The 281028-nt window shown below is 52.6% G+C and overlaps 5 protein-coding genes across 20 annotated transcripts; 1 reads left to right on the top strand and 4 right to left on the bottom strand.

Moving 5' to 3' along the window:
- Positions 1 to 7678: 7678 nt before the first annotated feature.
- C20H19orf53 (chromosome 20 C19orf53 homolog) lies at positions 7679 to 14526 on the bottom strand. The gene is made up of 3 exons (XM_048831814.2): positions 14338 to 14526; positions 12815 to 12870; positions 7679 to 8653 (listed from the first exon to the last, which is right to left on the bottom strand). The coding sequence occupies exons 1-3, from the start codon at positions 14426 to 14428 to the stop codon at positions 8510 to 8512; spliced, it is 291 nt and encodes a 96-aa protein (XP_048687771.1). The 5' UTR covers positions 14429 to 14526; the 3' UTR covers positions 7679 to 8509.
- A 359-nt stretch (positions 14527 to 14885) lies between these two features.
- On the bottom strand, positions 14886 to 18171 carry MRI1 (methylthioribose-1-phosphate isomerase 1). The gene is made up of 6 exons (XM_048831813.2): positions 17907 to 18171; positions 17270 to 17511; positions 17023 to 17192; positions 16438 to 16614; positions 15340 to 15564; positions 14886 to 15179 (listed from the first exon to the last, which is right to left on the bottom strand). Exons 1-6 carry the CDS (start codon positions 18081 to 18083, stop codon positions 15046 to 15048), a joined length of 1125 nt encoding a protein of 374 aa, XP_048687770.1. The 5' UTR covers positions 18084 to 18171; the 3' UTR covers positions 14886 to 15045.
- Positions 18172 to 18515: 344 nt separating this feature from the next.
- On the bottom strand, positions 18516 to 27538 carry YJU2B (YJU2 splicing factor homolog B). The gene is made up of 10 exons (XM_048831994.2): positions 27473 to 27538; positions 26003 to 26051; positions 25603 to 25656; positions 24892 to 24974; positions 24333 to 24388; positions 23212 to 23272; positions 22156 to 22298; positions 21891 to 22063; positions 21207 to 21345; positions 18516 to 20636 (listed from the first exon to the last, which is right to left on the bottom strand). The coding sequence occupies exons 2-10, from the start codon at positions 26003 to 26005 to the stop codon at positions 20206 to 20208; spliced, it is 1143 nt and encodes a 380-aa protein (XP_048687951.1). The 5' UTR covers positions 26006 to 26051; positions 27473 to 27538; the 3' UTR covers positions 18516 to 20205.
- Positions 27539 to 40417: 12879 nt separating this feature from the next.
- Positions 40418 to 81701, bottom strand: LOC125627420 (surfeit locus protein 4). Of its 2 annotated transcripts, none has more exons than XM_048831510.2 (6): positions 81591 to 81701; positions 46237 to 46423; positions 43967 to 44043; positions 42436 to 42479; positions 41728 to 41914; positions 40418 to 40921 (listed from the first exon to the last, which is right to left on the bottom strand). In XM_048831510.2, the coding sequence occupies exons 2-6, from the start codon at positions 46340 to 46342 to the stop codon at positions 40655 to 40657; spliced, it is 681 nt and encodes a 226-aa protein (XP_048687467.1). In that variant the 5' UTR covers positions 46343 to 46423; positions 81591 to 81701; the 3' UTR covers positions 40418 to 40654. The 2 variants fall into 2 exon arrangements, with proteins under 2 accessions (XP_048687467.1, XP_048687466.1); XM_048831509.2 differs by lacking the exon at positions 81591 to 81701 and adding an exon at positions 50281 to 50423.
- A 165-nt stretch (positions 81702 to 81866) lies between these two features.
- Positions 81867 to 278611, top strand: CACNA1A (calcium voltage-gated channel subunit alpha1 A). 15 transcript variants are annotated; one of them, XM_075121670.1, is made up of 47 exons: positions 128427 to 129163; positions 161644 to 161749; positions 164273 to 164412; positions 184635 to 184726; positions 185542 to 185694; positions 187545 to 187732; positions 195018 to 195121; positions 195873 to 195988; positions 196910 to 196966; positions 197355 to 197453; positions 198768 to 198977; positions 199606 to 199718; positions 200356 to 200468; positions 201769 to 201900; positions 202237 to 202309; positions 202919 to 203036; positions 203731 to 203798; positions 206057 to 206163; positions 206801 to 207646; positions 208415 to 208872; positions 210418 to 210556; positions 211079 to 211208; positions 213159 to 213218; positions 215600 to 215706; positions 223754 to 223853; positions 224362 to 224522; positions 226077 to 226217; positions 226897 to 227098; positions 228122 to 228286; positions 229440 to 229550; positions 231071 to 231154; positions 238237 to 238353; positions 239067 to 239132; positions 239391 to 239491; positions 239924 to 240074; positions 241111 to 241238; positions 244690 to 244786; positions 252595 to 252700; positions 252993 to 253100; positions 253806 to 253906; positions 254242 to 254351; positions 254677 to 254815; positions 256365 to 256478; positions 262309 to 262344; positions 268596 to 268791; positions 269956 to 270203; positions 276798 to 278611. In XM_075121670.1, the coding sequence occupies exons 1-47, from the start codon at positions 128868 to 128870 to the stop codon at positions 277425 to 277427; spliced, it is 7437 nt and encodes a 2478-aa protein (XP_074977771.1). In that variant the 5' UTR covers positions 128427 to 128867; the 3' UTR covers positions 277428 to 278611. The 15 variants fall into 15 exon arrangements, with proteins under 15 accessions (XP_074977774.1, XP_074977771.1, XP_074977765.1 ...); XM_075121664.1 differs by having other exon boundaries at positions 128867 to 129163; positions 196913 to 196966; positions 197364 to 197453; XM_075121663.1 differs by having other exon boundaries at positions 128867 to 129163; positions 196913 to 196966; positions 197358 to 197453.
- The last annotated feature ends 2417 nt before the right edge of the window (positions 278612 to 281028 follow it).

Genomic DNA, 281028 nt, shown 5'->3' with positions numbered 1-281028 from the left:
GCTCTTCCCCCTTCATCTCTCAGTCCTTTCGAGGGACCCCCACCCCCAGCTCTCCTCCCCCCCCGCGTCTCCCAGCCCAGGGACCCCCACCCCCAGCTCTCCTCCCCCCCCCGCATCTCCTAGCCCAGGGACCCCCACCCCCAGCTCTCCTCCCCCCCCCCCGCGTCTCCCAGCCCAGGGACCCCCACCCCCAGATCTCCCCTTCCCCCGCGTCTCCCAGCCCAGGGACCCCCACCCCCAGCTCTACCCCCCTGCGTCTTCCAACCAGGGACCCCTACCCCCAGCTCTTCTCCCTTCGTCTCTCAGTCTCTTAGAGGGACCCCTACCCCAGTTCTGCCCCCCCCCCGTGTCTCCCAGCCCAGGGACCCCCCCAGCTCTTCCCCCCCCGTGTCTCCCAGCCAGGGACCCCCAGCTCATCCCCCCCCACGTCTCCCAGCCCAGGGACCCCTCAGCTCCAACTCCTGCATGTCCCATACCATCGACATCCCCCTGGCTCTTCCTCCTCCCCCTTCCTCTTCCAGACTAAGGGATCCCTCGGCCCAGAAATCCTCCTTTTGCTGCAGTTCCCACTTCCAGCTCCAACACCTCCCCTATTCCTCCTGCTGCAAGCAGATCACCCACTCCATGTGCAGGTTCCACCCAGGACTATGTACCCACCCCAGGGTTGCATGTTCCCATCTGTCTCCCATCCCATGCAAACCAGCGTGATGTATGCAAATCTCCTTCCCCTGTGGAAGGACCCAAAAGGCTGCTGTTTATAAAGGGCTCCAGTTAATTTTATAAAAAGAAAAGGAGTACTTGTGGCACCTTAGAGACTAACCAATTTATTTGAGCATGAGCTTTCGTGAGCTACAGCTCACTTCATCAGATGCATACCGTGGAAACTGCAGCAGACTTTATATATACACAGAGAATATGAAACAATACCTCCTCCCACCCCACTGTCCTGCTGGTAATAGCTTATAATTTTATGGGACTTGGCGGGGGGGAGGGATGGATAATATCCAGAGCCCATGAAGGCAAAAGAGGGAGGGATGCTAATCAATGAGGCAGGACAGCATCCCTAAGAGCAGAGGTTTGCCCAAGTGTCCCTCCCTTTCTCTGTTACTATCCGCTGTCACCCCCCTCCCCAGAGGTGGCTGCATTTCAGTAGCCCTGAGCATACAGCATTTGAAGTGCCTTTGGGGGGCCTCGGCTCATCCAGCCTTATCAATCATCACTGCACAGGCCACCAGAGAGGCTGGCTGCACGCTGGACTTACCCATCCCCCTGCACAGTGTTTGGACTCGGGGAGAGTTCCTGCACCCAGATCATCGATTAATTCTTTACCGCCAGGGTGCGACTCCAGGGTCACACCAGAAGTAGCTGGGAGATCAAAGCTTCCCAGGCCTCCCTCAGCCTGCTCGGCTGCCCCCCCCCTCGCCCCCGCCCCTGTCTCCCCCGGCTCTCCAGCTGTTCCGTCTGCTCTCGGCTACCACCGGCTTCATCCTCTGCCGGAATCGACTCGGGCATTGAGGGGTTAAAGCGGAGTGATCCTTCAGGGCCACCCTAGCAAACCACTGGAAGGAAGGCAGCACGCCACCCACAAGACATCTGAGCTCTGCCTCTTCCTGGAGAGAGGGTACAAATGGCCAGTTCCACACCACGCTCATTGGTGGGGGTAACAACTGGGGGTTCCGTTGGGTACAGGTGTTGGTTATCCCACCCTTTCCATACCTTACCAGGGGAGGTATGGAAAGTTAGAAGATAGGGATCACTGATATAATAATAACTGGCTTCTCCTCAGATCTTCCTGCTTTGTAGAGAAGGCCAATATCATTATCGCCTTTTGTAGACGGGGAAACTGAGGCACAGAGGAGGTGTGATTTACTCAAGGTCATGAGTCAGAGCTAAGAATAGAACCCAAGTCTCCTGGCCCCCTGCTCTGGCTTCCTTCACTTGTGTGGTGCTCCTGAATGAACAGGACAAGTGGTGGGTGTGGACCTCCGTCAGCCTATGTGATGGCTTCAGTTCATTACTTAATGATGATTAATGATTGCTCGCAGGAGAGTAGCCAACTGCAATACAGTTCTGCATTGTATTAAACATCTCATTTTGCATTTTCTAAGACCCAGTCAGAAGCCAGATAATCAGGAACCCTGTTCAAAGGAGTTCTTGCTAAAACTTGTTTCAAATCCCAGCGCTTGTTGGGTCTGAGCCTGTTAAGAAACCACAGTGCAGTCTAGATTCAAGGTAGGAGTTCGAAGCATCGGTGCCTTTCTTGGACAAGCAGGTACTTGCGTAAAGGGAACAATGGCTATGATGTGATTGTCCCACTGACTCCTCTCTTCCCCCCTTCCCCCCAAAAAATGATTAAAAGGCAACTTGGTTTCTCTTCAGAGCCATGTGGTCTAGCGGATAAAGAACTGGACAGGGACTTGGGAGACCAGCGTTTTATTCCTAGCCCTGCTACTGGGTGATGTTGGGCAAGTCACTTTGCCTTTCTGTGCCTCAGTTTCCCCCTCTGTAAAATGGAGATAATGATACCGACCTCCTTTGTAAAGTGCTTTGAGAGCCGCTGATGAAAAGCGGTAGATCGGAACTAGGGATTGTTATTAATTTATTGCAGTGCAGATGCAGCTAAGGTGTGTGCTCCGGAATGAGTTGGAAACCCAGGCCTGATGCAGAGGTGAGGAGTAGCTGTTGCACGTTCTCTCCCATTCTACGAGCCAGGGGTGTGCTCCTGCAGTGACGCAGCTGGCAATCTCTGCCGGGATGCCAAGAAGGGATCCAGGCACCCTTCATTCCAATGGCAGCTCTCCCCAAAGTGCAATAATGAGAGTACCTTGGTGTGTCCCCAGCTCTCTTGGGGAATCTCATTATGAATGGAGCCTCACCGCCCACCGCTTTGCAGGATTGTAACATTAGCCCCATTTTACAGGAAGGGAAAGTGAGGCACGAGGGAAAGTGACTTGCTCAAGGTCACCCAGCAAGTCAGTGGCAGTGCTGGGAATAGAACCCAGGAGTCCTGGTCTCCCCATCCCCATTAACCACTAGAGCAGAGACCTTCTAGAGCCGGGAGCAGACTCCAGAATGCCTGGTTCTCATCCTTTTGCTTTGACCACTCGACCATTCTTCAAGCAGGGGGCAGGGAAGCAGATAAGGTTGCAGTGAAGGGGCAGGGGCCTGGGAGAGGAGAGATGCCCCGCTGCAGACAGATTGTCTCCAGGGCTGGAAGGCCGGAGTCTCTCACCAACATGAAACATCTTGCACACAAATGTCTCCTTGAGCAGCCCTTTTTGCATTTGAGGTGTCCAGCAATCCTGGTCACACCCGCACCCCCTCCAACCCCCACTTCCTTCCCTGTTCAGCATCTGGGGAGCTGGGGTTCCAGCCTGCTAAGTGCTCTGACCTCAACCAAATCCACCAACCCCCTTGCTGCTGCTGGGGGCAGGGGCTCCTAGGAGCTGGGAGGAACTAACACCCTAGCATGAAGCGAGGTGCATAAGGAGGCAGAATCGGGGCTAGAGTAACCCTGACAGCCTTTTCCCCTTCTCTGGCCCCTTGGGATCTCAAAGCACTTGGTGAACATTGATCCCCCAACCCTGGAGGCACAGGCCTGCGTTAGCTCTGCTTTACACAATGAGAAGCTGAGGCCCAGACGGAGGAAGATCTGTGTTACTACAGAGTATTCTTTCTGGGTGTCTGGCTGGTGAGTCTTGCCCACGTGCTCAGGGTTCAGCTGATCGCCATATTCGGGGTCAGGAAGGAATTTTCCTCCAGGGCAGATTGGAAGAGGCCCTGGGGGTTTTTCGCCTTCCTCTGCAGCATGGGGCACGGGTCACTTGCTGGAGGATTCTTTGCACCTTGAAGTCTTTAAACCACGATTTGAGGACTTCAATAGCTCAGACATAGGTGAGAGGAGAGGTTTATTGCAGGAGTGGGTGGGTGAGATTCGGTGGCCTGCATTGTGCAGGAGGTCAGACTAGATGATCATAATGGTCCCTTCTGACCTTAATATCTATGAATCTATGAATCTATAAGTGATTGGGTCTGAGGTCACAGAATCAGGCAGCAATAGAGCCAGGAGTAGAATCCAGATCCCCCCAATCTGCTGCTTTCGCCACTAGACCCCATCCCCCTGCCAGAGCTCAGAATAGAACCCAGGAGCCCTGGACAAAGGTCTCTGCTGCAGCCACGAGGCCCCATTCCCCTCCTGAAGCCAGGAATAGAACCCAGGAGTCCTGGCTCCAGTGTCCCTCTTCTACCCACTAGCCTGAGCTTTCCCCCAGGGCTAAATCCACTGTATAAATAAAGCCCCTGAAAGAGGTTTAAGCTGCTTCCCCCAGCTGTGAGGTCTGGGAGCTGGGTTAGCAGTGCAAAGCCTGCATGGGGGGTCCCTCCTTTCGGTTGCGTCCAGTGTTCAGAACAGCCTTGAACCAGCCCCTGCGGAATCCCCATTGTTCCCTGCAGACAACTGAGGGCTGAGGGGTTCCCCAGCCCATGCTAATCCCCCTTCCCTTTGGAGGGCTATAGTTTTCCGGGCAGCCCATTGCTGGGGGTGGGGTGTCTTACTTCAAACAGAGCGGGCTTTGGAGATAACTTGGAATCCACATCCCCACCACACAGGAAAGATGGGACCTTGCTGAATGCCCCACAGCCTTGGCATGGGTGGGGAATTGTCTATGCTAAATGATGGAGCATCAAGAATTAACTGAGTGGGGCTCAGTGGTTAGAGCAGGGCCGGGTGAAGGACTCCTGGGTTCTATCCCCAGCTCTGGGAGGGGAGTGGGGACTAGTGGGTTAGAGCAGGGGAGGCTAGGTGCAGGACTCCTGGGTTCTATCCCTAACTCCCCTCCCCCCGCCATGTGTCTTTGCTCAATTTGCTTCTAATCTCTGTTCCTCAGTTTCCTCCTCTGCTCCCCAGAGAACTGGGCTGGGAGCCATCAAATACTTTGCAGCCAGGCCACTGGAGACGTATCAGGAGGAGGGGATCAGAATTTCAGCTCCTGATGCAAAGGGCTCCATCCCCATCACCCCTCCCGCCCACCCCAGATGCCAATGGCTGCCCCATCTGATTAGAAACCAGGCCTGGGCTTAGCAGAGCTGATTATCCACAGGGAAGGGGGCTGACCCGGCTCCAACAGATCAAAGACCAACCCAGGTCCAGCAGGAGCAGATGAAAACCTCCTTCCGTCCCCGCGCTGGGCTGTTAGCACATGCAAGTGACAAAGGCTGGCCGGGGTGACGGATCCATCGCACCGGGACCCAGTGTTTTTAGTCTCCATTCATTCTGCCCCCTTCTAATCCCTCTGTCCCACTTCCTGGGAAGATGCTTTGATCTGTTTCCCTCAATTCCCCACGCCCCTGCCCCCACGGTTCACTACACCTCCCCCCATGACCTCCAGCAGCCAGGATTATCTCCCCCACGCCCCTGAAATGCCACCTCGATGGGAGTTAATCAGGTTAAGGAGCAGAGCTGGGCCTTGGAGAGTGATAACGGGCCAGGCTAGCACATGGGTGGGAGAACCAGCACCACAAAATGCACGGGCAGGCTCTCAGACCACATCCACACTGCAGACTTCTGACAGCTCTGGCCAGCGGGGGCACGAAGAGGTGCGATCCCCGTCTGACAGCCAGCGGAAGAGCCCCGTGTAGCTGCAGCCATTGCATTTTTGGCACGGTAGCTGGTTTCGCTCCTAAGCCAGACCCGTACACAGCACGGCTCGGCCAGTGCCCACGCTCGGCCGGTTCTCCTGGCGTCACATCACCGGGACAGCGCTCGGCGACGTGGACCAGTTAAATCAACACGGGTGTGAAAATCCCCCCGCCTGCAAAGTGCCAGGGGCGTGCGGACAGAACTCCCAGCGCACACACAGATACGTCAATGGCAAAGCATTTTCTCATCGCTTGGGGCGGTGGCGTTCCTACACCGGCGGAGAAACAGGTTCCTCGCTCGGGGTCATGCGGGCAGAGCCATGGCAAGCTAGCTCCTCCGGTATCCAGTGTCGCGTAGACACACCCTTAGTGTGGACCAGGCCTCAGTAGGGCAGAAACCGAGCCCCAAAGTTTGAGGACATTCACCTGAGAGCATAGTCATCATTTAAGGCTGAAGGGGCCATTGTGATCATCCAGCCCAGGCTCCTCCAGAACGCAAGCCGGAGAGCTGCCCCCCAGCCCAGCCACCTGCACGTTGGAGAACCCCCCTCCCTTAGCCCAGAGCTCATGGCTGAGCCACAGCACGGCCTTACCCAAAGACACGCCCCTTGATGGAGACTCTACCGTACGCTTAACACCCCCTGTGAGGGGACGACCCAGTGGTTAGGGCAGTAACCTGGGACTTGGGATCCCTGGGGTCCATTCCCAGCTCTGCTACAGGGCTCCCTGGGTGACCTGAGCCAAGTCACTTAGGCCCAGCTCCTCCAAGGCATTAGACACCCACTGATTTCCCTGGGAGTTCGGTGCCTAACTGCTGTGAGGGTCTGGATCTTGGCCCCCTTGCTTCTGAAGTGGGGTATTAGCCTCACCCTACCTGACAGAGAGATAGCCTCTAAGGTGCCCAGACATCATGGTGATGGGGCCACATGAGATACAGCCACACAGGGAGTCACACACGCAGACCCCACGCAGGGTGGAAGTCCTGCAGGGACCAGATTTCACACAATGCAGGCTTTTTCACAACACACAGTTAACCTGTGGAACTCCTTGCCAGAGGATGTTGTGAAGGCTAAAACTATAACAGGGTTCAAAAAAGAACTAGATAAGTTCATGGAGGATCAGTTCATCAATGGCTATTGGGCAGGGATGGTGTCCCTAACCTCTGTTTGCCAGAAGCTGGGAAGGGGCAACCAGGGATGGATCACTTGATGATTCCCTGTTCTGCTCATTCCCTCTGGGGCACCTGGCATTGGCCACTGTTGGAAGACAGGCTACTGGGCTAGATCAGGGGTGGGCAAACTTTTTGGCCTGAGGACATCAGGGTTCCAAATCTGTAGGGAGGGCTGTGCCTCCCCAAACAGCCTGGCCCCTGCGCCCTATCCAGCCCCTCCCACTTCCCCCCCTCAGAAACCTCCCTCATCTCCTTGTCCCCTGACCGCCCCCTCCCGGGACCCCACCCTGCTCCCTGTCCCGACTGCCCCGCCCCCATCCACACCCATGTCCCCTGACAGGCCCCCCCAGGATTCCCACACCTATCCAACCCCCCCCATCCAACTGCCCCGACTACCTCCTGGGACCCTCTGCCCCATATCCAACCCCCCACTCTCCTCCCTTACCATGCTGCTCAGAGCAGCCGTGCCGCCTGACTGGAGCCAGCCAGAGTGCTGGCGACACAGCGAGCTGAGGCTGCGGGTGGGGATGGGGATGGACAGCAGGGGCGGGGCTGGGGGCTAGCCTCCCTGGCCAGGAGCTCAAGGGCCGGGCAGGACGGCCACCTCTAGGCTAGATGGACCTTTGGTCTGACCCACTATGGCCGTTCTTATGTTCAGATCCACATGTCTAATCACATCCACCATAGACCCCCTGCTAGCCAAGCCAAGCGGAACCTTCCCCAGGCTGTCCTGAGCACAGAAGGCTCTGGGGGTGGTTAGCTCACAAGGACCATGTGGCTCCTGTATCCAAGCCCCAGGGCAGGGGCCTTCAGCTATCCTAATTTTACAGTCCCCAAGGAGGCGGAACAGAGGAGTTACAGGAGAGGACATTCCCACCCAGTACATTTTATTAAAGCACGAGAGGACAGTCAGGGCAGGGAGTCACCCCGGCAACGCACCACTTCCCCCGGGCGTTTGCGGAGACCAATTTGCGCGGCTGGAGTCAGTCGATCCAGCTGGTAAGAGAACATGAGATTTAGCATCTCTGCTCCACTGACCCAAGCTGCTCCCCTTCCACTCACAGCAAATGAGTTTAGCCTCAGGTGCGTAATTCACACAGGCAGGTTTTCCAAGGTGCTCCACCGGGGCTCCCAGGTGCGGAGGACCCACAGCCAGCAATTCACCAGCAGAACAAAAGCCTTGAGATGCTCTCGCTCACTCTTCCCTGGCTGCACCAGCTCCCGCCAGAGGAAACACCCTCCCTGACTCTGCAGTGGGAGACCTCTGACAGCAGAGGGGGCCCAGGCCCCAGTTACTTTCCTGCCATAGGGAAGGGACAGAGAATCCCTCACATAGGGCCTGGCTGAGAACTACCAAGTTGCCCTGCCCCGTTCAGCCTCAGCATCCTTCCAGGTGACAAGACAGGCTTCGCTTGTGCCATTTGTGGCACGAGGCAGGTTAACCACATAGGGTTAAGCCACCCCTCATCCCCAGCTACAGGGCATGGAACGGGCCATGGGAGAATATGCACCATGGGAGACATTAGAGGAGGAGGAAAAAGTCCAAGGAGGTAGCTGCAAAAGCACTTTTGTTCAGGGGGACACAGCTGCCCCCATCCCTCCTCAGGGCTCCCAGCTGAGTGGGATGGTTGTTTTTTGTCCAGTCACAGGCTATGGGAGGCCCCAGGAGCGCAAGGATGGTGGCAGCCCCCCACGCTCAGGTTACAGGGGAGACTTGCTGGACTGGCCCTTCTTCTTGGCTCCCTTCTCTGGTGCTTTGACCACAGTCAGCTTCTTGGCCATGCTGGTGCTGGCTTTCATCATCACCTCGTGTTCAATCTTCTTCCGGATGCCGACTTCCAAGTTCTGGGGAAGAAGGAGGCCGTGAGGCAAATTAACCCAGCAGCAGCCATCTAAGCAGGGGCCTCCTGGGGAGGAGTCAGGGGCTAAATGGGAGCCCTCTAGTCCCTGCCCAGCCCACGCCTCTCACCACCACTCTACCAACGAGTGCAACTGACCAGGTCTCAGACTGAGCAGGTGACACCTTTGGAAGTTATAGAATCATAGAACTGGAAGGGACCTCGAGAAGTATTTAGTCCAGTCTCCTGCATGCATGACAGGACTAAGTATTATCTAGATCATCCCTGATAGGTATTTCTCTAATCTGCTCTTAAAAATCTCCAGTGATGGAGATTCCACAACCACAGTCCGCACACGGAGGGCAGGACTCGCATTGTTCCCTCGCAGGGTTCCAGGCTAACATTACACATGTCCATGTCTAGCATGGTTCCAGTTATGTTTTTGTTAGGGCTGTCAAGCGATTAAAACAATCAATCAGCAGCATGGAAGCATGTCCTGTGGAATGGTGGCCAAAGCATATGAATGTTTAGCATATCTGGCACGTAAATACCTTGCGATGCAGGCTACAAAGGTGCCATGCAGACACCTGTTCTCACTTTCAGGTGATATTGTAAATAAGAAGCTGGCAGCATTATCTCCCACCAATGTAAACAAACTTGTTTGTCTTAACGATTGGCTGAACAAGAAGTAGGACTGAGTGGACTTGTAGGCTCTAAAGTTTTACATTGTTTTGTTATTGAGTGCAGTTATATAAAAAAAATTAAAAAGCCTACATTTGTAAGTTGCGCATTGCGATAAAGAGATTGCACTACAGTACTTGTATGAGGTGAATTCAAAAATACTATTTATTTTGTCATTTTTACAATGCAAATATTTGTAATAAAAAGTAATATAAAGTGAGCACTGTACACTTTGTATTCTGTGTTGTAATTGAAATCAGTATATTTGAAAATGTAAAAAAAATCCAAAATATTTAAATAAATGGCATTCTATTTTTTAACAGTGTGATTAAAACTGATTAATTTTTTAATCGCAATTAATGAGTTAATCACAGGAGTTAACTGCGATTAAATCGACAGCCCTAGTTTTTATTGGTTAGCTGTATTAGAGTAGCGGCTAGCAGCTCCTGTGGCAGACCAGGACTCCACTGTGCTAAGTGACGTACAAACACAGAAGAGAGTTTTCACCCTTGCAGAATTTACAATCAAAGGCAAGAGACAACAGATGATACAGACAGGCCGACTGAAAGGGGAGCACAAGGAAACAATGAGACAATATTGGTCACCACGATATGTTCAGGTAGCAGCCCATGTGGAGAGGATAAAGCAGATTGGAGTGAGTTACAGCTTTGATTTACAACCCAGAATTTAAATCCAGTCTATTCTCCACAGGTTCTTATCCTGTGACTGGGAGCTCTTCTTCACCTCCCAGTCACACATCATACAACACAACTGACACCTGTCACATGTGGCTCATTCTCTCTCTCTCTCTCTCTCTCTCTCTCACTGAACGTGGAGATGGAAGAGACCCTGCCCTGCAAGACATCCAGTCTAGCTCCTGCTGGCCCAGGCCACCCCCTCATACCACCCTGTTCACAGCCCTTATCAAGCTCCATCTTGAAGATAGTTCTGGTGTTGTCCTCACTGTGCTGACTGGGAGGCTGATCCAGAACCTCCCTCCTCTGATGGCTAGGGACCTGCTTCCAATTTCCAAGCTCAATTGATTCATGTGCAGTGTCTCCTCACTGGTGCGAGCAGTGGTGCGGTTTGTTTGGTAGATGTACACGCTGCTCTGTGTTTACACTGGAGGATCAGGTTGGGGCTTTGTAAAACTGACAAGCAGCCACCCTATTACTCCTGGAGAGGAGCCTCTACACCCCGGGTGGCCAAACTTACTGACCCTCTGAGCCACGTACAATAATATTCAGAAGCTCGAGAGCCGCACAACCTTTACACATGCATTTTTTAAAATATTAACACCCTACTTACTATATCTTGGCTAATTACTGCTAGAGCTAGAGGCCTTTTGGATCTCCATCCTGGCTGTAAGTCTTTGGAAATCCGGCTGATATGCTGTCAGGGCAATACAGAGGCGCTCTGTCAGACGTCGATCTGTAAGAGCTGCAGGACATTTCGATTTTACCAACTCCATCACGGAGTACAGCGACTCACAGCAGTATGTTGGGGCAGAAATTGAAATGAGTCGCACACGAGTCTTCCTGAGTTGAGGACACATCGTTCCTGGTGCTTGCTTGCGGAACTTGATTGCAGACCGTGATTTATGCACCCTCTTTAAAGCACGGTCCTCCTGGAGTTCCAATAGTTCCATTTCCATGGTGAGTGTTTGGGGAACTGGACAGCCATCGTTGATTGCATCAACCATGAATGGGGTTTACACGAAAGGCGAAGCAGGGTCTCCACTTCTGCAAGTCTTCAAACCTGGCCAGAAAGTCATCAAGCAGACCTTGTACTTTACCTCTGTATTCCTCGAGTTTGTGATCCTCTACTTCGATTTCTGGGAACGTGTTTACCCTATTCTTGAGATGGGGAAAGTGGTTGAAGTCTCTTGACACGATGTCTCTTTGCAGAAGCTTTAACTTGTTCTGGAACCTGAAGATTGTCCGAGTAAGGTCAGAAATAAATCTGCGGAAACATAGCCAACAAATATCGCTAGTTGGGGTTTACCTTGTACGTCTGTGGATTTGTCGAGAGCTAGGCTGAATGCTAGAGAATTCTTTAGATTATTTTGCATCTTGCTTGCAACATCAGCACTGATCTGGGAGATACGCCTCTCTGTAGTGCGGCACGGAATTGGAACGTGTTTTACTAGTCGCTGAAGTTGTGTTATTTGCATCTAAAACTACAACCACTTTTGCAATATTCTTCTTAACAAATTCATCCGAATACGGACCTTTAGCAGGAGCCATGTTCCATGACAAAACTAGCTTCGGCCACGTCAGCTTCCTTACTGAATGCCGAAAGCAGCGTCTGTTGACTGTTTAGGCGTAATTTTAATGCGGTTAACTTGTTTTTCCTTAATTCTGATTCAGGAGGGTATTTAGATGAAAAGTTATTATTTGTTTCACAGTGATGTTTCAAGTTGCTCGCTTCGTAGCGAATGAGCAATGCATTGCAGATAAGGCTCAGAGGTTTACCACCTTTAACAGTGAATGCAAACTCTTCCTCCCATTCTGGCTTAAAACTTCAGTTTTCCTCTTCATACTTGCATTTCTTACAATTTGAAGTTATCATTGTCATCCATTAAATTAACGTACGGTTAACACTTAAATCTAAAACTATTCAAATGCAACTTATGAACCGTAAATACAGCCTGTATTCTGCAGAATTCAGGGAGATCGCAAGCACACCAGGTCCACACAGAACAAAGTCTGAATATAGAAAGACAAAATTTCCTGAAATTTCTCCACAAGCCCTGCACTTTAACTTCACAAGCTGAAGTTTGGCCACGCCTGCTCTATAACTAGGTCTCTACCAAATTCATGGTCCATTTTGGTTAATTTCATGGATATAGGATTTTAAAAAGAGTAAATGTCATGATTTCAGCGATTTAAATCTGAAATTTCACAGTGTTATAATTGTAGGGGTCCTGACCCAAAAAGGAGTCATGGGGGGGGTTGCAAGGGGAGGGGTTGCGATACGGCTACCCTTACTTCTGCATTGCTGTCGGCGGTGGTGCTGCCTTCAGAGCTGGGCAGTTGGAGAGTGGTGGCTGCCGGCTGGGACCCAAGCGCTGAAGGCCGAGTCGTCGCCAGCAGCGGCGCAGAAGCAAGGATGGTATGATATGGTGTTGCGGCGGCTCTGCCTTCAGAGCTGGGTACCCGGCCAACAGCTGCTGCTCTCCGGCCGCCCAGCTCTGAAGACAGCGTAAAAGTAAGGATGGCAATACCACAACCCCCCCTAAAATAAACTTTGCCACCCTCCTTTAACTCCCTTTTTGGGTCAGGACCTCCAATTTGAGAAAAGCTGGTCTCCCCTGTGAAATCTGCCTGGTATAGGGTAAAGGGATACAAAAGACAAGATTTCATTGGGGAGGGGGAGGATGCGTTTTTCATGGCCAGGAATTTGGTAGGGCCCGATCTGTAACAAACTGAGCTATAGATGCTGCCACTGCTGCTGGGGGCTGTTTGTTCTCCTTACCCCACCTCACCTTTTTCAGTTTCTGCTGCTGAATCACCCGAGCTTTCTTGGGAGCAATTATCCGGCCTGGGGGAGAGACATGGGGGAGGGGAGGTAAGCGTTTGGCTCCCTGGAAGCAGAACTCAATGCCAGCAGCTGAACTGCCCCAGCCTGGGGAACCCCAGCCTGTCAGCCAGAGAGACCCTGTGACGGTCCTGGGGGAGAAGAGTAGGGGGGCAACAGCCGCTCTCTGGGGACTGCAGGGGGATGGGGTTCGGGGGCCCTCTGGAGCGTGGAGGGAAAACAGGTCGCTTACCCCCCCCCCAGCCCGGGGACCCAGGCCCTGCTACACCCCCCCCGCCCGGGGGCCCAGGCCCTGCTACACCCCCCCCCCCGCCCCGCCCCGGGGCCCAGGCCCTGCTACACCCCCCCCCCCGCCCAGCCCAGCCCGGGGGCCCAGGCCCTGCTACACCCCCCCCCCCGCCCAGCCCAGCCCGGGGGCCCAGGCCCTGCTACACCCCCCCCCCGCCCAGCCCAGCCCGGGGGCCCAGGCCCTGCTACACCCCCCCCCGCCCAGCCCAGCCCGGGGGCCCAGGCCCTGCTACACCCCCCCCCGCCCAGCCCAGCCCGGGGGCCCAGGCCCTGCTACACCCCCCCCCCGCCCCGCCCAGCCCGGGGGCCCAGGCCCTGCTACACCCCCCCCCCGCCCCGCCCCGCCCCGGGGCCCAGGCCCTGCTACACCCCCCCCCCGCCCAGCCCAGCCCGGGGGCCCAGGCCCTGCTACACCCCCCCCCCGCCCCGCCCCGGGGCCCAGGCCCTGCTACACCCCCCCCCCGCCCAGCCCAGCCCGGGGGCCCAGGCCCTGCTACACCCCCCCCCGCCCAGCCCAGCCCGGGGGCCCAGGCCCTGCTACACCCCCCCCCGCCCAGCCCAGCCCGGGGGCCCAGGCCCTGCTACACCCCCCCCCGCCCAGCCCAGCCCGGGGGCCCAGGCCCTGCTACACCCCCCCCCGCCCAGCCCAGCCCGGGGGCCCAGGCCCTGCTACACCCCCCCCCCGCCCCGCCCAGCCCGGGGGCCCAGGCCCTGCTACACCCCCCCCCGCCCCGCCCCGGGGCCCAGGCCCTGCTACACCCCCCCCGCCCAGCCCAGCCCGGGGGCCCAGGCCCTGCTACACCCCCCCCCGCCCAGCCCAGCCCGGGGGCCCAGGCCCTGCTACACCCCCCCCCGCCCAGCCCAGCCCGGGGGCCCAGGCCCTGCTACACCCCCCCCCCGCCCAGCCCAGCCCGGGGGCCCAGGCCCTGCTACACCCCCCCCCCGCCCCGCCCCGGGGCCCAGGCCCTGCTACACCCCCCCGCCCAGCCCAGCCCAGCCCGGGGGCCCAGGCCCTGCTACACCCCCCCCGCCCCGCCCGGGGGCCCAGGCCCTGCTACACCCCCCCCCCCGCCCAGCCCAGCCCAGCCCAGCCCAGCCCGGGGGCCCAGGCCCTGCTCCCCCCCCCCTCCGCCCCGTGGTCTCGGGGCCCACGGGGCCTAGCCCCGCCCCCAGGCCGCTCACCTCCCTTCCGGGGTCCCCGGACCCCCTGGGCCGCCGGCTTCTTTCCCCCGCCCGGCTTCTGGGCCTGGAACTTCTGCTTCCCCTGAGCCATGAGGCGGCCTCCACTTCCGGCAGAGCCCCAGTGCACGCCGGGACACAGAGCGGCAAACCACGCCCCCCAGCGCGCGCCGGGGAGGAAAAAAAAATGTCACTTCCGCTGCATGCCGGGATAGAGAGGGGCAAACCACGCCCCAGTGCATGCCGGGATAGAGACGGTCCTGGGGGGCCAGTGAGGTTACCCCCCCCCGCCCAATCCCAGATCACCCCCCCGCCCCGTGCAACGCTCTGAGGGCGCTGGGGGAAGCTCCCTCTGCCCCCGTTTGCTCTGGTATCAGTGAGCCCAGAGCCCAGCCCCGGGGAGCTGAGGGAGACTCTCCTGCGGCAGCAGAGGGGCTATGACACACGGGGAGGGGGGTGGTCCGACTCCATCCAGCAGAGGACACGCAACCCACACGCTGAAGCCCTGCTAATTTAGCCAGCTACAGGCATCACCCCACGCGGAAAAGTGGTGGTGGTCAAAGGCGATGGGGATTTATTAACAGCGTGTAAACCAGAGCCAGGCACAGGGTGTATTACCCCCACCCACAGTCTTTGTCTCTGCGGAGGGAGAGCCGGGCCTCTCTCCGCCCCTTCGCAGCATGAGGCAGAGCAGTTATTGGCCCCAGGGGTTCACTCCCCTTTCACGGCCCCGGGGAGGGCCGCTCGGAGCTCTTCAGGGCAGAAGACACCAAGCTCCGTGATGATGCCCCCAGTGATGAGCTCGTGTGGCGTGATGTCGAAGGCCGGGTTCCAAACGCCGATCCCTTGGCAGGAGAAAAACAGAGACACCGTGAGCCACTCAGCAACGTGACATGAATATCCAACCAAGAATTCCCCCACCGGCCCAATATCGCCGCCTCCTCTTGCACCGGGATAGCCCACTGGTCCACAATACTGTTCGGGGATACACCCCCACTGCAGTACCTGGGGCTGCAATCCTCACTCCATTGACATCTGTCAGCTCCTGGCTCGGCCGCTCCTCGATCACGATTTCAGCCCCTTCTGCCAAGCTCAGGTCGCATGAGGTGCTAGGGGCCGCCACGTAGAAGGGGATCTCATGATGCTTTGCAGCGATGGCCAGCTGGTAGGTGCCCACTTTGTTGGCGGTGTCGCCGTTGGCCACCACCCGGTCGGCTCCCACGACGACAGCTGGGTGAGGGAATGCAATGCTTAAAGTCCTGGCGGGGCGATTCCTGCGTCACATGACCACCAAGGAGTCAGCAACGAGATGGCCACCTTAGTATATGTGTGATCCCATCGCGGTCCCCTCCTCCCGCCCCCTCTCTACTGCTGGTCAGCCCGGTGACTGGCAGATCCCAATCCTCCTGCACCCTCCAGGGACTGCAGAGGGCCCCAACCAAGCAGCTCTGTGGAGCACCCAGCATGATTCTCTGAGAGGCAGTGATGTCCAGGGGAAAGGACACCATGCTGGGAGAATACCGTGATTCTATTCCTGGCTACGACCAGCGATACCCAGCAGAGCAGTTGCAAGCCATCACCCTTCTCTAGGACTCAGTGTGTCCATCCCCCTCATAAACGGGGGACAATGCTACAAATACACCGGACTGTGTGCTGCGAGCTCCATGAACGAGGTGCCCTACATACAGAAATAGGGGTTACGGTGTCAGCCACGTGCAAGACAGGCTGAAGCAAGCTGGTGCTGGCTCTGGTTGGTGTCATGATACTGGATTAGATGGATCCACTGAGGTATTGATTCCTGTGAGCGTGCACCTCAAAGACTCAACCAAGATGGGTCCCCATGGCACTGGGCACGGCGCAGACGTCCCCCCTCTGACTGAGACCGGGCCCCATCGTGCGTGATGCCGCACAGACCCGGGCCGAGATCGGGGCATCATCATGCCTCTTTGCAGATGCCCGCCCTTGACTGAGATCAGGGCTCTATCATGCCAGGCTCCAGGACAGCCCCTGCCTTGCATTGCTCACCAGCTGAACAAGCCCTAGGATCCACATCTCCTCCTAACAAGGCCAGGGGGTTCAGGCTGCAGCTTGTCTCCCACTCACCCGACACACCCTTCTCCTTCATGGCCACAGAGACCATGCTGTCTGCGATGAGCGTGGCCGGGATGTGATCGTACACCAGCTCGTAGGCTGTCAGCCGCGCCCCCTGGTTGTACGGCCGCGTCTCTGTGCAGTAGACGTGCTCCAGATGGCCCAGGGCGTGCAGAGAGCGGATGACACCTGCAAGGAAGAGGAGAATTGTGAACGGTAGTGGGGGGAGTGCAAGAGGTTAGTAAGTTGGAGAGCGTGGGCTTGTGGTCAGAGCAGGGTAGCAGGACTTCTGGGGTGAACTCCCCTGACCTGGGAGGGGAATGGGGTCTAGTGGTTAGAGCAAAGGTTGGGAGTCAGGACTCCTGGGTTCTACTCCCTGGGTCTAAGTAGGAGGGTGGGCTAGTGGTTAAAGCAGAGGGAACTGGAAGTCAAGACTTCTCGGTTCTCTGGCTCTGGGAGGGGAGAGGAGTCTAGTGGTAAGACCCAACTCTACTTTGCAGTCCTGTCAGACCCCCCTCCCCTTTCCTCCAACCCAATCTTTACAGGCAATGTGGCTCCCCCCCGGTGTGGACAGATGCCCCCTCCAGCCCCACTTACCCAGCGCGGTGCCGTAGCCGGCGGTGGCCAGGGAGCCGGTGTTGCAGTGGGTCAGCACCGTCACCTTGTCCTGCGGTGAGGCCTGGAGCAGGTGGCGTGCCCCGTGCTCCCCGATGCTCCTGTTGTCCTGCAGATCCTTCTCCAGCATGGCCTCTGCCCACTGGATCACGCTGGGGGGTGGGGAGAAGGTTAGGGCATGGCTCCCTCGACCCCAAGGAAGAGAAGGGGCTGTGGGCCTGGCTCTCACCTCTCCCGCAGGCTCTCGGCTGTGGCCTCCTCACGCTGGGCCTCCTGGGAAGCAAAAGCCCCCAGCTCCTCGGCCGCCCGCGCCATGTTCACAGCTGTGGGCCGCGCAGTCACCAGGTAGCGGAGGGAGTCACGGATGAAGGTTTCCAGGCCGGTCTTGTCCTGCCCCATGCCAGCCCCACCATGCAGCTCCACCGCCAGGCTCAGGCACCCCACGATGGCAATGGCAGGGGCACCCCGCACCTGGGGGACAAGGGGCACGGTCAGGGTGCAGTGGGATCCAAGGACGACATGGGCGGCTTTAGGGGCTGGGGTGGAAACACTGCAGGGGAGGAGTTGCCACCCCAGGTCAGAGCAATAGTCCAGCTAGGCCAGTCCCCAGGGCAGCCCGGACCCAGTGCCTACAGCCCACCACGTCCCCATGCCCATACTCAGCCCTGTGCCCCCCTCTCCACCCCTCTGTGCCCAGCCCTGTGCCCAGCCCCAGCCCTGTAGCCACTGCGCCCTTCCGTGACCTGCCGCACCCCCCTGCCCTCTCCAGGCTGCAACCCCAGACCCCCTTTCTCCCCACGGGTGCAGCCCGCCCCCAGCACCCCGGGGTGCAGCCCGCCCCCAGCACCCCGGGGTGCAGCCCCCACCTTCATGGCCCGGATGGCCTCCCAGCCCTGGCGCACGCCGCCGATCTCCTCATAGCAGCTCCGCTGGGGCAGCAGCAGCTGGTTGAGGACGCGCAGGGAGCCGCGGCGGTAGCGCAGGGCCTCCAGGCTCATGGCCCCGCGGGCGGCGCGGCTCGGCCCGGGCCGGACCTGGGCCATGCGGCTCCGCCAAGGGGCGGGCTGGGTCCGAAAGGGAGAGACCCGCGCTGCGCCGCGGCCCTAGCGCCGCCGGTCCCCGCCTGGGCTCTGCCTCTGTGAAAGCGGGAGCATACTGCCTGAGACCCCAGGCGTCCCGGCCACCCCCTGCTTTACCCACTAGACGCCCCGCCCTCCCCAAGCTAGGGAAGAGAACCCAGGCGTCCTGGCCAGCCCCCTGCTCTCACCACTAGACCCCCCCCCCCGCCCTCCCAGAGCGAGGGAGAGAACCCAGGAGTCCTGGCCAGCCCCCTGCTCTCACCACTAGACCCCCCCCCCCCGCCCTCCCAGAGCGAGGGAGAGAACCCAGGCGTCCTGGCCCACCCACTCTAACCACTAAACCCCCCTGCCCTCCCCGAGTTGGCGATGGAACTAGGGTTGCCAATGCTCCAGGACTGTCTTGTAGTTTCCAGGAACTAAAAATTAATCTTTAATTAAAGATTAGTCATATGATGAAACCTTCAGGAATACGTCCAACCCAAACTGACAACCCTAGATAGAAGCCAAGTGCTGATCCCGCCCCCACTATTCTCCCAGAGCGAGGGAGAGAACCTAGGGGTCCTGATTCCCAACCCCAGTCTGCTGACCATGCTGACTCTAGAACCTAGTGGACATAAGAATGGCCACACTGGGTCAGACCAACGGTCCATCTAGGCCAGGATACCCCGGCAGTGGCTGGGCCAGATGCTTCAGATGGAATGAACAGAACAGGGTAGTTATTGAGCGACCCATCCCCTGTAGTCCAGTCCCAGCTTCTGACAATCAGAACCACCACAGCATGGGGCTGCATCCCTGCCCATCTTGGCCAACAGCTACTGAGGGACCTATCCTCCATGAACTTATCTAGTTCTTTTTTTAACCCAGTTATACTTTTGGCCTTCACACATCACATGGCAAGGAGTTCCACAGGTTGATTGTGCATTGTGTGACAAAAGTACAACCTTAGGTTTGTTTTAAACTTGTTGCCTATTGATGTCACTGGGTGACCCCTGGTTCTTGTGTTGTGTGAGGAGGTAAATAACACTTCCTTAGTCACTTTCTCCACCCCAGTCATGATTCTACAGACTTTTCTATAAACATTCTCCCCCCAGCCCCCCGCTGTTATGCTGATATAAAAGGTGCCTTCTACAGTGTATTCCCCTGCCCAGATAGGAATAGTTACACTGTACCTTTATACTGAAACAACACTGTCAAGCCCGGGGGAGGGAGCGGTGTGCCAGTTTTAACTAGCCCAGTGTAGTTAAAAGTGGTACAATTTGTGTGTGTTTGGACAAGGTCTTAGTCTCACTGAAAATCAACAGGGCGAGTTCTATGGTTTTAATTATTTCAGTAGAGAAATCGCAGTCCTGGCTGACAGTTACACCAGCACACGATCTGTACCTAAAGCAGACCTGAGGGTCTAGGTCATTTCTGAAAATGGGATATAGGGTCTCAGGTCACGCCTGCGTTTGAAAATGTCACCTGGAGACAAGTCCCTTGGCAGCCCTCCATTTAGCAGGTTTAATATATCAGCAGCTTGCGAGGGTTTCCATTTTAGCTATTCCCTTCCCTGCAAAGTCCCTGCTAACTGCCCATCTCCAGTCCTGTTGCTATGCAGCAGGAGAGACTTGAAGGTTCATCACAACCATCCGGGTGCGTGCTGCCAGCGAACCACATGGTTAATCAGCTGCGGCTAGCATTTAATGGAGGACAGACTGAAATAAGCCCTGCCTTTACTATGTACAGTGGAATAATGGATCAGATACAGGGGACGAGGGGCAGGACACAAGGGTGAGGGGCACTGTATAAATATCACAGGGGCAGATGTGAATCCACACTAGAGGAGCCTGCCTGCGATTCTGGGGGGAGGAATCTCATAGACACAGGGTACAGGCTCTGCCTTTCCAGGGTTATATCAGGAAGGGTAACAACAGCGCTGCTCCGGGTGTTTGAAGGGCTGGCTGGCTGGGAGCTCTGTGGAGAAGGACAGATCACTGCTGTGGCTTGGAGGAGCCAGATTTCTGGCTGGGTCTATGGCTTAGAGTCATTGAAAAAATACGGGCCCCCTAATCCAGCCCTAACCGGGGTGGGGGGGGGCGGGGGGGTGTCAGTCCACTTCAGAATCAGAGCTGGAGTTTGAATAGTCTGCCACGAGAGAGGAGCTGAGCCTGGTGGAGCAGGAGGTGCTGGAAGTGCCCGCTGCAGGGAGGACGTCGCCGCTGGCCACGGGGGAGCTCTGCTGGGGCGTCCCATGGGCTGCGCTATGGCGGCTCTGCCCGCCAGTTCGTGCCCCGTGCTCTGTGCTCTCTCCTGGGCTGCACAGGCTCTCGGGCCCCTCCCGGGATTTGCGGCGCACAATGCCCAAGTGGCTGATTGTGATGTGTGAGCCGCCAGCGAGCGCCTTCGGGGACATGACTTTCCCAGCGAGCCCCAGCTTCTTAAGCGTGTCGGTGGCTTTGCCACCTGCAGCCTGAGCAGGGGGGAACCAGGAGCGGCCAGAGATCTCTGTTCGCTTCAGCTTCTGTTTGTCCTCATAAGCTGGAAGGAGAGGGAGGGGCAGCAGGGTAGTGACAGGCATCCATAGAGGGCACGCGTAGGAGCACAGGGGCACCTGAAAGCTTCAATGGCATTGGGAGCATTGGCTCAGGGCTCCTGCCCTGGGACCAGCACGATGCACCTGTGCTGAGCAGCACACTGATTTATGGGGCTCGTAGCCCCCTAGCTCGAACGCCACTCTCCTCAGAGCCCACCCCCAAATCACACATCTGTAAGCAGCAAAGCCAGGACGAGAACCCAGGAGTCCTGGCTCCCACTCCCCCCGGCCCGCAACGCTGGGAACAGAACCCAGGAGTCCTGGTTGCCTCGCCTCCTGCTCTAACCACTAGACCCTACCCCTCCAAAGGCATGAGTAGAACCCAGGAGTCCTGGCTCCCTTGATTTGTTCGTCCCCAATGTAAACCACATCCAACTGACAGTATCAGTGGTGACCTTAACCCTATGCTGCCCACATCCCTCAGGCCAAGACAGGGCCCTGAATCCCTCTGTGCCAAGGGCCACCCAGAAGACCCGAGGCAGCCCCCACCCACAGCCCCAGAAGGCAGCACGTACAGTCCAAGCTGTGGTACTTGAGCAGGGCTGCCAGGCGCCGGTCTTCCTCTGTCTCCTGCACCAGGGGAATGCTCAGGTTGGCCTTGGTCTGCAGAGCCAGGTCCTTCTCCTCTTCCTCCTGGAGAATCTTCTTCTCCTCCTAAACAGGGGAGGGACAGGACAGTGAGAGCAAGGGCCCAGCCAGCATCATCTATGTAAGCCATTGAAGCTCAGCCCTGATGTAAGGAGAGGGGGTAAATCCCATTAGCTTCAGCAGAGCTTACGCCAGGGCTAGACTTGGCCCCTGACCTAGTGCCCAGGAGAGCGATGCTACAAGGAGTGTCCAAGAGAGAGAATCATGGACACGCATCACTGAACTGCCACAATGTCTAGAGCAAAGGGCAGTCTCAGCAAGTCCTTCCTCCAGCCCAGCACCACCCCGCGGCTCTCTCTCCTCTAGTACCTTCCATCCACAGATGGGAAAGCACTGTACAAAGGAGGTCAATAGCATTATCCCCATTTTACAGATGGGGAAACTGAGGAACGAGGAAGGGAGGGGACCTGTCCAAAATCACCCAGCAGAGCCCAGGTCTCCCGAGTCCCAGTCCTGTGCTCCATCCACGAGGTCAGGCTGCCTCCCAAAAGGCCAGGAGGGTCCCAGCTAGGAGCAATGCGCAGTCCCCATGGCTCTGAGTCCCTGCTCACCCGGAACTTCCTGCGCAACATGCTGTTGATGGCGAAGTCGTCCTTCCAGGCGCTCTGGGCCTCCTGGATGTTGGACAAGGTGGGGATGGCTCTCTGCAGCTTGCTCTGGTCCATGGCACCATGCTCTAGCCGGTACATGGCATCTGTCTCCAGCTGCTTCTTCTCCTCGTGTTCTGGAGGCAGAGGGACAGACACACTGACTCACCGGTGGGCTCTGTCCTGCCAGCCGCCGGAAGGAGCAGGGCCCGCTGCCCCCTGGACTCACCTGTGGTCAGGATCTGCTCATTGTCCTGCATGTCCCAGCGCTCCTCCTTGCGCTGGGCCCCGCTCACGATGACGTAGTCACAGTTGGCCGGGTCCGTCTGCATCTCGATGTAATTGACACACAGGTGGCACTTCATCCGAAACCTGGCACCCAAGGGGACAGGCTGGGGGGTTATTTCCTGGCCACCTCCTTGCAGCCCCAGCCAGACTCCAGCTCCCCAGTCTTTGCTCCTGTCCCGCTAGAGGGATCTTATGCCAGCTCCTGAAGTCTCTGGCACGCGGTCCCACCAGAGACAGGACATTGTGCTAGCTGGACCCCAGGCTGAGCTGCTGTGGCTGCATGGGGCATAAGAAATCCCAGGAGCTGCTAGTTTTATTCACCTTCCCTTTAGCCACAGGGAGGTGGGAAGCTTCTGCTCTACCACAATAGGCCGCGCACTTGTGGAGCCAGATCATCCCAGCCACACATTGCCACGTGCTCCACAGGCAATTACCTCGCCTCTCCGTATTATCCACCCGGTAGGTGTGTGTGTGCAGGGGGGAAATCGAGCATGGGAGGGGGAGAGAAAGGACTCATCCAATTCAGTGGCAAAGCCGGGAATAGTCTCCCCTGCTCTAACCACTAGACCCCACTCCCCTCCCAGAGCTGGGAGGAGATCCCAGGAGTCCTGGCTCCCAGCCCTGTGCTCTAACCACAGGCCCATCCCTAGGGGAGCAGGTGGCTCAGAGGGCGGCGATGGCACACAGAGCCCAGAGGACGTTGCTTTAAATCCAGCTCAGCTCAGCAGCAGCTTCCTCATCTGTCCTGCCACGTTTGTCGCTGGGGCGCTGCTGGCTGTTCCGGGGGCAGCTTCCCGCCCCTTCTGGGAAAGAGGCAGGCGGGGCCTCTGGGGCCCATTCTAACCCTGACTGCTTTGCTGGGGGAGGCCGTTTGGCTTCAGCGACAATGGTGGGATTCTGCAATGTGGCCTGGTGGCTCCCCAGACTCAGTTCACACAGGTCACCGCTCTGCATAGGCTCAGAGCCCAGGAGAGGAGCCCGCGCTTCCTGCACCCACCTGTAGATGGGGGTAGTGTAGTAATTCCCAACTTTCTTCTTCTCCGCGTTGTACCGGACACCTGTGACAGACAGAGCTGGGAGCTGAAGAGCCAACTCCACCCCGACCCCGCATCTCCCTCAAGCGGGAGCAAGGATGTCATGTCTACCTGGGCTCCCAAGCTGTGCTGGGAATGGGACCCAGGAGTCCTGGCTCTCAATCCCAGGGTTCATAGACACTCCACATTGTCAGTAGCAAGACTTCACACTTTTGGACAAGTCCAGGTCACACAGCAAGTTGAGGTATGAGCTGGCAAGAGAACCCAGGAGTCCTGGCTCCCAAACCCACCCCCCAGTGCCCTCCCACAGCTGGCAACTCCCCCGCTGCTCTAATCGCTATCACTCTGCCCTCCCAGAGCTGGGACCAGAACCCACGAAGAGTCCTGTCACTCTGTCTCTTGCTTTGACCCCACTCAGAACTGGGAATAGGACCCAGGCATCCTCTCCTCCTAGTCCCTCTATGCTGACCACTAGACTTTACTGACTCGGAACAAGCGGCTGTTCCCTTCTCTCCCCAATCTCGCTTTCCTGCCTCATCATAGATTCCATCCTTTCAGCACCCTGACATGGAGGGACATATTATCACCCCTATTTCACAGATGGGAAACTGAGGTATGGGGTATATCAAGTGACTTGCCCAAGGTCTCACAGGAAGCCTGTGTCTGAGCTGGGAATGGTCTCCCAAGTCTGAGTCCCGTGCCCTACCCACCAGGCCACCTTCCCCACAGCTGCTGCTGGTCGAGCCATCGCCCCAGATAGTGCACGGGACACGGGACGGGGAAGGGGTGTGTGTGTGTGTGGGGTGAGGGGGTTGCTATTCAGACAGGGCCCAGAGGCAGCAGAGGGGACAGCACAATAACAACCATCAGAGAGTAAATTAAAGCTGGGTTTGGTCCCTCCCCTAAAGTCAAGGAGCCAACCCCTAAGGCACCATCTCTCTCCCCGCCCCGGGACATCCCCGCTCCATCTTCTCAATCCTGTCCTGGCTTAGCTCCCACCACTGCAAGGAGCACAACTGCCTGGCCATGGCACTGAGTGCCAAGCATCCAGAGGATCCCGGGTGCTAGGCAAGCGGGCGCTTACCCATTCCAATGTGATTTTTGCAGCCATCGCACCAGATGTTATAGGGCATCTCGAACCTAGGAGAGAGCAGCCAAGACGGTGCCGGTCACCCTGATGCCAGAACCCCACGTCCTCCCCAGCCAACAACCGCTGAGCTGGAGCGAAGGGTCTAAGCGCAGCTAGGAGCCGTGCCCCATTCTGAGTCAAGAGTCCACAACCAACCTGAATTCTGCCTCAGGCTGCACCGGGGAGCAGAGAGGACCTGGCTCCTTTAACCACAGGCAGTCAAGCATTGCCAACACAGGCATATCAAAAGAGAGTTTGTGCCCGTTACTTCTAGGGGAGGTGACTGCACTGACCTCACCTGGGGGCTTGTGAGAATAGAACCCAGGAGTCCTGGCCCCAGAAGCCCCCTGCTCAAAGCACTAGACCCCATTCTTAACCCAAAGCTGGGTTAGAATAGAACCCAGGAGTCCTGGCTTCCCAGTCCCCTGCTCTACCTACAGGGCAGCAACCCACAGGTTCCCTCGAGATGCATTCAGGGGTCCTGAGGGATGGTAAAGGGAGCACAAGCTCTTACCTGATGATAAGGATGCCCTGGGAGAGCTTGCGGGCTCTCTCTCGCAGTGGGTGGCTGTTCCGGTATTTATTAAGGGAGACATGCTGTGAGGGAAAGAACAGAAAGGCAGCCCTTAACCCATAACAAGAGGCCAACATCAGTTTGGTTCCTAGAACTGGAGCATCAGATCAGACTGACAGTCCTTCCAGCCCAGTATCCCATCCATGGCAGCAGCCAATTCTGGATGGTTCAGAGGGAGGTGTAAACCCACCACAATATCCCACGGAGGAAACTCCATCCTGACCCCCACCTGGAAGGCAGCTCACACCAGGAAGAATGCAGACCTATAGGCCTTGTGATCCTAGCCATGGCGGACTTTGTTCTTACCAATATCACCATCTAATCCTGCTTTGAAATTTACTAAAATACTGTAGCAGGGAGCTCCACAGTTCCTTATAAAGTAAGTTACCCTTTATCCACTTAAAATCTGTTGCCTTTGAATTTAATCAGCTGCCCTCCTGTTGCTTTCTCACAGGAAATGGGACAAAGTGAGGACCGACTGGCTTAATTCCCAGTTACTGGTTTCATTCCCAACTCCAGCCACAGGCTCAGAACTTTGTCCATGAAGCTGACTGGTAAACACAGTGTTCAGGCTGGCAAGAGCAAACCTGGACACCAAGCATCAGCTGATGTGTCTATGACCAGGCCTTGCTGTTCAATCCCTGCTCTTACCTTTGCTGGATCGAAGTCAGGAGGGTAATACTTATTCACGCCTTTTCTTTCACCCTATAAAGAAACAAGCAAAAAAATAATAATCAAACTCCTGCGTCAGGATGCAAGACTCAAGCAGCTGATTATTTATCTCGGGTGAGGTTCAATTCCTCTTATCTGTCTGTCTCAGCGATTTCATGAGACTCTCGGCTTTCATTAAAAACAAAAAAGGCAAGTTCCTGCCCCGCAGCCATGAAGGAAAGCTTAGAAACATGGGCTGAGTGATCTGAACAGCGCAGGAGGCGAAGAAAAGGAACTAATGAAATCTCACGATTTTAAAAACAATCTCATGACTTTTTGAGGCCTGACTTGCAATTTTTGAATACCCCAGGATGGCAAGATTGGGATCAGCTCCACTCACCATTGTGAAAAGTCTATAGCTTCAAGCAAGCACCTGGAACACACACAGTCTATGGGAAAGATAAGGAGAGAGAGTCATTTCTGGGGCTTGAAATATTAACAACTTGCTTTTATAAAGCATTTTTCATCCATAGATCTCAATGCACTTTACAAAGGACGTCAGTTCCCTTATCCCCATATTACAGATGGGGAAACCGAGGCACACGGCAGGAAGGGATTTGCCCAAGATCACCCAGAAGACCCGGGGCATCCCTCCTAAGTCCCAGTCCACTCAGCCACACTGTCTCTCTGGCTCTTTCTTTGCCTGTTAAACTGATCCCACAAGGGCAACTGCAAGCCTCTCCTACTGCCTGGCTCAGCTCCCAGTTCCTATCATCCTGGCGAGGGACGGGAGACTGGTTATAGCCCGGTTGACCCCACCGCCCACCCTCAACATAGTCAGAATGAGTTTTGGCTTAGTAGTGTAGACAGGCCCCATCTGTGTGCTAAGCATGTCCCCAAGCAGCACACTAGTCTCCGAGGCGACCAGACAGAGCTATGATGGGGGCAAGGGGAAGGGGTGTTGCTGCAGCCCCCGTCTCCCCCCACCCCCTTAGCAGAGACAAGGCCAAAGGGGCCTGAACGAGTCAGCACCAGGGCAGTTCAGCCGGGATCTCTTGGGAACACCAAGGCCCAGCTGTAACCAGCACAAGCCCAAGGGTGGGGCTGGCAACACCGAAAACAACCCTCCCCCCGCAGTAACCGACATCAGTGTGTGTGTTGGGGGGGGGGGGGTGAGGCTTCCCCCCTGTTTACATGGTGGTAGGGGGACAATAAGGGGCCTTCCTGGGAGTTGGGACACCTCAATGGAACCCTGTTCCCCCCCCATCCCCCCCAGCTAAGAGAACAGGGGGAGGGAGGGAGACACACAGAGAGGGGCCCCTCCCAGTGCGTGTGTGCTGTCTGGGCCTGGGGGGGCCGAGGGAGGGGGGCAGAGAGGGAGCCCCCCAGGATAGGGGTGTGGGGGGGGAGAGGGGGCAGAGTTACACCCCCAATGTGGGGGGCAGAGAGGGAGCCCCCCAGAATAGGGATGTGTGGGGGAGAGGGGGCAGTTACACCCCCCAATGTGGGGGGCAGAGAGGGAGCCCCCAGAATAGGGATGTGTGGGGGAGAGGGGGCAGTTACACCCCCCAATGTGGGGGGCAGAGAGGGAGCCCCCCAGTACAGGGGTGTGGGGGGGAGAGGGGGCAGTTACACCCCCCAATGTGGGGGGCAGAGAGGGAGCCCCCCAGTACAGGGGTGTGGGGGGGAGGGGGCAGAGAGGGAGCCCCCCAGGATGGGGGTGGGGGCAGAGAGCCCCCCCCAGTATATGGGGACAGAGGGGGACTGTGTGTGGGGATGAGGGGGAGGGGACAGACAGGAAACCCCCCCATAAGTATCTGGTCGGGGGGGGCTGAGGTTTCCCTCCCCCAACGCAAGCCCGATCACTAACCTCTTCCTCCTCTGCCTCCTCCTCTTCCTCCCTGTCATCAACAGTCGCCTTAGCTCGGCCCCTCCCCCGCCCGTGTGGCCCCGCCCCCGGGCCCCGCCCCCCGCCAGCTGCCGCGGTACCCACGTGGCGGGCTCTGGCTGGGCGGGGGCGGGGCTCGCGATGGGGAGGTGGGGGCTGCCACCTAGCTGGACTCCGGAGCAGGGCCCGCAAGCCCCAGCAGCCCCCCTGCCCGGCGGCGGGGGAGTCCCTCCCTCCCGTCATCCTAAACAGCAAGGCGTTGGGTTGCCAAGTTTGGGTGGAGGGATTCCTGGGGATTGCCTCGCCTGACATGATCTTTAATTAAAGATTGATCTGTAAGTCTTGGAGACTGCAGGACCATCCTGGAGCGTTGGCAACCCAAAACTCCGCTGCCCTGTCTGCACACACCCCCGCCCCCCCCCCAAATGGGAGAGAAGAACCCGGTCTTGGCACTGGGGGGACGGGATCGAGGGGGAGCGGGAGGCCATGAATACTTCAGGCCCATGCCCCCGCCCTGCAGGATTGGGGAATAACCCCCCGGCCCCTCTCCAAGGGCTGGCTCAGCGGACAGAGGCGTTGAAACCTGCTTTGGGATCAAGGGGTGATTTGCAGAATCGTAGGGGTAGTGAAATGCCCTCCCAAGCGCCCGAGCCTTTGCCAGGGCTCCCCCTGCATGTTGGGACTTGGGAGTCCTGGGCTCAATTCCCACCTCAGGGAGGGGAGCCTTAGCACATGGCTAAACTGCTGGTTGAGAGGCAGGACACCTGGTCTCTTTTCCAAGGTCTGACACCACTGGTGGGACCTAAGGGCTAGAGGAGGTGATGAGGCAGCAGGACTCCTGGGTTGGGACACCAGATCTGGGCTGGGGGTGGAGTCCAGTGGCCACAGCTTGTAGTTGGGTTGCAGGACTCCTGGGTTCTACCGCTGACTCCTCCAACGAATCAGTACATAATTTTGGGCACGTCACGTCCCCTTTCTATGCCTCAGTTTCCTCACCAGTAAACCAGGGGTAACAATGCAGGTACATATTAATTAGGTAATCCTTAACACAGAGGATGAGGCATGCTTCCTCCCCCCCCCAACAGTAGGCAGGTATTATATACCCCATTATCAAGGGGGGAACCACACAGATAGCAGGAAATGGGACTAGCACCATGGACCTGAAGCCAAATTTGATTGGAGCTTTTAGCTACTGCTGAAATACAAAGAATACTGTGTCTTGCCTGAGCTGACCTAGTGCATCACGGTACAGATGGCAATGGAACCCAGGAGTCTTGATTCGAAACCCCCTTGCTCTAGCCCCTGGACCACACTGTCTCTCTTCAAAGCAGTCGCTGAGGAACAAAGCAAGCAGATTCTGACAAATAAGGACATTTGTAAGTGACTAGAACAGTGGGAAGGGAAAATGCAGATGCAGGGATATTAACATAATCCCACTGGGGCAGCAATACAGCTGAGAGCCCATTTTAAATGGGACAGGCATGCAGGGAAGGGATTTAGGGTTATGACTCAGTGGCTGGCCACATTTATAAAAGAAACATGGCAAACCCAAGATTAATGGGAATCAGCAGCAGAGAGAGAGGCAGAATATTTTCACTGCAACAGGCTTAGATCCGTGTATAATCAGGCTTGCGGGTAGGGTATCTTTCCAAGTAATAGGAAGAGGCTGCAAGTGCCTGCGTGAAGCTGGGTACCAGGATCCCCAGCTCTAGCAGGTGAGGGTGGCTGGCGTGGGGTGGGGAACTGAGAGGCAGCACGCCTTGGTTTTTGTTCCAAGGCAGCTTGGCTAACTGTCTACACTAGGACTTTAGGTCGAATTTAGCAGCGTTAAATCAATGTAAACCTGCACCCGTCCACACAATGAAGCCCTTTATTTCGACTTAAAGGGCTCTTAAAATCGATTTCCTTACTCCACCCCTGACAAGTGGATTAGCGCTTAAATCGACGTTGCCGGCTCGAATTTGGGGTACTGTGGACACAATTCGATGGTATTGGCCTCCGGGAGCTATCCCAGAGTGCTCCATTATGACCGCTCTGGACAGCACTCTCAACTCAGATGCACTGGCCAGGTAGACAGGAAAAGAACCGCAAACTTTTGAATCTCATTTCCTGTTTGGCCAGCGTGGAAAGCTGCAGGTGACCATGCAGAGCTCATCAGCACAGGTGACCATGATGGAGTCCCAGAATCGCAAAAGAGCTCCAGCATGGACCGAATGGGAGGTACGGGATCTGATCGCTGTTTGGGGAGAGGAATCTGTGCTATCAGAACTCCGTTCCAGTTTTCGAAATGCCAAAACCTTTGTCAAAATCTCCCAGGGCATGAAGGACAGACCATAACAGGGACCCGAAGCAGTGCCGCGTGAAACTGAAGGAGCTGAGGCAAGCCTACCAGAAAACCAGAGAGGCGAACAGCCGCTCTGGGTCAGAGCCCCAAACATGCCGCTTCTATGATGAGCTGCATGCCATTTTAGGGGGTTCAGCCACCACTACCCCAGCCGTGTTGTTTGACTCCTTCAATGGAGATGGAGGCAATACGGAAGCAGGTTTTGGGGACGAAGAAGATGATGATGATGAGGAGGTTGTAGATAGCTCACAGCAAGCAAGCGGAGAAACCGGTTTTCCCGACAGCCAGGAACTGTTTCTCACCCTAGACCTGGAGCCAGTACCCCCCGAACCCACCCAAGGCTGCCTCCTGGACCCAGCAGGCAGAGAAGGGACCTCTGGTGAGTGTACCTTTTAAAATACTATACATGGTTTAAAAGCAAGCATGTGAAAGGATTACTTTGCCCTGGCATTTGCCGTTCTCCTAGATGTAGTCCTAAAGCCTTTGCAAAAGGTTTCTGGGGAGGGCAGCCTTATTGCGTCCTTCATGGTAGGACACTTTACCACTCCAGGCCAGTAACACGTACTCGGGAATCATTGTAGAACAAAGCATTGCAGTGTATGTTTGCTGGCATTCAAACAACATCCGTTCTTTATCTCTCTGTGTTATCCTCAGGAGAGGGAGATATAATTCATGGTCACCTGGTTGAAATAGAGTGCTTTTCTTCAGGGGACACTCAGAGGAGCCCATTCCTGCTGGGCTGTTTGCCTGTGGCTAAACAGAAATGTTCCCCGCTGTTAGCCACAGGGAGGGGGGAAGGTTGAGGGGGTAGTCACACGGTGGGAGGAGGCAAAATGCGACCTTGTAACGAAAGCACATGTGCTATGTATGTAATGTTAACAGCAAGGTTTACCCTGAAAGAGTGTAGCCACTGTTTTATAAAATGTGTCTTTTTAAATACCGCTGTCCCTTTTTTTTTCTCCACCAGCTGCATGTGTTTCAATGATCACAGGATCTTCTCCTTCCCAGAGGCTAGTGAAGCTTAGAAAGAAAAAAAAACGCACTCGCGATGAAATGATCTCCGAGCTCATGCTGTCCTCCCACACTGACAGAGCACAGACGAATGCGTGGAGGCAAATAATGTCAGAGTGCAGGAAAGCACAAAATGACCGGGAGGAGAGGTGGCGGGCTGAAGAGAGTAAGTGGCGGGCTGAAGACAGGGCTGAAGCTCAAATGTGGCGGCAGCGTGATGAGAGGAGGCAGGATTCAATGCTGAGGCTGCTGCAGGACCAAACCAGTATGCTCCAGTGTATGGTTGAGCTGCAGCAAAGGCAGCTGGAGCACAGACTGCCACTGCAGCCCCTCTGTAACCAACCGCCCTCCTCCCCAAGTTCCATAGCCTCCACACCCAGACGCCCAAGAACGCGGTGGGGGGGCCTCCGGCCAACCAGCCACTCCACCACAGAGGATTGCCCCAAAAAAAGAAGGCTGTCATTCAATAAATTTTAAAGTTGTAAACTTTTAAGTGCTGTGCTTAAAGTGCTGTGTGGCATTTTCCTTCCCTCCTCCACCACCGCTCCTGGGCTACCTTGGTAGTCATCCCCCTATTTGTGTGATGAATGAATAAAGAATGCATGAATGTGAAGCAACAATGACTTTATTGCCTCTGCAAGCGGTGATTGAAGGGAGGAGGGGAGGGTGGTTAGCTTACAGGGAAGTAGAGTGAACCAAGGGGCGGGGGGGTTTCATCAAGGAGAAACAAACAGAACTTTCACACCGTAGCCTGGTCAGTCATGAAACTGGTTTTCAAAGCTTCTCTGATGCGTACCGCGCCCTCCTGTGCTCTTCTAACCGCCCTGGTGTCTGGCTGCGCATAACCAGCAGCCAGGCGATTTGCCTCAACCTCCCACCCCGCCATAAACGTCTCCCCCTTACTCTCACAGATATTGTGGAGCACACAGCAAGCAGTAATATCAGTGGGAATATTGGTTTCGCTGAGGTCTAAGCGAGTCAGTAAACTGCGCCAGCGTGCTTTTAAACATCCAAATGCACATTCTTCCACCATTCTGCACTTGCTCAGCCTGTAGTTGAACAGCTCCTGACTACTGTCCAGGCTGCCTGTGTACGGCTTCATGAGCCATGGCATTAAGGGGTAGGCTGGGTCCCCAAGGATACATATAGGCATTTCAACATCCCCAACAGTTATTTTCTGGTCTGGGAATAAAAGTCCCTTCCTGCAGCTTTTGAAACAGACCAGAGTTCCTGAAGATGCGAGCATCATGCACCTTTCCCGGCCATCCCACGTTGATGTTGGTGAAACGTCCCTTGTGATCCACCTGAGCTTGCAGCACTATCGAAAAGTACCCCTTGCGGTTTATGTACTCGGCGGCTTGGTGCTCCGGTGCCAAGATAGGGATATGGGTTCCGTCTATAGCCCCACCACAGTGAGGGAATCCCATTGCAGCAAAGCCATCCACTATGACCTGCACATTTCCCAGGGTCACTACCCTTGATATCAGCAGATCTTTGATTGCGTGGGCTACTTGCATCACAGCAGCCCCCACAGTAGATTTGCCCACTCCAAATTGATTCCCAACTGACCGGTATCTGTCTGGCGTTGCAAGCTTCCACAGGGCTATCGCCACTCGCTTCTCAACTGTGAGGGCTGCTCTCATCTTGGTATTCATGTGCCTCAGGGCAGGGGAAAGCAAGTCACAAAGTTCCATGAAAGTGCCCTTACGCATGCGAAAATTTTGCAGCCACTGGGAATCGTCCCAGACCTGCAACACTATGCGGTCCCACCAGTCTGTGCTTGTTTCCCGAGCCCAGAATCGGCGTTCCACAGCATGAACCTGCCCCATTAGCACCATGATGCATGCATTGGCAGGGCCCATGCTTTCAGAGAAATCTGTGTCCATGTCCTGATCACTCACGTGACCGTGCTGACGTCGCCTCCTCGCCTGGTATTGCTTTGCCAGGTTCTGGTGCTGCATATACTGCTGGATAATGCGTGTGGTGTTTAATGTGCTCCTAATTGCCAAAGTGAGCTGAGCGGCCTCCATGCTTGCCTTGGTATGGCGTCCGCACAGAAAAAAGGCGCGGAACGATTGTCTGCCGTTGCTCTGACGGAGGGAGGGGCAACTGATGACACGGCTTACAGGGTTGGCTTCAGGGAGCTAAAATCAACAAAGGGGGTGTCTTTACATCAAGGAGTATTTCAGGCAGGACTTCACGGAGGGTTCCAATAAGAAATGGTGCACCTAAGTTATCGTTCTTATTGGAACAAGGAGGTTAGCCTGGCCTCTGATTGATACATGGCTAGATTTACCTCGCTGCACCTTCTCTGTGAGTGACTGCAGTGTGACCTAGAGGAATGAGTCCCCTAGACAGGGGAGGAGGCAAATGAGTACAAAACAAATCTGGTCTATTTCTTGTTTTGACCCACTCCATCTATCTTTTACATCTTTGGCTGGCAGCAGACGGTGCAGAAGGACTGCATGCCATCCACACCTCATGGCTGCTCGGCAGAAGATGGTACAGTACGACTGCTAGCCACCCTCATCTCTTGCCTGCCTGGCAGAAGATGGTACAATACGACTACTAGCAATCCTCATCTCTTGCCTGCCTGGCAGAAGATGGTACAGTACGACTGCTAGCAGTCCGTATCGCCTGCCCGCTCACCATAAGACGGTTCAATAGGACTGACTGCAGGACTAAAGAGAATGACCTGGTCAAGTCACTCCAAATTTAGTCCCTGCGCCCATGTCTGCCCAGGCGCTCCCAGCCGACGTGGCCAGGAGCACCTCGGACACGACGAGGACGACTACCAGTCGTATTGCACCGTCTGCTGCCAGAAGGCAATGGGTTGCTGCTACTGTGCAGAAAGCCGTACCGCGTCTGCCAGCACCCAGGAGACATAGGGTGACGGTTACCTGAGCGGGCTCCATGCTTGCCGTGGTATGGCGTCTGCACAGGTAACTCAGGAAAAAAGGCGCAAAATGATTGTCTGCCCTTGCTTTCACGGAGGGAGGGAGGGAACGGGGGCCTGACGATACGTACCCAGAACAACCCGCGACAATGTTTTAGCCCCATCAGAGTGCTCCATTGTGACTGCTCTGGACAGCACTCTCAGATGCCCGATTGTTTGCCGTTGCTCTGACGCCAGGAGGGGCGACTGAGGACACGGCTTACAGGGTTGGCTTCAGGGAGCTAAAATCAACAAAGGGGGTGTCTTTACATCTAGGAGTATTTCAGGCAGGACTTCACGGAGGGTTCCAATAAGAAATGGTGCACCTAAGTTATCGTTCTTATTGGAACAAGAAGGTTAGCCTGGCCTCTGATTGATACATGGCTAGATTTACCTCGCTGCACCTTCTCTGTGAGTGACTGCAGTGTGACCTAGAAGAATGAGTCCCCTAGACAGGGGAGGGGGGGAAGCAAATGAGTACAAAACAAATCTGGTCTATTTCTTGTTTTGATCCACTCCATCTATCTTTTACATCTTTGGCTGGCAGCAGACGGTGCAGAAGGACTGCATGCCATCCACATCTCATGGCTGCTCGGCAGAAGATGGTACAGTACGACTGCTAGCAGTCCGTATCGCCTGCCCGCTCACCATAAGACGGTTCAATAGGACTGACTGCAGGACTAAAGAGAATGACCTGGTCAAGTCACTCCAAATTTAGTCCCTGCGCCCATGTCTGCCCAGGCGCTCCCAGCCGATGTGGCCAGGAGCACCTCGGACATGACGATGACGGCTACCAGTCGTACTGTACCGTCTGCTGCCACAAGGCAAGGGGTTGCTGCTACTGTGTAGCAATGCCGTACCACGTCTGCCAGCACCCAGGAGACATAGGGTGACGGTTACCTGAGCGGGCTCCATGCTTGCCGTGGTATGGTGTCTGCACAGGTAACTCAGGAAAAAAGGCGCGAAACGATTGTCTGCCCTTGCTTTCACGGAGGGAGGGAGGGAAAGGGGGCCTGACGATATGTACCCAGAACCACCCGCGACAATGTTTTAGCCCCATCAGGCATTGGGATCTCAACCCAGAATTCCAATGGGCAGCGGAGACTGCGGGAACTGTGGGATAGCTACCCACAGTGCAACGCTCCGGAAGTCGACTCTAGCCTCGGTACTGTGGAAGCGCTCCGCCGAGTTAATGCACTTAATGCACTTAGAGCATTTTCTGTGGGGACACACACACTCGAATATATAAAACCGATTTCTAAAAAAACAACTTCTATAAATTCGACCTTATTCCGTAGTGTAGACATACCCTAAAGATGTAGATAGGCACCGAAGTGGGATGTTCAAAAGTGCCCAGGTCTAAATGTACCTTTAGGCACCTAAATACATTTAAAAAATTTGGGCCTAAGTGACTTGCACAAGGCCACACAGTGAGGACACAGTGGAGCTGGGGAGTGACCTCACCCCTGGCCCACTCTTCCTCTTGTCTGCAATCACAGCCCAAGTAGGGACAGATTTAGAAAGGCAGAACACCACTGAGAGCAACTCAAAGAAGGCAGGGGTGCCAAGCACGGGTCTCTCCTTTATGCAGTTGCTGAGGCTCTAAGACACTTCAGAGAAAACTGAGGTTTAAGTGCTGATTGCCTTTAAATAGGGCATGCTTTCTCGGCTATATTTAGGCTGCCTAATCCGCACCTGTGATTTAGCCTACATTTTTCACACGCTGCCGTTGCAAAGAAAAAAATGCAGCCCAGAGCTGTGTAATTAGCTGAAGGCAAATGGGCTATTCATCTCCAACTAGCTCTGCTTTAAGGATTGCTCTCAGTGCAGCTGCAGGGCATAGAGTAGCATGGAAGGTTGTGGATTCTAATCCAGGCTCTGCTGCTGACTTGCTGCATGACTTTGATCAAGCCAGGGCTCTGTGCCTCAGTTTCCACAACTGTAAACCAGAGGGATGATGGGAAGCTTGATAAACAGTGCTCTGAACCAAGAGAGCACGCCAGGAGTTATACGTATTCATAGACTGTAAAGGCCAGAAGGGGCCGCTTTGATCATCTAATCGGAGGGCTTGTCTACACTTACAACGCTACAACAGCACCATGTTAATGTAGACACTACCTACGCCGACAGGAGGGGTTCTCCCTTTGGCATAGGTAATCCACCTCCCCAAGAGGCAGTAGCTATGTCAGATGAAACGGTGACAGAATTCTTCCATCAACCCAGCGCTGTCTACATGGGGAGTTAGGTTAGCTTAACGCTTGGATTTTTCACACCACCCCAACCGACGTCGTTAAACCACACCTAATTTTCTAGTGTAGATCAGACCTGACCTTCTATACAACCCAGGCCATAGGACTTCCCTGAATTCATTCCCGTGTGAACTAGAGCAAATCTTTTAAAAAACCACCTAATCTTGATTTAAAAATTGCCCAGTTTTAACAAGCTGCTCTGCCCCAGAGAGACTAAAAAGCCGTTGTGTTTTGAAATAATGGAACAAGCACAACATTAACGCTAATGCCACTTCTTATTGCCAGGACATCTGCTGGCTGATCGTAGGATTCTGCTCACTTTACAAAAATCACTGCAACCCATTGGCACTCGAAGTGAGGGCAGGGTTAGAAGGCACTGGGGCGGAGGGTGTTAGTGAATCCCAGGGGGTGGGGCTACAGAGCAGCATGGGATGGGGGTGCCGCATTTCCCTTAATGCTCCAGGTCCTGGAGTCACAAGATTAAGTAAGAAATGGTTGAATATCCCTCCCAGCTCCTGTCAAAAAAATTCTAGACCCCACAGCTGCACGGGAACTCCTGGAAACGTGCCTCTCTGCAATGGTTCTGAAACCAGCCAGCACATGGACAGAACCCAACTTCTTTGACATTTTAAGCCAGTCTCATGGTTGGTGGGGGGACAAATCAGAGTGAGCTCGCTATAACATGTGCCATATTTTACCCAGGTGGATTTTGAGTCACAGTGACAGTAGAAGAGATCTCCCTCTTTGGCACTGCCCATCCACTCCCTCTGGCTTTGCTCTGGCCTCAGAGCCCGGGGAGCTTGACTCAAGGATAGGGTGTCACAGCCTTTTCTATGAGACACGTCAGAGCATTAAACCAGTTTGACAGCTTCTAAAATAGAAGGGGGTGGGGGGGAAGAGATTGCCAAGAGCTGGCTCTGGAATGGAGAAAGCCTTTGCCAGCTGGGCTGGGATTGCAAGAGAGCACAACAAGCCATGGAGTTCACAGCCTTGACGAGAAAGAGTCTTGGGCCATATCTTGGGAGACCAGAGAATTAGCTCAGGACTAACAGGGCAGGCTAGTAGATTATTCTTAAAGGGAGATCCCTAGAGCAGCTAATTGATAACTGGAGGCAACATGCTTTGTTGGCTAGTGCACAGGGCTTGGGCCAGGACTGCTGGATGCTATTCCCAGCTCTGTCCCTCTCTAGGTTCTTGTTACTCCCCCTGGTATCTGAGCAACTCCCAAGATTATAAAGAAGGCATTTAATTTCTCTTGGCCCCAGCCTGTGACGGCTCAGCCAGCTCATGGCCCCTGTCGGTGTGCCACAGTCTCCCCATCTGAAAGTCAGGGATAAGAGGACCTGTCTTTGCACAGATCTCTCAGACCCTTGCACAAAGCGCTCTATAGGAACTATGATATATTATCAGAGCTCTCAATGATTTGACCAGGCTCTTATCAGATATAACCTGCAGTGCAAGTTGTAGCCATGGAAAACACTTGCAAAGCTCTTAATCTCTGCCCCCAGTTCCAAGACTGCTCTATTGCAGAGAGCAAGCTGCAGTAGACGTGCTGGATAGGGTGGGCGGGAGAGCCAGCCTGGCCCAGTGCTCCAGAGCAGGAGCTCTGCAGAACTTTACCCCACATCCACAAGAGAAGAGGCCCAGAACAGAACAGCTGTATTGGCCAGGGGCCCTGATCTCATTAAGATGCATCAAATCTTTTCTCTAGGCAGGCTCTTGCTGGAGGAGAGGGGAAATAAAACGCAGCCAGATTTGTTTAATCATCTTCTGTATAGAACAACCAGTTAAGGAACTTGCTCAAGATCAAGGGCCCTAAGCAGAACAGCCAATCTGCTCCAATTCTCTGATAACAGCCTAGACAGGGACCAGTGAGTATACGTCAAAGGCTTGGACTGCCCAAGGCCTGTACTGTTTGCTGACCGATGGTGCAAATCCCATCTACATTAGAAAGCAGAACCAAGTAGTAACAAAGGGGCGGGGCAGGTTCAGAGCAGGCAGCTCCATTGCTAGCTGTATCCCCAACAAAGTCCTAGCAGCCTATCAAGAGCAGCTGAAGGCTACCCCTGAACTTGGTTCCCTTGCCCAGACTGTCCATCTGCCATGTAAGCCACATAGGGCAGACAAGCTGTCTGGCAGGCATCCGTCCCTTCCTTTGAAGCACCGGACACTGGCAACAGTAAAGGGCAAAGTATCCAACGGACAAGAGCTCTGGCCCTGTGTGGCAGGTGAGATTCTAGATATTCGGGATTGGGCAGTTCCCAAAATAAAATAATTAAAGGTCTAGAAAACCTGACCTTTGAGGAATGGTTAGAAAAACCGGGCATGTTTAGTCTTGAGAAAAGAAGACTGAGGAGGGACCTGGGAACAGTCTTCAAATATGTCAGGGTGGTTACAAAGAGAACAGTGAAAGATTGTTCTCTGTGTCCACTGAAGGTAAGACAAAAAGCAATCAGCTTAGTCTGCAGCAAAGGAGATTTAAGTTAGATCTTAGGAAAAACTTTGTAAGAACATTTAAGCACTGGAACAGGCTTCCAAGGGAGGTTGAGGAATGCCCTTCACTGGAGGATTTTAAGAACAGGTTAAACAAACGCCACCTGTCAGGGATGGTCTAGAGCAGTGGTCCTCAAACTAGGGGCGCTGCTTGTTCAGGGAAAGCCCCTGGCGGGCCGGGCCGGTTTGTTTACCTGCCGCGTCCGCAGGTTTGGCCGATCGTGGCTCCCACGGGCTGTGGTTCGCTGCTCCAGGCCAATGGAGGCTGCGGGAAGCGGCGTGGGCCAAGGGATGTGCTGGCTGCCGCTTCCTGCAGCCCCCATTGGCCTGGTGCGACGAACCGCGGCCAGTGGGAGCCGCGATCACCCGAACCTGCGGACCTGGCAGGTAAACAAACCGGCCCGGCCCGCCAGGGGCTTTCCCTGCACAAGCCGCACCCCTAGTTTGAGGGCCACTGCTCTAGAGGTTTATTTGGTCCCCCCTCAGGGAGCTGGACTAGATGACCTCTCGAGGTACCTTCCAGTCCTGTATTTCTGATTCTCCTAGCAGATACGTGCACACACACCTCGGACAGCAGAAGAAGAACTTTGAGCCATACAGAGACAGCAAACTGCCTACCTGCATCTCCTTCTTCTACCCTCAGGATCACACAGCCAGAGCACCTGACCGCCCCCAGCCCAGCTCACTTTCGTTCACCTTTGCTTACAGTTGCTTGTTTTAGTCTAGTGCCGATGCCGCGTAACCTTGAGGCCAAGCTGCCACTCAAAATAGCCTTCCCACCCCCACTGATTTGCAGTTGGGATCTGGCTCCAGACGTAGCAGCTTTCCCACTGATGGCATAACTGGAAATAAGGCACAGATACCCCCTTGGTCACGATGCTCATTCCAGGAGACACTGCCTTCCTTCAAAACAGACAGCTCCGAAGAAAGGGTCAAACGACCCAAGCCTTAATCCAAACATCCACTGAGGAGGCTGAAGGGTTTGCAACTGAAGTTGTGTATTGTTAAAGTGACATCACCCTTTGCAATGTTATTAATGGTGACCTGCCACCACCCCCCCCCCCCCCGCACCTCCCAGGGAAACAAAAATTGTGACTTGTGCTTCCATGTAAAGAAAGCCTGGAACTGTGATTTGGAAGACAGATAAGATGGGGGGTATTTCTGCTTTTTACATTAAAAAGTCAGGCCACATCTGCCCCAGAGGGCTTTATGGACAACTGGAGAACTGGCAGAAGAACACTGCAGATACTGAAGTATAAATAGCTGATCAGTCGTTTAAAACACTGTCTTTTGGGGGTTGCTGAATACCCATTTAACTCAAACACCCACATATATTGGGAGAAAAGATCTCAGTGTTAAAGAGTCAACACTGCAGCATCCTTCAGTTAAGGTTTGCAAAAGTTCATCATCTGCCTTTCAGACCTCCAAGGAGTCCCCCAGCAAAGCCAGGGAAGGCAAGCCTTGATGTTTCCAATATTTACGGTGTAAGACTGTGACAGAATTACTGAGCTGGCCGGGTGCATGTGTCTGGCACAGCCAGACAGCCCCTACAGAATGCGCCAATCTCAGGAAGTAACTCTGAAAGGTGTGTGCCTCCTGGCTCAGGGAGAGAAGGAAGCTGTTTGTACCAGCAGCAGGAAGGTAGCTGCCTCTCTTCCCTCTTTCAGTTCTTCTGTTAAACTGTGCTCACGGCCATGTCTTTATTCTGGGGCTCAGCAAGGCTCTGCTGACCCACCAACAAGGAGACTGCGAGGTCAGAGGACAGTAAACCTTTTGGGCCTTCTTGATACATTCCAAAAGGGGCCCTTTATAATGATCCAAACTCAGGATAGCAGAGGGGCTCATTACGAAGTCAGGCCTTAAGGGACGGACCAGCACACAAGGCTCAAGGGCCGTAGAATAGAATATATATTTTAATTTACACATGTGTCCAACCGGATAGGAAGAAAAAGACTCTTCTATCCTGATAAGGCAACAGTGAACAATGATAAACCTCCAGAGAACAGAATGGGGGAGGAAAAAATAATATACAAATGGGACTAAGTTTAAAAAAGTTGTAATGAAAGATTGCCCCCCCACCCCCACCCCGTCTGCCCCAAGCCTCCTCCCTGTTCTTCAGTCTCCTCCTGTCTTCACCACTTCTTTTTGTGCTCGTCCATTGACACTCCTCCCGGGCCCAGCGCCACCACCAGCAGCAGGCCCCCTATTACCGACATGGTCTGGAAAAAGTCATACTTTAGGAAGTCGTGGAGAGGCCTGTAGGTGGGGATGTTCCAGAACGCATTCTGTACCAGATTGATTACGAAGAGCCAGATGACCAGGGTAAGGGCGGCCAGCTTGGTCTTGAAGCCAATGGCCACTAAGATGATCAACGCCATGCCAAAGATGTCCTGGAAGATCTGGGATGGGGGAAATATCAGGAGACGAGAGTACCTGCACAGCTCTTTTATGCCAGGAGCTGAAAGCACTTCACAAACAGCAAGTCAGTGATGGAGCCAGGAATAGAACTCAGGTGTCCTGGCTCTCAGTTCCCTGCTCAGGGCTAGACCAACACTTCTCCCCAGAACTGAGAATAACCCCAAGATCATCATCTCAGTTCCATCTTCCTTCATGCCCAGCTCCTCCTAGGGATTCTCCCTACATTGGTCACCGCACCCATCTCTCCGCAGCCTCCCATACCTGGCCTATTCTCCCCCTTTTTTGGGTCTTGCTTGTTAGACTCTCCAGGGCAGAGGAGCTGGCTGCATGTGGAGGGCTTGGAAAGTGAAGAAGGTGGTTTGGACTGGAATGCGGAAGCAGCAAAAATGCAAGACCACGTTATCCAGCCCACTGCACTAGCTCAAGGCAGGGTCAGGTGGGTCGGGAGGTCTGAGGCCTCTGCTCACTCTCCCCCCGACTGACCAGCAGTGGAGTAACCTCCCCGCTTTCCTTCCCACACACATGCCAAACAGGGCATGGAACCTGCAACACGGAGCAGCCAACTCGCCTGCCTACACTGCTGCTGTGTGTGGGTTACAGGGGAGAATCCAACAGCACGAAGGGCCCCTGAAGTGAAAGGGGAGGACATCACAGGCTTAACCATGGAGGGAGGTGGCAATCCCTTTGCTTCTGGGCTAGGGCAGTGTCCAGCCCCACTGCTGGATGGGCTGCCTGTAACAGAGAGGGACCCAGGATAAGGTGACAGGGAGTGTCAAAGGTCACTTACGGTGAAAGCACTGAGTTCAAAGTGCAGTAGTGTCATGAACATGAGCACAAGCAGGAGCCTGCCCCCCAGCTGCATGTACTGTCGCGGTGAGATGTCGTCCACGGTGGGGACGCCGGCGAACATGGACTTCCCTTCAGAGCGGGACTCTGCCAGTAGCAGCAGCAGCCCACCTCCTAGGGCAAGGTTCCTGCAGCAGGGGGAAGCAAAAGGATCAACGGATGACGGAGCTACTGTCTTCTAACATGTGATGGCTGCCATGCCAGGTATGGAACTGGGGACCTCCAGCTTAAAAGCAAGAGCCCAGTCTCCCTAGCTGGGGCTGTAACAGACTCATATCCCCTGTGGATTGGGCAGAGCGGGGGACCTATAGCACACACTCACCAGTGGGTTACACAAGCCCCCACCAAGCCACATTGCTCGCCTCTAGCGCTTACCATCCTGGAATCACATTGCACTTGGGTTCATTAGTGAAACCTGAACCCTATCAGAAGGGACTGACAAGTGGGGAAACTGAGGCACAGAGTGGCAGTGACTTGGCTAAGGTCAAATAGGAAGTCAGTGACAGAGAGAGGTTAAGCACCCAGGAGTCTTCTCCTCCATTTTTCCTGTTCTAATCGCTGGAGTCAGGGATTGCCTTTAGGAGCCAGGCCTTGCCCTCATTTCTTTGCGGCTAAGTAGCACCAATTCCATTCATCAGCTGAAACTCACCTCATCAGGAATTTGAGATCCCATAAAATACTGTAAGCGACTGTCTGCAAAACAGAAACCACCAGTTTAAACCCTGTGGCCAGGTAATAGGTTCAGCTGGTTGCACCAGATGATCTCAAGGAGTTGTTCAAAAGTTAAGCCCCATGGAAGAGGAGTCAGTTTCAATTTCACGTTACAGAGCAGGAAACTGAAGCACAGAGAGACCCCGCAGCAAGTCAGTGGCGAGCACCACAGAGTCCTCAGCGTATTTATCCTGTGAGGCAGGGCAGGGCTACTATCCCCACTGTGCGGATGGGAAATCATTTAAGTCTCTCCCTGGGCTTTGGTTCCCAAGAGCACAGGTGCCGACTTCCTAATTTCCCTGGGGGGGGGGGGGGCTCAACCCCCACTCCACCCCAGGCCCCCACCCCACCTCTTCTCACCCCCATCCCCTCCCCCGAGCACGCCCTGACCTTGCTCTACCCCGCCCACACTCTGCCCCCTCACTCCCCAGCACCTCCTGCACAGGGCTGAACAGCTGATCTGCGGCAGGCGCTGGAGGGGAATGGAGAGCAGCTGATTGCCTCCCGCCTGCCAGCAGGCCCTGCCACTGGGGTGAGGGGGAGGCGCTGCCTGGTGGGGCCACCGGTGGGCGCTGGGCATCCACTAATTTTTTTCGTGGGTGCTCCAGCCCTGGAGCACCCACGGAGTCAGCGCCTGTGCCCAAGAACACACAGGGTGTCTATGGTACAGCAGGGAATTGAACCGGGGTCTCTCTCAAGTCTCATGCTAGCGCTCCACCCACTGCACCATCTTTAAGAGAGCTAACTGTGGCCTAGCAATGATCAAGATGTAGATGGACATAATGATTTACAAATAGAGTTGAAGGGGGCAGGACACCCTGACAGGTGAGAAATTTAGTTTAACAGAACGGCGGGTGATCAGGAGGAACGAAAGTAAGGAAGGGGAACATTTAGGCTGAATAGCAGGACATTTCCAGACAGTGAGATGTATTAGGCTGTGCTGTAGTCTCTCCCAGGGAAGGGATAGAAGCCCTGGGTGCTTGTGACATTTACATATTCAACTAGAAAAAACTTTAGAGAATAGAGCGAAGGGCACAATCCTGCCCCAGGCAAGACACAGACTAAGGGATTGTCAACATATGAACATTAATCCCGAGTAAGGGAGGGTGTGAATTTAAAGCAGATTCACTTTTCTTGATTAACTCCACGTGTGGACGCTTTTGTTTCGGAATTGAAGTGCTTTATTCTGAGTTAGCTTAATCCACTTTAGAATTAGAATTCACCCGTACTCTTGAATAGCTGTTCCTGATTAACTCCCCATGTAGACAAACCCTAATAATAGTAAGAGGTCATTAGTCTTTTCCATTCTCTAGCTTTTAGGGCTCTACAGCTCATATCATTCCACAGCCACTGGCCACCAGCACCCACTACTATCAATCCACCAAGCAGCTGGGGGAATCTTTGCTAACCATGGCATCCAGCACTCCTGTCTGGAGCAGTGTCTTGAAGAGAGCCCATCTCCCACTCACCTGCATTAAGATAATCCCAAACAGGCCAAAACAAGCATAAGGAACAAACTTCCTGGCCAGGACTAGAACGCACCCAACTGCAACAGAGACACAGAGAATGCAAATCAGCACCAGAGCCAAAGCAGGTGAACAAAACACAGGTGGCCCTTTCAATACTCAGGTCTTCTCTCTGAAGGAGTTTGGAGCATTTTACCACCAGCGTAGCACAGTCAGGGAAGACAGCCACATGAGTCTTATCAGAATTAGAAGAGGAGCTTCTCCACAGAACAACCTTGGAGGGACACTTGACTAGATGACCTTAGAGGTCTTTTTCCAGAGGGATGGTGGAAGATCACAGGAGATCTACGCTCTACTCCAGACTCTGCCCCTGACTCACTACGTGACCATGGAAAAGTCATTTCTGTGTTCTGTGCCTCAGTTTCCTCATCTGCATAAGAGGGACATACCACCCTGGGGCACATGAAGTTTAACACTATGAGATCCCAGTGTGGAAGGTGCCAGAGACAGGACGAGAGTTGTTATTTCAAGGATTCCAGCTTCTGCAGTGAAATACTGCCTCTGTGCGATGCTCAGCATTTGCAGAGCTGGGGAGAGGCCGGGGGTGGGGGGTGGGGGTGGAAAAGTCACCTATGTACAAACCAAATGCAGAAGCACAAAATGGGGAATAACTGGCTAGGCAGCAGTACTGCAGAAGAGGATCTGGGGGTTATAGTGGATCACAAATTAACTACGGGTCAACTGTGTGATGCTGGTGTGAAAAAAGCAAATATTCTGGGATGTGTTAACAGCAGCATCATACGTTAGACATGGGAGGTAGGGCTGTCGATTAATCGCAGCTAACTCACGCGATTAACTAAAAAAATTCATCGCAGTTTCAATCACACTGTTAAACAACAGAATACCAATTAAAAGGTATTCAATATGTTGCATGTTTTTCTACATTTTCAAATATATTGATTTCAATTACAACACAGAATACAAAGTGCACAGTGCTCACTTTATAGTATTTTTATTACAAATATTTGCACTGTAAAAATGATAAAAGAAATTGCTTTTCAATGCACAATGGTACTTGTATGAGGTGAAATCTCTTTATCGCGAAGTGCAATTTACAAATGTAGATTTTTTGTTACATAACTGCACTCAAGAATAACAATGTAAAACTTTAGAGCCTACAAGTCCACTCAGTCCTACTTTTTGTTCAGGCAATCGCTAAGAGAAACAAGTTTGTTTACATTTACGAGAGATAATGCTGCCTGCTTCTTATTTACAACATCACCTGAAAGTGAGAACAGATGTTCGCTTGGCACTTTTGTAGCTGACATTGCAAGGTAGCATTATCTCCTGCAAATGTAAAACTTATTTATCTGAGCAATTGGCTAAACAAGAAGTAGGACTGAGTGGACTTGTAGGCTCTAAAGTTTTACATTGTTTTACTTTTGAATGCAGTTATTTTTGGTCATAATTCTACATTTGTAAGTTCAACTTTCATGATAAAGAGATTGCTCTACAGTACTTGTATTAAGTGAATTGAAAAATACAGTGTAAATATTTATAATAAAAAATAATACTATAAAGTGAGCACTGTACACTTTGTATTCTGTGTTGTAATTTAAATAAATATATTTGAAAATGTGGAATACATCCAAAAATATTTATATAAATAGTATTCTATTATTGTTTAACATCGTGATTAATCAAGATTAATGTTTTGAATCACTTGACAGCCCGAATGGGAGGTAATTATTCCATTCAAGTTGGCACTGATGAGGGCTCAGCTGGAGTACTCTGTCCATTTTTGGGCACTACACTTTAAGAAAGATGTGGACAAATTCGAGAGTCCAGAGGAGATTAACGAAAATGGTAAAAGGTTTAGAAACATGACCTACTAAGAAAGGTTAAAAAAACTGGGCAAGGTTAGATCAGAGAAGGGAAGGCTGAGGGGGGAGCGGATAACAGTCTGCAAATATGTAAAAGGTTGCCAAAGAGGATAGTGATTAATTGTTCTCCATCAGCTTAATTTGCAGCAAGGGAGATTAGGGTAAAATATTAGGAAAAACTTTCTAACTCTAAGGATAGTTAAACACTGGAGCGACTGATCAAGGTAGGTTGTGGAATCCATCACTGGGGTGGCCTAGGTTACTTGGCCCTGCCTCAGCATGGAGGGGGTCTGGACTAGATGAACTCTCGAGGTCCCTTCTATGATTTTGTACCCAGGCTCCCTCCCAAACAGCAGCTCAGAAGCGTCGCTGAGGTGGGAGGGCTCTTACCCAGCTGTCCAGACATGTTGATTAACACGAATAGCGTGGCCAAGATGATGCCGCTCCCCCATGACATATGGATGTAATCCCGCTGCTCGTTCCATTGAAACCACATCCGTATCCCATCTTCAAGGAAAGTGCTGATCAGACAGAGGTGAGCCAGGTGAGGTAGGTAGCGCTTCGTCACCCGTAAGAACTGGAGGGGGAAGATATGGCCAGAGGAGGAAGAACAAAAGGCAGCATTAGAGAGTCAGAAAACAATGGCCCACAGCAGCTGAAGCAACAAGTTGCTGGGTGACCCAGCTCCAAAAACGATAATACTTTGCTCAGAGGAGACTCTCAGGGCGTCTTGCACGCTTCCATTAATAAATCTTTCCTTCGCCTCTGGGAGGCAGGTATTAGCCCCATATTAAAGATGCGGAAACTGAGGTGAGAGCCGCAACTTGACGTTTCTAAGGTTGTACGAGTCAGCAGCTCCCAGCCCCTGCTCCGACCACTCCACATGCTTTTCCAGAGCCAGGAATAGAACCCACGAGTCCAGACTCCCAGTCCTCTGCTCTGCCCACTAGAATACACTCTCCTTCCAAAACTGGGAGTAGGTCCCAAGAGTCCCAACTCCCAGTTTAAACTCTCTGGAAAAACATATCAAGACACCTTTGAAGCGGTAGGACTGCTGCAGGAAGCTACTTTGAAGAGCAGGTAATTCACACAGCTCTACGCTGTGCATTAATTCTGTAGACCCACACAGTAGAGATTCTCTGAAGCAGGGGAGGAGACTGCTTAGTTGCAGGATTTAAAAGTGTCTGTGTGGATAACACAGGACACCACATGTGCTTTCTAAGGAGCTCAATTTAACTTTAATCTAGACATACTTCTAGTGTGAGAGAGGACAGTGCCAAAGAAAACTCAGGTTTCAGAGTAGCAGCCATGTTAGTCTGTATCTGCAAAAAGAACAGGAGTACAATTTGTTAGCCACAAGTACTCCTGTTCTTTTTAAAGAAAACTCACTAGATCCACGTGCCAGAACACAATGCTGAGGAAAAAGCAGAATAAAGGGGTTGCAAAAAAGTCAAGTTATTGGGCTCAGTATAGGGGTAACTGAGTGAAATTCTATGGTCTGCAATATACAGAAGGTCAGACTAGATGCTCTAATGGTCCCTTCTGACTTTAGGATTTATGGGACTACCTCAAATCCTTTATCCACTACTTACATTTCTATAATGCCTTCCTAACCTGAAGGATCCCAAAGCAACTAGCTGGCTACATAGCTTTATGGCCCCCATCTGTCAGATTTGAGCAATCAGTTGAGTAGAAATCAGTTTAATCCCCAAATCCCTGTTGTCTGAAACTGGGTTACATCCTCTAAGGCAGTGCTACTCAAAGTGGTGGACCGCGGACCGGTGCCGGTCCACGAGCCATCGGCTGCCAGTCTGCGCGCACATTTGAAAAAAAAAAAATTGCCGGTCCCTCACATCAGATAGCTTGAGAAGCACTGCTCCAGGGTCCATCAGTTAAGTGTGCTCATACCAAAACCCCTGTTTAATTAGTAGAGCCCAGCGCAAATATAAAATTTGTATCCGCATCCGCAAACATGGTCCATGGATATAAGCAGATATCTGCAGATTTGCAGGGCTCTATTTATCTGAATGAATTTCATATCGTCCTGATCTACATCCGTAACAGGGTTCCACAGAACACCAGAGGGAAGCAGCCACATCTGGGAAGGATGGCAGCAGGTAGCGTACAAGCAAGCTGAGAACGGGGAAGGGGGAATTTTCGCTCAGGAACCCTGTACAAGTCAGACCTTGGGATCTCTAATACCCATTCAGACTGGACAACTGCCTGAGTTTTAAGGTTTGGTTCAAGAAAGTAAAATGCATGGGGCTCAATTTACAATTGTAAGCAATGTACTGTGTACTTGGAATACAAGCCCTAAATCCCCCTAACTATTCCCAATATCCATTTTAAACACAATCATGTCAAGATGTTTTCAGGCTTTGTGCACTGATGCCTACTGCACAACAGAGACACCAAAAGACATCCTGTAAAGCACATGCTCAGACTCAGCTCAAGCGTTAACTGGAGTTTGTTGTGTCCTCAACTGAGACTGAGCAATAACACAAATTAGAGTCCCAAACCCCTTTGCCCTAGGATCAAATCAAGGTGCCACATTGACAGCTCTGGAAAATGAGCTACTTATCCCCAGGATGGATACAAAATGGGAAATAGTGAGAAAAACTTCACAAACACATGCAACCCCTGCCAGCATACCTGAGCTGGAGAGACTCCTTCTAGGGATAAGCCAAATACCATTCTCTGAGAGGAGGCTTGAAGGTGTGATATTAACACACACACATTTTAAAAGTCTAACACAACTTAGCCAAGACTGTAACTTGACCACTTTAGCACGTGTTGAAGGCAGCTTTCATTGCCTACCCTAGATCTTTCAAACAGGTTAGCATGTGCTGACATCATACCTTTAAATCCCCATCTAAATATGGACTTTTTTTACCTCTGGCAAGAGAGCCAACTGCAAGACTGACAGCAATTGTGCAAGTCCTAGTAGGAGTTTAGTTGAGACTCATGAGTGCTATGAAGGTATTCTGCAGTCTGTGTAGGCTGAGATGAAGTCAGAACTCCCAGGTCCGCCACTGATTCACTGTATAACCACAGGTAAGTCATTTCCGCGATCTGTGCTACCGTTTCCCCATTTGCAACACAGGGATAACACCTACCTTTCATGGGCTGTGAGGTTCAATTCACGAATCAGTTAGTGAAGTCTGATTATCACGAGGTAATACTGGATTACTATTGGTGTGGAATGGGACTGAACTATTGACGTGAAGATTCCCTCTCCCAGTATAACTGACCCCTTGCACACAGTGCTCAGGACAATGAATTCCCCTGTTCTGTCCTTGGGTTTGTTTATTTTGAGGGAATTGAGATCAACTGGAAATAGTCAGGAGAGCAGAAATTTTAATCCCATCAGATTCATTACTTCATGGTTCAAGGCACAAAAAGAAATGCCAATTCAAGTCAACAGAGCATCCCAAGCTGCACCAGCCTCACTTACTAGACATGTGTGAGGCGTGCTGGGCACTGTCAGGGGTTCTGTGCTCTTTGTCCCCTTCCTCCCCAGATTCTTGATTTTACCTTTGACCTCACTCCCACTCGTTTTTTTCATTTTTTGTCACCAGAAATCAATTGTGTGCTGGGCTTAGTGGTTCCTCCCCCACCCCCGAGCTGAAGGAGGACGGTGGGGGGGGGGGAGATTTAGATATGGGTGGGCCTAGACCTGCCTTCCCCAGTACTACAAATAGTAGCCTTGCAAACCCCAGGCTGGGTGCCCTGTATGCCGTACCCCACTGCAAACCAGAAGATGTGGGTCCCCTTCCTTCTCAATACCACCCCCAATGGGGGGGGGCAGAGAAGAGGGGAGACACATGGCACAGCCTTTCCCCCCACTCTTCCTAGTGTGTGTGTGTGTGGGGGGGGGAGGTGGTACACGCCTCCCCCCAAGCAGAAGGAGAAGCAGGTGGTACATGCCCCCTCCTCCTACAGGCTCCCCAATGGGGGCGGGCAGGAAGAGTGGTTGGTACCCCATCCCTTCTCCACAGAAGGCCCCACGCTTGGGGGGAAGAAAGAAGCAACAATTGGTACATTCCGCCCTCCCCCCGGGGAAGGAGGAGGAAAAGCAGGTGGTATATCCTCCCCCCCCCCATCTTTGACAGGTTCCCCCAATACCCTCCCCATAGTGGTACGTCCCCCATTACTTCTCTATGGGGGCAGTAGGTGGTACAGCCCCTTCCCCAGGGGTAGATGGTAGATCCTCCCCACTCCCTGCCTTCTCCATACCCACCCCCTTCATGGTAAGAGGAGCAGGTGGTACGTCCCACCCCTCACTATCCTTGGGGGAGATGGTATCTCCCACCCCCTCAATGGCTCCCACGCTGGGATGGACCAAACCATTCCCGGATGGGAGGGGGCAGGTCTGTCCCAGCTCCCGTTCCTCCAGGAGGAGCCGCCCCCAGCCTGGACACCTCTCCCCCTCACCTGGTCGGCCAGGTCCTCAGCAGCCCCCATCAAGTCTCCACTGGGCGCCATAGTCGGCTCCGGCCCGGCCTCACTGTCTCCTCAGGGGCCGAGACTGGGGAACGGAGGGGGCGTGGCCTAGGGCGGGAGAGGGCGTGGCCAGAGCGCAACCAGTCACCGGGAGGCTCCCCCCCACCCCCGGGGGATCACGTGGGCGGCCTCGGCCATGGCTACCGAGGCAGGCTCATTCGTTTCAGCGGCGTTGCCTCGATAGCCATGGCGGCCGGGCCCACCCTTCACCCCTGGCAGCGGGGGAGGAGCCGAGCGCTATCGCCGCCTTCCCGCCCTCGGAGGGCTGCGGTGCGGGAGGGGGGAGCCCGCTCACCACAGGGTCCGGGACTGAGGGGAGCTGGAACCGGGACACAGCCACGGCCCCACGCCCCGCCACAGCGCCCCACGCCCCGCCACGGCCCCACAGCCCGCCACGGCCCCACACCGACCCCGCCACGGCCAACTCACCTCACTAGCGGCCACGGCGCCCCACACCTCCCCACGGCGCCCCACGCCCCGCCACGGCCCCACAGCCCGCCACGGCTCCACACCAACCCCGCCACGGCCAACTCACCTCACTAGCGGCCACGGCGCCCCACACCTCCCCACGGCGCCCCACGCCCCGCCACGGCCCCACAGCCCGCCACGGCTCCACACCAACCCCGCCACGGCCAACTCACCTCACTAGCGGCCACGGCGCCCCACACCTCCCCACGGCGCCCCACGCCCCGCCACGGCCCCACAGCCCGCCACGGCTCCACACCAACCCCGCCACGGCCAACTCACCTCACTAGCGGCCACGGCGCCCCACACCCCCCCACGGCGCCCCACGCCCCGCCACGGCCCCACAGCCCGCCACGGCTCCACACCAACCCCGCCACGGCCAACTCACCTCACTAGCGGCCACGGCGCCCCACGCCCCGCCACGGCCCCACATCTGGCCCCAGGGCCCCACACTGACCCCGCCATGGCCAAATCACCTCACTAGCGGCCACGGCCCCAAACCCGGCCACGGCACCCCATGCCCCGCCATGGCCCCACAGCCCGCCACGGCCCCACAGCCCGCCACGGCCAACTCACCTCACTAGCGGCCACGGCGCCCCACACCCCGCCACGGCGCCCACAGCCCGCCACGGCCAACTCACCTCACTAGCGGCCACGGCGCCCCACACCCCGCCACGGCGCCCCACGCCCCGCCACGGCCCCACAGCCCGCCACGGCTCCACACCAACCCCGCCACGGCCAACTCACCTCACTAGCGGCCACGGCGCCCCACACCCCGCCACGGCGCCCCACGCCCCGCCACGGCCCCACAGCCCGCCACGGCTCCACACCAACCCCGCCACGGCCAACTCACCTCACTAGCGGCCACGGCGCCCCACACCCCGCCACGGCCCCACAGCCCGCCACGGCCAACTCACCTCACTCGCGGCCACGGCGCCCCACACCCCGCCACGGCGCCCCACACCCAGCCCCAGTGCCCCACATCTGGCCCCAGGGCCCCACACCGACCCCGCCACGGCCAACTCACCTCACTAGCGGCCACGGCGCCCCACACCCCACCACGGCGCCCCACACCCAGCCCCAGTGCCCCACATCTGGCCCCAGGGCCCCACACCAACCCCGCCACGGCCAACTCACCTCACTAGCGGCCACGGCACCCCACACCCGGCCACAGCGCCCCACACCCAGCCCCAGTGCCCCACATCTGGCCCCAGTGCCCTACACCGACCCCGCCATGGCCAAATCACCTCACTAGCGGCCACGGCCCCACACCAGCCCCAGCATCCCACACCGACCCCGCCATGGCCAAATCACCTCACTAGCGGCCACGGCCCCACACCCGGCCACGGCGCCCCATGCCCCGCCATGGCCCCACAGCCCGCCACGGCCCCACACCGACCCCGCCACGGCCAAATCACCTCATTAGCGGCCACGGCGCCCCACACCCCGCCACGGGGCCCCACACCCCGCTACGCCCCCACACGCCGCCACAGCGCCCCACAGCCAGCCACGGCCCTCCACCAGCCCCAGCGCCCCACACCGACTCCGCCATGGCCAAATCACCTCACTAGCGGCCATAGCGCCCCACACCTGGCCGCACCCCCACACCCCGCCACGGCCCCACACTGACCCCACCACGGTCATATCACCTCACTAGCGGCCATGGCGCCCCACACACCGCCACGGCGCCCCACACCCAGCCATGGCCCCACACCGACCCCGCCACGGCCAAATCACCTCACTAGCGGACACGGCGTCCCACACCCCGCCACAGCGCCCCAGACCCAGCCACGGCCCCCCACCAGCCCCAGCGCTCCACACCAACCCCACCATGGCCAAATCACCTCACTAGCGGCCACGGCGCCCCACACCCTGCCACGGCCCCACACCAGCCCCAGTGCCCCACATCTGGCCCCAGTGCCCTACACCGACCCCGCCATGGCCAAATCACCTCACAAGCGGCCACGGCCCCACACCCCGCCATGGCCAAATCACCTCACTAGCGGCCACGGCCCCACACCAGCCCCAGCATCCCACACCGACCCCGCCACGGCCAAATCACCTCACTAGCGGCCACCACACCCCGCCACAGCCCCACACCCAGCCACGGCGCCCCACACCCCGCCACAGCCCCACACCACACCCAGTGCCCCACACCTGGCCACGGCAAAATCACCTCACTAGCGGCCACGGCGTCCCACACCCCACCACAGCCAAATCACCTCAATAGCGGGCACGGCCCCACACCAGCCCCAGCGCCCCACACCTGGCCACAATGCCCCACACCGACCTCGCCACGGCGCCCCACACCGACCCCGCTACGTCACCCCACACCCCGCCACGGCCAAATTACCTCAATAGCAGCCATGGCCCCACATCAGCCCCAGTGCCCCACACTCGACCAAGGCCAAATCAGCTCATGAGCGGCCACAGTTCCCCATTGCCGGCCCACACATGGGGCCTCATGCCTGGCCACGGCCACGGTGCCCCACACCCGGCCACAGCACCTCATGCCTGGCAACGGGGACATCGCCTCATGACCAGCCACGGCCACAGTGCCCCACAGCCAGCCACAATGACAGCACCTCACACCCAGCTCTGGCGTCTCATGCACAGGGCCTCACACTTGGCCATGCCGATGCCGCCTCATGCCCAGCCACAGCCACATCATCTCACACCCAGCCAGGGCACCTCACACCAGACCACGGTATCTCACAGCCAGACACGGCATCAGTTCTTCAAATGGCACCACGGGGCTGGCACCTCGCGCTCAGCCACAGCGACAGCACCTTGCACCCAGCCAGGGCAACAATGCTTCAAACAGTGCCGTGGCAACATGACTCAACTGACACATATGATGACGCCGTGTGTAAGCGTGACAGGGGATGCTCTGTATCCTGGTAAAGAGGAGCAGATAGATGTTGATAAAGTACAGGTAGGAACTGAAGAGAAACAGTCAAATGAAATAGAGTCCCATTCTGTTACCTCACATGAAGGCAGACAACTAAATACTGACAAATTTTATAAATGCTTGTACACAAATGCAAGAAGTCTAACTACTAAGATGGGTGAACTTGAGTGCCTGGTAGTAAATGATAATGATATAACGGGCATCACAGACACTTGGTGGAATGATGATAATCAATGGGACACGGGAATGCCAGGGTACAAAATAGATAGGAATGACAGAATAGGTTGCACTTGGGGGGAAGTGGCAGTATATGTGAAGGAAAGCATCAAGTCAAATATAGTAAAAATCTTAAATAAATCAAACAGTACCACAAAATCTCTATGGGTAGAAATTAAATGCTTGAATAATAAGAGTATAGCACTAGAAATATACTACTGACCACCTGATCAGGATGGTGATGATTGTGAAATTCTTAGGGAGATTAGAGAGGCTACAAAAACAGAAAACCCAGTAATAATGGGAGATTTCAACTATTCCCATATTGACTGGGAACACTCAAGGAAGACAAGGCTATTGTGGAGAAGCTAAATTAATTCTTTGCATCAGTCTTCACTGCAGAGGATGTGAGGGAAATTCCCACACCTGAGCCATTCTTTTTAGGTGACAAATCTGAGGAACTGTCCCAGATTGAGGTGTCAATAAATGAGGTTTTGGAACAAATTGATAAACAGTGAAAAATCATCAGGACCAAGTGGTACTGTATTCACTGAAGAGTTCTGAAATATTAAATTGCAGAACTACTAACTCTGATATGTAACCTATCGCTTAAATCAGCCTCTATACCAGTTGCCTGGTGGATAGGTAATGTAACTCTGATTTTTAAGAAAGGCTCCAGAGGCAGTCCTGGCAATTACAGGCTGGTGAGCCTAATTTACCAGGCAAGTTGGTTGAAACTATAGTAAAGAACAGAATTATCAGACACACAAATTAACACGACGTGTGAGGAAGAGTCAACACAGCTTTTGTAAAGAGAAATCATGCCTCACCAATCTATTAGAATTCTTTGAGGGGGTTAACAAATGTGGACAAGGGTGATCCAGTGGATATAGTGTACTTGGACTTTCAGAAAGCATTTGACAAGGTCCCTCACCAAAGGCTCTTAAGCAAAGTAGGTAGTCATGAGATAAGAAGAAAGGTTCTCTCATGGATCAGTAACTGGGCAAAAGATAGGAAACAAACGGTAGGAATATATGGTCAGTTTTCAAAATGGAGACAGTTAAATAGTGAAGTCCCCAAAAGATCTATACTGGGACTACTGCTGTTCCACATCTGCATAAATGATCTGGAAAGAGGTAAACAGTGAGGTGGCAAAGTTTGCAGATGATACAAAATTACTCAAGATAGTTAAGTCCAAAGATGACTCTTAAGACTTACAAAGGATTATCACAAAACTCGATGACTGAGCAAGAAAATGCCAGATGAAATTCAGTGTTGATAAATGCAAAGTAATGCATATTGGAAAATATAATCCCAACTATACATACAAAATTATGGGGTGGAAATTAGCTGTTACCACTCAGGAAAAGGATCTTGGAGTCGTTGTGGATAGTTCTCTGAAAACGTGTTCAGTGTGCAGCAGAAGTCAAAAAGCGAACAGAATATTAGGAACACGACAGGCAGAGTTAGAGAGAGTACCACGCCATGACCGAACTGTCTTCATGGGAGACCTGAATGCCAAGGTCGGTAAGGACAACACAAACAACGATAGCGCAATGGAAAGACATGGGTGTGGCACTCTGAATGAAAATGGAGAAAGGCTTGTTGATTTCTGAAATATGAATGACCTAGTTATCGGCAGAACCCTATTTGAATATCATGAAATTCACATGCTGACATGGTGTTCTCCAAATGGCAGAGATAAGAACCAGATTGACCATATCATGATCAATGGCAAATGGTGACACTCACTGACAGATGTGAAAGTGAGAAGGGGTGCAAATATCATAATGTCATGCATAAATCCATGGAATGACCAAACCTTGAATACTGTGTGCAGTTCTAGTCGACCCATCTGAAAAAAACTATTGGAATTGGAAAAAGTACAGAGAAGGGCAACAAAAATGATTAGGGGTATGGAACAGCTTTCATCTGCCTATCGATTAAAAAGATTGGGACTGTTCATCTTAGAAAAGAGATGACTAAGGGGGGATATGATAGAGGTCTATAAAATCATGAATGGTGTGAAGAAAGTGAATAAGGAAGTGTTATTTACTCCTTCACCTAACACAACAACCAGAGGTCACTCAATGAAATTAATAGTCATCAGGTTTAAAACAAACATACCGAAGTACTTCTTCACATAACACACAATCAATCTGTGGAACTCATTGCCAGGGGATGTTGTGAAGGCCAAAAGTATAACTGGGTTCAGAAAAGAATTAGATAAGTTCATGGAGGATAGATCCAACAATGGCTATTAGTGAAGATGGTCAGGAACGAAACCGCATGCTCTGGCTGTCCCTAAAACTCTGACTTCTAGAAGTAGGGACTGGACTGGTGCTAGATCACTTTATAAATCACCCTGTTCTGTTCATTCCCTCTGAAGCATCTGGCTCTGGCCACTGTTGGAAGACAGGATACTGGGCTAGATGGACCGTTGGTCTGACTCGCTGTGGCCATTCTTATGTTCTTATGAATGATGGCACCTGCTATACAATGCATTTGGTGTTGGTGTGGTAAAAGTTCCATCAAAACCTGGAAATGATAGCTCCGCCTCTAGCAGTGATGGTGAGGTGCTGTACCGGAACAGGACATGAACAGGGTTTCCTGCCTCAAACAGCAATGGCGTTGTCTCAAACACGCTGTAAGCAATGATATCACCTCAACGGAGCCACGTCCATGGTCTCCATTTGGCCCATACTTTCTAAAATTGCACTCCTTTGCCTCTCCTTCCAGTCGCAGTCTCATTGCTGGTCACACGGGGGTGCCACAGACCAAAGAACCGGAGTGGCATCAAATGCAGAGGACCATTCCATTGGCTGTTCTCTCAGCTCCTTTGCATTTATGTTTAGTCCTAAGTTAATTCTGATGCTCTGGGGGTACGTCTACGCTATGAAATTAGGTCGAATTTATAGAAGTCGGTTCTGTAGAAAGCGTTTTTATACAGTCGATTGTGTGTGTCCCCACACAAATGCTCGAAGTGCATGTAGTCGGCGGAGTGTGTCCACAGTACCGAGGCGACCGTCGACTTCTGGAGGGTGCACTGTGGGTAGCTATCCCGCAGTTCCTGCAGTCTCCGCCGCCCCTTTGAATTCTGGGTAGAAATCCCAGTGCCTGATGGGGCTAAAACATTGTCGCAGGTGGTTCTGGGTACATATCGTCAGGCCCCCCTTCCCTCCCTCCTTCCGGGAAAGCAAGGGCAGACAATCATTATGCACCTTTTTTCTTGAGTTACCTGTGCAGTCGCCATACCACCCGCAAGCATGGAGCCCGCTCAGCTAACCGTCACCGTATGTCTCCTGGGTGCTGGCACACGTGGTACTGCATTGCTACACAGCAGCAGTTTATTGCCTTTTGGCAGCAGACAGTGCAGTATGACTGGTAGCCATCGTCGATGTAGTCCTGGGTGCTCTTTTAACCAACCTCAATGAGGTTAGGGGCGCCTGGGCAAGCATGGGAGTGACTCAGCCAGGTCATTTCCCTTTTAAGTTTCGTCTCATGGCAATTGAGTCCTACCGGCAGTGCACTGTCTTTTAATCAGCAGCCCACAGAAGATGATGGCCAGCAGTCATAGAATCATAGAATATCAGGGTTGGAAGGGACCTCAGGAGGTCATCTAGTCCAACCCCCTGCTCAAAGCAGGACTGATCCCCAATTAAATCATCCCAGCCAGGGCTTTGTCAAGCCTGACCTTAAAAACTTCTAAGGAAGGAGATTCCACCACCTCTCTAGGTAACGCATTCCAGTGTTTCGCCACCCTCCTAGTGAAAAAGTTTTTCCTAATATCCAACCTAAATCTCCCCCACTGCAACTTGAGACCATTACTCCTCGTTCTGTCATCTGCTACCACTGACAACAGTCTAGAGCCATCCTCTTTGGAACTCCCTTTCAGGAAGTTGAAAGCAGCTATCAAATCCCCCCTCATTCTTCTCTTCCGTAGACTAAACATCCCCAGTTCTCTCAGCCTCTCCTCATAACTCATGTGTTCCAGTCCCCTAATCATTTTTGTTGCCCTCTGCCGGACTCTTTCCAATTTTTCCACATCCTTCTTGTAGTGTGGGGCCCAAAACTGGACACAGTACTCCAGATGAGGCCTCACCAGTGTCGAATAGAGGGGAACAATCACGTCCCTCGATCTGCTCGCTATGCCCCTACTTATACATCCCAAAATGCCATTGGCTTTCTTGGCAACAAGGGCACACTGTTGACTCATATCCAGCTTCTCGTCCACTGTAACCCCTAGGTCCTTTTCTGCAGAACTGCTGCTGAGCCATTCAGTCCCTAGTCTGTAGCGGTGCATTGGATTCTTCCGTCCTAAGTGCAGGGCTCTGCACTTGTCCTTGTTGAACCTCATCAGATTTCTTTTGGCCCAATCCTCCAATTTGTCTACTGCACCGTCTTCTGCCGAGCACCCAGGAGATGACGATGGCTAGCAGTCGTACTGCACAGTCTGCTACCAGCAAGATGTATAAAGATAGATGAAGTGGCTCAAAACAAGAAATAGACTAGATTTGTTTTGTATTCATTTTCTCCTCCATCCCTCCATGAAGTCAACGGACTACTAAACCCAGTTTTGAGTTCTATCCTTGAGATTTTGAGTTCTATCCTTGAGGGAGCCATTCAGTTTCTCGCAAAGCCACGCCCTTTGTTGATTTTAATTCCCTGTAAGCCAATCCTGTAAGCCATGTCATCAGTTGCCCCTCCCTCTGTCAGGGCAACGGCAGACAATTGTTCCGTGCCTTTTTTCTGTCCAGACGCCATACCACGGCAAGCATGGAGCCTGCTCAGATCACTTTGGCAATCAGGAGCACATTAAACACCACACGCATTATCCAGCAGTATATGCAGCACCAGAACCTGGCAAAGCGAAACCGGGCGAGTAGGCGACGTCAACGAGGTGACGAGAGTGATGAGGACATGGACACAGACTTATCTCAAAGCACGGGCCCTGGCAATGTGGGCATCATGGTGCTAATGGGGCAGGTTCATGCAGTGGAATGCCGATTCTGGGCTTGGGAAACAAGCAGAAACTGGTGGGACCGTATAGTGTTGCAGGTCTGGGACGATTCCCAGTGGCTGCGAAACTTTCGCATGCATAAGGGCACTTTCATGGAACTTTGTGACTTGCTTTCCCCTGCCCTGAGGCGCAATAATACCAAGATGAGAGCAGCCCTCACAGTTGAGAAGTGAGTGGCAATAGCCGTGTGGAAACTTGCAACACCAGACAGCTACCAGTCAGTCGGGAATCAATTTGGAGTGGGCAAATCTACTGTGCGGGCTGCTGTGATGCAAGTAGCCAACACAATCAAAGATCTGCTGATATCAAGGGTAGTGACCCTGGGAAATGTGCAGGTCATAGTGGATGGCTTTGCTGCAATGGGATTCCCTAACTGTGGTGGGGCCATAGACGGAACCCATATCCCTATCTTGGCACCGGAGCACCAAGCTGCCGAGTACATAAACCGCAAGGGGTACTTTTCAATAGTGCTGCAAGCACTGGTGGATCACAAGGGATGTTTCACCAACATCAACGTAGGATGGCCGGGAAAGGTACATGATGCTCTCATCTTCAGGAACTCTGGTCTATTTCAAAAGCTGCAGGAAGGGACTTTATTCCCAGACCAGAAAATAACCGTTGGGGATGTTGAAATGCCTATAGTTATCCTTGGGGACCCAGCCTACCCCTTAATGCCATGGCTCATGAAGCCGTACACAGGCAGCCTGGACAGTAGTCAGGAGCTGTTCAACTACAGGCTGAGCAAGTGCAGAATGGTGGTAGAATGTGCATTTGGATGTTTAAAAGCGCGCTGGCGCAGTTTACTTACTCGGTTAGACCTCAGCGAAACCAGTGTTCCCACTGTTATTACTGCTTGCTGTGCGCTCCACAATATCTGTGAGAGTAAGGGGGAGACGTTTATGGTGGGGTGGGAGGTTGAGGCAAATCGCCTGGCTGCTGGTTACGCACAGCCAGATACCAGGGTGGTTAGAAGAGCACAGGAAGGTTCGGTGCGCATCAGAGAAGCTTTGAAAACCAGTTTCATGACTGACCAGGCTACGGTGTGAAAGTTCTGTTTGTTTCTCCTTGATGAAACCCCCCCGCCCCTTGGTTCACTCTACTTCCCTGTAAGCTAACCACCCTCCCCTCCTCCCTTCGATCACCACTTGCAGAGGCAATAAAGTAATTGTTGCTTCACATTCATGCATTCTTTATTAATTCATCACACAAATAGGGGGATAATTACCAAGGTAGCCCAGGAGGGGTGGTGGAGGAGGGAAGGACAAGGCCACACAGCACTTTAAAAGTTTACAACTTTAAAACATATTGAATGCCAGCCTTCTGTTGCTTGGTCTATCCTCTGGGGTGGAGTGGCTGGGTGGCCGGAGGCCCCCCCACCACATTCTTGGGCGTCTGGGTGAGGAGGCTATGGAACTTGGGGAGGAGGGCGGTTGGTTACACAGGGGCTGTAGCGGGGGTCTGTGCTCCTGCTGCCTATCCTGCAGCTCAACCATACGCTGGAGCATATTAGTTTGATCCTCCAGCAGCCTCAGCATTGAATCCTGCCTCCTCTCATCATGCTGCTGCCACCTTTCAGCTTCAGCCCTCTCTTCAGCCCTCCACTTACTCTCTTCAGCCCGCCACCTCTCCTCCCTGTCATTTTGTGCTTTCCTGCACTCTGACATTGTCTGCCTCCACGCATTCGTCTGTGCACTGTCAGTGTGGGAGGACAGCATGAGCTCAGAGAACATTTCATCTCGAGTGCGTTTTTTTCGCCTTCTAATCTTCGCTAGCCTCTGGGAAGGAGAAGATCCTGTGATCCTTGAAACACATGCAGCTGGTGGAGAAAAAAAAAGGGACAGTGGTATTTACAAAGATACATTTTATAGAACAATGGATACACTCTTTCACGGTAAACCTTGCTGTTAACATTACATACATAGCACATGTGCTTTCATTCCAAGGTCGCATTTTGCCTCCCCCCAGTGCATGGCTAGCCCCTCACCCTCACCCCTCCCCGTGGCTAACTGCGGGGAACATTTCTGTTCTGCCACAGGCAAACAGCCCAGCAGGAATGGGCACCTCTGAATGTCCCCTTAAGAAAAGCACCCTATTTCAACCAGGTGACCATGAATGATATCACTCTCCTGAGGATAACACAGAGAGATAAAGAACGGATTTTGTTTGAACGCCAGCAAATGTACACTGCAATGTTTTGTTCTACAATGATTCCTGAGTGCGTGCTACTGGCCTGGAGTGGTAAAGTGTCCTACCATGGTGGATGGAATAAGGCTGCCCTCCCCAGAAACCTTTTGCAAAGGCTTTGGGAGTACATCCAGGAGAGCCGCGAATGCCAGGGCAAATTAATCATTAAACATGCTTGCTTTTAAACCATGTATAGTATTTTAAAAGGTACACTCACCAGAGGTCCCTTCTCCGCCCGGTGGGTCCGGGAGGCAGCCCTGGGTGGGTTCGGGGAGTACTGTCTCCAGGTCCAGGGTGAGAAACATTTCCTGGCTGCCGGGAAAACCGGTTTCTCCGCTTGCTTGCTGTGAGAGGCAAGATGAGCCCACCGCCTTGAGTTCCCTCAGCGCCAGCTCTACTGCTGGGAAGGGCTGTATAACACCTGACCGAGAGTGTTTCATTTATGCTGAGCCAGCCCAAGAGGATCCCATGCATTTAGCAAAAACTCCCAAACCCTTAAATGCCAGCTGGCCTGTCAGCTCTTCTTTCCGCCAGCAGAACAGAGGCTTTGAGAAACAGATGCACTGGAGACCAGCATCCTTCAACCAAAGTTTCTACACACTTCTCTATAGCACCTCCTGCCAGGACAGTCTGGGACTGGGGCAGCTGGGAGTCTGCCCCCTGCACTCAGTGCACATGCCTCACTCCCTATAGCACCTTCTGCTGGGACAGTCGGACTGAAGTAGCTGGAAGCTCCTGTCACATCCACAGCCTGTGCTTATGTACCGTTCCTCACAGCTCTTTCTGCCATGAGGCCCTGGAACTGGATATCCTGGAGCTCCTGCCCTAAATTCCCTACCCATCCTCATCTAGCAGTGCCCAGAAACCTCCCCTGCTCCCTGCTACAGCACCTCCAAGTGATTAGCCAGTGCCAGCTCTGAGAATTAGCTAGATTCCTAAGGGTTAAATACACATACAGACTTTGTGCTGCTCCAAATCCTGAGCTACCCCCAGGTGGTACTCTGAATGGGGTGCAAAGGGTGGCTCCCAGGGGTGTCGAGAATGCTAGCTGGAGCTGCTCCAGTTATCACTACTCTGTGTAATCCAACAGAGGAGGAGAGAAACACAGTGTGAACCCAGCAGAGCTCTCACATGCATGCTGCCTCACCTCCCTGCACACACATACACCTCCCCACTGTCAGATACACAACCACACACTCTCATGCATGCACACACACACACACACACACATGTGCTTTCTCATCCCCCCCTTACACTAACAGCACAGGCTGCTGGAATAGCCCTGTGGTTAGGGCACTTCCCTGGGAATAAGGATGAACCCATTAAAGATTCTGAGGGCCTCAGATACTACAGCAATGGGGGTGAGATAAATATCATTGCACACAAACAGCTGTCACAGCTATACACCCAAATTGGCCCTTCTTATGTGCACTTGCAGATCATGCACTGTCACATCACACACCTGTTGCACGAAGCACACACACTTACTTTGTCTGATGCCCCCATGATTACCATCGTGTGCACATGCAGACAGGCTGCAAGCACAGCATCTCACACGTGCATTCATAAACTGCCTCTCTCAGACGCAGACATCCCCTCTCTTTTAGTCATATCCCAGAGGGTTTCTTTTCCGCATGTCGTTCTGTTTTCCTCAACACTCCCACGCTGTCCTTGTGTGAACCAACAATTAGAGGAAACGGCTGTGCCGCACACACACAGCTCCGTCATCCTGTGGGATGGAGGTGTTACACACTAGAGTGGAGGAGAATGGGGCTGGGAATTGCTGGAGAATCCCCCTTAAAGCAGGGACTCCTCCTCCTTAATCACACGCTGCACCCCAAAGACAAAGAAGTCCAGGCCTCTGCATGAACATCTTGGTGGAGTGGGGCCTCAGCACTAGCCATCACCGCTGCTCTCTTTTGGCAGAGCGGGGGGCTTTCCTCCAGCTGCACTGAGATCCAAAAGCCTCTACCCAGTGGGAAATGGACTGCACAAATCCAGGGAACCAGGGAAATCTGAGGGGTTTCCTACTCCTGTGGGGCCCCTCGCTTGTCTTACTTGCCCATATACCTGCCACTGATTCTGACTCTTCCCTCACTGACACTTTCTCTGATTCCTCACTGGCCTCATTTGCTTTCACATCATTTGATCCCTCCTTTACTCATTTCCTCCCTCCGATTTCCCCTCATTACCTACTGTCCCCTAGGGTCTGGCCATCCTCACTTGTTCCCTCCCCCCTTTATCACACCCCTTTGCTTCCCCGCTTATGTCTGTTGCCCTCCACAGCCTTTAGTTATCCTCTGCCTCCTTTTGCATCACTCCTTATGAGTGCATTTCCTCTCTCTCCCATTACCCTAGGAAGCTCTGTTAATAGTAACATGACAAGCCTCAATTCCTTTGGCTAGGACTGGAGATTTTGCTGGGCTTGGCAAAACCCTGCCCCTGGCAGTTTGGCTCCCAAGGATCCCCAGGAAACTGCATTGAATTTTCACAGCTCAGCTGCACGCATTTAGCTTGGAGGAAATTCACTGTTAGAGAAAGATGCAAAGCCCCAATTTGGCTGATTTCTTTGCTCAGATAAACTCCCAAACAAATCATGAAAATTTCTTCTCTTTTATTTTTGAAACCTTAGCATATTTGCCAAACCCAGACTGGACTGGGAGGAAGCAGGGACCAAAGAGGCAGATAGAAGAACCTGCAACTGCCAGCACAAAGCAAGGGAAATGGAGACATCCGTTCTCTTTCAGCGATCTTAGAATGGGAAGATCAGGTCAGTCAAACTAGGTAGGTGCAAAAGGAGAGAACACAGGACTCTTGGGTTCTATTCTCAGCCCTGCCACTAACTTACTTTGGGCAAGTCACTTCCTGTCTCTCTGCCTTAATTAGCGTATCTGTAAAATGGGGCTAGGGAAACAGTTTGTGATATTTAATGGCTTGCCCCTGTTGCATTTTGAGATTACTGAACGCAAGTTGCTACAGACACACTCGTAGACTTTAAGGCCAGAAGGGACCATCATGATCATCTAGTCTGACCTGCACACCCCAGGCCACAGAACCTTGCCCACCCACTCCTGCAGGAGGCCCATAACCTCTGGTTGTTACTGAAGTCCTCAAATCTTGATGTAAAAAACTTCACGTTACAGAGAATCCACCCCTTACTCTAGTTCAAACCAGCAGGTGACCCATGCATCATGCTGCAGAGGAAGGAAAACACACCCCCCCCCCCCCCCCCGGGTCTCTGCTTATTCTCAATTGGAACATTTAGAATTGAATGGAGGCATCTTTGACCCCAGCTCTCTGCTGACTACTAGACAACACTCCCTCCCAGAGCTGCAAAGCAAACTGAGGAGTCCTGACTACCCAGCTCATTGCTCTAAACCTTAGACCTCTGTGATGCTTGTGTATGTCCCTTCCCCTGCTGAGGCTTGCTGTGACCTCTGAGCATAGTGACCTCTGAGCATTCACCATGTAGCAAAAAAGAAATTACATGGCAGTGGAACAGAAGAGGGAAGAAAACAACATATGCCCTAGAAAGTCAGGGACCGTACACAAGGTCATGGTACCCTAGAGACCCCATCAGAAGCAGGGCCAGCTGCTATGCAAATGAGACCACACCTTCTATTCAAATGAGACCACACTTTTAAAAGGGACACAGTCATTAAAAAAAAAATACACCTTTTTTAACTCAAATGTTCAACTTATTTTACTCCCAGCAGCTGAGATTGTTGAAAGTGAAAGAACTTTTCAATCTCGTCCTTTTCACTGCTGATGCTGTTTGTTTCACTCAGCTTGTGGGGAGAGATAAGTTCAGCCTTGGTCTCCTGAGTGTGAACTAAAGCCATAATGGAAAGTTCCATGCTATGCAGTGCATGGACTCAGGCCAAAGAGACCACTACCTCAAACTTCATGGGATTCAATCTGTATCAGGAGGGTGATAAACTAGAAGTGAATGAAAGCCAGAGAGGGATTTATATACCTCCCTTTACTCCAGCCATTCAACCCATGATGGAGCCTTGAGCACATGGTTCCTTTCTCTCCTCCTCTTTCCTGTCTCCCTTCTCATTACAGCAATAGCCGCAGGGGGAAAGTTTGTCTTACATCTTCAGCCTATGTTCCTTCCCCTCAGGCAATCAAGTTAAGCTGCAGTGTCTCAGCAGTCAGCACTCAGTTAATTAGAGATGATGGACTGCGATCACTGCAAGCACCTGGCCGGCCAGCCTTCCTATTCAATGTAGGACTGCTGTGCCCACTTCAAGTGAACGAGCACCACTCCCCTGGGAGAGTAGCTCTCAGCTCCTCTTGTCTCTGCTGTGTGGCGGCAGTGGGCATCACTAATATATGACATAAGGAGCCTTTGGAATGCCATGCCCTGAAAAGAGGGTGGTGGGGAGGCTTATGGCATCGGGATCCAGATGGCAGGGCCCAATACAGCAGCTGGGGAAGGACAGCAATGGGTATTTGATGACAGCTGCATCACTTTAATAATAGCTAGGTATTAGCTGGTGGTGTTCATCAGGAGCTCCCAAAGTGCTTTACAAAGGACATCAGTATCATTATCTTCATTTTACAGATGGGGAAACTGAGGCATGGGGTGATGATATGACTTGTCCAGCATCACCCAGATGGACTGTGGCAGGTCTCAAAATGGAACTCAGGTCTCCTGAGTCCCACTTCAGTTCTCTGTGTTCTCAGACACACTGCCTTCTTCTTTAGAGACCATGGGCCGGTCTAGCAGAAGACTAGGGGTCAAGAGTTCCTAAGATTTAGCCCTGGTGCTGTCACTGACTTATGCAGTAAGCTGGAATGAGTTTCTGCATCTCCTGTCTACAAGAGTGACAAATCCATGGCGAGCTGGAAACTTCATGAGCGTCACTTGACTGTATAGAGTAGCTATGTCCTGCAGCAGCAGGCATAGACCTCAACTCCTCCGGGACAGCACCATTTTGGCTTGAAACACTGATCTCCAGAGCTGAAACATGAGCATTTATTGCTTGAACTAAAGAGCCAGTCTCTACAGCTGAGAGCTGTAACAGATTCACGTTCTCTGTGGATTGGACACAGAGGGGAGACATAGCACACATTGAGCAGTGCATTCCCCCTTCAGCCTTCAAGGTAAAAGGAGAATCTCTGTGAGCACTATAGGGCTTGTGACACACAGCTGAGCAGTTCTGATTCCACCCAACAGGTGAGGCAGCAATGCCACTTTCATACATTAGCCACTTCATAGCAGCCAGAATCCAGGGTCTCAGCTCCCAAGAGCAGGGCAGGCTTTTCACAGATTCTCCTGCCTTCCTAGGCTCTATGTTCGGGGTGTTTCTCTAGCAGATCCTCTCCACTAGACCCTTTTGGCTACTTTAGTGCTGCAGCCAGACTCTAATTTAGCCACATCCAAAGTGACTAGTGCCTGGTGTTAGGGAAGGGAGAGGGCCACTGCTTGAGAAGGAGCCAGGCTTTGTGGGGACCAAGCTGGGGAGGGAAAACCACTAGGACCTCAGGGAAATAGCCCCTTAGCCTCATTGAGTAAGGAGGAGCAGTGACACTTGCAGGGCAGAAAAAGGGGACAAAGCCCCAAGTCCTTTAAGGGCTCTGAATTATAGCCACCACTGAGCAGCGGGCTCCTGCTTTTTTCTGGGAAAAGGCTGGATACAGAATCAATGTGGCAGAAACACGTGAAGAAGATATTTAAGTCCCATTCGTAACCAATGCTGGCACTATGCTGAGGCAGTGATTCATTACTGACTCAGAGCCCCTCTGCAGAATCACCAGCACCACTCCTGCAGCAACCTCCCTCCCTGCCCTCATCTTAGTAACCTGCTGGGTCACTGGGTTCAGCACTGACTGAGACAGAGAGAAAGGAGAGTCCCACCTGGGTGCCCTCCACTCTTCAGATCTGGATGTGTTTTGACAGTGACATGACAGATCAGCCACTTGCCAAGAAGGGGAAGAGCAGTGTAAACAGTGCAGTGTGTTCGAAACCATGGCACACCAATACCTGGAATGTGTCAGCAGACTGGAAGTTTTCAGAGGGAGCCTCTGGGGAGGCAAGTCACCAGCAGAGACGATAAATGGTTTTGCTAGTAAATAAGGCGGCTGCTAAATGATTAAACGGGAGATGCCTTTAGGATCTTCCAGTCCCACTCCCCCTTCACCTCCTCTCCCCAACCTTCTCCTCATATCGCTCGCTGCTTCTGCTTGCAGGTTGAAGTGTTGGAGAATGACTAGTTTTCCACAGGTCCCCCAGCTCTCCCCTCACCTCACTGGAGATGTGAACTAAAGACTATTGTGAGTGTTGCCATGATGGCCAGAGAGAGCTTAATTAATCCCTTCCCTCCATTTAAAATCAGAGGTGTGGGAACATCATTCCTGCACATTCTCGCCCCACTACCTTACTGTACAAGAGCTAGGTGTTGCTACTATTATTTTGCAGATGGGAACACTGCAGCACGGACAGGCAGTGAGACGGGTCCCACAACAAGGTGGTGGTAGATCTGGGAATCAAATCCAGGAGCCCCAATTCCAAGTCCTGTGCTTTAACATAATCTCCTTGGCTTACGGCAGCAATAAGATACATAAACAGGGGTGAAAGGTGTGGTTTGAGCACAAGATTGGAAACCAGGAACTGAGTCCAGCTTAAACAATAACTCTGTGACTTGACATAAGTCCCTTCCTCTTCCTGTGCCTCAGTTTCTCTAAGTGACCTACCTGCTAAGAAGTGATCAGTTAGGTAATAAAACCCTTTGCAAATGAACAGCTCTGTGTAATGCTAAGTCGTGGTATGACTGTCAGTAGTGAGGAATGGGCGCTGTGGCTCAAAATCTCAGTTTCCCCTAATAAGTGACAGCAAGGAATGCTATTATGCCATCGGTCTGTAAACAGGGGGCTCAGAGACCACAGTGCAGACACTCAGCTCCCTCACATCATACCACCACCACCGCTTAAAATCCATTTGGACCAAAATGAAGCTGAATCATCCCAGAGCTGGCATTTTCCAGACATTTACCATCCAGCAGGGCAGGGAGGCAGCCTTCCCACCCACGTGTTCTGTTCTCAGGTACACTGTTGAAGGGCTGGCGCTGCCTACGCAACCCATTTACAACACAGTTCCCTCTGTGCAGCCCTGTTCTGTATTCCAGTCAGGGCCTCCTATTCCAGGAACCTGTACGAAGCAGCAAGCGTGGAACGTTATGGGATTGTTTTAGGTTTGATTTCTCTCTCAGGCTCAAAAGCCGCCAGGGCCCTGCGCAGGTTGTGGATACGGTGGTTATTATTATTCGTTGTATTACGGTCGTGCATAGGAAGCCCAGTCATGGATCAGGTCCTCGTTGTGCTGGGTGCAGTACATTATTTGTTAGGTGTATTATGGTAGAATTTAGGAGCCCCAATTATGGACCAGAACCCCAGGGTGTTAGGTGTTGCACAGACACAGAACAAAAAGACGGACCCTGCCCCAAGGAACTCAAGCAGCGACGTACCTGGTCTCTTCAGTTCACCTATGTTGCAGGGAGAGCCTTGCAGCTCACCACTGATGCCCGCTGTGGATGTTAGATTTTGACCAATGGGTCTCTTCAGATTTTGCAAGATAGGAAGGGCCAGGCGGGGTCACTACCTGGATGAGAGACCTCTATGGAACACTTGGTCCTGAAGGAATCATGGTTCGTGACTCAGTGTGGGGGACGGGACTTCCTCCTCTGAGTCAGTACTTACCCCAGTGCACGATTAGGGGCCACTGTGCTGCAGGGAGCGGTGTGGGAGAATCTCCCCCTTCTAGTCAGCTCTGAATTCAGTGCCAGAGTGCTCCTGGAGGTACTGTCTTTTAGATGAGACACAAAATGAGAAGCCCTCATCTCTTGTGGCGGTTAAAGACCCCCTGGCACTTTTTGAGTGTCAAAAAAAATATCAACCCCCGCTCCTAATTCTATGAGATAGGGTCCACTAGGGCACTGAATTTCCTGCCTGTCGGTGAGCTGCAGTCCTGGTAGGTGCATTGGGCCTGATTTTCAAATCCCTTGAGCATCCACAACTCCCACTGACTTCAACCTGCAGCGGCATGTTCCAGCACCTCTGAAAATCAGGCCTGTTGTCAGTGCAGCTCTAGCAGGTGGGGCTGAGATTCCCTCAAAATCCTGCAATCTGAAATGGTTTCCTTCCTTGAACAGGATTTAGCAAGGGAAATGTATGGGACAGAACATCATGCAGGACATGCAAAGAGCAGCCCAAGATAGATAATGATGGTGGGGCCTTGTTCATGCCCTAAGTGATAGCTGGCGGGGTGGGAAGAGTTCAGAAATTATTCTGAAACTTCCCAGCTGCAGTGAGGATTTGGAGGGGGACAGAATGTTTTCACCAAAGCAGGAATTGGGCTAGGAACCAGAATCTTAGTGGACTGGTGCTGGGAAGAATAATCTGACTGGGACCTTGATTCTACAAATCATCATCCCCCAGTGCTGTGGAATCAGTGTTGATTCAGAAGAACAAGTGTCCCCCCGTGAATCACTAACACTGCTTTCCACAGCACAGCACCACTCTGGAGCCAGTACTGGTCACAGACTCTTCTCACTGCAGCTGGGCTTTTCTTGGAGGTCTCCCTATCTACCGACAGAACTGCCCGACCCTGCTTAGCTTAGGAGTGTGGCTAAACACACATCTTAAGAACTGCTCTAGGCCCTTGTTACAGAACCCATTTCTGGCCCCTGTGAAACTGCTCATTGAAGAGGAAACTGACCACTGTCACTTCCTTGTCATTAAAACCCCTGGGATTGTTTACCCAGCCCTTGGCCTTATGCCTGCTGGCAGGCAGTTCCTTTTGTTACGGGGCGGGAATATGAATCTATGGCACAACAGGCCAAAGTGATATCCCCGGAGCCTGTTTAATTACCTGATCACAAGAGACACTTGGCTGTTAGTTGTCGAGAGACAGTGAAGATGACACGAGTTTCATGAGACGGTGTTGCTGGAGCACAGCTTAGTGTGTATGCAGGTGTATAGCCAGCTCTCCTCGCTACGTGCATCTGCCTGGTAACTCCTGCCATGGGGAATGGCCATTCATGATTTCCCTGAGCCTGACCAAGGTAAACTGGGCTTGTTAGCAAAGCCTGAGCTTGGATCAACTGGGGCTGCTTGGTTCAGTAACGCTCTCAGGCGAGCGGCATTCACTGCTACGGGTTTGTGTTAGATGGGAAGGAGGGCTCCCTCTGCCTAAGATCCAGGGGCAGCTTGCTCCATCAGGGAGAGATTACCCTGCAAAACTCACAGGGCCTAGTTTTATAATAGGCACGCATCTGGAAATTGGCTTGTTGCCCCCCGACTCGCTCCATACAGGTTGCTGAGGAGCTGTTGGATGGAGGAGACCAGCTGGCATAGCTGAGAGGATCATGCCTATCCTCAGGGGGTGCTGCTGACTGGGTGAGTCTCTTTCCTTGTACAATATCTTCCTAGATCTGTAGAGCATGTCTCAATTGCCTCTGTAACACCCCCCCAAGCCCCAGGACCCACCTACCCCCAGAGAGGACTTTGTGAGCAGCAGCCCACATGCTGTGTATGTTCCCCCTCCTTGGGTGTTCCTGTTCCAGGGACCAATAATGCGCAAGCCTGTTAGTCACAGTGCAGGCGACTGCAGTCCAGTGCTCCCAAGGCTGGGAATCGCTGCAATATCCGTAGGTGCTGTCTTTCTAATACGACTGCTATAATAAGGAACAAGCACAAAGCCACGCTCTTCCTCTCTCTGGAGTGACAGCACCTTGGGGAGAAGGAGGACCAGTGCCTGCCCTATTTGGAATCAGATACATGAAGAGCTTAACCTACTGCTGCTCTCTACAAATACATTGTGGGGAACACCTCAGGGACGGAGAAGAGCTATTGAAGTTAAAGGACAATGTTGGCAAAAGAACAAATGGGGAGAAATTGGTCATGCATAAGTATAGGCTGGAAATTAGAAGGTGGTTTCTAAACATCAGAGGATGTTCTGGAACAGCTTCCCAGTAAGAGCAAATAACCTAACTAGTGTGATGATGGAGCGTGATAAGTTTATGAACGGGATGATATGGCGGGGTAGCCTGAGAAAGGAGGGGACTGGATCTGATGACCCAGGAATCCTTTCAGTCCTATGTTCCTGAATGGCTCTCAATGGCACTTCTACTACCCATGTTCTGATCTTACTAGTCTCCACTGCTTCTTTGCATTGCTCCTCTCACTCGGAGCTAGGGCGTCCGGGTTCTAGTCTTGGCTCCAGGAGGGAGTGTTGCCTAGTGGTGAGAACTGGGTGTCAGGACTCTTGGTTCTATTCCTGGCTCTGGGAGGGAATGTTGCCTAGTGGTTAGAACAGAGAAATGGGAGTCAGGACTCCTCAGTTTTATTCCTGGCTCTTCTACTGCCTTGCTGTGTGACCTTAGTCAAGGCTCTTCCCCTCTGGGTGCTTGTTTCCCCCATCTGTAAAACAGAGCTAATATATTATCTATCTCATAGAGGAACTGAAGCTTAATTAATGAGGGGTGGTAGGCTCTGAGGCTGCATGTAAAACACATCAAGATTCTCTGCGCTGCCTTATAATTGCAAGGTGCTGTTGCCACTGCTCTCGGTCACTGGAGGGAGGTTGACCCCCTTTGAGACGCTCCCAGTGGGGGGATATTTATAAGCAGTATGTCTCTCTTGCCATGCACCCACCCTCCACGATCCTTCCGTATCCATTATGGAACACCTCGACAGTTCCTGGGAACACTCTGACAGGTTTCAGAGGAACAGCCGTGTTAGTCTGTATTTGCAAAAAGAACAGGAGGACTTGTGGCACCTTAGAGACTAACCAATTTATTTGAGCATGAGCTTTCGTGAGCTACAGCTCACTTCATCGGATGCATACCGTGGAAACTGCAGCAGACTTTATATATACATAGAGAATATGAAACAATACCTCCTCCCACCCCACTGTCCTGCTGGTAATAGCTTATCTAAAGTGATCAACAGGTGGGCCATTTCCAGCACAAATCCAGGTTTTCTCACCCTCCACCCCCCCACACAAATTCACTCTCCTGCTGGTGCTAGCCCATCCAAAGTGACAACTCTTTACATAATCAAGTCGGGCTATTTCCTGCATAAATCCAGGTTTTCTCACATCCCCCCCACCCCCATACACACACAAACTCACTCTCCTGCTGGTAAGAAAACCTTTTGTAGTGGTAAACACCCATTTTTTCATGCTTTGTGTGTGTAAAAAGATCTTCTACACTTTCCACGGTATGCATCCGATGAAGTGAGCTGTGGCTCACGAAAGCTCCTGCTCAAATAAATGGGTTAGTCTCTAAGGTGCCCCAAGTCCTCCTGTTCTTTTAGTGTGATCATTGGCTCCTGACTTCTGCAGCCGGAGTTTTTGTTCTGCTCTGTTATTTGGGGAGCTGAGACAGTTCCCAGTCCAGACCTTTTGCCTTTGTGGGGTTAAAGATTGGAGGAGATGCATGAGCTACAAAGAAATGTGAGCTATTCACAAAGAAACAGGCAGAAAAGAACGGGCAATGGAGACCCCATCAAAGTGCAACCGTGTTGAAGGAGCTGTCACTTCCCTTCCATGAGCTGGTTTGGAGGTGGAAATTGCCAGTTCCCTTTCTCAGTTTTGACCCAGCCAGTACAAAAAAGAGTTGTAATAACTCGGCTGAATCCTTAGCAGTAACATTCATCGTCTGGTGGAGTTTTCCTTCCTAATATGCTTATCAGCCTCTGCTGAGAGCATGGTTAACTTCATGGCATAGGTGATGAGCAGACATGTATGAAACTCAGTAATCTGAATCCTTCAGGGCCTGCACCCTCCGTGTGTAAACAGACCCCAAACTCAAAGCAATTTAATCAAATCCACAGTTTTGGCCTTTACAGAGGAGCTGTGAGAAAATGCAAGTTTTGAATGTGATACACTGAGGTTAGTTTGAAACTAGACTCTGGGATGGAATAGGGCAGGATTGAGGGGTGGAGCTGTCTGAGTGGGGAGCCTGTGGCTGACATAGCAAGGGGCTGTGGATGAGGAATGGGGGGCATCAGCAGAGCTCTGCGTGTGGGGAGCCCAGTGCTGGAATAACAGAGGAAAGGAGCTGGTGGAGGCAATGAGATGGGATTGCTGCAGAGTGTGGGAGCAGGGCTAGCTGGAGTTGCCACAGGTCAGCTTTTGAGGTGCAGGGCCCTAAGACTGGACGTTGCTCTGGGTGCTGATGAATGTGATGGAGGTGCCTTGGCTGAGCAGTGCATGAAAGCTTGCATAGTCCCTGCCTCTATACCAAGGGGCTACAGACAGAGCTATGGCAGGGGCCCCGGGCCCCTGACTGGGAGCATGCTTTAACTCTGCCTTTATGGTTCACGTAGATGCAGCTGGACGAAAGCCACCAGCACAGGGATCTCCTCCTGCTTATCTTTCATTGTAACTCTGTTTAGGGGATGCTCACTGGGTGATTTAATTAAAGTAGTTAATTATTTTCTAGTCTGTTTAATTTTCTCCCTTTATTATTCTCAGACATGCCACATTTAGGATGCAGCATGTAAGCAGATGTGACTCTGGCATGCTGGGAACATTGATAAATCCAGCTCACCTGGAGCTGGGCATGTATCAGCCCTGCTGTGAGGGCTTTGCTCCCTGTGGGTCCTAAGCTGGGCCGGTACTTGGATGGTGAAATCACTAAGAAAGCAGCGGCATGCTGCTGGAAGTAGTGACTCAGCGGGAGGTGCTCTTCCCTTGGAGTCCCTAGTTTGCCAGCTCCTAGGGGCACTAACCTCTGTGCCATCCTTCCTCTTCTTACCTGCTAAAATCAGATGGAGCATGGGCGAGTGGTTTGTGCAGGGACAGAAAGTTAGGTTCTGTGCAACAGAATGAGGTCCCCTGGCTGCAGCAGAGTATTGGGGGTCAGGACTCCTGGGTTCTAATACAGGCTCTTCACCAATTCATTCTTTGGCCCAGGGCACGTCCCCTTGGTGTGCCTCAGTTTCCCAATCTGTAAAATGGAGATAATGGTTCTGACCCACCTCCCAGGGGACTTGTGAAACATAACTACCATAGAATATCAGGGTTAGAAGGGACCTCAGGAGACCACCTAGTCTAACCCCCTGCTCAAAGCCAATTTTTGCTCCAGATCCCTAAATGGCCCCCTCAAAGATTGAATTCACAACCCTGGGTTTAGCAGGGCAATGCTCAAACCACTGAGCTATCTCTCTCCACCCCATTAATGTCTGTAAAGTGCTTTGAACTTGGATGGAAGGCTTTGGAGAATTGTTATTCATGTCTCATGTGGCAAGGAGCTGGGCCTGCTCCAGAAGGCAACCTCTAGAAACTGGCTGGTTTGGGGCACCACAGCAGTGGCTCAATGTATCCCCATCCGCTCCACAGTGCTGAGTCACCATCGTGCTCCCTGCCCCATTGACACAGCACCTGCTGGGGCCTATTGGCCAGCACTGACAAAAGGGCAACTGGTCAGTTGTGATTAATTTCCTGCTTTTGTGCAGCTCCTTCTCTGCTTAATGAACTCCCTGATGCAACATCCACAGCGAAGATGGGAGCAAAGGCACGCCCCAAATTCAGTCAGCCCCAGATAGCTGACCGGGGGTTGGGGGGACCTCAAGATTCAGTTCTAAGCTTTCCCTCTGCTGCTGCTATCACAGACGTAATCCCACTCCCCAATTCCAAACACCCACTGCATGCTGAGGAGCTTTGTATTCTGTCTGTGCGGTTCACACCCCTAGTGTGCAAACTCTTGCACAATCCTGGGTCAATTTATGGTGGTTTCAGCCGAGTTTTGGGGTTCAGTTGAACTGGAAGTGAATCCTCTCCTCTTGGTTCTTACACCACGTTATCCAGCCACTGCCAGTTTCCCACCCTTAACCTGAAGCTGCCACCTTCATCTTAGCTGTAGCTGTGCAATCCGTGCCCCCAAAAGTCTCCATCTCAGGCACATCCATCAGCCCCAGTGCATCTTCCTGGCCCAGGCTACATGGGAGCATCCAGCTTGTTTTCTTCAAACCTCAACAACGTTAAATTGATCTGCTCCTTCCCAGTCTAAACATATTGACTAAAGAACTCCCCTAAACTAATCTGAGCTATGATCCATGCAGGTGCTGCCACTCCTGCTCTGCCTGGCTAACTCCACTAGATGAATGACTAGTGACAAGCCCAACACATCCCAGCCCTAACATTTAATTTACTTTTTTTTTAGAGCAGTTATTAGTCTATTTGCAGACAGATTCTGGTCATTCCAGAGGCACTTTGTACCTTACCGCTCATTCTTGGTATTTGTAAAACACTGGGATTTGAACCCAGGACTTCCCACACAGACCTCTACCACTTGAGTAACTCCATTCACTGGTAGCAGTATTAGATTGTTAGGGACTATGTGGATCAGCCATTAGAGAGGGGACACAGCACGTGTACAGCTGTAACAGGCTGGCTTTTTTACAGTGCTTGTGTATAGACCACTTTTTGTGTAAGATGTGGATCCACCCCCATCTTCCCTCCTTTTCTCTATCCCTCTCCAGTCCCTCTTCTATCCCCCTAGACTTCCTATCCACCCTTCTCCCAGTGCTCCTCCTTTCTTCCTGCCTGCTTTTATCCAGTATGAATCACCAGGGATGAGAATAAGAAGTCATTCAGAGATGCAGTTAACCTTCCCACTCTATGAATGAGTGCATCATCTATCAAAGAGCATCATCACAGTGCATCTAAAGTCTGACTAAGTACTTAGCTGTCTTTCATCACTGGGCTGTCCAGGCACCTTACCGACACTCATGAGTTTATCCTTGCAACAACCCAATCAGGTAGGGAAGTATTATCCCTATTTTCCTGGTGGGGAAACTGAAACACAGAAATTAAGGCCCAGATCCTCAAAGGTATTTAGGATCCTAACTTCCATTGAAATCAATGGAAATAAATTTCTTTGAGGATCTGGTCCTAAGTGATTTGCCGAAGATCACACATGGCTAGGAATTGAATCCTGATCTCCTGAGGCCCAATCCAGCGCCTTTCCCACATGATCATTCCCCTGTATTTATGATTTGACTGGAGAATGGACTCCTAGAGTAAACATCTGGGTTATACTTTATTGCATCAACTCCCCTCCCCCCACACATTAAAAGCAAACTCAAAAGCTAGTAAATGCCAGAATTAAAGGTTGTTGTGGTTGTTGGTTCATGATCATGTAAAGACTGTCATAATGCACATGCACAAGGGGTCTCATAGGGTTTCTGGCCTGTCCACCCAGCCCAGGAAGGACTAACACCAGGCCCAAAGTCGTTTCCAGTCCTTTGTTCAGGGCAGAGTTTGTTCTTCAAACACAATAAAGCAGTTCAACATAAATTCCACATATAAACCTGGCCTTTCCCTGCCCTGCCCCAGTGTCTCCCGCAGGGTCCTTTCCCCTTGCATCTTTCTCCCCCTTGCACTACAGCCTCCCATAGGCACCAGCCTCCCTTCTGCAGATCTCCATTAGGTGAGCTTTTTCCTCCAGGACCCCCAGCCCTTTAGGGGGCAGAGCACCCTGTTCCGGGGTTGAAACAACCTTAATTCTGGAATTCCCTAACTCTTGAGCGTGCTTGAATTTGCAATCATGTTTTGTAGGTTTTTTAAAAATTTTTTATTTGTAGTAAAGTATCACCTAAATGTTTTATATGTAAATCAGTTCTGGAGTCCTTTTACACTCCTAAACACTGGAACTTCTGCAGCTGGTCCTGATGGAGATAATTGTACTGAGCTAGACTTGTGTACTGGATTTGCTTAACAAGATTTAGGCATTAACTGTAAATACAATGAACAGAAACTTGACTCTAAAGCCCAGTCCTGCAGTGAGCCACCATTGATTCATATTAAGGACACAGAGATTTGGGGCTCGCAGTCAATCCAGGATGCTTTTGGCTTCAAACCCTTACCTGGTGGCAGTCAATACATGCTGAGCGCAGATCTGAGCAGCTGGGATCCATTTCTGAACAACAGATGGAGCTGTAGGTCATCTTTCTGGGGCTGAGATTGAGTCACTGCTGCCCCCCACTCCAGTGATGCCTTTCCACAGGCCACTGTCTCAAGGGACAGGATCTCCCTCCAAGCTGAATGCATCTGCAACAGGCTGATCTGGGTGGAAAATGCCTCCTAGTGTGTTTCAGAGTCTCTCCTCTCTCTCTCTCGGATTAGTTTCTTTCCACCACTCCTGCCCCCCAGCTGAAGGGCTCAAGGACCTGGACTGGAACTGGCCAAACAAGGGGTGTTTGGAAATGGCTTATATGATGAAGACACGTGACCCTCTAGGGCCTGGTTGAGACCCACCAAACTCATTACATACCATCAATGGGAACAACCACCATGCTTAGGATTCAGAGGAACAGCCGTGTTAGTCTGTATTCGCAAAAAGAAAAGGAGTACTTGTGGCACCTTAGAGACTAACCAATTTATTTGAGCATGAGCTTTCGTGAGCTACAGCTCACTTCATCAGATGCATACTGTGGAAACTGCAGCAGACTTTATATATACACAGAGAATATGAAACAATACCTCCTCTTGTTTCATATTCTCTGTGTATATATAAAGTCTGCTGCAGTTTCCACGGTATGCATCTGATGAAGTGAGCTGTAGCTCACGAAAGCTCATGCTCAAATAAATTGGTTAGTCTCTAAGGTGCCACAAGTACTCCTTTTCTTCATGCTTAGGATGTGTTTGTATGGCACCGTGGCCCCTGATCTGCACTCTGGGGACTACAGTGGTACAAATAAATGCAAAGCAGCAAAAGGCCATGCCATTCCCACTTGCCTGAGGCAATTCGTCTGCAGTAGTGAGATCCAGACACACTCCCCCTACAAAGAAGAATCAAATCCACATGGTAAACAAGCCCACTGGAAGACAGAATCCCTTTATCTCCCTCAGAAAGGCTCCAGTTTGGATGTTTACTGCTCCCAATAGAATTAGGTCAAGTTGGACGCAAAATGGAGGCAGCAGGAGGATTTTAAATGCAGATGTTAGAGAAGGTAGACATGGACGCAAAGAGAGGAAGAGAGAGGGATGACGGGGGAAACACCAAGAGAATGGATGGGAGACATCAGCTGCTGGAATTATAAACCACAACGTCACTGGATTTCTGTGACCTGAAAAGCCTGGGAGGGTCTTGGAGGAACCTGAAGAGCCCCTCACATTCTCCAGTCCTCCCTCTTGAGTCGCTCATACCACTCAGGGCAGCACGGCGCCTCCTAGTACCGCACGGGGGTGTTGGGCCAGCACTGACTCCTTTGGGGGAGGACCCCCTACTGAGTCACTCACACCTCTCCCTGCAGCTCATGCGCCGTGGTGTCACCCTGGAGCATTGGCGCTCAGATATTGTGATGAGGAGCAGAGCATGGAAACCGGTATAGAAGAGAATGGCATCAGGGTCAGCTTCGATTCAGAGGGGAGAGCGCCCTCTGCTGAGTCACACTGCTTTTCGCAACGCCCCAAGTGTACCTTGAGGGTCTCCCAGACAAATTCTGACTCAGGGTGACTAAATGCAGTGTTATAGTTGTGTTGGTCCCAGGATACTTGAGAGACAAGGTGGCTGAGGTAATATCATTTATTGGATCGACTTCTGTTGCTGAGAGAGACAAACTTTCGAGCTACACAGAGCTCTTCTTTCAGAGGAACAGCCGTGTTAGTCTGTATTCGCAAAAAGAAAAGGAGTACTTGTGGCACCTTAGAGTTTCCACGGTAAACATCTGATGAAGTGAGCTGTAGCTCACGAAAGCTCATGCTCAAATAAATTGGTTAGTCTCTAAGGTGCCACAAGTACTCCTTTTCTTCTTAGAGCTCTTCTTGTCTCTCTCACCAACATAAATTGGTCCAATAAACGATATTCCCTCACCCACCTTGTCTCTCATGGTTATTATCGCTTTCCTATTTTTTTGCAGCTGTCTCTGGCTCCTTCCCCGCAAGTCTGGGAGGCAGACTGCTGGTAGTATAATGATGCAGCATACATCTGGATGTAATTGCTTACCTACCTTTGCAATGATTATTTCTGTGGGATGTTCTAGGGTGCAGACACCTACATAATCTGTAAACCTGGCTATGAATTCATGAATCTGTTATTTCTAAGCTGAGAGGGGCTGAAGATTGTGCAAAAGTAGTAGGGAGTCTGGACTGAGTGAGAATTTCAGGTCCTATTCCTGCAAACACTTAAGCATCTGAGTAACTTTATGCAGCCATTGAAATCAACAGCAGTATTCATATGCCTTAGTGAGTATTTCTCTTTTAATAAATCTGATCTTCTAATTATTGGAAATTTAAATATGGGATAAAAGGTGATTTTTTTAAAAAAAATGCTCTTTTTTGTTTCTTTATAATGTATTTAAAAGGCCACAATTTTTTTTCTAATTTCTTTTTCCTGCCTGTTTTATATCTCAGAACTTTGGGTCTTTTCTACCCCAAGCCCTATGGCTAACTGGAGAGCTACTAGGGTTATGAGCTCAAAGAACAACATGTGGAGTGAAACACATTGAGAGAGAAGTGATTTTTATTATTATTCTATTTTTGTTAATTCCCATTTAAGTCAAACACTTGTGCACGGCCTAGTGGGTAAAGTACTGGATGTGGCCTCAACTGCCTCTACCATTCACCTGTGCATGACCCTGTGCAAGTCACTTCCCCCCTTGGTCTGTCTTGCCAATTTAGTCTGTAAACTCTTCAGTAGAGCTCCTGTGTCTCTCTACGTATTGTACAGCACCTTGCACAAGGGGCCCTGATCTCCGAAGTATCTAATGTGGGTTAAACAAAAGGTTAACATGTTTTAAAATGGCACGGCCCAAATCACCCCCAAAGCAACCAGCACTCTGTAAGAGATCTCATCAAAATTAGAACTCCCCCTACCGGCTCTGAGCCCAGGCCCCTCCAAAGAGATGCCGTGAGACACATACAACAAAGCATCATGGCCAGATTATTGAAAAGTGGCCACCGATTTGGGACGCTTCCATTTTTTGGATGCCTTGGGTCTGATTTTTGTGCGTTCAAAGCAGCTGCAGCAGGAATGGTGAGCCGTCAGCAGCTCTGAAGAATGGGGGTTTCAAAAGCCTCACAAGTGGCATCTGTTATTAGGCTCAGTGCAGGGAGTAACTGGGTGGAATTCTGTTCTCTGTGAAATACAGGAGATCAGACTAGATGATCTAATATCTCTCCTGGCCTTAAAAGCTCAGGGTATGTCTACACTTTGAGTGGGGTGTGTGATTCCTTGCTCCAGGAAACTTATTCACACTAGCGCTGCTCGAGTTAAAGTAGAGCAATAGTAAAGTAGTAAAGTAGAGTAAAGCGGCGCTTGCAGACAGAGGGACTAGCTCTCCGATGTATGGGTCTCTGGCCTCTGAGGTGTGTGTGCTCAGGGAGGCTGGCCCTACCCACCGCTTGAACTGCCAAAGCTGCTCTCTATTTTTAGTGTGCTAGCTGAAGGCCTTGTTGTGCTGTACATACATCTAGTGAAAAGACGGTCCTTGCCCCAAAGAGCTTCCAATCCAGGTATAAAATGGGAGACGACAGCTGGGTAAAACAAACAGAAAACCGGAGGCCAAGCTAATAGAGAGGCAATGATGATGAACATATAGCAGGAGCAGATCACAGCCTTATGGCAAGACTAGCATGCCCCTTAACATGCAGCATGTAATCTCTTTGGGCCAGGGATGGTCCTGTTCTTAAATGTGAATGCAGCTCCCTGGTTCTGGCCACTAGGCACTACTGCAATACAAGTGATATTAATAATTTAGCAGGGACTTTCTTTTGCAAAGCATAAGACAAACCCACATCAATCCTTTCGAGAGGTCGGTCAGTGTCGTCATCTCCCTTTTACAGATGGGGAAGTGACCTATCCAAGGTCATGCAGGGAGGCAGATTAGAGCTCTGGTCTCTCTTCGAGTGTGTCCTGTGACCCCATTAGGGATTGCAATCACAGAGACTTCCCCCATGCCACCTCTTGAGCCTCTGATCTTGGTGTCAGCCAGACTCTGCTGGAGCTGAAAAGAAACAGCTCCTGATGCTCTGAATCCTAAAGCAGGGGGGTTTCACCAGATGCAACACTGTTCATTCACTACCCAGGAGAAAAACCCTTCGGTGTGGTGGTTTGTTTTGTTCAGCACAATCCTTCTCACTGATGATTTTAAAAAAGGCAGGAAAAGGCTGCCAGAGTCAACTCATTCTGTGTAACCAGAAGCAGCCTGAGGGGTTTAAGCAGCTGTAGTTTAATTACCGGTTTTTTTCGGTTAGCATAAATAATTTAAATTGGGTTCCTGTCATGAATTGTTTTATGTACTTAATAACCACACGGCCAAGCAAGGACAACAACTCAATAGAGGGGAACCAGGAAGGAAATCACATACTGTGCAGACAGTAGGCTGGAAAAGAAAAATAGCAAATTCCCTCCCCTCCCCTTCTTCCCCAGAGAAAAAAGAATAGATGGTGTCAATCTTTTTATTGAGAGGTGTAATAAAGATGGGACTTACCTGGGAGAGGCAGAGCAGAGAGATGGTTTAACAGACTGATCGCCCAGAGAACTACATCCTTGTGTGGAGTCCAGTCCAAGACAGAGAGGGCTCTGTGGCCACATGCAAAGTGACTGGGGAGAGAGGAGCTGGGTACAAGCTCCCCCCCCCCAATTTAAAGCAGTGCTTTCCCCCCACCCCTTCTTGTTAGTACAGAACTGATGACAAGGCAAAGCAAGCTGATTAATTTCTCCTCCCTATCTCCGATCCCCTCCCTCTTACTCTTCCCTCATCATCAGGGAAATCAACCCCCCCTTTCTCCCAGCGGCTGGGACTGTCAGCTGGCACTGGTTGTCTTCCAAGCTGGCTGTTCCGGAGTGGGGGGAAAGCACCATGCCCTGAGCTTGGCTGGGATCCGTACTTCACCCATCTACCCTCCCTCTTTTCCCCCACCTCATCCCACGTCCTCTGGCTGCAGGCGTTCTGGGAGATGAATTATTTTTCTTCAGATGAAGAGATGGGATGCCAGGCACAGCTGGCTGCATTAACCCTTTGCTGGCTGCAGGCAGCTCTTGTTCTTTCCTGAGGATCCGATGAGATACAGGTGAGTAGCACATGCCGGATATCAGGGTGGGAGGAGAGGAGTCTCTGGGGATGACAATAGCCATCTCTCTCTTAGATTTGTGTCCCCTTTGCATGCTGCCAAACCCACTTTCACAGATACAAATATGAGACAGGGCAATGAAGCCACAAAATTTGGGTCCAGACACCAGACTCCCTCAAAGCTGGTGGCATTCATGGTTGTTTGGCATTGGGGCATTAGTTCAGCCTTTTATAAAGGCAGGGGCCACTTGTGAAAATTCATCACTGGGGCTCAAATTTCAAGCACCCCCCACTCCGCAAAGTTCTCAAGGTGGTGGTTCACGCTCATCCTAGAGTATAAGCGATTGAAAGGAAGGAGCAGCAAGATGTGATCAAGTCAATTTCAACTCCTCTGTTTGGTGGTCTTAACCAGAACCCCAGTACCCTCCTTCCACATTGAAGTCAGTGTCTATCTCACCACTCCTTTTAACTCCTTCACTTGAGCTTTGTCAGCACTCCCAATTCAGAGTTCTGAGAGTCTGACCCAGAGCTAGAATCTATCTGTCTAGGATATTTCTAGGTGCCTGAGATGTAGCACCCAAGCTCTGGGTCCATGGGACATCTCTCTCATCTCTGGTTTTCAGGAGCATTGTTTTTGATCCCCTGAGCCTTTGCTCTGTTTGGGGGTGGGGGAGGGGGGATTGAGGGAGTGAGAGAAAGAGTGCGCTGTTACAAAAAGAGAGGCAGATGGGAGTTGGAGTTGCTGAGGTGATGATAAGAATTCTGCAAACCCTTTCCTCTCCATTATATTTCATACGTTCACCTCTTCCCCTCTCCGTTTCCATTCCTGGCCTTTCTCCCCGCAGTTAAAGAGTAATTTGGAGTTTCCCCATCTTCTCTGCCCAAAATCTACCGGGGATTGTTCCCTGCCTGCTTTTGTCCTTCTCTGTATAACCCCTCAAAAGACTGAACGAGAGAGAGGGAGAGATTATTCTGGAGACAACAGTATTATTTTTGTCTCCTCCTCCTCGTCTGCTCCACAGAACAGATGCTTCCGGCAGGCATGAAGTGTACAGTCTCAAACTGCCTCTTTCAGTCCCTTTCTGCTTTTCACGCAGTACCCTGGCTAGCATGACCGGAGCTATTGAGATCTCCAGAGCAGAGCTAAAGGCGAGGGAGCTGTCAGCTCAGAAGGGTCAAAAGGGTCAGCTCAGAGCCTCCAGCTTAGCACTTCTCAGCCATTGCTCAGCCTGTGTGGCTTGGAGATGAGTTGATGTCTGCTGTCTAGCCTTTGGGAGGCTGCAGCTGGAAGTGTCTTGAGCTGGACTAAGAACAGACATTGCTGGAGATGCAGAGGGACTTTGGAAGGAAGGGCTGGGTGATTCAGTTGAGTGAGCACTGGAGCAGTTTTCTTGCAGGCCAAAATCAGCTTGGGTCAGCGGTGGCCAGAAGTTGTCCCCATCTGACAGCTGTGTAATGGCTTAAGCATGGAATGAGTCAGATGGGGCTCAGCCCAGCTTCTGGTAGGACGAGGTCCCCATCACAAAGTCACCACCATGCCTGGTCTTCTTTTAGCCATGTGGCAGCTGTTTGGAGGCCCCTGTGTGAAAGAAGTTGGTGGATTCTCAGTGCAGTTCCCAGCCTGGCAAGGGTTCAGCTTCGCAAAGTGGCTGTGATAATGAGCCTCTGTTGGCTGTCTCCACAGACAGGCCAAGGACAGAGCAAGCCAGGAGACCCTCCCTAGAGGAGGCCCCTCCATGGCAAGGTGAGGCATACTAGGGTGTGTGGGAAGGGGTGGAGCGTGCTGCCCTGACTGTACCTTTATGGAAGATTCAGTTTCTGGGTCTGTCAAGCCAGCCCTTGATAAAAGTCTTCAGATTCCACTGGTCTGGGCAAAAGGATTCTGCAAAGGGGGATCATTCCCCCTACGGAGATTAACTGGAAACCATTCAGTGCGGGTTTCTAATGATGGGAGAATGAGCCCTTCTGTCCTCCACACCTCACTCCCGTCACAGCCGGCTGTCTGTGCTATGCAGGGAAACGCCAATTTACCGTCTTGTGCCTCCATTTCTCCATTGGTGAAGTATAATACTGCTGAGATTAGAAGCCCCTTGGGGGCAGAGGCTGACTCTTTGTTCTGTGTCTGTACAGCCCCGAGCCCAATGGGGGCCTGGACCATGGCTGGGGCTCCTAGGTGCTGCTGTAATATACCTAATAAATACTGTACAGTGCCCAGTATGATGGAGTCCTGGTCTGTTACTGGGGCTCCTAGGCGGTACTGTAATGCACCTAATAAACAGGGTACAGCAGCTAGCACAATGAGGTCCTGGGCCATGACTGGGGCTCCCGGGCACTACCGTGATACACCTAATAAATAATAATAACGTATTTCTTACAACAGTCCCTATATCCGACTATTACTAAGACTTACCTCAGTGGTGCTGTGCAGTGTAGAGTCCACCAGGTGCTTTGAGATCCAAGCGGTACAGCTGTGTAAAGCATTACAACTATCATTTGGTCATTATTATTAAGATTATTGATAGGTTTTTAGGGAGCACATGACCTGGGGAAAACCCCACCAGGAAGTGTGCTGCATAGGGAAGCAGCTTGTGCTGTAGCTGCTGGGAGACGCTCGCACGGCAGATCCATCTGTAGAGATGCAAAAACATTCTGTTTCCGGCAGAGAGCTGGATCTGGGTGACAGACAGGTGGGCAGTGAGAAGAAAATCCTTCAGGTGTGAAATCTCTGCCTGTTCTTGTTATCTGTCGTGCATCAGGGAAGACAATGTAGTTTAATGGTTAAAAGCAGACAGTCAGGTCTGAGTATGAGCTGTGGGGGTGAGGAAAGTATCTGAGAGACCTGGGTTCTATTCCTAGCTTTGGAAGGAATTATTGTAAGGTGGCTAGCGCAGATGATGGGGGCTCAGGACTTCTGTTTCTGTGGGGGGGAGAGAGAGTGTGGTCTAGTGGTTAAAGCAGCAGAATTAGGTTTTGAGACTCCTGGGTCTAGTGGTTAGAACCAGGATGTACTATATTGATTGGCACTACAGAAAATCCATATATTGATAGATATTAAGGGAGTCAGGACTCCTGGGTTTTATTCCTGGCACTTGCCCTGCAAGTGGTAACTCTTTGCACTCTTTCAGGATGGGAGCAGGATTCTAGGGGCCACAGCCTGTGTCAGGAGAAACAGTAATGATCACTGCTTTTGGCTGTAGGTTTCTTGGCATGTGGCCTCTTCTGGCTGAATCCCTGCAAACACTCCTCCCTCCGTTTCTGATCTGTGTGGGGCTCCTCTGCTCACACTTCAGATGCTAAACTGGGTCAGGCTGAATCAGCACCTGGCTGGTCAGCTAAGGAAAATCCAGGTGTCCTGCGAAGTGGGGTTGATGATTCATTATTAGGGGGCATCCTTCCACTTAAGGCAGTACTAAATCAGCTTGGTGCTAGCAGGCACTGAACTGCAAGAAAAGTCACACGCAGACCTGGGGCCTGGCCATTTGTGCTCCTTAAAGGTCTCCTGGTAGTTTGCTCAAGAAATGGGAGATTAGCGCTGATGCCTTGAGCAAATCCCAGTTTAGGTAATTTTATTCTTCATCCCTAAATCGCCCAGTGGTTTCAACTGGAAATGGCATTATCCTTCACTTCCTGTCTCAAACTGTTGGGCGGCGTTGCTGTTCACTCTTAAACAACTGGTGTGACCCCTGGTGGGTGAAATGACCTCTACGCAGATCCTGTACTCTGTACTTTGGGATGAAAGGTGCTAGACAGCTTTAAGCCGTGAGAGGGTGACACACTTTAACTCTTTTTCTGCTGGTTCATCTTTCAGCATCTTCAGTGGTAGTGGTGTGAAGTGCCATCAGAAGAAGCCTGGGCAAAGGGGCTGGCTTGTTTGCTCTGTGAATTTTAAGGAACTCTTGGCCTAGCATGGTCCACGTGACATATGTCAGTGGCTGCTCTATGATAACGGAGCTTCTTCAGTGCTAGCAGCTCCCTCAGCTCCTCAGTGATGACACAGCCAGCGTGGGGTGGGATTTTGGCCCCCACATGCTGGCTAGGTACATGGGACCAGGCATCTGAAGGGGTTATTTGTGCTCTTATGTATCCAGCAGAGCTGGGCAAATTTGAATGGGTTAAGAGTACAGTCTTTATTTCCCCTCACCTCGTTGACTGCATATGAGGAGACTAAAGTTGGCTACCACGATCTGGGTCATCAGAGAATGAAATGTCAGCATGAGAGCACCTTATATGGTGGTTACGGTACCACGCACAGCAGCCCAGCCGTCCCCTTTGCTGAGTCTCCACAGGCATTCGCTGTGCGCTTGTGCGTGTTTTAATCATGGAGACATTAACCTAATGGCTTCGGTGGGAAGTCACTGGCCCATTGCAGCAGAAAATTGTTAATGAGCGATGGGAATTGCTCACCCAGCTGTGCCCACGGCTATTCCATTCTCGCCACGGGTCCTGGGCAGTGATCACAAAGCCTTGGCAACAGCAGCAGTGTGAGAGGAGCTGGGGGAAGGCTAATGCTTTGCTGCTGCTATCCTATAGGCTAGGGCTGCCTAGCCCTTAGGTCTTTCTACTTAACTCTTTCTGCCCAAACAACTAAACCTCACAGCCTCGCTCCCCTGGGAGATAGGTATTAGCCCCATTGTATTAGGATTAGAGCTGAGCAAAAATTTCCAGATGAATAGTTTATTTGATGAAAAATGCCATTTTGGTCAACCTGAAATGATTGGAGAATTTGACACAAGGAGTTGTGGCCATTCACAAAATGGGCAGAGGAGGGGAGAAAGGGGAGGTGGAGAGGTATGGCTACTGCTGTAACCCCCTTTTTCTTCCCCCCCCACCCCCCCCCCCGCAAGCCCTTTAGCTCAGTGGCTCAGGCCCTCACCTGGGACATAAGCAACTCAGGTTGGAATCCCCACTCTAGAAAAAGGTCCAACATGGACTTTCTTGATTCACTGAAAATTCTCCCCCAAACCCCCCTCAGATTTACGTCAACCTGAGCTATTTTTTTTTTCAAATTTTTGGAACTGCCACCAACCCAAAAAATCAGCTGTTTGCCCAACTCTTTATGTTTGCAGCTCCGTTGCTCTGCACAGCACTGTACAGACATCGAGGAATCGTAGAATCACAGAATCTCAGGGTTGGAAGGGACCTCAGGAGGTATCTAGTCCATCCCCCTGCTCAAAGCAGGACCGATCCCCAACTAAATCATCCCAGCCAGGCCTTTGTCAAGCCGGGCCTTAAAAACCTCTAAGGATGGAGATTCCACCACCTCCCTAGGGAACCCATCCCAGTGCTTCACCACCCTCCTCGTGAAAGTGTGTTTCTAATGTCCATCCTAGACCTCCCCCACTGCAACTTGAGACCATTGCTCCTCGTTCTGTCATCTGCCACCCCTGAGAACAGCTGAGCTTCATCCTCTTTGGAACCCCCCTTCAGGTAGGTGAAGGCAGCTATCAAATTCCCGTTCATTCTTCTCTTCTGCAGACTAAACAAGCCCAGTTTCCTCAGCCTCTCCTCATAAGTCATGTAAGTCCCAGCCCCGATCCTGTTCGTTGCCCTCTGCTAGACTCTCTCCAATTTGTCCACAGCCTTTCTGTACTGGGGGGCCCAAAACTGAACGCAATACTCCAGATGTGGCCTCACCAGTGACAAATAGAGGAGAATAATCACTTCCCTCAATCTGCTGGCAATGCTCCTACTAATGCAGCCCAATATGCCGTTAGCCTTCTTGGCAACAAGGGCACACTGCTGATTCATATCCAGCTTCTTATCCACTGTAAGCCCAAGGTCCTTTCCTGCAGAACTGCTGCTTAGCCAGTTGGTCCCCAGCCTGTAGCAGCGCATGGGATTCTTCTGTCCTAAGTGCAGGACTCTGCACTTGTCCTTGTTGAACCTCATCAGATTTCATTTGGTCCAATCCTCCAATTTGTCTAGGTCACTCTGGACCCTATCCCTATCCTCCAGCGTATCTACCACTCCCCCCAGCTTAGTGTCATCTGTGAACTTGCTGGGGGTGCAATCCATCCCATCATCCAGATCATTAATAAAGATGTTGAACAAAACCGGCCCCAGGACTGACCCCTGGGGTTCTCTGCTTGATGCCAGCTGCCAACTAGACATCAAGCCATTGATCACTACCTGTTGAGCCCGACAAGCTAGCCAGCTTTCTATCCACTTTATAGTCCAGTCATCCAATCCATACTTTTTTAACTTGCTGGCAATAATACTGTGGGAGACTGTCCCTGCTAGGAAGAGCTTACAGACTAAAGCTGTGATTTTCAAAGGTGCCCAAATCCCACTGAAATTTGACTCCCTCAGATCAGACTCCTTTGAAAATCTCAGACTGAATTTTAGGGAGGGGTAATCTGAGGCACGAGAGGTGACATGACTAGTTGGAAGTCTCGCAAGCTGTCTGTTCTCACCAATAGACCACAGTCCCTTCCCAGAACAAAGACTAGAACCAGAGAGGTGGAGATGAAAGGCTCTCGATCTCAATCCAGTATCCCCAACTCAGTGGGTTCTTGCCCATCCCTGATACCTCTGGTCCTACCTCTCAGCCATCTATTAAATCTATTTGCTGTAAATTTGCAAACAGATCAGCATCCTCCCCACCTTACTCCTGTGTAAATATACCCCTCCCCCATGCTTTCTGCTAAGGTTTTTTTTAAACGATAGACACACATGTGCCACGGAAGCCGTGGCAGGTTTGTTTTGTGTACATGCCAGGCGCTCATGCCTTCTGCTGCAGCTGGGGCTCCAGAGAGCAATGTTTGCTGAGTTCTCATCAAAGCTCACTCTGTCTCTCTTACCTCTTCTCTGCAGCCTGGCAGCAGCAGCTGTCCTGTTCTGCCTGTTTCTGGGCTGTGATAGGTGCCACCCCGACCATTCCCTGTCCCAGTTTGTACTGAGACAGGGAAGCTGGCCTCAGGTCAAGGGGACAGGCTGGCTCAGGGCTGAGGAATGGCACCCAGGGCCTTTCCCCTCTAGGGGTGACAGCTTCATTGTGGTCCCAGGTTGGTAGGACTGAGGGTGGGAATCAGTGATGGGCTAAGGGGCCTTTTACTTCTAGGGCACCGTTTCCAATTCAGCCTTAGGTTCATAGTGATCAAATATCTGCCCCACTCATGCTGGCTGAATGTGTTTGCACCAGTGCACTCTGGAGACTAGTGGCTCTGCTAGGGTTGCCAACTTTCTACTCGCACAAAACTGAATACCCATTCCCTGCCCCTCCTCTGACGCCTCGCCAATGTCTCATCCCTTTTTAAGCCCCCACCCCCGCTCACTCCATCCCCCCCTCCCTCTGTCGCTTGCTCTCCCCACCCTCACTCACTCACTCATTTTCACCGGGCTGGTTCAGGGGGCTGGGGTGCTGGAGGGAGTGAGGGCTCTGGCTGGGTGTACAGGTTCCGTGGTGGGGCCAGAAATGAGGGGTTCAGGTTGTGGGATGGGTTCCGGGCTGGGGCAGGAGGTTGGGGCATGGGTGGGGGGAAAGGGCTCCAGCTGGGTTTGTGGGCTCTGAGGTGGGGCTGGGGATGAGGGGTTTGGGGGTGCTCCAAGCTGGGACTGAGGGGTTCAGAGGATGGGAGGGGGATCAGGGCTGGGGCAGGGGGTTGGGGCCCAGGAAGGGGTCAGGGGTGCAGGCTCCAGGCGGCACTTACCTCAAGCAGCTCCTGGAAGCAACAGCATGTCCCCACTCCGGCTCTCTTACACAGAGGCGCAGCCAGGCAGCTGTGCACGCTGCCCTGTCTGCAGGTGCTGCCCCTGCACTCCTTTTGGCCACGGTTCCCAGCCACTGGGAGCTGTGGTGGTGGTGCTTGGGGCGGGGGCAGCGTGCGGAGCCCCCTGGCTACCTCTACGCGTAGGAGCTGGAGGGGGGACATGCCGGCTGCTTCCCAGGAGCCGCGCGGTGCGGAGGCTAGCGGGGAGCCTGCCAGCCCCGCTGTGTGGCACTGCCAACTGGACAGTCAACAGTCCAGTCAGCAGTGCTGACCAGAGCTGCCAGGATCCCTTTTCGACCGGGTGTTCTGGTCGAAAACCGGACACACCTGGTCACCCTAGCTCGGCAGGCAATAGTTATTCAGAGAAACACATGAGGTGATTCACTGGAGTGTCCTACTAGAGCTCTGTGGAAGGAGGTGCAGTGCAGTCAGTTACACAGGCATGTTAGAGGAGATGCCCTGAAAAATACCTAACCCATGCACTGAGAGAAAGACTGTTAACTTCCCCAGTTACTATCGGCTGTGTGGTGTATGGACAGAATCCCTTTCCATGCCGCTAACTGGTGACAAACTCAACTAACAATTGTATTGGAGACTGGGCCATAAAGAAGTGGCAAACCCCAGCAGCTACCAATCTGCACTGAGTCAGGGCCGGAACTCCTTGCTGGGTGACAGGCTGAGTCTCAAGATATGTCTAGACCCCGGCAAAAGCGTGCTTGCAGCTCGGGTGGACATGCCCGTTCTAGCTGGTGTGGGGAATGGTGGTAGTGGGGACATAGTGGTGGAAGCTTCAGTGCACACTCCTGTCCCACTACAGGCCTACCATGGACCCCGGCTATGTACTTGGATTGCTGGCCCACGCCGGGGTCATAGAATCATAGAATATCGGAGTTGGAAGGGACCTCAGGAGATATCTAGTCCAACCCCCTGCTCAAAGCAGGACCAATCCCCAATTTTTGCCCCAGATCCCTAAATGGCCCCCTCAAGGATTGAACTCACAACCCTGGGGTTTAGCAGGCCAATGCTCAAACCACTGAACTATCCCTGCCCCGTGTCCATGCTGCTCTTCACTGCTCTTGTTACCTACGCCAACTAGATTGAAGCTAGCATGGGCAGCCCTCCCTGCTTTGCAATCACTTCTCCATTTGCAGTGTAGATGTACCTTCAGCCTCTTTTTGTGCAAACTCACTTGGTCTCAGCTCATCTCTGCAGGAAGAGGAGGGCTAGTTTAGCCGAAATAGACAAGAAACTTTGTTGCAGAGAAATAGAGGAGAAGGGATGACAGGTTCCCATCTTGTTTGGAGTTTCCTGTGTGAAGGAGCCCCTGCCCCCCACATGCCTGAGGAGCTCATTCTGCTATAGGAGTACAGCTACAGGGCCACTGAAGTCCTTCAGCGTGGACACTACAGTGAGACAGGTGGGCTTCTCCACCTCCCCGAGAGGTGGTATCTCAGTTGACAGAAGAATTCTTCCGTCAGCATGGTGCTGTCTACACTGGGACTTAGATTGGCTTAACTGTATCGCTAGGGATGTGGATTTTTCACACCCCTGAATGACGTATTTGGGTCGATCTAATTTTCTAGTGTAAACCAGCCCTCAGCTAATGTTTGTACAGCACTTTGAAGACTAAAAGCATCCTGTGCTAAGTATTACCAGGGAGAGAGAGCATGGTCTTGTGATCATTCAGAATCTAAATCCTCCCCGTGTCATCAGATGTCACTTAGGGCATGAACAAGGCTCTGCCAGGCCTGCCTATCATGTTGTTTGCCAGAATGGCTGCAGCGTTGTGTTTCTATAACTCAACTTTTTCACGAGGATCAGTTGTTGGCCTATTATTCAACCCCCCATCTGGAGAGCCACTTGGCAGCTTTTCCTCTGGTTCCTAACTTTTGACCTGCCTGACTTGGGTGGCTATTCCAGGAGCTGAAACTCCCACCAGCATTGGAACACACAAGCCTTCCCACCACATCACGATTCAGGGAAAGCTCGTGTTGATTCTTATTTATATTGAAGCAGCATCAACATAAATCGATCAAGAGGCTTCAGCCAGGTCAGAGTCTCATTGGACTAAGTACAGTAGGAACATGTAGTGTATGACAGTCTCTACCCCAGAGAGCTTTCAGGCTTTAAGGGTGAGTTTTATGAGAGGGAAACAGGATTCCTGGCTTCTGTGCCAGCTCTGCCACTGACTTGTTGTGTGACCTTGGGAAGTCGCTTCCTCTCTCTGTGCCTCAGCTTTTCCATCTGGAAAATGGACATAATACCGTAACGAACTGATGCGTGCATGTGTGAGAGCGTGAGACCACTGCCTCTACAGGACGGAATTGGTGTATTATAGGCCCTACACAGCTAATGGTGATCCCTTTCACTTGTACTGACTGCGGTTAGATTGTAGGTGCTGCAGGCTGCTTTTGAAAATGTGGGCCTTTGCCCCTCTAATTAGGGCTGGTTAGAAAACAGAGGAGGAAAAGTTCATGCTAAACCTTTTGAATTTTCGCCTTTGCTTTTTTGTGGATATTTGAAATTTTGGAATTCAGGAAACTTTGCCCAGCTCTGCTGGTAATCGCTTCTCTCAAGTCCCACAGCAAATTGCAGTGAGTGAGTCCAACTGTTAGGGAAATGCCTTTTCTTTCTGCAAGCCGGCAGTTTTAACCAGGCCACATGCTCCATATGATGATGCTTAATTGTTTCATGCATTTATAAATGCAAGATCTCATGCGTTTAGGTCAGGCTTGACTAATGACCTAGCTAGGCCTGCCCTGAACTCAAGTAGATGCAAGCTAACATTCTGGCTCTGTTTTAACAGGCCTAAATTAACTTAAGGCAGTTAACTTGCGTCTTCACAAGAGCGCAGATTACCCCTCTTGGACCTTCAGCTGAAGGATCTGACGCTGGCCATCGTCAGAGACAGGATACTGGGCTGCTGGGCTGACCCGATATGGCTATCCTTATGTTCCTAAGCATATTTTTCTTGATTTTTTAAAAAAATAGTTCCATTTTAACAAATTAATTCTCTGCCAGAATGTTTCCAGCATCTCTCAGGGTGCTCAGAGCTCCCCCTGGTGGCCAATTTAACACACGGACATTTTTAAATGATCCATTTGGTGCTCGCCGCGAGGGCTGTTTTTATTTTTGCTCCTCTGTACCAAGCTGTGGATTCAAAAACTCATGTTGGGCTGGTGTTTACGTTAGAAATCCTCAGAGGTGGCTCTTTATCTTTTATTTATATTTTTTAATGTCTGAAATGTGCCTAATTTGTAAAATCTCCAAGGTGCCAGAACAAAATTTGAAAGAGCAAGTGTATTTCTTAGAGCTTTAAACACCAGTTTGAAGTAAGATGGATTGATAGAGAAGGATTGGAATTGGACTCCCAGAGCCAAACCTCCCTGAAGCGCCGATCCAGCTTCAAAATGTGTCTAAGGAGACGCACATACATAGACACTGCTCTTGCTCTCTGTTTGTCCCTGAGACACGTAATTGTTGTTTTTCCTTACATCTAAAAGCCACCTGGATGGCAAGTCAGTGCTGGCTCCATGTGTATGGAAGAAGTAACTGCTTCTTCTACATCCATCTCCGCATCACTTTCCAGTTCACGCCCTCCCTGTTCTGTTGCGCCCAGTCTTCATTGCAGCCTCGCCCGGAGACGTGCTCCTGAGGAGGGATTCAACTGTAATATTTATTCTTATAAAAGTAAAACTATTTCCCCATGTTTATTCCCCCCCTCCACACCCCACTATTCCTCAGATGTTCTTGTCAGCTGCTGGAAATGCCCCACCTTGATTATCACTACAAAAGATTCCCCCCCAACTCCTGCTGGTAATAGCTCACCTTAAGTGATCATTCTCTTGTTACAGTGTGTATGGTAACACCCATTGTTTCATGTTCTCTATGTATATAAATCTCCCCACTGTATTTTCCACTGAATGCATCCGATGAAGTGAGCTGTAGCTCATGAAGGCTTCTGCTCAAATAAATTTGTTAGTCTCTAAGGTGCCACAAGTCCTCCTTTTCTTTTTAAAAGAATTCCACTTGCTCTAGCAAGATGTGCCCAACCCCAGCCTCACTAATGGCATGATCCTGTCACCGTCCTCATCTGCTCCCTTTTGTTTGTCACCCCCATTCGTCACATCCTGTCTATGATTAGATTGGGAGCTCTTCAGGCAGCAAGCACATCTGATTCATACACCCCTTGCTCTAGCCACCTCACTTCCTCCCAAACCCAAGGACAAAACCCTGGTATCCTAAATCTCAATACCTTGCTCCTACCACTAAGCCATGTTTTCCTCCCAGAATCAGGAAGTCAACTCAGCAGCCCTGACATCCAATCTTCTGCTCTAACTACTGGACCCAGTCCTATCCGAGAGTAATAGATAGAAGTCCTGGAGTCCTAACCTTACGATGCCCATTGTGCAAGCCAATATTGTCTCATTGTTTTCTTATACTCCCTTGTCTGTCTATATCCATCTGTTGTCTGATACTTAGATTATAAGCTCCTTGAGGAAGAGACTGTCTTTGCTCTTTGTACAGTGCCTAGCACAATGAGATCCTGGCATATAACTAGGGTCCCTAGAAGTGAAGGTAATACAAATAATAAATAATAATAATATCACGTCTTCCCATCCCACACCCATATAACTGCAGGGCAATATTTCACTGAATGACATCTGAAAGAATATCTGAAAAAAACTCTTAACCCTCCTCAAGATACCTCTCCAGCTCTTGCTAAATTCAACTCAGATGTGAACCTTGGAGAAAATGGAGGGTGTTAGAACCATGACATTTCCAATAATTCTCCATCGGACCCATTTACTGTACCCGGCCCTCCTCCTCCCCCACGTATCAAATCTGCATAGTGGGTGCTCTGCTTAATGATCATACCAGAAGGAGGGACAGCTAGGCCTGTGTGTTTCTTGAGACAGCAGAACGCAGTGCGAATTCAGGACGTGTGTGTGTGTGTGTGTGTGAGAGAGAGAGAGAGAGAGAAAAGGGGGACACTATGGTGGAGGCAGTGCTGTTCGCCCAGCAGAGGGGTGCAAGCCACTCTCAAACAACAGATGTGGACTGTTTTGGCAATGTGTGAAAGGATTCCTCCCTTTGCCTTTCCTCTATCTAAAAGGACCCCCCCCCCCACACCTCCCGTGATTTGCCTCCATCAATATTAAAGGTTTTAAAAGCTCTAACACTAAACCACATAATTCTCTGTGGATGATGGTCTCAGAGCTGCAGTGAGAACCCAGGAGTCCCAGCGCTACCATTTGACCAACATTCTCTCTTAGAGGTGGGACTAGAACCCAGAAGTCCTGACCTACAGTTGCCAGCTATAATCACTGGACCCCTCTCTCCTCCTGTGCACAGGAATCTCTGTACTTCTCTCCTACTCCATCACGGCACTGGTTCTGTCTCTCCCCCTCTCAGTCCTGCCTCACACCAGGGAAGGAGGGGTGTGTTTCTGCCCTCTCCCCCATCCCATTCTTTTCACAGAATTGATCTCCTCCTGACCCCCTTATGTGTCCTGTCTCCACAGCTTTCCATTCACAGCCATCTGGAAAGACCCATGGATGGCGAAACATACCGTGGTCCACACTTCCATGCTGTCGCCTCCCAGCTACTATGACGCCGTGCACGAGGGCCGTGGGCTAGCCACCCCGGACTACCCCTTCCACGGTGGCTTCCCCAGCTTCCAGGACATGCAGTACCACCAGATGAGCCCCGGCCAGGAGGCCCCCTCATTCAAGAGGCGCGGTGGTGTGGTGGACCACCGTGATGTTATCATGGCACATCAAGCCCACAAGATCCACAGCACCCCCCAGGCACGGCGCAAGGAGTGGGAGTAAGTAGAAGGCCAGTTCCATGCAGTAGGGCTGGCTGTTCTGTCAACCAGGTCACAGGGGGTCAGATCAGTCACTGCGTGCCATTTTGTTTTCCATGAAAGACCATGCCCTGGGGAAACCAAGGCTTGCTTCTTGCTCTTTTGACTTCCCCATCACTGGAGGCCTCCATCTATGAGCTCCCACTCCTCTAGCTACTCCACAGTTCCAGGCAACTTAGAGGATACCTGAAAACATGGTACCGATATGGATTCCCCCAGGGGGCCCTACTACAGACCACTGATCCAGCACAGCGGGGCGGGGCGGGGCGGGGGGGGGATACCAAGCTAGAGGAGCCATCAGTCTGATATATGGACCAGTGGTCTGTCCCAGTGTTCCAGGGTAGGAGGGGCTACTGCAGTGGTTCTCAACCTGGGGGTTTGCAGACTATCTCTAAGATTTCCAGTGGGGTCCGCACCTCCATTTGAAATTTTTTCAGGGTCTGCAAATGGAAGAAGGTTGAGAACCACTGGGCTACCAGGCTACAGTGTGATCTCGTGTGGTAGGGAAGGGAAGGGTACCTACTTAGTGGGCCCCATTAGGCTGATCCAATGCAGCAGGAATGGAGGGGTAAGGATACTGGGGCTAGATGATCCCATTGGGCTCATCCAGTGCATCTGATATGGGAGGGTACTGAGATAGATAGGCCCATTGGTCCAATCCAGTCCAGCAGCGAGTTGGGGGACACTGGGCTAGATGGTCCCATTGGTCTGATCTGGAACTGCAAATCCTCTTGTATATTCAAATCCTTCCCTTCTGACGTCATTTTGCACCGTGCTTTGGATCTAATCCCTAGGTCCTGTGTCAGCAGTCTGCTGACATCTGGTGGCTGCTCAGGCCCCCAGACTTTGTGAATTAATCTCATTTCGGAAGAAGTCCACATTTGCGTTAATGGTTAACACTGATTTTGATGCACCTGGCCACCTCCTTCCCCCTCCCTCCTGGTCCCTCAGACTCACTTCCCTCGCTTTCCAACCTGTTATCTTTCTTTCTGGTTTTAAGAAATCCCAGCTTGTTGCCTTGGAAATGCTGCTATCTCCACCAGAGGATCATGGTGTTACTACAGGCTGAGGGAGGCCCCTGATGGGAGGGGTTGGGGTGAAGGGGATACCCTGATGCCAGGGAATAGCAGGGAGTGTGAAAAATAGTCCCGCTATAATGTGATTGCTAAATGCAGCTGACATGGGTCGTAGCTACGGGAGCTGCAGCTGCGCCATCCTGTGCTGTGGAACAGTGAGCTCTTACCAGCGAAGCAGGTGTAGGCTTGCTCAGTGTACAGAGAAGAAAACTGAGTGATGCTGGTGATCTAGTGTAGGGTGCTCTCCTCTGTGCCATGGATGGTGTCTTTGGGTGCTCTCGTCTCTGGCTCAGTGCTGACGCCAGCCTTGTAAAGGGTGTTATGCTGCTAGAGGCACCCATGTTCTAATCAGCTGTCATAACGAGACTTGTGGTCATTAAAGATCATGTGGCACTTTTTGCAGGAGTCAGCTCAAGATGATTGGCCTAATTCCAAGCTAGATAATTCTAGTCTGCGGCCCTGAATTCTCCTTGCAGTTTCAACTGGATTCAGAATTCCCTTTCACTTCCGGTCCTAATGTGATAAGCAGCCTTGCTGTGGGCTTTTAAATGCACAGTCCTATCCCAGAGGTGGCTGAGTTTCAGTGGGTGGGTGAGTGGTTTCTGTGTGCAAAGTTTGTACTGTCTGTTTGGAAAGCACAACAGGCCGATTTAGAAGAATGACGCTATAGATCTGATAGAGCTTTGAATGTGCCTATCACTTGGTATCAAGCTGCTGATGACTCATCTCCCCCGTCCCAACAATATTCCCTTTGGTAAAAAGAAAAGGAGTACTTGTGGCACCTTAGAGACTAGCCAATTTATTTGACAGGTTTCAGAGTAGCAGCCATGTTAGTCTGTATTCGCAAAAAGAAAAGGAGGACTTGTGGCACCTTAGAGACTAACCAATTTATTTGAGCATAAGCTTCCGTGAGCTACAGCTCACTTCATCAGATGCATACCGTGGAAAGTGTAGAAGATCTTTTTATACACAAAAAGCATGAAAAAATACCTCCCCCCACCCCACTCTCCTGCTGGTAATAGCTTATCTAAAGTGATCACTCTCCTTACAATGTGTATGATAATCAAGTTGGGCCATTTCCAGCACAAATCCAGGTTTTCTCTCCCCACCCCCCCCCCAAACCCACTCCCCTGTTGGTAATAGCTTATCTAAAGTGACCACTTACATATACAACACACACTTTGCTTCTCTACAAAAGAAAAAGGACACTAAACTTTCTAAACTACTACATGCCACAAGGGGCCACAGCAATGGTTCCCTCAACCCACCCAGCAATATTATTAACCTATCCAACTATTCTCTTAGCCCAGCAGAAGCAGCTATCCTATCTCGGGGCCTCTCCTTCTGCCCCTCCACCCCCACGAACATGATACAGTTCTGTGGTGACCTAGAATCCTATTTTCAACGTCTCCGACTCAAGGAATATTTCCAACATACCTCTGAACAACATACTAATCCACAGAGACCTCCCTACCAATGCTACAAAAAGAAGGATTCTGGATGGACTCCTCCTGAAGGTCGAAACAACAGACTGGATTTCTACATAGACTGCTTCCACCGACGTGCACGGGCTGAAATTGTGGAAAAGCAGCATCACTTGCCCCATAACCTCAGCCGTGCAGAACACAATGCCATCCACAGCCTCAGAAACAATTCTGACATCATAATCAAAAAGGCTGACAGAGGAGGTGCTGTTGCCATCATGAATAGGTCGGAATATGAACAAGAGGCTGCTCGGCAGCTCTCCAACACCACTTTCTACAAGCCATTACCCTCTGATCCCACTGAGAGTTACCAAAAGAAACTCCACCATCTGCTCAAGAAACTCCCTGAAAAAGCACAAGATCAAATCCGCACAGACACACCCCTGGAACCCTGACCTGGAATATTCTATCTGCTACCCAAGATCCATAAACCTGGAAATCCTGGGCGCCCCATTATCTCAGGCATTGGCACCCTGACAGCAGGATTGTCTGGCTATGTAGACTCCCTCCTCAGGCCCTACGCGACTAGTACTCCCAACTACCTTCGAGACACCACTGACTTCCTGAGGAAACTACAATCCGTCGGTGATCTTCCTGATAACACCATCCTGGCCACTATGGATGTAGAAGCCCTCTACACCAACATTCCACACAAAGATGGACTACAAGCCGTCAGGAACACTATCCCCGATAACATCACGGCTAACCTGGTGGCTGAACTTTGTGACTTTGTCCTCACCCATAACTATTTCACATTTGGGGACAATGTATACCTTCAGATCAGCGGCACTGCTATGGGTACCCACATGGCCCCACAGTATGCCAACATTTTTATGGCTGACTTAGAACAACGCTTCCTCAGCTCTCGTCCCCTAACGCCCCTACTCTACTTGTGCTATATTGATGACATCTTCATCATCTGGACCCATGGAAAAGAAGCCCTTGAGGAATTCCACCATGATTTCAACAATTTCCATCCAACCATCAACCTCAGCCTGGTCCAGTCCACACAAAAGATCCACTTCCTGGACACTACAGTGCTAATAAACGATGGTCACATAAACACCACCCTATACTGGAAGCCTACTGACCGCTATTCCCACCTACATGCCTCCAGCTTTCACCCTGACCACACCACATGATCTATTGTCTACAGCCAAGCTCTGTGATACAACCACATTTGCTCCAACCCATCTGACAGAGACAAACACCTACAAGATCTCTATCAAGCATTCTTACAACTACAATACCCACCTGCAGAAGTGAAGAAACAGATTGATAGAGCCAGAAGAGTTCCCAGAAGTCACCTACTACAGGACAGGCCTGACAAAGAAAATAACAGAACGCCACTAGCCGTCACCTTCAGCCCCCAAGTAAAACCCCTCTGTCAAGGTTCCTCCCCCACTCTGAACTCTAGGGTACAGATGTGGGGACCTGCATGAAAAACCTCCTAAGCTTATCTTTACCAGCTTAGGTCAAAACTTCCCCAAGGTACAAAATTTTCCACCCGTTGTCCTTGGACTGGCCGCTACCACCACCAAACTAATACTGGTTACTGGAGGAAGAGCTGTTTGGACGCGTCCTTCCCCCCAAAATACTTCCCAAAACCTTGCACCCCACTTCCTGGACAAGGTTTGGTAAAAAGCCTCACCAATTTGCCTAGGTGACTACAGACCCAGACCCTTGGATCTTAAGAACAATGAACAATCCTCCCAACACTTGTACCCCCCCTTTCCTGGGAAATGTTGGATAAAAAGCCTCACCAATTTGCATAGGTGACCACAGACCCAAACCCTTGGATCTGAGAACAATGAAAAAGCATTCAGTTTCTTACAAGAAGACTTTTAATAAAAATAGAAGTAAATAGAAATGAAGAAATCCCCCCTGTAAAATCAGGATGGTAGATATCTTACAGGGTAATTAGATTCAAAAACATAGAGAACCCCTCTAGGCAAAACCTTAAGTTACAAAAAAGATACACAGACAGAAATAGTTATTCTATTCAGCACAATTCTTTTCTCAGCCATTTAAAGAACTCATAATCTAACACATACCTAGCTAGATTACTTACTAAAAGTTCTAAGACTCCATTCCTGGTCTATCCCCGACAAAGACAGAATATAGACAGACACACAGACCCTTTGTTTCTCTCCCTCCTCCCAGCTTTTGAAAGTATCTTGTCTCCTCATTGGTCATTTTGGTCAGGTGCCAGCGAGGTTACCTTTAGCTTCTTAACCCTTTACAGGTGAGAGGAGCTTTCCCCTGGCCAGGAGGGATTTCAAAGGGGTTTACCCTTCCCTTTATATTTATGACACCCTCCAACACATTATTAAGGATCTACAACCTATCATGAAGGATGACCCAACACTCTCACAAATCTTGGGAGACAGGCCAGTCCTTGCCTACAGACAGCCCCCCAACCTGAAGCGAATACTCACCAGCAACCACATACCACACAACAGAACCACTAACCCAGGAACCTATCCTTGCAACAAAGCCCGTTGCCAACTGTGCCCACATATCTATTCAGGGGACACCATCACAGGGCCTAAGAACATCAGCCACACTATCAGAGGCTCGTTCACCTGCACATCCATCAATGTGATATATGCCATCATGTGCCAGCAATGCCCCTCTGCCATTTACATTGGTCAAACTGGACAGTCTCTACGTAAAAGAATAAATGATGAGATTACTGGTTCTGTGGATGAAGGGAAAGCAGTGGATGTATTGTTTCTTGACTTTAGCAAAGCTTTTGACACGGTCTCCCACAGTATTCTTGTCAGCAAGTTAAGGAAGTATGGGCTGGATGAATGCACTACAAGGTGGGTAGAAAGCTGGCTAGATTGTCGGGCTCAACGGGTAGTGATCAATGGCTCCATGTCTAGTTGGCAGCCGGTATCAAGTGGTGTGCCCCAAGGGTCGGTCCTGGGGCCGGTTTTGTTCAATATCTTCATAAATGATCTGGAGGATGGTGTGGATTGCACTCTCAGCAAATTTGCGGATGATACTAAACTGGGAGGAGTGGTAGATACGCTGGAGGGGAGGGATAGGATACAGAAGGACCTAGACAAATTGGAGGATTGGGCCAAAAGAAATCTGATGAGGTTCAATAAGGATAAGTGCAGGGTCCTGCACTTAGGACGGAAGAACCCAATGCACAGCTACAGACTAGGGACCGAATGTCTAGGCAGCAGTTCTGCGGAAAAGGACCTAGGGGTGACAGTGGACGAGAAGCTGGATATGAGTCAGCAGTGTGCCCTTGTTGCCAAGAAGGCCAATGGCATTTTGGGATGTATAAGTAGGGGCATAGCGAGCAGATCGAGGGACGTGATCGTTCCCCTCTATTCGACATTGGTGAGGCCTCATCTGGAGTACTGTGTCCAGTTTTGGGCCCCACACTTCAAGAAGGATGTGGATAAATTGGAGAGAGTCCAGCGAAGGGCAACAAAAATGATTAGGGGTCTGGAACATATGAGTTATGAGGAGAGGCTGAGGGAGCTGGGATTGTTTAGCCTGCAGAAGAGAAGAATGAGGGGGGATTTGATAGCTGTTTTCAACTACCTGAAAGGGGGTTCCAAAGAGGATGGCTCTAGACTGTTCTCAATGGTATCAGATGACAGAACGAGGAGTAATGGTCTCAAGTTACAGTGGGGGAGGTTTAGATTGGATATTAGGAAAAACTTTTTCACTAAGAGGGTAGTGAAACACTGGAATGCGTTACCTAGGGAGGTGGTAGAATCTCCTTCCTTAGAGGTTTTTAAGGTCAGGCTTGACAAAGCCCTGGCTGGGATGATTTAACTGGGAATTGGTCCTGCTTTGAGCAGGGGGTTGGACTAGATGACCTTCTGGGGTCCCTTCCAACCCTTATATTCTATGATTCTATGATTCTATGAAATGGACACAAATCAGATGTCAAGAATTATAACATTCATAAACCAGTCGGAGAACTCTTCAATCTCTCTGGTCACGTGATTACAGACATGAAAGTTGCGATATTATAACAAAAAAACTTCAAATCCAGACTCCAGCGAGAGACTGCTGAATTGGAATTCATTTGCAAATTGGATACAATGAACTTAGGCTTGAATAGAGACTGGGAGTGGCTAAGTCATTATGCAAGGTAACCTATTTCCCCTTGTTTTTTCTTACCTCCCCGCCCCAGACGTTCTTGTTAAACCCTGGATTTGTGCTGGAAATGGCCCACCTTGATTATTATAAACATTGTAAGGAGAGTGGTCACTTTAGATAAGCTATTACCAACAGAAGAGTGGGTTTGTGGGGGGGTGGGGGGTGGGAGAGAAAACCTGGATTTGTGCTGGAAATGGCCCAACTTGATTATCATACACATTGTAAGGAGAAAAAAGAAAAGGAGTACTTGTGGCACCTTAGAGACTAACCAATTTATTTGAGCATGAGCTTTGACTAACCAATTTATTTGAGCCTCTGATAGTGTGGCTGATGTTATTAGGCCCTGTGATGGTGTTTGATTGATAGAGCCAGAAGAGTTCCCAGAAGTTACCTACTACAGGACAGGCCTAACAAAGAAAATAACAGAACGCCACTAGCGGTCACCTTCAGCCCCCAACTAAAACCCCTCCAACGCATTATTAAGGATCTACAACCTATCCTAAAGGATGACCCAACACTCTCACAAGTCTTGGGAGACAGGCCAGTCCTTGCCTACAGACAGCCCCGCAACCTGAAGCAAATACTCACCAACACTAACCCAGGAACCTATCCTTGCAACAAAGCCCGTTGCCAACTGTGCCCACATATCTATTCAGGGGACACCATCACAGGGCCTAATAACATCAGCCACACTATCAGAGGCTCGTTCACCTGCACATCCACCAATGTGATATATGCCATCATGTGCCAGCAATGCCCCTCTGCCATGTACATTGGTCAAACTGGACAGTCTCTACGTAAAAGAATAAATGGACACAAATCAGATGTCAAGAATTATAACATTCATAAACCAGTCGGAGAACACTTCAATCTCTCTGGTCACGCAATCACAGACATGAAGGTCGCTATCTTAAAACAAAAAAACTTCAAATCCAGACTCCAGCGAGAAACTGCTGAATTGGAATTCATTTGCAAATTGGATACTATTAATTTAGGCTTAAATAGAGACTGGGAGTGGCTAAGTCATTATGCAAGGTAGCCTGTTTCCTCTTGTTTTTTCCTACCCCCCCCCAGATGTTCTGGTTTAACTTGGATTTAAACTTGGAGAGTGGTCAGTTTAGATGAGCTATTACCAGCAGGAGAGTGAGTTTGTGTGTGTATGGGGGTGGGGGGGAAGTGAGAAAACCTGGATCTATGCAGGAAATAGCCCGACTTGACTATGTAAAGAGTTGTCACTTTGGATGGGCTAGCACCAGCAGGAGAGTGAATTTGTGTGGGGGGGTGGAGGGTGAGAAAACCTGGGTTTGTGCTGGAAATGGCCCACCTGTTGATCACTTTAGATAAGCTATTACCAGCAGGACAGTGGGGTGGGAGGAGGTATTGTTTCATATTCTCTGTGTGTATATAAAGTCTGCTGCAGTTTCCACGGTAAACATCTGATGAAGTGAGCTGTAGCTCACGAAAGCTCATGCTCAAATACATTGGTTAGTCTCTAAGGTGCCACAAGTACTCCTTTTCTTTTTCCAAAGTATGCATCCGATGAAGTGAGCTGTAGCTCACGAAAGCTTATGCTCAAATAAATTGGTTAGTCTCTAAGGTGCCACAAGTATTCCTTTTCTTTTTGCGAATACAGACTAACACGGCTGTTACTCTGAAACCATTCCCTTTGGTGTTTCCATTTCTGTGGGACCTTATTTCTTGCTCCTGCACAATCCCCTTCGAGCACACCAGGTGGCGATGTTGGACTCCCAAAGGCTGCCCAAGCTGGGAAGAGATTCCAGTGGCTGGGAATGAAGGGGAGGCAAATAAAATGTCCCATTTGAATCATTGCCAAGCATAGTCATTCTCTTCATGGCTCCTTCTTATCTCTGGTGCTGGAAATTGGGACTCCTGCATTCTATTCCTGGCTCCAGGATGGTGGAGTGTGATCTAGTCATTAGACTAGGGGGGATTGGGAGTCAGGACTCTCTCTCCCTAGTTCTGAGGGGGCAGCGGTGGGCTAAGAGTTAGAGGAGGTGACAGCATCTAGACTCCACTTGTCAGCTTTACCATGGACTTGCTGAGTAAGCCTAGGCAGGTCGCTTCTCTGTGCCTCCGTTTCCCCCCCATACAACGGGGATGATAGAAGCCTCCCTAGGTGCGAGGCCCACTCAGTTTGTTTAGCACACTGAGGTCCTTTGGATGAAAGTGCAGAATTGTGCAAAAACAGACCAGGGAAGCTCAGGCCTGGTGGGGTTTGACTGAGCTTTGATTTGGATTTAGGGGTTATCGGGCCCTGAACTTCCAGGACAGTGCGTATCCCTGGGAACTACAAGTGGAAAATGGGTTCATGCCAACCTCACTGAGGGCCCCTGCCTTTGCTCTGAGCCTTGATGTGAACCACGGTCCTTTTCTGTGCTCCCAGAAACCCTTGCAATGCTTCATATAGCTCAGGAGTTACTCTTCCATCGTCATTTCTGTTTAACACTCATGTATGGCCTTAGGGGCACGCCCCTTGCTACGTGATTCACAGGAGGGCTACACTTTCCCTATCCTCACCCCCTCCCAAAGCAAGGGCTAAGCCCCTCACCTCCTACTCCATCCAGGACAGGGCTCTTCTGAGGAGGAGCCCCTGGAGTTCCCTGCATCTGTTGGCCAAGTGGTGAGTGTCCAAGGAGTGTATGTGTGTGTGTGTGTGAGAGGGGGTGGCTCTGTGTGTGGGTTTCCCTGGTGAATGGAAATGTGTGGGCAAAGACCCATGTGTCTTACTCCTGCACCGCCTTGTAGCAGCAGAATCCGCAGTGTGCCCTCAAAAGCCTCCGCCCAGCCGCGGTGTGCATCTAGCTTTCTCCTGCTCAGCTTTAATTATAGCAACACATTGGTCATTCAAAGAGGGAGATTTATTACTGTCACAGGGGCCTGATTAATAGACCTCCTGCCTCTCATTTCCTAAAAGCTCCTCTCTCTCTGGCCTTCTGCTTGTCTCCCCCTCACTGTTGTTCCATCTGTGTGACCAGAATGTAATGAGAGCTGCAGGTTTGACTGTAAAGGGAAGCTCCCTCAGCTCAGCATTTATCGCCCACAGGTGCCCGCAGATAGGGCACTCCTTGCCAGCTTGCACTGGGGTGATAAAGCTCTAATCCTTCTAAAGGAGCCCCTATATCAGACCTGCCAGTTACCTCCAACAAGGCCAGCTAGCTACACACTTCTGCCCTCACTCACTTCAGTTGCCTGTCTGAAATCCTGCAAGTCCTTTCTGAGCAGTACATCCAGTCCTCTCTGGAAAACCAGCAGCCGCCAGGCCGAGGCTCCGGGTGTTATTGTCATTATTCATTTCTATTTCGGTAGCGCCTAGGAGACCGTCATGGACCAAGACCTCATTGTGCTGGGTGCTGTACATTATCTATTTGGTGTATTACGGTAGTGCCTAGAAGCCCCCCTCATGGACCAGAACCCCACTGTGCCAGGCACTGTACAAATGGAGAACAAAAAGACAGTCCCTGCACAAATGATTGCACAAGGTGTGAGGCTAGGGAGGTTCAGGCCCCCCGCCCAGGACTCTGTACTGGCCTGATGCAATGTCACCCTCTCGCACTAATGGGAGCAGTGGCAACATACACAGTTTGCCTGGGAAACCGAGAAAGGAGCTTTATTTAAATTAGCGAGGGAGAAGAGAAACAAAGCTGTAGAGTAAACAATCCAACCCCCGCAACCCAGCCTCCCCCGCACAACCTGCTAGTTCTGGTGTAGCTAAGAACTGCTGTAGGATGCAGTTCATATCCATTTGCTTGCTCCTAGGTAATTCTGAGGAGGGCAGGGTCAGGTAACACCTCTGTCCTGATAAGGGTCCTTCTTCTCTCCTCTCTGGCCTGAAGTTTTCCCTGACTCCCTCATTGGCAATTCAAAGGGGTCTTGGGTTCCACCTGTCAGCAGCAGAGTCTGCCTGACAGTGCCAAGAGCGGCAGTTGACTTTAGGAGCTGCGACTGAGACCTCTGCCCCCCTGCAGCTCCCCTGACTGATTCCCTAACTTCTGAGCTGCCTCAGTTGCAAGCAGGGTCTGTATTTGCAGCGAAAGACCAGAGGGGCTCTTAAATAAACAAGAAACCGTGAAAGGGGGATACATGCATATATAGGACATTCACAGTTGCCTCTTGCAGGGATAGAAGCCAGATCCTTATCTTCTAAAGAACAGGCCTTGAGCTAAAAAGGATACTCTCCAGGATCTGTTACAGGGCCTATGACACACAACTGAGCTGTTCTGAGTCCATCCAGCAGAGGACAGTGGTGCTCATATACTGGCCAGATCAATATTATGCATGTGTGTTGGTTCACAGGGTCTGATGAATGCTGTGGAAGATCCCTCCTAAATCCCCCTTTAGTCTGGGTTAGATATTAGAGATGCATAAGGGGTGGCTGCCTGGCTCTTCATTATACCCTCTGTCGTGTGCTCTCTGTAGTCGTCTAAGGGTCTGTCTACAGTACAATTAAAGACCCACTCGGGCTCCCAGGGTTCGGGCTAAGGGGCTGGTGAATTGCAGTGTAGACATTTGGGCTCAGACTGGAGTCGGGGTTCTGAGACCCTGCGAGACGGGATGCTCCCAGAGCTCAGGCTCCAGCCCCAGCCGAAACATCTATACCGCAGTTAAACAGCCCCTTAATCCGAACCCCACAAGCCCAAGTCTGCTGGCTTGGACCGGCTGTGGATTTCTAACTGCGGTGTAGACATATACTGAGTGTCCCTGTGCATCTAAAGACCCTGTTTTCCCTTCCTCTGCAGCAGGTGACCAGGACTGGGTAGATCTTCCCCGGGTTTTATACCAGGGCCTGAGCAATTGTGCAGGATCCCCAAGTCTCTGCTTCGTTTTTCCCTCTGTGGCTGCTCCCCTCCCCTGGCCAAGGGCCGGCAGCCAGCACTGCCTTCCCCCTCCCCCGGATCAGCTGCCTCCCAATGCCCTGAAATTTGAAAGTGCTGAGACCAGGAGTCTGTTAAGTGCGGCAGAGCGACCTGCTGGGAAATCCATTAACCCCTTCACGCTCTGGGAAGCAGGCGGCAGCAGGCCACAATAGGAGCTCTCAAGCAAAAGGCCCATTTCAGTTAAGTGCCTGAGAGGAAAGAGAATGGGCATCCCCCACCCTACAGTGCACACCAGAGACAGCAAGCCAGGGCCGGAGCAAACAGCAAGGCGGTGGAGGCTTCATTTTTGGTTATTACAGACCACATGGTGAGAATGGAAGTCATGGCTGCACTTTGGCCATGTGCTTTCTTGGAGAACTACCCCCTAGGAATATCCACGACATAGAGAGGGGCATGGCATATTCCTGTTCCCCACTCTGGGAGGAGGAGGAGATGAATAGGAGGCAGTGTAGTCTAGAGGACAGAGCACTGGTTTGGACTGGGTTCTATTCCCAGCTCTGCTGCTGGGTGACCTTAGGCAAGTCATGTCCCCTCTCTGTGCCTCAGTTTCCCCATCTCAAAAATGGGGACGATGATGCTGACTTCTTGTGTAAAACACTTTGAGGCTACTGATGAAAAGCCCTAGATAACAGCTAGGTATCATTATTAATGAGGTCTAGTGTTTAGATGAGGGTAGTGGGAGTAAGGTCACCTAGGTTCTTTTCTCAGATCTTGGAGAGAATGGGGTCAGTGAAAATCTACTGGTCAGAACCTGGGACTGGGAATTAGGAGTCTTGGGAGTGGAATTCAGGATCGCCATAGCTGGGAAAAGAACCAGGAGTCCTGACTTTCAGTCCTGTGCCTTAACCATCTCGTCATTCCCGCCCCGCCCTGTAATAATGAGTCAACGTTGGTGACAGAGGCACTTTGAAGTACGGGCATTTAGAGTTCAGAAAAGCACCAAAGACCGTCCGCAAAGCTGGTCTCAAAATCACAGGCATCCAGGCTCTTTGGGGGTATTTCTGCTCCCAGCTGGTGAATGCAAGTAACTCATCTGAACTAGGGATCTTTGCATGTGGGATTGGGATCCACTTTGTGATTCACAGCAGGGCCTCCCAAGGGGGAGGGAGGGCATAAGGGATAGTTTTCCCCGCCCCCTTCGAGAGGGCCCCCAAACTGAATGGACTTGGGACTTGGCACACGGGGTCACGTGCCACTCATGTTTGGCCTGGCTGCCTCTCCATCATGATGCCAGGCCAAACCTGAGTGGCCCGCAACTCCATGTGCCAGGTTGCAACACCTGGAACAGGGAGCTGGGCCCAGCCCCATAGGGCAGGAGCCGCCACTGCAGGGGTACTGGGGAGCAGGCTTGCTCTCCAATCCTTTGTCCCTGGGGCCTCCCTCTGGTAATTTTTTTGAAAGGTGGGTAGCCTTCCTTTCAGATTTTGCCCAGGGTCCTGAAAACCTCTGTTCAGCCCTGACTCACAGGTATCTTCCTACTGAGTTTCCTGCCTCCAAACTTTGGATGAGTTTGGCCAGCCTCTGCGCCTTCCAAAATATTTGGGCCTGGAGTTCTTCAGATGAAGCTTTGCCTGGGAGCAGGAAGAGGTGAGGTTTTTGCTTTTCTCCAAAGCGATTTGGCCACAGCCATGGCCATATGACAGCAAAAGGAAGATAAAGTGACTTCCTGGTTGGAAGGACAGTTGGAGGAAATGGATTTCATCAGCAATGTGACCGTGACTTGTGACATGGATCAGAAGAGGAAAGTGGGTGAAGGTGGCATGAGAGAAGGGACCATGGGTAGTTTACAGGGAGAAAACCCTCTAGCCAGCAAAATGTTCCAACTGGACTCTATAGCCTAAGTGAAATGTAATGGACCCTACGTGCAGGCCTCAGCTTCATCAAACCTGCCTCTAATGCCCTCCCCGCCGCTTTCTCCCACACAGCGGCCGCGGTAGGGTTGAATGTCAGCATGTAAAAAAGCCCCCAGGGTGGCAATGTGAATAATCAACAAGACAAGCATGTCAGATCCCTCTCGTCACTCTGTGAAGCACAGTCTCCTCTCTCCCCCTGTCAGTCGCTGCTTTGCAAGAGTGAAATTTCAGATGTTTGGGTACAGAAAGGAAATAGGAGACCTGAAAAAGCCACTTTTCTGTCCTTGTGTCTTGAAGTTCATTTCTTTTGCTTCCTCCTGGTCTTCCTCTCATTTTTCCTTTCCTGCCTTGTGATTTCCATGCCTCTAATCCCACCATCCACCAACGGGTCCCCAGCAGCCGGGATCAAGGTGGCTGGATTATAAGCATTCACTACACAGTTTGAGTAAGCTGAAGCTGTGACCGAGGTGACAGTGGGTCAAACAGATCTTTCTACCCGAACAGATTACAGAGCTGCAAGCAGTATTGTCTAGTGGCTAGAGCCAGGGGAACTGGGGGCCAAGTCTCAGGGGTTCTATTCCCAGTTCTTTCATTAACTCATTCTGTTGCCTCAAGGAAGGCATTTCTCCTCTATGTGTCTTACCCCACCCACCCTTTTCAAAGCCCTTTGAGATTCCTGTACACAGAGGCGCTACTCACATGAAGTAGTATAATGAACTGGCTGTCGTACCACTGTCCTGTGGGCTCAGAAGTACTCCACCGTATGTCCTAGGCCCTTTACTGCAAGAGGAGAGATTGTCCTCTGGCTCAGATGGCAGGGGCCTATGGTATTAGGGCAGGAGACTATGAAGCCCAGCGCTGCTGTGAGATTCTGAGGGGCCCTTGCGCACCATAGTGACACCTGGGACATTTTGCTTATGCTGCTGTTGTCTTGGAGAGGTGAGCAGAAATTGGTTGTTGGTTGACCTCACCCAACACAAAAAGCCTCCAGTTGATCAGCTTAGTCCTTAGCCAGGGGCTGCTTTTGAGGACCCGCAGTTTGGCTTGTGGGGCACATTAGGACCCTAATGTTCTGGGGGCCTAATTTTCAGAGACATCGAGCACCTGTAACCCTCACTGAAACCAATGGGAAGCTATGGATACTCAACGCCTCTGAAGATCAGTCCTGGAGGGGGGTACAAGGAAGAAGCATCTGTATGGAGTGAAGGGGGTGGGTGAGTCTGAGGGGCAGTGTGGGAGTGACCCCACTTTGCCACTTTCCTTCAGGGTGGAAATTCTGTTGCTGCTGTGATTTTTTTTTCTGCTGGTTCAATTCTCTCTGTGATTTCCCTCTGCCGCCTGCTCCAGCAGCTGCTGTGACGATAAGGAATCAGATCAGAAAAGGAATTTAGCATGCCCAGGGCTTGGGGGGACTATGCTAAGGAGTAGGTAGGGAAGAGGGTATGCATCCTTCTCCGTGTCTCTCCTCTGCCACCGTGGCATTGCAGGAGAAGGGCTGCACAGGCCGGGGGTGGGGGGCAGGAGCAATGGCTGGCCCAGCTCCGATGTACCAGACACAGGCATGTGTCATGCAGGTTCCACCCACACCCTTGTCCACCTCACCGCAGGGTCCCTGTGCTACCTTCCTGCTCACCTTGGCAGCAGAAGATGTGCCGAGTGCCTCCGCTCTCCTGCTAAATGCGCCTGTGGCTTTAAAGGAATCCAGCGCTGGGAAAAGTGGCTGCATCGCAGCCGTGCAGCCTGAATCTTCTGCGTATTCCCAAAGCAGGGCAAGCTTCCCCCACCACTGTCCCAGAGGGACGCACTTTCTCAGGGGAGACGGGAGTTCGGTCCCTGTGCCCATTCAATCCTCAGTCTCTTTGCTGGGGCTGCTGATTCTAGTAATACGCACACCTTTGTGAGACCCACCAAACTCATTTCACGTGGGCCAGTGTGTTCAGTGACGTGTGGTCGCTACAGACCTTGCAGGTCTGAAAGGCTCTGTAGTTTGTTACTGAGCCACCTAAGATGTCTAGGCTGCTGCTGCTCCTGGCGAGAGCTCGTGCTGCAGCTGGGATTTGCAGTCTGGTGCTGGGGTTTAGAGACATCCATGGGTGCAACAGAACTTGTTGTGTTACTTCTAAGAAACTTGTGAAGCTGCCAGCCACAAAGCGAGTCTGTCCATTAACCATTTCAGAGCTGCTTCGCCATGTAGACAGAATGCATCTGCTGCTGCTGCTAAGGTGCCAGAGCATCTTACAACGCCAGTGCTGTGAGAATCTGGCTGAAGTTACACCAGGTTGCCCCATGCTGGCACCTAGACACCGCAGTGATGGTGCCCTAGGCATACATGGATGGGTGCTCTGATGGCTAGGGACTGGGAGTGTCAGTAGTCCCCATGCCCTATAGTGGGGATGTGGGTACCAGAGATGCATCTCATTGGACAGTCTCTGAGTTAAACCCAGCCCAGAGCCTCAGCCAAAGGTCCCATGGACATTCGGTCGTGTTTTTCTCTTATACCAGTGTTGGAATCACCTTTATTGAAAGGAAATACTGCAGTGATATCCCACAAACGATGCAGCTCATGACAGGATACTGCAACAGGTGCGGCAATTACTGTAGAATACTGTGTTTTTGTGGTTTTTTTAAATAAAGGCCCTCACTGTTGGAGAAGGGGATGTAGAGAAAAGACATTGTGAGGCACAGAGTTACAGGATTCCCGGGTTCTATTCTTGGCTCTGGGAGTTGGGGTGTTCTCGTGATTGGAACAACGGGGTCTAAGAGTCAGGACTCCTGGCTCTGGGAGGGAGTGCGATCTAGAAGACCCAGCAGGGGACTAGGAGCAAGGGCTTGTGGGGCCTGTTCCCAGCGCTGGGAGGGAGTGTGGTATATGTGGTTACTGCCGGGGGTTGAAGCTCTGCAGTTGCTGGACTGACTCCAAAATTGGCCTCTTTGCTTTGCTAGTGCAGCCTTGGGCACGCTCATCACCTTGGCACGTGCCAAGTACAGTCACTTCCGGCCCCTGCTCTCCTCTGGGAAAATGGACGGGAGTTTGAATACCGCAGACAGCAGTGCTGCTAGGTCTGCTACTCCATCCCCACTGCGCTCCTGAGTCACTTCCAGGCAAGGACTTCCTACTCTGACGGCAGCACTGACCTGTGGCCGGTCATCCTTGCCTTGGCTGTCTCTTCCATTCCCATTCTCACTGGCATGCTCTCAAAAGCCAGCACACTGGGGGAGGTAGTGCGGCATACGCGTGCCTGTGCATGGAGAAGGAGCACCACTGTTTTCACAAGCATCACCGTGACCGACCTGATCACTAGTACCTGCTGGCACAGTCATTACTGACACGGTTAGTATTGCATGATCACTATTGGCACAATCACTTCTGACACTACTACAATTGCATGGATGCTGCTGAAACCACGCTTGATACATTTGCTGTCTACATTCTTCATGTCCCCTAGTCCCACTGCGACCTGAAAAATCTCACCTGCCACTGAAATGCAGCCACCTCTGGGGTGGAAAACACCAGTTGTTTAACAGTGCACAACAGAAATATGTAGTGGTTCAGGACAGGCTGTGAAGATGAATCCTGTGCCTGTCTGAAGTTTCAGAAGTGGAGAATTAGGGAGCCAGTTATGGTAAAGAGAGAAAGTATGGTCTCGTTGTTAGCGCACTTAGCTGGTACTCAGTAGCTTTGGGTTCAATTCCTGGCTCTGTCACTGACTCCCTGTGGAACCCTGTGCCTTGGTTTTCCCTTCTATAAAACGGGGATGAAAATACTTCCTTTCCCTCCATCCTTTGTCAATTTAGATGCAAGCTCTTAGGGGCAGGGACTGTCACTTACTATGTGTTTGTATAGCACCTTGCACAACAGGGATCTGATCTCCCCACAGATATGGTACAGAACTATTGCTATTTTATCCCATATATGACAATTCTACGGTGTGGCTTTCTCACAGGCCCAAAAAACAGTGCACAAATTTATTATCAATATGCCATGACGAACAACTATCCGTCCCATACGGCTCTTTATTACTAATAGTCTTCTAGGAAGTACTTTACAAGACTGTTTGTTTATACTTCTTCCATTTCGGAATCTTTTGTCTTCCAGAACAATACGCTGGAAGATTTAATGACAGCCCAATTGGATTAGTGTGTGTGATTTACAGTTTATTTGCATAGTTAAGTCCACATAGAAAAGGGCAAAACTCATGTGAAAGATCTAAGGGCTAAGAACATTTTATAAAAAAATTAGTGCATTGACTAATTAACTCTCATTAGCTATGTAAAATAGGAGAAACGGCAATAAATAAACAGAATCAGACAAATCAATTACAAGAATAAGGATTATAACCTTCACAAAGGCACTTGCTTTTTCAAACTCTTGTGATGCAGCACTGAGCAAGACGGGTTAATAGGGTAAGTAAAATAGCTTTATCTCTAGCTGTGTCTAATGCATTTGTCAGATTCAAACCCAGTTCAAGTCAAACTGGTTCACATCCCATCAGAGAAGGGCCATAAGGAGAAAGGGCCGTGCAGTAGTTAGGGAGTTTTCTAAAGTCTGGAGTTCACTTCCCGACTCTGCCTCAGGCTTCTTGTGTGATCTTGAGCAAATTGCTGCATCTCTGTGCCTCTGTCCCCACCTGTGAAAGGGAGATAATAACGCTGTCCTACCTCACACTGGTGTGTGAGACTACCTGTAACAAAGAGTATGGGTGATAAGTACCAAAGATGGATGAGAATTGCCACATTATATCAGATTAATGGTCCACATAGTCCAGTATCTTGTGGTCAGCACTCGCTGCTTCACAGATGGATAATTAGACCCCAAACACGTATTCACTTGTCTTCACCACGAGTCATCCCACTGACTTTTTTGCAGAATTGGGGCCTTATGGGTTTCTTCTTAACCTCCTTCCATTAGAGTTTGGCTTATGCCCTGAAGCGTTGGAGTTTATAGGTTAGATTGTTGCACAAAATGCTTGAATTTTAAATTCTTAAATTGGGTCAGAGCATAACATTAAGTGCGGATTTAAAGGGAAACTGTCAGGTCAAATTTGGACCAAAATTTAGGTTTACTTAAAGAATGAAATAAAGCCTCCCAAAGCTAAAAACAGTGGAAATGTTTCAGTGAATTACGAGAACAAACACCAATCCAATGGAAATACACCTCCTCTTGCAGAGTTTGAATACATGGCCGCTATGGGTCAATGCATGAGAAAGGGAAGTTGATTAGAAACAAAAAGTGCATGTGATAAATCCCTTTACCTTGCAGAGAAAGGCAAGCAAGTGAAGGAGCAGTATAACTAGTCCAAAGTATTGTTTTCAGAAAGTCCTTTCAGTTTGAATAATCCAAGGCAGTATGTCTCATCCAGGGGATCACAACCCCCAGGGGGGTCACCAAAGCCAATCGGGGGCCGTGAGGGCGTTGAAAAATGTTATTACAATCTCAAGCAAAGGAAATGTTGCACCCCATTTCCTGCACACCCTTGCTCTTCAAGATCCAGTATTCTCTGAGAACCATCACATACACGTACAACTTACATAGGCTTAACATTGATGTCGTGATGCATTTTTTACTTTTAATTTTATAACGTATGCAAGGGGTGTTGTGAACATTTTTGACTTTGAATCTAGGGTTGCCATCTTGAAAAAGGTTGAGGAAAACTAACCTAATGGTTTATTTCCTGTGTAGGGTTTTACACTTCGGGTTGTTATCCCCATAAAAAGATCGTGTATTACGTGCATTTAGCTCCTTTCATCCAAAGGCATTTTTACAAGCTTTTACAGTTTTATGTCATATACATACACACATTGTATGTCATATTGGACATACACACATGCATACTTTGTGACCTTGCCTTGAAGGTTGACCTTGTTTATGCCTGTAAGTAGTACAGTGGAGATCTGAGGGACTACTCGCTCGCATAAAGTTGCTCCTGCGCTTAAGGATTTGCAGGACAGGGCTCTTGATGTGTAGTCATAGGGTCTGTTGCATGCTGGGAGTTGTAGTTTTTTGTGTGCTGCACATTTGCAATGAGGAGTAGGAGAGTTTTAATCTGCTTTTTATTATCTGCCATCTGTTCCGGGTAGATTAGATGTGCTCCTCCAGTTTCCACCTTGATTATCATACACATTGTGAAGAGAGTTGTCACTTTGGATGGGCTATTACCAGCAGGAGAGTGAGTTTGTGTGTGTGGGGGGTGGAGGGTGAGAAAACCTGGATTTGTGCTGGAAATGGCCCAACTTGATGATCACTTTAGATAAGCTATTACCAGCAGGACAGTGGGGTGGGAGGAGGTATTGTTTCATGATCTCTGTGTGTATATAATGTCTGCTGCAGTTTCCACGGTATGCATCCGATGAAGTGAGCTGTAGCTCACAAAAGCTCATGCTCAAATAAATTGGTTAGTCTCTAAGGTGCCACAAGTACTCCTTTTCAGTTTCCAGTGAGTTACTAATACAGCCCTCTGCTGGCTGATAAGATCCACCCAAGAAATTCTCTCCCTTTTTTGTGTAGTCTTTGTCACTAAATAATTATTTATGCACGGTGATACATTTGCAGCCAGCTAGGACTTCTTGGCTGTTGTGATGCAGAGCAATGTGGCCATTTGGAAATTCATAGTGGTGGCATGGATAGAATTTGAATGCTACTGCTCCAAATCCACAGGCTGAGCTAAGGAGAAGCTAAGGAGAAGTGCTTCTACCTGTTATCAGTGTAGGGCCAATGACATATAGGTGAACTTTCTGATTCCAGCCAGAAGAGGACAGAGGTGTCACTGCCCAGTTCATTACAGCTCACCATGGGGAGTCCCATCTCCATGGCCCATTCAAGCCTTTGCCCCCAGGCCATTCTAGCAACAGGCAAGCTAGGCAGCTGCCTAGAGTGACAGATTTCCGGGCAGCTACCTAGTGTTGCCGATTCGTAGATTCCAAGGCCAGGAGCGACCATTCTGACCATCTAGTCTGACCTGCTGTATAACACAGGCCACAGAAGGTTCCAAAAATAATTCTTAGAGCAGCTCTTTTAGAAGAACATCCAACCTTGATTTAAAAAGCGTCTGTGATAGCGAATCCACCACACATTTTGGTGAATTGTTCCAAGGGGTAATTACTCTCACCCTTAAAAATGTATGCCTTATTTTCAATCTGAATTTGTCTAGCTTCAATTTCCAGCCATTGGACTATGTTACACTTTTCTTTGCTAGACTGAAGAGCCCATTATTAAATATTTGTTCCCCATGTAGATACTCCTAGACTGTGACCAAGTTACCCGTTAACCCTTTCTTTGTTAAGCTAAATAGGTTGAGTGCTTTGAGTCTGTCCCTGTAAGGAATGTCACGACAGAAGGGCAGCTGGGCCAAACCTGAGTGGTGCTGCAGCCCTGTGGACCAGGTCACAGCCCCTCTGTCATATTTGGCCCAGCTGCCCCTCTGTCACGATGGAGCACATTTAAGTGGCAGCACGCAGAAGTGTTGCCTAGGGCAGTACAATGTGTTGAGGGGCTTCTGCCTTTGCCTCTTGTAGAAGGAACTAACAAGGGGCGCAGTTAGTGCCCAATATGAGAGTGGGTTTTGCAACAGTGATGCCTGCCGACTAGGGGCTCACCAGGATCAAACGCATTTCACGTAGGGTGGCTGCAGAACTGTCACCAGGCAGCAGGGACTCTCCGCCTCTGCCAACCTTGGCTGGCTATGAACCAGCATATTCGAGATGCAGAGCTCTGCAGCTGCTTTGCCCAATCTGTCCAGGCTCCTGCAGTGGTCCTAATTCTCTGCTGCACCCAGAGCAGCAGGGCAGGGTACAAAGGAGCCTGTTGCTTCCTGAATCTGGGGCCTGTTCTACACCGTTCCCAACTCCAGTGTAGTTTGGAGAAGCAAGTCCAAGCGTATTATGACCACCGTGCTCTGTGGGTACTTGCCCCTGTGCTGGAGTGTGCAGGGAGGAGGCGTAGGCCTGGGTGCACTGGCTGGCTGGGGGACATCCTCAGCTAGGCAGATTCAACCAGCTTACAGCTCCTGTGCGCCCCTGGAGCAGCACGGCTCCCACCCACCTTCAGGACCCAAGCCGGTGGTACAGACCCCTTCCATCTGTCTCCATTACCTGCCTCAGCCTGATCAGGGATACTATTGACCTCTGCGCTGCTGCCAGCATTTCATCCAACACTCAGAAAATAATTTTTTTTTTAAATAGCCGCTCCAAAGAAAAGAGAAAAAAAAAAGGTGAATTTCACTAATGCTTTCTCCAATTTGTTTTTTTCCTCTACAAACCACCTTTTAGCCTAATTAAAAAACCCTCCTAGGAAGGGGGACTCAGCAGCCATCTCGGAAATTACAAATTGCTGTGCTTGTTTTCTCAATCCAGGATCCTATTAGACAGGCACTTTAGACCAGTTCTTAAGACGGTGCCTTAAGGACTATATTTAGGTGGTTACAGATCTGCTGGCATGGGACAAAAGCACTATCTTGAACAAAGGGTACTGGTGACGTCAGGGCAAGTCGGAATGAAAGAGAACAGAAAATAGGGTAGGTCCTCTATCAGATCAACCCATTATGCCTTGTACAGAGAATGGCAGCAGCTCTCTCTCTCTCTCTCTCTAGTTCTATGTACATATTTAAAGTGATACACGCTTAAAAAAGGAGTTTCTGCCCTTTTACCATGTGTTGCTTTATTCTTTGGGCTATTTTCTCCCCTCAATCCTCAAAATGCGCCCCCCCCCCCACATCCACCATCATCCATTAATGTACATTTGGGATTAAAGGAATGTTAGGAAGTGTGGCTGGTGATGGGAGTACATGGTTTGTTTGACCATGAACATTCATAGATTTTTAGAATTCAAGGCCAGAAGGGTCCACTGTGATCATCTGGTCTGCCCTTGTGTGTAACACAGGCCAGAGAACTGCCCCAAACTAATTCCAGAGCAGAGCTTTTTGGAAAACATCAAATCTTGATTTAAAAACCTTTGGTAAATTGTTCCAATGTATAATTACTCTCACCATTAAAAAATTATGCCTATTTCCAGTCTGAATTTTTCTAGCTTCAACTTCCAGCCATTGGATCATGTTAGACCTTTCTCTGCTAGACTGAAGATCCCATTATTAAATGTTTGTTCCCCATGTAGGTACTTATAGACTGTGATCATGTCACCTCTCAACCTTCTCTTTGTTAAGCTATATAGATTTGAGCTCTTTGAGTCTATCATTATCAGGCAGATTTTCTCATTCTTTCATCATTCTCGTGGCTCTTCTTTGACCCCTCCAATTTATCAACATCCTTCTTGAATTATGGGCACCAGAGCTGGACAAAGTATTCCAGGAGTGATCACATTAGTGCCAAATAGGTAAAATAACCTCTCTACTCTTAAGATTACCCTATTTATGCATCCCAGGATGGCATTATCTCTTTTGGCCCCAGCATCACACTGGGAGCTCATGTTCAGCTGATTATCCACCACAACCGCCAAATCTTTTCCTGAGTCACTCCTTCCCAGGATAGAATCCCCCATCCTATAAGTATGGCCTACATTTTTTGTTCCTAGATGGATACATTTACATGTAAGTGTATTAAAATGCATAGTGTTTTCTTGCACCCAGTTTACCAAGTGATCTGGATTGCTCTGTATCAGAGACCTGTCCTCTTCCTTATCTACCACTCCCCTGATTTTTGTGTCATCTGCAAACTTTAGCAGTGATCATTTTATGTTTTCTCCCAGGTCATTGATAGAAATGTTGAATAGCGAACAGCCAAGAACCAATTCCTGTGGAATCACTCTCCAGATGTCTCGATTCAGTCATTCTCCAGATGTCTCCCTAGCAGGGATCACTCTTATCACTCTCTAGACATACTTCTGAAGAGTGATGTAAATAGTTAACTCTTTGGGAAGAACTAAGAAAATATTCATACATATGCAAACAGAGTTTGTGTGCAGGTGTGCGTCTGCGTACATGGTGGGTACACACACACACATACAGTCATTCATGTGTATTTTATCGTGACATTTTGGCTTTCATCTATCTCTTCAATAATTGGAAAAGTTTTAACTCTCTCCATGCCGCTTCTTTTATTCATCTTCATCCTTCTTTCCCCCTTCTTCTTGCTTCACTCATCTTCTTGTTTCTGTCCATCACCACTAGGGTGCAGTAGCAGACACAGAGCATCTGCTAGGGAAGAAGGTCACCTCCCCTCCACCAAGGATCCCCAGCCAAGTGATTTGGGCTATGTGCTGGGCGTGAGATTTTGGCCGAATTCTGGACTATATTGTCTACTTCTCTAGTATCTTTCAGCCACAAAGGTCTCAAGGTGCCTTGTAGATTCTCTGCAGAAAGATCACTTGACCCATTGCGGAAATGTGAGGGGGTGGGGCACAAAAGCTGGGGCATGTAGCAATGCCACACCATGGATTAGGACAGGAAATAAAAAAGACCCTATATCCAATGGAAATGGCAGACCAAATTTGGATGAATACTCCGACACTTGCCACAGTGCCATGGGACCTTTAATGTCCACAAGCGATCAGGACCTCAGTTCTTCCTCCCATTGAGAGAATGCCAACAGCAATCTAGCAGCCCTTAGCACTGTACTGGAACACTGAGGTCAGTGCCGGCTCCAAGGGGAAAGTACTAGTGAATCACCAGAATAGCATCCTGCAGTGCCTGGCTGCAGCATTTGGTTGCCATGGAATTAAATACTTCCCCTACTGACCCACACCATTGCCTGCATGGCCTGGGTGCTCCTAGCAAGCCTCCCATCCAATGAGGGACCTAGCCTGACCAAGCTAGCCCCAAGGTGGCCCTTTCACTGGAGTACTAAAGCTAAAATATGGCAAGAAGACCTTAGGGCTGGCTTTGAGACAGGCCAGCTGCTTCAGAACCCATAAGAACTCACCTGATTCTTCACTCCAGTCCCTGGAACTTCTGAGGTTCCCGTCTGTTATTAGTAGTTCAGGGTGAAAGTCTTCTTTGCGTCCCTTAACCCCCTTCCCCAAAACAGGGCTGTACTCCTGGAGAGGCAGCCCCTGTGCACAGTGGAGGGGACCCCACAGAAGCCAGAGAGGGACATGCCTAGTTATAGATTGTGGGGACCTGTGAATCCACTGATCCAAATGGCCTGTGCAAGAGGTGTGGAGTAGCGCTGGCCGATTGGCTGAGGGCATGACTGGCTGAGCTGCAAGCTCACATTTCAGGCCTGGCTTAGGGGCTAAATTTGCCCCCTCAACCCCTTATCCAGTTTCACTCCCAAAAACGGAAATGCCCCAGGGCAGGATCTGGAAGGGGATCGGGGAGAAGGCTGACACAGTTTTACCCAGAGATGTCAGCCCGTACAGGCACGTTGTCAAGAAGCAGAGAAACCCAACATTAAATCAGGGGTTTTGTCAAGACATCCACACAAGTGTCATTAGGGGCCTGGAGAGTACATGCCTGTACACTCCGCCTTCCCTCTCCTCACCCCTTATGTTTGTCTCAGCTGGGATCCCTTTGCTGCTGCCACTATCTTCTGCTCCCATTCACAGCTCTTGTCTTCCCCTTCCCGCACACTGACTCCTGCCCTTGTCTTTACTCAGCAGGTGCCCTGTCTTCTTCTTCTTCTAATCCCTCCCCTCCCTGAACTCTCACCTTGCACCTTGCCTTATGTTGGTCTTGTGTAGATGCAGGCTACACAGGGTAAAGCTACATGAGACCTGGCCGAGCTGGTGTGCATGGGAGGGGCTATCTGATCTGTCTGAGACCCTATGCAAGCACTCAGGTGGCTAGCCCCTCCTGTGCACTAGCTCGCTCAGAGTTAGTGTGGGTCTGTCTACTCGAGATGGAATTTATACCTCCAGCTCCCGTGTAGACAAACCCATCATTTCAGAGTTTAAGGCCAGAAGGGACCATTAGCTCCTCTAGTCCTACCTCCTAATGCAATACTTTTCACCCAGATACTCCTATGCTAAGCCCAAAGCATTTCACACCTATGAGCCTTGTCGCATGGGAGGTGGGGCACTCAGTTCCTTGCAGGATTGAGCCTCCACTCCACTCCCTTTTAAACTGGGGGCAAAGCTCCTGCCAACTTCAACCAGAGCAGTAAAGAGCAGTGTAACTTTCCCAGGCTGTATAAATATTTTACAGTACAATAAAGGAGGCTGGGGGTGGGAGGCAAGATTCATCCCTGGTTTACACCAGACATGAATGCAGCTTGTTATTTTAAGGCATGAAGCAGGGTCTGTGGGTGGCGAGCGCCATGTGATAAATTGCATTTGTCACACACCTTTCGCCTTCACTCTGCCCACTGTTCCATCCCTGCTGGCACTTATTCTGATGTACCAAGCCCTATCATGGCTTCAAACAGCCACCCATAGTAAAATGAAATCCATGCATCTCCTAGTTGAATGTTTCCTTCTTCCACTCCTTCCCTCCATGCCAAAAGGTGGGATTTCTTCCCTGATCAGAACCAGGTTGAAAGTCCCTTCTCTTTAGGGTGACCAGATGTCCTGATTTTAGAGGGACAGTCCTGATTTTTGGGTCTTTTCCTTATATAGGTGTTGCCGGCACCCAGTGCCAAGAGGCTGAACAACAGCTTGAGTTGGTTTGTTACCCGGTGTGCTACACCCAATAATTACAACGGGGTGGAGAAGCAGAAAAGTTTATTTGCAGCTGCAAAAAGGTACAGGGAGAATAAAATTTTAAAGGCTCCTATTACTCCCCACCTACTGTCCTGGTTTTTCACACTTGCTGTCTGGTCACCCAACTTCTCTTGCCACTTTACAGTGCTAGAAACAGGAGGTGAATCTTGGCCCCATTGAAGTCAATGGGAATTTTGTCATTGACTTCAATGGGGCCAGGATTTCACACAGGAGCTTTATTGTCTCTTTGGAACAGAGTGATTCCCACCTTCACAATGGGACAGAACTTGGCAACTAGCCCTAAAAGGTCCCCAGCTGTCACATGACCACCTGTCGAGTAGGAACTGGGCCAACTCAACCAACACACCGTGTAACACACCGTTCAGCAGTTTGCCAGTGCTAACAACTGCTGGTCGCTGTGACTTTGGATCTGGCCTACCCTGGACTCATCAATTGCAAGCCCATTTGGCCTCCCTATATTCTGAATATCTAACATATCTAGGGTGCTCTTCATGCCAGTAAGAACAGGAGGACTTGTGGCACCTTAGAGACTAACAAACGTATTTGAGTGTCTCAGAGGACTTCACACAGACGGGTCAGTAGTGCTATTTCTGTTTTACTGAGGGGAATTTACGGAACAGAAAGGAGCTGCAACTTGTCCAGGGTCACCTAGCAGGCGAGTGGCAGAGCTAGGAATAGAACCCAAGTCTCCAGATTCCTCGTCCAGCAGTCTAGCCACTGGACCAGGCTAGAGGCCCCCTTTGTCAGTCTGATTGAATTACTTCTATAAATGTTTTAGGAGCAAAATATGATTGAGGGTTATTGTAGTCATCCCTTCTAAGAAGGAGCTCTGGTAAATTAAATCAAACAATCTGAGAAGGATTGTAATGTTGTTGGGTTTTTTTCCCCTTTCTATACGCTAATCTTACTTGTGAAATCAGGGACTGGCTGGGAAATTAAATCCCCAGTTAACAGATTAGAACAAATATCACAATCCGTTTGCTGCAGGCTGGTTGGTGAGCTGGCTAGGAATGCCTGATTCCACCAGCCAGATTCCAATAGGAAACCAGATCTTGCTGCTTGATGACGAGAGAGGAAGCATGGTCCAAAGTATTAGCATGGGGCTCAGCAGACCCAAATTCAGTTTCCTGTATGACCTTGGGCAAGTCAGTCTCTCTTTGCCTCAGTTTCCCATCTGTACAATGGAGCTAATAGCACTGCCCTGCCTCGCAAAGGGCTTGTGAGGATGAGTACAAGAGGTGCTCCAGTGCTATGGTAATAGGAGGAAATATAAGTACCCTAGATAGTAGAACGACCTAGACCGGTGCCTGCTGAGTCGTCAATTCAGGAGACACTCAAGCTCGTTGTAAAGGTGCAGAGAAGTCTCTGAGCACCATCTTGCCACTCAGTGTGGCCCACCTGTGAATTCCCCAAGTCGGGCTGCAACAGACCCCAGTTTCATGACCAGGGGCAAGGAGAAGCCACCATCCATTAACCAGAGGTGGTGTCCCTTTGAATTAGCCCAGAAATTGCAAGCAATCAGGTCAGGAGCTATTGTGACAGCCATTGTATCAGGGTTCCCAAACCTTACAGTCCACACCCAACTCTTGGAAACAGGTTAGGGTTGTGTCCAGGTACCTCAGGTACGTCTACACTTCAAAAAACACCACTACAGCAATGAGCCTCAGAGCCCAGGGCAACTGAGGTTAAAAATAGCACTGTAGACATTGTCTCTCACGCTGGAGCCCCAGCTCTGAGAACCACTCCCCCCTCAGGTGTCAGAGCCTGGGCTCCAGCCCAAGCAGGAACACCTACACTGCTATTTTTAGCCCCGTAGCACAAACCCCGTGAGCTCAAGTCAGTGGACCTGGACGCTGAGACTTGCTACCACCGGGTGTTTTTTTTCCCCACGGTAAATGTGGAACTGCCATCCACTGCCGCCTTCCCAGCTTCTCCACTGCACCCTCCTGTCTTCTACACCCTGCTCTCTGCTTCCCAGGGGAGCTGGAACAAGAGCCATTGCACCAAACTGTAAACCCAACAAGAGGGGGTGCTGAAAGCCATTGCACCAAACTGTAAACCCTGTATATAATGGAAACCGCTTCAAGCCAGGGGATGTGGTAGCACCCCCAGCACCCCTAGTTCCAGCGCCTAAGCTGCTTCCTGTTCCTGTTCCATATCCTCATATCCACCTTTCTGCGTGACCTTGAGCAGCTCCCTCACTTGCTGTGCCTCAGTTTCTCCATCTGTAGAACAGGGAGGGGAAGGGCCTTGTTGATTAAGCCTTGGTTATCCTTTTCTCATGTGCTCTTTGACACCCCTGCTTAAATCTGTCCGTGTTTAGGAAAGCAAAGTTGTAACCAGGTCAGATTTCTTAAGTCAAGTAGATCCTACTTAGTGGGAGACCTCAAGGGAAAAGCTGGGTGACACTGGAAATAGCACTGATGATTCAGTCAGTCAGTAATGTTCCAGTGTCTCATTGTGCTGGTGGGGGATGCCGTGCTGCTGAAGACATCTTTCAGGCGGTAGGTAGAACCAATGTCCTGGGCATTTGTCATTAAATATTCCCCCATCTTTTTCAGTACAGGTGTCCTGGTCAACTTCCATTTCGCCTAATTCTGTTCTGCCTCTCTAAATTCCCCCTGCAGTTTCAACTGGATAACAGATGCATCTGCACTTCCTGTCCTAAACTGTTGTGTGGTGCTGCTGAGTGCTGTGAAACAGCTGCCCCTTGTTCAGGCAGCAAACTGTGTCGAGGGCCTTAGGTTCCGAGAGCACTGCGTCAACAAAAGGTCCTTGGCCTTCACGCTAGGGGCAGGTGGAGTAGTGGTTAAAGCAGAAGGCTGGAAATCTGGTCTGCTAGGTTCTTTTGCTAACTCTATGATTTGTTTGTTATATGACCTTGAGCAGCTCATTTAGCCACCCCATGCCTCAGTGTCCCTCTCTGTAAAATGGGGATAATACTGACTTAGTGGACCACTGTGGGGAGTTAATGTGCTTTGAGATCCTTTGGGAATGTCTACAACACAATCAGAGGTGTGATCACGGGACATGTAGCTCCAGCTAGCTCGAATAACAATAGTAGCGATCCTGCGACAGCGCAGGCCAGACGCCCAGAGTCTCAAGCGGGCTTGCAGAGCCCGTGCTGCCGCCCCACCTTCACCGCTATTGTTATTCGAGGCAGCCAGGTCAAAGCTCGCTCAGTACATCTTCACCTGTGCGGTCACATCTCCGATTGCAGTGTAGACAGAGCCTTTGGTGAAAGGTCTAAAGTATAAATCCTTTATGGTACACTCAGCACTGCTCATAATAATATTGTAATAAGCATATCACTGCCCCGCTATTGGATAGTCAGAACCACTCACTGCTGTGTCATGCGCCCTGTACTGCTCACAGCTGTCAGGGATTCCCCTTCAGCTAAAATGACATCCATCATCCTTCAGTCCCTTCTAACCACCCATGGCATCAAGACAGAAACCTGCAGTGTCCACTTACTCTGCAGACTGTGCAATCTGCTTTGTTTATAACAGTGTAGTTTGTCTTGTTAGTATAGTTAGGACAGTGTAGTTAGTGTAGATCTGTTTTTAATACCCACTGGCAAATATCTCTGTTGATATATAGCTATTAGGGCTTGTCTATATGGGGAGGTTAGTGAGCCACTAAGCTAGGGTGTGAATGTAAAGCACCCTAGCTACTCACACTAACTCCCCGTGTGGACACTTCTACTGTGCACTAACAGGGCCTCCAGGTGGTTTAGCTTAGTGCACTTCCAAAATGTATCAAGCTAAGGTGTACAAAGGCATGTTATTGTACAGTGTCTACATGGGGGGGTTAGTGAGGAGCACCTAGCGTGTACCAGCTACTGCAGGCTCTTCCCGCGTCTAGACAAGCCCTTTGGTAAATTTTAATCTAGACTCTCCACCCCCGCTGAGTGTAATTAACACTGAGGGTAATTAATCATTGGCACAATTTACCAAGGGTCATGGTGGACTCATCACTGGCAAATTTTAAATCAAGATGGGATGTGTTTCTGAAAGATCTGCTCTAGGAAGGATTTTGGGGAGACCTCCGGCCTGTGCCATACAGGTGTTAACAATGGTCCCTTCCGGCCTTGGAATCTGGAATCTGGGCGTATGCACCAAGAGTGGAATCTGTGGACAGGATGACATTATCTTGAAGAAGTGCAATTGCTTTAGGGTCAATATCTGTTCTTTCTATCCCCGTTCGCCGTGTGGCGCCATCTGCTTCTGCACATGGACACCTGCGGAGTTGGAAGCTCCCAGAAATTTGTTACTATCCCAATAACGATTCTAAGTGAGGAGAACACACTCCTCACTCGGCCAGAACTCCCATTGCCTTCAGTGAGAATTCCACTTCACTAAAGGAGGGCAGGGGAAGGCCCTCAGTGGGGCTGATTCATGTTCAGCGAAGTCTTTAATGCCAGAAAATAATCCACTGCCCCCCGGACCATGCAAATTTCATGGCAACTAAATGGCCCCTTGAGCAAGTCAAGGGAAGATCTGTTAACACAAGCCATGCCCCCAGCTTAACTTTCTCATTGCAGCTGGATAAATATTGCCACCTCTGTCTCAGGATTTAACCCCACAGGGCCCAATCCTGTGAGGTGCTCAGCACTCTCAACTCTTACGGGGGTCAGTGGGAGTTAAGAGTGCCCAGTCCTACGCAGGAAACAGCAAAATAACTGGAGATGAGATTCTGCTCTGCTCTGGAGTTTGTGTCTGGAGTGACTTTGTCTACTTCATTTTAGGAGTGACTTTGGTCTGGTGTAGCTGGGAGCAGGATGTGACCCACTGGCTGTAGTAGGAGACTGCACAGTGGTAACTTAGCAAATTATATTAGAAATACCCCACCAAGCCATTTCATTTAAAATCTGAACAGAGGGGGGCACAACCTTACTCTGAGACGACTCACTTCTTACTCAGGCCAAGCACCCACTGAAGGGAGGGAAAGTGAATTTGCCCAAATAAAGATGGAAAAAGGCGAGTCAGAAACGCCTCAGGATCTGGCCAGTGGAGTTGCTCTGGATTTACACCAATGTAACTGAGATCACAGAATCCTCCCAGCTCTTTTTCTTTCAAGGAATGTGTCGGTTTCGTTTAGCGTTTGCACAGATTGCTTAGCTTCTCATTGCATTACATCCCACATACACACGCGCACTCTGGCTCTCCTCTCACTCAGTACCCTTGTAAATCAGGAGTAATTCCTAGTTACACTGTCGTAAAACTGGTGTAAATTCAGAGGAGAATCAGGGCCAACTCACTCCTTTTCCCTGCTTGCCCCCCAAAGAAACATGAGACCTGCACTGAACTCAGAAGCTAGCCATGGAGCCCCAGGAAGAGACTCTGATCTCTATTACCCCAGTGTGAATCCTCAGTCACTCCAGCGAAATCATATGAGATTCACTTTGGATTTACACTAGCGTAACTGAGATCAGAATCCAGCTGGGGGAATACTTAGGGAAAACTGCAATTTGTTTCTAGGTTTTCCACACTGGAGGTGGATGGGGAGGAGAAAAATCTGCCCCAACCTGCCTTTCCTCTCTCTCAATCTTTCTCTTTCTCCCAGAAACTCCACTGGGTTAGGCTGGGCAGTGGCAACTGATTGGTCCCAGGCCATCATGTGCTAAGCGTTGCTGAGGTTTTGGGATGGTCTGAGCTTGCATTAAATTGATCAGTTCCTGCACATTATAGCTCAACCTGCCCCTGAATCAGATCTTTTTTTTTTTTTCATTTTTTTCTCTCTCTCTCCCAGTCCCTCCCTCCCTAACACCAGTCTTATTTTAGCTATAACCCAGAAGGAGGAGGAGGAGGAAGACAGGGCAGAAAAAAAGACTAGCCATTGCAGCATCCAGGAAACCCTTATGAGTAGATGGTGGATGGGACCTGCTCCTTCTCTCTTCTTTTTCGTTTTTGGATTTTACAGGATTTCTTTGCTGCATTCAACTCCAAGATGATGCAAAATTGACATTCAGGCGCTCACACCAAAATCATAATAAGGCAGGAAGCAGAGACCGCCGGTGAACTTGCAACAGGAAAAAACCAACCAAACAAAAAATCCAGCCTACATCTTAAGACGCTTAGCAAGACCCCAATAGCCTTTTATTCCTCTCCAGATCTTGCAAGGTTTTGAAGACGGCAGGATGATGCACAAGTGAAAGCAGAGACCTTGGGGGGGGGGTGTCTTTTTTTTTTTTTTTTTTGCTTTTTTAAACATTATTGTTATTTTCTTCCCTGATGCTAACATTTTGGGGGGCGAGGCTGAGGGGAACGCACTGATTTTAAAAACAAATGTTAGGGTACATTTGTTTTCAAGCGTGCAAAGCTGAACAGGACAGAGGAAGGGTTGCATTCTTTATTTTTTAATTTCTTTTTTTTTTTTTGCCAAAAATTGCATTGCAAATATATAGTTGCGGGCCCGTTTTATTTATTTGTAGCGCACTTCCCCACCCCCCGGGCTTGAAGTGAGGAGCTGGTGCATTCAGGGGTTTTAAATTGAATGTCGGGAGGGAGGGAGGGAGGGAGGAGGCGCTGCACTTGCTATATTTGATCGTAATTATTTGTATTTCGTTACTTTGCTGGGAGTGAGACATTTTTTTAAATTGCTTTTTTTTGGGGGGGGGGGGTTGGGCTGGCGGCGACTTGCGGTTTTTGGGTTGCCATTCTGTTTTGTGGGTGGCTCTTTAATTATTCTTTTTAGCGCTGGCAACCCTCGGGCGAGGTTGGCGCATCGATGAGTTGTTATTTTTAATTGCAGAGCACCGTTTGTCGAGGGTGGTGCGTTCGTTTTTTCATTGCAATTTTCTTTGGGGGGGGGGGCTGTGCGCGCGCGCGTGTGTTTGTGTGCGCGGGGGTCGCATCGGTGCCTTCCCTGAGCGGGGCGGAGAGAGGCTTGAGGAAGGATGGCCAGGGTCTCTGGTGCTTTCGCCGGCCGTGCTCCTGCCTGAACGTCCCCCTCCGTCGGCTGCCAGCCCCCCGAGCAGCCGCCGCCGCAGCAGCCGATGGGATGTGACCAGCTTCTCTTCTCCGGCAGCGTCCTCAGCATCGTAACCCCCGGCCCTTTGCTCTTTGCAGGATGGCTCGCTTCGGAGACGAGGTGCCGGCCCGCTACGGGGCTGGCGGCTCCGGGGGCGCTGGCTCCGGGGGCGCGGCGGGCGGTGGAGGCGGCCGGGGTGCAGGGGGCAGCCGGCAGGGCGGACCGCCCGGGGCCCAGAGGATGTACAAGCAGTCGATGGCCCAGCGAGCCCGCACCATGGCTCTCTACAACCCCATCCCCGTCCGGCAGAACTGCCTGACTGTCAACCGGTCCCTGTTCCTCTTCAGCGAGGACAATGTGGTGAGGAAATACGCCAAAAAGATCACCGAATGGCCATATCCTTTCTGTTGGGGACCCCCGCACTCGAGCATCCCTCCCCAGCCAGGCAGCTGCACCCCCTAATACATGCGTCCCCAGATCCAGGCATCTGCACCCCCTAAGGCATGCACCCCCAGATCCAGCCATCTGCACCCCCTAAGGCATGCACCCCCAGATCCAGCCATCTGCACTCCCTAAGGCATGCAACCCCCACCCAAGCAGCTGCCCCCTGGGATGCATCTAACCCCCACCGAGGCATCTGCCTCCTCCACATATGCATCCGCACCCCCTAACTCATTCATCTCCCAGCCATGAATCTTCCCCCACTGAGGCCCCTGCACCCTGTCATGTATGCGTCCCCCCCACTCACACATCTCCACCTCTTAATACATATACACCCCACCCATGCCTCTGCACCCCCTAACTCATGAATCTCCCTACCTGGTTTTCTGCACCCCAGTCCATGAATCCTCTTCAGCCTAGGCACCTGCACCCCATCATGCACGCTTCCCACCACCCACACATCTGCACAGCACCCATGCATAGGCACCCTTCTCCATGGATCCCCTTCTCCCAGGCATTTGCACCCCAACTTGTGCATGTGGGCCTCCCACCCTAACCCATGTACCTTCACCCCAGCCCATTCGTCTCCACCTCTCAACTCACCCGATCCCCTCCATCCGCACTTCACCTCCCCCCGCTGTACCTCTGCACCCCACTCCCCACCTTCCACTGCATGCCACGACCTCAGTCCAGTCACCTGCACCCCCAGCACAGGTAGCTAACGATCTTGCCCATGATATCTGCCTCCCTAGGGCGCAGCCTGCCTGGCACACCCTGGCCAGTCCCTACCCCTCGGGGAAGGGGTTTAGGGGCAGTTCATGGTCAGACAGCTTTTCCCCAGGTTGCGGGGTTCAGGGTGTGGATTACAGAACAGGCAGGACATGCAGAGGCCAGTCTGGGAGTGGGGCCTCCACCCGAGCCAGTTCGTGGGCAGGGGGTCTTGGGACTTCCCTTGCAACATGGGTCTGTCAGATGGGTAAATGCCCAGCATCCATCATGTCCACGGACCTTCCAGTGGGAGGCAGTGCAGGGGTTTGCGTGTTCCCCAACAACACTGCCCATCCATGTGGAATGGAAGGGGGAGCAGTGAGCCGGGGTCTTTGCCATCTTTGTGGGTGTCTGCAAGCCATTTCACGAGAAACAGAAACAGGGGTTCCCCAGCGAACCCCTTGTTGGTCCAGAGAAAGGAGATCAGTAATCTATGGTCTCTAACGCTGCTTCCTTGCTAGAAGAAGAGGAGCAGACAGCACAGAGTCCTCACTGCTGAAATGTGGCCCAAAGGGAGGGGCACGGAGAAGGGTGCGTGTGGAGGTCTCATTAGCAGTGGGGATATGAGACAGGATGTTGGGTAATTGGAGGGTAGGAAGCTTGGGTCCTCACTGCTACTGTCCAAAGCCTCGGGTGGATGGTGCATATTTGCATTACATAGAAATTAGACCTATCAATACACAGGGCCGAACTCTGCTCTTGCTTACACCAGTGTCAGTCCGGAGTCACACCATCAAAATCAGTGAGGTTACTCAGGCTTTAGACAGGTGTAACTGAGAGCAGAATTTGGCCCTCAGAGAGATAGCATTGCCCTGTGTTTATTATGCCTGGCTGCCCAGAGAGAGAAAAACTGTGTTTTATTTGTGCACCCTATGTGCAGAATTACAGGACAAGGGACGTCGGGGTCACTTCCCTCTGCTACATAGGCGGAGCTCCCATGGAAGCTGGCAGACAGATGCCCATGTATTTGGGTGCAGAATCAGGCCCTGGGACCACACATTGCATTGGCAGAATAGCACAGGAATTGCCCCAGCCACCTTTCATCTGCTCCTGGATGTATAATTAATTTCACAAGTGAGGAGGGGTTGGGGGTGAGAAGATAGATTTAGGAGCCACTTCTGGCCACATCTGCGGACTCTTTCCATTGAAAGTGGTTTCCCAAGCTGGGCGGAGAAACTGAGAAATTGCTGTCTCTGCATCTGATGCTTCAACTTTGGTATGTAAATACCTTATTCTCTATTGTGATTTTTTACTTATTTGCCGTTGTCTAGAGGGAAAGCCAGCAAACCGCATAACCCCCTCCCCTTTCAAAATATGGCTGAGGAAAGCCACCCTGTGTATCTCAGAAAGTATGGTTTTAAAAGAAACATTTTCTATGCATAATATCGTTGATAAAGGTCTTGCATCTGTTGAAAGCTTGGTGTAGTTTTGGCAGTGAGCAAGATGCTTTGGTGCCTGGATGGGCGAAGGTAGTTCTATACAGCATTGTGAGTTATCTGGATGTTAAACCCATACTGGTGTATTCGCCTGAAATCTGATGCGCATGTTGTTATCTGATACCTTTATGTTAAAACTGTGTCTTGAAAAATTATCTAAATGGGGCCGTCTTAAGGTTTTTTGGTAGTAAGTCTCTTTCTAGGAGCCGTTTCTAGCATGTGTTTCCCCTCAGCTTGGTTTCAAAACTGAAATACGGCACCCACATTTTAACGCCAGGTTCTAATTTTGGTTACCCCGGTGTAAATCCGGAGCAGTTTCTTTCAAGCCTGTGGCATTATGCCTGTGCAACTCAGATCATAATCTGCCCCTCAATTCCTGACACATACCCAAGCCTTGCAAATACTAATTTTAAATTAGAAACAGTTTCCAGTAGATATTCACCCCCCAGATAGCTGGCTAACTGAGCATGTGCACTGCAGGACTTAGATACTCTGCTGATGAATGCTGTAGGAAACAGTAGGATGGATGGGCAGATAGATCTCTGCTAAGATCCTTTTTTTCATACTGTTTTGGGGGCACTGGGTTTGTGAGAGATGCAAATTATTCTAACCTATAATTGTCTGGTGCATAAATCTTCCTTTACCTCAGGGAGAATTTGGGGGACCAATCAAAAGACAGTTTTTTTGCTGTGTTGTGTCTGGACCCACAGAAGTTAGAGATTGCAAAGGTTGTTTGGTTCCATATAGGCCGTATTACTGGTGATCAGTGCAGGATTGTTCCCGACAGTCTGTTTGCTAATGCTTACTCTTACTGCCCTACTATTCAGCAAACTGGTGTACGCATGCCAATAGCCTGCTTGGTATTTCAGCACATCTTCTGTATGATTAGATTATGTACTATCTACTGATATGATCCCTCCACTCCTCATTCCCCTAGAAGGGGAATCTGTGCACAGCACTGTAAAGTCCGAAAACCCCAGGGGAATGAAATGGGCAAGGTTGCTAACAGAATGTCTTGGAACTGCCTGAAATTGACAATAGGTGAGAAATTCGGAGGCTAACTCTGTCTTTCTCAACTCACCCTCTTTTGTGCCTAGATTTTGCAGTTTAGATGTTATCTTAGAACAGATGACTAGACAAGGCTAAGCCTGCTTCCAAAGAGCAACAATACCTCATCATAGCTGGGTAAAACAAGGACAGAGGGAGAGATTCAGAACTCAGTTATGCTGGTGTGAATCTGCATTGCACTGAAAAAAGTGGAAGTAACTCCAGTTTCACCATGCAGTAAGTGAGATCAGGATCAGGTGTTGAGTGCCTAAGTGAGAATTTTTGTGGCATGGTGGAATTATGTTAGATGTTTAAGCCACTATTAACACTTCTTTGTTAATGTTCTGTGTAACAGGATTTGAGTGTATTTTGGAGCTGCCATTAAAGACAGAGGCATAAGAGGTGTGTAGTGGGCAAATTATGCACTCTGTGCGTGCAGTACAGACGTCCAGAGTCACTGACCAGTACATGTTTAATCAGCAGAATAAGGTCTTTGTGTGGATGTCCGCACCCTGTTGTTATAAGCAATAACCCTGGTATGAATTAGGTGGCTATTGAAAATATTCATTTAGTGCATGCATTACTAAATTTGGGGGTTAAAAAATGTGTTTGCACTATGTGGGATCGGGATAGGGATAATAGGGATCTTTCCCAGGTGAGTGCTCTCAGCTTCTAGAAATCTAAGTTTCCATGTAAGAAACAGTGCCCTGTCCTTCGGGTAGGGAAGAAGGCCTTGCAGTTTTGGACTAAGTGTAACCTGACAGACTGCTGTTTTCCTTAGTCTGCAGAGACTGAACCGGTGCCTCTGTTGCAGCTGCTCAGAGCTCTGCCATGTAGAAACTGGGTGAGAGTCTTGTGAGTTTCACTTCTGGTATTGTAAATCCTATGGGTAGAAATGAAACTCAAGGGAATCTGGTCATTTTCAATCTGCTGCTGCTGCTCCTTGGGAAGGCTCTGAGGAGCTGCTGGGGGAACGCTCTGGTACCTTGGGAGGAGAACAAAAAAAGGTAGATGGTCTGATTCTCCTCTCACTTACACCATTGATTTTAGATGACAGTCATTCCTGATTTACACCAGGGCGAGAGGAAAATCAGGTCCAGAATTTGTGGAAGGGTAGAAGAGAGGAGACCACCTACTATCCCCATCCCTCATGCAGAAGGCAGGAGCATCTAGAGGTGGGAAAACAGAAAGAACCTCTCCTTTCTAGTAGCAGATGGGTTGTGAGGAGATGGAGGCAGACACCTGCTGGCCAGAGATTGATACCAAACATGGAGCCCCTGAGTAGGATCCCAGGAATGTACCCTGGTGGGAATCCCAGAAAACCTTTCCCTTTCATAGCAGTTCAGTAGGGAGGGTTGGCTTCTCACCTGGATACTGCCACTTTTAGATTGGTCTGTGACTAGTACATTTACTCCTCTGCTATCTGGTATCTAGTCAAATTTCCAACCCCTTCTTGGTGGGTCAGTGGGGGCCTGTGAGATTGGGTGGGTGAGAAAGTAGAAGAGATGAATGGGATAGGTGAGAAGAGAGAAGTGCAGTGTACGTAGATTGGAAGTACCAGCTTTAGTTCTGTGGCTGTACAACACCCAGCAAAGTTGGGTCCTGGTCTGTGCTACAATAATACACCTAATAAATAAGGTAAGTGCCCAGCACTGTGGGGTCATGGGCCATGGCTAGAGCGACTAGGTGCTATTGCAGTCCAAAGAATACTAATAAACAAGGTGTGAGTGAGAGTGTATGTGACCATGGGAAAGAGAGAAAGTATAAAAGGAGAAGAACAAAATGTAGAGAAAGAAAAATAGAGAGACACAGTAGGGGGAAGGAGTGAGAAGGAAAAGAGGACAGAGACACTGAAGACTACTCAGGAAGAGACACACTGCGATCTATGGTAGAAAAGAAGAAGTGGAGTGAAGGCAGGGAGGAAAAGATGGTAACAAAAGCCTGATGGAGCAGTGGTATCAGCGGGACTGGATGAACAGTATTTGCCAGGGATATTGTTTGACGGATTTCACTAGGGTTGGTTTACAGATCCTTGTTTGGGTGGTCAGTAGCTGATCAAATACCCTTCAGTGACAAAACTATTCTGCCAATGCTGGTGAAATCTGTGGACTAACATAGTCAACAGATCGTGATTCCTGTAACTTGTCCTGCCGTAGCAATTAACTTACATTTTAAAATATGTATTAACACTCAACTGGAGGAGGGTGGCCTTATGGTTAAGGCGCTGGGCTAGGGCTCAGAAGTTGACCTTGGACAATTTACTTCATCTTTCCGTGCCTCAGTTTCACCAGCTGTGAAATGGGGGCGATGCTTTCCTTCCCCTACCTTTTGTCTGCCTAGACCCTGATGCTGCAGACACATGCATGCCTGACTTTACTACTGGGACTACCCCGGTAGTAAAGTTAAATGTGTGTTAATGTTTGCAGGATCAGGGCCTTTTTCATAAGTGTGTTGGACGCCATCTTAGCTGACACACCGGGGGCTGAGCCAGGGACTTCCAGAGCTAAGCTGCTACAGCTCCCTGACTGGGGCAATGAGACAGTCATCCCCCCTGGGGATTAGGCACCCTCTGGGGATTAGGCTGTAGCACACCCTTGCCCGTGGGTTACTTAACTTTTTCGGAGGAGGGACTGGGTTGAACTCCTTCAGCATACAGTGCCTAGCTTGGGGAGGCTCAAGTCTGGGTGGAGGCCTTTAGACCGTGCTGTAGTACAAGTAAGATCAATAAGGAGAAAGTTGATTGTCGATATGGTACAATTAAATGAACTACAGTAAGTGCGTGCAGCTGATTTATTCCTTTGAATTGCAACGGGGGTTGCTCTGAGGGGCGGGGTGGGGGTTTGGCGACACAATTACTTTCACCCTGGCTAGTTGGCTTAGTTTTCGGGCTGGTAATTATTGGGCAGGTTTTTCAAATGAATTTGGAATGAGGTCTGAATTCAGAGCCCACTCAGGTCAGTGCAAAGTCTCTCTTGACTTCAACACGCTTTGAATTTAGGCCTTCAGTTTTGGAATGGCTTAGACAGTGAAAGATTGCAGACCAGGATCCATTGCAGTGTGTGTGTGTGCTGTGAGCATTTAATATGTCCATCACAGTAGCCCCCAAAGGCCCCAGTCAGAATTGGGGCCCTGTTACGCTAGGTACTGTACAAAACCATAGGAGTAAACAGTCACTGCCCAGAGGAACCAACAGGCTAAAGAAGACTAGGGACAGATAAAAGGTCAGGGAGAGAAATAGAATCACATTCAAATCTGTAAATGTTAGACACAGTGGAATGGTTAATTTTTTTAATACAAATAAAGTAGGAATCAGCTATGCCCATCTCCCCCTCCATCTAACCTCTGTCCATTGGCTCGCTTCATAGAGGCGATGCAACTGAGTTGAGTCTCAAGGAGAGATCGGGGTCGTGTATGTGTCGCCTGGTAGCGTCTCCGCCTGGGAGCGCTTCCAATGAAGTTTTAGTCCGGATTTCCTGTTAGTACCTCGTTTTGCAAGGACTTAGAACTCTGCCATAAACAAATTTGCTCCTGGCTAAAATGCATCCGGGAAGATCTCAGCCCAGGAGCATATACCAGCCATACAGTACACATCTGTATCTAGCTTTCCACTTCTGGTTCTAAAAGATACTTTGGGCTAGTGAGATGGATCTGTTTCTCGTGTCATTCCATGGAAATCAGGGACGATTACCACGCCAGCCTAGTGACCACGATTAGCTAAGCTGAACTCTAGCAACACCTACAGGCCCTACCACTGATCTCCCACAAGAACTAGCCTGAGTAAAAAGGCCATGCCCTGAAGGTTGACAAACCTTGGTTTTGTTGGATCTACGGGGACAGGAGGAAGAGATCCATCTTCCAGTGAGAACTCCAGGCCTCCATTCCTGCAGCATTCAAACCAAGGGGCTCGCTCCTATTCCCCTTGCTCTTTGAAATCAGACGACTTGTATGAGTGAGGGTTGCAGTTCAGCAAAAACAACGAGCTGCTCTGCGAAAGGACAACCCAAATTCTTAGCCCTTGAGTACTGGTGTCTGTGAGACAGCTCTTACACATTACAAAATTCATCCCCCCTATTGCAGCTGTAAAATTTCCACTGTCTTTTGGTTCTTCTGTTTGCACAGTCAGCTGAGAAAAAATCACGGGCCTGATTCTCCCCTGTACCACAACGTGCATCATTTACATGCATGCAAACTGGGTGCAAAATTCTATCATATCAAAATGGTGTTTTACATCCTCTTTGCCCAAGTGTAAACATGAACGTAGCCTGATTCACCCTTGTCCTAGTGCAGTACCAGTGCAAAATGCTACCATACCAATGAGGTAGCTTTTTACGCCCATTTTGCACTCCCTTCACGTTTATGTACTTGATTACTGAAGGTGCAGGGCAACTAGGAATCAGGACACATATGATTAAAACAACAAAAATTGTCCTTCATCGTGTTACTAACGTCTGAGATTATTAAAATGCAAAGACTGATGAGAATCAGGTCCGGATCTTCAGCTCTTGCAAATACGTAGAAGTGTTGGAGCTAGCCTGATTTACAAGAGCTGAAGATCTGGCCCCCAATGTCCTTGTCACTATTTTTATACCAGATGCAAGTTTTTGTATATTTCACCGACTTTGGAAAAGAGTGAGCTCAGTTTTGATTTGGTTTATAGTCAATTTTCCTGGTTCACACTGCGCCCTAAAGTGTGCCCTGCTAAATGGGAATGTTTATTTTTAATAGCCATTTCTGTTGGAATTACAAAGAACTCGTTCTGATAGAATCTGTGTTCATGCCCAAATCTGAGCAGACAGTGTCCATGGTTGATATTTTGTCCTTTTGGGGTATGCTTTTAACTAGCATGTACTGCCCAGGTGTTCCTGATTCTGATCTCATTTATGCTAGTGTGTAGCTGGAGGCATTCCTTTGAAGTCTGTGGGGTAGAAGTCAGATTTATCACCGGTAGCCCCAGGTAGATAAATAAATGTCCAAAATAAATATAGAAAGTCTAATTTTCATCTTGTGCATGCTGCTTTCACAGCATTAGCTCCCCCTGGCCTGACAGGAGTCTCTGGGGTTTATACCAGTGCTAGTGATGGGAGAATCAGGCCCATACAGAATGCGTCTGGCCAATGGAACTAGGCTGTTGGTGGCTAGCTGGAAATCCAGTGTTGCCAGCTCTCTTGTGATAGCTGGTGTTTTGGTTTGAGTTCCAGCTCCTGAAGTCCCAGGATTCCTGAAGTCAAGGAATCTATCCTGAAGCACTTACACGAGAGGAAAGTGATCAGGAACAGTCAGCATGGATTCACCAAGGGAAGGTCATCCCTGACTAATCTAATCGCCTTCTATGATGAGATTACTGGTTCTGTGGATGAAGGGAAAGCAGTGGATGTTTTGTTTCTTGACTTTAGCAAAGCTTTTGACACGGTCTCCCACAGTATTCTTGTCAGCAAGTTAAAGAAGTATGGGCTGGATGAATGCACTGTAAGGTGGGCAGAAAGTTGGCTAGATTGTCGGGCTCAACGGGTAGTGATCAATGGCTCCATGTCTAGTTGGCAGCCGGTATTAAGTGGAGTGCCCCAAGGGTCGGTCCTGGGGCTGGTTTTGTTCAATATCTTTATAAATGATCTGGAGGATGGTGTGGATTGCACTCTCAGCAAATTTGCGGATGATACTAAACTAGGAGGAGTGGTAGATACGGTGGCAGGTAGGGATGCGATACAGAGGGACCTAGACAAATTGGAGGATTGGGCCAAAAGAAATCTGATGAGGTTCAACAAGGGTAAGTGCAGGGTCCTGCACTTAGGACGGAAGAATCCAATGCACCGCTACAGACTAGGGACCGAATGGCTAGGCAGCAGTTCTGCGGAAAAGGACCTAGGTTTGACAGTGGACGAGAAGCTGGATATGAGTCAACAGTGTGCCCTTGTTGCCAAGAAGGCCAATGGCATTTTGGGATGTATAAGTAGGGGCATAGCCAGCAGATCGAGGGACGTGATCGTTCCCCTCTATTTGACATTGGTGAGGCCTCATCTGGAGTACTGTGTCCAGTTTTGGGCCCCACACTACAAGAAGGATGTGGATAAATTGGAGAGAGTCCAGCGAAGGGCAACAAAAATGATTAGGGGTCTGGAACACATGACTTATGAGGAGAGGCTGAGGGAACTGGGATTGTTTAGTCTGCAGAAGAGAAGAATGAGGGGGGATTTGATAGCTGCTTTCAACTACCTGAGAGGTGGTTCCAAAGAGGATGGTTCTAGACTGTTCTCAGTGGTGGAAGATGATAGGACAAGGAGTAATGGTCTCAAGTTGCAGTGGGGGAGGTTTAGGTTGGATATTAGGAAAAACTTTTTCACTAGGAGGGTGGTGAAACACTGGAATGCGTTACCTAGGGAGGTGGTAGAATCTCCTTCCTTAGAAGTTTTTAAGGTCAGGCTTGACAAAGCCCTGGCTGGAATGATTTAATTGGGGATTGGTCCTGCTTTGAGCAGGGGGTTGGACTAGAACCTCCTGAGGTCCCTTCCAATCCTGATATTCTATAATTCTATGATTCTATGATTACATCAGCATCTCAGCTTTTAATTTTTAAACAAAGTACAGTTCTAGTTCTCCTGGTCATGGAGAAGAGCTTGGAAATGTGACTCCTACAGAACAAACACCAGAAGGCAAAGGAAAAGACCCCAAGGATTATTATTTTTAAAAGATCTCATGATTTTTGATGCCGAACTCATGGCCTTTGAACACTGGGTCTCAGGAACACTGTAAGTTGTTCTTGTGCGTTTTAATTCAAGTTGGGCAGTTCAACAGGATTACACCAGGGCATGGATTTGCCCCAGAGCTAGCATGAATGACTCTCACTAATGTCAGTTTATCCTAGCTCAGTGTTACCTGGGGTGACATATCCAGAGAGGGGAAATGACTGCTGAAGTGGAGGCCAGAGTGTGATATACCTGAGCAGAAATACATCAAGCTGTGATGTGCCCTGTGTGAAAGGAGGGGAAATCCTTTGGTCAGTTTTGTTGGAAAGTGGGCCTGTAGGGAGATGGTGTGTTAAACTGTCATTCCTCTTCTGAGCCCTTGGAACCTCTCTTCACATTTGGAGGTACGTGGGTGTAACCCACTCAACATTGTGTGCCGTGTGCCCAATCCACAGGAAATATGGGTGTGTTACAGCTCCAGCTAGGGAGCTTTAGCTCAAGCTATTGAAACTCATGCTTTTAGCACTGAAGATCCCTGACTCAGTCCCTGGCATGTTGGGTAAGATGGCGGCTGTCACATATGCAGAGCTAGGTGGCTGATTTAGCAAGTAGTATGCACTACTAGGTAAAGCCGTGGTTTTAGGACTCAGGAGAGCCTGGTTCTATTCCTAACTTGGCTGCTGGGTGACTTCAGACAAGTCACTTCCCCTTCCAGTGCCACAGTTTCCCCATCAGTAAAATGGGGATACTGATAGTAACCTTATTTGAGATGCATGGATAGTAAGAGCTAGAAATCATTACTAAAGACACTGTCTGTGGTGTTGTCTCTCTGCTCAAGCTCAATCTCTCCCTGTCACTTTATGCAGACTCCCATACCTCCGTGCATACCCTAATAGGGAAGAGATTTGAGCCACACCCCATAGCTCCCCAAGGAGTAATCGGGCCCCATAACTCTCAAGGGAGTAATTGGTCCCTAAGCCAATGACCCGTCCTTCTGCTGGCTTTTCCAGCAGCCCTTGGGATGTTGGCACATTTGGGTGGGCCACACGCCATTCCCGGTGAGGCAGCAGTGTCCTGCCAATGGGTTGAAATCACACCCCTGCGCCTGACTTCCTGTGAGAGGATGCAGCTTTGTCCTTACCAGCAGCAGCGGGAGGTGGAGCCTCAAAGACATGGAAAAGTGTCTGTATCTTGCTAGCTGCATACAGTCCTCTCAGAGGCTGCTTTCTGCTGAGGCAAACAGCGCCTAGAATTACCTGCCTCTAGAGTTTTCCCTGATTGCAAAAATTAAAACTCCCCTTCACCCCCCTCCCCCGAATCCTGATCAGGAAGAGCCGCTGGGGACTGTCCCATCTGTGGGTGGAAAGACAGCCGGTGGCAGCTTAGATTTAGTAGGGGCGACGTTTGTCAGGTCATGGGATCCATAGCACCTGCAGGCTATTGTTACCACTCTGAACGAGGGGCTCAGCTTTGCTATTACAAAAGCAGCGCTGGGTAGGACTCAGCAAGGGCAGGTCATCCATTCTAGCCGAAGCAAGGATCGCACCCTCTCGCCCCTGCTGCAGTTTTGCTCTGAGTCTTTGGCTTAAAAGGAGCCCGAAATCTCTGTTGAAAATTCAGTCAAAACAGCATGAAACTGCCCATTTCCAGCATGGTTCAGTGGTTGAAGCAGCGGGCAAGGAGGTGGGAGTCCTGAAGCTAAGCCCTGTGAGGAAGGCAGCGTGTTCTAGCTGTCAGGGGAGCAATCTAGGAGTCAGGATTCCCAGGTTCTCTTTTCTGCTCCAAGGGCGTGTTATTTAGGGGTTATTGTGAGGAGCCGAGAGCTAGGTGTCCTGCATTGTATTCTTCCCTCTAGGAGGAAGTGTTACTTAGCAGTTAGAGCAGAGAACTGGGTGACAAGACTCATGGGTTCTGGGCCTACCACTTAAATTAGGGAATGGTGAACCACAGCTTCAGGGCCCTGTGGGCGATTGTTTATAGTGCTTAAGGCAGGGGTCTGAGAGCCAGGGCACCTGGGCTCCTTTAGCAGGCCTGTGAGCTGGTGTTGTCAGTGCTTAAAGCCAGGCATGCTAAGCCAGGACTCTTGGATTCTGTTCCCACCTCTCGGACTGTCTCATTGCATGGCCCTAAGTAAGCTCTATCCCCCAGTTTCTCGACCTTTCAAGGTGGCTTAAATCTTTTGTATTTTCAAAGGGCTTTGAGATCCTCAGACTGCAGGTGCGAGGGAGGGCAAAGGGATGCAGAATGGTTCGCTGGGCCCAGGTTTGCTCAGATGGCCTCTGAGTCTTACAACAAGGCTGATCCAAGTGCTGGGGGTGCAGCTTTTCCTAGGAGTAGGGGAGGTTCATGGGGCCTCAGGTTCCATCAGGAACAACCTGCGCAGCTGTCCCTTTCTCCAAAGTAGAAGATATGGGGGTGGCGGGGGGGCGGATGTAGCTCCAGTGTTTAAAAGTTACCTGTCAAGAGGAGAGAACTCACCATCTCTAGCTACCCCTTTCCCCATCTTTTTCCAGGATGAGCAGGAGATGCAGCCACCTGCTCTAGCCACAGAGTGAGCAGCAGGGTGTGGGCTGGGGAGACGGATGCAACATTTTTGTCACTAGTCCCCCCACTCCCCTCCTTTCAGCCCCCACCCCCGAACGTCCGTACATGGAGCAGGATTCCTTTACAAAATGGAGACTACGAACCAGCTTTCAGTGCCCCCATTAGCTTTGCTGCTCTAGGGGCTGCGTTGCAATGAAGCTAGCAGGGGTTGCGTCCCTTTTTCCGACACGCTTTTACTTCGGTGGCTTTCTCTCGCTCGCTCTCTTTGTTGTTGTTGGTTTGAAGGTAACAACTCACTCCGTGTCGTTGCATTTCACACGAGTCTCCAGGCATCGTGCATTGCCTTGCCGCAGCTGTTCCAGTCCCTGCAGTGCGAGTGAGGAGTGTCAGTCATGGTTAGTATATTGGCACAGCAAGCCCTGGTGTGGAAGAAGGCGCTTTTCTTCCGGAGGAACTGTGAGTTTGCCTAAGCGCACCCTGATGGGAAGCTGGCCGGAGGGCAGGCTCGCGAAAGGGCAGTACAGGATAGTAGTTTGGACCCTCTGGAAGATGGGCTGATTCCAGGGTGTGTGGATATTTCCCTGAATATTTGCATAGGAATAGAATTGGGGTGATTCTGGTTTGGATCTGGCAAAACCTGAGGGGCTGGTTCTGCAATGACCCAGCAGCACTGTGGCAAGAGGAAGGCTGGTGCTGTGGCTTGGGGCCCCACTGCAGGGTTTGTGAGAGTGGGGTTCAAGTCTCTGTGCTATCTCGGGCATTGTATGTGATCTTGGGCAAGTCACTTAGGTCCATACCCTCAAAGCCATTTTAAGCAGCCAGCTCCCATTTATTTCAGTGAAGCCTAAATATTTTTGAGGATCTGGGCCTTCACCTCTCTGCACCTGATTTCTCCATGGTGGGGGGAGGGGGAGAGTACTGCCTTACCTCAGGGGGCACTGCGAGGATAAAGGCATTAGAGATTGGGAGGTGCTCGGATAGGATGGTAATAGGGTTAGGTTCAGGCCTGGGCTCCTTTTTCTCAGATCCTCCAACAACTTGGGAGCTTGAGAAAAATTATTCCAGTTTAGCGCTCCCCCCCCTCCCCACTTCCTATATGTTGCCAGCGCTGGCATTAAACCTGATGGGACCCAAGGCGGAAGCCCGAACCCCACCACATGGCCTCAAAGCCCGAGCCCCACTGCCCAGGGCCAAAGCCCAAGCCACATTGCCTGGGGCCAAAGCCAAAGCCTGAGGGCTTCAGCCCTGGATGGCGAGGCTCAGGCTTTGTTTTTAGCCACTCCACCTTGGCAGTGTGGCTTGGGCTTTGTCTTCCCTGCCTGGGGCAGTGGGGCTCGGGCGGGCTCAGGGTTTGGTCCCCGCTCCTGGGGTCATGTAATAATTTTTGTTGTCAGATGTGGGTCGTGGTGCAATGAAGTTTGAGAACTCCTGCTATAGACTGCTGTGGTCGAGTGGTCTGAGCATCTGATTAGAAGTCAGGACTTCTGGGTCCTAGATTTGAAAGAGAGCTGTGCTCCAACTTTTCAGAAGACTGTGGCATGTGAGCTCTCAGCTCGTTAGAAAAAGTAGCCCCTTATTTTGGTGCCGCAGTGGAAGAGGCAAATGTTTGAAATTCTGGCCCTTGATCAGTCTGTACCTCAGTTTCCCCATTTGTAAAATGGGGAAATAATTATACAGATCAGCCTCCCAGGAGCCTAGACAGGATTGATTGGTCAATGTTGGCAAAGCATAAAAATGCTACATAACGGCCAAGAGGCAAGTTGAGCAACCTCAATGTGTTAGCGAGGTCAGGATTAGTCCCTAGGTTCTGTCATGATGTGTCTCCTCCCTTAATTCACTTGTCACATACTGTAATAGAGTCTGTAATATGGACTGAAGGCTGATGAGGCAAGGTTAAGGACAAGCAGTGGTTATGGGGCTGGTGTGCCGTAACTGCTGCTTATTGTGCTAATAATAATTGTCTCATTGTATTACCATGATTATTATTACGGGAGCACCCAGGAGCCTCAGTCATGGGCCAGGACCCCAGGGGGCTGGTGCTGTACGTTATTTATTAGGTGTATTATGGTAGCACCCAGGAGCCTCAGTCATGGGCCAGGACCCCAGGGGGCTGGGCGCTGTATGTTATTTATTAGGTGTATTACGGTAGCACCAAGGAGCCTCAGTCCTGGGCCAGGACCCATTGGGCTGTGTGTTGAACAAACTCAGAACATAATAGTCCTCCCCCCATTGGTTTTCTGCATCCCGTTGCAGTCTCTTCTCTTGTACGTAGATTGCAAGTTCTTAGTGGCAGGGACCCTCTTTCCATTATGCATGTCCAACATCTAGCACAGCAGAGTCGTGATACTTGACTGGGGTCTGTAGTTGCTACTGCAGTATAAATTATCATAAGACCCTGGACGGTGATTCAGGAGATCTGGGTTTCATTCCTGATCCTGCCACTGACTTCCTATGTGACCTCGGTTCTTCCTGCCTCAGTTTCTCCATTTGTAAAATGGGGTTAAAATGTTCCTCTACTTCACAGGGGGTGGGGGTTGTGAGGATAAGTTCATTAAAGTCTGCAAGGTGTTCCGATAAAATGGTGAGCGAGGCCAGATAAGTACATAGCCGGCAGCCTGGCCACACGCCACTGTCCTGACTCCCAAGCCTGTCCCAAATATACTCCCCTCACACCAGTGTGGCTCTGCTTTTGGTAGCATTACTTGAGGTTGACAGGACCACATCTCCTGTGATTTCTGTCACCCTGCTGAGTGGTCGCTTGAGACAGGTTTTGTTGCTTTCTTCTCAAGGATATTTTGTTTCTAAAGTTCAGGGTATCAGTTCCATGAGGTGCTAATTTTGGCATAAAGGTCTTGCCTGCCAGCGGCCTTCAGGGGAGATCCTGGGTTCCATGTGCCATATCCCTTTGGGTCACTGACCTTTAGTCCCGATCCTGAAGTCAGCACAGAATCTATGGGATCAGATGGAGGGTGGTGAGGGCAGCTATTTAAACGGCTGGGTGGACAGCCCTGGTGCTGAATTATCCACAGAAGAGGTAGTGTGGGCATGACAATGCCACCTACACACACACACACCCCCCCGCCCATGTGCGTCAGCTGCGCTCTGGAGTGAGAGGGGAGTTCAGTCGCAACAGCTCATTCACAACCTGGCCTCTTTACTAGGACACCAAACAGGAGCATTGATGTGGTTACTTTTGTGACATGGAGCATCCCTGTCCCACTGAGAACCGCACTGAGACCCACCATGCTCATTTCACACAGGCCCCCCAGCCCATGTCAGACGCGTGGTCAGCTTCAGGCACTGCTGACCAGGGCTGGATTCACACTGGTATCCTTGTGGCGGAAAGCTCCATCTGCCATTCTCTTGAGCCAGCCAGGCCCTCAGGCTGGAAATCTTTTACGGTCTGTGGATATTGTAGACTAAGGAAAAAGCAAATGGGGCTGTCAGAGCAGAGAGAAGGGAGGTAATAGTAACGGAATGAGACAGTTCTGAGCGGAAGAGAATGGCTGTATGGGTTTGGGTGTTGTTCATTGCTGCACTTTACTCATTCATAATAATAATTAATAATCTCTCTCACATACACAAAGACCACGCAGATTCCCCCCAGGCTAAGTGCTCCGAGAGCAACAGTTCTCCTTTCTCTTCGGCCTCTCTCCCAGGGATCTCAAAGCACTTTCCTAATGAGCTGGTTACACACTCTGGTTAATTAGTGCCTGGCATCTCTTGATTGGCTATCCTGGGATGCTTGCACATGTTGACATGTAGCGCCAGGTATGGGAAGCTGAACTGCTGCCCAGTGTCCTCACTGGGAAAAAACAGCTTCCCTGCTGCCCCTTTGTCTGCCTTTGGGGCAGGGTTACAACAGAAGGAGTTATGTGAAAGGGTCTGTGCAGTCTGTTTCTGTGTGCCGGTGTATGATGTGGATGTGTGTTATCCTGTGTACGTATATGAAATTTGTGTGTGTCTAGGTGTTTGAAGTGTCTCTGTGTGTAGGTGCATGGGATGCACATGTGTTTAGGATTTTGTGTTTCCATGTCTGGACGCCTAAGGCATATGTGTATCTCTTCTAGGTGCATTGGAGTGTGTGTATCTATGGGTGTTTCCATGTCTACGTTTAGGAGGTGTTTCAGTGCCGAAGAATGTGTGCTTCTGGGTCTAGGTGTATGCGGTGGGGCTGGGGCTGGGGGGGTTCTGTCTGTAGCTGTACTGGGCATATGTATATGGGATTTTTCCATATCTAGGTGTACGCAGTGTGTCTGGGGCTGTGTAAGTTTTCCTCTGTACGTATATGAGGGTTTTTTTCCAGGTACATATTTCATTTTTTGTTAGCAAAAAGGACACAGATTGGGAGTGTAACAAAATATAAGATACAACAATACCACAGGAACATCTGACCATCAAAGATACTGCATTGTGAAAAGAGCCATCAGGGTGGTGCAGTGGTGACTGTCTGGGAACAGGTCAGTCATAGACATCTGAAACTCAGATCTGCTGTCCCAGCTTGCTTCATTGTACGTGGCATCTATTGAATTCTGAAGGCTGTTTGTTTCAGTGTCTACGTGTTTGTGTTTAGTGTCTAGGGGCTCAGTAACCACAACTGGGGCCATATTTTCACACAAGTCCAGCACCCAAGCAGCTCCTGTTGTTATTGTGTGTGTCTGTGTGTGTTCGTTCTCTATTCTCAATGGGAGCTGCTGGGTACTGAGCTCTTTAGAAAACTTGGCACTAGGTTACATGGGGTTTGTGTGTGTATGTTGTGGTGTATGTTGGGGTATGCAAGAATCTGTGTCTAGAGGCACTTGTGTAAATGTGTACACATTTCCTGGTGTGTATGTGTGTGTGTGTCTATGTTTAGGTGGATTTTCTAGTATGTGCATGTATATATGTCCGTATGTGAGTGTGTGTTTGGGTGTATTTCTTGGTATGCATGTGTCTGTGTGATGTATTTTTTGGTTGGTGTTGACTCTGGGTATGTCTACACTGCAATTAAAAAATGCGGCGGGCCCATGCCAGCTGACTCGGGCTCTTGAGGCTTGGCCTAAGGGGCTGTTTAATTGTGATGTAGGCGTTCCGGCTTGGAGTGGATCAACACTCTAAGGTCGGAGGGTCCCAGAGCTCAGGCTGCAGCCTGAGCCCAAACATCTGCACTGCAAGTAAACAGCACCTAAGCCTGGTCCCCGCAAGCCCAAGTCAAAACCCCAAGGCCAGCTGCAGGTATCTAGTTGCAGTATAGACATACCCTCTGTGTCAAGGTGTAATCTCATGGTGCTCATGTGGTCTGTGTACACACCGCTCAGGTTCCATTTTATGTCAGGCCCACATTTACCCCAGCTGCCCACTAGCCCGGAGTTGTGTTCATCAGTTGTTCCTGACAGTGCGGTAGTTATAAAGATCTGCATTTCACATTTTCTTTAGCTCTGTTTAAAAGAGGTGAGCCCCCAGGAGGCAGATTGAGAGCTCCCTATGCATATGTCGTAGGTGAACCCATTAGCCTACTTGTTGGCTGCGTAATTGTGAAGGACAGAATTTGTGTGCAGCCTCCTAGGTGTGTTACCGGGCTTGTTGTGTGACTGTGTGGCAGATGTTGAGTACACTGTGGTAACTGTGAGATGTGGGGGGTTGGTTTTGGGTGGAGTATGTTTCTGTCTATAGATTTCTCTAGTGAATGACCATAGTCTGTAGGGGGAAGTGTGTGTGTGTGTATGTGAAATTCAGTAACACACCTTTGGAGAGGGTGAAGGGAAGAGGAACATGCATATGGATTTCAGTACCTCATTAGTGGTTGTAGGGGCTGATGCATTAGTAGGTGCCTTGGTGTTGTTTGCGCAGTGGATTGTCTCCATACCTGTAGTGAGTGGGTGTAGGTTTCCATAGTACCCTCTGGTGTTTAAGGGTGATGGTAGCAAGGAGGGTGTACACAGGTAAGGATATGTATAGATTTCTGGTCACCTGAGGACATGGGAAGAAGAGGCTGCAGACGTCGGTCAGCCATTTTTTTGTGGACAATAAAATGGATTAAAAAGTGAAGCAAGAAGCATTCCACTTAATCCTAGTGCAAATTAACTAGCCAAGTTTGTGTCATGTCATCTTTTGAGGATAACAGCCTACTGCTGCCACTAGCTAATGGTACTACTCCCTTGCTCAAATGGCCTTTGCTACAAGTCTGATTGTTGTAAGTTCAAACGTTGCTGATGACCCATGTGTCTGGTTAACGACTAGTGGAGCCATCTGTTCTTCTGAGTAAAATCTGGGTCTGAAATACAACCATAAAGATTGGTGCACAGAGCCAGGGCCTTGCCTTGGAAGTTGTTTCTGATTTTCTTAAAGGATTCACTGTTATTACATTTTACACTTTTGCGCAAATTGGTCTGTGGCATTTTTTGCCCTTTTTTTAAGCACTTTGATTTCCAAACTGAAGTCGATTTGGGATTAGCTCACACTGCGGTCTGATTGGTATACTAGTTAAAATAAAATGCCATAATCTGTAGACTGAGGGCAAAAGTTTCAAAAGCACTTGAAGGATTTAGGAGCCTAAGGCTCACTTTCAAAAATGGTTTAGGCACTTAACAGCCTAAGTCTTTGAAAGTCAATGGGACGTAGGTGCTGAGTGCCTGTCCCTTCTGAAAATGGGACTTGGCCATCTAAATCACTTAGGCCTTGCAATGCTGAACAGAGCAAAAGCTGAATACTGTTTAAACCCTGGGCCTGAGACTCCTAACTGGAGGTAGTTGGGAATTCTTCAACGAAAAACTTTTCTGCTGGAAAATGCCAGTTCATCAAAACCAAAACATTTTGTGAGAACATATTGGACACTACAGAATGAAACCACCATCCCAGAATAGCCAGTAGCCAGGGGTTAGGGCACTGGGCAATCCAGCGTCAAATCACGGCTCTGAACCAGTCCCTTTCAGTCTCTCCTGTTGGAGCTGTTCTGCTTTATATAAGTAATTACGTTTTCATTGATAGAGACTGACTGTACAACCTTAGGGTGAGGGTATCATATGGGAGATCTAAGTTCTAGCCTCTGTTCTAAATCAGACAGACTAGGAACTTGAAGCATTGTTTCCGTCCCATATAGGTGTTCTAACCACAGGGCTATTGGCTACTGAAGGAAGTGAGCCCCTTTCTCTGTGGCTTTTCATGCAAAGTTCGGAAAAGTTCGGAAAGGTCTTGGTTTTGTCCTGACACAGAAGGAAAACAATTTCTGAAACTTGGACATTTTCTCTGAAAGGGAATTCCTGTTTTCTAGCCAGCCCTCTTCTGAAGTCACTTTGGTGCTTTTGTAAATGTTACTCTGTAACTTCTTTGGAACAGGGATTGTCTCATGATGTGTCTCTCACAGTGTGACACTGTGACTGGGGCTTGACACATCCCATAGGTAGACAATAAATAAAGTGCAAAATTGGAATTGATGAGAACCTCTCACACACACAGTCCAAACCCTTCACAGTGCAGTAGGGTTTCTCACGTCCTGTCTCAAACTTCAGTGTTCTGTATGGCTGTTAAACAGCTGCCGTGTCTCAACCCTGAGGTGGCTGAGTGGTCCCTGTGTGAGCACTTGGGGATCCAAGGTGCTAGAGAAACAGAAGGTGATGTCTTAGCTTTTAAATAGATAGCTATCGCCACCCTGCTCGGGGACAGTGGTTAGAAACATAACAGACCTGGCCTGTGCAAGTCTAACTCCCCTTGAAGCCAACACCAATGCTGGCCTGGCATTTTTACATATGACGTAATTGCCCTCTCATTTACACTGGTGTAAATCAGGAGAATCCCACTGAAGCCAGTGGGCTAACATGGGGTAAAACTGGGCATGAGGGGAGAATCAGGGTCACAGTCCCCAGAGAGAGGCCCCTTCCTGTCTAGACCAGCTGCTGTAGAATTGCTCCCGCTGGTATACTTGCTAGTGGTTGGTTGAATATTTCAGCCCTGATCTGTGTTTTTAATAAAAGGATCATGGCCCTGGCCGGCATATTCATCTTGCTCTCCAACAATCCCTCTGTGTGTGCTTCCAAGACAAGAGAGCTGGCGCGGTGACTTCTTATGGGAACGGAACAAAAGAACCCCCCCCTCCGCAGGCATCGGGGATGCAGATAGCCTGCCTCTTTCTCTGTCCTGTTTGCAGGGTGTGTGTCACCCTCTCGCTCACTGACGTGAAGGTGCTGTGCACAAATGACCCACCCGGCCTGTGTCCACGTGCCACATCCATGGGTGGATCAACTTCCCTGTAATAGCCATGAATAATTAATCCTTTGCACTTTTGTGGTGCCTTCCTTCTGCGGAGCTGTAGCCTGTTGACCTCAAAACAGGCCTATTTCCACAAACGGCAGCTGATCCTTCCTCCTCACCTGAGCCCAGTTCTACACTTTCTTCTCTCTTCCCGTGATCTCACTGTGATCAGCTGAAGCGGTGGAGCTATGCTTTAAACTGGAGTCAGTTGTGTGTGTGTGTGTGTGTGTGTGTGTGTGGGCGGGGGGGTGTTCTCACTGAGGGGTCCCCACTTTTGCAGTTAGTGTGAATTTACTCCCCCCTCACCCTGTCCAGTAGCACTGTTCCCCAATAGTTGAGTGGTAGGGCGGGTACTTGAATAGGCTACTGTGTGTAGAGTTGGTTAGTTTGGACAGTGGCCCCCATTTTTAACCACCTTGTCTTGCTGTTTCAGTGGGAGAGTTTGTTTGTAGACCCAGGCTCCCGGCTGGACACATTTTAGGGAATCAGAATAAATGCAAAATAAATAAATAAACATGGTTCTAGCTAGAACATCTTGCTACCCCCTCCAGCAGTCCCAGCAGATGTGGTGAGAGTGTAGGCTAGTGGTTAGAGCTGGGCCTAGGGTGTCAGGACCCCTGGTTTATATTTCTGGTTATAAGAGAAGGCTTGGCCTAGTGTTTGGGGCAAGAGGGGATTGGAAATTGGGGGTCTCTCCCCAACTCTGAGAGAGGAGTGGGGGTCTAATGCAGAGACTAGGAGCCAGGATTCCTGGGTTCTGTTCCTGGCTTGTCATTCTATCCTTGTGAAATAATTTTAGGTTCTAGATGATAGAGTCTGTTAAGGTATGAGAGAAGGGAGGGCCTCTTTGAGGCCTTTCAGTTAATATCTTTTCTTAACATTTCAGTGACAAGCCTGATCCAAAGCCCACTGAAGTCAATGGAATGACTCACTTTGGCTTCAGCTGACTTTAGCTCACAACATGTCTTTTGTTCTGAACTCAAACCCCAGCCGCCTAGCATTAGCGCAGGAGAACCAGAGACTGAAACCCACTAAAGACACACACGGTGAAACTCGGCCCCTGAGCGGAGAGACTCGCAGACGCAGTGATAACCAAATGGGCTTGTGCAGATTCTCCTGATGCTAGCAGCCTAGCAGGGTGTTAGCCGCACAGAGAAAGATGTTTTATTTGTGAGTACGTGACTTTTCTCTTGAGAGGTTCTCTTTAGTTTAATCTGAGTAGGAGATGCTGTGATACACACACAAAAATCCAAGCCCAAACCAGCATACCTCTGCATGACAAAGGTCCATTTGTTCTGTGTGTGATCAGGGGTGAAGAATGAACAGCCCCTCAGGACCAGTGGTCTGGGGCACCATTTCCCTCCTTTATCCTCTTTTCAAGAGGCCATCAGGTTTATGTGTTTCCGCATGGGGTGCTTCTCATAAAAGGGGAAAGGCTGGCAGCCGGAAGAGAGAGACACAGTGCAGAGGCAGGGGCGGGGGTGGGTCTCTTTGGATAGCTTGGAATCTCGGTTGCAAAGCGCACGGGAGGGCATCTCTGATCCTTTGGGGTTCAGGAGGAGGGTGTCAGCCCCGTGTGCCCAGGGAATAACAGATGTTCCTGAGGAAAAGCTGTGTGGTGATCCTGAGTTAACCTAGAGGGAAAAGGGAGCAGAAATTGGCTTTAATTGAAGCTGTGGGTTGTGTGACACAACTAGATTTTGTCTTGCACTGGGGGGGTGGGGGGTGGAGGGGCTGTCTCTGCCCTTCCCTCTGACTCCCGTGGGGAGGGGTTGTCTCTTGTCACTGTCCTGCTCTCTTTGCCTGTGCCCAGCACCAGTGGCCGGCTAGTCTTCTCTCGCTGTCCCTGATCCATACGTCTCCTTGTCTCTCTGTTGCAGACACATTGGAACATTCCCTGGGATCTAGGACCAGCTCTTACTCCTGAGATTGCTTAATATGAGCCTGACCTGTCTAGCTAACTACGTGATGCCCATCCCCATGGTATCTAGGCCCCTTCCTATTGTACAGCAGCAGGCCCGTGAACCTTGGTGGCTCGGCCCCCGCCCCCTCCATATGTTACCCCCGTAGGAAAACAAGGCCAGGAATCTCCTGCCGTTGGCCCCTGACCCGCAGGGGACCTGATGACGTGGTTGGTTTCCTCTTTGCGTGGCAGAGGTGTGTGCCCTCGGTTAATCCCAGCAGCGGCTTCTGTGTAACTCTCCCCGGGGTCCCGCTGTAAACGAGGATCTTTGATCTCGGCTGGGTTTCTCCTAGTTAAATATTTCATCACGAAGGAATCCAGGCTGTGATACCGCGGCTTGTTTGATAGTGAAATTAATGAGAGGGAGACAGTTGTAGGCATCACACGTGATCTGGCAGGAGCTTTTCCTCTGCAGCCAGCAGCCATGGGGTGAGCCTTCTTCCTCTTTCCACTACTTTCCTCTCTTCTCCTTCTGCTGTCTCCTCCTCTTGCTTTCTCTCCCTCTCTTCCATCTCTGTTTCCATTCTCTCTCCTCCTCCCCCCATTCCCTCTTTCCGTTATGTGCTCCCTCTCTCAATTCTTTTTTCTTTCTTCTATCTTCTCTCTCTCTCTCTCCTGCCTCTTTCTCTTCTCCAGCCCTTTCCCCCCATTCTCTCATTTTCTCTCCCCTCACACACTTTTAGGCTGCTTTCGGGGATCTGGTGATTCTCCTACTACAGCCAGCAGCAGCCAAGTTTGCACCGCATCATCCTCTGCAGTCCGTACACCCCGATAAAAGCCACCCATGCAGGTTGATCCAGCCAGGCCTGGCCATTTCCTCACTCCTCCAGTGGGCAGATATTTCCCTCTGTCATTCCCTCTTCTCTCTGATTAAATCTCTTCCTGACCCCACTCCACCTGGAGCCTCAGGACAGCCTCCGAGAAGTTGGAACTAACTGTCCTCATAATAGGCAGCACGACAGCAGTCTTCCCAGCCTTGTGAACACCCAGAGGTGGGAATTAGGCCAACAGGCAGGGGTTGCTGCCTAATCCCATGTGGTCTGCAACCTAAGCAGAGTTGAGTCTACACAATATGTGGATGGGAAACCTCCAAGGTAAACCCAAGTGCTGATGTTTTTTATGTTTCATTAAGGCCTGGTGCTGGAATTCTGTCCGATCCCATGGCACTTACCCCCCTAGAAGAGACAAGGGTGTTATCTCTGGTGTCTTGGGCATTTTGGGTGGTTACCTTCTGCCTGAAATTTCCATGTTGTTTCAGTTGCACATGGGGGATTCTTTTTAATTTCCTGACCTAAATTATTACATAACATTGCTTTGTGACTGTTACAAAGCTGCCATGTCCCATTTCAGAGGTGGCTGCCTCTCAGTGCTGGGCAGATGATCTCTGTGCAGTATTGCTGTGCAGCTGTGAAAAAGGTGCAGCATCCCGGAAGTGGGTGCATGCCAGTGCTGGTTGAACTGCTGTATAGGAACAGATCCCCAGCTGGAATAAATCAGTGTAGCTCCATTGACTTAAAAAAAGCTCTGCTGATTTACCCAGTCTGGGGATGTGGCCATAATCTGGAAAGTGCTTTCAGAAGCAAGACGTTATATAAATGTAAATTATTATCATTTATTTATTAATCTGAAGTAAGTGACCTAGCCATGGTGCAGAGACGTTGTATGGTGACTTAATCATAGCATTTGTAAGGCCAGAAACATAGAGAGTGGAATTATGAGGCACAGGCAAGAAAGGAAAGAGGTTTTTTTTCGGATGTCATTTGCACTTAGATGAAGAGCTGATGAGACATGGGTGGGGGGTGATGCTGAGAGCAGGAGCTGCAGAGGGGAAGGCTCTTGCACTGAGATTGGATGGACTGAACAGAGCCCAGTACAAGATAACTGGAGGAAGCGGGGAGGGGAGTAGAGGGAGATTGAGGCAGGCTGTACCAGGCTGTGGGAGCTGTAGAAGAGAAGGCACTGGGGAAGCTGGGTGGAGAAACAGGATAGAGGCTGGGAAGTGAGGGGAGGGTGAGGGGAGGGTGAGGGTATGTCTTCACAGCAGAGTTAGCCAGGCCAGAGTTAGTCTGAGTGCCCAGGGTAGCCTAGTCTGTGAGTGGCGTTATTTGAGGACGGAGGTGCTGTGGTACCCTGGGGAAGGCAGGCTGAGGAGCTGGAACTAGGGGCATTTGCTTGATAAGCAGCCTGGGATGAGTTATCTGTCATCGGAATGGCACCAAATAATTGCTGAGCACACTGGTTAAAAAAGCCTTCTGCCTGAAAATGTGCAATTGCAGTAATGCCTTGGCTCGAGTGCGTGTTCCATGTTCTCCGCTCCTAGAGCTCATATGCTGAGCGCTGTGTGATAGGACCTGGCTGCCTCTCTCCCTCCTCTTCGCTGGAGGAGGTTTGGATTCAGCTTCGACGAGCTCGGAAACTGCAGTGCCAGAGAAAAGCCACTGAAATTGTCTTGCCAATTAAAAGTGTGTATGCGGCCGGGGGGAGCATAGAGCCGAAGGACGAACGCTTAGTGCCACTCAGACCAGCTGCCACGGCTGCCCTCGCAGCCGGGCTGCCCTCGCGAGCTCAGCTGCCCCTGACCGCAAAGGGATAAGCAGGAAACAAACCTGCCACCACATCCCAAAGCACCAGGGTTTGGGGTGGCCTTTCCTGCCCCAAATCAGAACAGCCACTTCCAAGGCACCTAAGCTTCTCCATGGACACCCCCAGACCTCCCATGCAGCAGCCGTGAAAGGGAGTGTGATAGGGATGTGCTCTCCCGCTTCGGGAGCCCCCTTTAACGCATCTGTCTGTCTATCAATCTATGTGTCTATCCATCTGTCTTTCCCCATCTCCTCCTCCTCCCTCCCTTGCTCGATAAGAACCTTTCAGTGGAGTAATGGCACCAGCAGGCCTGTGCACAGCCCCTGGCTGTGACGTTAATAGACCTCTTCTCTGGGGATGCATTTGGTGCAAACCTGGACTCACTTCCCTTCCCTCACCCACCTTATTCACTCAGCACCATCCAGGAATCCTGTGACTAGCCCTGGGTCACTCCGCTTGTTCCCCATCTGATCACAGACCTTGTATTTTCCATTCCTTTATGAGGCCTAATAATGAGGCCACTTTCCCCCCCAGACTGTAATGCTGAAGAAGGAGGCCTGGTTAGTCAGAGCCTGGAAATTCCTGTCCACCTGCAGGAAGGCAGTGGGTTCCAATGGTGAGAGCAGGGAGCTGGGAGGCAGGACCCCTGGGCTCATTTCCTGACTCTGGGAGGGGAGTGTGTTCTGGTGGTGAGAGCAGGGGGATTGGGAGGGAGGACTCCTGTCACTCGACCGGTCTAGTGATTGCAGGTTTGGAACTGGGAGCTGGGGCTTTGTTCTTAGTGATGCTTTGTGTGAAATTGGGGGTGAGTTTCTTCCTTTCTCTGTAGAATGGGGATAATGACGCTGACCCATGTGGCGGGGGGCAGCGATGCTGATGTTAGTAGCTCACTCCGAGATCTGCAGATCAGATTTGGGGTGTGTTTGAATCCTAAACAGCGCAGGGCAGCTGATTGGCCACGCTGTGCTTTGGAGGTGGCTGTGGCTTTGATCACCAAAGCCTCCCCAGTGAGCATGAGGAAGGAGATCGTCGCGGGCCCATTTCCGGAGGCCTGTAGTTCAGGTCACGGAGCTGCTACACATTTGGCACCAGCGGCTGGTTCCATCTCCTCTCCAGGAGCCTGAGTGCCAGCCAATGCTTGTGCAGGAACTTGGGTTCTTGCCAAATTATTGCTGTGGGGGTTGAAACTTACATTTCAGCAGGATCTGTGCGGAGCGGAGAGACATGGTGCTAGACTGCACATTTCAGCACCAGGCAGGCACTCAGCCACAGGGAGGAGAGCGGGAGGGGCCCAGCCCCAGAGGAACAGCCCCTCAGGACCAGTGGTCTGGGGCACCATTTCCCTCCTTTATCCTCTTTTCAAGAGGCCATCAGGTTTATGTGTTTCCGCATGGGGTGCTTCTCATAAAAGGGGAAAGGCTGGCAGCCGGAAGAGAGAGACACAGTGCAGAGGCAGGGGCGGGGGTGGGTCTCTTTGGATAGCTTGGAATCTCGGTTGCAAAGCGCACGGGAGGGCATCTCTGATCCTTTAGGGTTCAGGAGAAGGGTGTCAACCCCATGTGCCCAGGGAATAACAGATGTTCCTGAGGAAAAGCTGTGTGGTGATCCTGAGTTAACCTAGAGGAAAAAGGGAGCAGAAATTGGCTTTAATTGTGTGAATCCTAGGAGGGTTGAGAGTAAATGTAGCTACCCATTAACTTGTCTTCTCGTCTCTTCTCATTTTGGAGAACCACGCTCTTTTTGGGCCCAACCCAACCCTGTTGCCAGTGCGGTACTTAACTCAACACCAGGGATGAGGTTGATCCAATATCTCTGGGTCAGAGTAACATTCTCCAATGCAGAAAGACAGACCCAATGCCCCCTCTCCCTCCTGCTTGTCTGCCCTCTCCCTCCTGCTCTCTCCTGAGAGACTTCCTGGTTCGGGACAGCTCAGCAGAGGAGGAGGAAGACATCAGCTTCAGCCTTGCCCAAACTGATGTTAATTTCACCTCTGAGTTCTCTGGTTCCCAGGGGAACTTTGCAGGAAGGTTGGGGATCTCTGAGACAAGTTGCTGGTTCCCTGTCATCCCATCTCCTTGGCCCTATCAGAATCCAATCAAAACCTTGGAAGAGTGACAAATGGCTGTAATGGCAGAGAGCTCCAAGGGGTCACTGTAGCCCTGATCAGGCCACAGGGGCACTTTGATCAATGCAGTGAACCCTCTCATCCCCACAGACCTGGCTTCAAACTGGGGAGCAGCGTGAAATGATCAGCAGTTGCGGAAGACCTGGGTAGAAACTATGGATGGGGTTGTTTGAAGCTAGACTCTGCAGGGTGGTGCTGTCCTATTGATTAAACTCCTGGGACAGCTGCCAGTTGCCTCTAGGATTGAATCAATACCGTTTGCAAAAGTAAAAGCTTCTTGGTGGAGACATAAAATATTTGAGTTTATTTTTTAATGACAAAACTTACAGATGGATCTTCGCTGAGACAACTCTCTCTGCTGCGTGCCAAGGGGATAGGGGGAACAGGGTGGGGAGGGGGCGCCCAAAGCTGTCACCCATGGAACCCCAAAAGGCCTCAAAGAGTTAATTATCCTGACTTTGGAGCCGAAGAACAGCTGGGGAAAAGGAATTCAGAGTCACAAGTGGGGAAGGGGTGGGAGTTTCCAGCAGTGATTTTCAATGAGGCGGAGGTAGAATGATATGTGGGGAGGAGAGGGGGGGCTGTTCGCTCTGGTGCTCACAGTGCGGGAGTGCGTTGCGGAGATACAAAATTTGTATCCCGCATCTAATCCGTGATCTGCAAACATGCTTTGTGGATATAAAGTGGATAGCTGCAGATTTGCAGGGCTCTAGAGATGGGTTGGCAGGACAGGGAGGAGGCTGGTGCTGGGTGAGTGGAGAGTGATGGGAAAGGAGGAGAGAGATGCTGTTCCAAATGGCTGGAGCTGCGGAGAAGAAGGTTCCTGCACCAGCAGTGTGGAGTTTGGCTGGAAGGACCCAGCAAAGGGCAGGTACCTGAAGAGGAGGATGGAGAGACTCAAGGTCAGGTGGATGGAGTAAGACCATAGGGTGTGGACTACAACCTTGGTGCTGAAATGAACTGGGACCTGTGGAGCCTCAGAAGGGCTGTATGCTAGGCTGACGCAGGGCGTGAGGCTGGAAGGCTGGGGGTCAGGGAGGCTGGAGAGCAGGGAGCTCAGTCCCAGTGCTTGGGGCGGTGGCAATGGGCACAGGGGGAGCAAGGACCCCAGGAGACATTGTGCAGTTACCAAGCCACGGGGCAATATTCAGCCCTCAGCAGTAGGGCTGGCAACTCTGGAACCTAACAGCACAGTTTGGTGGAAGGGAGGCTGTGGCAGGCAAAGCCAGGGATGAAGTTCTGTTTTTCTCCTGATGTTGTAAATTTCTCCCTCTGCCCTCAGAATTAAGACCTTCAGGGTATGTCTATACTGTAATTAGCCACCCACGGCTGGCCCATTTCAGCTGACTCGGGCTCAGGGGCTGTTTAATTGCGGTGTAGATGTTCGGGCTTGGCCTGAAGCCCGGGCTCTAGGACCCAGCAAGGTGGGAGCCTGGCCTGAAAACACATCCAAAGCAAAGCAGAACTCTCCCTTGCAGGGTCACAGGGCCAAGCCGAGCAGAGCAGCTCAGTGAGGAGCTAGCCCTGGTGCTGAAATAGGTTCCTGCACAGAGGAGCTGCCCTTGCTGAATACTGTTACACTGCAGTTTCTCAGGCCGCTCTGCCTGTGGGAACGTTGGCTGCTTGCTCTGTGTTTTCTGTTACAGTTTGGTTTGTGTGTAACATCTCAGCTCTATATTGTCGCAGCAAAAGGAAGTGATTTTCCCAAGTCAGGATAACAGCAAGGAGTCCTGGTTCCAAGTTCCCTGCTCTAACCACGAGAGCCCACTTCGCTCCCAGCTGGGAATGCAGCCCAGGAGTCTTTGCTTCCAGATCCCTGCTCTAACCACTAGTCAAGTGGTTCTCTACTTTTTATATACAGTGGCTCTGTGTTTCAAGAGAAAAAGATTTCAGGGCTCTCCCCCGCAATCCTCTCTCCTAGCCAAAAAGACAGGGAGGATGGTCATGACCCCTCTGAACCTATTAGCAACCACCTGGCTGAAAACCCTAGACCTTGCTGCTGTCTTAACAAGCCACTTGCTGTGCTTGTCAGCTGTTGTACTCCTCATGTCTTCCAGTTAATGTGTCAAATACAATTCAGCGGCTTCATACAGCAGTTTCATTTCTTTTAAAGGCTAAGCTGCTTTGATTTTTTTAATTAAAAATAGAAAAGGAGCTTTGTTTGTGTGTGAGTGTGAGTGAGTGAGTGAGTGAGAAGACCTGTTCCCCTCACCCATGGGGTGCAACTGGGGTGAATATGTTTTTAAAAATGTATGTGTTTGATATCTGGCTAATGCAGACTTTTACAAATATGTTGCAGGGGTGACTAGAAGTAACCCCAGAGAGCAATCAGAGCCAATACATGTTGCATGTGGCGCAGTCACGTAGAGTGGTGTTGTCACGTGATTAGAATAGGGAGGCAGGACTGCTGGGTTCTAGTCCCAGCTTTAGGAGAGGAGGAGTTTATGAAAGGGGCTGACCAAAACAATCCCTCCAGGAAATGCTACTTAGAGAGGGAAAGCTTATGGGACTTAACAACTGAGAGGACTTGCAAAGTGCGGCCTGGGATAGTTTGTGCCCTAAGTGATGTCTAATGGCACAGGAAGGATTCATTTTGGGGAGTGGGATCTAGTGGTTAGGGTGGGGGGAGGGGGCTGGGAGTCAGGACTCCTGGGTTCTACCGCGGGATCTGGAAGGGAGTGGGTTCTCCTGGCTAGAGCAGAGGAGACTGGGACTCAGGAGTCTGGGGTTCTCTTCCTGGTTCTGCCACGTAGGCAGATCACATCCTTCTCTGTACAATGGTGATAACAACACCAACCCCGCTCTGGAAGGGTTTAGTTAATTCCTAGCTCAGTAAGGTGCATTACTAGACCATTGTGGGATTAACTTTGGTTGTTACTAGCATTCTTCCCACATACCTATCCCCCAGCACCCACCCTCAAAAGCGGACTCATTTTCCCCCAAGACACAGGCCTAATCTTACTTATCCCTCTCCATTGGCCAGTGCAAACCAAGCAATCCGGCTCCCTTTTCCCACGAGCTCCTCCGAACCCCTCCCTGGATGGGGTCCCTCTGCATCATAGACAATGAGGGGTGCGGGGTGTGAAGACTGAAGAGGAGAAGAAATCTGGTGGCACAATTGAGTGACTAACCCATTCTGGGAAGGAGCGTGGCGTGGGAGTGGGGGTGTGCTGTTGGGGAACAGAGCTCAGGGTGTTTGTTTAATGCAAAAGATTTAACTGATCCACAGAACTGGATGGCTCTGACTTTCACCTTCCTTCTCCCTCCCTCTGTCTCTCTTGCCCTGCATGTTCCTAGCCCTCTCTCCTCTGACTTCTCCGGTGTCGGATCTGCTCCCACAGGCCACTGATTCAGGCTTCTTTCCCCCACAAACCAATCGATGAACAGGAAGGGCCTGCAGTGAGCTCCAGTTCTCAGCAGCGGACAGTGCTAGTCCTGGGAGAAGGAGCACACGGAAGTCCAAGCTTCCAGGCCCCCGCCCCGCTGCAAACTGGGCCAGCCCCAGCTGTTCAGCATATTCCAACAGCTCTGCTTTCTTCCCAGTGTTTAGGTCAATTGCTGAGATCAGTTTAACCCCTTTTATGTGGAGCCGCAGCGTTGGATGGGGCTTGAAAGGGGACCTGAGACAGGGAACTAGAGACACATGCGTGCTGCATCCCAAGCATGCTCAGAAGCTTCCCTAGATAAGGTTCTGAACCCCACACCTACCCTCTTGCAGAGGGAGCAAAAATATGTGGGGAGGGGAAGTGATTTGCTCATGGTCACACAGTGAGTCAGTGGCAGAGCCAGGAATGGAGTTCAGTTCCCTGCTCTGACCCTTAGATTACCCTCCCAGAGTCAGGTACAGAGCCCGTCTCCCCTGGGCTTCAGCTGCGAGTTCATGCTTCCTTTAGCGAACATTTAGCCACCCCAGTCCACTCACTGGGCCAGATTCTGACCACATTCTGCCCGTATAAATCCCGAATGACGTGGGGCTACTCCAGATTTATATTGGTATAAACTGAAAGCAGAATTTGGCTCATTGCCCATCATTAAGGTGAAGATTTAGTCACGGGTATTTTTAGTAAAAGTCATGGACAGGTCACGGGCGAGCAACAAAAATTCATAGCCCATGACCAGTCCATGACTTTTACTATAAATACCCCGACTAAAACTTAGCAGCGCCTGAGACCCCGGGGTGCCGCGGCTCTGGGGGACTCCAGGACATGCTGCCCTGGGGGACCCTGGGGACTGACAGCTAGCCTCAGTTCTGGCAGTGGAGGCTGACTGCCCCCAGCCACCCTCTGCTCAGAGGCCCCAGGGACCGCTGCTCTGATGGCCTTCCAGGTGGCCGTGACGTCTGTGACAGACTCTCAGCCTTACCCATCATGTCTGAAAAGTACTCACCCCTGTCTGCTTTGGCAGCTGAGGCATTATGGGATAGCTGCCTGGTTTGTCCCAGAATGCACTGGTTGTAGGCATGGCTATGCAGTAGGGAAGGTGTGGTTGTGTCAGAAAAATAGGACTCTGGGTGGTGTTAGCAGCATACAACATGGTTGAACTGCATAATGGCTTATTAACAGTATCAGATGCTCTTAACTATGGTGCTTTGCTCTCACACGCACAAAGTTAAACTGACCAACAGCAGAGCTGGGCTTGCCTCCCCTTCCTGGGCTGTCAGCAGGGAGTGGGGGAGTTGTTCCCCCTGCCGCACAGAGTGAGGATCATCAATCAGGGTGAAGCAGGCTGAGTCTTAGGATTAGGACCCTGTGGAGTGGTCCAACGATCTGTCCGTGGGGAGAGTTCATTGGGTTGCATGGAACAGTGAGGTAGGCTAGGGAGAGGTCTGGGGCTGGGTGGATCAGGGCTCTGGAGACTCCATCTGCCCCTGCGGCTGATTCCGGGAATTGGGGAGACATGGGTATTTCTGACTGCAGACACCCTTGGACAGACATGATCCTGCACAGACAGCAGCGCCCTTGAGAGAGCGGGATTCCCGTCATCGAGGCATAGGGGTCCTCCTTGCTCCCAGCACTCACAGGGGGCCACCCCAAGAGCTGAGCTTTCCTTGACTCTGCTGCACTCCTTTTGAATACATGATTTTAGCTACTATCATAGCAAACTGCATTGTTCTTGCTCTGGAGCAGCACCTGCCTGATGAAGACAAGACCCCGATGTCAGAACGACTGGTGAGTGTGGGCCTCTCTTTCTTTCTTATCTGGATTTATCTAAGTTCTCCAATACTTAGTGTGATGTGTTCCCCCGGGATGCTACCTGAAACTGGAGTACCACCAAGCCCCCTGGCCTACCAGCCTGGGCTCCCTCTCACACTGCAGTGCTGTGACAAGCTGCAAAGCCGTCCAGCCTGCACTTTCACCAACATACATACAGGTGAGGACACACCCAGCTGCAATGACATGCAGGCTCTCTGACCACCCCCTGCATAGGAAGGCTACAGCTAAGGCAACTCCCAGCTCCCCAGGTGCGCACCCACTCTGGAGTATATAACCCAAAATTATGCCATCTTGTGCTGCACAGGGAACTGTACAGCCTAAGTTCATAAAATTCGCCCCCTCTCTCAATGTGGAGAGGAATATTCAACAACCTTTGCCCCGATCTATGATTCCCATACACTTCACTCCAACTCACTAGTTTAGATAAAGCAAAAACTAGTTTATTAACTACAAAAGATAGATTTTAAGTGATTATAAGGGATATCAAACAGATGTAAGCAGATTACCTAGCAAATAAACAAAAACGCAAACTAAACTTAATATACTAGATAGATTGGATATGAATAGCAGATTCCCACCCTAAGAGATGATAGAAGCAGGTTGCAGATTCTTAAGGGGCCGGCTGCACTTGCTTTACAGCTTGGAATCCCCAGGTGTTTCATTCACATGCTAGAAATCCCTTTAGCCTGGGTCCAGCTCTTCCCCCAGTTCAGTCTTTGTTCCTCGGCTGTTTCCAGGAGTTTTCCTGTGTAGGGAGTGAAGGCCACCTGATGATGTCACTCCCTGCCTTACATAGCTTTTGCATATGGCAGGAGCCCTTTGTTTCAAAGCAATAGTTTCCAAACCAGTGTGTGGAAAAATACTGACATCCCAAGATGGAGTCCAGCGTTATGTAGTCTGATCACATGTCCTTGTAGAGTTATAGCAACCATTACTCACAGGCTGTTTGGAGTGTTCTCAGGAAGGCTCATCACCAGGTGGGACATAAGCTTCTCCTAAGGCAAGGGTTCTCAAACTGGGGGTCAGGACCCCTCAGGGGGTCACGAGCTTATTACATGGGGGGTTGTGAGCTGTCAGCCCCCACCCCAAGCCCTGCTTTGCCTCCAGCATTTATAATGGTGTTAAATATATTAAAAAGTGTTTTTAATTTATAAGGGGGGTCGCACTCAGAGGCTGGCTATGTGAAAGGGGTCACCAGTACAAATGTTTGAGAACCACTGTCCGAAGGCCTATCGTTTTGCCTAATGGCCCATTGCCCTGAATAGGCCCTTCCCCACCCACTATCTAGGCTGAAAGCATCTTCTCTAGTGGGCGTTACCCAGATGTAACTACATTGGAAATACAGATACACAGTCAATATTCATAACTTCAGATACAAAAAAGATATATGCATACAAATAAGATAGTCATATTCAGAAAATCATAAATTTTCCAATGAAACCTCCCATGACCTATCTTGCGTAAAATGCATCATAATTATGTCATAATCATATCCCAACATCACTGTGAAGACTATGGGGTGCAGTGCCATGCTTAGGTCTTATGTATGTTGGGAAATTGACCAGAATAACTCCCCATCTGGACGCTTTTATTCCGGAGTATATTTGTCCACACATGGAGTTATTCCTGAATATCTATTGCATTTTAAATTCACACCCTATGTTATTCTGGGATAATTTCCTCATGCAGCTGAGCCCTTGGACCGCTGCACCAGAGTGGGCTGCCTTTACATCCCCCTTTCTAGCTGTTCTCTTCATGTCCTGCTTTCTGCCTTTACGCTGGGAGCTGGGACAGTGGCACATGCCTCCCACACAACTGCTTCAGTTCCCTTGTCCCACCGGACCCTGGCTGTGTTATCTCTGCAGCAGCTTGTCCTAGATTCCTCCCTACTCAGGCCATGAAAATCTGAGCCAGCCTGGAATGCCTGGAAAGTGACAACAGTTTCCATTCCACTGGATTTGGGGCTTCTAGGAATCTTGGGGGTGGATTTTTGGTAATCTGTCTGTCTGTCTGTCTATCTCCATTCACCTCTTTCTCTCTCTTTGTACCCCAGACCATGTAGAGCTGAAACAAAACTGTTTTCTTGGAATTATTTTCACGTCCATTCTGACATTCACGCTACCCCCTCTCGGGCAGAACCTCTTCTCTGTGGGAAGAGAGTGTAGTCTAGTAGTCAGAGCACAGAGAACCAGGGACTTCTGGGCTCTGTTCCTGCTCTGGGAAGAAAATGTGATCTAGTGGTTAGAGCCAGGTTCTGAGAGCCAGGACCCCTCTGTTTCCTCCCTGCCGCTTCACCATGGTGTGGCCTGAGGCAAGTTCCTTCCCTTCTCTGTGCTTCAGTTTCCCCACATCTCACAGTGGCTTGTGAGGTTTCATGAATGGCCCTCAAGTGCTTTGAGACCCTCTAGAAGCCCCATGGATTGTTACTGTTTTCATTATATTCACTGTCTGCATTTCCCTGCCCCTTCTCTCCCCCAGGATGACACAGAACCATATTTCATCGGAATCTTTTGTTTCGAGGCTGGAATTAAAATCATCGCCTTAGGGTTTGCTTTCCACAAAGGCTCCTATCTGAGGAATGGATGGAATGTGATGGACTTCGTGGTGGTTCTCACAGGGTGAGTAGCTGTTTTTTACCCTCTCCATCTGTGTGTTGGTCACTTGCAGACCAGGGTACAAACTTTCTTGAACTGGGGGGAGGTAGCTTGGGCTAGTGGTTGTCTGGTGGCTAAAGCAGTCCGACCAGGAGTCAGGACATCTGGGTTCGATTCTCAGATTAGAAGGAAGTGATTAGAGTGGCCAACAGGCAGTTGGGACTCCTGGGTTCTGTTCTCATCTCTGCCTCCGTCCATATGGCCTTGGGCAGATCTGTGCGTCTCACTTTCCCCAAGCGGTTGTGAGGGTTAATGTGTGGATGGTGTTTTAGAAGCGGGAGAGTGGGACAGAAGGGCTCAGTGGCTTTATTAAAGCCTGGGGCTTTGTGCGATGGGCGGAGCCGGCCTGGCCGCCACGCTGCAGATTCACGCTAGTCAGGTCCCCAGTGCTTCGTATCCCTGCTGCTTTGCAACCTGCTTTGGGAGTTCTAGGGCTGTGGAACAATAGCCTCTCTCTGCTGGTGCTGAGACGTTGTTACTGCTGGGGTGGCTGGAGCTAGAGACCTTCCATTCATCGGAGATCCCTGGTCCCTAATGAGTGCTGGGACCCCCTTTCAGCAGGCCTCGTTTGCCAAGAGAACCCCACTGAGAGTTTGCAGAAGTTATCTGCAGTTTAACTTCCCCATAGCTTCCTGCTTCTGTCCCTCTGTCACTGCTCCTCCGCGGGGGCTGTGGAATTGAAGGCTGATGTGTGTTGGAGTTGTTTCTTCATCTTTGAGCCTGTCGCACTTGTTCACTTAGTATTATATCACTCTGGGTTTATCTACTGGGCAGGTCTTGTGTTTGGATAACTCCTGGAGAAATAACGTTGTGTTTCCATTGTGTTGGCTTGTGTCATTTTCACTCTCGAGTTCTGCATGATGGTCGCCTGCTGGGAATTTTTTCTTCTCTCCATTCTTGAATATATAAAGTTTCGTGGAGGAGCGGAATATGACAATGTTGCCTACTAGTCAGAGCAGCAGCCTGGGAAGCCACGACTCTTGGGTTCTGTTAGAATCAGGACTCCTGGGCACTGGGAGGATAGATCTAGTAGTTAAATCAGGATGAGGGCTGGGAGTCAAGACTCCTGGGTCCTGTCTTGCCATTGACTTGCTGTAGGAACTGGGGGCATGTTGCTCCTCCGTCTGTGCTTCCCCTTTCTCTTATCTACTTTGTGTCATGGGAGGAAATGTTGATCAAGCACTTGCAGACACTTGACAGTTGTGATCTGTCTGCTGTTCCTGGTGTGGTTTTCTTCTACACGTTTCAGCTGGTGTTGCTCCAGTACGGATGTGCGTGGGGTTGCTCTTTGCACAGGTTTGATTGTGTGCCCGGTGCGTCTCTTGTGATGGTCACCATAATTGCTGCCTCAGCAACGTTTGCAGTAACACTTGGAAAACCTTGCTGCCTCTGGCCTTTTGTTGTTACCGTGTGGGTTTTTGCACGTGGTCTGTTCCTTGGCTGTTTATGTTACTTTGGGGGACACAGCAGTCGCTTTCCAGGCAGCAGGTGTCACTTCCTTTATTACTTTATACCCTGGCTGTTGTCCATGCAATATATTTTTAAGCAATAAGTTGAGGCCACAGAGCGAGGGACTTAACTTGCCCAGGAAGCATGAGGTCCCTTACCGTGGCTCTGCCTGGGGCGTGCTGCTGAGGTACAAAGGGGTTTGTGGAGGGAGATCAGTTAGTAAGAGTTGGATGGCTCAGGGCATCTAGAATGGGCTGTCGCGCCTTCCTGCGAGATTGCCAGTTGAAATCCAGCCCTGGTTTGGAGGGGTGAAAGCTGTTACTCTCTGCTTGATTGCATGACCTGATTTTGAGGGGGCTCTGTCCACAGCCCAGTGGGCAGGTGCTGCTGGCATTGACACTGGCAGCCGCAACAGAAAAGCCATGGAATGAATGAGTCACAGAGATCCCTCTCCCCTGCAAGGGGGGTCCCTCCAGGGCAGGACCCACAAACAGTCAGTGTCCCGGACCTCTCCCTAGCCACAGAATTCACCCAGTGGTCCCACTGCATCCAGCCATTGCATTTGGAATCGCTCCAGGGCTCCTCTTTACCTGGAACACCTGGTGCTTAGTTGCTCCAGCAACAGGGCAAAGAGTTATTACTGGTATGGACCTTATTTGTGCAGCTTTGAGACCCTCTCAAGGGTCCCTTGCTTCTGTGCTGTGCCTGGGGTCATAGGCCTATGCTGTGGACGTGTTATCATCCTTTCGCCATCCCACTGCAATTGTTCATACTGCGTGTCTCCCTGGGGACACATCCCGGTTGTGATGTTTGGGTCATTCCCCTCCCCTGGCATGCTGTGGGATTTTGTCCCTCACAAAGCAGCGAGAGGTAAGAGAGGACACAGAGGGCCAGTTCTTCACCTAGTGTAAACCAGCAGGTCTCCATTGAAGTAAGTGGTGTGATCATAGTTTACATCAGCTGGGGATCTGGCCCCAGATCTGGTCAAAAAGTTGTCCCTAGGAGCCAGCACTGGCCTGCAGACCCTGTCTACACTAGGCATTGCAACAAGATGTTGCTTGAAATGCTTTGATCTTCCAATGCCTTGCGTCCACACACAACACCTGGACCAGATGTTGTATGGTTGCAGTGGTTGGGGGCAACGTGTGGGGTGGGGGCTGTTCCACTTAGGCCCTGTTGATATGTTTTCAGCAATGTTTCTTCTCAGCGTGGACAGGAAGCCTCAAGTTCTGCGGCTGCTACAGGTCATACAGTCTTCCACAGCGCAGTGTGGAACTAACCCCAAGGCCTTGAATCCGCTGGGCACAGAGGTGTTTCAGGAGCTGCGGAGGGCAGTGGCATGACCATGGTGCTGGGCACGGGGGGCACTGCAGCTAGACACATTCTTCTGTCCTAAGCAGTGTTGCTGGGCGAGGGCTGAACAAGGTCGAGGGCTGGGTGTGGAAACTGGGCTGGGGAAAAAGGCAACCACGTCTGAAGAAACTCACTACTCACTGACAGGCGGGGAGACGCGTCAGATAAACGACTGGCTCCGTCTGAGTCACCCAGCTCTGGGACAAATGCTCCTAGAACTGGGAGATCAGTCACCCGCTGCAGCACGGAGAGGAAGGGCTACCCAAGCCCTCTGGCTGGGCGGTGCTGGACAGCTGGGGCAGGGAGAGAGGGGAAGCTAAGGGCAGTCATCACCCCTCATAATGGGAGATTAGTTTGCGCAGCCAACAAGATGACCAAGGCTGCGCAGTCCCAACCAGAGGCACTTCCAGTTCAGTGGGAACGTACCATCTGCCCCTCCTTATCTCTCCTGGGCTCCCACTCGTCCCCTCTCCTTGTTCCCCTCTTCCACTCGTCCCTGGCCTGTCGTTCCAGTGCCGGCCCTCGGGCAGTCGTTCACGCCCTGCTGGCCTGGTCAGCCGTGGTTCACAGCTGTGTGCAAATGGCTGCACAGTGTGCTCAGCAACACAGAATCAGGGCCTTTGTCTGTCTCACTTCCGTCCTCCCCCAGCCCCTGCACTCTCATGCTTTTCCTTGAGCTCCTCTGCACAGAGGCTGATCACTTATTAAACCAGCGGCTGTTTGAGAGCATCTGCATTGAAATGGGAGTGAGTCCCAAGCTGCTGCCCCTGCTTCCGTTTCCACCATCGCTTCTAGTCTAAACACTTGGGGCAGTGTCTGGGCTGAGGAGATCGGACACAGGGTCTTGTCTCTGTCCAGGCGTCATTAATGACCACATGGGAGCAGGGTCGTTATGTGTCATCTGAAAGACAGCACGGCCAGTCGCACAGTGCCCCCTTCTGCCCTGCTGGGGTGTTGAAGTCAGCACTGGCTCCAAGGGAGAGCGCCCCCTACTGAGTCACCCATCCCACTCCCTGGGTTTCTCCATGGGGCATTCACTTTGCCCCTAGTGTTCCTTTGAAGGGGGTGCTTGGAAAGTGAGCTGGGCTCTGGGCAGAATAATAGAGCCACCAGCCACATGCAGACCCTGCTTGAGAGGAACTGCACCCTCCAGGGGTGGGGCACTCGCTGATTATAACAAGCTGCAGCAAGCAGCCTCCTCTGCCTCTGCTTCCCTGGTCACTCGTGGAATGATGGCTGCACACTAGCTCCTGCAGGATGGGAAGACCGATTTCTGGGGTCCCCTTGGGCACGAGGCTCTGGGAAGAGGGGCTGCTCTGGCCCTCCCATTTCCCAGCCTTCCTCGGAGCTGCAGTGAGGGATCCCAGCCCATCTCCCGAGAGAGGCTCCAATTAGTGCTTCTGCAGTTTTGCTATGCTAATGGCTTCTTCCTCACCAGCGTGTGTGTGTGTGTGTGTGTGTGTGTGTGTGTGTGTGTGTGTGTGTGTGTAGGGGGGGAGCTGCAGAGGAGACTGGCAGGCAGGCTGAGGAAATCTCAACAGAAGAGAGATAGCTGCTGAGAGAAGCTAGCCTCTGGCTGACGGTCCTGGAGGCTGGAGATGCTGTCCTCAGCCCCAGGGAGTCAGAGACCATGGGCTGTGGAGGGCTTGGGGTGGCAGAAGAAGGGAGCACATGGGATGGCTCCCAAATCCGAGCTTTCCTTGAGACTGGGGATCAGAGTGCTGGGGAAGAGCCAACCCTCCAACCCCCTCTTGGTGTGTCTCATGCTCCTTTGTGTGGCTTCAGCTATAAAAGCCCAAACCCGCGAAGGAGTGTGAGAGCGCAGCAACTCATCCAAGTAAAACGTGGGTCCCAGAGCCAGGGGCACAGACTCGGGAGTCCGTCTGTGCATGGGGCCAGCACGGTCAGGCTGCAGTGGGCCAACTGGGGGCACAATTCCCAGTGCCAAGGGTTCCCCACGGCACACTCCCTGCCCCCCCATCCATCCCCAATGGAGCGACTCTAGGGACTGATGGCAAGAGGTAATCTCAGGTATCGTGACTGAATCACGGGACCCCTATCTAGGCCTGGTGTGAAATGTGAGGAGCTGCCATGATTTGCTGTTCTCTGTGTGTGTGTGTGTGTGTGTGCAGATGTATCTGTGCATTATGTGTGGGAGTGTACACATGTACATGTATGTTAATGAGGCAGTTTGATGTATGTGTATGTCCACATAGTAGTATTTATACAGCCCAAGGGATGCTGGCCCTGCTGGCTCCCCGCCCCAAGGAGTGCACAGTCTAAACATACATGTGTGGTACATGTTTGTACACGGGGTGCATTCAGGCACATGTACTCACAAACGTGTAAGGTGGTGCGCTGCTCTACACACGTGTGCATGCCCGTAGTGTGCTTGCACGTGCACTGTGTGTGCCCAGGGGCTGGAAGTGCATAGGGAACGTATGTGCACATGTGTGATGTGCTGCCATGAGGGTGTACGCGAATGTGCTGTGCATCACCCTCCCACACCTCCTGCCCTGACCTCACCAGCGTACGCTGCGCCCCCTCTTTGCGGGAGCTGTCAGCCAGCTCACATCCACAGCATTCTGCTCCTGCCCCGGCCTCCCCTCCTGCAGTTATGGCGCAGAGCAGGGAAAGCAGGGCCACTCACGAAATCTGCGCCTCTCTCCCCCCGTCCTCGGCAGAGCTGAGCTCATTAGTATGCCAGGCAGCTCGGGCCCTGATTAGGGAGTCTCCCTGTACTAGCTTTGGCTTCTTCTTCTTCACCTCCTTAGAGGTGCTTTCCAGACGTGCCTGGCATGCTGAGGGAGGCGTCTTTGCCTGAATGAAAGAAAGCAGAGCGAGCGGCATGGGAAGGAGGGAGCCAGGAGGATGCAGGGAGGCTCTGGCAGTGGAAGGAGTTATTGATCTTCTGCCTTGTCACTGGGGTCCTTGCCTGCCTTGCCTTCCAGTGGTTACGTGGGCAGCCGGGGGTGCTCAGGCCACAGCTGGAATATTCAGGACCAGGAAGATGCAAGATTTTGGCAGCAGAAGTGCAGTTCTTGGCAGTGTGGGTGCCAATGAGTGCATTTGCTTGTGAATGTATGTGCAGCTGTGTGCACATGATATGCGCGCGTCTGGGTTTGTGAGCCTAAATGGACTGTTATCATCTCCAGTGCGGGATCTGGGCAGTGTTGGAGGCGGCTTAGGGGAGACCTCTGCTCAATGTGCAGCTGTAATCGGAAAATCAAGCAAGATGTTTGGCTGTATGAGGAACAGGACGGAGGAGGATGCAGAGGGGATGTCTACACTGCATTCACAGGGTGTGTACATTAGCTAGCTTGGATACCAGAGCAGAGAATCTGCAGCTTCAGCTTTAGCATGGGCTGTAAAGCATGTCCCGGATACTGGGTAATTCCTTGTGTGGCTAGCTCAGGCTGAAGCTCATGCTGTGACGGCTCCACTCCTCCGCTCCCTGAGCTAGCTTGGCTGCCTCTCCACGGGCTGCCATCACTCCCCACAAGTGCTGCGTAGACATAGCCGGACAATATTCTAATATCTTTCTATAAATAAATGGCATGGCCTCCTCTGGATTCTGTGTGCTGGCCTCGTCAGCCCCATCTCCAGCAAGACAGTGCAGAATTAGAGGGGTTCAGAGAAGACTGATTGGAAGCCTGGAAAAACTTCCATATGGAGAGAGAATGAAAAGTGTGGGATTGTTGCCTTAGAAACAAGGCTAATAAGAGGGGATGTGATAAACCTCTAAACAGTAGTGACTGGTCATCCCTGTCTCAGAACACAAGAAAAAGGGGACAGTCAATTACATTCAAAGGGACAAATTCAACACTGATTAAAGGAACTAGGTGTAGTTAGTCTGTGGAACTCACTGCCACATGATGTCATTGAGACCGATAATTTAGCAAGATTCAGAGAAGGATTGGATGTTTATATGGAGCCAGAGTCATTACAGTTAATGCTAAGAAAAATGGAAGAAGAGCTTGAAGACCTCTTGCTTCAGGGCTGAAGCTGATCTCTGGCTAGTAGAGACCAGAGTGAGACCCATGTGGGTTGCAGGTTGTCCCAGGCCTGCCTACTGTGCGGTTCTTACATCTGCCTCTGAAGCATCTGCTACAGGCGACTGTTGGGGACAGGAGACTTGGTTAGATGGACCTTCGGTCTGATCTAGTCTGGCAGCTCCTGGATTCCTATGTTGTCTATGTGTGCATATGTGTATGACTGCTATATCACTATGCTTATTTATTTGGTGTATTATGTTAGCGCCTAGGAGCCCTCATTGTGGGCCAGGACTGCATCGTGTTAGGCCCTGTACATTATTTATTAGGTCTATTACAGTAGCTGTTTGGAGCCCCAGCCACGGGCCAGACCTCCGTCATTCTGGGCGCTGTACAAACACAGAAGAAAAAGATGGTCCCTGCTCGAAAGAACTCCCAGTGTAAGCCTGTTTCTGTAGCCTTGTGTGTGTGGGTCTTCGTCTTCTGAACACATGTAATCTACACTGATGGGTTTGGGCAGCGTGTGTGAGCGTGAGAGAGAGAATCCTTCCTTCAGGGCATATGTGTGCTGTCATTGACTGAATCTATATAGTGTGTGGCCAGGCTATATGAGCAGGGAGTGTATTGGAAAAGGTTGTACAGGGAAGGTTTGTGTGTACTGGGCAAGTGCTTGTGTGTAAGGAGCGGAGGAGCCTGGAGGGACTGCATGTGTGGAGGGAGAATATGTGGCATGTGTGCATGCATACGTGTGGGGAGCATGAGTGTGTGAGGAGTGTGCATATGTGCAGTGTGTGTCCATGCATGTATGTATATGTGAGGAGAGCGCGAGTGTCTAAGGAGCCTGTGTGTGTGTGTGGCATAGGGGCAGAGCTGAGCCTGTCTTTGATCCCTGGTATCATCAGTTCCTCTGGGAGTCGAGGAAGTCCCCTCCTGGGAAATGCTCTCAATGAGATGTTAATTACCGCCTCGGCCTTTGCTCCATTGTCCTACGTTCCCAGGGCTCTGCGTATGGGGAGCAAGTGCTGTTTAATGCTGTCACAATATTTTATTGCAAAGCTGCCTACTCACTTTCCCCGAAATTGTGTTTCTCCTGCCTCGGTGCTCAGGCCTGCTCATTGAAGACACTCCCTGCTCCAGGGGTGAGACCCAGTGCACTCTCTCTCTCTGCCTCTGGCAGTCCTGTAGCCTGATATCCCCTGCTGTCTGCTGCACCATGCCAGACCCTGCCCCATCAAGTTCATTATCCTGCCCTCAGCAGTGGCCAATACCTCATGCTTCGGAGGAAGGCAACCACTTCTTTTCCAGTGCAGTGGGGCAGGGAGGAGTCCTTCCTGACCCCTGTGGTGATCAGCCCAGGCCTTGTGCCATCAGAGTTGATTACCAAAAAGAAAAGGAGGACTTGTGGCACCTTAGAGACTAACCAATTTATTTGAGCATGAGCTTTCGTGAGCTACAGCTCACTTCATCGGATGCTCCCTGCAGAGCCAAAGTTATTAATGGCCACAGAATTGAATGGTCCTTTAATAGTTCACTCTCAGTATCTGACCTGAGGACATCTGTCTATCTGATCTGTTTATCTGTTGCCATGTGTACCCACTTCTCTTACTCCATATACCCCACACTGTCTGCCTCTCCATCCATCTCATTGCCTCCCCCTCTCTCACTTGGGTTTCCTGAGGCTGACTACCTGCCATTGGCAAGAGAGTTTCCTTTTATTGGTTCTGTGCTCTAACGTCACCAATCGGTGGAGCAGCAACCACCTTTCCCCGTGGTTCCCAGGTAGTGAGAAGGACCCATCAGCACATGTATCTCTTCCCTGTACGGGGTGACTGCTTTCCGTGTTTGCAGCCCCCTGCAGGCAGATCCTGAATCCTGACTACAGCCAAGGGCTAAATTCAGTCCTCGGCTTCGGTGAGGTGCAGCCTGGCTAGCATCGGGGTGTGATGCTGGTGGTCCTGCTTCCCAGGCCTGTCACCCGCTCATGCCTGTGGAGGCTGTAAGCCCTCGTGGTGGGGCAGAGCTAGCATCCCTCTGCTTCACCCCCTGTGAGCATTGGCTGCCCCCTACAATGCAGACAAGCTGCTGCTGGGTCCCGGGCTAGTCTATCCAGCTAACCCATATCCCCCTGCTAGCTGACACTAAGGAATTAACATTCCCCTAGGAAAGTCATCATAACTGAAGGGGAAACTGAGGCATGGAGTGACTTGCTCACTGTCTGTGACAGAGCCATGAAATTGAACCCCTGCTTGTCTAAATCCCAGCCCCAGCACCTTAGCCACAAGCCCACCCCTCCTCCCCAGCACTGAGGCTCTTTGGACTCTGTGAATTCAATTCTTTTCCAGACCAAGCCTTCCGAGGATCCCTGTTGTGTTTCACCCTAAATCCTTATCTGCTGACACAGCCCGTTCCCACGGCTGCTGCTTCCTGAGGGGTTGCCGGGTGCCATTTGTCCAGCATTCTAACCCTGCATTGTCCAGCTCCCAGAGCCCTCGCCCCCTCTGCTCACCAGAGCCTTTGATTAGACCCTGTCTAGATGCTCTAAATGTCAGTCCAGCCCGATCAAAGCTGAACAGAAACCCAGCTCTGGATTCTGCTGATGAATCAAAAGGCTGCTGCATCTAACGACCGTGCGGAAAGCCGCTGTGACCTTTCTCCCTCTCTCCACATTTCGCTTTTCTGTCTTCCCTCTTTTCTCATTGTGATTGCCCGCTCCCCCTTTCCCAGACACTCTTTTTTTTTAATGCATCTCCCTTCTCTCTCTCTCTCTCTCTCAATCTGTTGCAGTGTCTCATATCTTGGCTTCAGTAACGGCTTCATTCACTTAAGGCCCAGATTTGTCTCTGGGCTGCTGCAGTCTAGCCTGGGACCAATGGGAGCTGGCCCTGCGTCTCCCCGTTCTGGAGCTGCTGGGGCTGGTTCAGAGCTGTGTGGGCCTTGCCGCAGCCAGGAAATAGCCAGGGCAGAGGCACGCACCAGCATCACCTCCTCCTGTGCCTGATCCACCCCTGATATGTGCCCTGCACTTGATGGTGGTGGTGGGGACCTTATGGCAAAGGGACTGCAAAGGGGGATCAGGCCCTGTCATCTCTCTCTCTCTCTCTCTCTCTGTGCCCCAGTCTGCATAGGGTACAGGCAGGCTGGTTGTGCCGTCGCCTGATGATCTGCGAGATCCTGTAGCCACCGCGGGTTGTAGGACTCCTGCCCTCCCCACAGTGTCTGTCCTAGTTCCTCTGCCTGTCTTGGGCTGTGGCTCTCACTTTCTGTCTCTTTGCGTCTCCAGCTGCCCGTCTGATGGTGTCGCTTCCATTCGTCTCTGCTCCTTCCCCTGTTCTGGGTACCCGAGCGGCGCTCACCAGACTCTCCCCACCCCAAAATGACTTTGATCGCCACTTGCCCAGAGCTCTGGACGGCAAGGACCGGGGGTGGGGGCAGTCGGGACCAGGGGGGCACAGGGAGCAGTGACTGTGGAGCAGGTGTGCCCTGGGGATGTGCAGGAAGTACCAGGGGGTGTTGGGTGGGGAAGAGGAGTCGGCCAAGTGGGGTTTGAGGACGGTGTGAAGTCCAGAGCTGCAGGGGGGACAGGGACCCCACCAGAGTGCCTCTACCCTGTCCATGGGATCCAGTGGCCCCTGCTTGGGTAGCCTTCACAGAGGCTGAGAACTCCCCCCATAGCAGGGTGTCTCCAGGACACGGCTGGAGCACACTGACAGGGTTCGGGTTAGGGTAAGGGTTAATGGGGGGGATATCTGTCTGCCCAGACTGGGCTGCTCATGAGCGGTGGGTATAATAGGCCAGGGGAGGCTAAACCTCTCCTAAGCCAAGCCCTGCCCCCCCCCCCCCACGCTGCACCCTTTCCCCCAAGCCAGTGCCAGCTCAGCTCCAGCCAGATGCCGGCAGGTGGCTGGGGCCGGCAAGTGGACCGGGGCTGTTTGGCTGGAGCTCCTCCAGCCCCGGGGCAGCTCAGGGCTTGGGCGGGCGTTGGGGTGGGGCCCTCTGGTGGCTGGGGCTCGGGCAGAAGGGGTGGGGCCGCGTGGTTAGCCTCCCCGAAGAGGGGGCTCATGCACCACCCAGGGGGCCACTCCTGCACTGTAGCTGAGAGGATTCTTTCTCCTCCGTAATAGGAGAACCTGACTGTCCCCCTACACCTGGGAGGAACGGGGCTTGGCCAAGTCCCCTTCGCTTTCATCAGCTCCTCTCTCTGCCTCTTCCGAGCCTTGGCAGCCTGCTCCCTCCAGGATCCTCTGCCCTGGGCTAGGGGTCGGTGTGAGCAGAGCAGGGACCTGCCCCAGACCTGTCTGTGCCCATCACTCCAGGTGGCTCCCTGTGCCTGCTAACGCCTGGGGGGAGAGATCGTCCAGCAGCGCTGAGCTGCTGTCTGCTGCCATGGGGTTAAGAGGTGAAAGGAAGGGTCACAAAGGCAGTGCCTTTGGGAAATGTACAAGGCTGATGGATCGATTGATCGATCTATCTGTCCATCCAGCTCCGTACACACCCCTCTATCTGTCTTTCTCTCAGCCCTGCAATGGAAGGACCGCCCCTCCCCTCCCCCCCCCCCCCCCCCGAATGGCAGAGGAAGCTCCATCTCTATGGTCTGTCTGCTGTGTCTGCTGAAGCTGCTGGCAAGGGGGCTGGTTTTCACCAGTGGTGCTGGGGGGTTTTGTGACATGGACATCAGGTCAGGAGCATCTGGGTTGAGACCCGCCCCCTCCCAAACCCCTGGCACACGGGGGCTGGTGGACAAAGCGCTGGGAAATGACTGTACGGATGATTGTCAGAGTCCGCTCCGGCTGTAGGAGTGAGAGAGTTCAAGGCCAGAAGGAACCATCAGCTCCTCTAGTGTGACCTCCTGTCTATCACAGGCCACCCCCAGCACCCGCACACCAAGCCCAACAACTGGGATTAGATGAAAGCATCCCAGCTCTCAAGAGACTAAGCTGCTGTGTGCCACAGGCAGAGAACTGAAGGCACCAAGATGCTGCCAGTGCCCAAGACTCAGCGATGGCAGGAAATGGATATAGTGAGATATACTCAGTGCCTGCCCCATGGGGGAGAACTCTGCATCCGCCCAGGGGGTGGACTAGATGAGCACTGGGCAAGGGGGGGCCGTGGTGTATGTGGGAGGACAGGCGGGTACGAGGGGCATGAGGCTGTGCTAATGGGATGTGTTTGGGGGGAGGCTCCCTGATGGCATCCCCAATCTCGCTGCCCCAGGCGGCTTGCAGGGCTCATTGCTCAGAACTGGTACACCATGGTACATGCAGGTGGGGCCAGGGAGGAGCAGGGACAGCTGCTAGGGGGATTTGGCATCCCCAGCTGGTCGTTCGCCTCTGTCCAGAGCAACACCATTCAATATGAAACGGCCTGCCTGGAGCTGCTAAGGGGGTCCCCAGGGCAGGGGGCTCTGCTGGAGTACGTGGGGGGTGTCAGGTTCGGGGAGGACATAGGCTGTGCCAGGTGCCCTGTGACTCAGTGCGTGAAGGAGAATAGGAGAGAGAGAGCACAAGGGGAGTGAGAGAGAGAGAGAGAAAGGGGGAGTGTGAAAGGAAGGGGGAGGGAGGCCGCAGCTGCGTCTGTTCCGTTCTGGTTCTGTTCTCGGCTGTGGATGGAGCTCTGCTGGGAGAAGCAAGAAAGAGGGAATGTGAAATTAGAGAGGGGGAAGGGAGACAGAACAAGGAGGAAAAGGACAGAGTGGATGAGGGAGGAAAGGAGCAATAACCTGCAGAAGGGAAAGGCAGTGCCAGGCAGCGCCCCAGGGCTAACTCCGCCCTCGGCTGCAGGACTCTGGCACAGGGCAGAACTGATCTCCTGCTTCTTACCCCAGCCTCTCACCTTCCTGCCTGCAACAAGGGCATGGAGCAAGGGCAGCCACTCACACCAGCAGCCTGCACACACAGCTGTGGCCACATGTACAGGCATACGGAGCTCTCACACTCACAATGGCCTACAGAGTTCCCGCCCGCGCACATTTACTTGTGCACCCCCACGCAGGCACACAGAGTACGTACGTACACACACTCACACGCACAGACACGTGGAGCTCACACATGTGCATACACACTTACACATGCCCACACACACACAAGCTCACAGAGTGCGCACACATTTCATACACACTTGCGCACACACACAGGCAGACCCAGTGTCCATGCTCATCAGTATTACTGCACGTTCAGTTTGCAGTAGAGCACAGGCTCGCTTACACGGGGGCATTACGCCAGGTGCTGTCCGAACACACATGTAGCTACAGCTCCTGCCCTGAAGAGCATGCAGTGGGAGATGGTGCCCTGGCTCTGCTCCCATGTAGACAACTTATATGTGGCTCTATTGGGTCCCACCTTGTGCTGGACTGTTTGGCAAACGTAGCTGCATTGGAGCTGCTGGGAGCAGAGCTTTTGAAAATCTGGCAAACTCCCCACATCCAGTCACACCGAGCCCACGCACACAGGTCAGCATGCAGGCTTCCCTCCCCCCACGCTGCCCCTTCCCCAGCGCCCAACGCAGAGGACGACTCTATATGAAAACATGAAGCAATATTCAACACCAACGCCTGGCAGTGACCCTTCATCGCGCTGTGTCCACACATACCTTTGCGTGCCTGCCACACTGTATGCACACTGGGCATGACACCACCTGCCCTCGCACGCCTTCCACAGTGTGTTTGTACAAGGCACAGTGCCTTCATATTGGGCATGACGTCCCCGCTCCCACCGCATGCCCTACATTCATACGCAATCCCACGCCCACATAGCTTTCCACACCTGCCATCTCCACACTGGGCACAATTCCACGTGCCCTCACACTTGTGCTGCACTGTATTCACATTGGGCACGTTGCCCAAATACGCCTGCACACCTGCCTCACTGTATGTACACACCTACACTCCCTTTCATGCCTGCCGCTCCACACATTTCTACCTGCATTGGTGCTGTGCACACCTGACATGCGGGGTCACACACACGGGCCAACTTCTGTTCCCCTTTTCGCCCATGAAGGCACCTCAACATCGCAAAGCTGTAACTTGTTTGGTTTCACACAAGGTCCATCCAACAAACCTGTCCTGGATCAGGTGGGCCTGGGGGCTCTGCTCCATGGAGAACGTATCCCCCTGACACCAGGCTGAGGGGCTGTCACAGGCCCGCACCCTTACAGAGAGCTGTGCTTCTGAAATGACATCCATGCTGCTCACATGCCCCACCATCCCTCTTAGATAGCTCCAGCAAGACTCCGGTAAGAGCAACCAGGACAGAGCTGGGAGCCTAGACACCCTGACGACGTGTGCTATATAAAAATGTAAACTGCAGCGGATTAGAGAGAGAGATTACTACTGCGGGGGGTTGGATGGGTAGGGATGGACAGATAGATAGAGGGGATTTGGGTATGTTGCCTAGAGTCGTATGCAGACTCTAAAGAAGGGACCACTGCTCTGCAGTTGGCCTCTGAACTGCTGTTGCTTTGGGACAGGAAGTGAGGGAGGACCCTGTGCGCAGCCGAAGTAGCACACGGACTTGCGGAGAGACAGAGGGGAACTAGCCAGCCAGGTCCACAGCCAGACACTTGGGAAGCATCTCTAATGACCACAGCTGGTCAGGACTTTGGCGTAGCAGCTTGAGAACACAGAGCTGCCAGCGGCACTGCACCCCTGCGTTGGGAGCGCCCGCGCCCACTACAGAGGGTCCCCTGCGACTCGCTGACCAAAGTAGCAGATCCTTCGTGGCCTCCCCGCCAAGACGTGGCGGCCCTGCCCTGTCCTTAGCTGGGCAGAGGTAGCAGGGGAGTGGCAGCATTGAACTATACCGGCCGTGCTCGCTCTCTCCTCTCCCCCTTCACTCCACCATCTGCCCCTGGGTTCCAGGGAAGCCACATTTTCTGCCACCCTTCACACACACAGGCTGCTGATTGTATCAATGAGATGGGGCTTGTCACCAAGGCAACAAGCATGAATGAGCAGGAAGGTAACCCTGGAGACTGTGTGAATGGGAAATGGCCAGTTGCTATGGAGATCTGGTAAATGGGAAGAGACCCTCTGGCGTAACAGTGACAGGATAAGCAGCAGGCAGCATGGCTACTCCCAGCTACCTAAATGAGGGTGTGGGAGAGAATGGGTTCTTGTGGTTAGAGCAGGGACTAGGTGTCGGGACTCCTGGGTTCAGAACTTCTATTTCCAGCTCTGGGAGGAAGTAGGGTATAGAGGTTGGAGATGGGGGGGACTAGGTGTCAGGACTCCTGGGTTCTATTCCCAACTCTGGAAGGGGATAGTGGTTAGAGTAGAGGACAGTGGGTCAAGACTCTTGGGTTCTATTTCTTCCTATGAGAAATCCTGAAGATGCTTATAAGACATGACCCCTCCCCCCCCCCAAGTGCCCAGGAAGAACATTATACACAGAAGTCTTGGTGCCCTCCCAAAATATGAGAATCCCACTATCTGTGGGAGTCCAACCTCATTGCCCTCTCCGGCAAGGCCCAGTAAAGCCATTGGGCCCAGGCACGCTGTCTCTCTGATTTGTGGCAGGGCCCTCCTGAAAGAGGTTGTTGTCTTGGTTAGGGTGGCCCAGCTTTTGCTTTCTATTGGCCCCAGAGCCAGGGGCAGTTCGACTGGACAGCCCTTTATCCCAGCTGGCTTTGATTCCCTGCTCGAGGCCTTTGAGAAAGCCTTAGCCTCTGCTTAGTCCCGAAGGAGACGTTTCCACTGCGGCTGAGAGCGTGCCTCCCGGCCCGGGGAGAAAGACCTGTACTAGCTCTGCTCAGACTCGCATCTGACAAGAGAAGTGCAGATGTCGCAGCATGGGGGAAGGCTCGGGTTAGCCACCTGAGCTAGGACCCGGGGGTCGGGTGGGCTTGGTCTCAGGTGGCTAGCCCAAGTCGTTGTCCGTGCCACAGCATCCACGCTGCTGTCTATAGCATGCTAGCTTGAGCAGAGCTAGGGCATGTCTGTCGGCCCGGGCGAGGAGCCACCTTCCCAGCTGCAGTGTAGACCTCCCCTAAACGTCCCTATTTCAGCAGATAGCGTCCTACAGCTCCTGTTAGACCGATCCCAATGGCTCTCCATTCTCAGGGCCTCCTCACCCCTCCAGTCAGGCTCTGGGCTTTCACCTGACCTTCTAAGATGCACTGGTTCCCACCCCCCTCGGCTCAGCACGCCTAGCGAGCCCTTGGATCCCTTCGGCCAGAGAGGATCGGGGACAGTGGTGTGTGTGTGGTTAACTTCTGATGGCCCTAAGTGAGAGGAGAATCAGGCTGTGAAGATTTTGGCACCATTCAATCAGCCCAATTGACAAGAACAGACCAAAGTAGCAAAATGGCCACTGTCAGGCTGAAAATCCTTCCCCACCCCCCACCCCCACCCCGCCGCTACAGACACCTTGGATTATAATACATATGATGTTAAGGATCAGATTTACTTCACCCTGGGGTTGGATTTGAATCAGAGAAATGTAGGGATGGAAGGGACCCCAAGAGGTCATGGAGTCCCTCCCCCTGCACTGGCTCAGGTTTAAGAATATCTCGACCATCTCTGACTTGTGCTGGTCTAACCTGTTCTTAAAACCCACACCCCAGATCTAGACCCCACAGCAGGATCCTGCTATGGTGGCTTGAGCCCCATTTCATACATTTGAGGGCCAGAAGGGACCATTCTGATTATCTAGTCTGATTTTCTGCAGAACACAGGCCAGAGAACCCACCCTATGATTCCTGTTTGAACTCGGGGGTATGTTTTAGAAAGACATCCGGTCTTGATTAAAGGTGCTGAGTGATGGAGAACTTGCTGTTTCTAGCCGCTTTTGCATGATGCTGTCTTGTTTGGGTTCCAAAACGGGCAGGACAATGTTTCAGTCGATCCCCTACACCTGTTTTCACTTTTTTTGAATAATAATGCTGTGATACCCCTTTGTGCTGTGATCCTAGAATTGCCTGTGAGCAAAAGAGCATCATGCAGGGTCTGTGGGGTGGATGGGAGACAGCGAAGGGTGAGGCAGGGAGTGATGTGCTCCAGGGGGTTTGACCGCAGTGCTCCGGCGTGTTGTTATCCGTAGAATGAAATGTACCAACCAAGGTCTTGACTATGTGTGTCTATTAAAGCTCCTGATGGAGGTGCTAAATGTGAAGTCCTAGCCAGATCCTGACTCACCAGTAGTTCCATTGTGTCCCACTCCTGCAGTTAGATGTGGTAATCCCATTCATTTCGCAGCCCGATTCGTGATGATGGTCCAATTAGAAATGCTTAGGCAGATTGACAAAACCATTGCGTAACCCAGTTAAATTGTCATGTCGCCTCCCATCCCAGAAGTGGCTGCATTTCATCGTTTGATGAGCAAATCCTTTGTAGTGTTGCTGTGCATTGTCAAACAGCTGCTGTGCCCCACCCCAGAGGTGGCTGCATTTCGGCACTGATATTCCAGTAGCTCATTATTGCGCAGCTTTTAAACAGCTGCTGTGCCCCACCCCAGAGGAGGCTGCATTTTGGTGATCCTGGCATATAATTTTTATATCCGATTATGTTCTTTGGGTTGAAAGGATGGTGAGCTAGGATTACCCTGGATCCCTTCTGCAGGGATTTTCATACTTCCCCAGGGTGCCATCAATTTGCTGTCCCCTTTTTTAATGCATCCTGCCACCTTTCCCTTCCCAGCTCCAGGGAGGTGAGAGGAGTTTCACCCCCGATGCTTTTATGGGAGAGGCTGTTAACATCAACGTTCAATTCTTCTATAAATACACTCCTGACGATCGTATATAAAGGCATCAAAGGCCATGGTGGCCTTGCTAATTCTGTAATTAAAAATAGCAAAATGCAGAAGCCCGTGGGACGCGCCTGTCAGTTCCTGAATCTAACCTGCCTCTGTCTCCTACTGGCTTGCAGGGCTGAGCCCCGATGGGCAGGCGCCACCGCTTGGTCGGCCAGCCACACAGCAGGCAGCATCTTGCTATTAGAGTTGAAGCTGCAGGGACTGTTGGGTCTGACTCAGCTCGGGTGTAAATCAGGAGCGAGACCATTGAGCTCAGTGGAGTTGCTGCAGAGTCAGAGCCTGGTTAGGGCAGCGCTGGATGGGGAGAGTTTCACTGAACTGGGACCCGTGGAAACAAACGGAACAGGGCTGCCCAAGGCAGGCGCACCCACCCCTCAGGCTGCAAGCCCCACCCACGCCACCGCCCAAATACGGCGTCCGAGAGCGCGAGCCCCACCCACGCCACCCCCCAAATACGGCATCCTAGACGAGTGATTTTCTCATCTGTGAACCAAATCGTGGACCACACTGCCACTGGAGGCTTGTGACAAAGTTTTAACCTCTCAGGGATGTGTTTAAAAGAGGCCAGATTCTAGACATGCGCAAACCTAGAGCTGATCATGATCTGCCTCCTGGAGTATCTGGACCCCAAAGCTTTGCTGGGGAGATATTGGGGGGAACGTCCCCAGTTTAGCCCGCTGGTGTTCCAAACCCTTGGTGAGTGGCAAGGACAGCAAATGTTTCATATCCGGACAGGTGTTTTCAGGAGCGGCACTAAGGCCCATGAATGATTGATGGACCTCCAGCGACCCCTACAACTGGCGAAGGAGTTGCTGGATTATTGGTTTCCTGGCGATGCTCTGGAGGGGTGAACGTAACCGCAGGAAGGAAGGGACAGGCAGGCAGGGTTTGGATCAGAGGCACTGGGGTGTGACAGGGCAGCAGGGGTGTGTGCTGGGTGTGTAAGAATACAGGGGCATCTGGGACAGGAGCTTGCACCTTGGCAGCAGAGAAGTGTCTGAAATGAGGGCATAACCCCCCAAATGTGCCCCCAAATCCTTTGTAACCCTCATGCCGGGGGTCCCTATCCCAGCATCCCCTTCCCTTCCTACATCCACCAAGGTCTAAAGCTGACAATGGGAGCCCAGGCCGCAGCATCTCTGAGCTATGGTCCTTCGGGGAGAGTGTGTGGATCTATCTGTTTATCACACACGCCCCTCTCACTGGAGTTGTGCCTTTTGCTGATTCATGTCTCGTAGCCAGGAAGAATAAAAGCTTTGTAACCAGAGTTACTTATTGAACCCCTGTGATTCAGCTTTTAATTATCATAAGAAAGAGACAAACACAGGGCTAGATTAACTCCCATTTCCAGAGCCATTTTCATCCCAAGAGATCTAAATATGGAACAATTCACTTTCCTTCGAAGTGCAGCCACTTCTGGGTGGGGTGAAAGTGGCAGCTGTTTAACAGCCTCACAACAACACTGTACTGGGATGGCTCCCCCAGCACGGAAATGCAGAGACTTCTAGGGTAGAAGGTGGCTGCTGATAACACCTGCACAGCCACGCTACCCGAGAGTTTAGGTCAGAAGGTAATGGAGAATCCTGTATCCCACTGAAAACTGCAGGGAAGCATTTTAAGGAAGCTCTAGATACTGGGCTGATGAAACCAGTTATGAGTCTGATCTGAAATGCTCAGTGCTACAATCTGAACAGGTTTGTATGTTATAACCGGGCTGGTTATAACCACTGAGGCCATCCGCGCTATGATCCTGTCTGAATTCACAGGCTAGGTATATGCAGGCCTGGAAAACCTCCAAGGAAAACCCAGGGGCTGAGATGGGTTCCATAGGGAACGCTCTTCCCAGTCAGCCAGGGCTGCCCCCACTGCCTCAGCATGGTGCCAGGGTTCGCTTTGCTGCAGGCAGTAGAGTGACATTCCCAGTGTGACTGAGGTGACATTGGATTGGCCCCTTCTTGGATGCCATGAAACCAGGCTCTTGTCAGCTTTTGCTCATGGGATCCTGTGGCACTTTTCCTAAGAGTCGGGATATTAGCTCCAATATCCTGGCCAAATGTCAAGACAGATAATTGAATTCTGCCTCCTTCCACTCCCCCTGGGTTTTCACATGAAGATTGGATCATGCACTTCCAGAACAGCTGTGCGGTATTGCCATGCGCTGTTAACCAGCTGCTGCACCCCTCAGTGCTGAGCAAGTTATTCCTGCGTGTTCCTCTGTTGGAGAGCACTGTGGGATCCGTGGAAGGAATGTGCGAAAGAAATAAGTAAATGATGATTTTATTTTTCATGAAGCAGGCCCCCTTCACTTTAGCCGGTAACAGCAGGACTCCTGGGTTCTCTCCCTGGCTCGGGGAGAGGAGTGAAAGCTCGCGGTCTGATCAAAGGGAGTTGGGAATCAGGTCTCCTGGGCTCTGTTCCCAGCTCTGTTGCGGGTAGAATTTGACCCTGAGAGTCTTGGCTGCCCAGTTGCAGTGAGACCCCTTCTTTCCACCAGTTCCTACTGTAGCCCCATCCACACATGCCTTTCTCCCCCCCTCCCATGGCAAAATTACAATGTTCCTCTCAGAGGGGAGCTTTCCCCGCGCAGGGCAGGCAGCCTCACTTCCCAGCATGCCCCTTATTTTGTCACTCTCCCCTTCGTCTCTTGCAGCATCTTGGCAAAAGTCGGCTCTGACTTCGACCTGCGAACGCTGCGGGCAGTTCGTGTGCTCCGGCCACTAAAGCTGGTGTCGGGGATTCCAAGTAAGTGAGTTAGTCCTTGTGCTCCCCATGGGACCTGGGATCCAGCCACGGGTCCCTGCCACCTCCTCACAGGGCCCAGCACCCAACCCTGGGCTTGTCATCCCCCAATGAGACCCGGCACCCAACCCCAGGCCCTGTTACCTCCCTATGGGATCCGGCACCCAGCCCTGGGCTTTGTCATCCCCCAGTGGGACTCAGCTCCCAACAGCTGCCCTGCTACTCTCATACTGAAGCTGGGAACTGGCAGGAGCTGCTGCAGAGAGAGGTTTTAGAAGAGCTTGTCTGACCTTGTGTGTTCAGAGAGTGACTGCTGCTGGTCTCTGAAGCACTTCTCCGTTTGCAAACATTACTCAGGGACCTAGGAGTCCAGAACCAAATGGCCTCACTTGCGGGGGGCGGGAGGTGTCTCCCCAGTGCTGCCTAGAAGAGGATGACCCCTTCTGTGATGCTTGATTATGACAGTGTGTAGGAGCCCTGGTCATGGAGAGGACCCCATTGTGCTGGGTGCTGTACGTTTATTAGGTGTATTATGGTAGCACCTAGGTGCCCCAGTCAGGGACCAGGCCCCCATTGTGCTGTACAAACACAGAACGCAAAGATAAGCGTGGCCCCCAAAGTTTCTAGTCTAACTAACTGATCTACTGCCCTCCTGGTGTGGAGTCTCATTGCTGAGCACAGTATCCTTGGTGGGGTCCCCACACAGCTGTAAAGTGAGGGACTCTCCCCTCACTGCCCCGGGGCCCCAGAATTCCATGGCCCTGCCTTTGCCGTGGGAGCAGCCGTCTGACACCCTGTCTCGCTCTCTCCCGCCCCAGGTTTACAAGTTGTTCTGAAGTCCATCATGAAGGCTATGATACCTCTGCTACAAATTGGCCTACTCTTGTTTTTTGCAATCCTTATTTTTGCAATCATAGGATTAGAATTTTATATGGGAAAATTTCACACCACCTGCTTTGACTTGGTGACAGGTAGGTCCAGTGCCCGCATCGCCTGTCCCCTGCGTTCGGATCGGGGTCCCGTAGGTGAGTGACACAGGGAATTGCCAGTCAAGTGGCAGAAAGGGGCCAGCACAAGCTCCCTTTACTTGCCTGCTGGTTCCACATAGGGAGGAATGTTTGTCTAGCAGGGGTCTGGGAGCTAGGACACCTGGGTTCTAATCCCCACTCTTGGAGGGGTTGGGCATAGAGCAGGATGCTTGAGACTTGGAGGTTCTACTCCGAGCTCTTAGAGGAAAAATGGTCTAAGGAGTAGAGCAGCAAACAGGGAGCCAGGACATCTGGGTTCTAGTCCAAGCATTGGCACTGACCTGGTATGTGGCCTCAGGCAAGTCACTTCCCCTCTCTGTGCCTTGGTTTCCCCCCCTACCATGTGGAGGGCATGTTGACATGGATCAAGGCTAGATGAAGGAACATCTGTAAAGGGCTTGAAGAGCCTCAGCTGGAAAATCCCAGTCCTTGTTGTGTGTGAGAGAGGGTGGTATGAACCCAGCTGGCACCAGCCCTGTGAGCAGCAGCCCAGCCAACGAGTGACAGCACCTTCCCTGGCCAAGTGTCCCAGGGTGCGGCGCTGGAATCTGCCTGTCATCCCCACTAGTCTCTTTCCTTCTCTCTCTCCCGCTCCTCCCTGGGCCCCTGGCCTGCGCTCAATATGGAATGGCCTAATTATTTCTCTCCCCTGATGGAGATGGTGTTAATTGAGGGAGAGCTATTTCTGCAACGCGGCCATGTCATCGAGAAGGGGGTTGGGGAGGGAAGGAGAGGGGGACGGAGGAAGCACCTGCAGTGTCCCAGGCAGTCTGACTCTCCCAGCAGACACGAGAGAAGTGGCTCGAATTAGTATTTGCAAATCCCGGCTACCAATCTGGAGGGAACCAGCACTCAGTGCAGGGCCCCTCCCTGCACCAGGACAGGGTGTCTGGGAGTCGGGGCTGGAGCTCAGCTCAGGGTCCCAGGAGGGGTCTCCATAAGGCACTGTAGAGAGGGACCATCCCTTCCCTGCTTTGGGAGTAGAAGAAGAGATGCTGGACCAGGACCCAGGAGACGCGGGTCCAGTTCCTGGCTTAACCATGGCCTCCCTGTGTAACTGGGCAAGTCATTTGTGTCTCTGCTCCCCATCTGTGCAATGGGGTAATACCCAGGGTGGTAGCTGGTAGGTCAAGGAGTGACTTTGAGATGTTCAGATGCTGTGGTGCTGAGGGTCAGAGAAATAGGAGGGGAAGGGTTTGGAGCTCAGTGTGGGGATCCCAGTCCCCTTCAGAGAGGGAGTATGTCTGGGATCATGGAGGGCGAAGCAGGGAGGGCTTGCCAGTGCTGTACACAGGAGGGCTGCATGGCATGGCATGTGTGGGGATGACCAGGTGCCCCAACGCTTCCTTCCCCAAGGCTCCCATCCCTGAAGAGCACAGGGCCCAGCCCTGCTGCCACTGACTCCAACAGGAGCAGGTTCAGGGCTCCTTCCTGATACCCTCAGACACAGGTTCTGTCCATTCCCCCTCCCTTTGTAGAGACCAGGCTGGCTCTTTGGATGCCAGGCTCCTGAACGTCAACTGCTTTCTCTCTGCACACAATTCCTGTGCCCCGCACTGGGGTCTTCCAGCAAAAGGATCCGGGAAGGGCTTGGTATCGTTACTACCTCAGCTTTTTGACAAGCCAGAAGGGGCCATGTAGGGAGAAGCCCTTGGCTTCTGTGGGGTAACCCACCAGCCCTCAGATTAGCTGTCAGATGTAAGGTTACCCGCCAGCCATGGGGTTACCTGACTTTTGCAGGGCTGCCCACCTGCCATCGGGATATCAGTCCTTTTTCTTTTCCCACCCTGCAGGCGAAATCAAGGTCGATGTTCCATGTGGGACAGAAGAACCAGCCCGCATGTGCCCCAATGGGACAGAATGCCGTGAGTACTGGGAAGGCCCGAATTACGGGATCACGCAGTTCGATAACATCCTGTTTGCTGTGCTGACTGTCTTCCAGTGTATCACCATGGAAGGGTGGACCGAACTCCTTTATTATGTGAGTCCCTGCCTGCAGCAGCCCTGGGCTCTAAGGCCTTCACTGCCTGGCATCTGGGGGGCAGGGCAGGAAACTCATGAGGGGTAGGGGGTTCCCTGCACATATTGCTTTTCATTACTTGGATAAAGAAGCTGTGCTTAGCGGTCTGAGCATAACGCTGAGAATCAGGACTGTTGTGTTCTCTTCCTGAGTCTGCAGCTGATTTATGGTTTGGCCATGGGGGAGTCACTGCCCTGCTGTGCCTCAGTTTTCCCATCTGTAAAATGGGGGTGATGATCTCACAGGGTGAGTTTGTTAATTAATGGTTGTAAAGCATTTTGACCTGCCTGCTACCTGCACTGATTCTGTACTGCAGGGTCACTGCACCCACCTGGCACGGGTGCCGTCTCTGTACTGCAGGGTCACCGCACTCACTTGGCACGGCTGTCATTTCTGTACTGCAGGTCCATTGAATCCACCAAATATGGACATTGGCTCTACTGTGCCTTCCTGGCCCTGGTCCTGCCCTGTAGAATCACTGCAGCCCCTAGAGAGAGGCACAAATCTTCTTGGCCAAAACAACCCGTTTCTCAGCTCTGAGTTACATGAGTGAGACCAGAACAGACCTGGCTGTTCACAAGTCCTGAATCTACTGGGGCATTGTCACGGAGTCCATGGGCGATGCTCTGGAACTGCTCCCCATGAAGCCAGTCAGGACTCTGGGGTAGTCGCCTTTCTGTGAGCAGCCTGTCTTCAGGACACACAGCTCACACAGCTTCCACCTTCCTGGGTCTGACCTCGGAGCATTCAGCATCCTCTGCCCCTCCGTGCGCTTCCCCCCAGCGAGTCCGCTCAGGCGGGGCTCCTGGGGAAGCCAGAGGGTCCTGCACCCCAACTTCGCAGTCAGACGTGACTCTCAGCCAGCCAGTAAAATAGAAGGTTTATTAGACGACAGGAACATGGTCTAAAACAGAGCTTGCAGGTGCAGAGAACGGGACCCCTCAGCTGGGTCCATTTGGGGGGGCAGTGAGCCAGACAACCCCGTCTGCACTTCACTCCATGTCCCAGCCAGCCCCAAACTGAAAACCCCCTCCAGCCCCTCCTCCTCTGGGCTTTGTTCCTTTCCCGGGCCAGGTGGTCACCTGATTCCTTTGTTCTCCAACCCTTCAGCTCTCACCTTGCAGGGGGGGAAGGGCCCAGGCCATCAGTTGCCAGGAAACAGGGTGTCGGCCATTCTCTGTGTCCAGACTCCTGCACACACCTGCCCTCTAGGGCTCTGCAATGATCATACACCCTTACTCCACCCCCTAGATACTTAAGAACTGCCTAGGGGAAACTGAGGCACCCCCACACTATTCAGAGGAAACATTAAGAACAGTCCCACTTCGTCACAGGCATATTCTCAGCTGGGCCAATAACCATCAGCCCGAGGCAGCCAGCCCCCTCACAGCCCTGACACTGGACCCAAGAGGCATCCTGTGGCTGACATGTGTCCAGACTCCAGAGGGAGGCTCGTGGCTTCCCCTGGACTGCAGTTAAGAAGCTGCCAGGCAGCAGTGCCCAGCCTAAGGGGAGCCTGCTTCCAGGATGCTGACAGCCTGCTTCTCTCTCAGCATTTTGTCCCTGATCCAAAGTGCAATGGGGTCCTCACAACCAAGAGGCCAGGCACGCGGCTGGCCATGCGTGCAGAATTAATGAGCTGGGGCGTTCTGCTGAGCCAGGGAAAAGGATAAAGTGCTCCACAGAGATGTGGGGTGGGGGAGAAGGGGAGAGAGAAGAAGAGAAAAAGAGAGAGGGCGGTGCCTGGCCTGGAGCCCGTAGGCCTCGTGGCAGGCTGGAGAATGGGGGATGAAGCTGGGCCTGCCTGGTGGTGGCATATAGGGGAAAGGTGCGAGAGGGGGCCTTTCAGACAGCTCCCATGCACAGCCAGGGGTCGCTGGATTGCTGGGGAAGGTGACAGGGATGTGTGTGCGAGAGACGGTCACTGGCCCTTACAGGGCAAATGGGACCAGCCCTACCTGTGCCATAATTAGTTGCCTTGTAGCCTGAGGGGGTGGAGCTAAGGCGATGGGTTACCTGAGAACACCTGGGTCTCCTAAAAAGGGCTGAGCAAACTGTGTTCCAGGGAATTCTTTTTCAGGGAGACAGGTTGGCCCCAGGAGAAAGCAGGGAGTTCCTTGGTAGGGGAGACAGTAGGAACTTGCGAGGATAAAGGGCCTCCAGGGAGAAAGTCCTGGGAGGTAGGGCTCAGCTAAAAGCACCAGTTGCTCTGCGGGGCAGGGAGCGGGGAATGCCAGGACCTGTAGACTGGGAGAGGAGTTCCAGGGGAAGCAGCTGGGGAGTTAGCGCTCTGTGACAGAGTGGGGAAGGGTTTCATGGTAGCCTAGAAGGGGCAGAGAAACTGAATCCAGAAAGTGGGCTCCAGAGGGGCAGAAGAACCTGTTGTTTGTTAGGATTTTTAGTTGAACCCTTATTATCCTGGAAGCATTCAAGTTTATTTAGTGACTAGCTGGAGGGCTGTCATGTGACCAATGTGGGGAAGGCTGAGGGGACCCACCCTGGAAGGGGAAACTGAGGTAGGGATGCTGCAGAACTGTCCCATGTCATGAGGGATGCTCTGGAGGGGGTGACCCTGTTCCACTGTGGCTGAGTGTGTTAGCTTGCAAGAGGGGAGCTCATTAGTGAGCATGGCACTGTAGTGTGTGAGTGGCAGGGCAGGACCTTGTGAGAGAACCTGTGAAGGGAGCACTGTGGAAAAGTAGGTGTGTTAATTGGCAACTGTGTAAGTGCCAGGTTATGGTAGCATGGTTGTAATATGTCTGTGTGTGTTAACACTAAAGTGTGTAGGTGTCTGAGTATGTCTGGTGTGTGCAAGGACAGCCCTGTGGTGCATTAGCACGTAGCTGGGCTGGGGGAGCTTGAGTTTAGCTGTCTGGGTATGAGACTGAATAGGACGAGAGGTGCTTTGAACGGTGATCTGGCCAGTTAGTTCTGGGTGGAGACCAGGAAGGAAAGCCCAGGGTGCAGCAGGAAATTGCCTTGATGATCCAGAAGGGGGCACTTCTCCTATCCCTTAAGGGCTGTTGAGCTCAATGCTTTGCTTGGAAGGGAAGCTGCACGCCCACAGCATCTGCCTTTTGGATAAAACACTACAGTGAGATCACTGGAATCCCGTGGCTCTGTCCCCAAGAGTAGCAGCCTTAGCCCCAGGCTCCTGCTCAAATTCCATTTGGCCTCCCCAAACCCTCCCTTGAAATCTGTGTGTGACACAGGATTCTTCTCGCTTTCTGCCAAAAGCTGCTACGCAGTGTGGGTGTGGGCCGTTATACAGCTGCCGTGCTCCCCCGCAGAGGTAGCTGCATTCTGGTGGTGGGTGGCAGATCCTTCTCTAGAGACCATGAAGCACTTGGGGACGGAAAGCGCAATGTAAACATAAATTATTCCTAGTTCCATGAGCTAATCACACTAATGCAGGAGAGAGACCTCGTGTCCCAGGCCCACCGCAGCGGGAGCAGCGCCGCCTGCATCTCTCTCTAGTCCCCAAAGGCTTCCAAGTGGATTAGTAGCAGCCAGCATTGCTCCGTGAGTCAGCTGTTGTCAGCCCCTCCAAACTGGTGGTGGTTTAGGATCTGCTTTGCGCCAGTCCTCTTGGCGAGAGCTGACCTTCCAGAAGCAATGGCAGTCTGCTGCAGGTGGGAGCAGGAGGAGCTCCAGAATGGAGCCCTGCAATAGAACTGGGATCCTGCAGGACCCACTGCCACGATAGCGGGAGCAGGACTGAAGACTAGTCCCATGCAGGGCTCTGCTCCAGCACCTATGCGGGCCTGTGGACAAGGGCTTTGCAAGACACGTCTGCGTGGGTGGGTGTGGGCAACTGTGGAGGAGGGCAGGTGCACAGGGGGTGGGATGCACATCCAGGGCATAGGTTCTACTCAGGTTCCACTTCAGGGGCACTATGGAGCCTTTCCCCTCTTGGAGTCACTGGCTCCAAGCTGGCCCTGGGGCAGGGGCACTGGCTGGCTCAGGAAGGCAGGGAATGTCTCTGGGCCTTTCTCTTCTAGCGGGGTGCACCTCCAAACTGGCCCCATGGCAGTGAGACTGGCTGGCTTGGGGGACTAGGGAATGCTTCACAGGGCCTTACCCAGGTAGATGGTGCCGCTCCAATCTAGTGCCCAGCATGGCTGGCTCAAGAGGCTGGGAGATGGGCTGTTGTGGCCTTTCCCTTCTAGGGCCTTGGTTTGAATTCAGCTCCATTCACTTGTGACTGAGGTGTGCTACCATTGGTCCCTATGTGAAATTAGTTAAGTGGGTCTCAGCCAAGTTCCTAGCAGCTGCGTGCCTATGTCCTCTCTTGCCCCCAAAGCTGGGTTTCCCCAGGAGAGGGCTGAGGCACGTTGATAGGGGCCATGAGCATGGGAGGGAAGATGCTGACCGTGCTTGCCACGCTGTGGATAAACGCAGCAGGCCATCCCCTGGGGCTGCCAGCCTGGTGCTCCCATCCTCCAATGAAATTCACTTTGAGAATGAAAATATTCTCCGGAGGGGAGAGTTAATGAGTTACTGCTCCAGCGAGCTCTCCTGGGTTCTATCCTGAGCACAGACTTCCCCTTGGGGACTGGGAAAATCACACTGCTGCTCTTTGTGCCTCAGTTTCCCCATATTGGTTATGGTCTCCACTTACCTCCCCTGGAGGTGTGTTCATTAATTACTTTACAATTCAAGGCCCTTGGGTGATGATGTACCTTAATTACAATCTCACAAGCCTCCAGCCCACCTTCTGCTTCATGGCAATGACCCAGATGTCCGCAAGCCAGCTCATATGCCTGATAGAGCGACAGTCAGAGGAGTATATGCAACTTCCCCATCAGCTCTGCGCCAATGTGTTTGCCCCTGTGACTAGGGGATAAAACTACCCATCGGGGGGGCCTGAGACCCAGAACCCCCCATGATGCAGCAGTGCAGTTCAGTTGAGCCAATCCATCGGTGGAACAAGCCCTTATGACGCATTCTGTCATCGACAACCCAATCGCTCTGGACCATCCCACGAACTCCCGGCCTTGTGGGTAATTGCTTCCTCTGAACCCTGCTCCCTTTTGTCTTCGTCATGTGCCTTTTCTGCTAGATTTGAAAGGAGCCCTGGATAATTAACCAGCGAGTCATTTCTTTCCAGCCTCTCACAAAGGAGGAGAGCAGAAAACATGTGTATCGCATACAGTTGTCTTACCACCATCCAGTGCTTGCTGCCCTGTCCAGACTGTACCATGGGGCTGACGTTGGCTGCGAAGCAGCTGTTGCACCCCCCACCCCTCCAGAGACAGCTGCATTTCAGCACAGAGGATTCTGTTGTTGTTTTACAGTGTGAAAAGGGGGGCGGGGACCAGACACTGAACCAGCCGAACCATTGGCAAGAGGCAATGGCAATCTGCCTCTGAGTGGGACCTAAATTGCCAGCCGAATTGGGAAGCAGTGCCTGGGGGCAGGATGGCTCAGAGGGCTTGGGGTGTGACGTGGGGGGTTGTTGCACCTTCTGCTGAGCCTACGTCTACACTGTAAGTCAGGGGTGTGATCCCCAGCTCATACAGATGCACTCCTGCCACCCCGTGTGCAGATAGCGCATTAGAAGCAGCAGCCACGGACTTGCTGCCCCGAGGATGTTCCCATGGGCCCCAAGTGGGTTTGTGCTCGGGGCAGCTAGCTCATGCTGCCGCTGCCCTGGTGGCTCTACTCAATAACAGCTAGCCCAAGTATGTCTGCGCAAGCTGGGAGTCCCCCCCCCCCCCAGCTCCTAGTGCAGATCCCGAGGCACCCTGGCCATGCCACAGGCCAAGCTGTTGACCAGGCATCTGGCAGGACACAAGCACCTTGCAGAATTCAGGTCCCTTCAGGACGGGTGTGGAGGAGCTGCCCTAACAAGGCTGCCACAGCAGGGGAGCCTGGACCCAGTCTGCCCCTTGCAGTTACGGGGAGATGGTGGGCATGGCAGAGTCTGTAGAGGCCCTGAGGCCCCTTCACATGCTCCCCACTCCCCAGGCACCACTGTCACCAGACCCCTCTGCTGCACTCTGGGCTCTCATTAGGCTGAGCAGCCGGGAGACTGCCGCTCACTTTGTTCCTTGGCCTATATTTAGCAGCGAGAAATGGGGACAAGGAATCTTTAGCAGCTCGTGGAGCGGAGGCTCACAAAGCGCCCCATCCCCGCTCCTGCCCCTCCAGCCCCTGGCACTACAAAGGGGAAGACAAAGAAGCCAGTCAGGAGAAGAGTCCATTAGCACCTTCCCTGGAGCAAACCCATGACCTGCTGCTAATGTCTGCTTTCAAGGCACAAAGTGGGGAGCGGCCAGGTTCACTCTGAGCGCCTCAGGGCAGTGGCTGTGGGAGGGAGCCGGCAGAGTGGCCTATGGTTTGTTTGCAAGCAGCAGTTAGTGCCAGGGTGTTGGCGGGAGGCGAGTAACCTAGCAGGCAGAGCAGGGCTTTGAGAGTCGGGACCCCAGGTTCTAGCCCTGGCTTTGGGAGGAGCGTAGGGACATCAGCTGGGCATGTTCTCCCCATCCCCTGCCAAGGCGCCCCAACCTGAGCAGCAGGACAGGTAATCAGTCCCCGTGGCCTAGTCCGTCTGTGGCTGCTGGGGGCTGTTTGTGCTAACCCCACTGGTGCCAGGGCCCATCCTATGTAGGGTGACCAGACGTCCCGTTTTGGCCGAGACAGCCCCTTTTTTTAAGCCTTGTCCCAGCTGCCCCAAATTTTTTTGGCAAAACTTGGCGTTTGTCCCATTTGCACTTGCCAACTGATGCCCAGTTTTGCCCAAAAAGTGGCATGCGACCCCTAGCAGGAGATGGAGGAACGTGCAGGGGGTGACGGCTCGGGCGAGTGGTTCTGGCCAGGCCAGCCCTGCATGGGCGAGAGGCGGGGGGTAGCAGCTTGGTTGAGTGGCACAAGCCGGGGGGGGGGGGGGGGTGAGCATTGCGGGATGGCCCCATGTGGGCCTGGGGGCTGAGCAGCATGGGTGGGTGGTTCAGGCCAGCCCTGCATGGGGGAGGAGTTTGGGCCAGTGGCTGATGCCAGCTTGGCCAGGGCTAGCCTTCAGGCTAGCCCCAGGGTGTGACCAGTTTTCCCTTTTGGGAAATATGGTCACCCTAAGCCTAATGGGGGCTGGGCAGCAGACTCAGCTCTCTTGGAAGTGGGCTAGGAGTGGGCCTGCTGAGCTGGCCGGCTGCTTGGGGTCCGTGGTCACCAGCCCCTCCTTGGAGGGAAGGAACAGCCTGGCCCTGGCAGCCCGCACTGGCTGAGTCACTCCCTTCTCTCCCAGAGCAACGATGCCTCAGGGAACACTTGGAACTGGGTGTACTTCATCCCCCTCATCATCATTGGCTCCTTTTTTATGCTGAACCTTGTGCTGGGGGTGCTGTCTGGGTAAGTGTGTGGCCCCTGCCCTGGGCTGCATTCTCGACTGACTTCCAGGGGCCCAGGATGTTCTGTAGGGAATAGGGCATGGGACTGGAAGCCAGGGCACCTGGCTGCTCTTCCCAGCTCTGGGAGGGGAGTGGTCTCTGGTAGTTTGAGCGGGGAAACCTGGAAGTCAGGATTCCTAGGTTCTGCCACTGACTTGCTGCATTAGCTTGGACAAGTCACTTCTGTGCTCTGTGCCTCAGTTACCCCACCTGTAAAGCGGGGAGAGTGACACTGACCCACCTTGTAAAGAGCTGGGAGATCTGCAGAGGAGAAGTCCTAGGTGCGATCCTCCGGGAAGAGGTCAGAGCAAACCCAATGGGCTTTTGCCATGGCTGCTATTGGATTCCCTGGCATACGCCCTGCACCCACAGCCATGCTGCTCACCCACAGACGTGGGCACACGTATATCCGTACACACGGACACACGTGTAGGTGCACGTCTTACACACTATGTGTACACCCCTGACAGTCCATGTAGATACATGGGCGCACACATACCGCATAGACGGACACGGTCACACATACCAGGCACATGTACACACTTACCCTTCTCACACAGGTAAACACACACACACACTCCGCATGCACAGGGTGCCCCAAATAGCACCTTCTCGGGGGAGGAGGTGCATTCTGCCCCCTCCTTGTGATACCCACCTGCTCAGACATGTGCAGGGCAGCCTGGCAGACAGTTTGACTGTTTTGATGCCTGCAGGGAGTTTGCCAAGGAAAGAGAGCGGGTGGAGAACCGGCGGGCGTTTCTCAAGTTGAGACGGCAGCAGCAGATTGAGAGGGAGCTCAACGGCTACATGGAGTGGATCTCCAAAGCGGGTGAGGACTCCTTTCTACCACAATGCCAGCCGGGGATGGGGGAAGCATACTCTTCTCAGTTCTAATGCACTAGGTCCCTGCCCCTCTCTGGGCCTCTGCCCAGCAATGGCAGATGCTATTTCCCTGCCTCTGGGAAGCATGTGTCGGGTCGGTTCGCATCCCCTGCCCTGGCTTTCAGTTTGAGTTGCCAACCCACCCAAAGGCTCAAAGGCCTAGATCACCAAAGGTACTGCGGCACCTTTGAAATCAGTGGGAGTTAGGCACCTAAACACATCTGTGGGGCTGGGCCCAAAGGTGGCATCTGGAACACCAAGATCTCCCCGAAAACTTGGGCCCCTTTCGATGAACCCAGCCTGTCAGTCCACTCAGCAAGGAGCCCCGGAATCTGAGTGAGCTCCATGCAGGCTCCCAAGTGAACATTCCCCCCTGGCTCTGATCTTTGGTGCAACATCGTCTGCTCTTCCCCTCTCACCCCTCCAGGGCAGGGTTATGGAGTCACTGACCAGCTGCTAGGACAAGGGATGGGTGTCCTGGTGGGAGTGAAGTGAATGATGCGGACCCCACACCTCTTTCCATATTCCCAGTCACTCCTTTCCACCTGAGCCCTCCTCCCTCCCAGGGCATTCCAGCCTGCCTTCCCCTTGCTAGGGCCCTCCAGCCAGCACGCCACCTCCTGCATGCCCTGGGGAGGGGTGCCCCGTGGTAGGGGCCCTTTGGCCATGTGGCTTCTTTCTGCATTGGACCTCAATGTGGCACCATGGGGCCCCTCCCCCCTGAAATGTGGAAGCGTAGATGCCCTTCGCTCCGGCCCTTGAGTGGAGCGGACTCAACTTGGCCCCATCCCAGCACAGCTTAAGAAGTTTCCCCAGAATTCCAGGGGCGTGTTGTTGCCTAGATTAATTCTCGGTTCTTTTCCCTCAGAAGAAGTGATCCTAGCGGAGGATGAGACAGAGGAAGAGCAGAGGCTCCCGTTTGATGGTAAGCTGTGTGCCCCTGAATGCCGAGTGGCTCCCCGGGGGCTTCCGAACACAGTTGCACTAATGGTGGGCAGTCCAGGGGGCTGGCTTGAGGGCTCAGTATAAACAGGTGCTGTTCATCTGCCCATGTTCCAAAAAGTTCTGGAGATAGGAAAAACAGCAGAGAAATTCTGGTGCAGCCTCGTCTAGCGGGGGGCACTGTAGGGAGTGGGGCAGGAGCACTGGCTGTGTGGGGAGCACCTGGCTTCTCCAGCTCCTCTCAGAAGGGGGCAGGGCAGGGTCACCAAGGGGGTGCTCCTGGCTATTCCAGCCCCTTCCAGCCAGGGCACTGTACAGAGTCTGACTGGGAAACCCAAAGGATAATGTCTGTTTCTCTTGCCATGTTCCTGTTGTTGGAGCTCTGCGGAGAGCCACCATCAAGAAAAGCAAGACAGACCTGCTGAACCCGGAGGAGGCAGATGATCAGCTGGCCGACATCTCCTCAGTGGGTAGGTCCGCAGCCTTGTGTGCAGCCACGGTGGGCACCGTGTGATGCGGGAAAGGACAAACCTGTCTGCCGCTGTGATGCTTCCCAGGGCTGTGAGTCACCTGACCACCCCTTGCCCTTAGTGTTAGGGAATTGTATCTGTCCCTGCTGTGGACCAGCTCCCTGAAACCACCAGCCTCTGGCACCGCTCCCCAGGTCCCTGCAGGCCTCGCTCTGTCTGTACAGGCTAGTGATAGGCATTCGCTGAACCCCAGGTCCTCCAAGCGCTCCTGTTCCACTGAACACTCACACAACTCTGAGATTGGCTGTTCCCAAAGGAGTTAGACACACCAGCTTGGTGGATTCTATGCAAGATCACCACTTAGCTTAACACACTTTGAGATATACAGTGAAAACAAGAAGAGATGGAAGTGATAGCGAGTAAGAATATCGGAAACAAATGGTTATTATATATAAAGCAAAATCGTAACACACTTTCTAGAGACTAACCTTAATGGGCAGGGCACTCCCCTATCTCCTACAAGATACCCCAAGTTCTGTCCCCAGAGTTTTCAACCAGTTTGGTTGAGACCCATTCTCATAAGATCAAGCCCACTCACCAATTTTCTTCACCAATTAAAGGAATAACTGGGGGTTCACCTAGTTTCAGAAGTTCATTGTCTTACCCATAAACTCCTGCTGGTTTTGTGTTTTCCTCCAGCCCTCACAATCTGTTAATTTGCATTTTGCTCAGACTGTAAATGGGCGTCTATTGTGTACCAGACAATTTGCAGTTTGCATGTTCCTGGCTAGAGAGAGAAGCATCTCCTTCCCCTGCCTGGCAGGAGTATGTGGGCCACCTTTTGGTGACCTGCCTTAACTCCCAGACCAAGGGAAGATCAGTTTTAGCATATACGCATCGCTCCTCGCATATTCTCCATATGTACCTCTTGCAAAGATTATGAGGATGAGCGTGACACATGCTTTCAGTAGCCACCTTACATAACCCCTTTTAGTGCACCCAGGGATCCCTGTTCCCCTGTATACTCCTGGGCCCTCTGCCAGTTGGCATCCGGAGGTCCTTGGGTCACACTGCCACACACACTGCAGTTTATTGGATGCAGGATCCTTCTCTTTCTGTCCTACAGGCTGACCCCAGTAAGTGCACTGAGATCCTCGGCCCAGGTGCCATGTTACTCAACTGAGAAGCGGGTGGAGAGTTAGCTATTTCGGGGAATGGGGAAACCCAATAAACTGCCCCCTCTAACACCTGTTCCAGCCATGTTGGGGCCTTTGCCCAGGGGCTGCTCCTAACCTTCCTCTCTTCCCTCTGCAGGTTCACCCTTTGCTCGAGCCAGCATCAAAAGTGCCAAGCTGGAAAACTCCACCTTTTTTCACAAAAGGGAGAGGAGGATGCGTTTCTATATCCGCCGAATGGTCAAAACTCAGGCCTTTTACTGGACAGTCCTCAGTCTGGTAGCACTCAACACCTTGTGTGTTGCTATAGTACACTACAGCCAGCCAGATTGGCTATCCGACTTCCTCTGTGAGTATGGCCAGCGGCCTGAGCACACGCTCCTTTCTTTCTCACATCCCCTCAGATGGTTCACTTGGATTGAGGAGTCCTCCTTTCCTCTCCTCGATGGCATGGCTGTTTAACTTCTGGTGCACCCCAGCCCTACAGGTGGCTGCATTTCACCACTGAGGGAGGTGTCCCTACTATGGACGGTTAAACAGCCGCTGTGCCCCACCCCAGAGCGGGTGACTGCTGTCTGCGCGGCACTGTTCTGTGCTGTTAACCAGCTGCCACACCCCCTGCACCAGAGGATTTTGGTGGGAACGGACAGTCTCCCTATGTGAGTGTCTATCAGATGGCAAAGCACTCTGTGATCCTTTGGGGTGAGGGCGCTCTAGGAATGGAAGGTTTCAGAGTAGCAGCCGTGTTAGTCTGTATTCGCCAAAAGAAAAGGAGGACTTGTGGCACCTAACAAATTTGTTAGTCTCTAAGGTACCACAAGTACTCCTTTTCTTCTAGGAATGGAAGAGATTATTAGTGGGTCATTCAGTGGGCAGTTTAATTTCTGGGTTTCTCTTAGTGGAGAGAGCAGCAGGGTGGGAGGGAGCTGGCAGGGAGATCTGGGCAGGTCTGAGCCATCTCTCTCTCTCTCACACAGACTATGCAGAATTCATTTTCTTAGGACTCTTTATGTCCGAAATGTTTATAAAAATGTACGGGCTCGGAACGCGGCCTTACTTCCACTCCTCCTTCAACTGCTTCGACTGCGCCGTAAGTCCGCACCTCCTTGCCCGCCACGGGGCCTGCAAGGGGTGGCTGGGCTCGCTTGCACCCGTTAAACCAGGAGCAGTTCCGTCGGGCCATATTCTGGTTTCAGTTACACCGGTGTAAATCTGGAGTATCTCCATTGAGCCCAATTTTGGTTTCAGTTACAACTGTGTAAATCTGGAATAGCTCCACTGGATTCTGTGATTTGTTACACCCGTGTAAATTCACAGTAGCTCCCTTGAAGTTGACTTCACTGAAGTTAATCGGGATTTACAGCAGTGCAGCTGTGATCAGAATCTGGCCTTGTGGAGTTAGTGTGGATTTACAGCTGCATGGGGTTGGAGGCAGGATTGTGTCTGTGTGCATTTGTACATGCTAATGGGTAGGTACGGGGGGGCAGGGTGGGAGTGCATGCACAGAGGTGAGCATTGGCAGGTGGGTGCGCACATGTGCCTGTGATCATGCGTGTGCCCTTGGGTACAGGTGTTGGAGCGCATGTGTGTGAATACACAGCCTGTCCTGAGCATGCTGCCAGCCCCTAGGTGGGAGAGGCTGGGAGGTTACAGCTCCAAGGGTCCCTGCACAGCCAAGGCCCAGGGTGTTTTCTAGGCCACTAATATGCTTCTTTGCTCTCGGGCAGGTTATCATAGGGAGCATCTTTGAGGTGATCTGGGCTGTCATGAAGCCTGGAACATCCTTTGGAATCAGCGTGTTACGAGCTCTCAGGTTATTGCGTATTTTCAAAATCACAAAGTAAGTTCTCTTGCTTCCAGTGTGTGTATGGGGGGGTGGGGGGGGTACGCTTAGGGTTGCCAACAGTCCCTTATTACAAGGGGCGTCCATTGCTTTTTTATTTCTGTACAACAAGATTGGGAGTTGCTGAGTGATGCAAAAAGCAGCAAGAAATACCCCCCAGAGTACTGCTTATTATTAACAATAATTATTAATTATAATAACAGTGGGAAGAGGGGTAGGGCAGGGGTGCTAAGAAAACAGTCTCTTATTTTTTAAATGCAATGTTGGCAACCCTAAGTTACAGAGTGTGTATGCTTGAGTGCATGTGGGTGTCCACATGCTCGTGTGTGTGTCCGTTTGTTGGTGTTCACCTTTAACTGTGAGCCCTAGGCTGTGCCATGACAGTATAAACATCTAAAGCAGGGGTGCACAAACTTTTTGGCCTGAAGGCCACATCGGGGTTCCGAAACTATATGGAGGGCCGGGTAGGGAAGGGTGTGCCTCCCCAAACAGCCTGGCCCCTGCCCCCTATCCACCCCCTCCCACTTCTCACCCCCGACTGCCCCCCTCAGAATCCCCACCTCATCAAACCCCCCCTGCTCCTTATCCCCTGACCGCCCTCTCCCGGGACTCCCCACCCCAAACCAGCCCCCCCAGGACCCCACCCCCTATCCAACCTCCCCCCCTGCTCCCTGTCCCCTGACTGCCCCAACTCCTATCCACACTTCCGCCCCCTGACAGGTCCCCTGGGACTCCCATGCCTATCCAACCCCCCAATTCCTCATCCCCTGACTGCCCCCACCCCCAGAACCTCCTCCCCATCCAACCACCCCCTGTCCCCTGACTGCCACCCGGGACCCCCTGCCCCTTATCCAATCCCCCCTCTCCCCGCCCCCTTACTATGCCGCTCAGAGCACCAGGAGCCAGCCACGCTGCCGCGCAGTCTCGAGCACCAGGGCAGGACGTCGGCTCTCGCAACCACGGTGCCCGGCAGGAGCTTGCAGCCCCGCCGCCCAGAGTGCTGGCGGCAGGGTGAGCTGAGGCTGCGGGGGGACAGCAGGGAAGGGGCCAGTGGCGAGCCTCCCTGGCCAGGAGCTCAAGGCCCGGGCAAGAGTGTCCCATGGGCCACAGTTTGCCCACCTCCGATCTAAAGGCACATTTGAGTTTGTCTCATGCAGCCAGCAAATAACACGGCAACAGACACAAACACCCAATCACACGTGTACATCTGCCCATCGATATGTGTGCACTTGTCTGCCGTCACCCGATCACACGCTGCCAGGGGCTCACCTGTGGTTCCTTTGGTCGCTCTCCACAGGTACTGGGCTTCCCTACGGAACCTGGTGGTGTCTCTCCTGAACTCCATGAAGTCCATCATCAGCTTGCTGTTCCTTCTCTTCCTCTTCATCGTCGTCTTTGCCCTTTTGGGGATGCAGCTCTTTGGGGGCCAGTGAGTAATTGGGGGGACCCTCCGAGCCAAGCCCTCAGCCAACCTGTTGCCTTTCCAAGATCCCACCAAGCTCTGGGACCGGACTAATAGTGAGCTGGTCCCAGCCAGTGCCCCTGTATCGCCTCCTGCAGAGAGAGGCTGGGACTGCAGTAGCTGGGAGTGCCTCCCGCAGCCAGCAGTCCTGCCCCGCTCCCCGACAGTGCCATCTGCTGGGAAAGGCTGGGACTGAATCAGACACTCCTGGCTAACTCTTTTCCCTCTGACATGGCAGGCAGGTAAGGGGGGGGGGGTGAGTAATGTGCCTGTGTGTGTTGGTTTGGTGTTTCCCCTGTGCAGGTTCAATTTTGACGACGGGACCCCTTCCACCAACTTTGACACTTTCCCAGCAGCAATAATGACAGTATTTCAGGTACGCGCTCCACCACTCATTCGCTGTCGCAGGCGGTTAGAGCTGGGCAGGGAAACAGGAAGAGGCATCACGGCGTGAACTTAGGGGAAAGGCCCACAAAGGGGAAGCGATTGTCATTCACTGTGTTCATAGACTCATAGAATATCAGGGTTGGAAGGGACCTCAGGAGGTCGTCTAGTCCAACCCCCTGCTCAAAGCAGGACCAATCCCCAATTTTTGCCCCGGATCCCTAAATGGCCCCCTCGAGGATTGAACTCACAACCTTGGGTTTAGCAGGCCAATGTTGTGGGCACCTATTGAACTCAAATGCCTGCTGAACCCTTTGGGAGGAAACACACTGGGTTAAAAGATGCCCCACTATTTCCATGATGGGTCAAGAAAGTTCCCAGGCCCCATTTCCAAGATTTCCAGTAAGCCATCCAGCAAAAACAGACTGCACCCACTCCCTCACCCGCCCCCATTTTGATGGTGCGATGTTCACCATGGCTCAGAGAGGGTTGGAGACCTGTCTTCCCATCTCAGGGTTGGTCATGAGGGTGGCGTGGGCCCCTGCGCACAGTCTGAAAGGATTCTCTGCCTCCTGTGGTGCCTTGTTCTTTTCCCTTTCAGATCTTGACTGGCGAAGACTGGAACATGGTAATGTACGATGGTATCAAATCTCAGGGCGGAGTCCATCAGGGGATGGTGTACTCGGTCTATTTCATTGTTCTGACCTTGTTTGGTAACTGTATCCTTTGCTCGGTGGCCCCAGGAGAGAAAGAAAGCAGGCTCTAGAGGGAATCCAACTCCTAGGTTCTAACCCCAGCTCTGGGCGGGGAGTGGGGGTCTAGTGCTTAGAGCAGGAGGGGCTGGGAGCCAGGATTCCTAGGTTCTGTTCCCAGTTCTGCCTCTGGCTTATTGTGCAACCATGGACTAGTCAGTTCCTCTCTCTGTGCCTCTGCGTCCCCATCTGTTATTTTAGGATAATGGCGACCTTTCCCTCAGTGGCGGGACGTTCCAGGGTTGTGAGGATTAGTGGACACCTGTGTGAAGGAGTGCTTTGGGCTCGTCAGTGAAGGGTGAAGTGGTGTTCCTTGTGGGGCTCAGACGCCCCAGTGATGGGTGCATTAGAAATAGCTAGCTGTCTCGGTAGGCAAAGGGAAGAGAGCGATTCTCTGGATCAGGCCTGGAGCAGCTGGAGCTTGGGGCTGTGAAACTAGTCCTTGGTACACTGGGCCAGTCCTTGGATGGGAGACCTGTAAGGAAACCCCAGGTGCTGCGGGCGCAAGCGAGCTCTGCATGTGCATCACAGACCACGCCCCCTATGCTGAGAGAGCCCTGGGAATATGCTGAAAGCCAGGCGTGGCTTGAGCTGGGGCAAGGATGGTTGCCCTTGGCCTCAGAGGTGTTTGGAGCTGGCTCTGCCTTGACTGGGTGACCAGATACCCTGCTGAACGTGTTTTTGGCTATCGCCGTGGATAACCTGGCTAACGCACAGGAGCTCACCAAGGTGGGAGCAACTTCCCTGGCTTGCCTGGCAGGGCCAGGGCCGGATGATCGGGAAGTGGGGGATTCAGGAGCCCTGAGATCTCAGAGCAGCCCTAGGGGCCCCTTTGGAAGTCGAACTTCCTTAGGGAGCGTCCTGAGGGCTGAACCGCGAGCAGTGTCCTCGCAGGGGTCAGCAACGTGTCCGTACACAGACACAAGTGTCCATGGTAAAAATGTTGAGGTCCGTGGGGGGTGCTCACGGGCAGCTCCCCACAAGCAGCTCCCCGTCCCTGCTGTTGCGGGTGGAGGCGCAGCCAGGCAGCTCTGCACACTGCCTCTTCCTCCCTCCCCAAGCACTGACTCCGCGGCTCCCAGCCCATTGGCCGGGAACCACGGCCAATGGGAGCTGCAGGGGCGGCACCTGCGGACGGGGCAGTGGACAGAGCCGCCTGGCCACACCTCTGCATAGGAGCTGGACCGGGGACATGCTGCTGCTTCTGGGAGCTGCTTGAGGTAAGCACTGCATGGAGCCTGCACACACAGACCCCTGCGCTCCACTCCCCTTTCCCAGTCCTGATCCCCCTCCCACCCGCTGAACCCCTTGGTCCCAGCCCGGAGCACCCTCCTGCACCCCACCCCCTCATCCTCAGCCCCACCCCAGAGCCTGCACCCCCAGCTGGAGCCCTCACACACACCCGCCCACCAACCCTCTGTCTCAACCCAGAGTCCCCTCCCTCACCCTGAACCCCTCATTTCTGGTCCCACCCCAGAACCCGCACCCCCAGCCCAGAGTCCGTACCCCCTCCCACACCCCAACCCCCTGCCTCAGCCCGGAGCCCCCTCCTGCCCCCCGCCAATGTCCATCACTACGTCCAGTAATTTTGTCAAGTGTCCATTGCGCAACATGGTGGTGCTGCCGCCTTGTTCTAGGTGAGGAGTGGGCTCGTGGCTCAGCTGCTAACACTGCTCTTTCCAGCGCAGGAGTTGCCCCAGCCCCTGGGCTTTCTGGCTAATCTTCCGTCACCTGTTTCCTACCTCTCGCCCCCGGGAGCTTGTTGGACTCCTGGCTTCCTTACGCAATAAGAGAAACACACTCCCCTGTCCGCCCCTCAGCCCCAGCCTCTCCTTTGCCCCAGAGAGACGCAGATCACACACTCCTCCCTGGAGTCCATGGGAGCGGTGGCATCAGGATTCCTCAGCTGTGTGTCCTAGGGCCTACACAGCTAGCAGCTAGGGATGATGTATTCTGAGAGGTTTTCACCTTCCTCTGAAGCAAACGAGACCAGCTACAGCTGGAGACAGGACACTGGTTGGGGTGGGCCCAGTCCTCCGAGGTGGTACAGAGAATCCTGTGTCTAAATGCCAGGCTGGTGAGCCTGGCTTTTGTTCTTGGGGTCTACAGATCTGGGGTGGGGAAGGAACTTCCCTTCCAGGTCAGATTGGTAGGACTCTTGTGGTTTTTTCGATTTCCTCTGCAGCGCGGGGTGCCCGCTGGGATCACTTGGGCTCATCTCACCTAATCCGTTCCCTGCCATTGCTGAGGCTCGAGCATTGGCAGAATTTGTTCCTGCCTGTTCTCCGTCCACAGCACACACCAGTTCAGGCTCTTGCGGGCTGGGATACTTCGGTCGAATCCCAGTTGCTGGGCTGGCTGTGCGGGTGCTGGTGGTGCCCTGTGCTAGCCAGGAGCTTACACCAGAGGAGCTGATGGTCCCGTGGTCTGACCTGGGGCTCCTGAATTCTCCCTTAGCTCGTGGAGCGGGAGGATGGGCATCCTCGCCTTGCGGCCACACCCGGCTGGGGAGCTGCAAGTATCGCCCTAGATCTTGAAGCAGGAGTCTCCTGGGCTCACAGGCGCCAACTTGGTCCTTTCCCTGGGGGGGCTAGACCCCTATTGCGCCCCAGGCCCCACCCCTGCTCCACCCCTTCCCCAAGCCCAACCCTGCCTCTTCGCGCCCCCTCCCCCACCCTGACTGCTCCCCCTCCCCTACAGAGCCTCCTGCCTGCCAGCTGATCCTTGGCAGGAGGTGTGGGGAGGGAGGGGGAGGTGCTGACAGAGGGGGACCATTTTTTCCCCGGGGGTGCTCCATCCGCGGAGTCAGCACCTATGCCTGAGCGGTTTGCCAAGGCTGCAGCAGGCTTGTCACCCTTTGTGTGGTCTCACACACCACCACCCCCGAAAGGGGGGGCTGAGTTACACACCAATGGTTCTGTCGCCAAAGGGACAGGGTTGATGGGGATCAAACGCCGCTAATGCTCACCCGTGTCTGTGCCTATCAGGATGAACAAGAAGAGGAGGAGGTGGCCAACCAAAAACTTGCACTACAGAAAGCCAAGGAGGTGGCGGAAGTGAGCCCCCTGTCTGCAGCCAGCATGTCTATAGCGGTGTAAGTGCCGTAGGTAGCGACACCGGCGGCCAGGGCACGTACCGGAGCCCTCAAGCTCTCTTGTTCCATGGCGCTGTGTCTGACCGTGGGCTGCTGAGCCTCGGCACTGGCTCATGTTGCAGGGTCTGTTCTCAGGACAGCTAGACACAAGGGGAGCAGGGCAGGGCGCTGGCTGTGGGAGGAGCTCCCGGCTACTCCAGTCCCAGCTCCTCCCAGCAGGGGGCGCCGTGGGGAGCGGGGCAGGAGCACTGGCTGTGGGAGGAGCTCCCGGCTACTCCAGTCCCAGCTCCTCCCAGCAGGGGGCGCCGTGGGGAGCGGGGCAGGAGCACTGGCTGTGGGAGGAGCTCCCGGCTACTCCAGTCCCAGCTCCTCGCAGCAGGGGGCGCCGTGGGGAGGGGGCAGGGCGCTGGCTGTGGGAGGAGCTCCTGGCTACTCCAGTCCCAGCTCCTCGCAGCAGGGGGCGCCGTGGGGAGGGGGCAGGGCGCTGGCTGTGGGAGGAGCTCCCGGCTACTCCAGTCCCAGCTCCTCGCAGCAGGGGGCGCCGTGGGGAGCGGGGCAGGGCGCTGGCTGTGGTGGGGGAGGAAAAGCAGCTCAATTCTAATGGTGTTTCAAGAATCTGTCCCTGTTTCGGCTTCAGGAAAGAGCAGCAGAAGAACCAAAAATCCTCCAAGTCTGTCTGGGAACAGAGAACGAGCGAGATGCGGAAGCACAATCTGCTGGCGAGCCGGGAAGCCCTGTACAATGAGATGGACCCCGAGGACCAGTGGAAGGTGACCTATGCCCGGGCCATGCGGCCTGACATCAAGACCCACCTGGACCGGCCGCTGGTGGTTGACCCCCAGGAGAATCGCAACAACAACACCAACAAGACCCGGCCCAGCGAGCCCTCCATGGAGCAGCGCTTCAGCCAGCAGCGGGCCGAGGATTTCCTGCGCAAGCAGGCCCGTTACCACGAGCGCTCGCGGGAGTTTAGCAGCTCCCGCAGCTACGAGCAGCCTGATGCAGAGGGTCTTGAGGCCCGACGGCAGCGCGGCGGGAGCAAGGAGGCTGATCTGAACCAGGACGGCACCTACCGGGACCTGGACTATCCCAGCCAGGCTCAGGAGAGCAGCCAGGAGCAGGGTTACCGCGACAGCGCCTCGGAGCGGATCAGAGCTGTCGACCCCCACCGCAGGCACCAGCGCTGTCAAGGGGGCAGCAAAGAGAGCCGCAGCGGGTCGCCCCGGCTGGCCGAGGGCGAGCGGGATCATCGGCGGCACCGGGCTCACCGCCGGATTGGAGAGGAGGGCGGCGGGGGCAGGGACGAGGGCAGCAAGGTGGAGCGGCGACTGCGGCACCGGGAAGGGAGCCGGCCCTCCTGCGGGAACGTGGAGGGTGAGCAGCCCGACGGGGAGAGACGTCGGCGCCACCGGCATGCCGCGCAGTCCACCTATGACACCGGCGGCAAGAGGGACGACAGGGAGAGGCGGCACCGGCGCAGGAAGTGAGTGGGGGCGCCTGGGGGTGGGGTGGGAGGGTCCCCGGGCACGACAGCCGCCAGGGATCGATGAGGCGGGGGGGGGGACGGGGCTGGGGGGAATTGGGAACTCTGCCCCCCGATCTCCTCGCTTCTGTCCAGAGGATTGGAGGTGTACCATGGGGGAGGGGTGCTGTGGTGATCGGAAGCCAGATCGGAGTTATTTCAGAGACAGGACCCCCCCATTTTCAGAGTGCAGGGCCCTCGCTCAGCCAGCAGTGGGCACAGGGCTGGGGCTGGAGAAAGGGGCCAAGGAAGGACCAAGGGGCTGGGAAAAGGGAAGCAAGGGATAGAGCCAGCTGGCTCCCCGCTCAACAGGGGTTGTATCAACTATCAAGCCCAGGGCCCTTCGCCTCCCCCTCTCTGCTGGGAGCATTTCAGACAGGCACCAACGTCTTCTTGGCCACATCCTCCTGACGCTTGTCCTTCTGGGAACTGGGCTGAGATCCAAGAACTGGTTCCATACAGGCCAGCGAACGGCCATCACAGATGGAGGTGATTGTCAGTCATTGACCAGCACTGCCCCAGCAGTCAGCCAGTCCCGCACCACCACCCTGGGGCCAAATTGGAGCTGGTGCCCCTAGAAGGGAAGGTCCCATGTCCCATTCCCTGATCACCTGAGCCAGCAGTTCAGTGGGGTCATAGCAGCAGGCTGTTTAGATTGTTCAGAAGGGAGACGAGGCCTCCTACTCCCTGGCTCTGATCTGGGTCTTTTCCTTTGGGTTGCTGCCGTAGAGAGAACCAAGGCCCCAGCCCAGTGCCCGGCCCGAACCTCTCCACCACGCGGCCGATCCAGCAGGACATGGGGCGCCACGAGCCACAGGTGGCGGAGGACATAGACAACATGAAGAACAACAAACTAGCCACCACGGAGCCCTCGATCCCCCACAATACCAGCCACCTCCAGAGCCCAGCCAAGGTGGGCCACCATGCCAACTGCATGGCCATCCGGGCATCCCACAACCTTCCTGGCACCCTGGGCCAGCCGCCCCCCAGCTCCCAGAATGCTGCCAACCGCCAGGCACCCAGCAACCTGCCCCAGCCAGGGCCCCCGAAAACCCCCGAGAACAGCCTTATAGTCACCAACCCCAGCACCCAGAACAACCCAGCCAAGGCTGCCAAGAAGCCCGAGCACACCACAGTGGATATCCCAGCCACCTTCACACCACCCATCAACAACACCGTCGTGCAAGGTAGGCACTGGGTGGGGGGTAACTCAGGGCAGCGCTCGATCCGCCCCCAGCATATTCGCCACGGGGCAGCGCTCGATCCGCCCCCAGCGTAGGCCCTAGGGGAAGTGGGACTGCTTAGTGCAGTGGTTTTCAAACATTTTCAGACTTTTTGACCACATCTTGAATACTGCAGGCAGATGTGGTCACCCCAATTCAAAAAAGATCTATTGGACTTGGAAATGGTTCAGAAAAGGGCAACAAAAATGATTAGGGGTATGGAGCGGCTTCCGTATGAGGATAGATTAATAAAACGGGGACTCTTCAGCCTGGAAAAGAGACGACTAAGGAGGGATGTGACGTAGGTCTATAAAATCATTGCTGGTGTGGAGAAAGTAAATAAGGGAGTGTTATTTACTCCTTCTCATAACACAAGAACTAAGGGCCACCAAATGAAATTAATAGGCAGCAGGTTTAAAACAAACAAAAGGAAGGATTTTTTCACACAACGCACAGTCAACCTGTGGAACTCCTTGCCAGAGGATGTTGTGAAGGCCAAGACTATAACAGGGTTCAGAAAAGAACTGGATAAATTCATGGAGGATAGGTCCATCAATGGCTATTAGCCAGAATGGGCAGGGATGGTGTCCGTAGCCTTCTGTTTGCCAGAAGCTGGAAGTGGGTGACAGGGGATGGATCACTTGATAATTGCCCTGTTCTGTTAATTCCCTTTGAAGCACCTGGCACTGGCCACTGTCAGAAGACAGGATACTGGGATAGATGGACCTTTGGTCTGACCCAGTATGGCCGCTCTTATGTTCTTACGTGTGGGAGTGAGATCCGTGGGGGCATCTCTCCTGAGATTCAGGGCTGGTCCCAATTTAGAGGGAGTAGCCCATGCCCATTAGATGGGACCTCTCGAAGACAAATCAGCCCTAAGGGATCAGAGCTCAACCATAGACCGAAACAGGCACCGGTTTGGTGGGTCAGTGCTCCAAGAGAGTACAGAGAATTCTCTGGCTAGATGCCTGGCTGTGGGTCTGGCTCACATGCTCAGGGTTGCCCGATCTGGGGTGGAGAGGAATTTCCCCCAGGTCAGATTGGCAGGGACTTTTGGGGGTGGGGGGTTCACCTACTCTGCTGCATGGGGCGTGGGGCACCTGCTGGGTCCCTCTGGGCAGGTCTCTCCTAATCAGTTCCCTGCCATTGCTGAGGCTTCACACACTGGGAGTGCTTGTGTGTGTGTCTCCCCTGAGCTCCCCTTCCTAAGGAGGGTCAAGGAGCTCTCTGGCCTTAACCCTAGCACCACGCATGGGGAGGCAGCATGCTGTTAGCGTTAAAGAGCCAGGCAGCACAGGGCCCAAGGGGCGCCCCCAGAGCCATCTCCCCATCGGCAGCACTAGTCTCAGGTGACCTCTGCCAGGCCTTGGTCTCCCTGCCCGTGCCTGCAGGGATGACACTCACTCCCCTGTAAGCTGGCAGGAAGGCAGCAGCTGTGCCGTGTCTGGTTCCAGGGTCCCAGGTCAGTGCTGACCACTTCACTTCACTTCACCCTTCTTTCCTGTGCAGTGAATAAAAATGCCAATCCAGACCCACTGCCAAAGAAGGAGGAAGAGAAGAAAGAGGAGGAGGATGGCGAGCAGGAGGAGAATGGGCCCAAGCCCATGGTTCCCTACAGCTCCATGTTCATCCTCTCCACCACCAATCCGTGAGTACAGCTCTCGTCGGGGCGGGGAACTGAGCCAACCAGTGCCCGCGGGCAGACGGTGGGCACATGCCAGGAATGTCCTGGCTATTAGTACCCCTCACCCCTAAGTGAGGGAAGCCAGCCAATGGGCATCCAACCCTCCTGTGTTTGAATTCCCTGCTTCAGACTTAGGAATGAGCATCTGGCCTGCGGGGGTGGGGGACCCCGGCAGCATGCGTAGCTGGCCAGGTGCATTGTGGGGGTTTGCGCCTTACTCTGAAACATCAAGCATTGGCCATGACTGGGGGTCAGCTATTGGCTTTGTGAATTGTGATCCTGATCTGGTGTGGCAAGGACGGGGGATTGCTGGCCCAGAGGGGCCCATTGGTCTGCTCCAGGGCGGGGGGTGGATACCAGGCCAGAGGGGCCCATTGGTCTGCTCCAGGGTGGGGAGGTTACCAGGCCAGAGGGGCGCATTGGTCTGCCCCAGGGTGGGGGGACACAGTGAGTCTGGGTGCCATGTGCCGTCTTTGCCTGGCCCAGGTTCCGCAGGCTCTGCCATTACATCGTGAACCTGCGCTACTTTGAGATGTGCATCCTGATGGTGATTGCCATGAGCAGCATCGCGCTGGCCGCTGAGGACCCCGTGCAGCCCAATGCTACCCGGAACAACGTACGTCCCACCGCTGAGCTGAGCCCGCCCTACCCCAGGGGGGCTGAAGGCTTCTGCCCTTCTAGGCAATCCAGTCAAAACCTATCCCCCAGATGTCATCACTGCCTGGTGGCCTGTGAACCGTGGGTTCAGGCTTCTCAGACCATTTTCTAGGCACTTACACCACAGCTGACACTTCCTGGGCTCCTTATTGGCAGTCTCAGGAGAGAGGCCAAGGACAGGCCTCCACAGGACACAGAGACTATAACAGGGTTCAAAAAAGAGCTAGAGAAGTTCCTGGAGGCTAGGTCCATCAATGACTATTAGCCAGGATGGGCAGGGATGGTGTCCCTAGCCTCTGTTTGCCAGAAGCTGGGAATGGGCAACAGGGGATGGATCTCTGGATGATTCCCTGCTCTGTTCGTTCCCTCTGGGGCACCTGGCATTGGCCACTGTCGGTAGACAGGATACTGGGCTAGATGGACCTTTGGTCTGACCTATTGTGGCCGTTCTTATGTTCTTAACACCCCTAACAAGGGATCTCTGCATCATGGCTGAGGCATATTGGTGGGGGTGGCATATGGGGGGAGCTTGCCCCCGCCACACCGGCTGTGCCCTCCAGTCTCTAGGGGTGCCAAACTGGCAACTTTCCTCAGGTCTAAACTGACGCTGAAAGCTAGAGAGGCAATGCCTGGGGAGTGAACAGAAAGCAGGCTGCCCCGGTGCCAGTCTTCTGGCAATGGAGCCCAGCACTCGAGGTGCAACTGTTAGCACCCGCCCCTTCCCAAAGTAAAACCAAAGGCCTCTCCCCTTCCTCTTGCTTTTCTGCAGCACTGCAGCTGTGCTAAAGTAGGTTAGGAGGGAGGCAGCCGGGAGTGAGAGCTCCATAAATCACCACCCAGCTCTCCCGCCAGCTGACACTGCAGTTTCCTCTCTGAGAGCCACGCTGGCCAACTCCCGCATGCATGGGCCTGCTGGAGAGAGCAGAGTGAAAGAATTAGAGCAGCATCCCCAAAGGGGAGGGGAAGCAGGTCTCAGCCAAGTCCCGTGCCTCCTCCGCTTTCCCCTTCCCTGCACGCAACTTCTGCAGACCCTGATGAGCCTGATAACAAGCTGGTGTGTCTCCAAAGGAGGGCTCCTAAAGCCTTGTGTGAACTGAACACAAAGCGTGGCTCTGCCTGGCGCTAGTATGCAGCCCCCTCTGGGGTGGGGCACAGGAGCTGTTCAACAGCCATGCAGCAGCACCTCGCAGGGATCACTCACGCACCATGGAAGTTCACCCCTTTCTAAGGTGGGGCACAGCAGCTGTTTAACAGCCAGGTGCCAAAGTAGCAGAGCATGACGGGTCAGGAAGTGAAGAAGAATCCTTTATCTGCTTGGAACTGCTGCAGGAGGAGTTTGAGGGAGACGGAACAGAAAGGACCCATGTTGCAGTCTGAGTAGGACACCTGGGTTCCCACCTGGCCACTCGCTGGGAGTGCCCGGGTTATCTATGACCACAGGTTGCACCCACCCTAAATTTTTGAGTGGGGACCCTAAGGCCACGGGGGGGGGAGTGTGAAAACCCCATCCAAAGGCCATCCCCATGGAAGAGTGATGGGGGAAATGGGGAGCACCCACCAGAGACCCGTGGGGAGATGCAACGCCTGCATCCATAGGCCCTGCTTTGGTCCTGGAGGCCAAGCACTAGGCAGCACAGGGGTTGGGAATGGGCTATCGCTGGTCTGAATCTGGGCCGTTCCCCTTGGAACACTTACTTAGTGGCTTCTGCGTGCTGTGACCCTGGTGGATCTCAGACAGCCTCCCCAAATCACTCCTGGCCCCCTTGTGCCAGCATCAGCTGGGGCTCCTGGACTGGCTCGGCCGGACCCTGGCTGCAGTGTGATTAAGGCAGCGTCTCCTCCTGCCCTGGGGTGCTAGCTAGAGGAGCCAGAGGGGCATTTGAGATCCTCCCTCTCTTCTCCCCCAAAGGTTCTGCGCTATTTTGACTATGTCTTCACGGGCGTCTTCACCTTTGAGATGGTCATTAAGGTGAGTCTGGCAGGGACCGAGGCCTGGGCCATATCGCGGGGTGGGGTGGATTTACCCATAGCAGCTGGGGCAGGAGAGATCTCCACAGTGTCTGACCCAGCCGCCAGCCCTGTGGGTTCCCCCGGTGTTGCTGCAGAGAAAGGATGAGCTCATCCTCCCACGTTACCACCCTAGGTGGGGATCAGTGTCACGGGGCGGACGCTGCCCTGGAATCCCCTGTGTTAGCAGCTCCTCTAATTCCTAACAGCTTGTTTCTCATCCCACCCCTGGCCAGGATGGCCAAGGCATCCTTCTGCCGTTAGCCACAGAAGGCACCAGGCCAACAGCCCATCAGTCCATTAAATACAGCCCTTGCCCCCTCCCCCCCCAACTCTCTGCATGTATGGACCACCTGTCAGTTGTTCCCCGGGGGGCCTCCAGCCTGGGAGGAGGGGATGGAGTGGCCCAATAGGTCTGGAGCCCCATCTTGGAGCTTGTCCATTCCCCGTCACCAGGACAGGGAAGGAGTGACTTGGAGAGGGAGAAGCTGAGAGAGGAGACTGGTCCCTCCCAGTGGCTCTGCCGGCATTTCCTTACTGCGCAGCTGTTGGGGGATGAGGTGTGCAGAGCTGGAAGGGTAGAACTTGCCGTGAAAAAAGCTAATGCGGTCTTGGGATGCATCAGGAGAGGTATTTCCACTAGGGATAAGGAGGTGTTAGTACCATTATACAAGGCCCTGGTGAGACCTCACCTGGAATCCTGGGTGCAGTTCTGGTCTCCCATGTTTAAGAAGGATGAATTCAAACTGGAACAGGTACAGAGAAGGGCTACTAGGATGATCCGAGGAATGGAAAACCTGTCTTATGAAAAGAGACTCAAGGAGCTTGGCTTGTTTAGCCTAACCAAAAGAGGGATGGGAGGAGATATGATTGCTCTCTATAAATATATCAGAGGGATAAATACCAGAGAGGGAGAGGAATTATTTAAGCTCAGTACCAATGTGGACACAAGAACAAATGGATATAAACTGGCCACCAAGAAGTTTAGACTTGAAATTAGACGAAGGTTTCTAACCATCAGAGGAGTGAAGTTTTGGAATAGCCTTCCAAGGGAAGCAGTGGGGGCAAAAGATCTATCTGGCTTTAAGATTAAACTCAATAAGTTTATGGAGGAGATAGTATGATGGGATAAGATGGTTTTGGTAATTAAATATTCATGGTAAATAGGCCCAATGGCCTGTGATGGGATGTTAGATGGGGTGGGATCTGAGTTACCCAGGAAAGAATTTTCTGTAGTATCTGGTTGGTGAATCTTGCCCATATGCTCAGGGTTCAGCTGATCGCCATATTTGGGGTCGGGAAGGAATTTTCCTCCAGGGCAGATTGGAAGAGGCCCTGGAGGTTTTTCGCCTTCCTCTGTAGCATGAGACACAGGTCACTTGCTGGAGGATTCTCTGCTCCTTGAAGCCTTTAAACCACAACATTTGAGGCCTTCAATAGCTCAGACATAGGTGAGAGGTTTTTTGCAGGAGTGGGTGGGTGAGATTCTGTGGCCTGCGTTGTGCAGGAGGTCAGACTAGATGATCATAATGGTCCCTTCTGACCTAAATATCTATGAATCTATGAAACTTGTGAGGGGAGGGCAGGTGTGGGGCAAACCCATAACGGAGGAGTGGAGGTCTGGAATCCAGCCCAGGAAGGGCTAGGCAGGGTAGCAGCAGAGGGATGCCTGAGGCTGTGCAAAGGGGCACGCTGAACACCGGATTGACCCCTGGAGAACTCAGGGGTGGGGGGATCCTGTGTGCAAAGGCGGGACTATCTGCTGAGGTGGAGGCAGGGATGGAAGGAGCCAGGGGCAGGCCACCAGGGCCCCATCTCCTTCATGTGACAGCAGGGCTGACTTACGAAACGAAGCACCCCAGGAAGCAGCAGCAGAGAGTGCTGAGGAGATGGGGGCCCTGGACAAGGAGCAGGGAGCTGGAGACCAAGTTCCCCCTCTCAGTCACTGAGGGCTCTCAGCAGTGACAGGGTTTGCCTCTGGGTTAGTTTGAATTAAGCTTTGAATTAAGAGCAAATTGTCCCTTAAAGCCCAGATGATGCCAGCTGCTGGGTAGCTCTTGTCCCTCCATCTGGCTAGCAGAACAGGCCCAACTCCTTCTAGACTCAGGAGACTTGGTCCCAGCCCTCCCCTGAGTAAGTCACATCCCCACACCGTGCCTCAGTTTCCCTCTCTGTGAAAGGAAGAAAGTGGGATGGCCCCTGCTCTGCTGAGCTCATTGGGACCTGGGGCTGAGCAGAGCGAGGTGCGATTGGAAAGGGGAGCAGCCTTTTCACCCTCAGCAGCAGCCTGCACAGAGCGAGCCGCCTTGCGGCCCTCTGCCTGAGCTTTGCTCCCTGCCACAGATGGTCGACCTGGGGCTGGTCCTTCACCAAGGCGCCTATTTCCGGGACCTGTGGAACATCCTGGATTTCATTGTGGTCAGCGGAGCACTGGTGGCCTTTGCCTTCACGTGAGTTACTTGCTGGAGCTCTCTCACTTGCACTCCTCCCCAGACCCGGCTCCTGGCTCGTTGCATGACAGGGCACCCCCATTCGCTGCCAACCCCCCCAGCCAATCACAGAGCATGCATGGAATGGCGGAGCAACCTCCCCACCAGCTTGGGATGCCCCTAGCATGTGGAGCTGCTCCCAAGGTCCAGATAATGTCTGTCCATCCTAGCCATGCAGTGCCCACAACCGAGGCCTCGTCCGCAGGACAAAGAAGCGTGGTCCTGAGCAGGAGCTCCCCGAAAGGGAGGCTGGTGCACGCAGCCCCAGTCAGGCCCAGCGCTGTTGGCTTCGGGAGCAGGATTCTCAGGGCCTTGCACTATGATGCCACCCAAGCCATTAGCACAGTGATATTCCGCTGCCACCCGAGGACTGGCCCAGCAGATCCCTTACTGAACAAAAGCCATGGGGCAGCGAGGCCCAGTTTGGAGAAAGGGTTTCTCTCTGCTAGTCCGAGCCCAGCAGGAGCGGCTCAGTAAATCTGGAGTGCCAACTCCTGGGTGAGCCTCAAGTGCAGGACTGGGGTCTCGTAGTTAGAGCAGGGTGGCTCCTGTTACTTTCCTCAGCTCCGGGAGGAGAGTGTGGTCCGGGGTTAGAGCGGGGGGGGAGCGGGTGTCTGGGAGTCAGGACTCCTGGATTCTAGCCCTGGCTCTGGAAAGGAGTGTGCTGGGGTCATTAGAGCACTTCTGGGTTCTCCTTCCCAGCTCTGTGACTGACATGGCGGGTAACGCTGGGCCCCGCTGCTTGTCCATCTCTCACGTGCTGAGAGGATGCTGGGCCCAGTCGCTCCAGGCAGGTTGTGAGAGCCAGCCCATCCGGGCGTGTACAGCTAGAGAAGGCGAGCACGGCACCAGTTCCGGGGATTACGAACTGAGTTTCCAGTGTTGATTTGCTCAGCCCATGAGCAGCTTCTGTGCCCTGGTGAAGCAATGCACAGGGGTCAGCAGACGGTGGGGTCAGTGGTTATTACAGGAGGATGGATGTAAACAGACACATGAGCCAGCAGAGCCCTCAGGGTCCTGGTGGGTCATCTCCAGCCCCCCTGTGCCACCCCCAGTGGCGAGCTCCCCTGCTGCAGGGAAACAGCATGCTGAGCAACCTCTCTCATGCCTGCCTGCTGGGACCCCTGAGCGTCGCTGCTAGTGGGCATTGCCAAAGGGTCCAGCTCCCAGCGCCCCCTGCACCCCCCGAATGTGCATCTCCCCCGCGCATGCCTGGCGCTGTCCCACCGATTGATCCTCCCCCCTGCATGGTCTGTGCTGGGAGGCACGGGGGCTTCCCCCACCATTCCTGACCCTCTGTGTGGAGCTGGGCAAACTGCTGGGGCTGTTGGACAAGCCGTCCCTTTTCAGGGCCTGCCGTGCCCGAGGACTGGCCGTGTCAGGGCATTTGATGCTGCCTTCTCACTTGGAGGTCACGAGAGCAATCGAGGCTGGGTTGGTAATGGCCATCAAGTGGAGTGCCCCAAGGGTCGGTCCTGGGGCCGGTTTTGTTCAATATCTTCATAAATGATCTGGAGGATGGTGTGGATTGCACTCTCAGCAAATTTGCGGATGATTCTAAACTGGGAGGAGTGGTAGATACGCTGGAGGGGAGGGATAGGATACAGAAGCACCTAGACAAATTGGAGGATTGGGCCAAAAGAAATCTGATGAGGTTCAATAAGGATAAGTGCAGGGTCCTGCACTTAGGACGGAAGAACCCAATGCACTGCTACAGACTAGGGACCGAATGGCTAGGCAGCAGTTCTGCGGAAAAGGACCTAGGGGTGACAGTGGACGAGAAGCTGGATATGAGTCAGCAGTGTGCCCTTGTTGCCAAGAAGGCCAATGGCATTTTGGGATGTATAAGTAGGGGCATAGCGAGCAGATCGAGGGACGTGATCGTTCCCCTCTATTCGACATTGGTGAGGCCTCATCTGGAGTACTGTGTCCAGTTTTGGGCCCCACACTTCAAGAAGGATGTGGATAAATTGGAGAGAGTCCAGCGAAGGGCAACAAAAATGATTAGGGGTCTAGAACACATGACTTATGAGGAGAGGCTGAGGGAGCTGGTATTGTTTAGCCTGCAGAAGAGAAGAATGAGGGGGGATTTGATAGCTGCTTTCAACTACCTGAAAGGGGGTTCCAAAGAGGATGGCTCTAGACTGTTCTCAATGGTATCAGATGACAAAACGAGGAGTAATGGTCTCAAGTTGCAGTGGGGGAGGTTTAGATTGGATATTAGGAAAAACTTTTTCACTAAGAGGGTGGTGAAACACTGGAATGCGTTACCTAGGGAGGTGGTAGAATCTCCTTCCTTAGAGGCTTTTAAGGTCAGGCTTGACAAAGCCCTGGCTGGGATGATTTAACTGGGAATTGGTCCTGCTTCGAGCAGGGGGTTGGACTAAATGACCTTCAGGGGTCCCTTCCAACCCTGATATTTTATGATTCTATGATCTGATGGCCTGTGTGTGAGATGAGTCTGAGGGGTCTCAGCCCTTTCCCCAGTGGGACCAGACACCCACTTCCCATCCATGAAACACCATTGCCGGCGGCCTTAATTGGATGCCTCATTGGCACAGAAGCCAAAATGGGCCACAGAACCTGAGCTCCCTGGAGAGGTTGGTCCTTTGGGTTAAGACTGTGAGCATGTTAGCCCGGCAGGGCATGGAGAGGGCATGCCCGGTGCTGAATGGGAGATCAGGAGACAGCAGTCTCCAGGGCTGTTCATCATCAGTGAATCAGAGACACCTTCCCAGCTGGTACCACTGGGCACGGCCAGGGTTCGGACCAGAGCCCAGTGGTCTCGATGCATCCCCCAGGCTTCAGGGTCTGTCCGTTCCCTGGGGAAACCGAGGGTTTGCAGGGTTGGTGTGCCCTGGCCTGTGCAGGAGCAGGGAGGGGAATGGAAAGTTCAGGTTGTGAATGCTGTGTCCCCATCCAGGACTAGCAGCCGAGGCTGGAGGCAGCTGCCACTGCAGTGAGGTGAGGCAGAGAGGGGGGCCCCCGCTCGTTAAATATCCTGACTCTAGAGAGAGTTTGTTCTGAACTGGGCTGAAGCAGAGCTCTGGCACCTGGTTCCCCTTTCCCCCACCCCGGAGTCATGCCTCTGGAGTGACACTGATGTAGATGAGAGTCAGGGCCATCCGTAGCCTTGCACCCTGGTCCCTGGGGGCTAGCTTGGCTGGTGCGAAGGGGCCTTGGGGCAGGCACAGCCATTCCCTTCCTCCCAAAGAGCACCCTCCACTGCAGGGAGCCCGAGACTGGCTCTGCCGTCTTCACCAGAGGCCCATGTCCACGGTTCAGGGAGATGTAGAGGAGGAGGGAGGGGCAGAAGAGAAGAATGGGTGGCTAGGGCAAACCTGTGCCCCAGTGGTTCTGTACCCCTGCAGTAGCCCATGGTAGTTGTAACGGCAGGGATGTGGGCTGGGCTAGCCCAGAGGCCTGTAGTAGTGGCTACTTCAGGGTGACCCTCCAAAGCATGCCGACCAGGGAGATCTCCCCAGACCTGCCTTTTTCCCCTTGAACTTGAGGCCGGGTGGTATGACCAGCATGCCTCTAGGAGTGTTTGGTGAAATCATGGGTGGAATCCATTGTCGGGGGGGGCATGAACTGGGCAGCAGCTGGGCTGTGTAATTTCGGGGAGTGGAATGTGTTGGTGGGGCCAAGACCCATTTTGCATTTAATCCATCAAGCAGCAATGCAGATATAGGGAAGAATGGGTTTTAAAGGGTTAACTGAACATTTCAGACCCATCCGAAAGGGCTCTGGGGTGGGAGTCGCGTGGGAATCTTTTCCAGCCAGTTTGCTCACCCCTGCCGGAGAGGCTTTTCCCCCATGGGTTGAATCCACCCGCCTTTCCCCCTAAAGAGAGCTTTCAGCTTTCCCCCTCCCCACCTTGCTCCCCACTGTTAGCCTTGTTTATGTCACATGTTTCGTGTCAGTTTCATAAGATTCCATCACCAGCCTAGAACCAGTTTGAGCCAATGTTTGAGCCATTTTGGTAACACAAGCGAAGTATCTCTATTGATGTTCTGCTGTGCTGCATTACGGTCTCACCTGGTTGTGTATTCTGGTCTCCTCCGTACCACATTAGATCATGCTGCTGCATCAGTACCAGCCGTCCCAGGGTCTCGACAGCTGGATTCTAGCTCTGCCACAAGCTACTCTCACCACGGTTATTCTGAGCTGGGCTGGTGACAAGAGGCCTGAGGAGCTGATTGCTACACTTGGGCTTGCTTTTGTATGTGATGCCTGGCCCGATTCTCCTTCCACACGGGCAGAAATCCAGGGTACCTTCACTGAAGTCAGCGGAGTTACACCAATGTAACTGAGAGCCGAGGCTATGTCCCCAGGGGGCCAAGAGCTGGTGTCAGTAACACAGCTGTATTGAAGTCAATGCAGCTCTGCCGATTTACACCACCCTCAATTTATTTGACTTCACTGGGAGCTTTTCCCAAGTAAGGCGTGAGTAAACCTGGAGTAGGGAGTGAGTAAACCTGGAGTAATGAATTCACAATTTGGTTAGTTATCCTCAGTTTATTTTATTTCACTAGTAGTTCTGTTGGAGTAAGGAAAGGCCAAACCCAGAGTAAGGGAGGAATGAATGCTGGGTAAGGGAGGAGTAAACCCTGAGGATTTGTCCTCTCTTCATGATTTTAAAGCTCATCCACATGCAGGGAATCCTCCAGCTGTTGGAAAATGCCCTGTTTGGTACCAGAGTTTGGATCCAGTTGTCAAGCCTTGACCTGGCTTTCAGGTTCTCCTGACACCAGCATCCTGACCTTGCTCAGCCCAGCTTGGTCCATCAGCTCAGTCCATCTCCTGGCCAGGAGGTGAAAGAGGGGGAGCTTGAGTGAAGCTCTGAGCAGGGCGCTGGGGGTTCCAAGAGCAGTGCCGGGGTGGGGACAACCCATTTGGTGGTTTTTGTTGGGGTGCGTCTCGTGTGTTTTCTTTCTGATTGTCACTCACCTCTCCTTGTCTTTCCCCTTTCACTGCCACCTGACACAGGAGCAGCTCACGGTAAAGTCTCTCTCTCTCTCTCGTACACATTCTGCCTATGTTCTCTTTATTTCCCTGTGTTCATGATCATGCGTTGCTTTGAATGGGAGGATCTGTCCATCACTCGTTTAGGTCGGTTCTTGTCATTGGCCCCTCTGCTGGACACCCACCCAGATTTCTCTGTCCCCCAGGCATAAGGCACCTTGTTGCCTCTGTCTCGGTCCTGTGCTGGAATGGGGTCTCCCAAAATGGGACAGTGGGTCCCCTCTAAGGAAATGATTTCCTTGTACAGAATACTGTGTTGCCTTTCGCAGCATTGTTCCTGTGAAACTCAAACCTGGTGACCTTATACTGAGAAGAGGGAGTGGGGTCCAGTGCTAAGGGCGGGGAACTGGGAGTCAGGGTGCCTGGGTTCTTTTCCCAGGAGAGAGACTTGCCAAGTGTCTGATAGTTATCTGGGGAAGCTGGGAGGCAGAATGCCTGTGTTCTGTTCCCAGTTCTGGTAGGGGAGTGGGGTCTAGTGATTAGAACATAGGGAACTGGGGCTAAGACTCCTGGGTTCTATCCCCAGCTCTGCCACTGATGTGCTGTGTGATCTAGGTCAAATGAGTTTCTCTCTCTGAGCTTCACTTTTCCCTTCTCTGAAATGGGGATAATACTGATTGACACCCCCCCCCCCGCCCAGTGGTTGGTGTGAGGGTGAAGAATGAACGTTTGCAAAGTCCCTTACAGGGGCTAGTGATGGATAAAGTGTTGTTCTGAGCAGCAGGGCAGCTCGCAGTGAGTAGCAGCAGTGAGAAGCCCTGTGGGAAAATCACCAGTTCCCCATCAGCTTGGCATGAAGCAGTTCCACTCCAGCCCTCCGGGCTGGGGCTGGCTTTGGGTGAGATTGTGGCCCAGCTCTCCGCCGTCCCATATACCGGAGGCACCCATGATCATCGTGTAGCCCCTGTCCCAGGCTGGGACTCAGGCCCTGTGTTATTGGATTATACTACATCCAGCACCTTCTGGACTGGATCTGCCCATATGGCCCAATCAGTGCTGGGGAGAAGAGCAACTGAGAGTGCCCAGCAGTCTGTGCTGAGATCTGGGGCTGGAAGGAGTTCCCGTCCTGCCCCTTCTAGGGACCGAGCCATTAGTACACGGGTTCTTAGGGTGCAGCTAATAATAAATAGGGACTTTTCCTATCACCAGACATCGGTCCCATCTGCCAGCCACAGCACTCCTAGGTTCTGTTTGGCCTGTGCTGTTAACTCCCGAAGTAGCCTTAGGTAAGTTGCATAGCCACTCTGTGCCTCAGTTTCCCTGTCTATAAAATGTGGATAATGAGGCCTCTGTGAGGAATGAATTTGCTGGGTCTCAGCCTTGTTCCTAGTGGGACAGATGTCTATGGCCCCAAACCACTCCCCTCACAATCAGCGATCCCTGTCCCTTTTCATTGGCAGCCTCGCCAACAAAGCCAGGATTGAATGGGCCATGGAGGCTTCACTCCCTGCTCCCCACAACAGGGATCACAATTGGCAGGGTGTGCATGGGGAAGCTGCCTGGCTTGTACCCGTAGACAGGATATGTTCAGGCTCCAGGGCCCACGCTGAAGCCCCTTCCACTAGTGGTATAAAAAAAAATTGTGTGTGTGCAGCGAGGGGCGGGTGATTAAAGAAATTTCACAGTGGGGAAAACTACTGAATAGATCAGACTGAATTCCCCCTCTCCCTGGATGTGACCCACACCATTGCTCTTACGGTGGTTGCCGTTTACCACAGCTGCTTGTAAGAAGTGGGGACTATGTAGTTTAGTGGTTAGTGCAGGGAACTGGGAGCCAGGGGCGTGGGGGTGTGTTCTGGTGGTTAGAGCAGAGGATCAGAAGCCAGGACTCCTGCGTTCAGTTTGCGCCTGTGCCACTAATTCCTGAAGTAGCCATAGGTAAGTCCTTTCCCCACTCAGTGCCTCAGTTTCCCCATGTGTCAAATGCGGATAATGATACCGACCTTGGTAAAGAGCTTTGAGGTCCCTGGATGAAAGCTGCTGTAGAAGAGCAAACACCTGGTGAAGGGCCCCTCCCCGCTCCCTAGCAGAGGAGTTCCTTCTTCCTTGCCTTTTCTCTTTGTGGAAGTGTCTGCAAAGCACGGTTTGGTAAGTTCTGCTGGCTCTGTGGAAATGACTTCTAAGACAAAGAACGAGGTGGTTGTTCAGACTGCGGCGTTTCATCATTGAATGACGACGTCCCCGTGAGGAGAATGAACTGGGTTTTTCTAGTAGGAGTCAGAATTTTCTTTCTAGTGGGGTGCTGGAGTGGAGGTGTTCCCCAGTCCTGGATGCCACCCATCAGTTGGGCAAACTAAATCACCCTACACTCCCCTCAACTGTGGGATTTGTGTGGTCAAGACTGCTCACTGTGGACCAGCACATAGGGTGACGCCAGCCAGGACAGACTGGGAGCTAGGCAACCAGAGAGAAACACAGGGTCTGTCTATGGATGGATGGAAAGACATCATAGGTAGGTAGGTAGAGTGGATAGATAGATAGGTAGAGTGGATGGATGGATGCATCCATGGATGGAAAGACACGATAGGTAAGTAAGTAGCATGGATGGATGGAAAGACACCATAGGTAAGTAAGTAGAGTGTATGGATGGATCCATGGATGCATGGCTAGTTAGAAACTGCGGATACATAGGTGGAGAGACAGAATACATTAAAAAAATAGATTAGGGTTTTGAACTTCACCTTCTCTGGGATAGTGAGGAAAGGGCCAGCTTGGTGGTGTGTGATAACAGCACCTCCGAATGGCAGCTGATGAGTGCAAGAGGTGAGAAGGAGACAAAAGGGCTAGGGATGGCCCAGGCTTGTAGATGAGTCACTTGGGAGTGACCCAGTAACCCAGAGTCTCCCACCAACAGATGGGTGCCCCGCGCCCAAGGGAATGGACCTCCGTGAAGAACCCTGTGTCTAGAATGGCACAAGGGGCCTGGGCCTCATCGTCCTTCTCTCTCCCCATTCTCCCACCCCCACCCAACGTGTCTCTACAGAGGCAGCAGCAAAGGGAAGGACATTAACACCATCAAATCACTGCGTGTCCTCCGTGTCCTCAGGCCCCTGAAAACCATCAAGCGATTGCCAAAGCTCAAGGTAGGTGCAGGGATGGTTGAGAGCAAATAAAGGAGTTGTGGCTGCCTGAGGGGAGTGGCAGGGGTTTGCAGGAGCAGGTGGGGGGGTCAGAAAAGGGGGCTGGGAGACAGAAGATTAGGTTCTAGTCCCAGCTATGGGAAGGAGTGGTGTCTAGTTGTTAGTGCAGAGTCAGAACTCCTGGGTTCTGTTCTTGTTTCTGGGAGGTCTCGTGGGGTAGAGCAGGGGACCTGAGGACCAGGACTCCTGGATTCTATCCCCAGCTCTGGCACGGCCTTGCTCTGAGACCTAAGTGAGGCTAATCTCTGCGCATTTAACCCCTCAAAAATAGGCAGCCAGTTCCTAATGGGCCAGGTGGACCTGACTGCAGAGCGCCATGCTTGGGAAAGGGGCTGTTTTCTGGATATGTGGAGATGGGACCAGGCCAAGTGGGACTCGAGGGTGGACCAACTTTAGTCTGGACTCTGCAGTCCTTATGCAGTCCTGACTGGGGCCCCCCTGTCCTTTCCAGGCTGTCTTTGACTGCGTGGTGAACTCTCTCAAAAACGTCCTCAACATCCTCATCGTCTACATGCTCTTCATGTTCATCTTCGCTGTGGTGGCCGTCCAGCTCTTCAAGGGCAAGTTCTTCTACTGCACGGATGAGTCCAAGGAGTTTGAGAAGGACTGTAGGTATGGAGCCACCTTCCTCTGTCTCTCAGCACCTGGCCATGGCCCAACCCATCCCTGGGCTCCTCACACTTCCGCTTCCCCAGCCACCTTCTCAGCAGGTGGCCTCACTGTTCCCCATAGTCCTGTTTGGCCTCCAGGAGTAGAGCAAAGCTCCTCTGCTTGCTTGGCGGGAAGCCTAGCAACACAGTGGTGGTGGCCAATGCAGAGGCAGTGCCTGACCTCACCTCTGCTCACTTAGCATTGAGTTTGCACTGGCCCAGTGGCGCTGATTTCAGTGGAGTTACTCCTGATTTACAGCCCGGCTCGTTCCTACGCTCCCTTCGTGTCTCCCACCTACTTACTGGTATCATGACCCTCCTCTTGGCAGCTTTCCTTGCCCCGTGGCGGAGCAAGGCAGAGCTTAAGGACAGAGCCACAGCGGGCATGTAAGGAATGGGGTAGAAATTACAATGGCCCGCTTCTCTCACATACGACAGGGTGACACCCGGGTGACTCCCCACCTGGAGTAAATTGGCATCACTGTGCTGGAGTCAGTGGGGTCAGAATCCCAGTTGGTGTAAAGGGACATTGCTCCGTTGGAGTCAGAGGGGTCAGAATCCCAGCTGGTGTAAAGGGACATTGCTCCGTTGGAGTCAGTGGGGTCAGAATCCCAGCTGGTGTAAAGGGACATTGCTCCGTTGGAGTCAGTGGGGTCAGAGTCCCAGCTGGTGTAAAGGGACATTGCTCCGTTGGAGTCAGTGGGGTCAGAATCCCAGCTGGTGTAAAGGGACATTGCTCCGTTGGAGTCAGAGGGGTCAGAATCCCAGCTGATGTAAAGGGACATTGCTCCGTTGGAGTCAGTGGGGTCAGAATCCCAGCTGGTGTAAAGGGACATTGCTCCGTTGGAGTCAGAGGGGCTATTTCAGATTTACATCAGGAAGAGAGGCCCCAAGTGGGTCAGCAGGTCTGACTCTAGTGACCTGATTCTCCACTCACACTGGGGTAGCCCCCAGGATTCAGTAAAGTGACGCTTATTGACACCGGAGAAAATTAGGTCAGAATCAGGCTCTAAAGTCCGTGGGGTGGATTATGAGGCATATAGAGCGATCTGAAAACAGCCAGAGAGTGCCCCTTCAGAGTTCCCTCCGGCCCAGCTGACATAGCGGAGGGAAGGGGCTGTGGTGGAGTGAGGAGCCCTCCGCCTTTTAAGACCTGGTACCAGTGAGCTACCTGCGGGTTCAGTTACACTGGGCCAGGGGGCGAGGGGTCAGAGTGCTGCGATCGGGTCCTTGCCAGCCCTCCCACACCCAACTGCACCCAAGCTCTGCTCAGGCCGGGTGGAGAACTGAGCCCGCGGCAAAGGCTCCGAGTCCCTACTCGCTGACGGGGGTGTCGATCAGGAGTTGCTGCAGTGCCATGACACAAATGGGAGCAGAACTGAGCCCCCTAGCCTGCGTGAAGCCAGTCACTCAGGACCTGCTCCCAAGTGAGTGAGATCAGGAGCTGGCCTTAGGAGCCCAGTGCTATGCCCCAGCCCTCCTGGCTGTCCAGCTGACAGTGTCTGTTCGTCCCCAGGGGCGAGTACCTGGTCTACGAGAAGGACAACGAAGTGAAAGCCCAGAAGCGGGAGTGGAGGAAATACGAGTTCCACTATGATAACGTGCTGTGGGCACTCCTGACTCTCTTCACTGTGTCCACGGGGGAAGGCTGGCCACAGTAAGGAGCTGCCAGCGGCCAGGGGGCGGGCCAGTGCGTACTGGAGAGGGCTGGGGTTAACCCTTTTCTCTCTGAGATATGGGGTGAAGCATCACTTAGATCGCAGCTGAATGTAGCTGCTTCAGCCTGGAGCAGTGAGACGTAACGACTAGAGCACCAGACTGTGACTCAGCAGACCTGGGTTCTCTTCCCAGCTCTGCCGCTGGCCTGCTGGGTGACCCTGAGCATGTCATGTCCCCCTCCATGCCTCAGTTTCCCCATCTGTAAAATGGGGAGAATGGTAGCCCCTGACCTTTGTAAAGTTTTCCCAAGGCATAGGTGAAAAGGAAAGACAGGCGTGTGCATGAGCTTCAGGACTTTTGAGTTCTGTTCCCAGTTCTGCCACTCGTCTGCTGCGTGAGCGTAGGGCCAACTCCTTAGCTATTGTAGATGCATAGCTTCATTGAAGCTGTGCTGAGTTACACCAGATGAAGATCTGGCCCTTGGACCTTCTAGGCTGCTTTTTCCTCATCCATATGACCAGGGTATTACCACAGCATGAGCCTAGCTGGGGACAGGAATTTTTATTGGGCCTGAACTGACTCCCCCTTGCTGCTATTTGTCTCTCTCCTACCCTTTCTTATTTCCATTTTCTCGCTTTCTTCCTTCCCTTTCCACCTTCCTTCCTTCCCCACTGCAGAGTCCTCAAACACTCGGTGGATGCCACCTATGAGAACCAGGGCCCCAGCCCCGGCTATCGTATGGAGATGTCCATCTTCTACGTTGTCTACTTCGTGGTCTTCCCATTTTTCTTCGTGAACATTTTTGTGGCCTTGATCATCATCACGTTCCAGGAACAGGGAGATAAGATGATGGAGGAATACAGCCTGGAGAAGAACGAGGTGCAGTCCAAGTCAGGGGGACCATGCCACTCTGTCCCTGCTTCCCCAACAGCAGCCCCTACACCAGCTCCCAGTGGCCATGCCCCAGCCACCATGCATCTCGCCATTAGCACCATGGCATGCCCTGGATCAGCTGTTGCAGGGCCTGTGTCCATCATGGAAGAAGGAATTCAGGCTGTTTCCCCGGTGCTGATGTGCTGCCTGGAAGGGCGCAAGGCCAGATTACACCACTGAGCCACTGGGGAGAGCTCCCCCATTGCCCCCCTGCAAGCTCTCTAATGAGCAAGCTCTATTCCCAGCGTTCTGGGTGACCCTGGGCAAGTCTCTTCCCCTCTCCATGCCTCAGTTTCCCAGTTTAGATGGCCTGGTGGGACAGGGGTCTGGCTGCTGCTTCTGGTGCTAGAGATTGTCGGTTCAAATCCACAGCAAGTGGAGGGGAGAGAGAACTGCAGCAGCTGCATATGGATAGCCCACGTTAGACAGGAAGGTCACAGCAGGGTCCCTTCTGGCTGTAGCATCTGTGAATCAGGGCATGGAGCAGTTGTGAGCTTTAGAAGAGGGCACTGGAGAAAGGCCAGTGGTTTGCAAGGAGCTTCCCTAAAGGGCCACAGGAAACCAGGGGCTTCTGAGCTCTTTCAGGTGGCATGAAGAACCTGTGGGGGCTTCAGTTGAGAGAGCTGGGACGGTCCCCATGATGACCAGTGCGTAGGGTCATGTCGCCAGCTGGTGTAAATCTCCATTCACTTCATGGGAGAAATGCTGATTTACGCCGGCCCTGTTACGATCATCTGCACTGATCTCCCGCTTCACACGGGCCAGAGAGCGTCCTCTGACCCACCACAAAGGGGTCGGAGAAGCATTAGACCAGGGCAGCCGGTCGAGCTGTCCTTCGCGCATGGGGTTAAGCCAGTTCAGAGTCTCTCGGCCTGGACTGCCCCTGTATCCTCTTCCCCCTGCGCCCATCCTGACGCCGGTGGCCAGGAGCCCCTCCCACCCTAGCGGCTGTGTCTGTCCTCTCCGCAGAGAGCCTGCATCGACTTTGCCATCAGTGCCAAGCCCCTGACCCGGCACATGCCTCAGAACAAGCAGAGCTTTCAGTACCGCATGTGGCAGTTCGTGGTGTCGCCGCCCTTCGAGTACACCATCATGGCCATGATCGCCCTCAACACCATTGTCTTAATGATGAAGGTGAGCGACCCCCTTGTGGGACTGGGGCAGTATTGACCAGGGTGTGAGATGCCATGCTGTACCGAGCCTGGCTGAGCAAACACAGGCCCCTCCTGCATAGCCGGCATGTCCCCCATCGCCCCGATCCCGTGGGGCTGATCTGGGGACCAGGCCCATCCCGTGGGGCTGATCTGTGGCCTGGGGACCCGGCCCATCCCGTGGGGCTGATCTGTGGCCTGGGGACCCGGCCCATCCCGTGGGGCTGATCTGTGGCCTGGGGACCTGGCCCGTCCTGTGGGGCTGATCTGTGGCCTGGGGACCTGTCCCGTCCTGTGGGGATGATCTGTGGCCTGGGGACCTGGCCCGTCCCGTGGGGATGATCTGTGGCCTGGGGACCTGGCCCATCCCGTGGAGCTGATCTGTGGCCTGTGGACCTGGCCCATCCCGTGGAGCTGATCTGTGGCCTGGGGACCTGGCCCATCCTGTGGGGCAGATCGAGGGACGTGATCATTCCCCTCTATTCGACATTGGTGAGGCCTCATCTGGAGTACTGTGTCCAGTTTTGGGCCCCACACTACAAGAAGGATGTGGATAAATTGGAGAGAGTCCAGCGAAGGGCAACAAAAATGATTAGGGGTCTAGAACACATGACTTATGAGGAGAGGCTGAGGGAGCTGGGATTGTTTAGCCTGCAGAAGAGAAGAATGAGGGGGGATTTGATAGCTGCTTTCAACTACCTGAAAGGGGGTTCCAAAGAGGATGGCTCTAGACTGTTCTCAATGGTAGCAGATGACAGAACGAGGAGTAATGGTCTCAAGCTGCAGTGGGGGAGGTTTAGATTGGATATTAGGAAAAACTTTTTCACTAAGAGGGTGGTGAAACACTGGAATGCGTTACCTAGGGAGGTGATGGAATCTCCTTCCTTAGAGGTTTTTAAGGTCAGGCTTGACAAAGCCCTGGCTGGGATGATTTAACTGGGAATTGGTCCTGCTTCGAGCAGGGGGTTGGACTAGATGACCTTCAGGGGTCCCTTCCAACCCTGATATTCTATGATTCTATGATTCTATGATCTGTGGCCTGGGGACCTGGCCCGTCCCGTGGGGCTGATCTGTGGCCTGGGGACCTGTCCTGTCCTGTGGGGCTGATTTTTTGCTCTCTCTTCTCTTGCCTTTAGTTCGATAAGGCCTCAACTGCTTATGAGGACGTGCTAAAGATGTTCAACCACGTCTTCACTTCATTATTTTCCCTGGAGTGTCTGCTGAAGATCATGGCCTTTGGAGTGCTGGTAAGTATCTCCACAGCCAATTCCGCTAGGGAGCATGGGGTGTTACCGTGGAAATAAAAGACAGAACCCAGCTCCTTCAGCAGGAGGGGATTCCCCACATGTTCTTCCAACCCCATGCCCACCCTCACCCCTTTACCAGACGGGGATTTAACAGTCTTCCCCCCCACACACATCCTGTAGGCAAGTGTCAGAACACCTTGCCACCAAGTGATTGGGGATGGTGGCAACTGGCAACTAAGAGGTGATTGTTGAAGGCATCTCCAAGCACTTTGTAAGCTGACCCCAGCTCAGGGAATGGGGTAGGTTGTTCTGGGTGGTTCAGGGAACTATAATGAGGATTAAAGGGAGCAAAATAAAGAGGGGCTACAAGAGAAATGTCCCACCAGTAAGGTCCATTAGCATCGTCTCCCCAAGAGACATGAAGGAGTCCAATCTCCATTCATGGCTCGCTGAAGCTCCCTGGGGGTTTGAGGCTCCCATCGTTGGTGCAGGTGCTCAGGGCAAGGAACCCACTCCATCCTGCACGAGGGATCTGGGCTTCTGTTCAGGCAGGAGCCAAGCCAGTGAGAGGGGCGCTCAGGGAGGTTAAGAGGCTGGATTTGAGGAGCAGCATAGGCTGGTCTGGCAGGGAGAGCAGACGCTGACAGATGGAGAAAGGAAGAGAGAGAATGAATCTCCTGCAGAAAATGTGGCTGATTTTTGATCCTGCCCCATTCCCTTATTTTAACTGGGCTGTTTTCTCATGATTCCTTGTGTTTGCCGTGCTGGGTTCATTTCTCAATTGGTGGCTTGCTCCACAGAGCTATGGACAGCTCGGGGACTGGTGGCTCTGGTGGGGTGGGAGAGGGCTGTGATTTCTTCTCCTGCTCGGGGAATCCAGCCAAGGACACATTTCTGTCCCTTGGCTGGGAAGATCCCAGCAACAGTAACATATTCTGGTCCTGTGTGTTTTATTCTTTCATTTTAAATGTCCATCTAACTGTCCATTCCTATTGGGCCGAGGGTGGGGGCACCTTTCCAAAGTTTTGGAGGGGAAGGGGGGGCCCCCTTGGTTTAGCTGGTTGATACTGGGGGCCAGAGATCCTGGGTTTGATTTTCCTCATGGGTGGGATCCTGATCCAGAGCCCCTTTAAATCAGTGGAGAGGTTCCCAATGATCTCAGTGGAGTTTTGGTCTGGCCCTTACACCAATGACACAGCAGGGTAACTGAGATCAGCATCAGGCCCCAGTCACACCAGCCACCCCAGGATCATTTCAAGGTGCCAAGAAATACCCCCACCGCTCCTTTAAATTAACCCTTTCGACCCCCTCCCCTCTTGCCTGCCAGATCCATTGGAGCTCACCGAAAAGGTAACCTGGGCTCTCCCGGCGTCAGGGCACTGGGGGCAGGGAGGAAATGGGGCTGGGGTCGGGGGGTGACTCTCTGTTCTCGTTGCTGTTGCTTCCGTCGTGAATGTCGTTGAATGTTTGCTGCCGTGTTGCTGTTCCTTTTCGTCCTTTGTTTTTGTTTTTCTTTATAGAATTATTTCCGTGATGCCTGGAATATCTTTGATTTTGTCACAGTTCTGGGTAGCATCACAGACATCTTAGTGACAGAGTTTGGGGTAAGTTCGAAACACCGTCTCCTCTCTTATGGCCTTAGCTTAAGCAGAGGGGGACGCTCGCCAGAGGGGGGCACCACAGGGAACAAGACATGAGAACTACAGTCTGGGCTTTTACCCCATTGTGCCTGACCCCAAGGAAGGACAGATGCCGGGCAAGGGAGACAGCTGGGTTGCAGCCACATTCAATGTCATCCCAGATAGCCAGAGGAGAAGAGAGCCATGCAGTTTCTATATGAGGAGGCCCAAGAATTCTTGTTCTGGGGACAACCCCAAGTGCTGAGGGACCAAGCCAAGGCAGATGGAGTCAAAACCAAACCCAGCTGGGCATTCCTACCCACCTGAAAGGGATTCAGTGAGGGCCAGGTTCTGATCTCACACGCCATATCCCCAGTCACTCCACTGGGGGTGGGCATACCGGCATAAATCCGGAGTCACTCCACTAGGGGTGGGCATGCCGACATAAATCCGGAGTCACTTAACTGGGCGTCAGTATGCCGGCATAAATCCAGAGTCACTTTTCAGTGTTCATTGGAGTGATGCCAAATTTGCACAGGTGAAGCTGAGAGCAGAGCCTGGCCCCTGGAAGGCAGAGACAGAGAAAACTGAAAGCAGCCCTGGGATGTTCCCCAGGAGGCAGGGGAACAGTCCCTGAAACACACACACAGGCGCGCACACATTACTGACAGTTGGATTTGAACTGGGCCATCGCCCTCTGCAGAAAGCCTGCTGCTCAGGCCCTCACCCCTTGGTAGCCGCCAATGGCGGAGTTCAAATCCCACCTGGAGAGAATTCAGCCAGCCCAAACTCAAGGCAGTGGGCAAGGGAACCTCTCCCGGCGTGACTGGGGATCATCCTGTTTGTGGAGTGAACGTCATGGAGAAAATACCTTGGGCAAACTTGAGGGAAATCTGCAATTCAGTGCAGTGTAGGGGGTGGGAGGCAGCAGGGTACAGGAGCAGGGGCAATGCCTGTGATCTAACTGGCACTAGCCCTGGTATAGAGCTGCAGGAAGCAGCCCTGGGTGGATTGAGGAGACGAACTGAATGATCTAGCAGGTCTCCTCCATCTCTGCCACCAACTAGCGCCTGGAGAGCCCTTCCCCCAGTGTTAATTAATCCTCCAGGATGGGGTCTGTATAATTATCCCTCATTTTACAGATGAGGAAACTGAGGCACAGAGCAGGGCAGTGAGTCACCCAAGGTCACAGAGAGAGCCAATGGCAGAGTTGGGAATAATACCCAGAAGACCTCCCTCCCAGTCTCCTCCTGTAACCACTATGACACACTCCCTCCCACCCAGTGGCTGGGAACCCAGGTGTCCTAAACCTCTCTTCCTTCCTGCTGTAAACACTAGGCCACACCCCCAGCACTGGGAATAGAACTCAGGTGTCCTGACTCCGACCCCAGGCAAGGCTTATCCCTCCTGGGATCCCCTGGTGACAGAGACCCAGATACTGATCTCAGTGAAGCTGCTCTAAAGGGTCTTACTATCTTCCGAGAGCTGCCTTCCAACCCCGAGTGTGCAAAACACACTAGTCAGTGGGTGTGCAAAAGGAGTGTAAGCCACTCCCCTTGGCGTTTCACACACCTGTCTGCCCACCCATATCCAGCCGCCACATAGCCTGCCCTCGCGCTCGTCTCTACCAAAATGGGGTCTTTGCTTCCTGGCACTTGTGAGGTTTGGGTTCTCCTGGTCTGTGGGTCTGGGGATAGGCGGGGGCTGGCATTGCTCAAGGCATCCAATGGGATCCCAGAGGCAGGCAGAACGAGGGGCCAGGACCTGGCAGCAAGGTGTGGGGTTTGCTGGTGGGTGGACCTTTGCCAATCCAGCTCAGCACACAAGTTCCTTTCGAAGGCCCCTCCTCGCCCTGCCAGGCCATTGCATGCCAGGGGTGATGCCTATGTCAGGGGCTGGCCCGTTGCACAACTTTGCCTTCTCTACCTGCTCTTGCCCTCGATGGCTCGTACCATGCAAACGCAATAGACCTGAACTGGCAGGAGAGCTCTGCGGCAGGGCAAACTCTGGAGGGCTGGGGGAGACAGGGAACATGACCCGCGGGCCCTTCCTTCAGAAATAACCTAGAACCTGTTGGCCTCTGGAAACCCTCCAGCCCAGTGGAACCGTACACAGAGGGCTGATAGCCCCAGAGAAGGCAGAAGAGGCTAGTACCTGCAGCACAGGGCTGGGAACTAGGACTCCTGGGTTCTCGTCCCAGCTCTGCCACTGACTTGCTGTTTGATCTTGGGGGCATCTCTTCCCCTCTCTGTGCCTCAGTTTCCTGACCCATCTCCCAGAGTCGAGGGAGGGAGGAGCCGTGAGGATGAAGACCTCGGCCTGAGGTGGCAAAGCCATGGAGACTGGATGCTTGGGCCTGCGCCAGAGGGCATGGTCCCAAGCACCGGGGGGAGCCCCTGCCCTTCGCTCCCCTGCATCAGAGCGGCCCCTCAGCAGGCAGGGGAGTGGGGTTGGGTGCTGGCACTGCCCTGTGCGGGTGGGCTGGGAGTCTCCTGCCTCATGCTGTGTGCTCTCTATAATGCCTGTCTCTCTTGTCTTACCTTCCTTCCATGCTGTCTCTTTATACTGTGCTATTTTGGGGTGACACCCTCTGAAAATGTCATCCAATCAAAATGCACTATGAAAAATCCATGTGTCCATCTATGAATCGGTCTGTGTATCCATGCCAACTAATATTTCTGAACTTCTTCCGCCTCCCACCCCCACCCCCACGACAAAACACCCCGTCCCCAATCTGTCGCTCCATCTCTGTGTATTACGCTGGTTGCCAATCAACCTGTGACACTAAACAACCCCCTCAAATCTCTCCCTCTGCCCCCAACTCCTCTCCTCCTATTCATCTCAACATCTACATCTAGAATCCGGTTGGTTTAATATCTTTCTGAAGCCTAAACGCATTGCCTAAGAGCGCTCTCTCATCTCTGCATTGCATAAGTTACTGCACGGGAGCTGCCTGCAGCTAGCTGGCTACCTGCTCTCTTTTCTTCCTTCCTCTCTCTCTCGCTCTCTCTCCCTTCTTCTTTCCTCCAGATGTACGTCCCTTTGAAACAAAGCAGCAAAAAAGAAAAAGTCTCTGCACTTGTGCCTTTCTCTTCAAAGGGCCTAGTGTAGGCTGAGTGATACAGTGTTACAAACTGGGGGCTGGCTCTGAGTCGGAGGGCGAGAGATTCCCCAGATCCAGGGGTTGATCTCCTGAGAAAGGGTTGGCTGGATTCTCAGGGAGACGGAGAGATCCTTAGGTAGAGATGTGGGTGGACCAAGGGATAGACCCCAGGTGGACAGGTGGATGTCCAGATAGAGGGATCCAGTGGGTGCACAGAGTGGGGACAGCAGGTCCCCAGGCTTCTAACCTCTCCCTCTGCACAAGGTATTGGCTCAGATCTACAGCTAGCTGAGGACTCTCAGGGACCCGGCGCTGACCCTCTGAGGGTTGGGGGCTGGGATCACGAGCACACTGGAGGGAAGAAGGAACCAAGAGGGCAAGGCTGCCTCACTGGAGAGCAGCTGACACCTGCAGGGACCACTCCCCGCCTCGCTGTTGGTTGAGAGGCAATGCAGGATGGGCAGGGGAGATGGAAACCAGAAAGGAGCAAAGAAGGGCATATACCTGTCTGGGCCCCACATGTGCACAGGAAATGGCCTCCTATACACACATCCATCGCACGTGGACACCTCCCCCAGGCGTGTACACACATCCCACGCACACCTATTCCCCCGACCCATCCCCGTTCAGGCCCTGCTGCCTGTCCACGCACCTTGCACACATTCACAGGCAGATCCGTGCGCGCACACGCTGCCCGCTTCCCTTGTTAGGTGTTTCCCTCCCCAGCCTCCAGACCTCTCATGCTCTCCCTCCCTCCATGCCCTTCTGCTGCTGTTCCCCACTGCTCTCTCCTCCCCAGGCCCCTCTCTGCCGAGGGGACTGCATGGGGCTGCCATCTTTGCCATGGGTGACACAGATCCCTCCCCCCATCCCAGCAGGACCTGGACTGAGCCCTACCAGAGGGAAGCGTCCGGGGCAAGCTTGAAACCAGGTCAGCAACTCTGCCTTGCGTCCTCTGGGATTAACCAAAGGGGGTAGGGCACAAGGGCTGAAGGGGAGGGACCCTGTAGCTTCATTCAGACATAAGATCTAAGAGAGGGGAGAACGGGGCAAAGGCATGGAGAGGAGGGCAGAAAGGAGCTGAGAATACTGGAAGAGCTGCCTGGGTGGGACGATGGAAGATCCCCTCCCTACTCCATTCCCCCTGACCCCGTTTCTCTCTCTCTCTGTCTCTCTCTCTCTCTGCAGAGGTGGGGGGCCTTTTTCTTCCGTGCTCCCGCATGAGCCTCACTGTTTGATTTCTCAGTTGGTTTGGGAGGCTGATAAATCGGTGCCGCCGCCCCCAGAGGGTGCTGACGCATGCTCCCCCCCCTCCCCGGAATCCGTATGTTACACTCACTCCTTGGAGGGATGGCTCACAGCTTCTGGGAACACACACCAGGGCAGCTTCTCTAGGGAAGGGAGCAGGCAGACCTCCCCATGTCCAGGGGTGGGGGGAACGGACTGGAGAGAAATGCCCACATACAGGGAACCATGGATTGGTGCATTGGCCTATGTTGTATATTGTGTAGTTACACAACAGCTCCACGGTATCTGTTGTGTAATTATACAGCCAGGCCCTTGGACCTGGTGTTAATTACACAGAAGTTCCCTGCTGTGCATTGTGTAACTACTCAAGGGTCTCTGGGCTGTGTTCTGTATGAGTCACGTGGCCTGTTCTGTGCAATGATGAGAGTCACGTGGGGTGTTTGTTGGGTACGGAGCCCTGGTCGTGCATGTTATGTGGTGGCACAAGCCTTGTGGCTCACGTTGTGCGATTGCACAAGCTTTTTCTGGCACGTTTGGCTGTTGCACAAGGATCACACAGCCTGGGTCCTGAGATGACACAAGGGTCCCGTGGCATGTGTTGTGCGACTGTACATGAGTCATGGTGCATGTTGTGTGGCCACATACGTCTTGTGATGTCTGCTGTGCGGTTGCACACGTCCTGTGGTGAGTGTTGTGCAGCTACACAGCTGCTCCCTGGAAACAAAGGGGTTTCTTCTTGCCCGGCTGGGCTTCCCACAGACCGCAGCGAGGGAGTCCACCCGCACTCTTGGCTGCTGGGGAGAATTCCCCATTAGGCAGCACCAAGGCAAGGCCCCTGGACACTTCGTGTATCTGAGTACCTTCCACTGAAGCCAGGGGGTCACCCAGTACAGCCCCACTGCTCCATTTGTCCCTCTCCCGCTCTGAATGTGGAGAGAAGGGATCAGACTGATCCAGGCTGGAAACACAGCAATGGGTGTAGGAGCCAAGGCCTTTAATTTCCAGGGTGGGATTAGAACCCTGGATCGGTGCTGTGCCTGAGGAGCTGGGATCCTAGCCGCACTGCTGACTTGTGCATTGATTGGCAGAGGGAAGGGGAGTCCTTGGGCTCAAGGTCAGAACTTCACAGCTGACTCCTGGTCTGCAATGGATCTGCCAGACCAGACCCCAGATCTCAGCCAGAACAGAGTCCACGTACCATGAGCGAGTTTGTCTCTTAGAAAAGACGGGGTGACCTCAAGGGTGCAAAGGTTGTTGGTCTGAGGTTAACCTAGGAGCTGCGTCATGCAGCCTATGCCACCCGTTAACTGGAACTCCAGCCCAACAAGCCAGGCCGCATTGCCCAGCTCCAGCAGCCAGTGCACTATGGGAACTCCAGAGCCTACCACAGGCTTCGCACTGCTCGGCCCAGTCCCAGAAGCCACGTGCCATCCCCTCCCGGGGGAGAGGGGTCCAAAATGCATCTTCGTGAAACCAACAGGACGAGTGGCGCCTCCCAGCCTCTTGGCCCTCCCCTCCCCATCCCTTGGAGCAAAACCCCACTGAATGTCGTCCGTGCTTGCAGGCTGAGCCCCCGCAGCCAGCCTCAAGAAGTCATTCCAGGGAGCATCCCGGCGTGGCTGTTGGGTGCACAGAGACAGATGCATTTGAGGTCCCAATCATCACATGCGATCTGTAACATGTTGCAAGTCCCCAGACACCTTCCCCTCCCCCGGCACTTATCCTGCTTCAATTCTCTCTGGTTGTGTGTGCATAGTACACGTGCGATGTGACCCCACAATGCTCTACCTGCTTGTGTCAGAAAATATCAGTGCATTTGGTTGTTGGGATAGTTACAGTATAACCCTGATATTAACTAATAGCCATTGAGTTCCCCATTGGATGAGCCCAGCTTGTTAGTTTCCTTTATGTTCCTTTCCCCTTTTTCAGGGATGGCTGGTGGATGGAGATTGCTGGGTGGCTTTCATGCTGTGATTTGTTAATGGTGTTATCATTCATTGTCCTGGTTGATTATCATTATTTGTATTCATATTATTTATCATCTATTTTTATTAAATTATTAACAGCACTATTAATTCATTAATATTCATTTTATTCTTAATAGTATCCAATGCATTATAATCATTCTATTTATTTTATTTATTATGTATTATAATGATCACTATTGGGTATTGTTTATATTAATAGTACTGTGTGTTCTGTTACTATTCTTTATCAATATGCATTGCAATATCATTTATTATTTATCAGTAGTATTATTGGTTATATCATTGGTTTAATAATACTATTCATTATTTATTTCTCTTATAGCAGTTATTAATAGCATTATGTATTATAATCATTTATTATCTATTATTTATTAATATTATTATGCATTGCTGCTATTTATCATTAGGTATTAATTAATAGCATTGTGAATAATAATAATTATTATTGGTTGTTATCAACAGTTGCTGTTGATTGCTAATAATGATCACAATTGATGGTGTTGTTATTATTTTATTACTACTTTATTGAGTTCTCCGTGGATTTCGTTTTAGTTGTGAGTTGGTGGGTTAATCATCTGCATTGAGATGATGTTTCCCTGGGTTATTGCCCTGCCCTGCGGTGCTGCGTGGATGCAGGCACACGTCCAGGGCAGTCTCCCCTGGGGGTGGGGATCTCCCCTCTTGCGCCCGCAGGTAGCGCTCACCTCTCCTTCCTTTCATCCCCTCAGAACAACTTCATCAACCTGAGCTTCCTGCGGCTCTTCCGTGCTACCCGCCTCATCAAGCTCCTTCGCCAGGGCTACACCATCCGCATCCTGCTGTGGACCTTCGTCCAGTCCTTCAAGGTGACTGGGGACGGGGAGGGAGGGGAAGGGGGAAGGGGTTGGGCCAGGGGGCCAGGAACCCAGCAACTGACTCTTAGAATGACTGATCCAAGGTTTAGCGTATGCGGGCTGGACCTTGGCTCTGAAGATGTATTGATTCCATATCCGTCTGTTTGTCCCTATACAGACCCCTCTAGCTATCTCTTTCTGTCTGTCCCCACATAGACCCATCCATCCACTTGTACTCTGTCTATCCAGCCATCCCATACACACCCTTCCATCTGTCCGTCCCCATACACATCTATCTACCCCCATACACCCTCTCTCTCTCTCTCTCTCTCTCTCTATCTCAGAGTGTCTCAGCAGGGTGGCATCCAGATGCTATGCCCACCTCAGTCGCTGACTCCCCTGGCCCTGAGCGGGTGCCTGGTGAAGCAATGGCAGCCTTTGCTCTGGGTTCAGTTGGCTGTGGATTGGGTTGGTGTTGTAGTGGCATTCCCCGTCGGTGCCTTTGAGGTGCTGAGTGCTGGAGGAGACACGGGCGAGGAGAGAAGCTCCCAGCATGCTCTCCCTGCGAGCCAGCCAATGGTACAGATGTGGGGTGTGAGCTGCATTTTGCTGCATTGAATGGAGAAGCTGCCGTGGCCCAGTACAGGGGGATGCTATTTGCCTGGCAGGGCGCAAGGTTTAAAGCCCCCTGCGAGTGACGTGCCCTGCTCTGCTTCTCTCCCTAGGCCCTTCCCTATGTCTGTCTGCTGATTGCCATGCTCTTCTTCATCTACGCCATCATCGGCATGCAGGTGAGTGTCAGGCAGGCCAGCTCGGGGGGACGGTACACACTGTCACAGGCCGTTTTGCAGTGCGGAGACCGGGCGTGGGAATCCGAGCACTCGTGCCTTGGATTGGGAGTGACTCCTCCGCACACACATGGGGGTTAGGACTGTGCCGGGCTCCAGGCCCGGCATGTCATGCTGTACCTGGGTGCTGGAGCAGGCTGTCTGCAGGAGAGAGATGAGGCCCCATCCCCATTGCTGTCTGAGGGCCCTCTGCCTTTGCAGGTGTTCGGTAACATTGGCATCGAAGACGAAGAGGAGGACTCGGCTATCACAGAGCACAACAACTTCCGCACTTTCTTCCAGGCCCTCATGCTTCTGTTCAGGTGAGACCCTGCCCCGGGCAGAAGCTGGACTGAGCAGAGATCCGTGTCCCATCCCCACTGCAACTGCAAGGAAACTGACCTCCTCGTATACCTTGCTCTAATGCAGTGGGTTGTCCGGCTGTTAATCAGCCCCCCCCAAGCCCCACCCCAGAGCTGGCTGCACCTCAGCACCAGGCAAGGAATCCCAGTATAAACAGCCCCCGCACTTCGCCCCAGAGGTGGCTGCATCTCAGTGCCAGGTGAGGGATCCGAGTATAAACTGTAAGCCCCATCCCTGTAAGTGCTCGGGGCTGAATGATGCTGTAGAAGTGCAAAGCATCATTAATGGCACCCAGGTGCCTGAGGGGACTGGGACAGAGCTGCCTGGTTTGCTCCCCCACCCCTGCCCTGCCTTCCCAATGCACTTCCCCTCTCCCCTCTGTGCGGCTGCAGGAGTGCCACCGGCGAGGCGTGGCACGAGATCATGCTGTCGTGTCTGAGCGGGAAGCCCTGCGACGAGAACTCGGGGATCAAGGAGCATGAGTGTGGCAACGAGTTCGCCTATTTTTATTTTGTCTCCTTCATTTTCTTCTGCTCCTTCCTGGTGAGTCTGCGGGGAGCCGGGCCGGCAGCAGCCACAGGGGTGCGCGTGCGCTGCGTGAGTTGGGAGTGTGCTGACGTGTGTGGGGCCAGGCGTGCAGCGTACGTGCGGCATGTGTGAGCTGGGTGTGCGTTGACAGGTGTGTATGTGCGTGCGGGTTGGCAAGTGTGAAAGCCGCGTGTCGGAGCTATTCATAGGTGTGTGCACCTTGGCGAGAATCTGTGCTCTGTGTGCACCAGAGTCAGTTGTGTTGACAAGTGTATCTGTGCGTGCACGAGTTGTGTGTGGTGACTTGTATAGGGGGGTTTGCATGTTAGCAGATGTGTGAGTACGTGTACGCACGTTGGTATGTGTGTACACGTGTGCATGTGTTGTATGAGTACAGGTGTATGCACATTGGCGTGTGTACACGTGTGTGTGATCTGTGGGTACCTGTGGGTACACATTGGCGTGTGTACACGTGTGTGTGATGGGTGGGTACCTGTGGGTACACATTGGCGTGTGTACACGTGTGTGTGATCTGTAGGTACCTGTGGGTACACATTGGCGTGTGTACACGTGTGTGTGATCTGTAGGTACCTGTGGGTACACATTGGCGTGTGTACACATGTGCGTGTGCTGTGTGAGTACACACATGTGCACATTGGCCTATGATGGTTTGTGAGTTGCATGTATGCAATGCACGGATGTGGTGTGTGTATGTGGGAAGTGTGTGTGTGTTGCACGTTTATGCCGGTTGTGCATTCATTTTGGTATGTGTTGATGCATGTGTACATGGATGCACTTGTTGGCGTGCCTCTGTGTGTGTTGGCGTGTGTATGATGACGGGTGTGTGCATAGTGGAATGCGTAAAGGGAAGTTGGGGAGTGGGAGAAGGACCAAAAACATGAGCGAGAGACACATGGACAGAGGAGGCGCTGGAGTGCCCAGAGCCTAGCCCACGGCAAGGACTGCGGGATTTGACCCCTGGGGTCTTGTCTGCACTGGACTACTTGTCCAATACGCCTCTGTCTCCGCGCCCCAACCCATCCCACTGCAGATGCTGAACCTGTTTGTGGCCGTCATCATGGACAACTTTGAGTACCTGACCCGAGACTCCTCCATCCTGGGGCCCCACCATCTGGACGAGTACGTGCGTGTGTGGGCAGAGTACGACCCTGCTGCTTGGTAAGGACCTCACCCTCATCCCGCACCTCCTGCCCCCGCCCAGCAGCCAGGGCTCCCCTCCCTCCTTCGAGGGGAATATTGGAGGGCTCGGATTTGTCCATGTCTCCGGGGGAGCCGAGATAAGCCTCCTTGATCAGCAGAGAACTGACTGTCGAGGGCTGGGGAAAGGGGGGTGAGGAGCAGAAAGAACCAGGGCAAGGAGGAGTGGGGTCTAGCTGTCAGAGCCTGGCTGGGGCTGGGTGTCAGGACTCCTGGATTCCATGCCCAGCTTGGGACGAGGAGTGGATACTGGACCCAGATGCCCTTGCTCTAATCCACTATTCCAGGGATGAGCAGTTACTTGGCTTGGTGGGCCTTGGATCTGATTCAGTGCCATGGGGATACTGAGCTAGATGGCCTGCTCTGGACAATCCAGCGCAGACATCGGCTCGGATTCCTGGGTTCTTGTAGGGTCTGAAGTTTCCAGGCCCACCTGGAAGTTTCCAGGGCTTTGGGAAGGGGGTGCAGGGCACCCTGGGGTCCAAGCACCATGGGAAGGAGCCATTAGCCAGGGTCTCCTGGGCCGAGACCCCTTTGCACTGTAGGGGGGAAGGGGTTGGATCCTAGTCACTACCCTGGTTTGCTGGGCAGCTGCTGCCTTTGGTTAGTTCCTGGACAAAGATGGACAAAGCTCCTAGAAGCAGCCCTTGTTAGTCACACAGAACAGTAAGTTATCTGCCCGGCTGCCTCCTTCCATCCCCTGACAGATCATCATGTCCTCTGGCCTGCAGGCAGGGGGCTGTGTTCCTCCGGTTGCCAGGAGGGGCGACACATGGAGGCCTCTCTCATCGCTGAATGCCAACTCTCCGGGGCAGGTGCTGCTCTGGTGTGCTGGCAGGGCTTCCACAGCTCAGCTGGTGCAGAGATTAGAGCAAATCCCTCCCACGTAGTCTCTCCAGGATTCGGGGAAGACAGGACCAGTTCCCACTGAGCACTAACCCAGCTGTACGCTAGTGAGAGCGGACCCCAAAGCCCGTCCACCCCTCCTGGGCTGGGTCTGTGTCCCCCACGGGGCCCTGCAAACGCAGGCTCTTGGATCTTGTTGGTGTTTAATGTTTCCTTTTTCAATTTTAGGTTTTTGCAGCTGGATTCTCTCCAACCCTCCCCCTTTCCCAAGCCAATCGAAGGGCCCTGGGGGTGTCCCTGCCACGTCCTGGGGATGTCCCGTGGTGCCCCGGGCTGTCCCATTATTAATGCACATTGTGAAGTGGGTAACAGCTTGCAGAAGAGAGGCTGGATGGAAAACACAGGGCTGTTTTCCTCCCACGCCCTGATGAGTCCCCATATGCTATTCAGAGACACCACGCTCTCAGGGCTAGATGACACAATCAGCGCCGCCAGGGAGACGCCACTAGCTAGACACAGGCCGCTAGGGGACGTAGTCCCACCCCGGCTCTGTGACATTATGACTCCTCTGCCCCTGTGTATCCTCTGGAGCCGGGAACTGCGTTGGGGCTGGGCTGGTGCTGCACCATTGAGGCACTGGGGTGGGGCCAGCCTGCTCTCGCGGAGGATTCCTGGCGCGTTGTGTTTGGTTCTGTGCTGGGGGGCCGCCACCCCAGGCATCGTGCTGTCCCACGTCGTCCCTGTGCCCTGTTCCGTTTCTAGTAAACTCCCGTTGTTTCCAGGTTTAACGTGTTTGTCTACGCTGCCAACCCTACCTGGCAGGCCCTGCCAAGCCCAGCAGGAGGAGCTCCCAACCGGCCCCCCGAGTCCTATCTCGTGCCACTGGGGGGTAGACACAACCCTGCCCCCGCCTTGGCACGAGGGTCCTTTGCATATGAGTGACACCCCTCCCCCAGTAAAAAGAAAGCAAAATGTCGGGTCCTGATCCCAATCCCACTGGAGTCAATGGCAGCCTTTGTATTGACTTCACTGGGCTTTGCATCAGGCCCTGGGAGAGGCCTATGGATCTGAAAAGAGAGCTGGGAGTCTGGAGCCCTGGTTCTGTCCCCAGCTCGGGATGGGATGTGGGGTCTAGTGGATTAGAGCAGAGGGGGCTGGGAGCCAGGACTCTTGGGTTCTGTCGCCAATTCTGCTGAGGGCTCCCTGTGTGACCTTGAAAAAGTCACTCTCCCCCACCCTGTAGCTCTATGCCTCAGTTTCCCCAATAACAGATGCACCTCCCAGGACATCGTAGCCAGCTGTGGTCTGCCAGCTGCTCAGTAGTAGCAATTTTAACACCAGGCCTCTACTCTGCAAAGGCCAAGCACTTTCAGCTCCTGCTGGAGCCCCCAGGAATGCGTGTCCAAACCCCCAGCCCTAAGGTAAAACCAGGCACTATTGTTGTAGCTGGCCTAGGCGCCCATTCCCGGCAGCCTTGCTGTGATCTATGTGTACATGACAGTTTGTGTGTTTCTCTCACCCTGTAGTAGCATCTGCACTAACCCCCTGTATTCTTCTTGCAGTGGCCGAATTCATTATAAGGATATGTACAGTTTATTACGTGTTATATCTCCCCCACTGGGCTTAGGCAAGAAATGCCCTCATAGGGTTGCTTGCAAGGTTTGACTTACACTAAAACCTGCTAGCATCAACGGAATGAATGTTGCTTATGGTTTCTTTAATATATATATTTCATATATATATATATATATGTATACACACACATCTCGGTATCCTGCACTTTTCAAGAAGTAATCCAGTCACCTACTTAGCAAACAGAATGCATACGAGGATGCCGTCCGCCCAGTACCGCATGGAGCATATCGGTGATTTTGAACCCTTTCTGCTTGCTGTCAGCTGAAGCTAGGCCCTGAGGATTTGTACCACTGTGTCTCTACACACACACCCCCACCACCCTTCGCACGTTGAGTTTTTTCATCTGGGGAGGACGGAAACTGCATTGACACCTCTGCCATTTATCCCTTCCCTTCCCCTCCCCCCGTCCACCACCTTACCCCCCCCCTCCAGCATTGGCAAAGAGGCGTGCTCTAAGCTAAATCTCTCTCTCTCTCTTTCCTGTTCTTCGCTACAAAGGTGGCCCCGATCCTGCAGTCCTCCCTCCCAGAACACCAGGAGGAATTTTGCCTAAAGGACTCCAGGACCCCAGCAAATCACTTAAGCATGTGCCTACTCCAGTTTCTCTTAAGCAAGGGCAGAACGCAGTGCCCCCTGAAGGCAATGGACAAACTGCCATTGATTTCATTGGGCAGTGGATCGATGGGGAGCTTAAGTGCTTTGCTGAATCAACTGTTGCCTTCCCCCCACCCCGGAAGCTGTCTAGTTACACATAGGAATGAAAGATGTGTGAGCTCTCACTCTGTCTGCTGAGAAGCAGCGAAGTAATCTTTGCATTTTTTCTTCCATTTTTTTCCCGTCCTTTTTAAATTGATTTAAAATATTTTTTTTCTTCTTTGCATCTCCCTCTTGTCTATTTTTTCGTGCCTTTTTTTTTTCTTTCCGCTACCAGGGGCCGGATGACTTTCACGGATATGTATGAGATGCTGAGGCATATGTCTCCACCCCTTGGGTTAGGGAAGAAATGCCCACCCCGGGTTGCTTATAAGGTAGAATAAATTAAAAAGACAAAAACATGCAAATCAAATTCACTTAATTTTTTTTAATTTTTTTTTAACCAAAACATTTTTTTAAAAAAATCAGCCTATACAATATCTTTTTATACATTTCTTTGTGTTTTTTTTTCCTTGATCAAATCTCTTAAATAGTACGGTGTGTCCGTTTGAGTCCGTTAGCATTTCATGTTTCAGAGACTCCATTATGGCAAGTCAGCTGGGGTGGGTAAGAACTGAAGTGCAAGGTGCATGTTAATTCTCTACAAGCCCCTTTTTAAGGATTCCTTCTTCCCTACCTTTTTTTATTCAGTGGAAGAAACATTGCTTTAAAACGTTGAATTCCCCCACCCCACCCGGTCAAACCTTTCTCTGTAGGATGAGCCATACAGCTCTGATCGACCTGTCACTTTTCAGTCATTAAAGATTTCCTCAATGGGTGGGAGACAGGTGGGTGGAAACTGAAAGGTTCCAGTTCAAAACTGGACAGTGGGAAGATGTCAGGGGTCAGAAATCCCTTGTGGGCCTGATCTAGAACCCATTGAAGTCAGTGGGAGCCTTTCCACTGAGTTTGTCGTGCTTTAGGTCAGGCCTGGGATGAGAATCCCATAGGAGGCCAGGGAAGGAAAGGCGATTCAGGTGAGATAGCGGCACCATGGCTCAGAGTATCTGGTCCATTCCTTTCATGGAATGATCAGTGAGGACTGATTGCAAGTCCTGGGGTAGGAGGGAACAGTAAAGGCAGTGAATTTTAAAGGGTTGCTCTCATTAGCATCAGAGGAGCTTGTAGACAGCACAGTCAAGATCGGGGACCATTGTGCTTGGTGCTGTATAAACATACAGGCCAGACTTTTCAAAAGAGCTCAGCACCAATTTAGAGTCTGTTCACACAGAGACATTTACTGGCATAGCCACAGTGGTATAACATCCCTTGTGGAACCTCGAATTCCAACATTAGAGTGCCATTCTCTGGGTTATTTTGAACAAGCAACAGAAACCAGACAAAGGCACTCTGATTAAGGAATAAGAGTTGGGAGTTGCACTGGTGTGTTGCTCGCGGTATAGGTATACCAGTGTAGTTACGCGGGTAAATCGCCCCAGGTAGACGAGCGCTCAGGCACGGAAGTAAGTAGCCAGATTTTCAAACAATTCTGATGCCTACCCAGGAGTGAGCTGCTGAGTTCGGGCCTCGTTGGACAAGCTGGGTCCAGTGTGAGTGCTGAGAACTGGGAAATCTGGCCAATGCTTAGATTTCACCCAGTCTACCCATCCGTAGGCATTCCCCATCATTTCTCTGGGATCCAGTGGAAGCTGTTTGCTTGGATGCAAAGATCCCACTGCAGTGTTTCCAACATTGCTGCTGAGGGTTAGATCCTGGGAGTGAAATTGACTCTTGGAGGCTGCTGTGCCTAGTGATTCAGGCAACATGGTGGGGTACAGCAGAACTTGGTTCAGTTCCTTGCAGTGTCTTAGATTCGCTGCGTGAACATAAGCTAGTCTTGGCTCTGTGCCTCGGTTTCCTCCCCTTTCAAAGTATGAGAAGCTAAACATCCTCCGTGGTAGAAAGGAAATTAGATGCTTAGTTTCTTTCCAGTTTTGATCATCTTAATTGTGATTTGTAAGCTAGATGGGCAGTTTGTTTGCAAAATATCAGATTTGTTTGGCTTTTTTTGCCTGACAATATCTCTTTAAACCAGTGACACCGTATTTCTGACCACAGGGCATTGTGGGAGATCCAGCACGCTCCTGCAGTGCAATGGTGGAAGCTGAGGAGAGGGTGCACCAGGTCTTAGCTGCGAAGTGAACTCGAGTTATAACTCAAGCGTTGCCCCATCCACACGTACAAACCCTACATTCAAATGCAGTGGTGCATCGGTGGCTACAGGCTAAAACTCAAGTGAGCACAACTTGTCAGCTGCTAACATGACCCTTCTGTAATGTGGATGCAGGCTAGCGCTGCTGATCCATTCCCTTCTCATAACTCCCCCTGATGTGCCCAGAAGGGACAGACCAGTTCTCCCTCCGTTCGCTGGAAAAGAATCCTTAAAGTGGCTCAGCTTATTGCTGTACAAAGAACCATGGCAAGTGCCCCAGAAGTCCTAGTGACACCCACAGATGTGTGGGTGCTGCAATTCGACTGTTATAGTCACTCTCAGTCAAACTGGGTTGACTCAAGAGGAGTCACTTGAGTGTGGATAACTCGAGCTAACTGCAGTGAAGACCTGCCCAAGGCCTAAAGGTGTGATTTGAAACATGTAGCTAAAGATGTAACAAGATCCTATTGCTGGAATTTGAAGCTGGACAGGTGTAGATTTAGGTACAAATTTTTAACAGGATAATTAACCGTTGGCATGACTTACCAGGGGTTGGGATGGATTCTCCAGCATTGGCCCTGTTTAAATCAAGATTGGATGTTTTTTCTAAAATAGTGGCTTGAGTTCAAACAGGAATTAATTCAGGGAAGTCCCATGGCCTGAGTTCTAAAGGAGGGTCAAACTGGATGATTGAAAAGGGCCCCTCTGGCTGCAGGATCTAGGATTGAAATTCTATGAAAAACCAATGGGAAAGGCTGTGTGGACTTGAAACTAGGCTGGTTTTTGTTTAGCTCAAGTCAGTGGTCTGGAACGCTGGGCTCAGGGCTTGGCTGCAGAGGGAAGTTCTTGTGGAATCTGGTAGAGTGTGAATTTAGTGTGGCCTAGAGGTAAGAGCCACTGAAGTGGGACTCAGGAGAGCTGGGTTCCAGCTCTGTAACTAGCCTGCTGGGTGATTGTGGGCCAGTCACTTCCCCTCTCTTTGCCTCAGTGATAATGAGAGTTACGTGCTTTGAGATCTGATGGAGAAGAGCTAGGTGTTCTTGTTCTAGCTGTTCTGGACTAGCTGCGTCGGAATAGTGATTCTGCCATAGCTGTGCCGGTCAATCTCCCTACAGAGACAAGCTCTAAGGCCCCAATTTTGCAGTTGGATGCACACGGGCAGACACTGAAGCAGAGAAATCAGGGGGCTTCCACAAAGGTGCAGAGTTCTACCCACGTGATCAGCTTGGCAGGAGCTAAATTCATCCTGGGATTAAGCAGGTGAAACTGCAGCAGCTTTAGTTGCAGATGAGTCTGTTCAGGCCAGGGGTGAACATGGTCCCAGTGTCAGAGACCAAGCGCTTGTGATCTCCAGGCTCATTTACAAGGCCTGGGGCATAAGATAGGTCTTCTCAGAATGGCTCACCCAGCAAGTGTCTTACACCTCCTTCGAAAGCCCCAGTTCTCTGCCCAGGAAGCTGGTCCCCATCTTTAATCAGCCCTATGGGGAACTCCCTTTTGCTGCTTTCAAAAATATCCTCCACCAGAGACAATATTAACAGCTACTAACCTTTCTTTCTCACCCCCTTTTCCTCCCCGTCCCCAGACCCCCTTCTCTGTCAATGCAGTTCTAACCTGGCTAGCAGCTTCTCTCCTCTTCCCGTCACATTCAGTCTTTCCCATCTCTGGTTCTCACCTCGCCTCCATTCTCTCTCCCTGCCCCACTCCTGCCTTTCCCCCGGCTTCAAAGCTAGAACTGCCCTACAGAGCGGTTTTGGAGGGTTCCCATTTATGACTGAGGATCCATAACCCACTGCTTGCCTCTCTCTCTTTTCTTCCGCTGTCGCAGGCCCCCTCATTGCTCCTTCAGACACCCAGAGCTCGCCTTATCTATCCCCCATGCGTGGTGTCCCTGTGCGTCTGTCTGGTCCTTGCCCAATAGGGCTCAGCCCATTGGCAAAGTGCACTGTCCCTGCACCGGGCTGCTGCTGTCTGGGAGAGACGCGGGGGTGGGAAGGCTGGTCCCAGGGTGCGTTCTCAGAAGCAGAGCGTTTGCTCCTGCCCCTATCCCAGGCTGCCAGCCAGAATAGAACCCGAGTCTGTCCAGCACCCGACCCACAGGCCTCTCCCATCTGCGGTAAAGGAACAGCCAGGCCAGCCAGGATTGCACACGGCCGACTGGCCAGGCGGCAGGGGCTTCTAAGGAGCAAGTTGTGTCAGGCCCTGACTCTCGCATCCACTTTAGGCCGGGTCTAAGAGCTATACTGGCAAACCTGCCTACTGGAGATGCAGCGCCTGACAAGACAGCTTAGACCAGTTTCCCAAACGAAATCAGCTATATTCTCTGCCGGTGTAACCGTGTCTAGACTAGGGCTTTTGCCAGTGTAGAAATAGCGTTAAAAAAATCACATCCCCAAGTGTCGTTACTGGAGAAGCAACAGTTTCTGCGCAGGCCTGAGCCTGGCTCCCCACGCTGATGCCTGTTCAGCTGCGTCGGGGGGTGGTTTTGTTATGAGGTGCCAGCATGATTCCTAGCAGGGACACTGCTACATGGATGTGAAGGTGCCTTGTAGCTGTCCCCCTACGGGAAAGGAAATAAGCCATATTGACACAAGGTGCCTTTATATTGGTAGAATTGCATCGTACTGGGGGGCGTACCGGGGTAGCGCTATCGGTAAAAGTCACCCCTCTACAGGATGTGCTGTCACTAGGACAAACGCTGTGTCAACCGGGCCTAAACGGGAATCAGGCCCCTAGTGCCTTAGCTCCCACAGTGGTGGGCACTACAGAGAAACTGAAGAGAGCCCAGTGAGGTATGGGCGAAGGAAAGGAGGTGTAGGTCTGAGTTCCGTGGGGCAAACAGGATCACTTGAGGAGGCTGGCACAGCTCTGTCGGGTTCCCACCTCTTCACATCCCTGACTGACAGAGCTATGCCAACAAAAGCCTTTAACATTGACCTGGCCTTGTCTTTGCCTCCTACTTTCTGAGCCTTTAGAGTTATGCCCAGGTCCACATTTTCCTCCAGCACCACAAGGGTTGGGAACTTCCTTTTTTCTTTTGCATGAAAGCTGAGGTTGTCCCATGACTCCAGGAGCTGGGGCTTTAAGAGAGATGCACGGAGCAGCTCAGGGCAGGCAAGGGTTCTACCCTGAGACTTCACACTGGAAATTGACTGAGGTGTTTGTCCTGGTGAACCACATCGGTTACGGGAGTGGGTTTTAGCGACTGTAGCTATAACAGTAGAACTCCTAGTGTGGACACAGCTATACTGAGATAAAAGCATCTTAAAGCAGTATAACTTACTGCCTTTCCCTTATGTGAATAGCTTTACTGGTATAAGCAGCTGTATATGGTGCGTCCACACTAGGGGATTGTACTGTATTACCGGGACCCAGCAGAAAAGGAGAAGGCTGATGTATCAGACGCTAGTGGAGCTATGGGACTAAGGACTCGTCTCTCTTCCTGCATCTGAGAGGAGGGTGATGTCTAGTGGTCAGAGCAGGGAATCAGGACTCCCAGGTTTTGTTCTTGGCTTGAGGTGGGAGTGTGGTTAGAGGATTGAATTGAGTGTGAGGATTCCCAGGTTCTATTTCCAGCTCTTCCATTTGCTCCCTGGGTAAGTCGCGTCCCCTGGTTGTGCCTCAGTTTCCCCATTTTACAGAGCTCCTCAGACGGCAGGTGCAAAAGTTTTTCACCATGTTGCTTTTACTCCTCAGTAGCCTCTCCTCAGCCTGCCCATCAGTCCTTGCTCCTCCGCTCCCCTCACTCTGTCTAAAACCCGCTGGGCCCTCCATTCAGTCCTCCTGGGTATCTCATACCCGCTGAGTCTTTTCTGTGCCCTCCCGTTCACCCCCTTTTCTCTTGGCTCACTCCTCCATGACAGCTGCTGTCCAGAAAACCATTGCGAGAGGAGCACTGGTGCCGTGTGGAACAGCGCCCCCCGCAGAGGGGTCATGGCTGATTGCGTTCCCCTCACCCAGGCAGCTCCATCCCAAACCCAGCCTGGTCCCTTCTCCCTCAAGAGAACCGTGTTATGGGCCAATCCTGCCTGATGAGTGCAGCATGCTGCCCCCAGCCTTGCGGGTGACCTGGCTCTTCCAGGGTCACTCGACAAGGTTACAGGATAACCTGGTTTGGCCTGTCCATGTCGCCCTCCCTGCTGAGCCATGCAAGTGCCAGGGCATTCTGGGAAAATCCGGGGAACTATCCTATCATGCTTTGCCATGGAGGATTGTGGGTGCTTTTCACACAGCGCAATGCATTTTGGGAAGGTCTGGCAGAGTCCTGGGAGGCTGGGTATGTCCAACTACCCTGACCTGCGTGGAGCATGGACACACCTGGATAATCATGCAGGGTCCTGTTTGCAACTGTATCGGGGGGACCAGCCCAAGTCAGATTTGAACCTAGATCAGGGATGTGGCAAATGTCCCATTATCCAAACCATGGAGCAGCAATCGGGACCACATAACGCTATTGCTGGGGCCTCGGGTGCCCGATTGCTGACAGGTTGAGAACGCAGCACGGGTGGAAGTGTCCTGAGCCTGGAGGGTGAAGATGGGGGCTACTTCCACAAACCATGGGGCAGTGTGGAGCTGCACTCACCCTCTGTGCTTCAGGCCAATCTCTGTAGGGCCCAGTTTTCTGGACATCATGCTCGGATGGACCTTCATGCTAATTTTCTCTTCATCCTCCCTGTCAGTCCTACTCCCCCCTCTCTGTCTTTTTCCCTTCTTGTTTTGCTGTCCCTCCCCCGCCTTCGTCAGTTACATCCCTTTAAAGACCAGAAGAGACCTCCCCACTAACCCCATCTCCATACGGTCCACAGCCTTATCGTAGCTAATGCACTAACTGGTCGGCCAGTGTCCAATCCAACCCTGAGCATCTTGTTGCCCAACAGCCTGAACTCTGAGGAATGCCGAGTTTCTGTCGATTTTTTCATTTCTTCCCTTCGCACCTTGAGGACGCACCCATTCTTTGCACCGAGAGCACAAAAACTGCGGGCCTCTCTAGAGCAGTCTATACCAGAGCTATGAATGAGTCTCAATGTGTCCTCTGGGAATGCTTTCTGCCGCATGCTGCATGCCCGCTGCATGAGCCCTGGCGTGGCGCTGTCTTGCCTTGGCACTGGGAGGAACGCGCTTTGTTGGATGGTACTGGCTGCATCCTGTGCAGTGAGCATTAACTACACCTCCCCTGTTTCCCTTTGCTGATGCCGAGTGCACTGCTGCCTTGCAACATGGAGTTTGTGTTTCTTTCTTTGTTGATTTCTTTATCTTAATTTAAATTTTTTTAAAAAGTCAGTGAGCTCTTTGGAAAGAACTCTGGGGAAGGCAGGGAGGGATGCAACCCAGAGAGGAGAGGTGGGGTCTAGAGGTTGGAACAGGACTTCTGGTTTCTCTGCCCAGCTGTTGGAGGGGAGTGTGTCTACTGGTTAGAGAAGGGAGCTAGACGTCAGGGCTCCTAGGTTCTACTCCTGGCTTTAGGAGTGAATGTGGTCTAGTGGGTAGAGTTGGGAGTCAGGTCTCCTGGGTTCTAATCTTGGCTCTGGGATGGAACTGTTGAATAGTGGTTAAAGCAGGAGCCTGAGCCAGGACTCCTGGGTCCTATTCCCAGTTCTGCCACTGACACTGTGTATAACAGGGAGACAGTTGCCTCAGTTTCCCCACCTCTAAATTGGGGACAATTCTGGCCTGCCCACCAGTGGCTGAGGTTTAATCCCTAAATGCCAGCAACACACTCTGAGATCCTCAGCTGGACAGAGACAGGTATAGGCCAGGGATGATTGTTGTAAAGGGAGTGCCTCATTCATTGGCACTGGGCACCTTCATAGGCCCATCAGCATCCAGAGGGGATGTGGGGAGGGGTGTTGGTTAGCAAGAGCTGGGGATCCCCCAAGTACTGAACCCGGTGACACCTCAGAGTTCTCCCCAGGGCTCCCCTGTTTTGAAAGTCACGCCGGTCTCAGGTGCGGGGACCGTGAGGGTGACGCGCTTCTGCTTGCCTCTCTGCAGAGGCTGCTCCGCATGGACCTGCCCGTGGCTGACGACAACACCGTCCACTTCAACTCAACCCTCATGGCTCTGATCAGGACCGCACTGGACATCAAGATCGCCAAAGGCAAGTGCGAGGCTCTGGGGCAGTGGTGGTGGGGAGCTGGCTCCTCTGTGCAGGATGGGGGCTTACCAGCAGGGCACCGCTCTGCACCCCACCTTCAAAAGGAAATCCACAACTGCTCCAGTCCTGCTCTCTCCCAGCAGGGGGCACTGCAGAGAGCAGGGCAGGAGCGCTGGCTGTGGGGGGAGCTTCTGGCTACTCCAGGGAGCAGGATAGTAACACTTTCACTGGGGATCTGATATTTCGGGGCTCCGATGCCCAGCCACTGATCTTCCCCCCGGCTTGTGCCTTCCAGGAGGAGCCGACAAGCAGCAGATGGATGCCGAGCTCCGGAAGGAGATGATGGCCATCTGGCCCAACCTCTCCCACAAGAACCTGGATCTCCTTGTCACCCCTCACAAATGTGAGCATCCCTGCTTGTTCCCCGCACTGTCCCCAAGCTCGGCAGACTGCCTGGCTTCTGCTGTAGGGGCAGCCAGCCCCAGCCCTGGCATGGGAACTTCCCCGGGATGGGCATAGCACCCATGTCCAGACAGCATGCCAGCCCCCCATTAACCAAGTCACTGCTGCCCAGCAGGGTGAGCTGTGCAGGGCTAAGCATCCCGTTCGCACCACGGGGGCTCGCGCTGTCCCGTGCCCATTCTGTGCGTTGGGGGAGAGATGTGTGTGCTGGGGGGGCTGGGAGTCAGGACTCCTGGGGTGTGGGAAGGGAGTGGTGTCTAGTGGTTAGAGCATCAGGACTCCTGGGTTCTATCCCAATGTGCCACTGACTTTCTGGGTGACTTTTGGCAAGCTGAGCCCTGGAGACTCCCAGCCACTCAGCACAGAGGTCTGTCTATCCGTCCATCCATCCCCAGGGATCTGTCTGGTCTGTAAAGCCCCTTATCTCTCTGGCATCTCTACGCCTTGTTGTGCCCAGGGCCAAGACCTGTGTGGGCCCAGAGTCTGTGTCCCCATCTTCCCCACCATCAATGGGGGCACTCAGCTTTGGGGACCAGAGGCTGAGAGGGTTGAAATTCTGGGGGGAGTTGGGCTGCTTCGTGCTGGGCCAGGGCAGGGGTGGGGCTGCTGATAATGCTCAGCCTCTCTCCCTTCCTGCCTCCCCCAGCCACGGACCTGACAGTTGGGAAGATCTACGCCGCTATGATGATCATGGAGTACTACCGGCAAAGCAAGGCCAAGAAGCTCCAGGCCATGAGGGAGGAGCAGGTACATCCCCTGGGGTTTTCAATTCCTGGCTCTCCCACTGACTCACTTGAGTAAGCCCCTTTGCCACTCTGTGCCTCAGTTTCCCCCGCACATGGGGCTGGTCAGGCAGACTCACCTCCACGAGCGGGTAGGGTGGAGCTGCCTGAGAAGTGCATTGAGACCCTCAGGTGAAAGCCGCTACCACAGTGAAATGCTCCTACCCTGGGCGGGAGGTTTGAGCCCAGGTTCCCAGCCAGGGGGAAGGAGGGTGCCCGGCCCAGGCTGGCTTGGGGGCCTGCTCACAGCTTTTGTTCCCTTCCCATAAGCTGGTCTGATGCCTCCTGTCTTCCCTGCAGAATCGAACGCCGCTCATGTTCCAGCGTATGGAGCCGCCGTCGCCCACCCAGGAGGGGGTCCCGGGGCCGAACGCTCTCCCGTCCTCCCATCTGGACCAAGGGGGTGGCCTGTAAGTCCTGAGCATTCGCTATCTGGTTGTCCTGCCCTTGCTGGAGAGCCCAGGACTGGCATAGCCGGGAGCTCCTCCCACAGCCAGCTCTCCTGCCCCACTCCCCACAGCGCCCCCTGCTGGGAGAGGCAAGGACTGGAGATCACCATACCCTGCAGAGCCTCCCTGTGGGAGAGCCCAGGACTGGAGCAGCTTTCTAGCTGCCAGAGAAGCTGGGCGATGCTGGCGTGGCTCCGTTAACGGCAGATGCGCTGCCTGCATTGCTGATTAGCCCCTCTAGGCCAGCACGGGTGGCTATGGCCTGACGTCCTGTCTGCTCTGGCAGGAGTGCGCCTGAAGGGGGCATCAAGGAGAGCCAGTCCTGGGTCACCGAGCGGGCACAGGAGATGTTCCAGAAGACAGGCACCTGGAGTCCAGAGCGAGGTCGCCCCGAAGACATGCCCAACAGCCGTCCCAATTCCCAGGTGATCGATTGATCGATGTCCATATGCACATAATCTGTCAATCCCTATACACCCCCTCTATCTATCTATCTATCTATCTATCTATCTATCTATCCGTCTATCCCCATACACCCCCTCTATCTATCTATCCATCCGTCTATCCCCATACACCCCCTCTATCTATCTATCCATCCGTCTATCCCCATACACCCCCTCTATCTATCTATCCATCCGTCTATCCCCATACACCCCCTCTATCTATCTATCTATCTATCTGTCTATCCCAGAGGTGGGCAAACTTTCTGACCCGAGGGCCACATCTGAGTATGGAAATTGTACAGTGGGCTCACAAATGCTCACAAAATTGGGGGTTGGGGTGCAGGAGCGAGTGAGGGCTTCGTCTGGGGGTACAGGCTCTGAGGTGGGGCCAGAAATGAGGAGTTCAGGGTGCGGGAGGGGGCTCCAGACTGGGGCAGGGGGTGGGGGGGAAGTTGGGGGGTGAGGGCTCCAGCTGGGGATGCAGGCTCTGGGGTGCAGAAGGGTGGGAGGGGGATCAAGGCAGGGGGTTGGGGCTCAGGAGGGGGTCAGGCGTGCAGGCTCTGGACAGCACTTACCTCAAGCAGCTCCCGGAAGCAGCGATATGTCCCCTCTCCAGCTCCTACGTGGAGGTGCACCCAGGCGACTCTACGCACTGCCCTGTCCACAGGCACTGCCCCTCCCCCTGCAGCTCCCATTGGCCCCATTTGCAAGCTCCCGACCCCGCTCCCCAGCAGGAGCTCAAGAGCCAGATTAAAATGTCTGAAGGGCTGGATGAGGCCCCAGGCTGTAGTTTGCCCAGCCCGATCTATCCCCGTACACACGCATCTCTCTGTCTGTCCCCATTCACACCCATCTCTCTCTCTATCCGAATACACACCCATCTCTCTCTCTATCCGAGTACACACCCATCTATCTGTCTGTCCCCATACACACCCATCCATCTCTCTCTCTCTCTCTCCTGTTCAGGAGCTGGGGGCAGGTCTGACCCCTTAGGGCTGGGTTATGTGGAGAAGCCCAGTCTGAGGGCTAGTCAGGCATGGAGCTGGCCTGGTCTCCCAGCTGACCACTTAGCCATTCTCCAGGGGGAATGAGGATGACAGATTTCCCACCACAGGCAGCTCCGGAGGCTCAGGTGCAGGGTGTCTCTGGTGGTTTCAGACTGGTAGGGAATCCAGGACACCGGGAGGAAGAACTGAGCCAGGGATCATGATTTTCAGCAGCAGTGTGTACTGAACAGAGCCAGGGACTGGGAGTCAGGACTCCTGGGATCTATCCCCAGCTCCGGGAGGAGAGTGGGGTCTAGTAGTTAGAGCCCGGGGAGCTGGGTTATGTTCCCTAGTCTGAGAGAGGAGTGGGTTAGAGTGGAGGAGGGCTGGGAGTCAGGACTCCTGTGTTCTATTCCCAGGGTACCCCTGACTTGTGAAGGACTTCTGACAAGTCCCTGCCTCTGTCTGTGCCTCAGTTTCCCCACTTGTAAAATGGGGGTGACACTACTTACCAGGTGACCCTCTTTTTGCCTTGCTCTCTGCAGTCTGTGGAGATGAGAGAAATTGGGAAGGACGGCTACTCAGACAGCGACCACTACCTCCCCATGGAAGGGCACGGCCGGGCTGCCTCCATGCCACGACTCCCTGCTGAAAACCAGGTGAGGGGCTTTTTTTTGGAACCATCCAGGGATTCCACTGCCAAACATAATGACACCCCTGCTGGGAGCTCGGGTCGTCCCCCGAAAACGGGGAATTTCTCATTCAAGTGCATTTCGAATGGGGAGTCGCTCCTGGACTGATACAAAGTGAACCAATCCCTTGCCAGGACTCAGGATTGGGCCCAGATTGCAAGAGACGCCTTTTGAAATTCATAGCACCCTAGAGTGTCAGACCAGAAGATACCATTAGATCATCTAGGCTGATCGCCCGCCCATCACAGGGGAGAGAATCTTGCCCAGTTACCCCTGCACTGAGCCCAAGAACTTGTGTTTGGCCAAAGCATTTTGTTGCCCCTTTGGCCCATGTGGCAGCTTTGCAGGGCTGTCTCCATTCAGAGAAGAAATTGATGGTACGAGCCAGGGCTGTTCTTTGGTGTGATCTGGTTTTAGTTACAAAACATATTTACACCAAGTCCTGTTTCTCTGAACAATGGCAGGCGGTTTCCTTGTTCAGGAATCCCCAGTCTGCCGCTTCAGCGGGCTCTGTCTCTCTGCTTTACTGCTACTGACTTTCTGTCTCTTTGCGTATGTCTTCACTGCCCATTTAACCCTGGTTCTAACCTGGGTTTTAGCCCAAACCGTCCTACCATCCACACAGAAAAGCCTCGGACCTGGGTTTGGAAGTGCTTTAAGTCCTGGCTATTTGACTCAGTTGGGGATGTGAGTTAGATCCCAGGCTCTGCTTTAACTCAGTCTGGAACATGCTAGTTCTTCGGTGCCCTTCCCACAGTTCCTCCTAAAGGACAGATTGACTGGGAAAGAATCCTACAGCATGTCAGCAGACAGAGCCAGGACACACCTGGATGAGAGCAGAACCAGTGAGGACACAGTAATTCAGGTCAAGCTTTTCAGTGGGGATGCTCACACATGAATTGACCATGCAGAGAAGACAGACCAGTCCACACAGGTTAGCTCTGATCTGCCTTTTGTCTTGGGCAGACTCCCCATTGTCTGTACCTCTCTCTACTCCACAAAGGGGCTTAATTGCTCCTTCCCTTGAGTTTGAAGGAGCTCAGCACACCCATTGCATGACCATTTTAAGGTGGTCTGTGATTGCCTTTGGTGCAGAAATTCAGCTGCTGGCAGCCAGGAGCACCTGTCAACATGTCAGTATCTTCCAGAAAGGCCTCCAGTCTTGATCTGAAGACTTCAATGGATAGAGAATCCTGAGCTTCCCTTGGGAGCTGGTTACAAATGTGGGACTGTCTGGCTTTCTCTTCCAGCCAGTGGTTGCTCTTCTGCCTTTCTCTGCTAGCATAAAGAACCCTTCAGTGCCCTGGATTCTTTCCCCGGGCCCCATAATCAAATCACCTCCGACTTCTCGATCTTCTTGTTGATAAGCTCCTTACCTCTCCCTGCCAGGAATTTTCTGCAGCCCCCAAATTATTTTTATAACTCTCCTCTGCACCTTTTCCAGTTTTTCAGCATCGTTTTTATAGTGTGGACGCGCCAGACCTGGACCCACTATTCCAGTATCAGTCTCACCAAGGCCTTAGACAGGAGAAAAATCACCTCCCAGCTCCTACTCAGGAAAAGTGACTTTGGACATTTGCTTTCGTTGTCTCCAGCAGCTCTGCCACCCTGTGCTGAGAGGTGATGGCAATTCACTTGCGAAGCATTGGTGGGCCGGGTCACCACTTGGGAGACCTCACGGGAAAGTTCCAGCATGAAAAAACACAGCACGTGTTGTTGACTCAGCAGGAAATGGTGGGGGACGGGGACGGGGGGAGGAGTGCTAGAAGGTGCTGTGCTGCTGGAAATGGAGGGGCTCAGTCACTGGGGGAGCTCTCCTCTCTGAGTCAGTATAGTCACCAGGGTCTCTGCATAACACTAGGGGGTGCTACGCTGCATGAGGTGATGCTTAAAGTCGCCATCCATTGAAATGAGGCTGTTAAAATCCCATTGTCCTATTCGTAGGAGTTGGGACATTTGTCCCAGCCAGATTTCAATTTCAGCTGCTTCTCTAAATTCCTCCTGTGATTCCAGCTGGATGCAGAATTCTTTCTTCATGTCTTTCCCTAAACTGCTGTGTAGCTTTGCTCTGCACTAAACAGCTGCTGTGCTCCACCCCAGAGGTGGCTGCATTTTACCAATGGGTGAAATTGACCGTTCCTTTGGGAAAAGCTAGATTCTGTGTTGCATCTCCCGAGAACGATTGCATGGAAGGTGCAAGCCCACTTTAACCCATGTAACCATGACAACAGCATCTCCAGAACCATATCATTATGGTCTCCATAACTGTGAGATCAAAGCCGTGGTCCATGTTACCGTGACACTGCAGTCTCTGTTACCATGACGTCGCAGTCTGTTGCTGGGACAACAACTCAGTAACCCTGACACTGCAGTTTCCCCTCCAGAATATCGATGAGTCGCAAGAATCATTGTCTCACTTTGTATCAGTAACCAAAGCTTGCTAATAATATTATGTCGTCACTTTTCTAGCGCCCCCCTCTGGTGACCAAAGGAGCATCACTGGCAGGCCCCAGAGAGAGCCTTGTTCAACAGCCTGGGCCAGAGGGGAGGTCACCGTAACCAAGGGGCAGCTGAGGGAAATTAAGCGGGGAATGGAGCTATTTCTCCCAGGGAAGATGAAAGGGTTAAAGGCTCCAAAAAAAAAAAAAAAAAGGAATCTTGTAAAGATGCAGAATCCTTCCTTGAGAGCAACAACAAAATGGGAGGAGGATTTTGTGGTCAGGAGGCCAGAGCCAAGGCCTGGGTTTCAGAGCTGATCCAAGCGTTGGAGGCTCTTGGATAGCATGAAATGTTAAGAGGCAGCATAATAGACTCAGCGTGAGATTTTTTGAGCCATGCACTCCTGGCCTCTTTCCTTGGCTATGGGAGAGATCATCTCTGATGGTCAGAGCAGAGGACTGGGAGTCAGGACTCCTGGGTTCTCATCCCAGCTCTGCCGCTGCCTCCCCGTGTGACCTGGGGCAAGTCACCTCCCCTGTCTTTGCCTCAGTTTCCTCCAAGTTCAAAACAGGGGGTGATCTGGCTTACCATTGTGAGGTGTAACGTGTTAACATTCATCGGTTTCTTTGGAGCTGTTGGGTGGGATTCACCTCTCGGTTCCACACAGGGCTGAGAGCCAATCCTGGCCTGTCCATGCTCGCGTGTTACGTGCACGTCACTGACTCACGTGACCCTGTCCCTCCGCTGAAGGCGAACTCATACTGTTGCAATTCATCCAAGCGCAGCCACCATCTGAGCAAAGACCATTTGCCGCTGCTGGTTCCATCAAGCTTATAACATGAGCTTCCCATGTTGGCATGAAGCATGCTTCAGAGCAACAGAACCCCCCTCCAGACCCCCGAGGTGCGGTGCCCCCGGCCATCTTGGGCGCCTTCCTAGTGCCGCAACCCTGAGAGTGGCTGGGGGGACGGGGTGTTGTTAAGCATGCCCAGAGCATGTCAGATGCCACCCTTAGCGTGCTGAGGAGCATAGGAGCATTTACCGGGGCAATCTCCGTAGCGATGAGCTAAGTATACATGTGTGGGATGGTGGGTGGCGTGTGTCTGAGAAGGACAGCAACCACGTATCGCAACTTCAAGACTGAAAACTCACATCACCTACAATACTTCTTTAGCCTGAAAAGTTTGGGTCTAACCTGCCAAATTCTCCGTCGGTTTATGCCCCTGTAAACGGAGGTAGAACGTGACCCAGAGGGCGCGAATCCACATCCCAGCCCTTGACTGGCAGGTGTTTCTACCCGGATGGTGGCAAATCTGAGCTACCAGGAGCGAGTCCCCAAAAAATGGCCTTACCTTTAAGGGAATCAGGGGTGGGTCCCACTACCAGATAACGGTTGGGCTTGGCTGCTGTGGAGTTAGAGGGACACCTAGTGGCCACTCTGAGGCAGGATCTGTCAAACCAGCACTAGGGCCCAGATCCTCACGGGCATTGGATGTGGGCCTCGCTGAGCTGCCCGCTGGGCGCCTGGCACGGCTCCCAGCTGTACGCTGACGCGGCTGGGGCCGCGAGTGACTTACGTGCTGGAGGAGATCTGCTCTGATTTTCATTTCCTTTTTGCATGAGCTTTCTAGCGAGCTTTGTGGGTAACCATTGACCTTTGGGCCAGGGCGGGAGGGGGGCGAGACACCTGCTAAAGGCTGCACTGTTCCTTAGGGGCTGAAGGAAGGAGGGGAAGGGTCTTGGGTCCACCTCCACCCCTCAAACTGTCCCTTGGGCCCTGCACCCTTGAGTCTCCCCTCCTGGCTGGGCTAGGAGAGTGGGGCGCACAGTGCGGCCCAGGCCAGGCACCATCCCATACAGCGAGGGGATGGGGGGTCAGGGAGGCTGCTCCTGGAGCAGGAGCAGGAGGCCTGATTCCCACATTGCTGGTCCAGCTCCATCCTGCCCCCATGGCAACCCAGGGGCCCAGCCAAGAGATGCTGAACTGATCAGTGTTCCTTACCCATCATGTGGCCTAAAGGTTAGAGCAGAGGGGACTGGCAGTCCAGATTCCTGGATTCAGTATCCAGCTCTGGGAGGGGAGCGGGGTGTAGTGGTTAGAGCAGGGACCGGGAGACAGGACTCCTGGGTTTTTTTCCTGTCTCTGTCTCTAACTCAGTGTGTGACCTTGGGTGAGTCTCTTCCCCTCTCCGTCTCCATCTCCCCATCACTAAAATCCTTCCGTACCCCCAGGGGAGCTCTGGCAGCCGGAGCTTGTGACCCCAGCAGGCATCACTCTGAGATGAGCCAGGAGCAGAGGTGGTGAATGAGCAAGGGCCACTTCTACTGTCGTTCCTCTGCCCTGAATGGTTTTAAGGACAGTTAGCAATAGTGACTGGACATGTAGTCCTTAGCCTTCAGAGTCAACGGGGAGATGAACAGGGACTTGGCAGCCAGCTCCATTTCCCTCAGGCCCAGGTGCTGGATCCCACTAATCACCAGTGGGGGGCGGGGGGGGGGGGGATAAGGGATTCTCCCAAAGCCAACAGCATGGCTGTGTAGCTGCTACTATGTAGCAACCAAGTTCCTCCTACTTCCCCCCCACGCAGCGGGTCGGGGCTGGAGCTCTGTGAATTTGAGGCTCTTCTGCCATGCTCTGCCCTCCCCCCCCGGCATTATTTAATGCCCCTTGGGCCAGCTGAGGGGGGTCATCAAATCCCGCCTGTCTGCAGACTCAGCCAGTTCTCCCTGCTGCTTCCCCCGCAGCTGAGCCTGTTGGGTGCTCTCCTTTGGGTGCTCTGACTTCGGCACTCCCCAGCGGCGGGGGGGCTAGGCCAGAGGCACAGCATGCCAGCCCCGGGGCTGCGGAGGGAGGGCCCATCCCAAAGCATCTCCCTGGCGATCAGCAGGCTTTGGATCAGGCCCCACAGGGGCAGGGGGGACTAGGTAGATCCGAACAGTGACACTGCAGCTTTTAACAGCGGCCCAAGGCACGGCTGGGACACAGGGGGGCTGGAGCCTGCTCTGTTGCAGCATGCACAGGAGTGGGGGCTAGGGAGGGGGGGCTGCTCCTGCCCGCACTGCTTTCATCCTCCACTGCTCGCTCCATGCGTCCTGCTCCCCCTCCGTCCTCTGGGGCCGCTGCCTGCCCCTGCTTGGCTTGGGTGCTGGGAGCACACGCGGCTGCAGGATGGAAGAAGCCCCCATCCGTAACTGACTGATAACCAAGTCTCTTCTCCCCTCCCCTGCCCACCCCTCACTCCCTGCCCTTCCTGGTGTCCTCCCGCCCCCCTCCCAAGCCCCCTTCTTTGCCTTTATATTTATTTTCTTCTCTCTCTCTTTCCCTTTCTGTGTGCACCGTCTTGTCTGGCTCTGGCAGAGGAGGAAGGTGCGACCCCGAGGAAATAATCTCAGTGTATGTACCGTGGTGGGGGCTTTCCAGTGCCACTCACTCCACGCCCACAATCCCCCGCTCGCCTCTAGCCGGTCTCCCTCCCTTCCTTGATCTGTCCCCACACACATCTAGCTAGCCTGTCTGTCTCTCCATCCATCCCTTTCCCTTCTCCACGTCTCTCGCTCTGATCTCCATCCTCTTCTGTCTGCCACGTCCGTTTCATTGCACACCACCTAGATTAGTGGCCCTGGCAGTGGGCTGCATTCCTCTCTCTTTCATCACAGCCAACGACAGCTACGTAGGCAGCCCCAGGGCTCCAGGAGGGGGCAGCCTTTCGGGAACTGCTCTGTGTTGATTTCACCTCCTCTCTAGCTGCCTCTGTCCCTGGCTTTTGCTCCATCCCCCTCTGAGGGCTCCCTTGTCATCTCTCCCCTGCTGGGGTCCAGCTCCTCTCATCACAGGTCGGGAGGGGATGGCGAAGGAGTGGTCTGCGAGACCTGACCCTGCTGGATGCTGGTCGCCATCAGCTCCCATTGTCTGATCTACGCCGCCCTTCTCCACCCTGCTCTCTGCTACTGTCCTGCTGGGAGCCAGGCCCCTTTCCCGTCAGGGGTCTCCTCCCCTCCCTCCATCCTGGGCTTCTTCCACAGCTGTCACCTCCTCTCTTCCCCCCGCCTTATCCTGGGGCCAGGTGACTCCATGACCTCCCTTGGGGATCCTTCCAAACTGCCCTTGGCCCCATGTGCTCGGGGGGAGGAAGCGCAGTCGAATGGCGAGAGGAGCAGGCACCCGGAACCTGGGTCTACTCCCAGCTCTGGAGGAAAGCACGTGCTGGGCTAGAGAACAGATGGTGTCAGCTCCCGGCTGGTCTGCACCCGGAGTTACTCCACAATCGCTCTCGCTCACCCCCTGCCTTAATCCAAATGAACTTTCCAGTGTAGCTAATGTGTTTGAAGCCTCATCCGTCCACCCTTTCCCTCAGCTCGTCTCCCTACAGAAATTGACTGGCATCCCTAGCTGGGCGCTCTCTTGGAAAGTCACTTCCATTTCAGACGGGAATATCCACACCGGGGGCGGGGGGTGCTGTGGTATTCCAGGATATGTCATGGCAGAAGTGGCTGCTTTAGTCTGCTCTAGCTGTGCCAGGAAATCTCCCCCCATGAAGACAAGGCTGAAAGATGTGAAGTCAAACACATTGTATTAAACCACAGCAACCTCTAGCAAGCTGCCAGAGACTGGTGTGGACAGAAGAGAACACTCCTGGAACCACATTAGCTGGCTGAACTGTCGCTAAGGGGATGTCTACACTGCAGCCACGGGCTGCGACTGTGGATCCTGGAACCATGAAGCTGCAATTGCCCAGGTCTCAGTGCAGGCTGGAGCTCTGGGTAATTACTTGGGCAGCCAGCCTGCGCTGGAGTGACCCCTGGAGTACCCAGGCAAGCTAGATTACCGCTAGCTCAGGTCTGGCCATGTGAGCTGCGGCATGCCCCAGGATTGCAGGGTAGACATGTCCGTAGCCAGCTCTCCACGCAGTGTTTGTCCTGTGGTACCCATCTCCACTAGGGAGGGGTTTTTTACCAATATACTGATACAACTCCTAGTGTGGATGCAGGTTTACTGGCATAAAGGTGCCTTAAACCGGTATAAAGGTGTCGTAACCAGTAGAGCGAATTCCTCTTCCTGAAAGGGAATAGCTGTACGAGTAAGCGGGGCTGGTAGTAAGCTATACCCCTACATCACTGCGTCCACACTCGGGTTTTATGGCTTTAACCAACCCAGTGTAGCTAAACCAGGACAACTAGTGTAGGCTATGGCGAAGGCTACAGTACAGATTTCTGCCTGCCGGGGGTGCGAAGAGGGGGGTTCCCAGATCAACACAGTTGTGCTGGCAGAATCCCCTAGCACAAATATTGGCAAATCTGTTTTCACTGGGCTAGCTTGTTTCGCTCGCTGGGGCTGGGATAAGCCACAGTGGAAAAGGCACAGGGTTGCGTGTATAAGGGGCGCTTTGCGGGTACAGGGTCCTGGTCTAGCTACACCCGTACATACTTGGTCTCAACACCCCATGCCCCCAGGCTGACCGTGACCAGCTGGCGCATTTGGCAGGTCAGCCTGCCCTGCTGTTTCCAACCACGTCAGTTTAAAGGGGTTTGCTAACACCCTGAGTCTACACAGTGTGTTCTCATTCACAGTTCCTCTTGGGGTGTCACGTATCCCAGGGCAAAGGGGCTGAGAGTCTGTGTTATTCTGTGGATTGTGGTGGGGCCTGTGAGCCCCAGGCATGGTCCACGCCCCCACAGCGCCAGGCACTGTACATTATTTATTAGGTGTATTACGGTAGCGCCCACAAGCCCTAGTCATGAACCAAGACCTAATTGTGCTGGGCCTGTATGTTTCTTAGTAGGTGTATTACGGTAGTGGTCAGAAGCCCCCGTTATGGCCGAGGTCCCCACTGTCCCTGGGCTGTACAGACACAGAACAGAAAGACGGGCCCTGCCCCAAGGCTCTTGCAATCTCTTGTGGCTCCAGGGAGGTGCAGCCTACGGGGGGAGGAGGCAAAACTGGCTTCCACCATCTCTGTGTCCTCCCAACCAGGGGTGGAAAGCCCCCCCCCGTGGGGCATGTGGTGGGGGAGTTCTCCCCGGGGGGCTGTGGGGCTTTGCCAGCTGCCGGAGCAGTGCGTGCAAGGCAGGCGTGAAATGCTCCGGAGTGGGAGTGTTCTCTACCCAGAGGTCAATGACACACAAAGTGCAGGCGACAGGGAAACAGGCAGCTAGTGTTTAAAAGAGAGGGGGTGGGAGCCAGGACACCTGGGGTCTGTGCCTGGTGCTGGGAGGAGAGGAGAGTCCAGTGGTTAGGGCAGGGGCTGGGCGCCAGGACTCCTGGGTTCTGTTCCTGTCTCTAAGAGGGGAGTGGGGTCTTGTGGTTAGAGCAGGGGGCTGGGAGTCAGGACTCCTGGATTCCATTCCAGCTCTGGAAGAAGGAGTGGGGTTTCTTGGCTAGATCAGGGGGACTAGAACTCATGACTCCTGGATTCTACTCCTAGCTTGCTCACTCACTGTGCCTCAGTTTACCCTCCAGTAACTGTGATCTCTCTCCCAGGGGGTGTTTGTGAGGCTTAATTAGTGCTAGGAAGGTGTCTCCCAGTCTGCTGTATATGCTTCTGCACCACAGCAGGGAGAGGCAGCCAGAGCTCCTCCATGGGGCAGTCCGGTTTGTGGTCCCATAGCTCTTTTGAATGGAAATAGCCATCCTGGTTGTGTGTGGGAAGAGGGGAAGGGGCAGCGGGGACTGGGCAGGGGAGGCGTCAGTGCTGGGATTCTCCTTCCCATGCTGTAGCACTGATCCCCCCCCACCCTCCCCCAGGTTTGAACAGATCGACCCTGGGATTGCTGTACAATGTGCCTGATTCTCAGCTCCCTGCTCTAAGGACATGGTTCTTCCCCATCGTATCCCTGAGCTGCAGGGGCCCATCACCTGACCAGCTCCATCTAGCGTTGCTGGAGGGTCTTTGGGTGTAGATGATAAGGCCTCCTGGGTGTCTCTGGAGGCACTTCGCCTGTAGATGCCACTGGCGATGGTGTCTCCTGGGTGTACCTGGAAGCTCTTCGCCTGTAGATGCCACTGGCGATGGTGTCTCCTGGGTGTACCTGGAAGCTCTTCGCCTGTAGATGCCACTGGCGATGGTGTCTCCTGGGTGTACCTGGAAGCTCTTTGCCTGTAGATGCCACTGGCGATGGTGTGTCTCTGGAGGCACTTCACCCGTAGATCCTGCTGCTGTGGGGAGGGGCACAGCTGATACTCCCAGGAGGGTTGTGGTCGAGGTCAGTTCAACATCCCCTCTGGGTGGTGGAGCCCCCCGGACATACTGGAGGCCACCGAGTCCCTTGATGCTACCTCTGCTTGGGCCCCTCAGCTGGACGGCCATGGTGGCCTCACCAGGGGAGAGGAACAGGATGGCTCCCGGTTGGTGGGAATGTGATATTTTTGTGGGCTGTGCTTCCCAGGCTCTCCAGGTGGCCACAAACCATCTCACCGGCCTGAGCCATTGCAGACAGCAAAGGCCTTTGACTGGGCTCCCTGCGGGCCTGCCCATGGCATTTACAGCAACTTCCATCCCAGCCATAGACAGGACAGGATCGTCCCACGGGAAGGAACCCAAGTAGCAGGAGACACAATCCCTCAGTTTGCCTGGCTATGGAGAGTGGCACCTAGACTGTGAAACCTAATGAGCCATAGCAGGCTGAGAAGAACAGAATATCTAATGGTTAAAGCTTAATCGGGAGCCAGGCTTCCTGGGTTCTCTGTCTGACTTAAGTGTGGTGTAGTGGTTAGATCACAGGATTCCTGGGTTCCATTTCCAGCTCTACCACAGATTTGCTGTTGGTTTTTGGGTGAGTCATCGCCTTTCCCTGTGCCTCAGTTTCCCCCTCCATACAATGAGGGAAAACAGTCCTTACCAACAGGGCGGGCTGGGGGCGTGTCTGTGAGGTTTAATTCACGAGTGGTAATTTGAGATCTTCAAGGTAAGAGAAAGCCAAACTCTTATCTCACCCAGCCCCGCAATGCTGATCAGATCACCCCCCTGCCAGGCCCTGCTGCTGGGGGCAGCATAGACTCCAGGGAGCTGAGCTGCATTGGTTCCCCAACCCCCCAAATAACCTCATGGAGGAGAGGATTCACAGAGGTAATGAGCCCATAGCACCAGTATGACAGGATCCTAGAACTGAGAGCTGCTAGCTCCCCAGCTGAGGTCCCCAATACCAAGCGGCGAAGAGCCCCAGGAATTGGGACCCTGGGGTCATAGGTCCCTCTCTGAAATCCACAACTAGCACCAGAACCCAGAAGGCTCATGGGTGGGTCCATCCTGCAGGAAGGGACAACCCACTGATCCACCTGGGAGAGGAGCCAAGTCGAGCCCCGCACAGTACATGACACTGAGGGGTGGGTGTGGCCATCACAGGCCAGGGGCCCAGGGAGGGGGCATTCCTGAGCCTGGCAAAGCAGCCCCTCAATCTCCAGGGCCCCATGGCGGTGAGGCCCCCTCACTTCCCGCAGCCCATCCATCCCACCTATGAGGACTTTCGAAGGTGTGTTCATAGAGTCGTAGATGCCAAGGCCAGAAGGGACCATTGTGATCATCCAGTCGGACCCCCAGGATAACTCAGGCTGAAGAATTCATAGAGCGGTGCTTTTAGAAACACATCCAGTTCTAATTTCAAAAATTCTCAGGGATGGAGAAGCCACCATGACCCTTGGTGAATTCTTCCAGTGGGTAATTACTCTCACCATGACAAATGAATGCCTTGTTGCCAGTCTGAAGTTTCCTAGCTTCAACTTCCAGCCATTGGATCGTGTTAGACCTTCCTCGACTAGGTCTGGGGGCCTGGATTAGGGCCCAGTCCTGCAAGGTGCTGAGCTCAGTGGGAACGGAGGGTACTCATCTGGAGTACTGTGTCCAGTTTTGGGCCCCACACTACAAGAAGGATGTGGAAAAATTGGAAAGTGTCCAGCGGAGGGCAACAAAAATGGTTAGGGGTCTGGAACACATGATTTACTAGGAGAGGCTGAGGGAACTGGGATTGTTTCGTCTGCGGAAGAGAAGAATGAGGGGGGATTTGATAGCTGCTTCCAACTACCTGAAAGGGGGTTCCAAAGAGGATGGCTCTAGACTGTTCCCAGTGGTAGCAGATGACAGAACGAGGAGCAATGGTCTCAAGTTGCAGTGGGGGAGGTTTAGGTTGGATATTAGGAAAAACTTTTTCACTAGGAGGGTGGTGAAGCACTGGAATGGGTTACCTAGGGAGATGGTGGAATCTCCATCCTTAGAAGTTTTTAAGGTCAGGCTTGACAAAGCCCTGGCTGGGATGATTTCGTTGGGGTTGGTCCTGCTTTGAGCAGGGGGTTGGACTAGATGACCTCCTGACGTCCCTTCCAACCCTGATATTCTGTGATTCAGCCTCCCTTAGGATGAGGGAGAACCAGTGGTGCAATGTCATAGGTCCATGGGTGGACAGATGGCTCCATAGACCTTTGAGTGGAAGGATAGATCTCTGCAGGTCTCCGTGGTTCCTTAGCTCCAGGGATGGAGAGAGAGTGACGAAGACATGAGGGTGGAGGGACAGACAGATGCATGGATAGTTTCAATAGGATTAGTCGGCATTTGTTTGTAACGCCATCCCTGTACCCCTCCCCCTTCCCACAGGCTTCCCCGTCCCCCTGCAGTGCCGCATAAATCTATGGGTCTGGGTCTGTCGTTTCCTTTGCAGACGATCACGGACACCAGCCCCATGAAGCGCTCGGCTTCCATGCTGGGCCACTCGCGCTCCAAAGGCATCCGGCTGGACGACTACTCCTTGGAGAGGGTCGTTCCCGAGGAGAACCAGCGGCATCATGAGCGGCGGAGGGAGTGGAGCCACCGGGCCTCGGAGCGCTCGCTCAGCCGCTACGCGGACGGGGGCACAGGTGGTGCGGCTGTTGGGGGGGATGCCCGGTCTGTAGGCTGTGTTAGTCCCACTCTGCTCTTGCCATGGAGGGAGTCAGACTAGCCCAAGCATGTGAGCTGGTGCCCTCGAGTGGCCGTGGACTGCAGAAGCAAAGTCCATGGAGTTACCCAGTGCAAACTGGGTGTGAGTGAGATCAGGAGCCATATCCGCAGCCGGTGTAAATCAGCTGGTGCTGCTGAAACGGGAAAAGCTCCATATCTCATTTCCCAACACACACACACCCCGAGCCAGCCAGTCCTGCTCTATATCCGCTTCGCCAGCTGCCCTGGGGTTGGGGTTAGGGGAGTCTGGCTTGGAGCTCACTGGCTGGTTGAGAGGCCCAGTTCATTGAAGCACATGGAGACCCTTGGATAGAGAAGGGCTGGTTAATTGGGGTGACTATACGGGTTCTTATTTCTGGCCAGACCAGCACTAGGGAGCAGCAGAAATCTCCCAAGACACCTGGGCCCCTGGCCATTCCTGACCAGTTCAGCGCACACAAGTGCTTCCGCTACCTTCTGAATAGTCATCGAGGTCCCAAGGGCTTGTCTACACCTAAAACACTGCCCTTGAGCACCCCACTGCGTGCTGCCCCCTCCTGTTAACTGCCTGTCCTACTACGCCCCCCACCCTCCCGCCTCTTTCAGTGGGCAAGTGGCAAACCTTTTTGCAGTCGTTTTACCGGGGTCAGAGTCTGTGATCTCTGTTACTTTGATGTAAATCCAGAGTAAGCTCCATTGGGCCTGATCTCTGTTACACTGGTGTAAATCTGGAGTAAATGCCATTGGGTCTGCTATCTGCTACGCTGATGTAAATCCAGAGTAAACACCACTGAAATCAGATTTTGTTTATATGGGCTGATTCTCCTCTCACTTACACCAGTTATATACCAGGGTCAGCCCATTGACCTCCCTGGAGTCACTTCTGATTTACACCAGTATGAGTAAGCCCTAGGTACTGAGATATCATACCATTGCGCATGGTGCGAATGTCCAGGTAGTAACAGGCCACCGGACTCTAGTGCAATTGCACGCCACGTGCCACAGGACTGTTGTGTTTCCTGTCCACAGATGCTAACTGGATTGATGGCAAACTGTCTCCCGGAACATAATAATCTCTGCCTCCCCCTCTCCCTCCACGGCAGGGCTGGGCACGGACCTGAGCATGACCACGCCATCGGGCGACCTACCTCCCAAAGAAAGAGACCAGGAGCGAGGACGGCCCAAGGACCGGAAGCATCACCACCATCACCACCATCACCGGCATCCCCACCCCTCCTCCGACAAGGAGCGCTATTCGCAGGAGAGACACGAGCACAGCCGGCCCCGCTCCAGAGACAGGCGCTGGTCCAGATCCCCCAGCGAGGGCCGTGAGCACATGCCCCACAGGCAGGTGGGTCTGGCTTTCCACTCCCCCCTTCACCTCTAGGGATGGGCACAGGGGTGGGGAGTGGGGGTGAAGCAAAGCCAGCCTGGAGCTCCCCGCTCCTTGGGAAGCAAGTTCCAGTTGTCCAGCAGGCTGAGCAAACATTGCTGGATCTCAGCAAGGGTGGAGCAGAGCAGGTTGGAGGCCCGAACCGACCCAGACATCTGTCACAGGTGCTGATCCCAACCCAAGCTCTGGAGCTTGGGGCAGATCCAGCAAGGGCTGGTTCTCTGGGATCTGGGAGCCAGAGTGGAGGAGCTGCTCTATCTCACTTGGCCTCTGGATCTAAAAGCCCAAACCTCCCAGGCAGCCACAGACTCATAGGGCCTAATTCTCAGCTACACAAATGCCCCTTCACACTAACCACTAGAGGGGGACAATGAGCCAGAATTAGCCACACCCCCTGGATGGGGAAGCTCCGCCCACACATCAAAGGGCTGCACAGATTCCATTTCCCTGTACAGGCCACCACTTTGTAACCCCGCCTGTGGCGGGGCCGTCAGGGGGGATCAGACCAGTGGCCTCTTCATCTAGAAAGCAGGAGTCCCTGCTGCCTGGTCTAAAGGACCAGAGACTGTGGTGGGGACAAAGAGTGCGGGGAAGTTATGGGTCCGTCCTGTGGATGAGGGCGTCGTCATGAGCATTTATTGGGGGAACAGGAGCCCAGCCAGACACTGCATCCCCTTGTCCCCGACTGGAGGGGAATCCCACAATATCAGCCCCACTGAAATAACGCCCCAGCCAGCCAATCCCTGAGTGGCAGTCCTGGGGGGGGGCTGTCCCCAGTCACAGACAGACTGAGTGACTCCCAGATCCAGAGCGCCAGAGGAAGGCATGGCCCAGAAGGGCTTTCCCCCTTATTCGCCCCCAGCAGCTGATCGACCCAAAGATCCCGTCCCCTCTCCGCCACCTGCTTCCTTAGAGCCAGGGGAAGAGCAGTGAGTCTAACAAACTGCCCCGGGGAGCTCCTTAGGCTGGAGTGAGATCGACAGGAGCACCAGGGGTCCATGTGTCATTGGAGTGGTGTGGGAAATGGGGAAAGGGCCCAGGGGATGCTAGGAGGATCAGAGCCAGAGTAAGCTTCACTCCTGTCCACACACACACCCCTCCCCAACTCTCCAAAGGAAGTGGGGGAGACTGATGGAGGTGGAAAAGCTCCTCCTGGCAGCTGGAGTACCCAGTTTTCAGATTTAGGGCCCGGCACTGGGGCACTCAGCGCAGTTGGGGCAGTTCAGCCACCAGAGGGCGCTCTGAAAAACGTGGGCAATAACCCAGGGTAAAACCATGGGCTGCCCATCGCAGCTCTGGGCAAGAGTCACAGCTGGGGATTTAAAGGGACCATCAGGTAAAACTGCCAAGAGCCGGAAGTCAGTGGGCCCCATTCTGAGCTCACTTACACACCAGGGTAAATCCACTGAAGTGGGTGGAGTGACTCCAGATTTACACTGGCATAGCCAAGAGCAAAACCTAGCCTCCCGCGGCCTCCCGCTTGTGCACCATGGGGTGAAACACTGCAATCCCGAGTGGGGGCATTTTCCCTTCCCCTCACCCTTGCTGCGACGCCGACATGAGGATCAGAACTGGGCCCCGCTCGTTTACATCCATCTAACTGCACCCCCTCACCTGATTGACACCGGGGTGAGCGAAAGAGGGATAGGACGATGTAGCTGAGCCATGTGCCCTCCACACCCCTGTGTTCTTGGCTGTGACTCATGCTGCCACCACCAGCTGGGGGGGGGGGTTGGGAGGCTGCTCAGGGTGGGGGGGCCTTGAGGAGGGGCTGCCTGTCACTTGGACAATGACGACTGCTTTGAACTCTCTTCAAGCCCTTTATTTCGGTTATTTTCACCCCTCACTCCCCCCTCCCCAAGCCATTGGTCTTCCCCGCTTGTTTCTCGGGAGCACCATGCTGACAGGCCTTGAGTCCCATCTTTATTTCTGTGTCCATTGTGTTTGGCTTGGCTGTCACGGCAAGGGGCAGGCACAGGTAAGATGGTTGGTGAGCAGAGACCCAAAAACCACCGGCCATCCAGTGTCTGTGGTGTGAACCCTTTGTTGCTAACGCTGGTGGCCACTGGTGCCTCTGGGTTTTGTGACTCTGGAAAGTTTGGAATGAAGCTGCTCCTAAACCAGGCCCACATGCCTGGCCCACGCACACGGAGCTCCAGGCCCATGCCTGGCCCACGCACACGGAGCTCCGGGCCCATGCCTGGCCCACGCACACGGAGCTACAGGCCCATGCCTGGCCCACGCACACGGAGCTCCAGGCCCATGCCGGGCCCACGCACACGGAGCTACGGGCCCATGTCTGGCCCACGCACACGGAGCTCCGGGCCCATGCCTGGCCCACGCACACGGAGCTCCGGGCCCATGCCTGGCATACGCACACGGAGCTACAGGCCATGCCGGGCCCACACACACGGAGCTACGGGCCCATGTCTGGCCCACGCACACGGAGCTCCGGGCCCATGCCGGGCCCACGCACACGGAGCTACAGGCCCATGCCTGGCATACGCACACGGAGCTACAGGCCCATGCCTGGCCCACGCACACGGAGCTCCAGGCCCATGCCTGGCCCACGCACACGGAGCTACGGGCCCATGCGTGGCCCACGCACACGGAGCTCCGGGCCCATGCCTGGCCCACGCACACGGAGCTCCGGGCCCATGCCTGGCCCACGCACACGGAGCTCCGGGCCCATGCCTGGCCCACGCACACGGAGCTCCGGGCCCATGCCTGGCCCACGCACACGGAGCTACAGGCCCATGCGTGGCCCACGCACACGGAGCTCCGGGCCCATGCCTGGCCCACGCACACGGAGCTACAGGCCCATGCCTGGCCCACGCACACGGAGCTCCGGGCCCATGCCTGGCCCACGCACACGGAGCTACAGGCCCATGCCTGGCCCACGCACACGGAGCTACAGGCCCATGCCTGGCCCACGCACACGGAGCTCCGGGCCCATGCCTGGCCCACGCACACGGAGCTCCGGGCCCATGCCTGGCCCACGCACACGGAGCTCCAGGCCCATGCCGGGCCCACGCACACGGAGCTACGGGCCCATGCCTGGCCCACGCACACGGAGCTCCAGGCCCATGCATGACACACCCAGGGCTATGGACAGAGATGTCACACACAGGGAGCTACAGGAACACATGGCACATGCATAGCTATGGGCACCTGTGTGGCACATGACCAGAGTCACAGGCACACACAGGATACCTGCTCACAGGCACACACCTGACACCCCCCGAGATGTGGGAACACAGGTAGCGCACCTGCACCCACACGCATGGCATATATGTACAGCTGGGCACATACATAGCATATGCAGACATGGGTAAGGCACATGTGTGTCATCCATCCAGTGGGCACGCTCAGGGCACACTCATGCAGACGCATAGGCATGCGGGACACACACCTGGCAGACACTGACACGTGCATGGCACGGCAGAGAGCACACGGATATTCAGGCACATGTGTGGCACACGCAAGTGCAAACACGGGCACAGACGGCATCCGCATAGACCTGGGAACATACATGGCATGTGTAAGTGCGGGTGGATACGCGGCACACAGACAGTTCAGCCCCATCACATTATCTCTGCTGAGAGCTAACACAGGGCCCCCAGGCTCTGTCTGTTCCCCAGGCCCCTGTGACAGCCCTCGAGCACTGTGGAGCTGCAGTGGGCCGAGGAGAATCAGACCCCAGGTGCCTTGCTGGATCAAGGCATCCGGCCTGCTTCTTTTTTCCGATCCAGGGCACTTGTATAGAGGTATCTGACCATAGGGGCTAGCCAGAGAGAGCCAGATACAGCACTTCCCCAGGGGCTAGCCTGCGTATGAACCCTTGCCCCCTAGCGGATTATTGGAGCAGCTGAGCTGTGTGTCACCTCCCCTATATGGTTGAGGGGGGAGTCTCCTTTAGGAGCCTGGCTTTTGGAGCAGGAGGGCCCGTGCTCTGCCCTCCTTAGAGCTGAAAAATGTGGAACAACCTCAGAGGAAATCCTGGATCTGCTCAGAGCTGCCTGTCTCTACTCACACACGGAACATCACAAAGGAGCTTCGCCACCATTGCTTACGCCCACTCTCCTGGGTCAACGCCTACTGACCTGCTGTAGCGTTTCCAGGTAACCTCTCATTCTGAGCGGAGTGGAGGCAGTGGGGTTCAGGCTAACTCGCTGCTTTCCTGCCCCATCCCCTTGGTTTGGGGATCCTCTCCAGAGAAATCCTGCTGGAAGCTGTTTCCATCTGTCAAAGGTGCCCTGGCAGATCTGGTGGCCATTGATGCAGGACTCGTGGGTCGTCAGGGTTCTGATAGGTGTAAACCCAGACTGACTCCAGGGGAGTGAGATGGGTGTGAGTCCACCCTGGTCACACTGAGAATGGACCTGGTCCTGACGAGGCCAGTGTGAAGCAGACAGAGGTTCTCGTTGGGGAGACATTCCTACCTGCTTCCTAGGATGAGAACTAGCCAGGGATCAAATCTTTTAAGAACCAGAGCAGCCCGGAAGTCACATTTTGCCAGAGCTGGAGGGACCACGAACGTCCAGAGTCTGTCGAGCTTGGAGCTAAACCTAGAGCCTGTGGTTTTCATGTGGTTCTCTGACTTTGTTGACCACAGCTAGACCTGGGACAACCAACCAAGGGCTTCCCATCAATCTTCAACAGCTTCCCACGTGTTTGCCCTGCATTGCTTTGGCCACGACCTCTGCACATGTCAGGCTTTTGTGTCCAATCCACTGTTGCAGACAAGCTAATTCTACAGCCTGTTGCCAGATTCCTTTCCCCAGCTGAGCTGGATTTCCAGCTGTTTCTCCTGCTCTTCGCACTTCCCCCAAATACATGCTCAGTCCGGCAAGGCCTGTCAGGCACAGGACCGCTCCTCTTTTCCCCAGTGCAGACGAGGGCAGCCCATTCCTAAACCAGGATGGAGCTTGCCCCACTAGTCTGAGACAGTTGGAGAGACACAAACCGGATTTGAGCAGGAGACGACTCACCCTGAATGAGTCACTCTGCCTGGTGGAGCAGCAAGACTGTGGTGGCCTGAGCAGAGCCTGTAAGAGGGCACCAGTGTCTCGTCCACTGGACTGTCCTTCTCTCTCGCCTTCTAGAGGGTGTCAGAGAGGCCCAAGCATTGGCAATGTGGCAGGTCCGGATCCCAGCTTCCCCAAAGGCTGGCAGGATCCGCCTGTGCGAGAGCGGGAGAGGATCTGTGTGGGAAGCACGAAGAGTGGAGAAATTCAGGACAACTCGGAGCCGCCCCTTTGCCCTTTCTTCTTTGCTGTTGCTCAGCCAAACCCCTCACCCACACGCCTTTGCCTTGCGGAAGCCAGTCGAGCCAGGCCAGTGGGGCACGAACAGGTGATAACAACATCCGCACCGAGGCCACGTCTACACGCGCAGCGGCCTGGGTGGAGCTGCATTTCTGCAGCACGTCTGGTGACGACGCGCTGTGCCGACAGGAGAGCGCACAAAACCCACCTCTACGCGTGGCAGAAACGATGCCCCCCTCCCCCCCGCCGACAGAGCACGCTCGGGGGGTAGAATAGTCACACCCCTGAGCAAGCGAAGCTGTGCCGACCTAGGCTGTAGTGTAGACATAGCTTCAGGTTCCAGAGGGTGAAGGATGTATAAAAGATAAAGGCCCTTCTGCTTCAGGGCATGAGCCAATCACCGCCTGACTGCTGGGGCCAGCAAAGGATGTCCTCCTGGGCAGGTGATTCCATTGTCGGCTACTGGCCCTCCTCCCGCGGTCCGATTCTGGGGACGTCACCTCACTCTGCAGCGGGTAAGTACCCCGGTCCGTGGACCTTCCAGCCAACAGCAGACACCCATCAGCAAGCAGCTCTCACTCGCGAAGCCCTGCGGCTGTAAGCAAGCCGCACACACTGGCTCTCCCAATGGGGTCCGCTCTGTTCCAAACTTCTCCAGACCCAGTGCTCTCCCTCCTCTTTCCTTGCCGGACGCCCCCTCGCCCTTTCCACCCCAGTTTCCCCACCCCACCCTCCCTCACCTATTTTTTTTCAACTCCAGCTGTTTATTTTCTTTTGAGTTCCTTTTGGAATCACCTTTGGTAACGCACAGAACAATTCATGCTCTGCAGGCCCTGCGGGTTCTCTCTCTCTCTCTCTCGCTTGCTTGCTTGCTTTTAACCCTTTCCTCTCTTGCTTTCGAAGCGTGTGAGTAATTTTTAGAAGTTTTCTGCTACTTTTTAAAAACCCCAAAACTTACAAAAACTCCATTTCTCATTTCTCTTCTCACTTTTTTTCCCCCTTCTTTTGTTTGTTTTCTCTTTTGGTTTCTTTTCTTCTCCGTTGGTCTCTCGATCCCCCTCTTCCCGTCCTCCCTTCCGTGGCTGTTGCTTTTTCTTCTCCCCCCTCCATTATTTCCCCCCCTTCTTTGGTTCCTTCACCCCCAAATCCCCTGCCTTCTTTTCTCGTCCTCGTTTCTGTGTCACCTTCCCTGCCCCTCCCAACCCCCCTTCCCTTTCTGTCTCTTCTTGGTTAATTTTCCTTGTATATTTTCTTTTTGATTTCCTTTGTTTCAATTTTCATGTAGGGCAGTAGTCCCGTAAGTGGCAGTCCAGTCCTTTCAACATCCGGCACCAGTACCCCAAGGCGAGGACGCCGCCAGCTCCCACAGACCCCTCCGACACCCCGGCCACACGTGTCCTATTCCCCTGTGGTCCGTAAGGTCATCAGTGCAGGCCCCCAGCAGCAGCCGCAGTCAGTGCATCACCCCAGCAGGATATCCACCCCCGCACCGAGACGATACCCCTCGCTCCCCGCCGACCCCCAGGTGGCGGAGCGGCCCGGCAGATCGCCCGCCATGGAGAGACACACGGTCCCGCCGCGGAACGATTCGCCCCGAGCCTACCGCCACGCCAGCAGCCGGTGGTCGGTACCCCACGTCTCCGAGCCGCACCCGGGACCCCGTCGTGGCGGTTATTACCGGAGTCCGGACTGCGCCGCACCCCCCAGCAAGGAAGCCTTCTCCTACGAGACCACGCACGTCAGCAGCTCAGGGCGTTCGCCCAGGACTTCCCGGGCGGGAGGCGGCTCTTCACCCTCCAGGCCTGGGCGGCGACTTCCTAACGGATATTACCACTCCCATGGAGCAGCCAAGCCACGCTCCCGCCAAGGACTGCATGAACCCTCTAGCGAAACTGACGAAGATGACTGCTGCTAACCTGGAAGCGGTTTGACACACACACGCACACTTGCAACACACACACACACACTGGACAGAGACGACATTACCAGATGGGTGGGGGGGCGGGGGGAGGAAAAGAACATGGAAATCACAACAATCTGCCCTATGGGGAGGTGTCTGAGAGAGAGTGCTCAAATTGCAGAGAGGGAAGTAACTTTGGTTGGAGGGGTTTTCTCGGGGTGGGGTGGGGGACAGGGTTTTGGGATGGGGGAGGACAAGGGTATCTAGGAACCAGAGCATGTTTATCTTTTACAGATCAAGTTGTGTGTGGTGGTTCGGGGGGGGGGGGGGGGGGGAACCACCCAGTTCTTCAGAATCTAAAGAAGATTTTAAAAAAACGGGAGAAGGGACTACAATCCATGCAAAATGCCCTCAGGTAGCCTCTCCCACATGCAGCATCTGTCTGTGGCCCTGAGACAGCAGACCGGTTTTCCTCGGGTGCTTGGCATGGCAGGGTGGGGAGGGGAGGGATGTGCTTGGATGTGACCCTCCACCCTCAACAAAGAAGTTTTGACAAAAATTCCACACCAGAAATAACAACAGCAACAAATCTCGACAAAAAAAAAATATATCAGTAAAAAGGAGGGGGGAAAAAGACAAAAGTATTTTTTTCTGAACTTCTATTGATGAGTTTTATCATCTCGACTTACCTGGTTAACTTCAAAACAAGTAAAGTTTGTGGCCTGCCATTTTGAAGGACACGCACGTGCACAACCCCGACACACACACACACACACACAAAGGAGTGCTTGCTGGTTATACCAAACCCTAATTATTACTGCCTGCAGAGATAAACAAACAGAACCCCCCCACACACACAAAAATGAGAAATAAACAAATACAACTAAACAGAAAGAAAAAAGACAAAAATAATAATTGGGGGGGGAGGGGAAAGCATTTTTCTTCCGACATTTTGGTCCTGCTTGAAACTAACAAAACAAAAAACCCGAAAACGAAAAAAGAAAAAAAAAGTCCTTGGCTTCTTTTCCTTTTTCCTATTTTGTTTGAGAAAAAAAATTAAAAGAAAAACACCCCCGTGGGATTGGGACTGTGAAATATTGCATGAGAAAACTACAAAAAAAAAACGTTAAAAGAAACAAATGAGAAAAAACACACACAAAAACCCTAAAAAAATTAAAAAAAGGAATTTTTGATTGAAATGTTCTCAGTTCTTGGTGTGAAATGCTCTGAGAGTTTGCTCTCTCCCTAGAACATGCAGTGACATAGCTCTTCCTCCCCCCGGCTGAAGGGTCCAACCTGAGGGGTCTCACCTCCAGATTGTTCAGCCACATCTCATCTTTCAATCTAGCAAGAAAGGCTGCAGCTGTTACAGTGAAGAAAATCTTGAAAATCTGACCACTACTGTGAGCCTGAGTCTGCTGAGAGCCTGAACCGACAGCCCAGAGCGGGGAACTGTCCTGCTTATGTCATAGGTGGTTGACTCAGATACCAACAATGATAACTTGAGATGTCAGTAGTGTTAACTCTTTCGCTGCCCATCAAATCCCTGAGTAAAAGTGCAGGAGGATCGCGCTGGGACGATCAACACAATATGTTCTTACTGGTATTGCAGGACCCCAGCGTGCTGAGGGCTGTACATTGCTGGGTAGGTGAATTGGTAGCACTTAGCAGCCCCCGGCCTGGCCCAAAACGCCACTGTGCTTGGCCCTGTACAAACAGAACAAACCGTTCCTGGTTCCAGTCTTAACTAAACTACCATTACTTGCCCTGCATGGCTTCTGGTTTGGGCAAGGCCTTCAGCGGCACGTTGGGTTCCCCTTCCCACAGGCGGGGCTTGGCGTCATAAGGTTTGGGAACAGCTGTTTAAAGGAGAACAGGAATGCTGTGCACAATGACACTGCAAACCGAGCCCCCAAGGCCTGGCTTGTTACTGCACAGCAATAGCAAAGTGGACAGAAGCTTTTCAAGTACAAACTAACAGATGGGAGTCCTTGGGCTCGGTCCTTCTTTGGTTACTAACAAACCTTCCATCCATCCATCCCTCCGTACATCCACCTCCATGGGGGAGCTCTCCACCCATCTCTGTCTATCGACCCCCTACAGATCTCTGCCCCCATCTCTATCTGTCCATCCCTATACAGAACTCTCCACCGATCTCTATCTATCGACCCTCTACAGATCTCTGTCCCATCTCTGTCTATCCATCCCCTACAGATCTCTCCACCCAGCTCCATCTATCCATCCCCTATAGATCTCTCCACCCATCTTTATCTATTCATCCCCTACAGATCTCTCCACCCATCTCTATCTATTCACCCCATATAGATGTCTCTACCCATCTCCATCTATCCATCCCCTAGAGATCTCTCCACCCTTCTCCATGTATCCATCCCCTATAGATCTCTCCATCCCTCTCTGTCTATCCATCCCCTATAGATCTCTCCATCCCTCTCCATCTTTCAATCCCATACAGATCTCTCCACCCATCTATACCTATGCATCCTCATACAAACCTATCTACCCATGTCCGTCTTTCCATCCCTATACAGATCTCTCCATCCACCTCCATCTATCCATTCCCATATAGATCTATCTACCCTTCTCCATCCATCCATCTCCTTTAGGTCTATCCATCCCTCTCCATCTATCCATCCCCTACAGATCTCTCTGCCCATCTCCATCTATCCATCCCCTACAGACCTCTCCACCCATCTCCATCTATCCATCCCCTACAGATCTCTCCACCCATCTCTATCTATCCATCACCTACAGATCTCCCCACCCATCTCTATCTATCCATCCCCTACAGATCTTTCCACCCATCTCCATCTATCCATCCCCTACAGTTCGTCTTCGAGTGATGGCTCGTGTCCATTCCACAGTAGGTGTTCGCATTCACCACCTGTACCGGTGCCGGAAGTTTTTCCCTTAGCAGTACCTGTAGGGGAGCGCCCCGCGCGACCCTTGGAATGGTGCCGCCATGGCGCAATATAAGGGGCACTGGGCGCTCTCCCCACCCCCAGTTCCTTCTTTCCACCAGGGACGGTGCTTCGGAACTGCTCTGCTCCAGCTCTCTGCGGTAGCTTCCCTGTGTGCAGGGTTGTTTAGTTCTGTAGATAGTTAGTACCTGTAGTTTAAAAGTAAAAAGAATAATAGCAGAGTAGAAGAACTGCACCCGGGTCAGGGCGTGCCCCGTGCCCCGGGCTTTAAGTCGGGTGACACTTGTAAACAACCTTCGCCCATAAGTGGCCTGCACACGAGTCACTTATGCTGTCTTGGGGAAACCCACGTCAGCAACCGCTGGGAAGTCTGAAGATCATTTAAGCCCCGGACTAAGAAGGAGCAGGATATACGGCTCCGGGCCATATTGATGGAGTCGGCCCTGACCCCGACACTGCTGCACTGCTCCAAGTCAGCACCGATCAGTGCATGGCGACCCATCGGTGCCTCCAACCAGCCGGCACCACTCCCCATCCATGGGACACTCCAAGAAGGCGAAGAAGCGATCTTCCCCGTCAAGGCACCGGGACAAGGCTGGGGGTGAGGCTAGACCCATGCTGGGCAGCTCTCGATCCCCCTCAGGCTTGCAGCCTCTGACTCAGATTGAGCGGAGTAG

This window comes from Caretta caretta, chromosome 20 (assembly GCF_965140235.1).
Source record: "Caretta caretta isolate rCarCar2 chromosome 20, rCarCar1.hap1, whole genome shotgun sequence".
Classification (NCBI taxonomy): Eukaryota; Metazoa; Chordata; order Testudines; family Cheloniidae; genus Caretta; species Caretta caretta.
This window is presented reverse-complemented; position numbering and strand designations above follow the sequence as displayed.

What these genes read in the sequence shown, in the direction of transcription:
- LOC125627420 (XM_048831509.2), bottom strand. Translation starts at nt 50,331, where the DNA reads ATGGCGCCCAGTGGAGACTTGATGGGGGCTGCTGAGGACCTGGCCGAC. An exon ending in CAACATGTCTGGACAGCTGG is followed by an intron (nt 44,044 to 46,236) that starts GTAAGAGCCCTC and finishes TCTCTGTTGCAG; the next exon opens with TTGGGTGCGTTCTAGTCCTG. An exon ending in TTGAACTCAGTGCTTTCACC is followed by an intron (nt 40,922 to 41,727) that starts GTAAGTGACCTT and finishes CCCCCATCCCAG; the next exon opens with ATCTTCCAGGACATCTTTGG.
- MRI1 (XM_048831813.2), bottom strand. Translation starts at nt 18,083, where the DNA reads ATGGCCCAGGTCCGGCCCGGGCCGAGCCGCGCCGCCCGCGGGGCCATG. An exon ending in AGGCCATCCGGGCCATGAAG is followed by an intron (nt 17,512 to 17,906) that starts GTGGGGGCTGCA and finishes CTTGTCCCCCAG; the next exon opens with GTGCGGGGTGCCCCTGCCAT. An exon ending in AGTGAGGATTGCAGCCCCAG is followed by an intron (nt 15,180 to 15,339) that starts GTACTGCAGTGG and finishes TCTCCTGCCAAG; the next exon opens with GGATCGGCGTTTGGAACCCG.
- CACNA1A (XM_075121670.1), top strand. Translation starts at nt 128,868, where the DNA reads ATGGCTCGCTTCGGAGACGAGGTGCCGGCCCGCTACGGGGCTGGCGGC. An exon ending in AAAAAGATCACCGAATGGCC is followed by an intron (nt 129,164 to 161,643) that starts ATATCCTTTCTG and finishes ACTCTGCTGCAC; the next exon opens with TCCTTTTGAATACATGATTT. An exon ending in CCCGAGGAAATAATCTCAGT is followed by an intron (nt 262,345 to 268,595) that starts GTATGTACCGTG and finishes TTTCCTTTGCAG; the next exon opens with ACGATCACGGACACCAGCCC.
- C20H19orf53 (XM_048831814.2), bottom strand. Translation starts at nt 14,428, where the DNA reads ATGGCTCAGGGGAAGCAGAAGTTCCAGGCCCAGAAGCCGGGCGGGGGA. An exon ending in CCGGGGACCCCGGAAGGGAG is followed by an intron (nt 12,871 to 14,337) that starts GTGAGCGGCCTG and finishes TCTCTCCCCCAG; the next exon opens with GCCGGATAATTGCTCCCAAG. An exon ending in AGCAGCAGAAACTGAAAAAG is followed by an intron (nt 8,654 to 12,814) that starts GTGAGGTGGGGT and finishes CTTCTTCCCCAG; the next exon opens with AACTTGGAAGTCGGCATCCG.
- YJU2B (XM_048831994.2), bottom strand. An exon ending in CAGGGCATCCTTATCATCAG is followed by an intron (nt 24,389 to 24,891) that starts GTAAGAGCTTGT and finishes GCTCTCTCCTAG; the next exon opens with GTTCGAGATGCCCTATAACA. An exon ending in TACACTACCCCCATCTACAG is followed by an intron (nt 22,299 to 23,211) that starts GTGGGTGCAGGA and finishes CTTGGGTGCCAG; the next exon opens with GTTTCGGATGAAGTGCCACC.